The sequence below is a fragment of the Onychostoma macrolepis genome, chromosome 22, assembly GCF_012432095.1.
Source record: "Onychostoma macrolepis isolate SWU-2019 chromosome 22, ASM1243209v1, whole genome shotgun sequence".
In the NCBI taxonomy this organism is placed as follows: domain Eukaryota; kingdom Metazoa; phylum Chordata; class Actinopteri; order Cypriniformes; family Cyprinidae; genus Onychostoma; species Onychostoma macrolepis.
Genome location: NC_081176.1, coordinates 6,240,008 through 6,512,438, shown reverse-complemented (window position 1 = coordinate 6,512,438; position 272,431 = coordinate 6,240,008). Strand labels below are relative to the sequence as shown.

The following is a 272,431-nucleotide window of genomic DNA, read 5'->3' as shown; positions in this document are numbered from 1 at the left end:
CCTGTCGAACTCTTGTCTTGTTTGTGGAGAGGGATGAATTTGGCCATCTTGTGTGTTTATGGAGAAGACCAAAAGCTGCAAAGGCAAACATTTCCAATGGTACGTCTGTGTAGGTCTTAACCCTTTGACTGAACAGTTACATTTTGCACAGCATTTGATGTTTCTTTGCTTTACATATCCCACGGCCCCATCAGGAAGAGCTCTCAACAAAGTCTTACGCTGTCCGTGTTGATTTTTATTGAACACATCTGTCTAAGCAAGAGTCTGGAAATGCTAGTTTAACTTGTCACGTGACAAATCAGATCTTCAATTAATTTGGCCAAATCAGATCACTATATATACTATAATGAGGACTACTGTATTTTAGCATCCACACCAACAAATGATAATGTTCAGTTTATTATTATACAAGCTGCAGTTAAGTTGTTGTCTGCTACTTTAAATGCTCAAGCTCTTTAAAGTCAGGTGAATTCTGATTGGCTGTTTTTATTGTTGACCTGAATCTTTTGGTGAATGAACTTAAATATATCTGTCTTAATTTATATGTTTAACCAACAGCAGTAATTAAACATGGGGTCAATAGATATTTTCTTGTTTTACAGCCAAAATGGAAGACCAAAAACACAAAGAAAATCAATCACAGCAAGCCAGTCAAACCAGTCCTGTTGGGAACGAACATGGTCTTCTTGTGCCCAAACAGAGAAGACAGACAACTAAAAAATTTTTGCACATTTTCAAGGTATAAATCGAAGTCTGATTATAGTATCAAACAGAAAATTGGCAAGACAACTACTTGTGCTATGTTTACTAAATAATGTTGGACACAGTTTTCAAACATATACGGAAAGGTGGTATAAAGGTGTTTAAAAAAGTGCTCTTAGTAAAATACCAAATTTCAGCCTGTCTCTTAAATATGTCATAGATGTTTGCACAATGAACATGTTTAGATACACCTTTGTTCAAAAAAGATTGTATTTTTCCCCAATTCATTATTAAACATTTTAAACTACATTACCCATAAGCCTCTGCCATTCTATCCACTGAACGCAAAAAAACCTATTTGTAGTTCAATGAAGTTATGCTTAGGGTTAGGGTTACGTTCTCGGTAAAGAGGTGATTTCTCACGAAATAGCAACACTTAATTGTTAACTGAAGGTATTACTGACGCATTAATAACAGCAAAACGTACTTTGCAATATTAAGCGTTTTTTAATTTGGGTTAAAAGATAGTCCAATCACAGCGAGTTCTGCGAGCGTCAAGAGAAGTTCAAAGCCAATGGCAACCCAGTTGAGCAGAGGCGTCACACTTACTTGTCCATATATGGTCATCTATGACAGGATCTTCTGGGTTCTTGTGGTGAATGGACCGATAATAATATAAAGATTTATTTGTCTCCACTCAATATAAAACTGCAACAACAGATTGCATCGTGTGGTTAACCTAATTCAGCAATAGATTTGTTGATTACAGTGACTTTTTTTATTAATTATTATAATTTTTTAAACAAGGGTGTAATGGTTTCCATTGTATACATTGTTTACACTAACATTAATTAATATACAATATTTAAACTCAAAGGTTTGCATATACTTTCATTTGCTTACAAAAAAACTACAACTCATAATTATTCAAACAACATCAATTTTGCTTCTGTAACATTTACAGTGTATTTATAGTGTATTAAAGTTATACAATTAATCACCTCTGTATTTCCTGGAAATGGACCCTGCAATCTTGCCAATCTTAGATGTGCCAGCTGAACAATAGGAATAATAATAATAATAATAATAATAATAAAATATGAATCACACACTTTGCTCAAATTTCCCAGTGTTTATTGATATGTCAAGACAAACATAGTGCCCAGAACAGCATTCTCTCTCTAGTTTGTGTTACCATGAAAAAAAAAAATGAAACCAAAAAAAAAAGTAGTTGATTATGAAAATTTATCTGCAAAGACGTAATCAATTATAGTGAAATATAACAACTTAAATCAATGACTGATTGATAAAGTAATTAATGGGTACATGGAAACAAACATGTAACTAAAAAGTATGCAATAGAAGACCCCTTTAAAAAAAAACTGTCTAATATTCAAAAAGAAAAAGAGAGTTTGTTTACAGAAAAACGTTATAAGATACCAAATAATATTTTACAAACTGGAAGTTTTGAGCCTCCAATTGAAAAGACGTAATTTTTCTTCCCTTTAATGAACAAATAGGCTAAAAATGTATCTCCTGTAATCATTGTTTCTTCTATTGTGACTATATGCATGACAAACTAAAATGGTTGATAATTATAATTTTATGATTATAAAAGTCATAGTGATAGCGACAGAAGTGCTCACAGTAGAGATGGGAGTGTTGACTGAAGAGGAAAAATTAATACACGTAGACATGCTAAGACTGGAAGTTGGCAGTAAAGGACTGAGAGCAGATGTGAGAGCAGAGAGAGAGAGAGATGTGGAAGCTTTTGAAAGAGCTGATATTGTGGAGAGCTGAAGGAGTAGTATGTGAGAAATCCTGCAACACAGAAAGAAAGAGAATTTATCGCATGATGAACAATTAAAATATTGTCAACAACAAATGGCAGACAACAACACAACTATAGAGCGTGCTTATAATAAATAGAATACTATTGTCTGTTGGTGTGGATGCTAAATGGTGCTCATTATAGTTATTGTTCTTGGTGTGAACAGCTTTAAGTGATCCGATTTGGCCAAATTAATTGAAGATCTGATTTGTCACGTGACAAGTTAAACTAGCATTTCCAGACTCTTGCTTAGACAGATGTGTTCAATAAAAAGGTAGACTGTGAGATGTGGACAGATATCATGTACTGTTAGAACGGGAAGAGACTGCGCCAATTTGTAAAGATTAATAAAGAATACAATTGACTTAATATAAACTTTATAAAACATTGACATCGAAACCTTAATGTTAATTCTCAATAAGAAGTTTTGTATGAAATAAATAAAGTCAGACTGGTTTGTAATAAGTGAAGATGCTGAGATCTAGAGAGATCTGTTAGTGTTTAATGTTCTTTTGGGATCTAAAGGGTTACTGTTGTCTGTGTTTTGTGGGTCACCATTGTGCTGAAGAGTAGAGTGTGTGCTTCAGTCCAGGAGAAGACCTAGAAACAAGATGTTATGCTGAATGTATCTTTATTTAAAAGCAGTAACTGTGGAGTTGTTGATGTAGTGATAGTTATGAGTTTTGCATGTATGCTGTTTTAGATGATGGTTAACTGCTAAAAAAAGTTTCACATAGAATGTTTCACAATTATTATCCAGACAATACCTGTAAAGTAAAACTAAATAAATAAGAAAAAAAATAGGATGTTGTACCTTAATTTTACAGTTTTTGTTTGGCAGCTGCTTCTGCCATTCATTAACTGTTTTTTTAAAAACGTTCTTTAACCGTTATTTCCATTAATGGTAAACGTTTGGCACCCTGTGCTGCCAAGCATTTCACTGTTTTTTTACATTTAATTTTTTTACAGTACAGCGTGATATTAAATGAGGACAAACCTGGTGCTATAATGAAAAGAGAGTGTATCAGTATAAACTTCAGATCAGCTCAGTAATTAAACACACATATCATCACTGCTGTACCTGAACATGTGTGACACAGTTGACTGATGTCCAGGTGTCTCGTCTGGTTGCTGATGGGATTGTTGAGCACACAGCTGTAGGTGTTTTTATCCTGATATTCCACCTCCAGAGGTAGAGAGAGACTGATGCTGAGATCAGACACACTGATGCTGGACAATAAACTGTTTCCTTTGTACCAGGAGAGAGTCACATGACCCACATTCACCACTGAACACAGCAGCTCACATCACAGTTAAAATATTAAAGTTTTTCAGTTTATTAAAACCTTTGCAGTAATGCACTATAAAGCTAACTGTACACTGTAAAAATGTTTGTCACTTTAACAGCAAAAGACTCAGTAATTGTGTGTTCCTTATTATGCAGTGAAAACGGTAATAGATCTACTGGGACATATTTTACATTTACATTACACTTACATTTACTCATTTAGCAGAGGCTTTTAGCAACTTACAATTTTACAGTAAAATACTGTTAAATGTACAGATTTCTGGAAAACATTTAACTGAGATGTTTTATGTAATTAATGTAATATTGATTAAAAAAATTATAGCCTGAACATAAGTCAAGTAAGTCGCCGGATAAAAGCGTCTGCTAAATGCATAAATGTAAATGTAATTTATGTGTTTTAATTTATGTAATTTTACATATTTTTTTTTTTTTTACAGTGTACTAGAGGAGATTATTGTTAAAGCTACATGAATTATTCAGTGAATTATAGGTTATTTGAATTGCAAAGTTTTCTAAATCATCCTTTTGAATTTGGAGTATTGTTTCAGGTGAATGGAGAAAAAAAAGTGTTTTTAACATTAAAGGTTTTAGAATGTGCTGCTGATTTTAGTGATTGAAATGCTTCATATGGATTGCAAATTGCCAAAACTTGCATTTTGTTCACATATCTTTGTTTTATTCTTTTGAAAGATGATCTAAATATTTGTGGCTTGGAAACAGATGCTTGTGCTGCAGTTCTATGGATGTTTTGCTCTCCAGGTCTTCAAGCCAGTCACGTGACTGAAAACTATAAGAGGTTTTTTAAAATTGCTTATAGACACTAACAGTATTACTTGAGGCCCACTTAATAAAACCATTCACTCATATTCCTAATCATCACGAGAATACATTGAGAGCGGTGTTTTACATTCATCACATCTGTGTGTAGTTTGGCGTGTATGTGGCTAATTATTTTGTTTGTGTGTAGAGTTACAATGCAAAAATACCATTTTTAGAAGAGTTCAAATAGTTTTCAAACAAGTGTTTGATTTGCAAGATGTGTGTGACGATTAGCATGTTGTGTGTGTGTTGTGCGCTTGTGTGTGTAGAGTTTTGAGAAATGGAGCCATAATTTCAAAAACTGTGTAAGCATTTTGAAAAAAACTGTAATAGTCCGTGGGTCACCGGGGCAAACGACTTGAGTAACATCATAGACCTTCAAGAAGTATACTTCCTTTACATATGTCAAATTTTAAATAATAAATTAACATTTATTTTAATGCAAACTGAAAGTCTTGAGCTACTCACCATAGACGGTAACATTAAATGTCTTGTATAAGTTCTTCTTGACGCTCTCTAACTTATATATTCCAGAAAAATTAGCTGTGATGTTCTTGATGGTAAGAGATCCAACTGATTGGTCCACCAGCAATCTGTCTGTAGATATCTTAATTTCAGAGTTCTTAACTATGATAGTTTCATCAGGTCCAAAGGTCCACACTTTCAGATCTTCTTTCTGTGTTTCACCAGAATGTAGAGTGACAGAATCTCCTTCAAACACTGAGACTGACTTCACTGAATCTGGATCACCACCTGAAGAAACGGTGTAAAATAAATAAATAAAATCAGGATCCAGAGATAAACAAATGCAGCATACACTCTAAAAATCATCTGTAAAAATAGGGCACAGTACACTGTATAATTTGAAGGAATTTTTACCAGTATTTTGAATTGTACACTTCATTCAGTTGTGTTTTAGAGTTAACAGAAATGTCTGTAAAATTAATGGATTATGTCGTGTGTAATGAGCTGCCAGTACTTTTTCTATCATTTTACGGATTTATTTTTACAGTGTAGTTTTGTGCTCTGCATGCATGGTTTCTCCAACCCACATATGACTGACATGCATGAACTTGCATTAAAAAAGTTTCAAATTTGGCCCTGGGCTCTGCCTAATGACACTGAACAACAGGATTGAAGGTAATGATAAAATGGCGTATCATATTCATCATGATTGCATTCAACAAGTCAAGACAGAGATGACTGCAGCTGCCATGTCAGAAAAGCTCAAATATTTGTATGATCTGCTGCTCATGCCATAAAGAGCCATGAATTTGTGTACTGGACACTTGCAACTGCCTTGGCCTTTAGTCTGTGTCAGTTATATTTAGTGTGCATCATTATATTGATGATGATTGTTTGAAAGTTTAGTGATAGTTGTTCATGACTCTCTGGGCATTTAAACTGACCACTGTTTTTCATAAAAATGATTTTGTTCTATTTTGAGATACATGACCCTGGAGCACAAAACCAGTAATAAGGGTACATTTTTTTAAATTGAGATTTATACATCATCTGAAATCTGAAGCTTTCCATTGATGGACAATATTTGGCTGAGATACAACTATTTGAAAATGTGGAATCTGAGGGTGCAAAGAAATCAAAATATTGAGAAAGTCGCCTTTAAAGTTGTCCAAATGAAATTCAATGCACATTACTAATCAAAAATTAAGTTTTGATATATTTACAGTAGGAAATTTACAAAATATCTTTATTGAACATGATCTTTACTTAATATTCTAATGATTTTTGGCATAAAAGAAAAATCAATAATTTTGACTCATACAATGTATGTTTTGGCTATTGCTGCATATATAACCCAGCGACTTAAGACCCTGGAGCTTTTGTGCTCCAGGGTCACATATTATGCATTGAGGATGAGAACTCGTACACAAAATTACAAACACAAAAGCTGCAAATATTCACTAATGCTCAAGAAACAGGAGACACAATGCATTTTGAACAGAAAGATTGGTGTAAATTATTATTATGTTTTCTGGAAAGCTTGTAAATACGTAGCTTCTGAAGGGCAGTACTAATTAAAAATTAGACTGCTAAATAAAATCTCTGAGAGGTGGTTAGTTGTGTTGCTGTTACAATTCACTGCTTCATTTAAAGCTGACAAAGCTTGGTCCATGACCTCAAAAAGTAGGCTGTGTAGGCTGAAGTTTTCGTCACCACAAATAAATGTGTTTAAGAAAACACACACACATACAAAAAAAAACAACAACTAGAGATGACAGCACTTTTAACAGATTTGATCCACTACAAAACATTTTATAGAGTTGCTTTTTTTCTCTATGCTTCATGGTCAAGAGTGCTATTCAAATTCTTACATATGTTAATTCTCTGTAATGAAAATAATGACTAAAACACACTGTCTGTTTTTGTTAATGTACGTGCAGGACGATTTCTTTTAATTAGTTTAATAAAGCTGTATAGGTTCAAAACTAGAAATTGATTGACTAAACAAAACTGAAAGTGCAATAAACAAGTCTACAAAGTACTTACCATGTATGTGTAGCAATAATAATGAAAAAATGAAAAGACGAATCTTCATATCGCTGTAGAGTTGAGTCAAATCTGAGTGAATAAAAAAAGAAAAGTACTGTCACAGCTCAGAATTTATTTCTGAATTTACACCCACCTTGATTTGAACATTGCTTACACACACACACACACACACACACACAAACAGACAGACAGAGAGAACTGTGTACTACTACTGACTATTAATTTTTGATAATTTCGGTAGAAATAGTGTTTCCAAAAAGCAAAAAATAGGATCGTACATCGTACTTTCTAGAAGACAGCGAACAGAATTACAGGGCACATACCTACCAAACAGGTTTGAAGTCATACAGTAGCTACAGTTTTGTGGATCGTGTGAAGGAAGTGCTGAAGTGCAAGGGTTTTCAAGGTAATTCTTGACTTGTGTCTCTCGTGTTAATCCTAGTCCCAGACTAAAATGCATGTCTGGGCTGTTTTAACTAAAAGAAACGTACTGACATATCTTAAAATACTCTCAAAATGCACTCCAGTAATGTTTTTTTCTAAGGCATGTTTATTGAACTATGGTCTAATCTTGACTTAATCTAAACCCTGTCTGTGAAACCATGCAGGCCATGAAGTTTGAGATTTACTTATTCTGGAGGTGCAGCTGGATCACGAACAGTGGTTAAGATCCATCCTTGAGTTTTAACTTTTTAGCAAAAACCTGCCTTGGATTGTCCCTCATTCAGAAAACAGTCTGGAGGAAAATGACTTGCGCAGACATAAACAAATTTAGGTGTATTCAGTGGTGCACCATCAAGAACAAAACTAATCCACTAATACATCCTCAGATGATTTCTCTTATGTTCACTTCTACAAATTCTCTGCATTGCTTACAAAACATTATTGTCGCTACAGCTGCTCGAGCCTCATAGAAAATGAATACATCATATTAAACATGGGCCAACAATATCCTTTTCTTCAGGTTTTTTTTTTTTTTTTTTTTATTCTAAAAGAAACTGAAAATAAAACAAAATACAATATATACTGCACAAAATTGCATGAAATTGGGCCTATGATTAAATCTATATTGGGAGTATGTGTACGTTTTGATAGTTTCAAATTTGAAATTAAATAAGCAGAGACAAGAAAACTTCACTTTAATTGGTTTTGGTTCATGGGCAGAAAATGGATAAATGATTTCAAAATTTGTTTTCCACATGTGGGTGGTTATGAGACGCCCAAAATGTGTCAAAATGCCAAGGTGGTATGTTGTTGAAGGTGGTATGAGCACACAGTAAATGATTGTGTTAGAAAGTAAGTGCAACCATTAGGTCACAGTTCGAGGTCAACATTTTTATTTTATTTTTGCACATTTCTACTCTTTTAAAAAAAAAAACCAAAAAAAAAAAAAAACAAATAATTTTAACAGAAAAAATAAAAAGAGTAAAATCCTATTAATAAGCTAATTGCAAATTACCTTATCATATACAGTTAACATTTAGGAATTTTATCGTTTGTTAACGACTATTGTTACGACCCTCCGACTCTTATCTGCGAGTCATCTGTGTCATGTCACCTGTAGCGTTTTTCCGCTGTTGGCAAAGGAATGGCCCGCCCTGCTCAGCCTCTGATTGGCTTACCTTAATGTTCTTTCCTCAACCAACCAATCTCACTCCTGAAGCATAACTTTTAGACGCTGCCGGCAACTGTCCATATTTCCAGAGGCTACGTAAAACGTGAAGGAACAAGCTAACGGCAAGCAACTTATTTTTGAAGTAATTGGGCTGTGTTTGTGGTTAGATTAGCCTGTTTGTAGCTAGCTATATTAAAGGTTAGTTCGCCCATTTAAGACATGAAGTTGTATGCAATCCTTACCAGCACTATAGTGCATACACACTGACCCACCCTTTAGTCACCTCCTGGTCAGAGTTCTGGCCGCTGGAAGTTTTCAAGATAGTACTCCCGGTTAGTTTCGGGGCCTCAAAACTGTGCGTTTTTACGTGAAAAATTATTTGCGTTTCAAAGCTTGATTAATTTACATCACAAAAACACGCCTGACAAAATTCATACCTCAGTTTTAATCGGCACTATTTTCTTTCCATTTCTATCAATCCGCGATGCTGTCAGCGTCAACAGTGCGCGCGTTCAGATCAGCTGTTCCATAGTGTTTACACAATCGAATGACAACGACATAAAAGTAGAAAATGAACAATGGTGCGAACTTGTAAATTCCCAGGCTGTGACCACAAGAATGTGCCGGGATCACCATTCAGATTCCATCGTTTTCCAGTTTCGGATATAGCTACGAGACAGCTTTGGCTGCTAGTCTCTGCCAGTGCTGTTTCTGCCGTAGTGGGTGCAGACATGCATACCTTGGTAAACACAAGATCAAATCAAATGTTATTGATTGCAACACAAAACCTCAATTGTGTGTGTGTTCAATCAAATAGTTTTCTCACCAAATTGTACATATATCCCTATATACTGTTTTTATATTAGACTTCTTTTCACGTGATTTGAATTCACGTCACAGCCTGGGAATTTACAAGTTCGCACCATTGTTCATTTTCTACTTTTTATGTCGTTGTCATTCGATTGTGTAAACACTATGGAACAGCTGATCTGAACGTGCACACTGTTGGCGTTGACAGCAGCGCGGATTGATAGAAATGGAAAGAAAATAGTGCCGATTAAAACTGAGTTATGAGTTTTGCATGTATGCTGTTTTAGATGATGGTTAACTGCTAAAAAGTTTCACATAGAATGTTTCACAATTATTATCCAGACAATACCTGTAAAGTAAAACTAAATAAATAAGAAAAAAATAGGATGTTGTACCTTAATTTTACAGTTTTTGTTTGGCAGCTGCTTCTGCCATTCATTAACTGTTTTTAAAAACGTTCTTTAACCGTTATTTCCATTAATGGTAAGCGTTTGGCACCCTGTGCTGCCAAGCATTTCACTGTTTTTACATTTAATTTTTACAGTACAGCGTGATATTAAATGAGGACAAACCTGGTGCTATAATGAAAAGAGAGTGTATCAGTATAAACTTCAGATCAGCTCAGTAATTAAACACACATATCATCACTGCTGTACCTGAACATGTGTGACACAGTTGACTGATGTCCAGGTGTCTCGTCTGGTTGCTGATGGGATTGTTGAGCACACAGCTGTAGGTGTTTTATCCTGATATTCCACCTCCAGAGGTAGAGAGAGACTGATGCTGAGATCAGACACACTGATGCTGGACAATAAACTGTTTCCTTTGTACCAGGAGAGAGTCACATGACCCACATTCACCACTGAACACAGCAGCTCACATCACAGTTAAAATATTAAAGTTTTTCAGTTTATTAAAACCTTTGCAGTAATGCACTATAAAGCTAACTGTACACTGTAAAAATGTTTGTCACTTTAACAGCAAAAGACTCAGTAATTGTGTGTTCCTTATTATGCAGTGAAAACGGTAATAGATCTACTGGGACATATTTTACATTTACATTACACTTACATTTACTCATTTAGCAGAGGCTTTTAGCAACTTACAATTTTACAGTAAAATACTGTTAAATGTACAGATTTCTGGAAAACATTTAACTGAGATGTTTTATGTAATTAATGTAATATTGATTAAAAAAAATTATAGCCTGAACATAAGTCAAGTAAGTCGCTTCGGATAAAAGCGTCTGCTAAATGCATAAATGTAAATGTAATTTATGTGTTTTTAATTTATGTAATTTTACATATTTTTTTTTTTTTTTACAGTGTACTAGAGGAGATTATTGTTAAAGCTACATGAATTATTCAGTGAATTATAGGTTATTTGAATTGCAAAGTTTTCTAAATCATCCTTTTGAATTTGGAGTATTGTTTCAGGTGAATGGAGAAAAAAAGTGTTTTTAACATTAAAGGTTTTAGAATGTGCTGCTGATTTTAGTGATTGAAATGCTTCATATGGATTGCAAATTGCCAAAACTTGCATTTTGTTCACATATCTTTGTTTTATTCTTTTGAAAGATGATCTAAATATTTGTGGCTTGGAAACAGATGCTTGTGCTGCAGTTCTATGGATGTTTTGCTCTCCAGGTCTTCAAGCCAGTCACGTGACTGAAAACTATAAGAGGTTTTTTAAAATTGCTTATAGACACTAACAGTATTACTTGAGGCCCACTTAATAAAACCATTCACTCATATTCCTAATCATCACGAGAATACATTGAGAGCGGTGTTTTACATTCATCACATCTGTGTGTAGTTTGGCGTGTATGTGGCTAATTATTTTGTTTGTGTGTAGAGTTACAATGCAAAAATACCATTTTTAGAAGAGTTCAAATAGTTTTCAAACAAGTGTTTGATTTGCAAGATGTGTGTGACGATTAGCATGTTGTGTGTGTGTTGTGCGCTTGTGTGTGTAGAGTTTTGAGAAATGGAGCCATAATTTCAAAAACTGTGTAAGCATTTTGAAAAAACTGTAATAGTCCGTGGGTCACCGGGGCAAACGACTTGAGTAACATCATAGACCTTCAAGAAGTATACTTCCTTTACATATGTCAAATTTTAAATAATAAATTAACATTTATTTTAATGCAAACTGAAAGTCTTGAGCTACTCACCATAGACGGTAACATTAAATGTCTTGTATAAGTTCTTCTTGACGCTCTCTAACTTATATATTCCAGAAAAATTAGCTGTGATGTTCTTGATGGTAAGAGATCCAACTGATTGGTCCACCAGCAATCTGTCTGTAGATATCTTAATTTCAGAGTTCTTAACTATGATAGTTTCATCAGGTCCAAAGGTCCACACTTTCAGATCTTCTTTCTGTGTTTCACCAGAATGTAGAGTGACAGAATCTCCTTCAAACACTGAGACTGACTTCACTGAATCTGGATCACCACCTGAAGAAACGGTGTAAAATAAATAAATAAAATCAGGATCCAGAGATAAACAAATGCAGCATACACTCTAAAAATCATCTGTAAAATAGGGCACAGTACACTGTATAATTTGAAGGAATTTTACCAGTATTTTGAATTGTACACTTCATTCAGTTGTGTTTTAGAGTTAACAGAAATGTCTGTAAAATTAATGGATTATGTCGTGTGTAATGAGCTGCCAGTACTTTTTCTATCATTTTACGGATTTATTTTTTACAGTGTAGTTTTGTGCTCTGCATGCATGGTTTCTCCAACCCACATATGACTGACATGCATGAACTTGCATTAAAAAAGTTTCAAATTTGGCCCTGGGCTCTGCCTAATGACACTGAACAACAGGATTGAAGGTAATGATAAAATGGCGTATCATATTCATCATGATTGCATTCAACAAGTCAAGACAGAGATGACTGCAGCTGCCATGTCAGAAAAGCTCAAATATTTGTATGATCTGCTGCTCATGCCATAAAGAGCCATGAATTTGTGTACTGGACACTTGCAACTGCCTTGGCCTTTAGTCTGTGTCAGTTATATTTAGTGTGCATCATTATATTGATGATGATTGTTTGAAAGTTTAGTGATAGTTGTTCATGACTCTCTGGGCATTTAAACTGACCACTGTTTTTCATAAAAATGATTTTGTTCTATTTTGAGATACATGACCCTGGAGCACAAAACCAGTAATAAGGGTACATTTTTTTAAATTGAGATTTATACATCATCTGAAATCTGAATAAATAAGCTTTCCATTGATGGACAATATTTGGCTGAGATACAACTATTTGAAAATGTGGAATCTGAGGGTGCAAAGAAATCAAAATATTGAGAAAGTCGCCTTTAAAGTTGTCCAAATGAAATTCAATGCACATTACTAATCAAAAAATTAAGTTTTGATATATTTACAGTAGGAAATTTACAAAATATCTTTATTGAACATGATCTTTACTTAATATTCTAATGATTTTTGGCATAAAAGAAAAATCAATAATTTTGACTCATACAATGTATGTTTTGGCTATTGCTGCATATATAACCCAGCGACTTAAGACCCTGGAGCTTTTGTGCTCCAGGGTCACATATTATGCATTGAGGATGAGAACTCGTACACAAAATTACAAACACAAAAGCTGCAAATATTCACTAATGCTCAAGAAACAGGAGACACAATGCATTTTGAACAGAAAGATTGGTGTAAATTATTATTATGTTTTCTGGAAAGCTTGTAAATACGTAGCTTCTGAAGGGCAGTACTAATTAAAAATTAGACTGCTAAATAAAATCTCTGAGAGGTGGTTAGTTGTGTTGCTGTTACAATTCACTGCTTCATTTAAAGCTGACAAAGCTTGGTCCATGACCTCAAAAAAGTAGGCTGTGTAGGCTGAAGTTTTCGTCACCACAAATAAATGTGTTTAAGAAAAACACACACACATACAAAAAAAAAAACAACAACTAGAGATGACAGCACTTTTAACAGATTTGATCCACTACAAAACATTTTATAGAGTTGCTTTTTTTCTCTATGCTTCATGGTCAAGAGTGCTATTCAAATTCTTACATATGTTAATTCTCTGTAATGAAAATAATGACTAAAAACACACTGTCTGTTTTTTGTTAATGTACGTGCAGGACGATTTCTTTTTAATTAGTTTAATAAAGCTGTATAGGTTCAAAACTAGAAATTGATTGACTAAACAAAACTGAAAGTGCAATAAACAAGTCTACAAAGTACTTACCATGTATGTGTAGCAATAATAATGAAAAAATGAAAAGACGAATCTTCATATCGCTGTAGAGTTGAGTCAAATCTGAGTGAATAAAAAAAGAAAAGTACTGTCACAGCTCAGAATTTATTTCTGAATTTACACCCACCTTGATTTGAACATTGCTTACACACACACACACACACACACACACAAACAGACAGACAGAGAGAACTGTGTACTACTACTGACTATTAATTTTTGATAATTTCGGTAGAAATAGTGTTTCCAAAAAGCAAAAAATAGGATCGTACATCGTACTTTCTAGAAGACAGCGAACAGAATTACAGGGCACATACCTACCAAACAGGTTTGAAGTCATACAGTAGCTACAGTTTTGTGGATCGTGTGAAGGAAGTGCTGAAGTGCAAGGGTTTTCAAGGTAATTCTTGACTTGTGTCTCGTGTTAATCCTAGTCCCAGACTAAAATGCATGTCTGGGCTGTTTTAACTAAAAGAAACGTACTGACATATCTTAAAATACTCTCAAAATGCACTCCAGTAATGTTTTTTCTAAGGCATGTTTATTGAACTATGGTCTAATCTTGACTTAATCTAAACCCTGTCTGTGAAACCATGCAGGCCATGAAGTTTGAGATTTACTTATTCTGGAGGTGCAGCTGGATCACGAACAGTGGTTAAGATCCATCCTTGAGTTTTAACTTTTAGCAAAACCTGCCTTGGATTGTCCCTCATTCAGAAAACAGTCTGGAGGAAAATGACTTGCGCAGACATAAACAAATTTAGGTGTATTCAGTGGTGCACCATCAAGAACAAAACTAATCCACTAATACATCCTCAGATGATTTCTCTTATGTTCACTTCTACAAATTCTCTGCATTGCTTACAAAACATTATTGTCGCTACAGCTGCTCGAGCCTCATAGAAAATGAATACATCATATTAAACATGGGCCAACAATATCCTTTTCTTCAGGTTTTTTTTTTTTTTTTTATTCTAAAAGAAACTGAAAATAAAACAAAATACAATATATACTGCACAAAATTGCATGAAATTGGGCCTATGATTAAATCTATATTGGGAGTATGTGTACGTTTTGATAGTTTCAAATTTGAAATTAAATAAGCAGAGACAAGAAAACTTCACTTTAATTGGTTTTGGTTCATGGGCAGAAAATGGATAAATGATTTCAAAATTTGTTTTCCACATGTGGGTGGTTATGAGACGCCCAAAATGTGTCAAAATGCCAAGGTGGTATGTTGTTGAAGGTGGTATGAGCACACAGTAAATGATTGTGTTAGAAAGTAAGTGCAACCATTAGGTCACAGTTCGAGGTCAACATTTTTATTTTATTTTGCACATTTCTACTCTTTTAAAAAAACCAAAAAAAAAAAAAAACAAATAATTTTAACAGAAAAATAAAAGAGTAAAATCCTATTAATAAGCTAATTGCAAATTACCTTATCATATACAGTTAACATTTAGGAATTTTATCGTTTGTTAACGACTATTGTTACGACCCTCCGACTCTTATCTGCGAGTCATCTGTGTCATGTCACCTGTAGCGTTTTTTCCGCTGTTGGCAAAGGAATGGCCCCGCCCTGCTCAGCCTCTGATTGGCTTACCTTAATGTTCTTTCCCTCAACCAACCAATCTCACTCCTGAAGCATAACTTTTAGACGCTGCCGGCAACTGTCCATATTTCCAGAGGCTACGTAAAACGTGAAGGAACAAGCTAACGGCAAGCAACTTATTTTTGAAGTAATTGGGCTGTGTTTGTGGTTAGATTAGCCTGTTTGTAGCTAGCTATATTAAAGGGTTAGTTCGCCCATTTAAGACATGAAGTTGTATGCAATCCTTACCAGCACTATAGTGCATACACACTGACCCACCCTTTAGTCACCTCCTGGTCAGAGTTCTGGCCGCTGGAAGTTTTCAAGATAGTACTCCCGGTTAGTTTCGGGGCCTCAAAACTGTGCGTTTTACGTGAAAAATTATTTGCGTTTCAAAGCTTGATTAATTTACATCACAAAAACACGCCTGACAAAATTCATACCTCAGTTTTAATCGGCACTATTTTCTTTCCATTTCTATCAATCCGCGATGCTGTCAACGTCAACAGTGCGCACGTTCAGATCAGCTGTTCCATAGTGTTTACACAATCGAATGACAACGACATAAAAGTAGAAAATGAACAATGGTGCGAACTTGTAAATTCCCAGGCTGTGACCACAAGAATGTGCGGGATCACCATTCAGATTCCATCGTTTTCCAGTTTCGGATATAGCTACGAGACAGCTTTGGCTGCTAGTCTCTGCCAGTGCTGTTTCTGCCGTAGTGGGTGCAGACATGCATACCTTGGTAAACACAAGATCAAATCAAATGTTATTGATTGCAACACAAAACCTCAATTGTGTGTGTGTTCAATCAAATAGTTTTCTCACCAAATTGTACATATATCCCTATATACTGTTTTTATATTAGACTTCTTTTCACGTGATTTGAATTCACGTCACAGCCTGGGAATTTACAAGTTCGCACCATTGTTCATTTTCTACTTTTTATGTCGTTGTCATTCGATTGTGTAAACACTATGGAACAGCTGATCTGAACGTGCACACTGTTGGCGTTGACAGCAGCGCGGATTGATAGAAATGGAAAGAAAATAGTGCCGATTAAAACTGAGGTATGAATTTTGTCAGGCGTGTTTTTGTGATGTAAATTAATCAAGCTTTGAAACGCAAATAATTTTTCACGTAAAACGCACAGTTTTGAGGCCCGGAAACTAACCGGGAGTACTATCTTGAAAAACTTCCAGCGGCCAGAACTCTGACCAGGGAGGTGACTAAAGGGTGGGTCAGTGTGTATGCACTATAGTGCTGGTAAGGATTGCATACAACTTCATGTCTTAAATGGGCGAACTAACCCTTTAAGTTCACTGTAGAACTTAATTTAGTTTGTCACCTTTTTCACCCTGACGAGTTTGCACCCCTGAATAATAGCCTTTAAATATTCACATAGTGCTGATTGAAGTACAATTTATTACACCAACAGATTTGAACTACTCACCTCAGACAATAAATTACTTGGACATCACAATTCTCCCACTCAAGTCTGTGGTTCTGATGTCATTAATTGTGAGATATCCAGAATCAGAATCAGAATGAGCTTTATTGTCAGGTGTTTACACATACGAGGAATTTGTTTTCGTGACAGAAGCTTCCAAAGTGCAACAGAATGACAGTAACAGAACAAAAACAAAAGATAATTAACCCTTAATCGGTCCTTGGGGTCTATCTGACTCCAATGGAATTTTCCTTTATTTTTTAAAAATGTTCCCTTCATCTCAGGGGCATGAGACCCTGTGACTTTTCCTAAATAATCTATCTAAACACACACAAAAAAACTGGACTTGAAATTTACCGTTTAAGGTCCTTGGGGTCAGATTGACCCCACATTGAAAATGAATGGTAAAAGTGAAAAAAAATATTTTTTTTGTTTCATTTGTCAAAAAAAAAAGTAGTAAACCCAGTATAAATCTGAAAAGTTTTACATTTTTATAAAGGCCTGGATCTAGAGCACAAATGCAAATTGGAACGAACATTCTATCTCATACGCAACACACACACACACACACACACACACACACACACAAACACACACACACGTGTGTGTGACTGCAATAGAGTGCATTTTTATAGAAATTGGCAAATAAAATGCACAGAACATAAATGCATAACAATGTGACACACACACACACACAGAGAGAGAGAGAGAGAGAGAGAGAGAGACATTTCTGCAAATTTATGTAACATAATTCGCAAAAGCAGACCATTCAAAAGACACCAGACAATAACAACAAATTCTAACCTTTGACAAAAATATGGATTTTTTTTATATATTTTAGAATTTTTAAATATATTTTCACAAAATATATATCATAAAGTTGCAAGGAGAAGCTGAAACATGAAGAAAAATTGACTTGAAACCGAACTGAAAATGAATGAGTCCCTATGGACCTCTGCTGTATATATGTGGTCATTGCACTTTCTTTCTTTAACTGTAATTCCTAAAGTTTTTATTCTAACCTGCAGATGGCAGTATTCTATCCCTAACACATGGGCCAATATCTAGAAACCATTTATTTTTAATTTAGGTCATAATTTAAGTGATTTTTTAATAAAAAATTAATTTTTCATAAGCCAATTTATGGCGTAGTTGAATAATTGTGCCGTAAATAGGTAAAAAACTATCAAATATCCACAAAACGCAGCATAAATGTATAGTTGAGAAGTAAATAAAGAAAATGATATATAGTTTGTCATATAAAAAATTTATATTTCCTTATGCAATCGCTCTGTAAAAGTTTGGGGTCTATCTGACCCCAAGGACCTTAAACGTAAACCCTACTCGAGGGGCGATGTAGGGTTAAAAACCACAAGTAAATAAGGGATAACAATATACAAATTGACAATTGTATGTACAGGTATATTATGTGCAATTGAAATGTAGGCTAAGTATGTGTGCTAGATGTATAAGTGTATAAATAGTAGGGTGTGCAGCGGAGTCATTATTTGTATCTGTATCTGTGACAATCTCAAAATAATTTTTATCTGTAATCGGATAGATCCGGAAGTGGGCGTGGTTAAACCGGAAGTTCGTCAAATTACATGAAAATACTATTTTAAATGCAAATCTGTTCGATTTGTAGTATTCATTTAACAAAACGCCTTGTATAACTAAATTATTATTTTTATTAAAATTATAACTTTGTAAATATCTTCAATGAAAAATTGTATCAAAAATTAAAAAAATAACTTTTCTTATTTTCTAGTGAAACTTTGTGTACAAATTTGACGAGAGAAAAGCATCCACGATCTGAAAGAAGAGCACTAGAAAAAAAAATAATAGAAATAGAAAGAAAGTGTTCAGTAGCCTATACTCATAGCAGAATGACAATAAAGCTCGCTTGAACTTGAAGTAACTTAGATCATGTGTTGCGGGAGTCTGTGAACATTTAAGTCTGTGTTTTTTATCAACAGAGTGCAACGAATCATTTGGACCCTTCAAAAGCCTTCGATCAAACATCGCTTTTCTTCGTCTTGTAATTAAATGTAATGCCATTCACAAAAAGGGCTAATGTAATGCGTTTTTACAGTTGGATTTCGAAAAGCTCTGATTTCTGAGAGATGCGCATAGACCCCAACAAGGCTATTGATTTGCGCTCATTTCATATAGGCTGGTTTACACTCATTCACTTTACATATCCAGGCCCATAACCAGCTATGAGGTCCAGACCTCCGTAAATGTTTCATGTTCAGAAGTAAAATTTGAAAAATGATTTAAAATCATGTCGCTGAATAAATTCATGTGGCTGCTGCAGCTGCAAAATGCAGGAGTGAACAAGCTTGGCGCAAGTGCAGCCTCCGCTCCGCCATGTTGCCAGATCTAGTTATTATAAGCGTTCCTGGACTTGTTTTAATACTTAATGTAACAGCGTTAAAGGGGTCCTATTATGCTTTTTCACGTTTTGAATTTTAGTCAGTGTGTATGTTTGGGCATAAAACGATCTACAAAGTTACAACCCTGCTGGAAAAACCAGCATAGACCAGCATATGTTGTGTTTTGGTGCTGGTATGCTGGTGACCAGCATGGGATGCTGGTGAGATGCTGGTGACCAGCTGACCAAGACCATGCTGGTAGACCAGCATCACCAGCAAGTCCTCATATGCCCAAACTAATTTAAAGGCTTTTTCAACAGCTGTGAATGATGAATAGACTCAAAATGAATTCAGTTCATTTATTTTGAGAAACACACAAATATGAACAGTAAAATACACCCAAATTATTAATAAAAACATAGGATATACAGCGAAATATGAATGAAAGCATTCAGGATGTTCCGTGCTCAGCATCATTATAAACAGATATGCTAGCATAATATTTGCTAGCAGACATTTCAGATAATTAAGGAAAGATACCATAATCACAGAGGTATTGATATTAACAAAAGGGTAACACTTTACAACAAGGTTCATTAGTTAACATTATTTAACAACATTAGTAAACATGAACTAAGAATGAACATTACTTCTACAGCATTTGTTAATCTTAGTTAATGTTAATTTCAGCATTTACTGATGCATTATTAAAATCACAAGTTGTGTTTGTTAACATTACTGCACTGTGAACTAACATGAATAAACAATGAACAACTGTAGTTTCATTAACTAACATTAACAAAGATTAATAGTGTAATAAATGCATTGTTCATTGTTTGTTCATGTTAGTTAATACATTAACTAATGTTAACACATGACACCTTATTGTAAAGTGTTACCAACAAAAGTACTTAAAGTAGACTGTATAAACATCATTTTTCAAAACAATAAATCTTTAAAATATTGAAAATGTTTATAAAACAGAACAATGACCAATTATAACCACATTAGAACATATTTCACCCAAAAATGTAAATTCTGTCATTAATTACTTACCCTCATCTCGCTCCAAACCCATAAAACCTTTTGTGCAGAACACAACAGATGCCATGTGTACGCAAAAAAACAGCAATAACAAAAATAGTATGTCTTTATTCACAAATTATGTATCTCCAAAGCATTTTCACAAAAGCACCATGAGATGGCCAGCTCTCACGCCAACGCATCAATGATGCATCATGGTGCTCTCGTGAACATGTTATTTTGTAAATAAAAATGCAATGTTTTTTGTGCACACAAAACATTCACATCACTTCATAAATTGAGGTTAAACAACTGGAGTCACATGGGTTTACTTTAATGATGTATTTATTACCTTTCTGAGGCTTGAAAGTGGTAGTTGCATAAACTGTGAAATGGAGGGGCAGAAATTTCTCAGATTTCATTAAACAGATATACATTTATGTTTCAAAGATGAACAAAAGTCTTACAGGTTTGGAACGGCATGGAGGTGAGTGATGAGAATTTTTGGTTTAACTAAGACATTAGGTAAATCGGTTCCCTCAGGCGCACCAGTAGATCTCTGCCTGATCTCTGATCTTCTGGTTCTTCTGCTCTTTCCACCGTCACAATCCTGGATTACTGAGCCACAACAGAAGTTTCCACTTTGAATGCTTTAGCCTGGCGGGTTTTCACCAGCATCTCAAGTGAGAAAGAAAACAATAACCAAAATGTAAATGTAAAATAATAATAATAAAAAAACAATGGTTGTCCAAAATGTAAAAGTACACACGAGTTTTCCCTACTGTTTGGGCATTTCCACCTCAGGGCACAAAAGAGTGGAGACTCACAGGATAAGAACAATTTTCTAGAATTTTCAACACAGTTTTTGGTCACTTCCTATACAGGGCTCTAGACTGCAACCAAATGGTTGCATTTTGTGACCGTTTTTTTCTGCCGGTGCGACTAAATTTTGTGAGCAATCACACTAGCATGACCACTATGTTGCCCCACCTCATAAGTGCTGCTATTTCTGTGGCATATGAGAAACATCAAGCGAAACAAAAGCTAGTGAAACCGTGCTACTCGTTTGAGCTGCGCAGCGCAGACCGTTTATCAGCTCGGATCAGCGCAGAGCAAACAAACTTCTCCGAGCTCAGAACAGGTTTACTCAGGAAGCAGTGTTGATTTCACGACGCTGTTACAGCACAGTGCTGCAAGATCCAGTGAGAAGCATTCAAATTCTGCACAGAAATCTGTTATAAACAGGTCAAACAACGCTGACATATAACCAGAAGTAGTAACGCTAACTATAACCATGGTGTTGTGGCAGAAATAGTTGAATTTCATTACATTATGCATTTCAGGGTTTGTACAACCTTTTGAGAGAGAAATTCAAGCACATTTAAGTATTTCACACAACTATTTACAGCACTTTAAAACTTTAAAAAGCATACAATTAAAATGTTATTTTTAAAGGAATGACCAAAATATACTTTGTGGTAAACAAACACTTGTAAAAAAAAAAAAAAAAAAAAAAAAAAAGGGCATCAAATTACCACTATAACCAGTAGATGGTGGCAGAGGAACACTTATTGGCTTATTAGTTATTCATTTGTACTTTTTACTTTATATTTTGAAATTATAAAATCACTATTATAAAATTTTAAATCATCAAGAAATCAAATTGTGTAAAATTTTTGCTCTTTTTTGTGTATGAAGAAAAGTCACAAAGTGCACTGAAAAACAAACTCCTCTGACTGAATCACACACAAAGCAAGAGAGCTCCTTTTATAATAACTGAAGTTGTTGGTCAGTTCCATATAATACTACAAAAAAATAATGGTACATTTAATAAGAGTAGAATATGTTAATTTTCTATATAAAACTTACATTTTGCACGTTACCGTTGTTAATAAAAGTAACTTTTGTGCTTCCCAATTCAATCTCAGTGCTTTACTGTCAAATGTGCATTACCAAGAAATAAACGTGTAATATTACTAGTAACTACACTTATTAATGCAAAATTATAATAATTTTATGATTTAATTATCTTGTTTTTAATACCCCCACACACCACCCCCAGCTCTACCAAATCTGCTTCTGGCACCACCATCTGTAGAACTCAGTGGCGCTGGTGCCACTGCTCGCAAAAGTTAGTCTGGAGCCCTGCTATATACTGTGTGAATATTCACATTATGATAAATACTTTGTTACATGTATGTGCAATATTTCAGTCATAAATAAATATTTGCTAGATTAGACATTACCTGTCTAGTGATGTATGTTTATGCTGAAATATAATATTGGTTTGTGTTTTAAAATCTATCGTGTCATTTTGTAGCAAATTTTCAAGTTTTGAGCTTCAGAACTTCCTATAAGCCAGGGAACATAGTAAGCATCGATGCTTCCTGGTTTTCACAGCTTTTTTAGGGAGCAAACTAAATTTTGTGATTGAGACAGCCCTTAACCACACTGTAAAGAATTGCTGTAAAATTTACAGTAACTTACTGGCAATTTTGGTTGCCAGTAAGACTGTAAAATTTACAAGAGTACTGTAAATCAATAATTACAATTGTACTGTAAAAAATACAGCAAACTCTTGCATGCTGTAAAATTGTTGTGATGGTGTAAACATTTGGTAAACTTATTTCATTTGAGTCCCCTAAGAAGGAACATTTCTTAATATAAAACTGCAAACACTTAATTTGTAATAGTAAAGTTACTAAAAACATGACTTTAACTCAAATCATTGCAGTTTATCATCAGCTATAGCACACATGCATGTGGTAAAGCACTTAACAAAGAGATCATCACTGTATCAGCAACTCTACAGTTACTGTCTTTAAATAAAGCAACAGAACATCAGTGTTTGTGGCTCATCATTGACTGAAGCACAGGCTCTACTCTCCACCACAATGGTGACCCACAAAACTAAATTAAACTAACAGATCTCTCTTGTGCAATATAATACAGTTCAGTTAAATATTTATTCTCCTTATAGATAACACCTGCTGTTAACAAGCAGAATCACTGAATGAAAGAGAAACAAGAACAGCTGACTTCAGCCACAGCCTTAGATGAACTCAACTGAAATACAAGACATCATTAAATCTCTCAAGATCTGATAAAACAACTCCTCAAACAGCATTAACAGCTTCACACATTACAATGTGACTTTATTTCTGTCATATGTCTATAAAAATTATTTGAGAATTAACAGAAGTTTAGTTGTTTTATTGAAAACATTTAGTTTGACCTCACCATTGTGGCGGTCAGGGTTTGCTTTACTTGGTCTCTTGACCATCAAATTTTAGTCTTAGCTTTTTTCTGGCTGCTGTAACTGTGTTTGTAAAGCACGTTTGTTATAACATGAAAAGCCAGAAAAATGTGTGTTTATGTGTTTTGTTACGCTTTTTATTGATAATGATATAATCATTATCTAGAGGCCTGATTCACTGATCTCATTCAGAGCCTGATCTTTAAAAACATGGTGTGGATATCTTTTTTTTGTGGTTGTTTACAATCGCTATATGACCTTGAATGAGACAACAAACTGCTAATGAAAAATTTTAAAGATGTCTTATGCACAAAACATTTAGTACTACGGCAACAGCTAGACACACACAGACATCAAGAATCAGTTTATGAATCTCAACAACGGTGACAATCAACAAAATAAATAAACAGATCAACTCTGAACATCACAAAACATGCTACTAAAACTCAACACAAAAAAATAAAAAATAAAAGCACATAAGAATTAAAGACAATAAGTGGACAATTCAGCGGCATAATTTATTCATGCCGCAATGCATGCTGGGATTCATGGGTGAGTTTTGTACTGTGCTGGTACCCAGCATGAATTGCAGCATCAAGCTTTTGATTGTCACCATTGTTGAGATTCATACACTGATTCTTGATGTCTGTGTGTGTCTAATTGCTGCCGTAGTACTAAAAGTTTTGTGAAAATAACATTTTTAAAAATTTTCAGTAGTAGTTTGTGGTCCCATTCAGGTTCATATAGCGGCTGTAAACACCAAACTAACAAATAAAAGAATCCACACCATGTCTTTAAAGATCAGTCTCTGAATGAGATCAGAACCAAGCCACTAGATAATGATTACATCATTATCAATAGTCAATCACAAGCATGTAAGCACACATTTTCCTAGCTTTTCATACTATAACAAATGTGCTTTACAAACACAGCTACAACAGCCAGAAAAAACCTAAGATTAAAATTTGATGGTCAAGTGCCCAAGTAAAGCAAACCCTGACCGCCACAATGGTGAGGTCAAACTAAATGTTTTCAATAAAACAACTAAACTTCTGTTAATTCTCAAATTATTTTCATAGACATATGACAGAAATAAAGTCAAATTGTAATGTGTGAAGCTGGTAATGCTGTTTGTGGAGTTGTTTAATCAGATCTTGAGAGATTTAATGATGTCTTGTATTTCAGTTGAGTTCATCTAAGGCTGTGGCTGAAGTCAGCTGTTCTTGTTTCTCTTTCATTCAGTGATTCTGCTTGTTAACAGCAGGTGTTATCTATAAGGAGAGTAAATATTTAACTGAACTGTATTATATTGCACAAGAGAGATCTGTTAGTTTAATTTAGTTTTGTGGATCACCGTTGCGGTGGAGAGTAGAGCCTGAGCTTCAGTCAATGATGAGCCACAAGCACTGATGTTCTGTTGCTTTATTTAAAGACAATAACTGTAGAGTTGCTGATACAGTGATGATCTCTTTGTTAAGTGCTTTACTACATGCATGTGTGCTATAGCTGATGACAAATTGCAACGATTTGAGTTAAAGTCATGTTTTTAGTAACTTTACTATTATAAATTAAGCGTTTGCAGTTTTATATTAAGAAATGTTCCTTCTTAGTAGAATCAAATGAAATAAGTTTACCAAATGTTTACACACCATCGTAACAATTTTACAGCATGCAAGAGTTTGCTGTATTTTTACAGTACAATTGTAATTATTGATTTACAGTACTCTTGTAAATTTACAGTCTTACTGGCAACCAAAATTGCCAGTAAGTTACTGTAAATTTTACAGCATTTTTTTACAGTGTAATTTTAATTTTGCAAAAGAAAATTACAGATGCATATACAGATGTGATATAGGCGATATCAGATCACCTGTGTTTTCTATTTCTCTGTCAGCAGCTCTCTTCAGAAATGTTAAAATCAGGAACTTCTCCTGTGTCATAGAGGGTTTTTTCTGACGCTTCTGAAATCACAGAACAAGTGATATCAATATGTGTTTACCATGAAAGATCAAAACCTGTTTTCAGTTTCAGCACATTTTCACGCTCCATGCACAGTAAAACCTCCAGTGTTAAATCAACACTCCCAGTGTATATATAATCCACACTCAGAGTGTTAAAAAAGAAACACTGAGTCAGTGTTAAAGTTAATGAGATAATTAGTGTAGTAATTGAGTGATGATTGAGCATTAATGAAGAACACCTGCTGTTAACAAACTGAATCACTGAATCACTGAAAGAAAGAGAAAGAAGAACAGAAAAAAAGAGACGAGATGAGCAGAAATACAAGAACTACAGCTGACTTCAGCCACAGCCTCAGATGAAATCAACACTAGATAAAAGCAATTAAATCTCTCAAGATCTCAGCAGAGGATGATTAAACAACTCCATAAACAGCATCACCAGCGTCACACGTTACTAACCAGATTGACTTTAGATGTTGATGTTTTAGTTTTGTTTGAATTACCATTATCGAGGTCAGTGTTTGCTTTAGTTGGGCTCTTGACCCTTGACTTAATACTTTACAATTACTTTGGCTGCTGTAACTGCGTGTTTGTTTAGACATGTTAGTTATGGCACAAAGAAAAAAAGCCAACCGAAAATGTGATCAGGAGTTGATTATGTTACTAAAGACATAATCAGTGTATAGTGGCTTGAATAACTGGTTTTACTCCGAGTATAGTCACTGGTAGATTTATTAATTAATTTTGAGATTGTGTAGTTTAAGACCTGACAGTTTTAATATTAATCTAAAAGACTTGAAACTTATTCTGCACTGAGAGTTTACTTTTCTTCATCAAACAGACTTCAAGAATCAGCATATGAATCTCAACAATGGTGACAATCAACATAAAGCTCCATGTTGCAGTGCATTCTGGGAGCACCAATCAAAACTCATCCATGGCTCCCAGCATGCAATGCGACATGAATAAATTATGCAGCTGTCTTAGTATTTTCTTTTATTCTTAATATTTCCTTTTGTTTTGCTATTTTGTTGTGACTTTTAGTAGCGTGTTTTGTGATGTTCACAGATGATCTTTTTATCTGAATATGTTGATTATCACCATTGTTGAGATTCATACGCTGAGTCTTGATGCCTGTATGATAATGCAGTTTGGACCTTTTAGTGCTGATTTACTTTTAAAAGTCTTTCAAATTAATATTAAAACTGATGGATGAAGCTTTATATTTTATGCGATCAAAATAAAAAAAAAAGTAATCAATCAATGACATGCTCTGAATGAAACCAGTTACAGAAATCACTAAATGCTGGTGATTTCTTTATAGAAGTCTAACCATCAACACCCGAATGCCATAACTAACATGTCTAAACAAACACGCAGTTATAACAGCCAAAGAAATTGTAATGTTTTAAGTCAAGGGTCAAGAGCCCAACTAAAGCAAACACTGACCTCGATAATGGTAATTCAAACAAAACTAAAACATCAACATCTAAAGTCAATCTAGTTAGTAACGTGTGAAGCTGGTGATGCTGTTTATGGAGTTGTTTAATAATCCTCTGCTGAGATCTTGAGAGATTTAATGTCTTCTTTTATCTTGTGTTGATTTCATCTAAGGCTGTGGCTGAAGTCAGTTGTAGTTCTTGTATTTCTGCTCATCTCGTCTCTTTTTTTCTGTTCTTCTTTCTCTTTCTTTCAATGGTTCAGTTTGTTAACAGCAGGTGTTCTTCACTAATGCTCAATCATCACTCAATTACTACACTAATTATCTCATTAACTTTAACACTGCTTCAGTGTTACTTTTTTAACACTCTGAGTGTGGATTATATATACACTGGGAGTGTTGATTTAACACTGGAGGTTTTACTGTGTGTAAGTGACGTATCCGATTACTGTACAGTGCATACTTTTAGGTTAAATTAATTAGCTTACTTCCATTCATCAGTTGACAAACTGCCAGCAAAAACTTTATATAAAAAACGCTCATCTACACATAAGATTACATTAAAAGCCCAAACTTTCATAAACAAGAGCTCAAGTCTATAGTTACCTCTTATAGTTAATGTTAGCTTACGGTTGAGATGCTAACGGACTTTTTCCGAAGACACTAAACCATTTCTGTAAAGTAAATATTCAACGGAAGCGTATCATTTACGTGAAAGAAAGTGTCAGGAACGCTTTTATGTACTATTTGTGTAATTTTAGAGACTAAACGTACCTGAAATTAGTAAAAACAACAGTGAAAGATGAAGTTGCTGCTTGACAGTTGAGTTGCCGCCCCGTTTCCATGGTGACTTCCTCCGCTCCAGTTCAGCGCGCGCTCGCCCATTAAAGCACGTAGAAGTCACGCAGAATTTTACGTAAATAATATAATATAATATAATATAATATAATATAATATAATATATAAAGTTTAATCACACTTTTTAAATAGCATTATGGTAATCAGAGAGCATAAAGAATGTACAAAAAATATGGTAATGAAATTACGTGCATATAACGTTGCAGTTACGTTGCCAGTAAGTCATGAAGTTACCAATATATTACGATTAGAGGACCTATCTGGGACGTCGGTTATCCTGTTACGTTAGGAGGACGTACTGATGACGTTGCGAGTTGGTAATGACATGGAAATGGTATTACGTGCATATGACGTCGTGGTTACGTTGCCTGTTGGTAAGTCATGAAATTACCAAAAATTACCAGTACGTTACGTAACAGTTACGTCGTGTGTTAGCTGGGCATACACACAGTAAAACCTCCAGTGTTAAATCAACACTCCCAGTGTATATATAATCCACACTCAGAGTGTTAAAAAAGTAACACTGAGTCAGTGTTAAAGTTAATGAGATAATTAGTGTAGTAATTGAGTGATGATGGAGCATTAGTGAAGAACACCTGCTGATAACAAACTGAACCATTGAAAGAAAGAGAAAGAAGAACAGAAAAAAAGAGACGAGATGAGCAGAAAAACAAGAACTACAACTGACTTCAGCCACAGCCTTAGATGAAATCAACACAAGATAAAAGAAGACATTAAATCTCTCAAGATCTCAGCAGAGGATGATTAAACAACTCCATAAACAGCATCACCAGCGTCACACGTTACTAACCAGATTGACTTTAGATGTTGATGCTTTAGTTTTGTTTAAATTACCATTATCGAGGTCAGTGTTTGCTTTAGTTGGGCTCTTGACCCTTGACTTAAAACATTACAATTTCTTTGGCTGTTATAACTGCGTGTTTGTTTAGACATGTTAGTTATGGCATTCGGGTGTTGATGGTTAGACTTCTATAAAGAAATCACCAGCATTTAGTGATTTCTGTAACTGGTTTCATTCAGAGCATGTCATTGATTGATTACTTTTTTTTATTTTGATCGCATATAATATAAAGCTTCATCCATCAGTTTTAAGATTAATTTGAGAGACTTTTAAAAGTAAATCAGCACTAAAAAGTCCAAACTGCATTATCATACAGGCATCAAGACTCAGCGTATGAATCTCAACAATGGTGATAATCAACATATTCAGATAAAAAGATCATCTGTGAACATCACAAAACACGCTACTAAAAGTCACAACAAAATAGCAAAACAAAAGGACATAGTAAGAATAAAAGAAAATACTAAGACAGCTGCATAATTTATTCATGTCGCATTGCATGCTGGGAGCCATGGATGAGTTTTGATTGGTGCTCCCAGAATGCACTGCAACATGGAGCTTTATGTTGATTGTCACCATTGTTGAGATTCATATGCTGATTCTTGAAGTCTGTTTGATGAAGAAAAGTAAACTTTCAGTGCAGAATAAGTTTCAAGTCTTTTAGATTAATATTAAAACTGTCAGGTCTTAAACTACACAATCTCAAAATTAATTAATAAATCTACCAGTGACTATACTCGGAGTAAAACCAGTTATTCAAGCCACTATACACTGATTATGTCTTTAGTAACATAACCAACTCCTGATCACGTTTCGCTTGGCTTTTTTCTTTGTGCCATAACTAACATGTCTAAACAAACACGCAGTTACAGCAGCCAAAGTAATTGTAAAGTTTTAAGTCAAGGGTCAAGAGCCCAACTAAAGCAAACACTGACCTCGATAATGGTAATTCAAACAAAACTAAAACATCAAAATCTAAAGTCAATCTAGTTAGTAACGTGTGACGCTGGTGATGCTGTTTATGGAGTTGTTTAATCATCCTCTGCTGAGATCTTGAGAGATTTAATTGCTTTTATCTTGTGTTGATTTCATCTGAGGCTGTGGCTGAAGTCAGCTGTAGTTCTTGTATTTCTGCTCATCTCGTCTCTTTTTTTCTGTTCTTCTTTCTCTTTCTTTCAGTGATTCAGTTTGTTAACAGCAGGTGTTCTTCATTAATGCTCAATCATCACTCAATTACTCAATTAGAGAGAGAGAGAGAGAGAGAGAGAGAGAGAGAGAATGAGAGAATTACCTCTGTGCGTCTCTCAATAGTGTTCGGCAGCAATGTCTCTATTATCCAGAAGCCAAATTCGGTAAATTTAATGGGTCTGGCTTCCAGTCTCATCCGCTTTCAGCAATTTTTAACTGTACAAAACAGCTCGTTTTGCTGCATGCTTGGTATTGTAAACTGGTGTTTCTTACCATATTATTTTAATGAATTGTCTTAATTATAAACACGTTAGTTTATGTTATTTTGTGTTTTGTGGCGAGAATGAAGTTTCTCCTTTCTCTCACTCTGCATAAGGGACACAATGCAGGGAAAATGCGAACGTAAAAGATTGAAATATAATTAGATTTTTGTGACCTCAGCGTGTATGTGACAGATTCTCCCACCATCTTTCTCAATAAAATCACCTGGAAAAAAGACAGAGATTAAATTTATCAAGTCTTTTTCAACAAACCTCTTTTCTACTCATTTTCCCAATTTCGGTCATTGCGACTAAATTTGATAGATCCAGCGGATGCTCCTGGATATAGTTTGAACTCTGCAGCTTGAATAATGTAGGCCAAAAATCATCGGCTTAGAAACAGTTGACAAAATAACAATACATTTGCTAATTTTTGTACAATTTCAACCATTGGTTTTAGGGGAATTTAAAAAAAGTAGTTTTTTCAGAAATTCAAAATTCTGGATAATTTTGATTATTTGTTTTTCCTCCAACAGACCTTCCACAACCTTCTTAAAGTATTTTAAGGTCTTTAACCTCTTAACTGTCACCGTCCACCCTGTGGGACGCCTACCTTTACTTCACTATTTTACAATTAAATCCTAATCTAATCATGACAAACTATATATCGTTGGAAAGGTCTAAGACTCCTAAATAGGTATTTTACCACTTTTTCTGTTAAAAATTATGTAGGAAAAGTAATAGATTAATTTATGACCAGAGGTGTCAAATCCAGGGTCAGAAAGTAAAAGTCCTGCCCTGTGTTTATTCCACCCATGAACTCAGCATGCCATTACTTTATACAAGTCATTCCTTTCAAGTCACAAGCAAGTTTCGAGTCAAATCCCAAGACCTCAACGAGTTGAGGTAATTAAGAGATAATTGAGAGACTAATTAAATGTTGATTGTGCATTAGTGATGAACACCTGGTGTTACTGAGAATCACAGAGGATCAGATGTTGATGTTTTATTGGTTAAAATGATGCCACCATCATGGAGATCAGTGTTTGCTTTAGTTGGGCTCTTGACCCTTTTAGTAACTGAGAATGGATTGCTTTTAAGCAATTGCAATATTGCTTCACAACAAACATTTGCACATTGCTGGATTAAAAGCTTGAGGAAGCAGATGAGCTTACACTTTTGGCTTTTATGTCACTTGAATGAACATCTTGAAGGTGTCTCTCTTTGGTTTATTTACTGATGTTCAGCTGTTACAGAACTGCAGGAATTTACTATTAAACAAATGCCATCGTAACATTAAATATTGGAAAAAATTAAGAATTATATTGCTCAGGCTTTTAGACATGAACACTTATCATACGATCCTCAACAGTGGTGACAATAATTATTCATACTGTGGTGTTACCCAGCATGCATTGCAGCATGAAGCATTTTGTTGATTGTCACCATTGTTGAGATTCATACGCTGGTTCTTGATGTCTGTGTGTGTCTGCGTAGGACTGGAGTTTAAATATTTAAATGCATTAGATTTAAAATTATTTCTCTATAACTACTACATTTACTACAGCAGTAAATTCATTGCGTACTGTGGTTTCACAGAGTTGTTTATTCAAACACAGAACATAAACTAAAAAAATGAAAAATGTTGTATGTATATATATATATATATATATACACACAGTATATTGGATGCAAACAGGTAAGCACCTGATGATTACCTCATCATATGAAAACAACTAACAGTTGCTCACTGCACAGCACTGATCTCTCCGCTTTACAACAGCACATGCATTGCTACAGAGAGATCTAACACAGGAGTCAAGGGTCAAGAGCCCAACTAAAGCAAACACTGATCTACATGATGGTGGTATCATTTTAACCAATAAAACATCAACATCTGATCCTCTGTGATTCACAGTAACAGCAGGTGTTCATCACTAATGCACAATCATCATTTAATTAGTCTCTCAATTATCTCTTAATTACCTCAACTCATTGAGGTCTTGGGATTTGACTCGAAACTTGCTTGTGACTTGAAAGGAATGAGTTGGTTCCTCCTCTGGTGAAATCAGCTGCTGAGTTCATGGGTGGAATAAACACAGGGCAGGACTTTTACTTTCTGACCCTGGATTTGACACCTCTGTTTATGACAAGAGTGCACCTGAAAAAAATCTACATCATGACATGAATTCTGACCTTTGTCACAGAAAGTCTTCTTAGTTGCCTTTTTCTCTATCACGAATTAGAAATCATAAGAAATTATTTATCAGTAGAAAACTTAAAATTTCAAAATTCATCCTTTGAAACCAATTTTAAAATCAGACATTGCATTACCATGTAAATGGTACATTAAAATCATGTTACAAAATATTTTCATTCATGAATTATAAAAAATTAAGTTTGGATAGTGCACTATAATGTCTCTGTTCAAAACTGTGGGTGACAGTTAAGGGGTTAAGTTATCTAGTTGCATTGACTATCCATTGATTTACCTCAGGTTTTGCTGCTGTTGTGTTTTTGTGTTTTTTGAGCTGCAATAGCTTTGTAAATCAGCATCCCTAAGCCGAACTAAGCCAGTTGGGAATCTTAAAATTGATTAGTTGTACAGTAACTTACTGTTTTGTGCATGTTTCTCCTGATCAGGTATTTCTGCACCTGCTGAAAAAAAAGTTAAAAAAAAAAACAACAACAACAAAAAAAAACCCCCACCAATAACAATGTCTTGTATGCAGACTAATATGAACACAAACAGAGATTCAGTAATACATTATCTTACCACTGTTTGGTCAATCGACATCCCCAGCGTTCCCATTTACACCTTAATAATAATATAATTCAACGAAGCCCTTTAATGTTTTAACTTTAGAGTTCTTTGTAAAGATGTTTGTTGTCCCAGTGGACAGAATAAAGCCACATCAAACACATATAAGCACAAGAGTCATATTAAATAGTCTCTCACCAGTTAGCCCAATATGTTCTTCTCCATCAGATTGGCCTGTAAGATAATCACTTAATTTAAAGAATGGAATAGAACTACATTAAAACTTTGTTTTGCATAATAAATCTCATATTTTTCTTCGGCAAATTTAGCTATAGGTAACACATACCTTGATTATGCTTGTGTGTGTGTGTATACGCGCGCGTTTTTGTGACAAATGAGGACATAAATTTGTATAATGACAAGGGTATGACAGGTATGGCAGGTGTGTTTGATTAGAGTTGGAGCTGAGCTTTGCAGGACAGTCGATCGCCAGGAGGAGGATTGGGCAGCCCTGGCGTAGGGCAATAGCACATACAGTTTGTACAGTATAAAAACCATTACGCCTATGGGATGTCCCCGCTTTTCACAAAAACAAACGTGTGTGTGTTTCTTTCATGTGAACTTACTGGTGAGTAAACCCAGTGTTGAATGTCCTTTTATGTGCACCATAGTGGAGCTACTGAATGACAAGAACATGTATTAAATGTTGCATGAAACGTGCAGCTTTTCTCATAACTCATATAATTTTTATTTGTCCTGGATGTTTATGCAAGACAGGAAATATGTTATAGGGTGTTGGGGCTAGTTATTCAATTTTTAACTAATTTTTATTCTAGTGAACATTTCTGAAGATATTTTTTGAAAGAAAATATATATTCTAATTAATCAATTGTATACACCATTTTTATTGTAATACCAATTAGAAATTATGGCAACCTGTACACTGTTAAAAATCCAACTTTCGAAAATGTAATGTAAATGTAAAAAAGTAGCCTGAACAAAGAAATTTTAGTATGAGAAGTCAGTTAAATTTTTTATGTGAACTGAACAAAAATACTCTAAACATGTCGCTAGCAAAAGTTGTTTTGTTTACCTTACTTAGATATTCAAGTATTTGTTCACAGCATATCCAAATGTTGTCCCATCTTTTCAAATTGTCATCTGAACAAACGATTTTACATTGAACAATATTGCAAAAGTTCCCAGCATGCATTGCAGCTTGAAAACATTTTATGTTCATTATTATTAAAATATTATCGATGTTTTAAATTTTACTGGCTTAATTTATGCTGCTGCTGCTGCTGCTACTGTCAGTTAGCTCTCGTGTGGATCAGAGTTCATATTTTTACCGATTTTAAATTTGTTGATCCTAAGCATGGTTGAGAATCGTGTGCTGAGGTACTGTATATGTGCATTTCATTGCTGCTTGTTTAATGCATTTGTCTATTAGCATAGATGTTTGCCTTTAGTTTTAAGAGGCAAATACTACCCATGTTATGTAGAAGGCTTTGAAAATAAACGTTAATCGAAAAGAAAGAGAATTGTTAAATAACATTAGCAATGCTAAAACTTTGGTTGCTTTAACAGATCTTTTAACACTCGGTACACTGACTTTTATTCATTAGATGAACTAAAATGTTTAAGTTGTCGGTTGCTAGTAGAGTTAACTTAGAAAGTTGATTGTGATAGGTTGCCTTATTTTTTTTTATTGTACTGACGACATTTATGAAAAATACTTCTCCCAAGAACACAAGAAAATTATGTATGAACAACAGTTTTGCATAGTTTTCTATATTTTTGGTATTGGTAGTTGGTTTTAGTTTCCTTTATTTGAATTTCAGATCAACAAAAAAATATATGGTAACACTTTAGAATCGTGAACACTTATTCACTATTAACTACGACTTTTCCCTCAATAAAGTCCTAATTTGCTGCTTATTAATAGTTAGTAAGGTGTTAAATTTAGGTACTGGGTATTATTAGGGATGTAGAATAAGGTCCTGTAGAATAAGGCATTAATATGTGCTTAATTACTACCAATAAATGGCAAATAGTCTAGTAATATGCATGCTAATAAGCAACTAATTATGAGACCTTAAAATAAAGTGTTACCAAATATTTTAATGCAGTGTGACCAGCTCAGTTTTTGAGTTGAACTGAAGAACTTTCTTCCTGTCCTGTTAACATGACTCATGTTACATGAGCCTCACAGACTTACTTTTATGGCATAATGAATCCATCAACAGTAATAGGCTGCTTAAACATAAATGTCACAGATCAAACAGGAGTTTTACCCTTGATTATAACAATATTTTTTTTTTTATGTGTTGCAACATTATTTATTGTGCGTGAATTCTTTTGCAGTATATCAACATTGATGCAACAATCAGTTAAACAAGACATGTATTTAAATTATACAAAAATAAAGTTTTAATGAGGCTGAAACTGACCCTTCAGCTTATCCACTTTGTACAATTGTTTAGAAACATCCGTCTTCTAACATATATTGTCCACTAGAGGGCAGTAAACACCACTGTATTGTTATGTTCATTAACACTGATGGAATTTGTAACAGACAAGCAAATGTGCATTAACATGTTTGCATAGCAGTGTAAACAAGATTGGGCTTAATCTCAACATGTCCCATCAACTGTAAGTAACAAAACCTTTTCACTGTTTGCCTTTTCACAGGTCAACAGCACATGGCATCTGATTTCAAAAACAACTACAGCACATTTTTAGGGTGATTTTTGAAGGCTCATTAAAGTAGAAATGTTTTTTTCTTCAAATGGTGAGCATGTAACAGTCACTATAGACAAGTGTTTGCCTCGATCTCTTCACTCAGCAACTGTGTTTTTGTCTCCTCTGACACATTTTCTTTGTTTTCTGATGAATCTGTAAGAAAACAAAGAGAGAATTACACACACAAAGCATCAATCAAAATAATTGTATTGCAATGCAATATACTGTATTGGATTCATAAATCATTTTCATAGTAAAAAGTTTTTAGATCCTCTAAATATTCATATAGTGCTGATTTAAGTAAGATTTGTTACACCGACAGTTTTGAGCTACTCACCTCGCACGATAAATGACTTGGACATCACAATTCTCCCATTCCTGGAGATATTTAGTTTATAAATTCCAAAGTCTGTGGGTCTGATGTGATTAATTGTGAGATATCCAGTTTTCTGATTCAGCTGTAGTCTGTCTCTGAATCTCTCCTTGTGGCCATTAGAATCAGAATGGTTTGGTTCATTCAGTCTGGCGATGACTGAAAATGGATTTGTAAAATGTGTGTTTGATGTTCCAAACTTCCACTGCAGCACATCAAAACTTTGTATGTTAGTGACACCAGTGTTAAGAGTGACGGACTCTCCCACCCTCGCTGACACTGACTTCATTACGTCTGACTCAGCCAAAGAGTCACCTGAAGAACAAATAAAGATTAAACGTTCAGTATAAGCACTATTTAATAATAATAACCATAGCAGATGCAATGTTTTTTTAAAATTACATATTGGGCAGTAATACAATATCTTACCAATACTCATCTCATAGGATTCTTGCCTAGAAATCTGGCCTGATTAAACAAACCACAAACTTCAAATCAATTACATTATTCTGGTTAAAAAGAAAGTTTTATTTGTATATATGCTTGCACAAAGCTAATCTTGCTTTATTAACTGCGAGTAAACGTACCCAGTTGATTTGTTTTTCTGTATTTCCAGTAGATACTGAACATCCCAACTACAGCCAAGACAAATACAGTAACTACAATAGCAACACAGATCAGCACTGCATGACCGAAGGGTAAGCCATCTTCTGGGTTTAAACTTGATTCATCCACTACAAAACAGCAGATGAAAAAGAGTTAACAAACAATAATGCACATCTTTTGATGTGCAAGTAGAAAAAGTAGAGAACTCAACAAATCAGTTTATATCAATACCTGAACATGTGTGACAGAGTCGACTGATGTCCAGATGTGTGGTCTGGTTTCTGATGGGATTGTTGAGCACACAGCTGTAGGTGTTTTTATCCTGATATTCCACCTCCAGAGGTAGAGAGAGACTGATGCTGAGATCAGACACACTGATGCTGGACAATAAACTGTTTCCTTTGTACCAGGAGAGAGTCACATGACTCACATTCACCACTGAACACAGCAGCTCACATCTGGACGCTGATGATCCTGATGGTGAAGAACACTGAGAAGAATTTCTGCTGATGACAGGAACGGGCAGAGCTGGAAAACATGACAAAAGATCATCTACAGGTAAATCAACTTCAAAGGATCTAAAATTGTCCAGCTGAGTTTTACATATATATCCATGTCATCATCTCAGTAACTATAAAATAAACCATAATATTAATAAAAATAGAAAATTCTAGTTGTAAATGTCCTAAACATCCCCTACAAAAATTAATTAATTTTGTCTCTCTGGGTCACTTTCCGCAAATTACACATACCAGGCTGTGACTCGAGTCTCATTTCACCCATCTTCACACAGATCTTCAACTTGTGTGAAGTCCCCTCATGCTTCAAACGCTCCACCGTCATCCCCGTCCCAAAGAAACCCAAAATTACTGGACTTAATGACTACAGACCTGTGGCTTTAACGTCTGTGGCCATGAAATCATTTGAAATACTGGTTTTGGCTAATCTGAAGGACACCACTGGACCCTTGCTGGACCCCCTGTAGTTTGCCTACAGAGCAAACAGGTCTGTGAATGATGCAGTCAACATGGGACTGCATTACATCCTGCAGCATCTGGACAGACCAGGGACTTATGCGAGGATCCTGTTTGTAGACTTCAGCTCCGCTTTTAACACCATCATCCCATCACTCCTCCAGCCCAAATTAACTCAGCTATCCTTCCCCACCTCCTGTCTGTCAGTGGCTCACCAGCTTCCTGACAGACAGGCAGCAGCTAGTGAGGCTGGGAAAGTACACATCCAGCAACCGTACGATCAGCACTGATGTGCCCCAGGGCTGTGTCCCCTCACCACTGCTCTTCTCCCTCTACACCAATGACTGCACATCTAAAGACCCCTCTGTCAAGCTCCTGAAGTTTGCAGATGACACCACACTGATCGGCCTCATTCAGGACGGTGATGAGTCTGCTTACAGACAGGAGGTTGAGTAGCTGGCTGTCTGGTGCAGTCTTAACAACCTGGAGCTGAACACGCTCAAAACAGTGGAGATGATTGTGGACTTCAGGAGAAACCCCCCTGCACTCCCCCCACTCACCATCATGAACAGCACTGTGACTGCAGTGGAGACATTAAGGTTCCTGGGCACCACAATTTCTCAGGACCTGAAATGGGACACTCACATTGTGAAAAAGGCTCAGCAGAGGTTGTACTTCCTTCGCCAGCTGAGGAAGTTCAACCTGCCACAAGAGCTGCTGAAACAGTTCTACTCCGCCATCATTGAATCCATCCTCTGCACATCAGTAACTGTCCGGTTCAGCTCAGCTACCAAATCTGATCTCAGAAGACTACAGAGGATAGTCCGGACTGCTGAGCGAATCATTGGTACAACCCTCCCCACTCTCCAACAACTGTACTCATCCAGAGTGAGCAAAAAGGGCTGGCAAAATCACTCTGGACCCTCACATCCAGCACACTCCCTCTTTGAACTGTTGCTGTCTGGTCGACGCTACAGAGCTCTGAGCACCAGAACGACCAGCACAGAAACAGTTTCTTCCATCAAGCAATCCATCTCATGAACCGTTGACAATAAACGTGGAACACACAACACTATTATATGTTATTTACTTAACACACATACTTATTTACATTTCAAATTTGCACATATCATACCTGTACATAAATAATTGTCTATATTATATAATGTGTTTTGGCTATTTTGTATATTTGTATATTATTCTTTTAGTATCTGTCCTGTCGCTGTCATTCTGTTGCACTGTGGAGCTTCTGTCACTATAACAAATTCCTCGTATGTGTAAACATACCTGCCAATAAAGCTCATTCTCATTCTCTTATTCTTTACAAAAGAAACCAGATACTGTACATTCAGCCTGGTGTTGTCTCCGAGAGGATATAGGATGATAGAAGGACAGAAAAGTTACCAAAGTAACAACCTGTGACTTGGCTACATTTCTGTTTTTACTGCTGACTGACTCAGGTGACTAGTATAGTGCTCTCAACATTGTTCAATGTTGCAATGCTCTGAAATAAACTACAAAATACTCACCAGAAACAATAATACTGAACGTCTTGGGTGGAACCTCATTTATGCCAACAAACTGTAGTTTATAAAGTCCAGTGTGTTCATATGTCATGTTTGTGATGGTCAGAGATCCAGTGTGATGATCCAGCTTCAGTCTGTCTCTGAATTTCCCATCAAGAACATCCTCGTATAATGAGAGCTTATTGACTACATTGTTGATTTGAACTATACGAGTGCTGTCAGATCCAAATGTCCATAGTATGCGTTCATATTTCTGCATATCAGTAAGATCAGTGCTTAGAGTGACAGAATCTCCCTCCATCACTGACTTCACAATATCACCAAACACACCTGAAGAAAAAACACAAGCAGTCTGAACAAACTTTGAATAAATCCTATGAGGTTATTGAGTACTGTAAGAATTAGACTTGATAAAGTTCAAAAGGTTAGTAGGCTAGTTGTTTGGGAAATGGTAGTAAGCTAACACAGAATGAGCAGATGTGTGATTGTGGTAGATCAATTATGTAAACATTACGCCTACGTATATCGCTCAACAATAAAGTAAATTGACATATTCAGTTTGGTTACAAATGCACACAAACTCAAAGTGGTTAAAGAGCTACAAAGTGAAAGCGAAACAGTCTACTCACCTTTCGCGAGAAAAAAGCATAAAAGTAAAACAGGGGATTTCATTTTGGTGTAAATGTGAGTAAATGTGGTTTAATGAAGATGTTAAGTAGTTAGTAAAACGTTACGTCGCGTTTTTAGCGTTGTATCATCCGCGCAAACAGCGAAAACACGCTTTTCTAACTAACATCATTGTAGCCGATTTAACAACACTATATAGAGATATGTTATACTCAATTGAGATTCATTTGTGAATTATATTCGTCTTCGTAATCATATTCCTGATTTTTTAAGGAGCGGCAAGTTTCGAAGAACAGAGGTAATGTCAGGAAGTTATAAGTCCCGTGGGATCCTTAAGGAAGGCTATTGGCTCACGTCGCCACCTATCAGTGCAAACAAAAATGACTTTCTAATAGTGTTTAACTTTACCTCACACGTGTAGTTCAACGTATTAAAGCCAGTGTTGGGCAGTAACTAGTTACCAGTAATTTAGTTACTGTAATAATATTACTTTTTGCTGTAACTAGTAGTGTAACTGATTGCTTATAAGATTTCAGTAATAATATTACAGTTACCATCCATAAAACAGCTGATTTAAAATCTAACAATCAAATAATTCCTAGATTTATTTTCATAGTTTTCATGACTTGCACATGCATGTGATGTCCCCAGTGCAGCATGCAAGCTTGGAATATGGAAAAGCTTACATTCAGCAGATAGAAATATTGCATTATATTGATTTTATCAGGGAAAAAAGATGATCTGAACACTGTTGTGTAAGTTGTGGCTTTACTTTACTCTGGCATTGCATCCCTCTGATCAGCATGTGGTACATTATATTACTATAATTAAAAATCTTTTTGGAAAATTAAACAGTTTCTTACAAACTTATGTGATTTGATAAAATACATAATTAAATATAATCGTATATGGGTAACAAAGAAATTACAATTAGCTTCAAGCTACACATGACAATGAGATGAATACAACACTTCTACTTGAATGTCACTGTTAATCACTATTGAGTGTTTGTAATAACTTCTGACTGCGATCCGATGTGGATTTTGGTCAAATGATGAGGCAGAAATATGTTGTTAGTAACATTCTAGAAGAATTTTATCTGGAAGATACACAGTTACAACTTCTGTGGGGCCTGAAGAAAAGTAATGTAACTAGTAGTGTAACTAATTACTGTTGCCAGAAAGTAATAAGTAAAGTAACAATATTACTTTTGAAAGGAGTAACTAGTAATGAGTAATATATTACATTCTTTGAGTAACTAGCCCAACACTGATTAAAGCGCACAAATTTGTCCTGCAGTTCCACCTGATAAAACATCTTACTTTTATATGTGCATACTGGCTAAGTCAACATAAAATCAGATTTACCCCAAATCAACCTGACACGCTCTTATAAAAATTATGGTCTTATTTTGAAAATGGTTAATTTTAGTTATATTAAGATCAAAAATAGTATTGGTGGCTGGTTTAATTTTCATTATCACATTCTCTATTAGGCTGCAGCAGATAAAAAAGAAGACCTTGTCTGTGTTTTTAATGAACTATGACCAGCTTAGTTGCAAACTGAGTCAAACTGAAACCTGCAGTGAATCTGATTTCTTTTTGTCTGCACAGAAAAGTGGTTTTGTTTTGCTAAGTGGACGGAATAGCTTGTGTCTATGTTGCATGTGGTTAAATGGCTTCCTGTCCTGCTAACATGAACCACAGACTTTTCCTGTCAATATAAATAAACTGTTAAAGTAGTTAGACGACAATAACGCTATTTAAAATTAGTTATTCATTTGTCAGTGACTATTTACTATTTAATATAGAAACAAATGTAACCATTACAAGAAACTGCAATTTAGGTTGCAGTTTAGTAGCCTAAAGTAAAATATTTAAGACGTTTCACTTCTTTCTAATATCAGATGTTTGACATACCCTTAACATGATTGGCTGTCCTAAATAATAAAAAGAAGACATATAGAATACTTTCTACAAACTGTTAAATAGAACAAATGCACAGTTAGTGCGTGTGCACGGGGAGGGTGTCAAATAGGGGAGGATTCACACCTGGTCACATTTCGAGTGATGTTCTCACAGACAGCACAGTAAATGACTGATAAAAATGTTTCATGGGTTTGTTTGGTTTGGTTTGTGCTTCTGGCGTCTTGCTGGTAAGTTAAAATGTCTTTTTTTCTTTCTTTCTTTCTTTTTTTTTAGCTCTTGCAGTCTTATGAGTAAAAACCTACTGTTTAAAACACTTGTCAAAATGTCTGAACCTATTTTTTTTGTTTGTTTTTTTTAATAATTGTTTTGCAATGTTAAGCAAGCTAATAGCTAGCTATGCTACAACTAATGTTGTAAGCAATTTTTTTTATTGTAAAAACGGAGAAAACAAAAAGCTACAACCAAGCACATTTTTCCCTCTTAAAACCCCCTTGGGTGCATGTTGTCATATTAATGTAGTGCGGGTTATCAGTAAACCTGTTGTCGTGTATTAATGGTGTTTCTATAGGGCATCTTTATATTCAGACTGCAGAGTAATCAGTTTCAAACATTTGGCTCATTTTTGTTAATCTTGTACAACTGTGAAGGTGATAGTGAAATGAGGGTGAGTTAAGGACATGTAACAACTGCCTAAATGTGTCAAATCAAATGTGACTGCATTTTCTGATAAACAGACAAACGGTTCAGTAGAGTGAGTCAATTTTGCTAAATTGCATATTGTCTGTTACTGATTCCAAGTTACTTGACAAAAATTATAGTTAAAGTCAAAGTGATGTTACCCATATTCGGAATTTGTGCTCTGCATTTAACCCATCCTAAGTGCACATACACACACACCATGAACACACACCTGGAGCAGTGGGCAACCGTTTATGCCTGGGGAGCAGTTGGGTGGGGGTTCAGTGCCTTGCTCAAGGGCACCTCAGTCATGGTATTGAGGGTGGAGAGAGCGCTGTACATTCACTCTCCCCACCTACAATTCCTGCCAGACCTTTAGGTTACGAGTCCAACTCACTAACCCAGGGGTCACCAAGTTCGGTCCTGGAGGGCCGGTGTCCTGCAGAGTTCAGCTCCATCCCTAATCAAACACACCTGAAGCAGCTAATCAAGCTCTACTAGGCATACTTGAAACTTCCAGGCAGGTGTGTTGAGGCAAGTTGGAGCTAAACTCTGCAGGACACCGGCCCTCCAGGATCGAGTTTGATGACCCCTGCTCTAACCATTAGGCCACAACTTCCCCTTAGTTAGTAATAGAATCCATTATATTACAGATTTTAGGTAATGTAATCAGACTACTTTAAATACGTGCTTTTAAAACAGATTTGACTCGCTATTTCAAGAAACCGTCTGAATGCTTAGGAAAATCAATAAATAGTTGATGTTTCCATATAACATGTTCCATTAGTGCACAGCTTCGTAGTTTTTCTTAATGCCAAAATAGAGAAGTGGTTTGAGAATGAATTTTAAACTTAATTGAAATTAGTGAACCAACAGATAGCCACTAAGGTGCTTTAGTCAGTGATTGAGAAAGAAGTGCTATTGTGTGTTTCAGGTGTGTTTGGTGTTGACGCAGATGAAATCAAGTCTGTGTTGGTGATGGAGGGAGATTCTGTCACCCTGCCGACTGGTGTGACTAAAATACAAGAGGACGATCTGATTATGTGGATGTGTGGAGACGATTGTATCGCTAAACTCAACATATCATCCCAAGTCATCTCTGAAACTCACAACATGTTCAAAGACAGACTGAAGCTGGATCATCAGACTGGATCTCTCATCATCAGAAACCTCAGAACCACAGATTCTGGACTTTATAAAGCACAGATGATTGGGCAAAAAGTTTTAAAGAAAACTTTTAATGTTACTGTCATTGGTGAGTAAAAGGCCACAGAGTCATAATTCACAAACATTTTATTCAGATGTATTATATTTCTCTAATGTCTTCTAGCTCGTCTTCCTGTTCCTGTCATCACCAGTTACTGTCCTCAAAATCCTTCATCAGGATCATCAGCGTCCAGATGTGTGCTGCTGTGTTCAGTGGCGAGTATGGGTCATGTGACTCTCTCCTGGTACAAAGGAAACAGTTTATTGTCCAGCATCAGTGTGTCTGATCTCAGCATCAGTCTCTCTCTACCTCTGGAGGTGGAATATCAGGATAACAACACCTACAGCTGTGTGCTCCACAATCCCATCAGCAACCAGACCACACATCTGGACATCAGCAAACTCTCTCACACATGTGCAGGTAATATCAAACCATCACTGAACAGCATATTATCAATCATTCTACATACTGATATTTATTTAGTTATTTTTTCCCTTCAGAATGTGTCTGCTGTTGTAATGTTACTGAAGCTGTAATCCAATTGGTCGTCTCTGCTCTGGTGGGCGTGGCTACTGTTGTTGTTCTGGTTTATGAAATCAGATCCAGAAGAGCTCTGAAATCATTATCAGACCATAACTGACTCACTATAACAAGCATAAACCTATCTTTATGTTTTTATATTCTATGAATGCCCTGTAACACAACCATAGACTGTAAAAAAGATGGACGATGCATCTCCGCTTCCTTCCACTATAGAAAAGTGAAGCAAATACATCTCAGTATGGCCGCTGCCATCTTGAGTAAAGGACGTCATTTGGAGCCTGAGTCTGCGCAGTAGAGATTCGTTTGGAGCCCGAGTCTGCGCAGTAGAGTCGTGAGGTGGAGCCGCGGAATCAAACTCCCACAGACCCAATCAACCATAACGACACGCCACGTTTTTATAGCATCAAATTACTAGCTAAAATCAAACTTATCACAAAACCTCCAGTGTTAAATCAACACTCCCAGTGTATATATAATCCACACTCAGAGTGTTAAAAAAGTAACACTGAAGCAGTGTTAAAGTTAATGAGATAATTAGTTTAGTAATTGAGTGATGATTGAGCATTAGTGAAGAACACCTGCTGATAACAAACTGAACCATTGAAAGAAAGAGAAAGAAGAACAGAAAAAAAGAGACGAGATGAGCAGAAAAGGTCAGTGGTTATCGAGGTCAGTGTTTGCTTTAGTTGGGCTCTCGACCCTTGACTTAAAACATTACAATTTCTTTGGCTGTTATAACTGCGTGTTTGTTTAGACATGTTAGTTATGGCATTCGGGTGTTGATGGTTAGACTTCTATAAAGAAATCACCAGCATTTAGTGATTTCTGTAACTGGTTTCATTCAGAGCATGTCATTGATTGATTACTTTCTTTTATTTTGATCGCATAAAATATAAAGCTTCATCCATCAGTTTTAAGATTAATTTGAAAGACTTTTAAAAGTAAATCAGCACTAAAAGGTCCAAACTGCATTATCATACAGGCATCAAGACTCAGCGTATGAATCTCAACAATGGTGATAATCAACATATTCAGATAAAAAGATCATCTGTGAACATCACAAAACACGCTACTAAAAGTCACAACAAAATAGCAAAACAAAAGGACATAGTAAGAATAAAAGAAAATACTAAGACAGCTGCATAATTTATTCATGTCGCATTGCATGCTGGGAGCCATGGATGAGTTTTGATTGGTGCTCCCAGAATGCACTGCAACATGGAGCTTTATGTTGATTGTCACCATTGTTGAGATTCATATGCTGATTCTTGAAGTCTGTTTGATGAAGAAAAGTAAACTTCCAGTGCAGAATAAGTTTCAAGTCTTTTAGATTAATATTAAAACTGTCAGGTCTTAAACTACACAATCTCAAAATTAATTAATAAATCTACCAGTGACTATACTCGGAGTAAAACCAGTTATTCAAGCCACTATACACTGATTATGTCTTTAGTAACATAACCAACTCCTGATCACGTTTTCGCTTGGCTTTTTTTCTTTGCGCCATAACTAACATGTCTAAACAAACACGCAGTTACAGCAGCCAAAGTAATTGTAAAGTTTTAAGTCAAGGGTCAAGAGCCCAACTAAAGCAAACACTGACCTCGATAATGGTAATTTAAACAAAACTAAAACATCAAAATCTAAAGTCAATCTAGTTAGTAACGTGTGACGCTGGTGATGCTGTTTATGGAGTTGTTTAATCATCCTCTGCTGAGATCTTGAGAGATTTAATTGCTTTTATCTTGTGTTGATTTCATCTGAGGCTGTGGCTGAAGTCAGCTGTAGTTCTTGTATTTCTGCTCATCTCGTCTCTTTTTTTCTGTTCTTCTTTCTCTTTCTTTCAGTGATTCAGTTTGTTAACAGCAGGTGTTCTTCACTAATGCTCAATCATCACTCAATTACTACACTAATTATCTCATTAACTTTAACACTGACTCAGTGTTTCTTTTTTAACACTCTGAGTGTGGATTATATATACACTGGGAGTGTTGATTTAACACTGGAGGTTTTACTGTGTATGACTCTCATCGCCTTGGAATCGCCCGCGGATCGGGAAACTCCCATAACTGTCCAGCAGAGACATATGGTTTTCTTTTTGAACTGAATTTCTGTATTTTAAGGGTAATTCTATATTTGTGTCCCTTAAATATTTCAACATTAAAAAGTTAAAATACGTTAATGTAAACATTTTTATTTCATTATGCACTTTTCAAATGGAAACAAGGAAAAGACGACTTTTTGCTTAATTAGAGAAACTACAGCGGGGCAAAAAAGTATTTAGTCAGCCACCAATTGTGCAAGTTCTCCCACTTAAAAAGATGAGAGAGGACTGTAATTTTCATCATAGGTATACCTCAACTATGAGAGACAAAACGAGAAGAAAAAAAAAATCCAGAAAATCACATTGTAGGATTTTTAAAGAATTAATTGGTAAATTTATCGGTAAAATAAGTATTTGGTCACCTACAAACAAGCTTTTTTTTCCCCCCTCATTTTGTCTCTCATAGTTGAGGTATACCTATGATGAAAATTACAGACCTCTCTCATCTTTTTAAGTGGGAGAACTTGCACAGTTGGTGGCTGACTAAATACTTTTTTGCCCCACTGTATAACAGATATAATAATTATTATTTTCAGTTTTTAAAGACTATTCACTTTCAACCATTATTCCTCCACAAGAAAGTTCAGATGTTCTGTTTTGTTCGCATACCTGACTTGATGCTGATTCGGCAACTTTCAACGGCAACAACGTTAGCTTACTAACTTTTGTAGCCCAAACTTAACTTCCAGTAGACTTCTGCAAAGACAACAGCAAAGTCTCTCTGGAGTAGATTATTTCTGATATCAAGCAAAATGTATGTTTGCTGCTTGAATCAGAAGGGCTTATGGAAAATGCTAATTAATTCTCTGCCAGCAGGGGGTGCTCTTGGAGCGGCAGAAATAGAGGTTTCCCTAGTAACGGCTGTACACAAAGCAGCACTGAGCTCACAAATGCTGATTTATCAGGCATTACAGGCAAGATGAAATGAAATGACATTGGTTTCCTTCAGAGATGCAGTAGGACCTATAAAAAAAACTTTGATGGTGCATCGCCCTATCGCCCTAATGAAGAAACTGCCCCTGGTTGCTATTACGTATCAGTCACTTATTTGTGTTAGCTGGGGTCGCTAGAGAGCTTGATCAGTGTACAGAAGTGCAAGAAAGGCAATAGCCTGTCTCGGGCTCACTTGATATAACAAGCAGTGCACAAAAAATTTCACTTGATAGCACCCAAGGGTATATCAAATTAAATACATTTAATGTTTTGTCTTGTTTTATGTGCTGAAGTGCATAGTGAAAAAGGGAGTTCTGTTCTGTTCTCACACCCTCTGGGGATTTTAAGTAGGCTGTGATTTTAAGTTCTTAACTTAAGGATTTTAAGTATTGTGTGTGGATGCAAAGTAAATTTAAAAGCAGCATAATTTGCCAAATTTAAAACCCAGCACAATAATCATCAAAATTTTCAAATGAAATTGTCATATTGTCTTATAAACAAAGGTCTAATTTTCCAGTTTGCTAATAGTATAATTAGACCCGATGGTACTTTATTTAAATGTCTTTTTTTAAGCATTCTAAAATTGAACCACAGAAAGTTTGTTTTTCTCATGCAGAAAGAAAAATGTATGTGTGACAGTTTGTGAGTCAAAGTGAAACCTGTTGTGGTCTCATTTATTTTCTGGAACAAAATGTGGTTTCATTTGTTGGGTGGACATACAGCTTGTGTACGAGAATTCATATGTAGTTTGTAAGTGAAGGGTTTTTATTCTTCTGCTGACATGAATATCACAGTCTGAATTCCACATCAAACAAAACGTTTTACAGTGAAATATTATAGTAAATTTATCAACACTAATGTGCTATTTGAAATAATTATTTATACTTTTGTAAATACATTAACATTTATGCATTTAGCAGATGATATCTTCACAGTATACAGGTCCTTCTTGACAAAAAAAACTTGATGATTTATTTACCCAACATTCACTCAAATATTGTTTTCTGACTTCATTTCACCTTCAAAAATATGTGTTACAGCAAACAAGACCATATTAACTACATGTGTTGCGACTCCAACATAACCACTGCAGCCACAGCTAGTATGTGCAGACGAAGGTGTCACATCCTGCTAGGGGAGGATTCGGATGCAGCAACTGGTCACTTTGAGTGTGTTTTGAGTTACTGATGTTGGGTGAGCGACTTAAAAATGGTCCATGCGTTTGTCTTGTTCTGTTTGTCTTTGTTCGGTCTTGTTGGTAAGTAAAAAGCTATTGTTGAAATTAGCTAAGGATTTCCATTGTTAGATTTTAACGAACAAAATGTCTGTTTACACAAACTCTAATAATGTGTATACATTTTAATGGCTATTTTATTTTTTAAATCAATTTAAATGATTTACCAATTGGATAAGTAAACAATTGAAAAGACTGAACCAATAGGAAGTTACTTACTGTATGAGTAACCATTGCCGTTTGTTCTTCAGCTGCGTTTGGTGTTGAGACAGATGAAATAAAGTTAGTGTCAGTGATGGAGGGAGATTCTGTCACTCTACAGACTGATACTGAAATAAAAAAAGATGATCTAATTCTGTGGAGATTCGGAGCCGAAGACTCTCCCATGGCTGAAGTCAACAGATCATCCCAGATCATCTCAGCATCTGAAAGTACCAAAGGATTCAAAGACAGATTGCATTTGGACCCCCAGACTGGATCTCTCACTGTCAGGAACATCAGAAGGGACCACTCTGGAATGTATAAAGCACAGATCATTGGAAATAAGATGATAAGGAAAACGTTCAATGTCACTGTTTATGGTGAGTTAAGAACTACAGACTCAACACACAAATCCAGCTGACTTTATTTGTTTTTGGCACTAATTTATATATTTCTCTATTGTCATATAAGCATTTGCTCAACATAAACTATAAATTATAACAGGACATATAACTTACAAATATTATAAATATCAATTACAATGTTGCATGTAGTCATTTAAAGGAATAGTTCACCCAAAAATGAAAATCTGTGAAACATTTACTGACCCTCAGGTCATTTATGAGTTTGTTTCTTCATGGGAACAGATTTGGAAAAATTAAGCAATCCATAACTTGCTCATCAGTGGATGGGTGCCGTCAGAATGAGTGTTATAATGGATTACGGACTTATATTGGGGCCAGAAGCAATGGTTTAAAGTTAAAATGTTCTAATGATGGATTTTTTATTTAATTATTTATTTTATTTTATTTTTTTTACAAACACACAGCTTTTCACTTCACAAGATGTTAACTGATGGACTGGAGTCATGTGGACTACTTATGGTGTTTTTTTTTTATTTTATCAGCTGTTTGGACTCTCATTCTGACGGCACCCATCCATGGTTGAGCGAGTGATGCAATGCTAAATTTCCAGAACCAAACTCATCTACATCTATTTTTTTTTTTTGGGTGAACTATTCCTTTAATAGCGAGGTGTTCATGAACAGCTCATAAATACTTCCTTACGACATTCAAATCTACAATCTTTCAGGTTCCAGTCCAGATGTTCTGGGGTTTTTTGTTTTTTAATCTTTTTTTTAATGTAATGTAAATGTTTCTAATCTTTTGTAGGTCGTCTGCCTGTTCCTGTCATTAGCAGAGACTGTTTTTCTAAATCATCATCATCATCAAATTGTTCATTGGTGTGTTCGGTGGTGAATGTGGGTCATGTGACTCTCTCCTGGTACAAAGGAAGTGGTTTATTGTCCAGCATCAGTGTGTCTGATCTCAGCAGCAGCGTCTCTTTACATCTAGAGGTGGAATATCAGGATAAAAACACTTACAGCTGTGTGCTCAACAATCCCATCAGCCACCAGACCACACACCTGGACATTGGTGAACTCTGTCAGATACATTCAGGTAACATTAGTGTTTATTTCCGTAAGTCAGCTGCATAATATCAGTTATTTTATGTGTTTATTGTTCTTTTATCCCCTCAGACTCAGAATGTGTCTGCTGTTGTGACACTACTAAAGCTGTGATCCAGTTGGTCATCGCTGCTCTGGTGGGTGTGGCTACTGTTATTGTTTTGAGTTATGAAATCACATCCAGAAAAGCTGAACCAAAAAGACGAACTCAGACATCAACTTCAGTCCTACACTGATTCACTATTACAATCATCTCTCTTTTGTACATGTTTTTGCTCCTCTCTCTCGTGTTCTGAACATTTTTTTTTTCTTTTTTGAAAATGGTTACAAAGGAATAAGTGTATTTTTATATGCATTGTTTTTAATTTATGTATAGTCAACGTTTGTTTTTGAAAGTGTTCATCTCATGTCAGTTTACATCATATTAAACATGGGCCAACAGTATCCTTTTCTTCAGGTTTGAGTTTTAATTTTTTTTTTTAATTCTAAAAGAAACTGAAAATAAAACAAAATACAATATATACTACACAAAATTGCATGAAATTGGGCCTATGTTTAAATCTATATTGGGAGTCCGTGTACGTTTTGATAGTTTCAAATTTGAAATTAAATAAGCAGAGACAAGAAGACTTCACATTAATTTGTTATTTGGTTTGTTCAAAAAAATTTTTTTCGTCTTTTGGTTCATGGGTAGAAAATGGATAAATGACTTCAAAATTTGTTTTCCACATGTGGGTGGTTATGAGATGCCCCTTTTCCCATTTCCTTTGTTGGGAAAAAAAAAACTAAAAATGCCAAAACTAATGTTTTATTGAAGGTGGTATGAGCACACAGTAAATGATTGTGTTAGAAAGTAAGTGCAACCATTAGGTCACAGTTTGAGGTCAACATTTTATTTTATTTTTTTGTCACATTTCTTCTCTTTTTTAAAAAAAAAATAACAGCAAAAATAAAAAGAGTAAAATCCTATTAATAAGCTAACTGTAAGTTACCTTATCATATACAGTTAACATTTAGGAATTTTACATTTATGTTTGCATTGTATTTAATGTTTTCCCACAATTTATACAAGTTTTTTAATTTTTGTTTATTTCATTATTATACAGTAATAAAATAAATTCATATTTTGTTCTTAATGAGACTGACATGACATACAGACCAAATTTGCAGCTTTCATTTACATTATAAAACTGTTTACAATAACGCATCCTTTAATATAGACCATCCACTAGAGGGGGGAAAACGTTCAGAAACGTTCAGAATTAAGCTCACAAAAAACTGTAAAATTGACACCAGTGTACCATGCAATGTACATAACAAGATTATCTGTACAACAGGCAAGATCAGGGTTAATGGCAACATGTTCCATCAACAGTAAAATAACCAAAAACAAAAGTCAGTGAAAAGAAACCTATTGTTGTGTTACTTTCCACAAGTAAATGACATGCAGTGTTCATTTCAAACATTTTCCAGTTTTAAAGGCTCATAAAAGCAGAAAAGTTTTATATAAATAAGGATAATGTAACAGTTACTATACACAAGTGTTTTCGGTAATCTCTCCATTCATCAATGATGTTGCCTCCTCTGGCGCATTCTCCATTTTCTGAGGAATCTGTTAAAAAAAAAACATCAAAAGATTATTGTTTGAAATGTCAGATTTGGTTCATTTTGCAATAATTAATCAGATCATCTATCTTGTTTAGTTTTATTCTACTAAAAGATTTGAGCTACTCACCGCGGACAATAAATGACTTGGAGATCATATTTTTCCCATTTCTGGAGATATTTAGTTTATAAATTCCAAAGTCTGTGGATCTGATGTCACTAATTGTAAGATATCCATTTTGTTGATCCAGCTTTACTCTGTGTCTGACTGTCTTGTCGTGACAAATGAAATCAAAATTGTTTTGTTCATTCAGTTTGGCGATGACAGTGAATGGGTTTGTGCTGTCTGTATATAATTCACCAAACCTCCACTGCAGCACATCGAAACTTTGTATTGCAGTAACACCAGTGTTTAGAGTGACCGTCTCTCCCACCCTCACCGATACTGTCTTCAGTTCATCCGTCTCAGCCAAATCATCACCTGGAGAACCTAGACAGAGAGTACATATTCAGTACATGTACTAATAACCACAGCAGATGCAACTTTGTATTGGCGTTTGATAACAGACTGGGCTCTACTTTTCAAACCAATCGTAGAGATCGATTATGAAATTATTATCAGCGATAAAGCAATAACAGTGATAAAGAAACTATTGGGATGTGCTTGTTATTAAAATGAGATATTAAAAGTGCATTAAGACATAGAAAAAGTGAATCTGGTAATAACACACTGACAGTGAAGTAAATCAGTTACATAAACGTGGTTAATAAGGCATGTTAAAATTGCATGCTTAAAGCTCATCTTGCTCTATTAACTGTGAGTAGTCTTACCCAGTTGTTTTGTTTTTCTATATTTCCAGTAGATACTGAACATCCCAACTACAGCCAAGACAAATACAGTAACAATAACAGCGCAGATCAGCACCACACGACCGAAGGGTAAGCCATCTTCTGATTCATCCACTACAAAACAGCAAATGAAAAAGAGTTAACAAACAATAATGCACATCTTTTGATGTGCAAGTGGAAAAAGTAGAGAACTAAACAAATCAGTTTATATCAATACCTGAACATGGCTGACAGAGTTGACTGATGTCCAGATGTTGAGTCTGGTTGCTGATGGGATTGTTGAGCACACAGCTGTAGGTGTTTTTATCCTGATATTCCACCTCCAGAGGTAGAGAGAGACTGATGCTGAGATCAGACACACTGATGCTGGACAATAAACTGTTTCCTTTGTACCAGGAGAGAGTCACATGACTCACATTCACCACTGAACACAGCAGCTCACATCTGGACGCTGATGATCCTGATGGTGAAGAACACTGAGAAGAATTTCTGCTGATGACAGGAACGGGCAGAGAAGCTGGAGATGGAAATATCAGAATAAACAGACAATCCAAAATTGTGCAGTTTAGTTTTACCCTCATCTATTTACCAGCATCCATGTCATCTCAGTGACAAACCATAATACTAAGAAAAAGGAAAATGCAATTGTAAAAGTCCTAAATATCACATACGTAAATTTCCACTAGTTTTGTCTTTCTGGGTAGCTCGCTGCAAATTACACATACCAGGCTGTGACTCAGGTCTCATTTTACCCTTTACAAAAGAAACCAGATACTGTGCATTCAGCTTGGCTTGTCTCCAAGAAGATATAGGATGATAGAAGGACAGAAACGTTACCAAAGTTACTTGGCTAATTTTGCATTTAGCCTGCTTACTGACTCAGGTGACTAGTACAGTATTCTCAATATAGTTCAATGTTGCAATACAGTGAAATCAACTACAAAATACTCACCAGAAACAATAATACTGAACTTCTTGGGTGGCACCTCTTTTCCACCAATGATCTGCAGTTCATAAAGTCCAGAGTCTTCGGTTGTGGTGTCTGTGATGGTCAGAGATCCATTTTGATCATCCAGCTGCAGTCTGTCTCTGAATTTCCCATCAAGAACATCATTGTATATTGAGATCTTATTGACTACATTGTTGATTTGAGCTATACGAGTGCTGTCAGATCCAAATGTCCAAAGTATAAGTTCATATTTCTGTATATCAGTAAGATCAGTGTGTAGTGTGACAGAATCTCCCTCCATCACTGACTTCACAATATCACCAAACACACCTGGAGAACAAACAGAAACCATTGCTCAGACTGACAACGTTGAGGAAATCCAAATCAGCTGATCGGGATAAAGTTTACAAGGTTAGTAGGCTAGCTGTTTCTGGGAAATGGTAGTGCGCTAAAACAGACTGAGCAGATGTGTAATTGTGGTAGATAAATTATGTACCCTGCTGAAAAAAAACCCCAATAGACTCTATACAATATTTGTAATGGTTTTACTTGTTATAATGGGACTTATATTGGTTTTAATGGAAACTGTAATGGACCCTATGGGTTTCTACTGGTTGCCTTCTATTGGTGGCTTGTTAAAACCAATAAATCTCAATGGAATATGTCCCAAAACACATTACAGAAAACCATTTTTTTAATGGTTTTAATGGTTAAAAGTTGATGATTTGTAATGTTTGTAATGGTATTTGTAGTGGAAACCATTATAATTTTCTGTGATGGTTTCTATTGTTTTGTTTTTTTCCAGCAGGGTAAATATTACGCCTAAGTATATCGCTCAAGTAAATTTACATATTTATAATTTGATTACAAGTGCACACTTAAACTCAAGAAAAGTTGTTTAAAGAGCTACAAAGTGAAAGCGAAAGCATTTAAATACTCACCTTTTGCGAGCAAAATGCATAGAAGTAAACCAGGGTTCTTCATTTTGGTGAGTTATTAAAGAAGATGTTGAGTGAAGTAGTGAGTAAAATGTTACGAGTGTTTAGCCTTTAACTTGTTAGTATCACACATCCGCGCTGACTGCGAAATCACGCTTTTCTAACTTGTAACCGACCTAACAACACGTAGAGATATTTTATACCCATTGAGATTCATTTGTGAATTATATTCGTCTTCGGAATCACATTCCTGATTATTTCTCTGCTGAGAAGCCATGCAATCCGCGTACTGGCGTTGAGAAGAACGGAAGTAAGATATTAGGTAAATGTCAGGAAGTTATTCCTGTGGAATCCTGAAGGAAGGATACTGACTCACGTCGCCACCTGCCAATGCAAGTAAAAACATGGACTTTCACTGTTTGGAGCTCTACTATTTATCTTTTCCAAATGACTTTCCCAAATACACGTAATCACGTGATCGTCAGCTAAAACAGCTGTTTTCAATCAAATAAAATGTTTAACTTTACATCACGCAACATTTGTGTGTCTTGGAGGTGTCTTGCAGTTCCACCTGATGACCACTTGTAGGAAACAGTGGTGATATGACTTCTTGTGGGTGCAGATACTAGGTCAAACTGAAATCAGATTTACACCAAATCAACCTGACATGTTCTTCTAAAAATTATGGTCTAATTTTGAAAATGGTTATAGTAAGAACTAAATTATTATTATTGCTAGTTGGTTTCATTTTCATTATCACATTCTATTGGGTTGCAGCAGATCAAGAGAAGATCTTGTGTGTGTGTGTGTGTGTGTGTGTGTGTGTGTTTGTATATCCTGGGGCCCATTCTTCTTACGTCGTTTATTACATCTGAGATGATTTGAAAGATTCCAGATCTTCGAATCCTGATAACTGATCTCTGGCTAATTTGGTTCTTCAAACGAATTTGCGTATTAGATTAAAATATCTGGATTAAGTTGTCGCGTTCTCAGATGTATCGATCCTCGAAACCACGATCAGCAATGCAGCGATTGGCTGGAGGCATGACAGCAACGTAATGACATCATATCATTAAAAAAGACACCTGACGAAAAAGTTGACAAATTTCTGGGCCTTTATAAGGACACAGCCAAGCGAACAAAACTACATAAATGTTATAATAAATAAATGAAATATGCACTGTTTTTCTTTCTTTCTTTTTTTATTTATTTAATTTTTTTTTTTTACATGATTCCCAATTAGGCTATTTATAGCCTATTCATGATTTCTAGTATTTGTACAGGTTTACATTTTTATGTCAGTGTTGTAAATAGCAATTCATTTAATTTTATCTTTGAAGCAAATTTCTTATGTGACAGCGTTAATTAAAGCTTCTTAGAGATCCAGTTATCTGCATCTCTGCTCTCCATCAAGCCACTCCCATAATATCTGTCACCACTCAAATTAATGCACGATTCAGACTTTATAGCATGTGTGTAAGACTCCAATACAATTATAAAGTAATTATTTCATCACTAATAAATCTTTCAATGAGTAAAACTGGCTGTGTCTATAGTATTATAGACTGCACAACATAGTTATATTATATTGTTATAATATTTTCAAATTAATTTTTAAATTATTATTATTTTAAATATTGTCCCTGGACCAGTTGGGTACTCTTGTAATAAAGTAACGCTGGCTGGGATAAATTTTAAGTATCAATTCTGCTTAAAAAGATGCAATCTAATCCTGTTTACATGAAATAAACCTGTTCGGGAGGTTTAAGCTTACGGACTCGTTGCTATGACAGCAAGTCCAGGATGAGCTTCGAAGAACCAAATGATCCCAGATTAAGCGCAATCGTCAACAATCAAATCCAGCTAACTGAGTTAGTGACGTACGAAGAACGGACCCCTGGTGGGGACTTAAACCTGAATACACACAGACTCATGGGGACTTGTGTCACAATGGGGACCTAAACTGAAGTCCCCATGGGTACAAAAGCTTATAAATCATACAGAATGAGTTTTTTTTTAATGCAGAAGGTTTCCTGTAAGGGGTAGGTTTAGGTCTAGGGTTGGTGTAGGACAATAGAAAATATGGTTTGTACAGTATAAAAACCATTACGCCTGGAGAGTCCTTACAAGGATAGCTGACCAGACTGTGTGTGTGTGTGTTTAATGAACTGTGTGATCAGCTTCTGAGACAAACTGAAACCTGCAGTGGATCTGACCTATTTTTATCTAAATGTGGTTTTGTTTTGTTGAGTGGATGGAATAGCTTGTGTTTGTGTCTATGTTGCATGTGGTTGAATGGCTTCTTCCTGTCCTTGTAACACGCACCACAGATTTTGCCTGTTAATATAAACTAGATAAAGTAATATAGAAAGAAGTAGTTAGTCTATCAACACTATTTAATGCTACTTACAATTAGGTATCTATTTGCCAATGACTATAATATTTAATAGAGAAATTAACCATTACAAGAAATTGTACTTTAGTAGGTTGCAGTTTGCACACTAGTGAAGTAAGATACTTTACTTATTTTAATATCAGCACCCTTAACATGATTGGCTGTTATAAATAATAAAGAGAAGACATACTTTCTACCAATGGTTAAATATGTCGGCTAAGTAGAACAAATGCAAATGCACAGCTAGTGCGTCTGCACGCCACGTGGAGGGTGTGAAATAGGGGAGGATTCACACCTGGTCACATTTCGAGTGATGTTCTCTCAGACAGCACAGCAAACTGCTGATAAAAATGCTTCATGGGATTGTTTTGTTTGGTTTGGGCTTCTGGCGTCTTGTTGGTAAGTTAAAATGTCCTCTTTTTTAGCCCTTTAGCTCTTTTATAGTTGAGTAAAAACCTGCTGTTGAAAATTACTTTTTCTTTTTACATTTTACATTACCTTACAGCTGTCAAAATGTCTGAACCTGATTTATTGCAATTTTACTGTTATGGTATTTAATTTTATATATTTTTTGCAATGTTTAGCAAGCTAATGACTATGCTACAACCAATACAGTAAGCAAATAATCTACTGAAAAAAAAAAAATTAAGAAAAAAAGCTACAAACAAGCAAATTTTTCTCTCTTAAACCCAACTAATTTGTTTTTAGATACATCTTGTCGTATTAATGTAGTGCTGGTTATCTGTAAACCTGTTGTCATGTGTTGATGTTTTATGTCTACTACAGTAAATGGAGAGCAACTTTATATTCGGACTGCAGAGTAATCAATTTAAAATATATTTGACTTATTTCTATTATTTTTGTATCTACTAAAGTTGTTGACATGGTGAAATGAGGGTGAGTTCAGGACAGTGTAACAACTTTCAAAGACAGTAATGCATGGTTAAATAACCCACTGAGTGATATAATTCAAATAAAAACGAATGTGTTCATCAGTAGTGATGCAACGTTGAGAAAACACTTCTTAAAACTGAAATGATTTTTGTAAATTCAGTGGTCAAATGCTGTGTGGCCTCTCAATTTTCTGTGTAATAGCCATCTAGCCATCTAGTGTCCGGTCTGTGACTCTCCACCAAACTATAAGTCTTAATAATATGTAATGATAATATGTAATCATGTAATCAATAAAAAAGGAACAAAAAAGGAACTGTAGTCTGATTTTTACGATGATATATATATATATATATATAATAGCTTCAGTACTGAAAAGCTACTTTTAAAAAAGCTACCTTCAATTATGAGATGATAAACTGTAAGCCATGTTTTTTATTTTTTTTTATTTATTGGCTTTGTCCTCACTGACAGTCATATCTTCAGCGGTTCTAGTGTTAATCTGTGGTTTTGCTGTGACCATTTGAAAACCGAGCTGGTATGCGTGGATTTGAGACAGATTTGACTTCAAGAAACACGCTAAACGCTTAGGAAAATCAATTGTTTAGTTAATGTTTTTATATAACATTGAAACTAGTGAGCCAACAGAAAGCTAGTAGCTAAAGTGCTTTAGTCCGTGATTGAGATTGCTCAATGCTCTTGTGTGTTTCAGGTGTGTTTGGTGTTGACGCAGATGAAATCAAGTCTGTGTTGGTGATGGAGGGAGATTCTGTCACCCTGCCGACTGGTGTGACTAAAATACAAGAGGACGATCTGATTATGTGGATGTGTGGAGACGATTGTATCGCTAAACTCAACATATCATCCCAAGTCATCTCTGAAACTCACAACATCTTCAAAGACAGACTGAAGCTGGATGATCAGACTGGATCTCTCATCATCAGAAACCTCAGAACCACAGATTCTGGACTTTATAAAGCACAGATGATTGGGCAAAAAGTTTTAAAGAAAACTTTCAATGTTACTGTCATTGGTGAGTAAAAAAAAAAAAAAAAAATCAAACTCACATATTCAAAACTCACACATTTTATTTTGATTTATTTATATTTCTCTGTTTCCCAGCTCATCTTCCAATTCCTGTCATTGCTAGTTACTGTCCTCAAAATCCTTCACCATCAGGATCATCAGCGTCCAGATGTGTGCTGTTGTGTTCAGTGGTGAATGTGGGTCATGTGAATCTCTCCTGGTACAAAGGAAACAGTTTATTGTCCAGCATCAGTGCGTCTGATCTCAGCATCAGTCTCTCTCTACCTCTGGAGGTGGAATATCAGGATAAAACACCTACAGCTGTGTGCTCAACAATCCCATCAGCAACCAGACGAGACATCTGGACATCAGTCAACTCTGTCACACATGTGCAGGTAATATCAAACCATCACTGAACAGCATATTATCAATCATTCTACATACTGATATTTATTTAGTTATTTTTTCCCTTCAGAATGTGTCTGCTGTTGTAATGCTACTGAAGCTGTAATCCAATTGGTCGTCTCTGCTCTGGTGGGCGTGGCTACTGTTGTTGTTCTGGTTTATGAAATCAGATCCAGAAGAGCTGAACAGAGAAGAAGAGCTCTGAAATCATTATCAGACCATAACTGACTCACTATAACAAGAATAAACCTATCTTTATGTTTTTATATTCTATGAATGCCCTGTAACACAACATAGCATAGAGTTCACAACTAATTCTGATTCTTGTGCAATCATGTTTTTACTTAATATCTGTTTCTGCAATAAAAAAACCAAAAGTATTTTCTTTCATCAACGCTCTGCTTACTAAACACTTCTGTTTTTGTGGTCAGGTAGGTAGCCGCCCTGTGGCCTGTCAGCATTTAAGCAATGACAGGAAGTTGGTTAGTTTTGCAAAGGACTTGGCCTTTAGTGGCAGCACTTTCTGTCTTTAATACTGTTACCCAAAATGTTCATAAAGTTATATATGTGTCGATCTACAGGAACTTTGAACTTTTTGCGGCGTCTTACACACCTTTGTTTGAGAACCAAGTTTACTTTTTAGCAACCCTCAGAAAAACTCTTTTCTGGTAGGTTGAGTCCTGTTGTTTTACAGAAGCCTTGGAATGTATATGTTGCATAACCCACTTTCTACAGGGCAGTTATTCTTTCAACACAGCTGATGCACCATTAGTGTAAGTGTGAGTACAAGTGGTTACCTACCCTGTTATGAAAGGTCATCAGTGTTAATCATGGAATGTGTTATGATGATTGTCACAGAGATATTGTTGATTGATATTGTTTTAATAATGTCATACACTGCTTTCCTTTGTACTGAATGTGGAAAATAATCGTTAAATCTTAGCTTTTCTATTGTGCATTTGTCTCAATTGTGTTTCACAGAATGTAACGTTTACGTAATGTTAGGTTTAATTATTTATTAAAAACACACGTGGTATTACAACAGCTTCTGACAAGAACGCAGATGGAATTTAAGAACATTTTTACTGGCGTATGTCGCTGTGACGATTCGAGTGGGCAGGGTCAGCCGTGACTTTTCGTTATTCTCTCATTGGATTGTGAATTCATCAGAGCTGATCCTCACTAAAGATCAGTCAACGCCTCAATAATTCACGCGCGGCTCGGTTAACGTGACGATTGTGGATAAGCGGATCCGGGTGCAGCTTTCGTTAAAAAGCCTGACATCGCCAGTGGAGCTGACATTGCTTTCTTTACAGATAACATCGAGAAGCTTTCCTTTATTTCGTCCTTTGGTGTGTTACCTGAGGTGGATGTATCGCCAGGTGCTCGTGCTCGCGGTGATTGCCGCTTTTCTATGCGGTTTTCCAGCATCATGCGCTCGTAATTTAAATTACAGACCCATCATCGGTAAGAATAAAAGCGATTCTTTAATGCGTTGTTCTTTCTTTTAATGTCCTGTTTAGGGTATGATATTTGGTAAATGATGTTGAGATATTGCATCTCGTGTTCTTGCGATGTCATGTTGCTTACTGGGATTTTTTTTTTTTTTTAATCGCAGCATCTTTCTCCGCAGCTCCGCTGCTAGAACGTTCTCTTTCCTTCTGGATTATTTTTTAACTCTTAAAAGCATTGTCATGGCAACACGTTTTTAACATGCTTGGAAGACCACCTAACCTTGCCGAAAAAAAAGCTTAAACCAGTCAGTGGTTAGCTGGTCTCCTAACCTGTCCAAGTTGGTTGGGTTTGATGGTTTACCGAGGCTGAGGGCTTTTGTGGTTGTGATAACAGCTGTTATACACCAGCTTGATAAATATGGAAGACAAATAGCAAACCAGTACAGCCTTATGCTGCCCTTATGAAAATTAACCATGGTTTTAATATCCAAAAGTGTATTTATTTTTTTGGCGGACTGGTTATCATTTGTAATCACAGTTTTACCACAGATACCATGGTTAAACTATGCATATTGTTGGAATACCATGGTTAATTTTGTGGTAACCATCGTTTAACTGTTTTAACCATGTTTAATTTATTTATTTTGGAAGTAAAACCATGGTTAATTATCGTAAGACAATGTATATGCCTAATATATATCTTTTTGCATTTCAGGAATTTTAGCCCAGGAAAACATAGAGGACGACCCTCATGCACAGGGCTCTTCTTATATAGCTGCATCATATGTGAAGTACTTGGAGTCAGCTGGTGCCAGGGTTGTACCAATTCAGTATGTTAAGCTATTATTAAAAAATGTAAAAAATTCAGTATGTCATGCTATTATTAAAAAAAATAAATAAAGTATACATAAAGGTAAATATGTTTGTTTTGCAGCATAAATCGCACAGAGGAGGAGTATGAAAAACTGTTCAACGCAATAAATGGGTGAGTGTTTTTGACTAGTTTGACACCTACCTAAGCTGGTAAATGTGTTTGGAACATGGAAGTTGGTTTATATTTGGTCCTACTTGTAAACCAATTAATAGACAAGCTAGAAACCAGATAACATTTTATTCATACCTATATTAATTGACCGCTTTTACCCATTTAGTTTGCTGCTTCCTGGTGGGAATGTGGACATCGAAAAGTCTCAGTTTACCAGAGCGGCAAAGATTTTCTATGAACTTGCAATAAAGGTAAGTTAAAAACATCATTATGTGAAAATTAGTTTGAATTGATCTGAATATGCATTGATGGTTCTTCTTTATTAACCACAACAGGCTAATGATGCTTCGGATTATTTTCCGATCTGGGGCACCTGCCAGGGCTTGCAGCAGCTCACGGTTCTGACCAGCAACAAGAACTTGTTGACCTTGACTGACACCAAAGCAGTCGCCCTGCCACTGACCTTCAGCCCAGGTTGGTAACAGTGTGTTTTTTCTCCAAATGTGTCAAATATTGGAATGGCAAATTCATACTAGTAATGCAGCACTGTTGTTCTTTACAATAATTACAAGTGACATTTAATGGGTGGAAACATGTAACAGCGCATACTTCTATGTATAAGTTTATATAAGCATATTTATATACCCATGACAAACATGCAACATGATGATGTGGCTTACTATTCTTCTACATTTGCGACACTTTCTAAACTTTTTCTAAACAATTTTTTCATATATTATTGCATCAAACTAGTTAAAAGGCAAATGACAAATTTCTAAGCACAGTTTATGTTGTCTGGTTTACCTATTTTGTGCATTAGCTCATTACGGTTGTTTACAGTGAGTTGCTGTTTGGTCAGTGATTTTGATTGATTACAGGAGGTCAAAACAGCAGATTGTTCAAGAAATTTCCAAAGGATGTTCTTCAGTCTCTGTCAGAAGAAAACATCACGTCCAATTTCCACAGCTGGAGCTTGTCCATGCAGGTACCAACTTTATTTAATACGATTTTTCAGAAGTAATTTCACAATGCATACAATGGAATGCCATCAAAACCAGAAACATCGACTTCTGTATTTTTCATGGTACTTCTTTATGCCTTCTGACCAGCAGTGTTGGGGAAAGTTACTTTTAAAAGTAATGCATTGCAATATTGCGTACTCCCTAAAAAGTAACTAATTGCGTTACTTCGTCACCTTTTATGGAAAGTAATGCATTGCATTACTTGTGCGTTACTTTTTCTCACCTGAGCAATTAAAAAAACATCAGCAACAAAAAAAACAAAACAATGTTTGTTGTTTTTGCTTATTGCTTATTTGTATGGGACCATTAAAGGTCAGCAGTGAGATTAATCATATGAAGTGTATTTGTGTTATTTAACAGGTTTAATTTTTGCAGGTTTGCATCAATTCTGAGTTTGCAGTTCACAGTTTTTATTCATTTTCAGGATATGGTTTTTGTGCAGGTGAAATGCATAAATGCATGTTCACATTTAGTCTAGAACTAAACTAAATATCATGTTTAAACCGGGCCCACAATGCATCTGCACCTTACCAATGATTTCTCTTAACATGAGGACAGGAGAGCTGTCAGTCAATAAATGGGAAAACAAAGTAACTGCCATTTACTTATTTGAAAAAATAATTCCGATATTTTGTTGTAAATTTTAAAAATAATGCATTGATTTACTAGTTACTTGAAAAACTGTTATCTGATTAAGCAACTCAAGTTACTTGTCATGCATTACCCCCAACACTGCAGATCAGTCACTGTACAGCCTACTTCAACTATTTTTTTTTCTTCTTTTTTCTGAGTTGTCTAAACATGACTTGTTCTTACAGAATTACAGTAGCAATGCCAAGCTTAAGCGTTTTTATCGAGTCCTGACAACAAACACAGATGGCAAGAAGGAGTTCATTTCCACCATGGAGGGTATGAATGCTACAGAGCGTCTCTTTGTGTATATGTGTGATGTAATCCATCATTCAGGCAGTCCCACCGTCAGCTGTTTTTCATTACATTGAGATCACCCATAATACTGTGCTGGAGTGAGCTAATTGGTCGGTTTTACATGTAGAAGTAAATATGTAGATGTTGATTTGTTCAAATTTTCAGTAAGTGGTCTATGTAAATAATTACTTGCATATTATATCCAAAAGTGTTTGATGAATCTCTGTTGTATATCCTGTAGCATATCGATATCCCTTCTATGCTGTTCAATGGCACCCAGAGAAAAGCCCATATGAGTGGATTGAGAAAGCTGGTATGGTGCACACGCTCTCAGCCATCAAAGCCACTTTCTACACTGCCCACTTTTTTGTTTCTGAAGGTTGGTGATCTAAAAAATGGAAATTGCAATATGAAGTTGAGAATCTCTTGTCTTTGCTTTTGTTAACCCTTTCAATTTTGCTTAACTTGGTGTTAAAACCTTGGGTTTCATTTGAAAAATTACAGAGTCTTTTTGACCACTTAATTTATGCATTTATTTGCTTATTTTCTTTTTCAGCAATGAAAAACCATCATCGGTTTTCTTTGCAAAGTGAAGAAGAAAGAGCTCTGATATACAACTACCAGCCTGTCTTCAAAGGCCTGAACAGCATCTTTCTTCAAAATTACTACTTCGATTGAGTGTTCACAGAATTCATTGTGGCAGAAAAATGATTTATTTTTAGTTATTGTTTTTTATTTCTTTCCTCAAAGAAGTTTGCCAAAACTTGATGTTTGGATTGCATAATTGTAACATTTATGATTCTGACTCACTTACGTAGCCCTTGATTGTAGATTCTGGATGTAGATGTGAAGTGTTAGAATCATCATGACTGAATGTATTGTTGCAGTTATATCCAATTCAGAAGTCATATTATATAATATGTATCTTCTAGTGCCATCATTCAGAAGTTAAACATTGTAATGTTTCACAGGGTTCAGTAGCATGACCGATGCAATGTTAAAATGTTCTATGACTTTGTCAATTTGAGAGAAAATAAAATATAGATTTAAACTTTCAACTGTTATTTTAACTGGACAACATACCTAAATTTAGTTGTATATGGTAGCCTAATTCATTCACTACCCAGTAGGGGGCAGCAGTGGCAGTCCAAACTTAAGAAGGGTCGGACAAGACTTCTCAAAACATTTATTTCTCTTTTTTTTAAGAGGTGGGATAACATAAAATTACCAGAAAAACAACGAGACCTAAATCTCCTTACAATCAGATACATAAAGCAGTTTGAGGTACAAAATCAAAATGGAAAAAGTGCAAATTTGCTAATAGCTCTCGTACCAGGACACAAAGGTACAAAACAGAAGCGTTCAACAGCGTTCTACACTGGAGTCAAACTCTCCTACGTCAAGGCTTTATAAACAAACAAAAATGCATGTACGTTATATAGAGCGTTCTGGAGTAGGCTACTAACCATTGAAATCTGTTAAACATGAACGGTTCACGTTTGCTAAATTGTGTACAATCAGTTGACCCCTGACATGTGCATAGACTTATACTACATTGTTTCATGCACTTGAAATGAATAAAGAAAAGCCTTTCTATGGCGACAATTAAGATTGTTCTTTGACACATAGACTGTACCATAAACAAGATAATCACTATGATAACTAATTTGACACTTTTTTTTTGATTGTGATCACTGTTTACTTTGTGATTAAAAGATTGAACAACTTCAATGCGCACTGAAAACATTAAAGAAATCGTTACCTAGCTCCATTCGACACATTTCTATATGAAAGATTCTTTTTGTAAGGAGAATCTTGTTATGCTTTGGAGGCCGTTGGTGCTGAGCAACGTTAAAGGTGCAATATATTTAAAAAAAACAACCTTAAAAGCGACATAATCCAGTACGGAGCAGCCATTCCGATGCACAATAAAGGAGCAAGGCAGGTAGGCGTCCATCCAGCATTCAGCATGTAAAAACACAATATGCAGCTTGCTTAACTGTAAATACTTGCATTGAAATAAGTAAAACCGAGAATGACTGATTATAGTGTATTAGAGATACACTGTGTCTACATCTTCGAGAAAACAACATCAAAAAACCTTGGTACAATCTCTTTACGTTATCTGTCTTCAAGTACACTACTGTTTCTTCTTCTTCTTCTTCTGTAATTCACCCAAAAATGAAATTAATTTAGTCATTTAACTACCTTAAAGCCGTTTCAAACCTGTATGCCATTTTTTCCATAAAACAAATCTTTAGTTCCGTAAAAAAAAAAAAATATTAAAGATCGCGTCAATTTTCTGCCATTGGTCATCGCGGTATCTTGGGGGGGTAGCAAAAACTACTGGAATTTATCACACTTTTTTTCTTCTTCTTGGTGGTGGTCATTATGAACCGTTTTGTATAGAAACGACCTGAAGATACTTCAAAATTTTTTTTTTTTTTTTTGGTTCCACAGAAAAAGTAGCAGAAAATTTGGAACGACATGTGTGAGATAAACGACATATTTCACATTTTGGGTTGAACTATTGGTTTAACAGTGCAAGAAACCATTTTCCAAGAAATTTCAAACTGATTTTAAATTATAAAATGCCTCACTGATTGTTTGACACATTCGATTTAAATAAATTCTGCACTGAAAATTGTCCCATATCATACGAGTCTCATTTTAAAGCACTTTTTAGTCCGTCTGAATTTAGTAACGCAGATAAAGAAAAACGTCATACAAGCCAAAAGACATCACATTTTATACAGCAGATGTTTCGAAAAAGCTTGAACATGTTTTGTGCCTTCATAGTCTGTAATGCGATACTGCTTTCCCATGCCGTGTTTTTCTGATTGTTTTCCCGGGATTAAAGGTGCGTGTCTTCCTCTTGGTTGTCTTCCTCGTCTTTCCCGGGCTTATTGACGAGCACCTGCCAACCGCTTCCCCCGTCCCCGCCCACCGTCGCCCCATTGGCGCTGTGTTTCTTCTCCTGCATTTCTGATTGGCTGTCACTTGTTACGTCCAGTGTGGGGTTGTCATGGCAACCGTTCTCCACAAAGTTCAGCTCTTCGCCTCTCGACTTCGGACGCGCCGTAAAACAGAAGAGACAAAACCAAAAGACAAACAGTAAATCGATTCGAACCCGAAACGTCATTCAGAGAACGTTGAGGTTAGTAATTAGAATTCGAGCTGCATATTAATCGCGCCCGAGTTCTGTTGACAGCATAATTTGTCAATACCACAGAACATTTGGGCTCGTACCTCAGTTTTTTTTTTTTTTTTAAGCGAACACCATATCAAAGACCTACCATGTTTTTGAGTTTGGGTAAACGACGCTGCCAGCAGATATAGATGATTCCAGAAGCAATAATGAGCACACAAACCGATCCGATGATCACTAGAACCACAAACAGCTTCCCGTAGTCGCTACGCGTCTGACTGGGCCTCGAGTGGCACGTGTTCACGGTCGAATAATTCTGAATTCCGATCTGAAAGAAAATAAATAAATAATGCTAATAATAATAATAGTAATGCAATTAAATAAATTACAATAAATGCTAATAATAATAGATACGTTAATTAAAATATATAATAAAACAAAAACAAATAATAAATATCTATTATAAATTGTTATCCATGTTACATAAATTTATTTATTTATTATTATTTGCTGCATCACAGTCTCACCTCATATAGACCTCTTCTGATTTCCCCTAACATTGACAGGACGTCTTTTGGAGGGATAATTTCTTCAACGAAAAGACAATATGAAAAGAAAATTAGACTAAAATACTACAGAAAGTTTTTTTTTTTTTTTAAAGAGAGTTAATTTTAATAAAGAATTGTTGAATCAAAAAATAAATTTAGCCTATTTTAGGACCATTAGGATTTTTTTTGCATTGAGACATTTAAAAAAAAAGAAAAGAAAAGACAAATAAGCACATTTACCCCTAAATTCTCAGTAATGCTAGCCACAAAATTTGAACACATTTAAAAAAAATTAATTAGCATGAATCACATTCAGTGCAACAAATACTACCATATCATATGAATACTTTAATGATTTTTAGTAACACTTTATTTTACAGTGTCCTTGTTACACGTTACATGACAATAAGCTACTAACTACTAAACTACTAAATAAATTATGTGTAAATACATGCAATAACACAAAACCAAACCCTAACTGGTAACACTTTATTTTAAGGTGTCCTTGTTATACATGTTACACTATTATAATAACAATAAATTACGCATAATTACATGCAAGTAACCCTAACCATACAGTAAGTACATGTAGTTAATTAATATTACTCAGTACTTAAATGTGTAATTACACTGTAACAAGCACACCTTAAAATAAAGTGTAACTCCCTAACCATATCCAATCCTAACCACATAGTAAGTACATGTTGTTAATTAACATTACGGAGTACTTAAATAAACTACACTGTACCAAGGACACAGTAAAATGAGTGTAACCTAATTTCTTTATTTCGGTAATAAGAATTGGGGGCACAATGGGCTTCAATGTCATGAAAATGATGATAAATATGTCAGAATGCAAAACACCTTAAACAGGTACCAAAACAGTCCTCATTTTCTTAATGCAAAATATAATTTCTCATTTTACTCTTTTGATTTTGCGAAACCCGACCTTTAAACAAGTCTTTGACAGGCTTTGCAAGATTCACCTGAGTAGATACAACATCTCACTAATGCACTGCACAGAGATGTGAGAGATAATACGTGCTATTTTTATCCTTTTATATAGAGCATGAAATGAAAAGCCAACAAATTACTAACACCTCTCATTTAAACAATAAGCCTCACTTTACATGTGACCACAGAGGCCCTGAGTGTGTGTGTGAGTGTGTGTGTGTGTGTGTGTTACCCTGCTCGCTGGCCAAGGCCATCAGGAGCTGGTGGTCCTGCTGTGTGGGTTTGCTGAGGAAAATAAGCCAGGAGCCTTGTGGGATGTTCATCTTTCTGGAGAAAGTGTTTTCCAGCATCTCCAGGAGTCTGTCGCCACTCTCCATGCGAAACTCATCCTGTGAGACACACACAAGACACATCACTAAAATGTCACTGTCCTGAAATGGTAAAACGGAGAAATACAGTGATGTGTGTTTGTGTGTATTAATTATAATCAGTTTTTTTTTTCATTGTCACCAAAAACTGTGTCTATGTAGGGTGATAAAATTAAAAATTAAATATATCATGAAAAAACATGAAACTCTGCAGTCAATAAATAAATACATTAAATTGAGAGAATAAATTATGTGGAATTTGCCAGAAAATAAACATTGAAATGTAATATAGAGGACAAATTTAAATATATGAAATACTGTGAAAAACATCTAATGTTGCTAACAATAAATAAATACAATAAAATGGGGAAAAAATGTATTTATGTAAAATGAAATATATTTCAATGTAATACAGTGTACAAAAAAAAAAAATATATATATATATATATATATATATATAAAGTGAATGTAAAATGTAAAATGGTATAATCAATACAGTACAAAATACAGTCAAATGTGAGCATAAATAAGACCTAAGTTGCATTTATGTTAAAAAAACATATGAAATCTGTTGAAAAATACACCTTATAATATAATATATTAAAAAACAAAATCAAATAAATATGATTATATAATTATGTTTTATGCATCATGAATAAATAAATACAATAAAATGGGAGTATAAATGCACTAAATTTATGTAAAAATTTAATACATGTAAATGTATAGTGGGCAGTATAAAAACGTCATCATAAAATAATGTAATTAACAAATAAAAATAGAATAAAATATGAGCATTCCATACATGAGATGCAAATTGTATTTATATAAAATAGAATTAACATGGAATTTGTCAGAAAATACACCTTGAAATGTAATATAGCAAATAAAATCAAGTAAATAAAAATACATGGTGATGATATAAAAAAAACACCTATTGATGATTGAAAGGAAAAGGAAAATATTCTTTGAAATGAAATATGGGGCCAAATCAACACACTCCAGAGACAGAGAACCAGTGACCCCACCTAAAAAAAACAGGTCTGCGTTGTCTGTTACTGAGACTTCATGTCTAAGATGTTTCTCCACCTTACGTTTTGGCTCAGTTACAGACATCCTCTGACCAGAAACACACAGGCTACAGAAATCAGACTCAGTTTTCCAGGTCAATCACAGCGCTGAGTCATTCAGACGGGAGACTCTGAGCTCTCGTGCAGTGGGCCGGATTGGTTTCTGATCAATGGCTCTGCAGTGCTGCTCGGGCTCAAAGCAGGGCTCCATCACAGGAGATTCGGCAGTTTAGCGCACAGCTGTCAGAGTGCCGGCGGGGGGAAAGTTCTCCGAGATCATGCTGCAATTACGTGGCACTGGAGCGTTACCGTGGCAACAGACAACCGGCTTCTTTTACGCCAGTGAGAACGTGTATGTGCCAATGAAACATCACAGGGTAGCTTTAGACAGCAGTGGGATTCAACAGAGAACTGAAGCTGAAGTCTCAGATGTTTCTAGAGTTTCAGAAGAGATCTTAATAATGTCTCAAACTGTACAGTGACTTGAGTCAAAGACAGTATCGTTGAATAAAACTAAAAATACAAAAAAAAAAAAAAAAAACATTTACCGTGATTGAAATAAATTACATAAAAAGATATGGCCACAAATTAAGGATTACTTCCCACAACTGATTAATTATGACTGAATTCATTAATTACGACTGAATTCATTCCCGTTACTGATTAATTTATTAGATTCCTAATTTTGGTACGTCGTGGCCACATACTAATTCATTCCCTCATTTTAACTAACTTCATTAAAATAAGGGAACAAATAAGTACCACGTGGCCACTATTTACTGAAATGAGATAACAAATGGATAAAACGTGGCCATGAATTAATAAGTCATGGGAACAAATAGTTAACTGATTGATACAAATGTATTTTTTCCTCCGCATGTTACGCGTGGGAGTACAGAAATATTTCAGTTAGTTGCGAAGGCAAATTCAAATATTTGTTTAGTGTAAGTTGAAGTACTAAAGTACTGAAAGTAAAACTGAAATAGTAACTAAATAGACAACCAACTAATAAAAATGACTAAAGCACAACATAATTGCTACAAATTTAACTAAAATTGAAAATATAAAACCAACTCAAACTAATAATAAACTATACAACAGTGTTGTTATACTAAAGTAACTACTAAAATAACAGTGCTCTGAGATCTCAAAATGAAGTCAAACATTTCTCATCAAATTCTCAAACAAAATTCTGCTTATTATCTTTACATCTGTCACGAATCCGGTCTATGAACTTCCGTTCACTCACCACCAGAGGTCACTCACTCACCATATGGACTCTTGCACTACACTACTGTTGCACTTCACCCCGGACTACAGTTCCCATCATCCATTGCACTGATGACAGACACAGCTGATTGCACTTACACAGCTGATTCCCAATCACACGCCTTACATAAACCAGGGACGTCCTCAGTCAGATCGCCGAGTATTGTAAGCACATATCGCTACCCCTAGCTGATAGCTACCTTACGGAGCCTTTCGTAATTGTCATAGTCATAGTCATAGTCATAGTCTTGCCTTGCCTTGCCTGTTTTCATTCTAGCCTGTGTATCTTGGATTAACCCTTTGCCTTGCTGTTTCGGTTTGTATTTGCCCCTGCCTGGATTATTGCTGGATTACAGCCATATCACCCTGCAGCCCAAGACCGGTTGCCCACAGAAGCTAAGCAGGGCTGAGCCTGGTCAGTACCTGGATGGGAGACCTCCTGGGAAAACTAGGTAGCTGTTGGTAGAGGTGTTAGTGAGACCAGCAGGGGGTGCTCACCCTGCGGTCTGTGTGGGTCCTAACGCCTAACGCCCCAGTATAGTGATGGGGACACTATACTGTCAAAAGAGCACCGTCTTTCGGATGAGACGTTAAACCGAGGTCCTGACTCTCTGTGGTTATTAAAAATCCTATGACACTCATCGTAAAGAGTAGGGGTGTAACCCCGGTGTCCTGGCCAAATTCCCGCCACTGGCCCTTGTCAATCATGGCCTCCTAATAATCCCCATCCACTTGATTGGCTCTATCTCTCTATCTCTGAGCCTGGTCAGTACCTGAATGGGAGACCTCCTGGGAAAACTAGGTAGCTGTTGGTAGAGGTGTTAGTGAGACCAGCAGGGGGTGCTCACCCTGTGGTCTGTGTGGGTCCTAACGTCCTAACGCCCCAGTATAGTGATGGGGACACTATACTGTCAAAAGAGCACTGTCTTTCGGATGAGACATTAAACCGAGGTCCTGACTCTCTGTGGTCATTAAAAATCCCATGACACTCATCGTAAAGAGTAGGGGTGTAACCCCGATGTCCTGGCCAAATTCCCGCCACTGGCCCTTGTCAATCATGGCCTCCTAATAATCCCCATCCACTTGATTGGCTCTATCTCTCTCTCCTCTCCACCTGTAGCTGGTGTGTGGTGAGCGCACTGGCGCCGTTGTCCTGTGGCTGCCGTCGCATCATCCAAGTGGATGCTGCACACTGGTGGTGGTTGAGGAGAGACCCCCCACATGATTGTAAAGCGCTTTGGGTGTATAGCAATACACAATAAAAGTGCTATATAAATGCTTCATTCCTTCCTTCCTTCCTTCCTGTGTACCTGGACATCTCTCTTTGCCTTGCCCTGTTGGATACTCTTCGCCGATCGAAGACCCACCCTCTGCATGTCTAACGTCTCGTTCACCCCGTAACAGAATACTTGGCTACACAAGGATCCAGCGGCTTTTCAAGTGGACAATGGCCAAGCATGGATATTGCAAGACTGTTATTAGCCCTCGAACAGGGCACACGATCGCTTGAGGACTATATTCAAGAGTATTTGAACGTTGCTTATTTTTCTGACCTGCCAGACTGTTTTGATAGACTTTTTCTGGGAGGGTGTTAATCAACCACTGAAATCTAAGATAATTCACGAGGGTCCGCCTTTGTCACTCAGTTGGTTTATGGATTATGCTTTGATGACTGTTGGTTCAGAATTCACTGTGGGTGTCGCGGAGGAATGCGACACCGCACCCACTCGTGTAATGGCGGCCGCACTAGAGCACACTCACAAAATGGCGGTGACAGCGGAGCCTGATCGCAAAATGACGGACACAACAGCACCCCGTTATGTCACAGCTGCCAATCCTGAGTCAAGCCAAGGCACCACTGATCTTCATGAATCAAGTCAAGTCACAGTTGATCTTCATGAGCCTAGTCAAGTCACAGTTGATCTTCAAGAGTCCAGTCAAGTCACCGTTGATCGCCATGAGTCCAGTCAAGTCACGGCTGATCTTCATGAGTTATGTCACATCTCAGCTGATCTTCCAGAGTCACGTCACTTCTCAGCTGATCTTCCAGAGTTACGTCACTTCTCAGCTGATCTTCCAGAGTCACGTCACATCGCTGCTGATCAGCCAGAGTCTTGTCACGTCCTGTCTGCCACACCCAGATATTCAAGGTCAGTCTGTCTGTATCCTAGTCCGGTATCCAGTGTGAGGGATGCACCGCTGGTGTCTGCACGCGCAGCTGGTATCCCCAAACCCACTCACTTTAGCCCTCCTGTTCCTGAACTGATTCCCCTGTCTGAAGCGCTTCCCATGATGGGGATCACTTTTTGGTGTGTTTGGGCTGCGTACACCACCACTAAACCTCCCGAGGTGGCAACGTCTACCATGGTATCTCTAGAGGTGGCGGCTGATGCTGCAGAACCTCTTGAGGTAGTGGCGCGCGCTGTTGTATTTCCCAAGGTGGCAGTGCTCTCTTCAGTTCCTTGTGTGGTGGTGGCGCCCAGCTATACACTTTCAGCCTGTCATGTCACGGTCGAAGGAAAAGTTGCTGAACATTCCTTGTATCCTGATGGTACCCCTGTAGAACCTCCAGAGGTGGCAGCATCCGTTGCAGAACCTCTGGAGGTGTCAGTGGTGCCCACCTGTGAACTCTCGCCCTGTCACGGCTAAGGAGGCCGTCTATTAACCTCTTGGTTGTTTTGTCACGGCCACAGAGGCCGTTCTTGAACTTTTGCCCTGCTCCGAACCGGCCGAGGAGGCTATCTCTGAACTATCGCCCTGTTCTGAATTAGCCAAGGTAACTGATTGTGAACTGCCTGTCCGTCTCGTCTCTACTTATGAGTCTGAGTGTGAATTGTCTACCTGTTTAATGTCACTTACTGAAATGTCTACCATATCCATAAATATCCAGTTTCAGTCAATGCACCCGGTTTTGATCTGTCTGCCGGACCACTACCCCCAAGTGTGTTTAATTCTGAATTATCTGTATGTCCTGTTGCAGTCCATGAGTCTAATATTGAACTGTCTGTCTGTCCCACCACTATCAAGGAGGCCAATACTGAGTATGTTGCCCTGTCTGTCACAACCCAGAAACCCGCCTTTGAACCCTTAAACCTGCCTGTCACGAGCCCAGAGACTATCAATGCATCCCATGTCTTTCATGTTAACTCTGTCACTGCCACAGAGACTATTTATGAACTGTCATCACGTCCAGTTTCAGTCCATGAACCCTATTATGAACTGTCATTCTGTCTAGTTTCAGTCAGTGAGCCTATTGATGAGTTTTTTGTGTTCCCTGCCACGGTCCCTGAGACCGTGAATGCACTGCCTGTGTTGTCTGTCTCTGCTGTCCCTAGACCTCTGTCTCTGCCATGGTTTCCTGATCAGTCTGTTTCCCCATGTTGGTCTTCCGCTCTGTCTGCTCCAGTCTGGTGATCTTCTGTCCCGCTTTGGTGGTCTTCTGCTCTGCCGTGGTGGGCTCCAGTCCCGTCTGCTCCGCCCTGGCTTCCTGCTCTGCTGGTTCTGCCCTGGTTTTCTGCTCCGCCTTGGTGCTCTTCACTGCCATCTCTGCCTCAGTCCCCGGTCTCTCCACATCCACGTGGACCTGGCCCTCCGTCCCTCCCCCTGTTCCACCTCCGCTCCACCGCCCTCCTGGATTGTATTGTGATAGTCATAGTCTTGCCTTGTCTGTTTTCCCGTGTTTTCATTCTAGCCTGTGTATCTTGGATTAACCCTTTGCCTTGCTGTTTCGGATTGTGTTTGCCCCTGCCTGGATTATTGCTGCGTACCTGGACATCTCTCTTTGCCTTGCCCTGTTGGATACTGTTCGCCGATCGAAGACCCACACTTGTCGTAGGTATACTCTTTGTCTTGCCTGTGATGTACCTGTTTGCCATTGTTTGACCATTGCCTTTTGTGACCACGTCTTGGAATAAAGCTTGCAAATGGATCTGCATGTCTCACGTCTCGTTCGCCCCGTAACAACATCGCTTTACTCTTTTATGATAATGAATAAACCAAAATCAATGGGTACTGGCACGGTCAAGATCCAAAAAAGACAGAAAACCACCGTAAAACCAGAGTACAAGTAGCCAATATGACTTTTGCGCTATATTTACTGTCTACTGAGGCCATACGATTGCTTTATGTGAAGAACAGAACCAAATTTAGCATACATTCAGATATGGTGCACCAAAACAGGTTGGGCTTTAAATATCATTGGTTTGTACTGTACGTCACATGGACCACTTTTGTGGTACCTTGTTGTCAGTTTAGTAGCTCTGATCACTAACTTTATTTTGGGAGACATTCAACATTAAATCACTTAGGCTACTCACCAATGGATCCACATCACAATAATCAATCAACATCACTCCAGTCTATCAATTAACATCTTGTGAAGCCAAAAGCTGTGTGTTTGTAAGAAACAAAACCCATTATTAAGACATTTTTAACTTCAAACACATCTATCCATAATACTATTTTCTCCAGTGAAAAGTCATCTTGTCTGAATCAGAAGAGAAATGTGCAGACATCAAGCAATGTTTACAAGTGAAAACAGTCCAAGTTATTATGGATTTTGGACTTGTATTTTAGCCAGAAGCCACAGTAACAGAAGTTAAAACGTCTTAATGATGGATTTGAGCTTTTCACTTCACAATATGTTAATTGATGGACTGGAGTGGTGTGGATTGATTATTGTGATATTTTTATCAGCTCATTCCCATTCTTACGGCACCCATTCACTGCAGAGGATCCATTGGTGAGCAAGTGATGTATTGATACATTTCTCCAAATCTGATGAAGAAACAAACTCATCTTCACCTTGGATGGCCTGATGGTGGCATTTAAAGCAAATATTTCTTTTCTGGTGAACTATTCCTTTAACTAAAATATGTTTGACAGGTCTAGTAGGACAAGAGTAACCTTTAAAACACAACATTCGCTTCTGCATTTTGCAGTGCCGCTAATGAGTTCATAAGATTAAGAATCACATTTTCTTTTTTCTTCTCTATAAAGGCCAGAGGATTGTTCAGGCTGCTAATAAAACAAATGTGCTCAGAGCTCACAGCTTGTGTCATTGTTTGTGCTGAGCATCGTTAGTTGTGCAGTCAGCATGTTTCTGAGACAGAGATCTTCCTGCAACGTTCAGCATTTCTGCTGCAGTACGTGAAACGGGCTCTGAGTGGAACATACACCTTAATTAAGAGTAATTCATTCAAATCGTTATGGAAAAACAGATTTTTATGAAAAAAATGCAAGTGGTTTGCTCATGCAAGAACAATGTGTGGTTGGGTTAAGCTAGAGAGTCCTGGGTTGGGTTTTGTGAAAAAGCAGCACTTACACAGTCAAAGTTTTCCGTCATGTTGAGTATAACATAACCCTTTCCTGCAAGGTTGCTCCAGTCGACGCAAATCACCTGCTCAGAATGAGAAACAAAGAGAGTGTTTAATAGTCACTGGATTGCAGTGAGTTGTCGTGGTTTAACCGAAACGCTCGCTGACAACCTGCCGTGCTGCCTGGAGAACAAATCTATAAACGCATTACTCTTCCAACGCAGTCAGATAAATCAATCGTGAAATCATTTCCATGAAGACACGACATATTTCTTCCAAACAAACAATTGAGAATTTTATAACAAGAACCTCCTTTAGGATTCAGACTTTTGTCAATATTTTTGAAAATTGAAATTATAAAAAGTACATAATATTACTTCTAACCAGTGTTGTTGTTAGCTATAATTAAAACTATTGATTATTTTTGGTAACTGAAATTCGAAAGTTGATGTTAATATATAGAAATTAGATGAAAAACTGAAAATTTTAAATTTAAGAAAATGAAAAATGTTGTCATGGCACTTACTGAAATAAATATGTTTAAGATGAACTACCAGATTTACTACAACTGAAACTGAAATAAGAGTAAATTAAAGCTTAATAGAAATATTAAAAAAAGATGAAATTAAAAACAATTACTAAAACTTGAGCTAAAATATAAAGTGAAAATATAAAAATAAAAGCTAATCCAAATTCTTACAAGACATTTCTTCTTGTTATTATGTTATTATTATTATTATTAATAGTATCATATCATGATATACTTTACTATTTGTCACATATTTATAATTAGACATAATAATAATAATAATGATGATAATTTATTATCATTTGAATATATATATATATAATTCTTTATTTTCATTATTTAAATATAATATATTCTTTAAAGATAATTTTATATATTCACATTACATAATAAAAAAAATAATTCTACAGTGCCCTCCACTAATATTGGCACCCTTGATAAATATGAGCAAAGGCGGCTGTGAAAATAAATCTGCATTGTTTATCCTTTTGATCTCTCACTCAAAAAAATTCACAAAATTCTAACCTATCATTGAAGTAAAACAATTGAAAGTGGGGAGAAAATCTGATGAAATAAATGTTTTTCTCCAATGAATGTTGACCACAATTATTGGCACCCCTAGAAATTCTTATGAGTAAAATATCTCTGAAGTATATTCCCATTCATATTTACATTGTTTTTTTAGCACACCAGGGAGACTAGGAGCATGAAATTGTCCAGCCATGACTTCCTGTTCCACAGGATTATAAATGTAATGGACACAAAGGCCAAATTCCCTTAATCATCCATCACAATGAGAAAAACCAAAGAATATATTTCTGATGTGCAGAACAAGATTGTTGAGCATCACAAAATAGAAAGTGGCTGTAAGAAAAGAGTTAAAGCATTGAAAATCCCCATTTCCACCATCAGGGTAATAATTAAGAGGTTCCAATCAACTAAAGATGTTAAAAATCTGTCTGGAAGATGACGTGTGTCTATATCGTCCTAATGCACGGTGAGAAGGAGAGTTTGATTGGCCAAAGACTCTCCAAGGACCACAGCTGGAGAATTGCAGAGATTAGTTGAATCTTGGGGTCAGAAACCTAAAAATATATATATATCAAACAGCCCCTACATCACCACATGTTGTTCGGGAGGGTTTCAAGGAAAATTCTCCTCACTCATCCAAAAAAAAAACTCCAGCATTTTCATTTATCAGACATGACTGGAACTTCAAATGGCACTTGCTTCTATGGTCAGATGATGCTTTTTGGCAGCAAACCCACCAGATGAGTTTAGTACAAACAGGGATAAAAAAGTACCCCATGTCCACGGTTAAATATACTGCTGGATCTATAATGTTGTGGGCTTATATCTCTGCTGGAGGTCCTGAACATCTTGTTTAGACACATGGCATCATGGATTCTATCAAATACCAACAGATAAAAAATCAAAACCTGACTGCCTCTGTAAGAAATCTTATAATGGGCTGCGTTTGGATCTTCCACCAGGACAACAATCCAAAACAAACATCAAACTAAACACAAAAATGGGTCACAGCACAAAATGAATATTTTACCATGGCTGTCCCTGTCCTCTGACCTGAACCCTATAGAAAATGAGTGGGTGAACTGAAGAGAAGAAGCACCAACATGGAGCTGTGAATCTAAAGGGTCTGGAGTGATTCTGGATGAAGGAATGGTCTCTGATCTCTTATCAAGTGTTCTCCAAACTCTTCAGGCATTATAGGAGAAAACTCAGAGCTGTTAACCTGGGAAATGATTAATAATTGTGGCCAACATGAACTAGAGGAGGCATTTATTTCACAATGAGATTTCCCCCCCACTTTCAATATGATAGGTCGGAATTTTGTGAGTTTTTTAAATGAAAGATAAAAAGGATAAACAATGTAGATTTATTTTCACAGCCGCCTTTGCTCATATTTACCAAGGGTTCTAATATTAGTGGAGGGCACTGTATATAATTCAGTGGTACACAGAGAGAATCTACAGCTGAATTCTGAAGGTTTTAAACTTTTTTCTGCTTCACTGTGTTTGAACATTTTATACAAGAAGAAATATATTATTGTATATATTATTATAGAGCTCAATTAATTTGTTACTTTCTGCCACGGAGTACCTGCTCGGCCTCCTGGGACAGCTCTGAGTCGTGCAGCTCCGTTTCGGCGAGATATTCTGTACCGCCATGACGAAGCTCCGCTCCTTCCTCATCCTCAGTTGTGGTGAGCGGCGCCCCCTGCCAGGCAGTTTCGGTGAACACCACGGGTGGCAGCTCTGAAGCGGGGGAGGACGAGGGTCCGGTTGTGAGCGGCGTGAGGTACCGCCATTCGTCCTCTTCCTCCTCATCCGGTTCGGTGGGAAAAACCACTACCTCTTCCTCGTCCTCATCTTCCTCAGAATCATCCTGGTGCAGATCGTCGGGCTGCAGGGGTTCCCGGCTCGGCAGGGGCCCGATTTCAGGAGCCGTGGGCGCTTGTGTTACAGCACGGCCTCTCTCGTCGTCAAACGGGTCATCGGACGTCAGGCGCCTGTCAGTTCCAGCTGTGGCCTCTGGCTGGTTCTGACGGGCGAGTCCGAGGACAGGGGGCGTGGCTGTGGAGTGGGCGTGGTCTTCGGCACCTGCAATTGATGGCCCGGTGGAGGGGTGGAGAGGGAAGCCACTCGATTCTGAATCACGCTCCCACTGCTCCGGGTCGATAGATTCAGTCGTAGGGATGAACAATGAGGAAGAGAAATTCGTCTCAGTGGGCTTTTGGCTCAGAGAAAGTGGCAAAGATGGTGGTTCTGGTGATGAAGGACTGTAATCTATGAGGAAATAAAACAAGAAAAGTTGTAAACATTTCGAAGACATAAGTCAAAGTACATATACTTTACTATTCTAAACTATACTGTGCTAAACTGAACTAAACTATTCTACATTATGCTTATGCTAAGCTATAATGGTATAATTTGTATTTGTAGTTGTTTTTTTAAGTTTGGTAGTATTGAGCTTTAGAGACCAACCGATATTGCCTTCATAAAACTGATACAATACCGATTATTTTAAAGTTTAAGTGTGGGAGAACCAATAATTATTTATTTACTTATGCTGTTAGACTATATCAGGGTTATTATCGTTAACTAATACTAAAACCATAAAAACATTTTTGTTAATTGAAAAAAAAAATTTTAAATACAAAAATAAACTTTTTTACAGTTAATAAGATTTCTGATTTAACTAAACACAACATCTAAATTAAATAAATCTAAAACTGAAATAAAATGAATAATAATTTAGAGATTAAAAGACTAATTAAACAAATACTAAAAAAAAACCCCCCACTAAATTACCAAAACCTTTGCCAAGTTACAATGCAAAATATAAAAATAAAACTGTTTCAAAATATTAATAAAAACTAGAAGAGTGTGTTAATGATACTAAAATAACACTGTACTACAACAAAAAACATTATATGCTTACATAATATTTAATAACATTATATATTATAATAATAATTAAATATTTAAATACTATTAAATATATTTGTATAGTTTTTATTTATGCCATTAAATTGATGCTAAGTTGTGATATAAATGGTCGGAAACTTATTTTCAGATTTCTTTTGGGCTACATCTAAATATAGCTGAATATTTTGTTTAGACAAACACTTAATATTAAACAACCAATAACCAAAGTTTAAAAGAGTGAATATCGGTAGTCCATCTCAAGTGGAATACAATAAAGTCAAAGATGCCAAAGTCTTGTATAATACAGCATATTGAAAGCATGTTATAGTGTTTGCATAGCCTAGTAAACATTTAGTTTGAGTGTAACAAGATACTATTATTATACTGTGGTATAGAGCAAACACTTATTAAGAAAATGATGTTTTCACAGTATAGTGTAGTAAGATCTGATGGGAGTACACTGTCTTATTCATCTTTCGTTTCTCGAGTACAGCAGATTCGAGCAGCTGCACTGCAGCACTGCACCTGCGTCTGGCACAACACACATCAGGGACCCGAGAGCTCTCGATCGCAGCCTGATTATTCATGAGACACACACACTGCCACACTGAGACGTGCTGTAATGAGGAGAGCTATTGTCTAGTGTCAGCAGGAGAGAGCCGATATATCTATACTTTATCAAGAAAATTATAATAACTGGATGTAATAAAAAAGCAGCATACCAAGGACTGTGTGGCAAGCTTTGGCGCACTCCTCCAGCAACAGGAAGTTATTGCGATTTTCTCTGCAGCCCCCAAATATGAAGTTTTCGCACTTCTTAGTGATGGGGTTAAAGTGCCAGCGAGGGAACGCCCCACGACAAGGTCCCACCTTCTTGGGCATCAGACAGCGCTCTGAGAGCACAAAAACAAACAGATACATGTACTGAAAACTTCTGAAAGCATCTATTAGAGAACAATAAGACAACTGCAAATTTGACAGCCAGTGTTTCTCAACATCGCCTATGATCCAGTGGAATCATTCCTCCCTCTGTTCAATTACTGAACTGCTATTGGCTTGGGATGAAAAGCATCAGGTAACTGGAGGTCTTCACACTAATTAAAGACGTGGATGTGTGAAAGGGACAAGAGGACTGAAAACTCCTGTGAGAGTAGACAGAAGAGCACCAAACCTCAGGGATACATAGGTAGATAGATAGATAGATAGATAGATAGATAGATAGATAGATAGATAGATAGAATGACAGAACAACAGACAGATAAGACAGATGTCTAGACAAAAATCTAGACAGATACTTAGACAACAATAGATAGAACGATAGACAGAAAGATAGAGCGATAAGATAGATAGATAGATAGAAAGAATGATAGAATAACAGATAAGACAGATGTCTAGACAGATACTTAGAGAACAATAGACAGAACGATAGATAGATAGATAGACAGATCAACAGATAGAACTTTAGATAACATTAGATAGATAGAACAACAGACAGAACGATAGATAGATAGAACGACAGACAGAATGATAGATAGATATATAGATTGATAGAAAGAATGACAGAATAACAGACAGAGAAGACAGATGTCTAGACAAAAATCTAGACAGATACTTAGACAACAATAGACAGAACGATAGAACAACAGACGGACAGAACGGTAGATAGATAGAACAACAGATAGAACTATAGACAACATTAGATAGATAGATAGATAGATAGATAGATAGATAGAACAACAGACAAAACGATAGATAGAATGACAGAACAACAGACAGATAAGACAGATGTCTAGACAAAAATCTAGACAGATACTTAGACAACAATAGATAGAACGATAGACAGAAAGATAGAGCGATAAGATAGATAGATAGATAGATAGATAGAAAGAATGATAGAATAACAGATAAGACAGATGTCTAGACAGATACTTAGAGAACAATAGACAGAACGATAGATAGATAGATAGACAGATCAACAGATAGAACTTTAGACAACATTAGATAGATAGATAGATAGAACAACAGACAGAACGATAGATAGAACGACAGACAGAATGATAGATAGATATATAGATAGATAGAAAGAATGACAGAATAACAGACAGAGAAGACAGATGTCTAGACAAAAATCTAGACAGATACTTAGACAACAATAGATAGAACGATAGAACAACAGACAGACAGAACGGTAGATAGATAGATCAACAGACAGAACAACAGATAGAACTATAGACAACATTAGATAGATAGATAGATAGATAGATAGATAGATAGATAGATAGATAGAACAACAGACAGAACGATAGATAGATAGAATGACAGAACAACAGACAGATAAGACAGATGTCTAGACAAAAATCTAGACAGATACTTAGAGAACAATAGATAGAACAATAGCGTGATAGATAAACAGACAGACAGAACAATAGATAGAACGATAGACATAACATTAGATAGATAGACAAATAGATAGATAGAACAATAGATAGATAGAACAACAGACAGAACAATAGATAGATATAAAGAACAACAGACAGACAAACAGAATGATAGATAGAAAGACAGAACAATAGATAGATAGACAGATAGATAGGCAGGCAGGCAGACAGACAAAAAGATAGATAGTCCAAACAAACATCTAGATAGACAGATCGACAGAACTATAGACAGAATAATAGATAGAAAGACTGAGCAAAATAAAATTCTCTATTTCCTAAACAGATAAACACTCGTTTTCCTGTCGAGGAGGTGCAGGCACAGAGCCAGGTGTGAACACCACACCTGGAAGTGTCTTCACACACACACACACACACACACACAGACTCTCAGTCATAGTTGTGTCCACCTGTCTCTCCATATGGCTGATCAGTCAAGCCTGTCTGCGGTGTGACACGGCATGCACGTTACTCATTCAGCAGCGGTTGAGTGTAACGGACTCTCGTGTTCACGCTCAGATTTACTGCTGTGGCTGCAAATTCACTCATCTTCCATATGTGCCCTTGTGTAAAGCAATTAACCGAACATTCTCAAGTTCTAAAGCAGGTAGTTTTGTTGTTGTCTTCAGGTCCATGCAGTGCACCCATAGAGTCTAACTATTAGTCTAAAAATGTTTCAAAGGAAAACGTGAGTGTGAGTGAGTTATGTGCCAAGGTTTGATACTTAGGATTATGGGTTTGTTCAAATCACTAAGATGAGAAATTATAACGTTGATGTCTCACTTAGTGTACAGCGTGAGTGTGCCAGCTGAATCAAGCTGATATCCACCAGAGAAAATCCAAAAATTTCACACTCCTCACGGCAGAAAATCATTGGACAGCTCCGTCCTTCTCTCTGCCTCATACGCACACACCGGAAACAGGCCACTGCAGTTAGTGAGCTAGCAGGTGAACTAAAAATAATACTGTTTTCGGGCACATTAATTCCCAGGCGTTGTGTAGAAAGTGGGTATATTTTCTCCACTCACTGCTGTGAAACATGTCCAAGACCGCAAGGTGGCCGACAAAACTCTAATCAACAAAAAAAAAGGTAAACATCAGGAGGGGACTGCAGGTGTCGAGGAAATGACGCACGATAATGAGTCCTAAAAGCTGTTGTTCACACCACTTTACACCTCTTTGGCAATCAAGTCATTTTTGCGAGTTAAATAACTGTGTCTAGAGGCTGAGTCATACAGAGGTACTGACCTAATAGGAATCTGTCGTCATTCAATGCCTTTGCTGCACAATTTACAAGTGTAGCATATACTTTTGCAGCCATTTTCAAAAATAAATACACAACCAAATTTCAATAGGAAATGAATGGAGTCAAACAATTGTCAGAGCAAATATATTTACACATCTAGTGGATAAATGTCAAACATTTGACCCACTTTCGAACATAATATTGCAACCAATTATGTTTGTAATTAAGTGAAATCATTGTCAGAGCGAATACTGTTTTAACACCCCTAGTTTACAAATGACAAGTACTTGACCTATTTTCAGTCGCAAATATGCAACCAAATTTAATTCATAATTGAATCAAGTCAGATCACTGTCAGAGCAACTATATTTACATTTCTAATATACAAATTGACAAGCAATTTTGGTTGCGACAAACAAAATTTGGTTACAAAATTTTATATAATTTTCGAATATAATATTCAAATGCCATCAAATTTCGCTCAAAATTAAATCATCTAATCACTGTCAGATCAACTATAGTTATATTTCTAGTTGACAAACGACAATCACTTGAGCTATTTTTGATTGTAAATGTGCAACCAAATTTTGTTCATAATTGAATCAAGTCAAAACTTTGTCGGAGCGAATATATTTACATTTCTGGTTGACAAATGACAAGCACTTGATGCATTTTCCAATGTAATATTGCAACCAAATTTCATTCATAATTGAATAAAAAGTCAAATTGTTGTCAGAGTAAATATATTAACACCGCCAGCTGACAAATGACAAGTACCTGACCCATTTTTTTACGTAAATATGCAACTAAAATTTTTTCGGAATTGAATTAAGTCATACCAGTGTCAGAGCGAATATTTCCACCCCTGATTGACAAATGAGTTTCATGACATCAGATGAAAAAGGAAAGTAATTTTCTTTATGCCTTACATAGTTTACATAGACAGACTTGATGACTTTGTAGAAACATGCGTCAAACATGTTTCAAATTACTGCTTCTACTGACCATTCATGGCACTTAGGTCAACGCTGGTGTCTTTGGTCTCGATATGAGCATTCTTGCCATCCTCGCTGTCTTCGCTAAAGAACCCAGAGCTCTCCTGAGAACTCTCCATGAAGCCAGGCCTGCGATCCCTTGAGACCTCATCGTGTTCCTCAAAGCCTACGGGAACATCCAGAACTGGCCCGTGGGAATGGAGAGGGTTGGGTAGGAGTGCTGGACCAGCACTCAGAACCTTGGCACACACTAGAACCAGGAGAACTGAACCTAAATTAAAGAAAAAGAGATAATACAGTAAGTTCACTTTTTGAACTTGGGCTCGTTGAATACACAAATCAATACACAGCAGCAAAGAACCAAACCAACTCCTTCACCGCAAATGAATCTTTCTTAAAAGCTTCAACAGTGACAGATGGTTTCAAGGATGCATGCATCCATCAAACACTGACTGGAGACATCTTGAGTCCCGGCCCTTATGGGCTTCAACCACAGCTGGCTCTGTATCATGCCGGTTTAGCGTTGTCTCTCAAACTACCCGGTCTTATCTTTCCTCACCCTACCAGGTCACCACAGGATTAGGGTTGGTTTAAACACTGGACAGCCAAAAATGGCAACAACTGGGCTGAAATCTGCAACTACTCTTCTGTTGGAGCCAAGTTGGAGTTTAAAAGCCAATTACACAGTTCTCTAATTCTGACACGGCTTTAGTTTTTATTCATGGATCTGTTTAATGAAATATATTCTCTAGCGAGGCTCAGTTTAATTAAGGAGACCAGCAGGCTGACGATCTCGGCGACTCTGGTATTATATTTAGCTAGTGTGTAATTGTGTGGTAATTAACAGGGTGGAAAAACCGGGTACTTCCTGCTCCGATTTATGAATCGATCAACTTTGCCTTCTGGAAACGTTCCAGTGGTTTAGAGACCCGGGACGCCAGTGAACTCAAGCCATGCAATGCTGTGGAAATTTACAAAATAGGACACTGCTGGAGAGTATAATCCCACATAACCAAATGACATTTACTGAGTAAATTTGAGAGAATTAAGGATTAAAAGACTACTTTGTTTTTCAAAAAAACCTTCTATATTGTCAGTAATGCTATGTTCTATCCAAGTCGGATTTCGGAAGTGTGAATATCCAGCGATCAACTTGGAAAAGTGCAACAAAATGTCAATTGAAGTACCTGCAGAATAAAAGCTAGCATACAATTCTTCAAAATTTGGACATTATACAACTTCATTGTTGCCATGGCACTTTCTTATTTGTGTTCAAATATGGTGCGGAAACTTGTTGCACAGGCTTGATGTCGATGATGCTGAACACCTTTGGTTCTTGGATCCAAATAGATAGTCCAAAATAAGATAGAGCCAAGATTATCAGTTAATAATTACTTTGTGTCTGATCTTAACGCAAAACTATCTGACGACTTCAAAAGACTTGGAATACAATGTAAAAGCCATATGGACTTTCATTGTGCCTTTATTGACATTTTTGGAGCTTGACAAACACTATATGGTCACTGGTCAACAATGGTCATACTAGTTTAGAATAAAAAGAAGTAATAATTACAGAATTAAAATTTTGGGTTTTAGATTCTTCATAAACATCTACCAACCAGTAAAGCATCCCAAAAGTGAAATACCAAACACAGTGTCACCTCTATCTCTGTGATGTATGTCCTTAGAAAGCGTCAACATCCCACCCCAGTAGATCACATTAATTATGGTTGACGCAATCGTATTTTGCCTCTCTGGACTCCAGTTTCTGCAAGGCTACTTCTGACCTCGCTTGAACAGCGAATAGAGAATTTGCTGATGCTTAAACCCAAACACGTCTATCTCTGAGGAATGCTCCTTGGCCTTCTGCCCCAGAGATGCTCTCAAAGTTTGGACACACAGTTAGATGGTACATTAATCATAATAGCTAATATCTCGTTTACAGAGGCTCTGCGGCAACAAACCCTGTCCGGGATCTTTGCACTTGGGGAGTTGGATGAATCAAATGAAACTCAAGAAGATGAAACATTTGTGCATAATCTTGAAGGACATAAGAAGAACTTTAATAACAACAGAGAGGCACTACTAAAAAGACATATCTTGCTAAAACGTTTGAAAGAAAAGCTTAAAAAAAAAAAAAAAAAAATCTGCATTTACTCAGTTCTCTGAATTAATAAAAATCTACTTATTTATGCTTATAATTCAATATTTAGTGAGTTTCCTGAGACAAATATAATACCCCAAAGATGTTTCTAAATTCAGGATGAAAATATGGGATATTTGGCCATTTAAGATCTTATTTCAGGAAGATTTGAAGTCAAATAAATAAATAAAATGGTCAATAACCTGTCTACTACATCATATGTCACTCCAAATAAATATATAAATTAAGCAAAAAATGTTATGAAGATAATGTCACAATGTTAAAAAAAAATCTAAATGGTAATGAAATATGAATCAGAAATGTTCTTGACATCTTTTACAGTGTGGTTTTTATATCATAGCAGTCACAACATGACCAGCGCCCACCTGTTTCAGACTGATTTCAGATGTCTTAATATAGTACGCATTCATCCGTTCAGACCAAGACGCCACTATCCTTTGCCATCTGATACAAACACAGATCCGTCACATAGCAGCTATTGTACTAAATATATGAGCAGTTCAGCCAGCGCCAGTATCATACTCTCTCTGAAAGAGACGAGGTGCCTGAACACAGAATAAAATGATTCATAAATCATCAAACCCACCAAAGCTTGGCCCAATTTAAAGTGTGAGGCACCTGGACTTCAGCAACACTTTGTGAATACATACGACTGCCAATTATTTCTCTGTCTTAAATCCTCTCCATCTCTTTTCCTTTCCTCTCAGAGATAAAGGCACATCTCAAACGAGCGGCTCAAGTCAAGACGGGCTCAACGGCAAGATAAATGCTGATGTCACCTGACCTGAATGGGTTTCTGGGCTGTGCCAGCTTACAATGCAGCAGTGCCTGTGGGTGTAGGTGGCATCGAGCGTTAGGAGTCAGATTTATAGTCTACAGACTGGCAGCTGCAGGTCTGCAGTGCCCGATACTGCTAAAGAGGGCATGAGTTGCACCATAGTACTGAATTATGCCCATTTAAATTGCTCTCCAAATGGTACATGTCCAATTAATGATGGTATCGACATGGTATAAACATAATACTGTAACTATAACCTAAATTAAATGACAACACAGTACTTTGACAAAGACATTATATGTTTACAATATGGTACACCAAAGTACTTCAAAAAATACCAAGGTATAAGTTCAAAAACATTGTATTATTATACCACTACCTCAAAAACAAGGAAATACTTTGGTATATACCATGGAATTTACATGGTACTCCAAGGAAATTTAAAATAACGGTATGGTATCTACATGGTAACATTGTTATTATAACCTAAATTAAATGACAGTACAGTACTTTGACGAAGACATCAAATGTTTACGATATGGCACGCCAAGGCACTTCAGAAAATACCATGGTATAAGTTCCAAAACATTGTATTACTATAGTAATACCACAAAATATGGAAATATTTTGATATATATATTATAGTATTGGGTGATTACCATGGTATTTAGATGGTACTGCAAAAAACATCCTTACAAAATTTATCCAGTTTTATTATAGTAAAAGGGTAGTAAAAATTTGTTTTCTTTTGGTGTATTTTTTTATCTTTTCGATAACCACAGTTTTACTACAAATACAATGGTTAAACTATGGTTAGTGTAGCACAAGCATGGTTAATTTGTGGTTACCATGGTTTAACCATGTTTTTATTTGTAGTAAAACCATGGTTAATTTTTGTAGAGGGACAGTAACTATAAACTAAAAATGAAATGTTAACAGAGTATTTTGACATACTCCATGATATCAATTATTTACTATGCAGTAATCCAGTGTACTTCAAAGAATATTGTGGTATAAATTCAAAAAACATTGTATTACCGTAGCAATACAACAAAAACAGCGTCATATACTGATATCTAATTAGGGTAATTACTCCACGGCACAGCTAAAAATGTGGTAGCATGTCCAAAAATACCACAGTACTACATATATAATCCTATTAAATTGCAACAAAATGCATGTACAATGGTATTTATATCTAATATATCTGAAAGAGTATCACAATATATGTCCATAACAAGACAGTAATACCATGGTAATTACTGAGCTATTAACATACTAGGTTACAAAATACTTAAAGAGGTTGGGCGAATAATCCAATGCCATTTGAGTTCATAGAGAAGTGGGGTGTTCAATGGGGACTTGGCTTAAGCCTGAATCTGTGCTGCTCATTAGACTAAACAAACCTGACCTGTCATTGTTGTGTCTGGTCATCGGTCTGTCTGGAGCGGCTTTTGACCAGCACAATCTGTCAGCCGTGGCCTCATGGGCATGACAAGCCATCACACACACGGCGTGCCAAACACAATCAGCGTCCACAACAGCTGCAAAATGTTCTTTTCTCAGTTACATGATGAATCATGCTGAAATCCCTGACTGGACCTGAATACATCAGCTCGGTCTCTAGATAGGGAGGAAAAAGGGGCGTGTGCTGTAATCTGCACTACCAGATCAATAACACAAATACCTGAATGATTTCAATGACTGGACTCTTCATGCTGGGGATGATCAACAAATCATTAATGATCATCTCAGAAAATAACAATACCTTTTTTTCCTCACTCATGGCGACAATGAGAAGTGTTAATGATGATGCATATTGCTCTCAGACACAATACCGAACAGTGTAAATCAATCCTTGTGATTACTGTACCCTATTGCAAAACTAGTGACATTTATCAGTGATTAAATAATCAATATATTCATCACACATTAACATTACAATGAGCTAGAAATGTTTTTTTTTTTTAAATACATAATTTCCCATATAGATTAGTTAGTAAAATAGAATTAGTACAATACTGACTAATAAAATGTATTGGCATTTTTATAAAAAATATTTGTAAAAATATATACATATTTGGTTATACATTTACATAAAGCAATCGTTCATTCAACACAAAAAAACACTCAACTCACCAAACATCAGGCACTGGAAAGACGCGCCTGACATCTCTGCAGCTTTAAACGATCGCAGTGAGAAATTATCGCGTCAGTATTTCAGTTCGCTCGTATGTGCATCATATGTGACTTACTGACCTCAATGTGCGCTACCGACGAGACGCACTAGCACGAATTAATCATCGGAATTAAAAACAAAAGGTCAGTTGATGGGCAGAGGAAACGCGAGACTATCTGTCCGCACGAGTGAGATACACTGTGGAAAACGGCAGGCGTGACTGCGAGCAAAACTAGACGGCAGGTTTGTCTGCTGCTCTTCTTGTAGTCAATGGATTTGCAGCGATAGACTGAGGTTTTTGGAGGGTTTGATTCCTGGCGCAGTGACTGCAGGCGACCCGCTGCAGCGACGCAGGGTCCTAAAAGCCGCGGCGTTCTTTTAGAATGAGCGGTCAGCGATGGAATTCTGACGTCGACCAATCGGAAACCTCCGATTATAATCAATAACGCAAGTTTCACGCAGTGCATAACCAAACAAGATTGTAATTAAATGCTCACTAGTTTATTAGCGATGTGAAAATAATATTAATAAATATTATACACACACATATATATGTTTGTATGTATGCATGTACATATGTATATGTATATTATATACAGTGGTGTGAAAAAGTGTTGGCCCCCGGCCCTTCCTGAATTTTAATTTTTTTGCATGTTTGTCACACTTTAATGTTTCAGATCAAACTAATTTAAATATTAATCAAAGATAACACAAGTAAACACAACATGCAGTTTTTAAATGAAGTTTTTTTATTATGAAGGGAAAACAAAATCCAAACCCACATGGCCCTGTGTGAAAAAGTGCTTGCCCCTTAAACCTAATAACTGGTTGTGCCACCCTTTGCAGCAACAACTGCAATCAAGCGTTTGCGATAACTGGCAATGAGTCTTTCACATCGCTGTGGAGGAATTTTGGCCCACTCTTTGCGGAATTGTTTTAATTCAGCCACATTGGAGGGTTTGAGCATGAATGGATTGTTTAAGGTCATGCCACAGCATATCAATTGGATTTAAGTCCAGACTTTGACTTGGCCACTCCAAAACCTTAATTTTGTTTTTCTTGAGACATTCAGAGGTGGACTTGCTGCTGTGTTTGGAATCATTGTCCTGCTGCAGAACCCAAGTGCACTTGAACTTGAGGTCACAAACTGATGGCCGGACATTCTCCTTCAGGATTTTCTGATAGAGAGCAGAATTCATGGTTCCATCAATTATGGCAAGTCATCCAGGTTCTGAAGCTGCAAAGCAGCCTCAGACCATCACACTACCACCACCATGTTTGACTGTTGGTATGATGTTCTTTTTATGAAATGCTGTGTTGGTTTTACGCCAGATGTAACGGGACACACACCTTCCAAAAAGTTCAACTTTTGTCTCTTCAGTCCACAGAATATTTGCCCAAAAGTCTTGGGGATAATCAAGATATTTTTTGGCAAATGTGAGACGAGCCTTTGTGTTCTTTTTGGTCAGCAATGGCTTTTGTCTTGGAACTCTCCCTTGGATGCTGTTTTTGCCCAGTCTCTTTCTTATTGTTGAATCATGAACACTGACCTTGATTGAGGCAAGTGAGGCCTGCAGTTCTTTAGATGTTGTTCTGGGTTCTTTTATGACCTCCTGGATGAGTCGTCTTTGTGCTCTTGGAGTAATTTTGATAGGCTGGCCACTCCTGGGAAGGTTCACCACTGTTCCAAGTTTTCTCCATTTGTGGATAATGGCTCTGACCGTGGTTCGCTGGAGTCCCAAAGCCTTAGAAATGGCTTTATAACCCTTTCCAGACTGATACATGTAAACTATTTTGTTTCTCTTCTGTTTATGAATTTCTTAAGATCGCGGAATGATGTGTTGCTCTTTAAACATGCTTCACTTTGTCAGACAGGTTCTATTTAAGTGATTTCTTGATTCAACAGGTCTGGCAGTAATCAGGCCTGGGTTTGGCTCGTGAAATTTAACTCAGCTTTCTAAAATAATGTGGTTAATCACAGTTCTTTCATGATTTAATAAGAGGGAGAAATTAATTTTTCACGTAGGGCCAGGTAGGTTTGGACAGCTTTTTTCCCTTAATAAATGAAATCATTTAAAAACTGCATTTTGTATTTACTTGCATTATCTTTGTGTAATATTAAAATTAGTTTGATGATCTGAATCTTTTAAGTGTGACATAGGCAAAAAGTGTAAAAATCAGGAAGGGGGCCAACACTTTTTCACACCACTGTATATGTGTGTGTGTATATATATATATATATATATATATATATATATGTGTGTGTGTGTGTGTGTGTGTGTGTGTGTGTGTGTATACACACACGTCTGATTTGCTATCCTTGTGGGGACTCTCCATAGGCGTAATGCTTTTACTACTGTACAGACCGTATAGTCTATTGCCCTACACCAAAGCTACCCCTTACAGGAAACTTTCTGCATTTTTAGATTTTCAAAAAACTTCATTCTTTGAGATTTATTAGCTTGTTTTCCCATGGGGACCTTAATTTAGGTCCCCACCGTGACAAGAGTCCCCATGAGTCTGTGTGTATTCAGATTTAAGTCCCCACCTGAATAGAAAAACAGGTACACATATATATATATATATATATATATATATATATATATATATATATATATATATATATATATATATATATATATATATATATATATATATATATATATATATATACAGATACACACACACATACATGCAATTTTTTAAAATTGCTGCATCTCTTGCAAGCTTGTTTCCGTAAAACAAAGAAAATAAACGTAACTGCAACTGTTTATATTAAAGTTCTGGTGCTTTCTTTTTCACAATTCGAATTTTACTCAAATTTTCAGAAAATTTCTTAACTCGTAAGCGAGTTTACCTTTCACAATTCTACTTTTTCCACAAAAGATAAACTCAGAATTCTGATGAAGTCAGAATTGGGAGATACAAACAAAATTGATAAAAAAAAAAAAAAAAAAAGTGTTACAAAAATTACAATTGTGAGATGTGAACTCAGAATATCGAGGGAGAATCAAAATTGCTATATGTAAATTCAGAATTGAAAGAAAAGAGGAAAAATATTTTTTGCAATAACTCAGAATTGAGAAAATTGCAAGATATAAACTTGCAATTCTAAGGAAAAAAACTGAATTGTGAAATAGACAATTACCTTTTCAATATTTTATTCAGTCGCTAACAAGCTTCGTTAAGTAAAAATTATGCTACTCTAATAATTTTAAGCAATCAATTACATACACAGCTTAAGATTTATTGTTCAGAACATAACAGTACAAAAGTTATTTTTTTTACATCACAAATTTCATAAATGCAGTACTTCTGCAAAACTGACATTATAGAAAGTTAAAGAACAGCATCATTTTCACATGCAGCCAATAAGACCACATAAGCCAAGCGGGTCACTACAACCGTAACGACTACGGTAACAAGTTCATGAAAGGACCAAAAACAATATTCAATCCACGTAACGATTTGTCTGACAACCTCATGACAGAATATATACAAGTCCAAGAGATTTGAATCAACTGCTTGTGAACAAATCCAGAACGAATGCCTAGAACTGCTGTACGATGAGCTTTTTCTTGACGTCGTGGGAGAATTTGTTAGAGCGGAACAGGTCGCTGTCGTAAAACACAGACAGGTTGTGGATGTTAATCTGTCGGGCCTGAGAACAAAAAAGGCAGTGTTACAACAAATTCGCAAATGACACGTAACTTCAGTACTTATGGGAACTTTTCGATGTAAACATCTACCTTGTCCACCAAATCTTTTTCAGGAATCTCGATGGTGTCCTGCTGGGCTCCGTAACGGTTGCGCTGATACGCGACCTGCTCGGAAATCAGCTGCTTCAGGACGAAGAGCAACAGCTCATTGTTGTCTCGTCTGAATGCCAGATACCGTGCAAACGTCTGTAAAAAATGCAACAAATGCAAGTTCGGTTACAAATATAACTAGGATCGGACAGAATCCTTGGAGCCACTAGACTTGCACAGCTACCACAAATGGAAAATTTATGTCAAATCGATATAATCAGTTTGCTCACCTTCCGCATGCTCCTCATCACGCTGAACTTCTGCGTGTCAATGAAGCTTTCTAGCATCACACGGATAGCCATGTTCACGTCGTCCTCCAGCACGTAATCCCGCAGATGCATGCGGGCGTGTGCCTCGGCCATGCGGATCATGGACTCTATGTGACGCACGGTAATCGGGATACTTCCTGTAGCCTGCGAGACAACATACGATTACTCTGACGTTTCAGCGATAACTACGTTTTTCTGTGTGCATTTTACGAAAAATTGCAGAATGGCCTGAAAAATTTTAAAATTGTCTTTGGCTTCAAATGAGACTCTTACCATAGACTCTTTTCGAAGGTCGCTGTAAATTCGGGCGACCTTATCTTGGTCCATCTGATTGAGTTTCGGTCGCACGCGCTCTTTGGCGTACATGATGTACTTCCTGAGCAGCTCCTGAGGGATGGGCGGGACGTCGAAGGTGTTTGGCAGCACCACCTCCTCTAGACCGGCCATGCCCCCTTCTTTGTTGCTTGGATGATGTTTGATGTGGCTGCCCACCACGAAGCGAGCCAGCATTTCATCCTAAACCGAAGAGAATTATCAGTAAAGCAATTGTCAAAGCTTGGACAGTCACTGTTTAAGGGTACACAGAGACGACTACAGTATTGTTTTCAAAAACTTGAACTTTGACACTGGTTTCAAAACTTTTCAGGTCCCCAAAACACCGCTATCATGTAAATGAATGGCCAAAAAGCATAAAACTTTGTACATTTTTAATTGAAAACTGTAAACACCCCTAAGATGTCAACAGACTCACCTGCACAGGATCAATGGTGTCTCTTACAATGCACAGAACGTCAAATCGAGATATGATGGGCTCCGTCAGGTCCACGTTTTCAGAGAACGTGAGAGATGGGTCGTAACGCCCACCTTTTAAATAGAAAGAAAACTTTAAGAAAAATGATTGCTGCCAAAAAACACTGCTACAACTTTCAGTCCGGCAGAAAGTAATTAAGAACCTGACTGCATTTTAGATTAACATGCAACTCTTGAAGTGCCGATGGCAAAATTGAAGTTATGACCCTCATTTAGACTTTCATTAAAACGCTCCCAGAACGCACCTATAGGATTGGCGGCAGCAATGACAGTGCAGCGAGCCTGCAGTGATGTGACGATTCCAGCTTTAGAAATGGAGATGCTCTGCTGCTCCATGGCTTCATGGATGCTGGTCCTGTCCTGATCGTTCATCTAAATTACGAAGAAGAATAAAAATAAAATAAAAATAAAAACACACTTAAGTTCACTTAAGTATTCAACTGAAAATTGCTCTAAATTGGTCCAAAAAATTGTGAAAGTACATCAAAAACTTTTTAAAGCTACAGACTGGTCCCAATTTTAACATTCACTCACCTTATCAAACTCGTCAATGAGGCAGACTCCTCGGTCCGCCAGCACCAAAGCTCCCGCCTCCAGCGTCCACTCTCGACTCACAGGATGACGTTGCACATAAGCCGTCAGACCCACGGCGGAAGCGCCCTGACCTGTAGTGAAGACCGCGCGACTCGCAATCTTCTCGATGTACTTTAGGAACTGGGACTTGGCTGTGCCTGGATCTCCACATAGGAGAACGTTAATATCACCACGCACCTTGTGCTTGCCGCCTGTTGAGGGAGCCAGAAGACAATTGAGCAACTTTGACTCTGAAAGACTTTGAAGGACGTGAAAATTAGTAGCTGTGAAAAGAACACAAGCAGGATACCTGGATTCTTGGCTTCGCCGCCAAACAGAGCAAGCGCCAGACCACGTTTGATGTCCTCGTGCCCATAAATGGAAGGACCAATACTTGCAAAAATCTGTAGGAGGGAAGTTAAGCTTAATCTTGAGAAACTCTGATTATAACCTAAAGTTAAAGCTCAAACTGTTCTATGCAATCATTACTCACCCGCTCTCCGATGCGCTCGTCTTTGGACAGAGCCACAATGGCTTTGATGTCTTCATCGGTGAGCTCTGCCACGGCCACACCCTCATCCTTACGGGCAATGTGATTGGCCAGGATTACAGTAGCGAAGACAGGGAATCCATTAGCCATGTTGAGAGAGCCGTCGTAGTTGTTGTGGTAGATTCCTGTGAGCTCCTGCAAAAATAAACCATTTTGAGGGTGTACTTTATTTAAATACAGTATTATTAGCAATGTTATATAGTGGAAAAATAAATAAATACACATTTGAAACATTTTATTTGAATATTACAACTCGAATTCTGGAATTGTTGGGATGTTTTTTAAATGAATAAAATTAAAAAATTTAAATTAAATTAAAGACTTTCAAAACACGAGCCAATATTTTATTCACAATAAAGAACATGAATGTTTAAACTGAGAAATTTTACACATTCACTAAATGAGCTCATTTCAAATTTGATGCCTGCTACAGGTCTCAAAAAAGTTGGCACGGGGGCAAAAGGCTGAAAAAGCAAGAACTTTTGAAAAGATTCAGCTGGGAGAACATCTAGAAACTAATTAAGTTAACTGACATCAGGTCTGTAACATGATTAGCTATAAAAGGGATGTCTTAGAGGTAGGGCTGCACGATATATTGCATGCGATTGTCATGCGCATCTAGTCAGTAAAGCCGGTACCGTAGTTCACTGACAAGCTACGCAATATCACGTTCAACATCGCAGGCAATTCATCTGCGATTCTGAGCGCGAATTGCGTAGTTTGTCAGTGAACTACGGCTCTGTGTATTAAATGCCGCTCCATTTGAAAACAGGTGATGGAGATTTAGCGCTAATCACGGAACAGGCTTTACTGATGAGATGCGCATGACAATCGCATGCAATATATTGTGCAGCCCTACTTAGAGGGGCAGAGTCTCTCAGAAGTTAAGATGGGCAGAGGCTCTCCAATCTGTGAAAGTGTGTAAATAGATTGTGTAGTACTTTAAAAACAACATTCCTCAACGTCAAATTTGTAAAGTCTTTGCAAATCTCATCATCTACAGTGCATAACATCAAAAGTTTCAGAGAAATCTCTGTGCGTAAGGGACAAGGCCGAAGACCTTTGTTGGATGCCCATGGTCTTCGGGCCCTCAGATGACACTGCATCACTCATTGCCATGATTCTGTCATTTGACATCACTAAATGGGCCCAGGAATACTTCCAGAAACCACTGTCGGTAAACAATCTGCTGTGCCATCTGCAGATGCCAACTAAAGCTCTATCATGCAGAAAGGAAGCCATGTGAACATGGTCAGAAGCGCCGCCGTGTCCTGTGGGCCAAGGTTAATTTAAAATGGACTGTTTCAAAGTGGAAAAGTGTTCTATGGTCAGACGAGTCCAAATTTGACATTCTTGTTGGAAATCATGGACGCCATGTCCCCCAAGCTCAAGAGAAGGGAGACCTTCCAGCGTGTCATCAGCATTCAGTTCAAAAGCCAGCATCTCTGATGGTATGGGGGTGCATAAGTGCATACAGTATGGGCAGCTTGCATGTTTTGGAAGGCACTATGAATACTGAAAGGTATATAAAGGTTTTAGAGCAACATATGCTCCCCTCCAGACAACGTCTATTTTAGGGAAGGCCTTGTGTATTTCAGCAAGACAATGCAAAACCACATACTGCAGCTATTACAACAGCATGGCTTCGTAGTAGAAGACTGAATGTGCTGAATTGCCTGCCTGCAGTCCAGATCTTTCACCTATAGAGAACATTTGGCCCATCATTAAACAAAAAATATGTCAAAGATGACCACAAACTCTTCAGCAGCTGGAAACCTATATCAGGCAAGAATGGGACCAAATTACAACACCAAAAGTCCAGAAACTCATAACCTCGATGCCCAGACGTCTTCAAACTGTTTTGAAAAGAAGAGGAGATGTTACACCATGGTAAACATGCCCCCGTCCCAACTATTTTGAGTCCTGTAGCAGGCATCAAATTTGAAATGAGCTCATTTTGTGCATAAAACTGTAAAATTTCTCAGTTTAAACATTTATTATGTTATCTATGTTCTATTGTGAATAAAATATTGGCTCATGTGATTTGAAAGTCTTTTAATTTTCATTTTATTCAAATTTAAAAAAAGTCCCAACATTTCCGGAATTCGGGTTGTATTTTATGTAATTTATATAAATATCCTAAGTTGCTTGTTGAGGCAGATTCCTGTGAGTTCCTAATAATATTCAAGTATTATTTGCAATATCAGGCATGTGATCAGCTAGAGACAAAAAAGGAGGAAAATCTGATCACGCCCACAAGCCATGCCCCCAGCACTTGTTATATATATTTTAGCACATCAAATGGTATATCTTATATTGTAATAATACATACTATTATCCTGTAAAAATAAATAAAAAGCAGCATTTAATAATCACGCTAACAATATAATACAATAAAGTACTATAATTTATTATAGTAAAGTATATAGAATTGTTATTATTGAAGTACCAGCCAAAAGTTTGGAAACATTACAATTAATGATTTTTAAATAAATATCTTCTGCTCATCAAGGCTGACTTTATTTGATCAAAATAAAGTAAAAAAAACAAAAAAACAACAGCAATATTGTGAAATATTATTACAAATGAAAAAAAAAAAAAGGTTTCAATTTTAATATATTATAAAATGTAATGTTATTCCTGTGATGCAAAGCAGAATTTTCTTCATTACTCCAGTTTTCAGTGTCACGCCATCTTTCAGAAATCATTACAACTTATTTGACTCTCAGGAAACATTTCTGATTATTATCAAAGTTGAAAATTTTGCTGCTTCATATTTTGTGTGGAAATGGTGATACAATATTTTTTCAGAACTTTTTGATAAATATAAAGTTTGAATAGCATTTATTTGCATTTATCAGATATATTAATTAAATTTGTTAATGCATTTATTAAACAGAAATCATTTTAAATGTCTTCACTCACTTTCATGCATGATGAATAAAATGATTAATTTCGCTCTCTTTTTTAAATCTTATACAAATGTTTGAGTGGTATTATTGTTACGGTTCAGCACTGATTCTACTGGCATTTTTCGTTTTTTTTTTTAGTTTTAATTATTTGCAGGTCTAAATTTCAAGGCATATTTATTTTAATATTGCTCAGCTTTATAGAATTCATAGTCTTTTATGTTTTAAGACACAAATCGACATGTTTAATGGCTAAGGAGTTTTTGAAGTCCAAAATTAACAATGAAATTCATCCAAAGTTTCATCTGTTGTCTGGGATGAATGCAGTGCAGTTCAATCCCATTTATTAAAGGGGATTTGATAAATATTGTATTCATCAGGGTCTGTTGACTCACAATCTCATCTCCAGGTTTGCAAGTGTCCACCAAGTCGGCCAGCAGGATGGCATCTTTGGAGCGAGGCAGGCGGCCAGCCGCGACTTTGCCTGGACTCTCCTGAATGGTGATACGCTGGTAGTTCTGGTACACAGTCTGTGAAAGGCAAGAACCTTAGTTAACATCAGAAGAAAAAAAGAAACAGCTGCTATGGCAACAAATGGCAAAAATGAGATGGCAAAAGCTGGTCTCTTATGAGCACATTTACATAAGCAGATAAGCAAGGAGGCAAAGAGAATTTTCTTCAAACATGTATTAGCTTATTGAATAAGTCACATTAAAGGTTGATTAATCACCACTTTCAAAATACTGTTTGGATCAGATAAATGTATATGAATCTCTCAAAAATGGTAAAAAAACGCTCTTTAGTTTCCCTCCACCCCAAATCAGTAAAAAATAAATAATTAAATCTACCATTTTCTTTAAAGATTTTAAGATTCACCCAAATAAGTTATACTCTCAATTGCAAATCACACAGAAATATTTTCCTCACACACCTGCTCCATGTTGATCTCAAACGGACCGAGCGACTGACACTCAGGACAGGAGCCCGGCTTCACCTCCTGGTTCTGGGACTGGAAGAAGGGTCCCAAGATGAAGTTACACTTGTTACAGTTGTATTTCACCATACCGAGCTGCGGCAGAACTCCAGTGCAGCTGGTCACGACCCCGCTAGTGCGGATTAACTGGTTCAGGTGAAGTTGCCTGGAGAAAACATTAATTAGAATTATAAATAAATAATTATTAGGGCTGTCAATTTAATGCATTAACTTAGGTTATAAAAAAAACAAAAAATTACGCGATTTAAATATTTGAATGCAGTTAGTGCACTGGCCCCGCCCCCAGACCTGTACATCATCATACAGTCCATATAGCTGACAAATATGATGCAGTGAAACATCTTCATAAATGCATTTATGCCCTAATATTCAAGATATTGGTGCAAAAATGCCCCTGTATGTGTTTTTGTCTCATTTATATCAACGATATCACAGGAGCACCGAGAGTAATATCACACAAGTGCTGATTGTCCCCAATATCACAAGTTTAAATGTGGTTTTATACAACAGTTCAGTAAACAAGTTGATATTGTGTTGTATTTTAGACACAATATTGTCTGTTTTTGCTCAGTTTTGCAGAGAAAATAATTTCCTTTAAAGCCATAGCAGAATTGTCCGTCTCAGAGCAGCACAGTGGTGTTTAGTTTCTAAATGAATTCGCGTTTTGAATGAATCGAGTGAGTCAATGATTCAAAGTCCCATTCATAAAAAGAGCCGTGTACTTCATTCCTGAATGATTCAGCCGTTTGAACGAATCGAATGAAGACATTTACCGCCACCTGCAGGTAGATTTAGTTTCTTATTTAGGGTCTCATTTAATTATTATTAATAATAATAATAACAATAACAATAACAACATCATCATCATCATTAAGGGTATAGTTCACCCAAACAATTTTAATTGTCATTTACTCACCCTCATGTCGTTTCAAAACTTTTTTTGTGGAACATAAAAGGTATTTTGAAGACTGTTGCTTTGGTTACCAATGACTTTCATTGTATGAAGTAACAATACTGAGATGTTTCTCAAATGATCTTCTTTTAATATTACATAGTTTATGTTAGGCCATTGTAGCCTAAATACTTGTGTAATAGATTTTTTGTTGAATCAAATAAAATATTTCTAAAGCTACAATTTGTAATGTCTACTTGATACTTTCTCATTTGACACAAAAATTGCTTTAAATAATCTTTTGTGGGGTCCACGGTCACATTTATTTTGCGATTAATCAAAACATCATGTAATTAATTAAATTAGAAATTTTAATCGACTGTCAGCCCTAATAATATCTACCTACACTGGGGATGCCACAATACTCAATATAATATTGAACCGTTCGGTACGACCTCTATGGTTCAATACATGCTCGTGAATTGTGGTTTTTAGGTTTTGCGTTTAAATAATATCTGTGCGTTTTATTTCTCTCAGAATTGGCTGTTTGTGTTCACGTGCTGAGATGAGGAAACGCTTCCCCGCTTATATTTGAAAAAGCAACACACACCAAGCATCTTCCGTTGTATTGACATGCAATGATAAGCCTTTCAAAACCTGTTGTCCAACAAAAGAGAACATATAACTTGCTTTTACTTCACAACATCAGTCGAGAGTTTGAAATAACTCCCTTTTGTGATCTGATGTGGCTTCTTGTCACAGAATGAGGCAGAAAATAACGTTCTATAGCATACTGTAAAAAAGGCTATTTAGATTGGAAATGGCTTACAAATATACTTAATCATTATGAAAATACCCGAGAAGGCTTGAAGAACACAGATAAATCATATATTGTTGCAGGCGAGTGTTTATTGTCCTTACATACCATCATTCAAAATGTTTAAAGGTGGGGTATGTATTTTTTCAAGAAAAAAACTGAGTCGGGCCCAGTACCAAAACAAACTTGTAGCCAATCAGCAGTAAGGGGCGTGTCTACTCATGATCCGGAGGAGAGAGCGCTCAGTGCACATGACAGACATTAGCCAAGCCGAGCGATGACAGAAAGATAGAGATGGAAAAAGTCTGCACAACAAAAGAAGGCTTACACCGTGTCTACACCGGACACCGCGCCACAACAGCTAAAGTCTGTCTACATTGGACGCGACAAAGCGACCTTTGAAAATCATTTGAAATTTGTGTCAATGTGTCATAAATAGAACGCGGCAGCAGTTTACTGTCAGGGATGTGTCGCACCGCGCCGCATCCAGTGTAGCCAGCATCACTGATTATAATGAGTTCAATAGTATTTTGTCGCGCCGCTCGCGTCCGGTGTAGACACTGTGTTACGATAAGGCAAGAAGTAGGACCCGTGTAAATATCGGATCAGCTTTCCAGCGCTGGAGAGAACTCGAGGAGCAGGAAGGCGTGAGATCATTGGCTACCAGAAATCACTTACCCCACCTTTAACGTTATATCTTTTTATTCAGTACAGCTATAGCAATGCCTTTATCCATATTAGGCATTTCCTATAACGTCATCAGTGTTATTTCTATGATGTATATGTAGATTTCCTGCACGAGGGCGCCCTCTGGCATCCAGTATGAATGAAACATTATGTGTGTTTATAGTGTTCAATAATGGCCAATCCATCCTATATTGGGTAAAAAATTTGAAAAATACCGCTTTCAAAAGAAATGTTAAGCAGACATGATAATCCACGCTTTTTCCAGTTTACAGGAGTTTTTGTTTTTAATTTGTTACAAAAAAACCAAGCCATCAGAACCCGAACCGAAAACTGTGGATAAAAACCGAGTTACGTACTGAACCGTGGACTAACTGTATTGTTGCATCCCTAATATACAGAAGTATTTTTTTTTATTACTTTTTTTTTTTTTTTTTTCTGAATACACCCAAGAGAGAGATTACTGCAGTGCATTAAATGTCTAAAATGTATTAGGAAAAACAAAAGGAGTGAAGTGGAGTTGTTTGTACCTGAGCGATCGAAGTTCTTCCACCAGCGGCAGGTTACCGATGCGGACATGTATTTCATGTGCGATTCTATCGTATTTGGGGTACATGGCCATCACCACCTCTTTGGCAGCTTCATCAAAAATCTTTAGCATCTCTGCAGGAGCCTCCGGCAGAAAATATGCCAGCACATGCTCCCTGGATGCCAGTTCTTCATAGTTCACCAATAAACTCTCTTTATTTTCTGTGGAGATCACAAAACATCAACTTAAGAATCACTGAATTCAATAATACGGTGCTCCTAGACGACCATCCGCCACCCACCTTTGCACATGTCGCTGATGCGCTCTTTGAAGACGTTGTGTCCGTGCTCGTCCACATGCGTGCGTAGGAAGTTCTTGAAGCGGTGGTAGATCTCCAGTCGCGGGGCGGCCATTGAAACCCATTCTCTGACCGTGTGGCCCTTCATGTCCTCCAGATTCTCGATGCTTTCGATCATCTCTTCATCCTCACCGTCCATCGCGACGCCATCAGCTGCCCTCTCTGCAAGAACCCGCTGCCTCTTTGTGGGTCGTTTGTCATCCTCGTCTTCACTGTCTGTTCATCACAAAACCACAAACAGGTTTAGATTACAGTTTAATGGCTTTTTATTTGAGTGGCTTGTGGTATGACAATTTTTTGATGACTGAAACACCCACCGTAAAGAAGCCCGCGTCCGATGCGGCCCATACCAAGGCCCTGTTCTCTGTCGCGCCGTCTCATAGCCGCTTCTGCTTCCGCCCGAGCACCAGGAGAGAGTTCACTGAGGTCTTCATCCTCATCCAGACCCTCCACTTCATAACGGTCCAGTTCTGGGATGGCACGGTAGTCTCTGTGAAATTTACAGTAGAAATTAGGGGTGTAACGGTTTACGTGTTCACGTATTCAAACCGAAAATTTTCGGTATGGGTCTTTCGGTTCGGTACACACGTGTACCAAACAAATTGTTCCATTTTTTTCCAGGAAAATCAAAAAATAAATGCCTTTGATGCTTTTTGACATGGCCCGACATGTCGTAAAACACCTCAGTTCTAACAGCAGCGCGGAGCGCAATCACCCCTTCCTCTTTATTACTAGTTTTAACGGAAAATATACATGAATGAACAATCACCCTGCACGTAATCGCTCAATTAGTGTTTCAACCATGGAAAGACAACAGCTTGTAAAAAAAAAAAAAAGGCACATAGCATTTTATTTACCTCAGGCAAGTCATCAGTGTCTACAGCTCGTTATGTGCTAGAGAAATTAAGTCTAGTAAAGAGCATTTTGTGAAATATTAGATTATACTACATTATAATCAGTTTACCTATTAATGATTATAATTAATGTTTGTTTAAATAAATATTTTATGAAACAATTTATGACTCTGTAAATGATTATATTTCAACAACAAATAGAAATTGTATAATTTAGAAATTAATTTAAAAACAATTTACATGTTAGCATACAATTTTTTAATTTGAGTGTTGCCTATCATTGTTAAAAGTAAATTGTAACCGATTTTAAGTTTGGGCTCTGTTGTTAATTGTAACCTTATAGTAATATAAAAGGGCTCCCGATAGTTTAGAACAGAAGCTGAGGTAGATTTTTAATTATAATTAAATTTTTTATTAGAATTGAATGTTAGCTCCAATGTTTCCATCCAAAGTTGCGAATTTAACTTTGGGAATATTGCATAAGACATTTGCGAAAGCACCATTTTCTTCCCATGAATTCAAGACAACAAAACTGTCACATCCTCGGAAACCAGCACAAAGTATCGAAAATAAAAATAAAAGTTACTGCAACTGGGGGAGCCATTGTGGCTCTTGTGTTCCTACATTATAAATTACTTGAACGTAATTACATGCAACTAAGACTACTTGCAATAATAAACGCTGTCATAATATCTAATTCAGACGCCTGTTGTTTGGAAACACAATTGTGCGTTTTTTATGCAATATTCCAAACTTAGCATAAAAAAATATTTGGATGTAAACATATCTGTTCATATTTTATATCACAGAATACAAAAAACTGTTTAAGGGCACAGATATAGTTGCTATGCTATCATACACACAGCAGTTTTTGTATTGTTGGGGGGTTAAACATAGCCTGAACATGTTCTTGTCGGGTTTCATGAGGTCACTGATATAATAAATACCCTCTCTCACCTCTCCATCCCATCTCCGATCAGCTCCTCTCCGTCTCCGTCCTCCTCATTAGGAATATTGTCTCCCAGAAGCCCCTCGGACTCGTCCTCAAACGGGGGCAGGTCTCTGCCGGGGCTGGAGGTCAGGTCACCCCGCCTCGAGCCGCGACTGGGGCTGGTGGCCATGTGTAACGACTCTGATGAATCCTGTTTTGAACCCAAAAAATGTCAGTGTTGTATAAAGCAAAAAAACGTTTTGCACTAGAATTTAAAGAGAGAGACTAAAGGTCAATGTGGAAAATGCACATAATGTGTAACTAGATCAGACTGAGGTATTAATACTGAAACTAAATATCATTACTTCTGAAAAACAGACCTGTCAGTCAGCCAATATGTTCAATACTGAAGCTCTTCAATCATATAAATATCAGTTATAACTTGTATCAACTGTTGAACCACAACAAAGAAACTAGTTTTACCCACGTGGGACCTTTCAGACTCACTTAACTCTTCAACACACAATAGTCTTAAAATATTTATATTAATATATTACATACGCCAGTTTTAGTGAAGTTAAAAGCAAACATTTCCGTCATATTTATATAGTTCTTAAACTTTTTCCAAATAAGTGAAAGAATTTGACAGCTACAGTCATAACAAATATGTATACATATAATACACAAATCGAATTAAAATCACAACGTATGTGTCCATATGAACGCATATTTATTGGATAACGTTTATTATATTGAGTTTATTGTAATATCTAGATCCTTACGTTTCAACTTTACTAGACAATCTAGACAAGCCATGCACACTTCGCATAACTTCAAACACGTCTGCAAACTTAAAATACTTTAAAACACATCTGAACTACATTTAAACGATTTATTTACGTATACATAAATAATATACACCAGCACACTCACCGCCATCTTCTCACGTCCGTCCTGTGCAGCGATTCGACTGTAGACTGGTTTTTCCCGGGAAGACTGACTTTTCGCGCGAAATGCTCCACGTGATCATAAAGCGCGCGAAGCGCTATGAATATGTATTGAGGAAGCGAGTCTGAGCACTGTGATTGGTCCGGTGGCAGCCGCGTCGTTCCGAACCGAACGTTCATTGGTTTGACGCATGAAAAGGGGCGGACATGTTAAGATTGATAGAGAAAAAATAGTCAGCACTAGACCAGAGAGGTAAAGTTGGCATTTTGTCTTAAAAGTAAGCAGTTCGATCTACAGTGAAGAGTTACATAAGTGCCAAACTATGTGACCCCTCAGACTGTTCTTATTATGTTTATGTTTATAATACATTTACATTTACATTTAGCAGACGCTTTTATCCAAAGCGACTTACATTGCATTCAAGTTACAGTTTTTACATTTTATCAGCTCTTGCTTTCCCTGGGAATCGAACCCATGATCTTGGCGTTGCTAGCGCCATGCTCTACTATTTGAGCTACAGGAAAGCAAATGAGATTTTTCACATTTTCTTTAGAAAGCATGACTGGTGTTTCTTTGTGGAAAGAATTTCATTTAAATTCTTTACTATTACTTACATTCTTCAGTACAGTATTGTTATCATCTTAGTATGACGTAAGCATTAAAAGAACACAAAGAATGCAACTACAACAACAGTGATACTTAGTATTGACAATATTTAATCTTTTACAACCTTGGACAATAATTGTAGTCTTTTACATTATTCTTTAGTGTATTAAAGTGCACATCCCCTGCATACTTTTCAAGTACCTCTCAACAGTATGTACAGAACTGGCACAGTTACAGCAAACGCAGCACATGTCAGGACTGTATTGTATAGACTTGTTTTGTTGATTTGCATCTCCAGTCTTTTCTCTGTTTGACCGAGGCCTTGGACGACAGTCTCTGTATCGCATACAAAGAGCTGCCTGTCTCGGGTTTGGATGACTGGCTTCTCCAAGGGACGAGACTGTAGGGTCGTCTTGACCGCCTGCAGCTCGGTCTCAACCTTCCCGACGTTCTCCTCCAGATGCTCCAGCTGCGGTTTAAGGCTTTCGATGAGCCCTTGGGCTCTTTGGCTGTGTTGGAGAATCTCTTGAATCGCTTCTTCTGAAGCACTGGATGCAGGGACAACGGCAGCCGCTGGTGGGACAAACGCTGGTTTGACTGTTTTCACATCTTTTAGGCTGCCTTTCAAAGCCGTCCTGAGTGAGTTGATGAGGTTACTGAGCTCATCTTGTTGCATTTTGTGCATGCTGGCTTGGACCTTGATGGCTTCCTGAAGACTCACTGGTCCCTTCTGGGCCTCCAGCAACAAGCTCTTGAGCTCCTGCAAACGTACCCGGTTTATATAAGTGGAGCCCATTACCCCAATGACGGCACCCAACACCGAACCAATAATGGACCAGTTTTTGGTACGTTCGGCCCTGGTCCTCTCTTTCTCGTGGCTCGCTCGCACGGCAGCAGAGAAGAGCGCAAACTTCTCTCGCTCGCCACCTTCTGCATTCTCATAGGCCGTTCTGAGACGCCGTTCTTCCTGTAAACGACAAAAACGTAAAAGGGAAGGTGCAATTGTGCAATCCATTTACGTATAGGGCTGGGCGATAATGATAATTATAGCGATAAAAATTTCCTTGATAAAAGGATAACAAGAGTTTGATACAGTGGTTATGCACCAAAAGCGGAACGAAACAGCACTACTCATTTGAACAGCACCACACGGACAATTATCCGCTCGGCTCATAGTTCAAACTGCATAACAGCGTGAGCTTACTAGCGCAAATGCATTTACTTGGTCATGCAAGCACTTAACGCTGTGAGATCCAGTGTGAAGCAAGAACACAAACGACCAGGTGATTCAAACTAGTTTAAAGCCAGATGAAACACCGCTGACAAACAGGAGAAACATTTTCAGTCTACAAATCGCCATCATTTACCACGGCTTTACTGTAGTAACACTAACTGCACCATGGTATTGTGGCAGAAATGTGGGATATTCATATAGAATTTTGTTATATTATTATGTAGACATGTATTAAATGTATAAACGGAGTAATGGAATACAGTATTTTGGTGATTAAGCTATAGCGTTTGTGCATTTATACTAAATGTATTTAGACTAGTTTTTCATTTAGATACCTAGAAACCATACAGCTACATTTTTACCATGGTATTGAGGTGCTATATGTGTAGTTTTAACTGTGGTTATGATCTAAATGGATGCTACTATGGAAGACCAGTAGTTAATTTGAATAAAACTTTAACATTCAAAATAATTACATTTTACCTTATAGGTTACAATTTTTTTCAAATGTTACTGTTTTTGATAATGAACATAAATGTACATCTGCATCCTAACTCAAGCTTCTACAACTGTTAGTCCACTCAAGCTACTGTCAAATGTGCATTTCTAAGAGACAAAAAAAGTTTAATATTAAAAATGTTGGTAACACTTTACAATAAGGTTCATTAGTTAACATTAGTTAACTACATTAGTTAACATGAACTAAGAATGAACTATACTTCTACATCATTTATTAATATTAGTTAATGTTAATTTCAGCATTTACTAATGCATTATTAAATTCACAAGCTGTGTTTGTTAAGATTAGTAAATGCACTGTGAACTAACATGAACAACAATGAATTACTGTATTTTTATTAACTAGCATTAACAAAGATTACTAAATAGTGTAATAAATGTTTAATAGACAAAAAATAAATATTGCAGCTCGCACTGCAAACTGTGCTGAAGATGCGTCATCAAAGTCAGGTAACATGAACCTGTTTCATGATTAGAAGTTAGAACGTGCAGAAACTAAGAAATGTTATTTTTCTCTATCAAAGATATTTATTTTGTTATGGAAAAATAAAGAAAAGTAAGTTTTTGTCATGTTCTGATCATAAAGAGTAGTTTAAAAGGATAGTTCACCCAAAAATGAAAATTCTGTCATTAATTACTCACCCTCATGTCGTTCCAAACCAGTAAGACTTCCATTCATCTTCAGAACACAAATTAAGATGTTTTTGATGAGATCCGAGAGCTTTGTGACCTTCCCATAGACAGCAATGTAATTACCACGATCAAGGTCCAGAAATGTTGCAAGGACATCAGTAAAATAATCCATGTGACATCAGGGGTTCAACCGTTATTTTACAAAGTTACGAGATTACTTTTTATACGCAAAGAAAACAAAAATAATTACTTTATTCAAGAATTCGTCTCCTCCGCGTCACCCTATAGAGCCATTTTGGAGAGTATCCACTGAATGTAAGCAGCGTATGCTGTTCTGTGTCAGCTGCGCCACACTGATATGCTGTTTACGTCGTTTACACTTTGATTTGAACGCAAATAACGTAGGGTGACGCGAAGGAGACGAATTGCTGAATAAAGTCATTATTTTTGTTTTCTTTGCGTATAATAAGTAATCTCGTAACTTCGTAAAATAACGGTTGAACCCCTGATGTCACATGGATTATTTTACCGATGTCCTTGCTACGTTTCTGGACGTTGATCGTGGTAATTACACTGCTGTCTATGGGAGGCTCTCAGAATTCATCTAAAATATCTTAATTTGTGTTCTGAAGATGAATGGAGGTCTCAAGGAGTTTGGAATGACACGAGGGTGAATAATTAATGACAGAATTTTCCTTTTGGGTGAATTATCCCTTTAAAACCAAAGTCTGGTTTCTACAACTTTCACTTAGGGGCAAAAATCTGCCTTTAAAATTGAAAGAAATAAAGATTTGAAATTGAATTTGATTGTGATAATTATCAATATCGACTGATATGAAAAATTTTATTGTGATCATTTTTTGCCCATATCGCTCCCAGCCCTATATAAGTACATTACTAGGTCCACCTCACCTGCAGTAACTTATGTTCCAGTGTGGCTAACTCTAAGTAATGTGCCTCTTCACGAGACACACGGTCCAAACGGTCCCTCACTTCCTTCAGCCGAACCTGAAGAGCCTCCAGGCTGATGTGAGCTTCTCTGACGATTCCTCTGGCGACCATGAAGGCCTTTTCAGCCTAACAGCAAAACATCATTCAGATTATACTGACATTTAAATGAATCCAACAGTGATTATGCTTACATGCAATAATTAGTTTAGATAGAATGAATCCAAAAGGCATCCGATTTAGAAGATCGGATTGGAACCCACTGACAGGATTATTTTAGGTCTACAAACCCCTTCAAATCTGATCGAAATTTCATTTGGATTGAGCACAATGAGATCAATTGAGGTTTTTTGATTGAGCCACCAATCTGATTATTTGGTTATGAGTAAACGTAGCTAATGAAAGGTGCATCTTTCATGTTTTGTTTGTCATACATTACCTCTGTGACATTGGACTGAGCATCTCGGACTTCATTAAGTCCAACAAACTCCTCATATCGCTCCCACCAGTAGTTGACGCTCACTGTTGCGGTTTTCATCGCATTTCGCCCCCACTGCCTTCCCAGCTCTCCTGCGTACGTTAACGCAGATGCTGTGCGCTCTTTAACGGATGTCATTTTATTCGGCTCATCTTTCGGACTTTGCTGCTGGGTGCAATAAGTTCTGTGGAGGTTCCACTGGACCGGGCCACACACCTGGTGTCGGTAGAGACATGTGGAGACATAGCTGCTTGGAAATATAGTGTTCCCTCTGAACCTCATTGAAGAGCCTCATATGTGGAGTCGAAGCACGTCAAATATGAAACCTGTAAACATGATAAAAATGCATGGACTTCATGAGATGATTCATAAGGTGGTATCCCCACATGAAAAATGTGACCCGGGACCACAAAACCAGTCTTAAGTCGCTGGGGTATATTTGTAGCAATAGCCAAAAATACATTGTATGGGTCAAAATTATAAATTTTTCTTTTATGCCAAAAATCATTAGTATCGTAAATGTATCAAAACTTAATTTTGATTAGTAATATGCATTGCTAAGAACTCCATTTGGACAACTTTAAACACGATTTTCTCAATGTTTTGATTTTTTTGCACCCTCAGATTCCAGATTTTCAAACAGTTGTATCTCGGCCAAATATTGTCCGATCCTAACAAACCATGCATCAGTGGGAAGCTTATTTATTCAGCTTTTCATGATGTATAAATATCAATTGTATCGAAAAATTTACACTTAAGACTGGTTTTGTCGTCCAGGGTCACAAATACTATAGTCATTTATAGTAAATACTACAGTGTTTTTGAACCATACTATAGTAAAGTACTTGAATTAATTTGTTGTGGTAATTCTATAGTTGCTGTGGTAATATAACAACTATAGTATTATAAACAAATTACTCTACCCAATACTGTACTAAGTTTTCTACAACTATAGAGTATATTATACTACAATACAGTTTACTGTAGTAAATACTAAAGTATACTACAGTATTTATTACAGTTTATCAGTTCACTATAGTTAATACTGTAGCATTCATTAACAAAGTGTTGTAAATACTATAATATACACTTTACTACACTATGGTTAAAAAACACTATAGTATTTACTATAAATTACTATAGTATTTTGTCATGTGGGATGTATTGGGAAAAGAGCAAATACATCAAATAGACAGTTAACAATGATAAATAGACTAAATAGGTCATTTACTCAAATTTAGTTTCGGATTCAGTTTGCATCTTTCAAAGTCAGCAACACAACATACTATAAAGTTGTCCATGTTGGTCATTTACAAGTGAATTAACGTTACACAGGAAAAATAATTATGTTCAAAGTAAGTGTGACGCTGTTGTTGCTGTTATATGTTATATGTCCCGAAACTGTTATTATAAATTCATTTAAACTGATTTTCGAGCTGATGAATGAATCAACTAACGTTAATCTCGGTAAACAATGTTTACAGCTCTAACTGAATTAATTTCAGGACGTGAACCAACAACTCACACCAGCGATTCTCCGTTTCGTGCCGTTTCTGCTCGGGTCAGTAATTTCTCATGTTTACAGGCAGAACAGTATATAAAATATCTTTCAAATTTCCTGAAATGTCATCCTGCGGTATAAGAGAGCATTTCTTTCAGGCACAGGCTGGTGCTCTTTTCGATGGATTCTTTTTTTTTAACGAATCAATTGAACCGATTCGCAAATCATTTAAATCCCTCGACTAGTTATAAGATTTTTTTTATTGCATTAACCAATCATTTAAAACAAACAACAGTGGGGAGATTATAAGACTAGGAATAAAACCGTGAGGTTGACTCAAACAAATCAAATAGTTTTTGAACCAGATCATGTCCACTAAAACGTCCGAACGAACCGATTCGACAAAATGAATCAGGCACTTGACGGGAATACTACATCCGGGTAACAACTGGGGTCCTGACAGCGCGGAAAAAACGCATTAGCTAAATAATCTGAGCATCATGTCTGGAAGAGACGGTAAAAATACAAAGATACAAACGCTAAACAACCGTTTCATCATGTAGAACTTCGTATGAACTAAAAACAAAAAGTTCCGATGTGTTTTTTTTTTCCGGGTCCTTACAGATTGTTGATTTTCTAATCTTTATTTTCACGATGCTATCAGCATTAGCCGTATTAAGACATTCCACATTTTTAATGAATGGGTTGGCTCGGTGTTATGTTTTTCCTTTTATTGTTACAATGAAATCTATTTTAAATTCGTTATTAATTTTAATAAATGTGTATATTAAACATTTTTGTGAAATGTATTATTTTAATTGATTGATTGATGTTATAATGGTATCCAAATACTAATTTATGCAGGAGGTAAAAAGAAACCCCTCAAGGCTCCCAAAAAGCAGTCGAAGGAAATGGACGATGTAAGTTCACCTGTACATTGAGGTTTCTGTATTTTACATAAACACTGAGATCACGGTTTGTGGACAGATAAGTTGCTTAAGGTGAAGTAATGACAAGGACAAATTTGAAATTATTTGTATATTTTCATTACCTGTTTAATCGCCTGCACCCATTCGTACAGGAGGACATGGCTTTCAAACAGAAACAGAAAGAGGAGCAGAAAGCAATGGACCAGTTGAAAGCCAAGGCTTCTGGAAAAGGACCTTTAAGTAAGAGACATAAAGAAATATTTCTATGTAGTATTTGAGTTTTTCTTTTGTCAATAATTAATTCTGTTTCGTTTTCATTCTGTAGCTGGAGGAGGAATCAAGAAGTCTGGGAAGAAATGAATGTGTTTTAGTGTTTATTTGCTTGCTGTTTAAACCACCAACTCATGATTTGGGTCCACAGTGGCAACATAAAATGTTTTTTTTTTTTTTACTTTTTAGTTTATATTTCTCTTGTAAAGGAATAAAGTTTGTAATGACTGTAAATTTCCATTTCAGGTGTTTAATGTCTTTGATTGTGAAACATTCGTATGACATTCAAAACAACTGTACAATATCCAAACATTTCAAGTATATCCAGTCTCACGTAAACGGAAGTGCAGAAGTGTTCATAAAAGCTGATCCATCTTTATATATTCAGATCTCTATAATCATATGTTCATAAAATGTTCCATCTCACAGTATCGTCTTCATTTAACCTGAACAGAAAAAAAATCGTATGTTATTGTTTGTTTTAGTCGTTGTGCTGCTGTTCATATGTCTTACATTTTCTCTTCAGTTTCACCTGCACTGGATAGTGGTCACTCACTTTTAGCGCCTGTCAAGACATTAAATCTGTGTTTTAGAAAAAACTAAACTCAAAGATTCTGTAAGCTAAATGTACAGTAATAACTCATGTCACTATGGTAAGTGTGATTAAATATCAGTTCAAATGATTCTTGTTTACATCCTCATCTGTCAGTTCGTAGGCCTTCTGGAAGTTGAATGATTTCGCAGAGTCCTGAACAACAGAATTCAGCATTTCGTCTCCATATACCACAATCCTGTGTATGAATATGTGTCATATTAACGAGAGTGACATCAAATCAAATGTGTTAGTTTGTGCAGTGTGATTATTTACCGATCGTAAGTATGTTTATTGTTGTTGCTGGCTGTGGTGTCCACACCGTCCTTGATCAACCAATGGAAGTTCCTCCCCCAGATTCTGGTTCTTTTCTTGGCTGCCTCAGACAGATATGTGCCATCTGCGTTGAAGTCCCCCAAAATCATAATGTTCTGTATCAAAAATTACATTAAAAAAATGTATTGCATCAACTATTTTTAAGAACAAATAAGTCTGGCATTGGATGCTGATTGGTCAAAAAAATGTTTTGGCTGTACTTTATTCCACAATACAATAAGAGCTATGTTATGTCTTGACATGTCAAGACTAAATCTAACAGAATGATGACATTTAATAAACATTCTATAAACTTAATAAATGTATTATTTTGTAACCATTTTGTTAAAGGAATTATGCATGGCTTCTTATTACTTTATAAATGGTATATTGAGGGTTTGGAGCCAAAAATGAAATCAATAAGTGAAAATATATCATGAATGTAGCTGCATGTGTTGTCTGGTCTTGCTTTGTGTTTTACTTTAGTGCCCCATTTCTTCTTGACAGCTTTAAACACATCACACAGTTCGTCAATTTCCTTCTCTGCATCATCTGGCTTTGTGTGAACTGGTATCAGCACCAAATCTTCCAGCTCTGATGAGACATGAGTACAATTAATAAATGCTACAACAACTTGTGTCCACATACACGCCCTCTGTTAGACCTCAGCCACTGACTTTTGTTTTGAATGTCAATTGCATAAATTGGGAATAAGGTTATTACACAAAACAATGATTAGGGAAAAAACAAACAGATTTTTATAATTTTCTTGAAGCTTGAATTCATAGTCAGCTGCAAGGTCTGGGGCCATTGAAAATGTTGAAAATGCGTACTATACCGAGCCTAAATCATGACTCCTTTCATATATAATTTGTTTCACTAAGATAATACACAATGCCATACTTTACCTGTTGTATGAGATCTGAATCGCAGAACATACGGTTCTCTGGCAAAAGCATCATTATCTCCAGGCTGATTGTCTTCATATTGGTAAGACCCGATCAAATCCACCACCTTTTCCCTTTATATTGAAAATATACTTTTCAAATTATATAAATAATATATATCAAATTACACTGAACAAAATTATAAACGCAACACTTTTGTTTTGCCCCATTCATGAGCTGAACTCATGAGCCATCTCCAAAGGCGTTTCAGAGAATTTGGCAGTACATCCAACCGGCCTCACAACCGCAGACCACGTGTAACCACACCAGCCCAGGACCTCCACATCCAGCATCTTCACCTCCAAGATCCTCTGAGACCAGCCACCCGGACAGCTACTGCAACAATCGGTTTGCATAACCAAAGAATTTCTGCACAAACTGTCCGAAGCGGTCTCAGGAAGCTCATCTGCATGCTCGTCGTCCTCATCGGGGTCTCGACCTGACTGCTGTTCGTCATCGTAACCGACTTGAGTGGGCAAATGCTTACATTCAATGGCGTGTGGCACTTTGGAGAGGTGTTCTCTTCACGGATGAATCCGGGTTTTCACTGTACAGGGCAGATGGGAGACAGCGTGCATGGCGTCGTGTGGGTGAGCGGTTTGCTGATGTCAACGTTGTGGATCGAGCGGCCCATGGTGGCGGGGGGTTATGGTATGGGCGTATGTTATGGACAACGAACACAGGTGGATTTTATTGATGGTATTTTGAATGCACAGAGATACCGTGACGAGATCTTGAGGCCCATTGTTGTGCCATTCATCCTCCATCACCTCATGTTGCAGCATGATAATGCACGGCCCCATGTTGCAAGCATCTGTACACAATTCCTGGAAGCTGAAAACATCCCAGTTCTTGCATGGCCAGCATACTCACCGGACATGTCACCCATTGAGCATGTTTGGGATTTTCTGGATCGGCGTATACGACAGCGTGTTCCAGTTCCTGCCAATATCCAGCAACTTCACACAGCCATTGAAGAGGAGTGGACCAACATTCCACAGGCCACAATCAACAACCTGATCAACTCTATACGAAGGAGATGTGTTGCACTGCGTGAGGCAAATGGTGGTAAATATCCCCCCCCCCCGGACCCCCCCAATACAATAAAAATTTTAGAGTGCACATTTTAGAGTGGCCTTTTATTGTGGCCAGCCTAAGGCACACCTGTGCAATAATCATGCTGTCTAATCAGCATCTTGATATGCCACACCAGTGAGGTGGATGGAGTATCTCGGAAAAGGAGAAGTGCTCACTAACACAGATTTAGACAGATTTGTGAACAATATTTGAGAGAAATAGGCCTTTTGTGTACATAGAAAAAGTCTTAGATCTTTGAGTTCAGCTCATGAAAAATGGGGGTAAAAACAAAAGTGTTGCGTTTATAATTTTGTTCAGTGTATATATATTTTTCAAAGGAGTCATTTCATTCATGAATTTTATTAATCAGATGCAAAAACCTTTAAGTCTGTCTGAGATGTTTCTTTCAAATAAGCATTTTATCAAGCTCCTAATATCATTGGAGATTTTTGAAAGTAACTGACTATTAATCTTTCACAATCTTTCACAAATTATATGTGTGAGGAGTCATGATTTTGGCTCAGTATAGTATGTATTTTCAACATTTTTAATGGTCCCAGACCTTGCAGCTGACTATGAATTCAAGCTTAAAGAAAAGTATAAAAATCAGTTTTTTTTTTCTTTTCTTTGCCATTAAAATGAAATTACTCACCATAAACAGGAGGCCTGATAAAAATGCTCATTTAAAAGAAAAGAAAAAATTTCAGACGGACTTAGAGGTTTTTACACCTGAAGTCGTCATTCATACTGGGAATGACATGTCAACAAGGGGTCTGTACACTCGTTGGACAGCGACCGATAAATAAATATGGTATCCTGGACAAAGCCAGATTCAGATGTTCTGCAGGCATCTCGGCTTTGTTATCTTCTTGTAATAAAGTCTAATTCTGCCTCCTGAGCTTTATTTTCCAAGACAGAGAAGACTTTTCTCTGTAACAGAAGCTGCTGCATAAAGGATGCAGTGCATATTTTCAGAAATATATAAAAATCACGCTGGGGTCCTGACAGTGCAGAAAAAGCATTAGCTAAATAAGGGGTGTCCGATCCTGTTCCTTGAGAGCCCGTTCTGCAGAGTATTGCTCCAACACATTTGCTTGGAAGTGTCTAGTGAATCTGAAGGCCTTCACTTTGGTTCAGGTACATGTGTTTAAATAGGAGAAAAGGAAAAGCATGGGTTGGCTCAGTATTGGGTTTCTCTTTTTATTGTTATGATAAAAATCTATTTTAAATCCACTTATTAATTTGAATAAATATGTCTGTTTTGTATTTGTTATTTATGTTTTAATGGTATCAGTATAAGCCACCAGTTAATCTTTCAATATCTAAATGTTTTCTTTTGTCAACAAACTGTTTTGTTTTCTTTCTGTAGTTGGAGGAGGAATCAAGAAGTCTGGGAAGAAATGAATGTGTTTCACTCTATATTTGCTTGCCGTTCAAACCACCAACTTATGATTTGGGTCCACAGTGGCTACGTAAAATTATTATTATTTATTTTTCTTTTTTACTTTATATTGCTCTTGTACAGAAAACATTAAGGAATAAAGCTTGTAATGACTGTAAATTCCGATTTCAGATGTTTAATGTCTTTGATTGTGAAACATTCAAAACAACTGTACAATATCCAGACATTTCAAATATATCCAGTCTCACGTAAACAGATGTGTTCATAAAAGCTGATCCATCTTTATATATTCAGATCTCCAGAATCATATTTTCATGTTCATAAAATGTTCCATCTCACAGTATCGTCTTCATTTAACCTGAACAGAAAAAATCTCATGTTATTGTTTATTTTAGTCATTGTGCTGCTGTTCATGTGTCTTACGTTTACGTTGCTTACGTTTTCACATCAGTTTCACCTGCACTGGATAGTGGTCACTCACTTTTAGCGCCTGTCAAGACATTAAATCTGTGTTTTAAACAAATACTATACTCAAAAAACATTCTGTAAGCTAAATGTACAGTAATAACTCATGTCACTATGGTAAGTGTGATTAAATATCAGTTCAAATGATTCTTGTTTACATCCTCATCTGTCAGTTCGTAGGCCTTCTGGAAGTTGAATGATTTCGCAGAGTCCTGAACAACAGAATTCAGCATTTCGTCTCCATATACCACAATCCTGTGTATGAATATGTGTCATATTAACGAGAGTGACATCAAATCAAATGTGTTAGTTTGTGCAGTGTGATTATTTACCGATCGTAAGTATATTCATTGTTGTTGCTGGCTGTGGTGTCCACACCGTCCTTGATCAACCAATGGAAGTTCCTCCCCAGATTCTGGTTCTTTTCTTGGCTGCCTCAGACAGATATGTGCCATCTGCGTTGAAGTCCCCAAAATCATAATGTTCTGTATCAAAATTACATTAAAAAATGTATTGCATCAACTATTTTTAAGAACAAATAAGTCTGGTATTGGATGCTGATTGGTCAAAAAATGTTTTGGCTGTACTTTATTCCACAATACAATAAGAGCTATGTTATGTCTTGACATGTCAAGACTAAATCTAACAGAATGATGACATTTAAAGGAATTATGCATGGCTTCTTATTACTTTATAAATGGTATATTGAGGGTTTGGAGCCAAAAATGAAATCAATAAGTGAAAATATATCATGAATGTAGCTGCATGTGTTGTCTGGTCTTGCTTTGTGTTTTACTTTAGTGCCCCATTTCTTCTTGACAGCTTTAAACACATCACACAGTTCATCAATTTCCTTCTCTGCATCATCTGGCTTTGTGTGAACTGGTATCAGCACCAAATCTTCCAGCTCTGATGAGACATGAGTACAATTAATAAATGCTACAACAACTTGTGTCCACATACACGCCCTCTGTTAGACCTCAGCCACTGACTTTTGTTTTGAATGTCAATTGCATAAATTGGGAATAAGGTTATTACACAAAACAATGATTAGGGAAAAAACAAACAGATTTTTATAATTTTCTTGAAGCTTGAATTCATAGTCAGCTGCAAGGTCTGGGGCCATTGAAAATGTTGAAAATGCGTACTATACCGAGCCTAAATCATGACTCCTTTCATATATAATTTGTTTCACTAAGATAATACACAATGCCATACTTTACCTGTTGTATGAGATCTGAATCGCAGAACATACGGTTCTCTGGCAAAAGCATCATTATCTCCAGGCTGATTGTCTTCATATTGGTAAGACCCGATCAAATCCACCACCTTTTCCCTTTATATTGAAAATATACTTTTCAAATTATATAAATAATATATATCAAATTACACTGAACAAAATTATAAACGCAACACTTTTGTTTTTGCCCCCATTCATGAGCTGAACTCATGAGCCATCTCCAAAGGCGTTTCAGAGAATTTGGCAGTACATCCAACCGGCCTCACAACCGCAGACCACGTGTAACCACACCAGCCCAGGACCTCCACATCCAGCATCTTCACCTCCAAGATCCTCTGAGACCAGCCACCCGGACAGCTACTGCAACAATCGGTTTGCATAACCAAAGAATTTCTGCACAAACTGTCCGAAACGGTCTCAGGGAAGCTCATCTGCATGCTCGTCGTCCTCATCGGGGTCTCGACCTGACTGCTGTTCGTCATCGTAACCGACTTGAGTGGGCAAATGCTTACATTCAATGGCGTGTGGCACTTTGGAGAGGTGTTCTCTTCACGGATGAATCCGGTTTTCACTGTACAGGGCAGATGGGAGACAGCGTGCATGGCGTCGTGTGGGTGAGCGGTTTGCTGATGTCAACGTTGTGGATCGAGTGGCCCATGGTGGCGGGGGTTATGGTATGGGCGTATGTTATGGACAACGAACACAGGTGGATTTTATTGATGGTATTTTGAATGCACAGAGATACCGTGACGAGATCTTGAGGCCCATTGTTGTGCCATTCATCCTCCATCACCTCATGTTGCAGCATGATAATGCACGGCCCCATGTTGCAAGCATCTGTACACAATTCCTGGAAGCTGAAAACATCCCAGTTCTTGCATGGCCAGCATACTCACCGGACATGTCACCCATTGAGCATGTTTGGGATTTTCTGGATCGGCGTATACGACAGCGTGTTCCAGTTCCTGCCAATATCCAGCAACTTCACACAGCCATTGAAGAGGAGTGGACCAACATTCCACAGGCCACAATCAACAACCTGATCAACTCTATACGAAGGAGATGTGTTGCACTGCGTGAGGCAAATGGTGGTAAATATCCCCCGGACCCCCAATACAATAAAAATTTTAGAGTGCACATTTTAGAGTGGCCTTTATTGTGGCCAGCCTAAGGCACACCTGTGCAATAATCATGCTGTCTAATCAGCATCTTGATATGCCACACCAGTGAGGTGGATGGAGTATCTCGGAAAAGGAGAAGTGCTCACTAACACAGATTTAGACAGATTTGTGAACAATATTTGAGAGAAATAGGCCTTTTGTGTACATAGAAAAGTCTTAGATCTTTGAGTTCAGCTCATGAAAAATGGGGTAAAAACAAAAGTGTTGCGTTTATAATTTTGTTCAGTGTATATATATTTTTCAAAGGAGTCATTTCATTCATGAATTTTATTAATCAGATGCAAAAACCTTTAAGTCTGTCTGAGATGTTTCTTTCAAATAAGCATTTTATCAAGCTCCTAATATCATTGGAGATTTTTGAAAGTAACTGACTATTAATCTTTCACAATCTTTCACAAATTATATGTGTGAGGAGTCATGATTTTGGCTCAGTATAGTATGTATTTTCAACATTTTAATGGTCCCAGACCTTGCAGCTGACTATGAATTCAAGCTTAAAGAAAAGTATAAAAATCAGTTTTTTTTTTCTTTTCTTTGCCATTAAAATGAAATTACTCACCATAAACAGGAGGCCTGATAAAAATGCTCATTTAAAAGAAAAGAAAAAATTTCAGACGGACTTAGAGGTTTTTACACCTGAAGTCGTCATTCATACTGGGAATGACATGTCAACAAGGGGTCTGTACACTCGTTGGACAGCGACCGATAAATAAATATGGTATCCTGGACAAAGCCAGATTCAGATGTTCTGCAGGCATCTCGGCTTTGTTATCTTCTTGTAATAAAGTCTAATTCTGCCTCCTGAGCTTTATTTTCCAAGACAGAGAAGACTTTTCTCCGTAACAGAAGCTGCTGCATAAAGGATGCAGTGCATATTTTCAGAAATATACAAAAATCCCGCTGGGGTCCTGACAGCGCAGAAAAAAAGCATTAGCTAAATAAGGGGTGTCCGATCCTGTTCCTTGAGAGCCCCGTTCTGCAGAGTATTGCTCCAACACATTTGCTTGGAAGTGTCTAGTGAATCTGAAGGCCTTCACTTTGGTTCAGGTACATGTGTTTAAATAGGAGAAAAGGAAAAGCATGGGTTGGCTCAGTATTGGGTTTCTCTTTTTTATTGTTATGATAAAAATCTATTTTAAATCCACTTATTAATTTGAATAAATATGTCTGTTTTGTATTTGTTATTTATGTTTTAATGGTATCAGTATAAGCCACCAGTTAATCTTTCAATATCTAAATGTTTTCTTTTGTCAACAAACTGTTTTGTTTTCTTTCTGTAGTTGGAGGAGGAATCAAGAAGTCTGGGAAGAAATGAATGTGTTTCACTCTATATTTGCTTGCCGTTCAAACCACCAACTTATGATTTGGGTCCACAGTGGCTACGTAAAATTATTATTATTTATTTTTCTTTTTTACTTTATATTGCTCTTGTACAGAAAACATTAAGGAATAAAGCTTGTAATGACTGTAAATTCCGATTTCAGATGTTTAATGTCTTTGATTGTGAAACATTCAAAACAACTGTACAATATCCAGACATTTCAAATATATCCAGTCTCACGTAAACAGATGTGTTCATAAAAGCTGATCCATCTTTATATATTCAGATCTCCAGAATCATATTTTCATGTTCATAAAATGTTCCATCTCACAGTATCGTCTTCATTTAACCTGAACAGAAAAAAATCTCATGTTATTGTTTATTTTAGTCATTGTGCTGCTGTTCATGTGTCTTACGTTTACGTTGCTTACGTTTTCACATCAGTTTCACCTGCACTGGATAGTGGTCACTCACTTTTAGCGCCTGTCAAGACATTAAATCTGTGTTTTAAACAAATACTATACTCAAAAAACATTCTGTAAGCTAAATGTACAGTAATAACTCATGTCACTATGGTAAGTGTGATTAAATATCAGTTCAAATGATTCTTGTTTACATCCTCATCTGTCAGTTCGTAGGCCTTCTGGAAGTTGAATGATTTCGCAGAGTCCTGAACAACAGAATTCAGCATTTCGTCTCCATATACCACAATCCTGTGTATGAATATGTGTCATATTAACGAGTGACATCAAATCAAATGTGTTAGTTTGTGCAGTGTGATTATTTACCGATCGTAAGTATATTCATTGTTGTTGCTGGCTGTGGTGTCCACACCGTCCTTGATCAACCAATGGAAGTTCCTCCCCAGATTCTGGTTCTTTTCTTGGCTGCCTCAGACAGATATGTGCCATCTGCGTTGAAGTCCCCAAAATCATAATGTTCTGTATCAAAATTACATTAAAAAATGTATTGCATCAACTATTTTTAAGAACAAATAAGTCTGGCATTGGATGCTGATTGGTCAAAAAATGTTTTGGCTGTACTTTATTCCACAATACAATAAGAGCTATGTTATGTCTTGACATGTCAAGACTAAATCTAACAGAATGATGACATTTAAAGGAATTATGCATGGCTTCTTATTACTTTATAAATGGTATATTGAGGGTTTGGAGCCAAAATGAAATCAATAAGTGAAAATATATCATGAATGTAGCTGCATGTGTTGTCTGGTCTTGCTTTGTGTTTTACTTTAGTGCCCCATTTCTTCTTGACAGCTTTAAACACATCACACAGTTCATCAATTTCCTTCTCTGCATCATCTGGCTTTATGTGGACTGGTATCAGCACCAAATCTTCCAGCTCTGATGAGACATGAGTACAATTAATAAATGCTACAACAACTTGTGTCCACATACACGCCCTCTGTTAGACCTCAGCCACTGACTTTTGTTTTGAGTTGTTCTGAATGTCAATTGCATAAATTGGGAATAAGGTAATTACACAAAACAATGATTAGGGAAAAAACAAACAGATTTTTATAATTTTCTTGAATTTTATAATTTTCTTGAATTTTCATAGTCAGCTGCAAGGTCTGGGGCCATTGAAAATGTTGAAAATGCGTACTATACCGAGCCTAAATCATGACTCCTTTCATATATAATTTGTTTCACTAAGATAATACACAATGCCATACTTTACCTGTTGTATGAGATCTGAATCGCAGAACATACGGTTCTCTGGCAAAAGCATCATTATCTCCAGGCTGATTGTCTTCATATTGGTAAGACCCGATCAAATCCACCACCTTTTCCCTTTATATTGAAAATATACTTTTCAAATTATATAAATAATATATATCAAATTACACTGAACAAAATTATAAGCATAACACTTTTGTTTTTGCCCCATTCATGAGCTGAACTCATGAGCCATCTCCAAAGGCGTTTCAGAGAATTTGGCAGTACATCCAACCGGCCTCACAACCGCAGACCACGTGTAACCACACCAGCCCAGGACCTCCACATCCAGCATCTTCACCTCCAAGATCCTCTGAGACCAGCCACCCGGACAGCTACTGCAACAATCGGTTTGCATAACCAAAGAATTTCTGCACAAACTGTCCGAAACGGTCTCAGGGAAGCTCATCTGCATGCTCGTCGTCCTCATCGGGGTCTCGACCTGACTGCTGTTCGTCATCGTAACCGACTTGAGTGGGCAAATGCTCACATTCAATGGCGTGTGGCACTTTGGAGAGGTGTTCTCTTCACGGATGAATCCGGGTTTTCACTGTACAGGGCAGATGGGAGACAGCGTGCATGGCGTCGTGTGGGTGAGCGGTTTGCTGATGTCAACGTTGTGGATCGAGCGGCCCATGGTGGCGGGGGGTTATGGTATGGGCGTATGTTATGGACAACGAACACAGGTGGATTTTATTGATGGTATTTTGAATGCACAGAGATACCGTGACGAGATCTTGAGGCCCATTGTTGTGCCATTCATCCTCCATCACCTCATGTTGCAGCATGATAATGCACGGCCCCATGTTGCAAGCATCTGTACACAATTCCTGGAAGCTGAAAACATCCCAGTTCTTGCATGGCCAGCATACTCACCGGACATGTCACCCATTGAGCATGTTTGGGATTTTCTGGATCGGCGTATACGACAGCGTGTTCCAGTTCCTGCCAATATCCAGCAACTTCACACAGCCATTGAAGAGGAGTGGACCAACATTCCACAGGCCACAATCAACAACCTGATCAACTCTATCTGAAGGAGATGTGTTGCACTGCGTGAGGCAAATGGTGGTAAATATCCCCCGGACCCCCAATACAATAAAAATTTTAGAGTGCACATTTTAGAGTGGCCTTTATTGTGGCCAGCCTAAGGCACACCTGTGCAATAATCATGCTGTCTAATCAGCATCTTGATATGCCACACCAGTGAGGTGGATGGAGTATCTCGGAAAAGGAGAAGTGCTCACTAACACAGATTTAGACAGATTTGTGAACAATATTTGAGAGAAATAGGCCTTTTGTGTACATAGAAAAGTCTTAGATCTTTGAGTTCAGCTCATGAAAAATGGGGTAAAAACAAAAGTGTTGCGTTTATAATTTTGTTCAGTGTATATATATTTTTCAAAGGAGTCATTTCATTCATGAATTTTATTAATCAGATGCAAAACCTTTAAGTCTGTCTGAGATGTTTCTTTCAAATAAGCATTTTATCAAGCTCCTAATATCATTGGAGATTTTTGAAAGTAACTGACTATTAATCTTTCACAATCTTTCACAAATTATATGTGTGAGGAGTCATGATTTTGGCTCAGTATAGTATGTATTTTCAACATTTTTAATGGTCCCAGACCTTGCAGCTGACTATGAATTCAAGCTTAAAGAAAAGTATAAAATCAGTTTTTTTCTTTTCTTTGCCATTAAATGAAATTACTCACCATAAACAGGAGGCCTGATAAAATGCTCATTTAAAAGAAAAGAAAAAATTTCAGACGGACTTAGAGGTTTTACACCTGAAGTCGTCATTCATACTGGGAATGACATGTCAACAAGGGGTCTGTACACTCGTTGGACAGCGACCGATAAATAAATATGGTATCCTGGACAAAGCCAGATTCAGATGTTCTGCAGGCATCTCGGCTTTGTTATCTTCTTGTAATAAAGTCTAATTCTGCCTCCTGAGCTTTATTTTCCAAGACAGAGAAGACTTTTCTCTGTAACAGAAGCTGCTGCATAAAGGATGCAGTGCATATTTTCAGAAATATATAAAAATCACGCTGGGGTCCTGACAGTGCAGAAAAAAAGCATTAGCTAAATAAGGGGTGTCCGATCCTGTTCCTTGAGAGCCCGTTCTGCAGAGTATTGCTCCAACACATTTGCTTGGAAGTGTCTAGTGAATCTGAAGGCCTTCACTTTGGTTCAGGTACATGTGTTTAAATAGGAGAAAAGGAAAAGCATGGGTTGGCTCAGTATTGGGTTTCTCTTTTTTATTGTTATGATAAAAATCTATTTTAAATCCACTTATTAATTTGAATAAATATGTCTGTTTTGTATTTGTTATTTATGTTTTAATGGTATCAGTATAAGCCACCAGTTAATCTTTCAATATCTAAATGTTTTCTTTTGTCAACAAACTGTTTTGTTTTCTTTCTGTAGTTGGAGGAGGAATCAAGAAGTCTGGGAAGAAATGAATGTGTTTCACTCTATATTTGCTTGCCGTTCAAACCACCAACTTATGATTTGGGTCCACAGTGGCTACGTAAAATTATTATTATTTATTTTTCTTTTTTACTTTATATTGCTCTTGTACAGAAAACATTAAGGAATAAAGCTTGTAATGACTGTAAATTCCGATTTCAGATGTTTAATGTCTTTGATTGTGAAACATTCAAAACAACTGTACAATATCCAGACATTTCAAATATATCCAGTCTCACGTAAACAGATGTGTTCATAAAAGCTGATCCATCTTTATATATTCAGATCTCCAGAATCATATTTTCATGTTCATAAAATGTTCCATCTCACAGTATCGTCTTCATTTAACCTGAACAGAAAAAAATCTCATGTTATTGTTTATTTTAGTCATTGTGCTGCTGTTCATGTGTCTTACGTTTACGTTGCTTACGTTTTCACATCAGTTTCACCTGCACTGGATAGTGGTCACTCACTTTTAGCGCCTGTCAAGACATTAAATCTGTGTTTTAAACAAATACTATACTCAAAAAACATTCTGTAAGCTAAATGTACAGTAATAACTCATGTCACTATGATAAGTGTGATTAAATATCAGTTCAAATGATTCTTGTTTACATCCTCATCTGTCAGTTCGTAGGCCTTCTGGAAGTTGAATGATTTCGCAGAGTCCTGAACAACAGAATTCAGCATTTCGTCTCCATATACCACAATCCTGTGTATGAATATGTGTCATATTAACGAGAGTGACATCAAATCAAATGTGTTAGTTTGTGCAGTGTGATTATTTACCGATCGTAAGTATATTCATTGTTGTTGCTGGCTGTGGTGTCCACACCGTCCTTGATCAACCAATGGAAGTTCCTCCCCCAGATTCTGGTTCTTTTCTTGGCTGCCTCAGACAGATATGTGCCATCTGCGTTGAAGTCCCCCAAAATCATAATGTTCTGTATCAAAAATTACATTAAAAAAATGTATTGCATCAACTATTTTTAAGAACAAATAAGTCTGGTATTGGATGCTGATTGGTCAAAAAAATGTTTTGGCTGTACTTTATTCCACAATACAATAAGAGCTATGTTATGTCTTGACATGTCGAGACTAAATCTAACAGAATGATGACATTTAAAGGAATTATGCATGGCTTCTTATTACTTTATAAATGGTATATTGAGGGTTTGGAGCCAAAAATGAAATCAATAAGTGAAAATATATCATGAATGTAGCTGCATGTGTTGTCTGGTCTTGCTTTGTGTTTTACTTTAGTGCCCCATTTCTTCTTGACAGCTTTAAACACATCATACAGTTCATCAATTTCATTCTCTGCATCATCTGGCTTTATGTGGACTGGTATCAGCACCAAATCTTCCAGCTCTGATGAGACATGAGTACAATTAATAAATGCTACAACAACTTGTGTCCACATACACGCCCTCTGTTAGACCTCAGCCACTGACTTTTGTTTTGAATGTCAATTGCATAAATTGGGAATAAGGTTATTACACAAAACAATGATTAGGGAAAAAACAAACAGATTTTTATAATTTTCTTGAAGCTTGAATTCATAGTCAGCTGCAAGGTCTGGGGCCATTGAAAATGTTGAAAATGCGTACTATACCGAGCCTAAATCATGACTCCTTTCATATATAATTTGTTTCACTAAGATAATACACAATGCCATACTTTACCTGTTGTATGAGATCTGAATCGCAGAACATACGGTTCTCTGGCAAAAGCATCATTATCTCCAGGCTGATTGTCTTCATATTGGTAAGACCCGATCAAATCCACCACCTTTTCCCTTTATATTGAAAATATACTTTTCAAATTACTGTATAAATAATATATAACAAATTGTATATGTTTTCCAAAAGAGTCATTTCATTCATGAATTTTATTAATCAGATGCAAAAACCTTTAAGTCTGTCTGAGATGTTTTTAAACCTGAAGTCGTCAGTCATATCTATATGTATATAGCCTACTGTATATATGTATATGCATATATGTAAATGTGTTCGTCTCTCTGACATGAGATAATTGCAGATATTTTGCAACTTAAAAACTACCTGTAAAGGAACATAAACTGTTCTTTGTATTGTCCTCTTCCCAGGCGTGTGCTGATCACCATTTTGTAATTAATTGTACTGTAGAACCTGTCAGAGAGCAGTCAGCCATGGTTACTATTTTGTTTTGTAATAAAGTTTTTCACTGAAAAACACATTTGGTTGACTTACTGATTCAGCTCTCTGAGAAACGTTTCCACTGACTCTCCGCTACAATCCACCACCTCAAGAATAACGATTATATCATAGCGTGACACTATCTGAAGAGAGGGAGCGTCATAAAAACACACCGTTAGGCTATTATCAGTATACCATACACTCTACTCCTTCCAAAGTGGATTATCAGCCATTAAGATAAATATTATGATACAGAATCAGAGCATCATTTCAGGACAGGGGTCACTAAGTTCGGTCCTGGAGGGCCGGTGTCCTGCAGAGTTTAGCTCCACCCCTAATCAAACACACCTGAAGCAGCTAATCAAGCTCTACTAGGCATACTTGAAACTTCCCGGCAGGTGTGTTGAGGCAAGTTGAAGCTAAACTCTGCAGGACACCGGCCCTCCAGGATTGAGTTTGATGACCCATGATTTAGTGGCAAGTGTTTGGCAAGCATGATGTTTTGCAGCCCATCATGACTCTGGATTGTCTGTAAGTGTGGTCTGACCTCACCTTGATCAGGGTTTCCCGCACCAATCGATCAGTCAATTTTCTTTTCCCAAATTTCTGAACATTAAAAGAAGCGACCTTCATGATGCCTGACAAACATGAAATTAGGAGAGGATAGCGAATTAGACAGATAAGGTAACAAGCCAATAAATGAATGTTTCTGAGATGTTTGAATGTTTTTGATAAAACGTATGCTTACCGTGTTGAAAAAAACAGCATATGCTGGTTAGGTAGGTTTTGAAGCTTGGATGCCGGTTTGAGTTGGTTTAAGCATGAGGACCATCTTAAACCAGGATCCATGCTTCAAAACCTGCCTAACCAGCATAAGCTGATTTTTTTCAACAGGGTAATAATGGCAATACAAACATGAATACAACAACCCATATAGAATAATGAATATTTACATAAATAGTTAGTAGTAGGCCTTCATGCATCTTCAGAACAAATGTCTAAAGTTCCTTCAACTCATTTCTATACCTGCATTTCTGGCCATGCCTACTGCTGCCATCATGACCTTTACACATGAATCATGCAGCTGTCAACAAATACAGTGACACATCCATGCTATGTTTTCTTTGAAAGCTGTTGCTGTCACTACATTATTTTTAAAAAATGACAAGAGGATAAACCTGCTTCAGGAGTCACCAGAGCAGTTTATGAAGAAAGAGATGAAGACGATTCTTTAAATGGTCAAACAAAACCTTAAAATATGTTTCATTTTTGACATGTCAAAGGATAAATCTGATCGGTTAGAGAAGAAAATTGACCTCCTAAATAAAGGCAGAAGAACAAGTCTTTTCATTCACAAATGTGACTAGATGAAACCACCACAGTTTGCTGCAGAAAAGAGAAATCACATACGGACGACAATCTGTTGTGAACATGACACCAACTCGTGAAACCTTATCTGTGACAACGGCTGTAGTTTCAATTCAAAGTTATATATTTATATATAATGTTTCACTTTCCATTTCATTCAACACCTCACAAGAAAAGACAAGTTTGGCTTTATTTCCATGATTTCCATTTGTGGGTATGACTGAGAGGATTTTTTTTTTTTAGAATATTTATCAAACAACATGGCAAGAATATAAAAACATGAGAACCTTGCTTTATTCTCAGATGCTCTAAAAAGAAACAGTAAAAATTTTATTCGATTTTAAGAATCCACAAACAAAACTTAACTTACCCTAGCACTGGTCCAAAGATGCACTGAAGAAAAGGACTGCAGAGATTCCTAAAAACAGCAGCATGACTTGTATTGGACACCTGTGACTTGATTGGTTAGACGCAGGAATCTGTGGAGTGATTCGGCCCGGCCCCAATTTTGACAGCCCTTGGAACAACAAAATAGTTCCTCCCTCTGAGCAAACATCGACTCGGAAGTGAAAACAGACAATACGATCATACTCATACAGCCACAACACGTTTAAAGTTGCACTGGAAGGTGGAAAGATAATTGCCAGCTCGGACATAATGAGATAATTTACTTGATCTCGACAAGAAAAAAAAAAAAGAAAATCTTGTTTGAGACACAAGTAAAATAAGTGAAGGAGCCTGTTTCCATCAGTCAGGTGTAATAGGAAGTGATGAAATATTTTATTTATCTTATAAAAAAAAAAAAAAACAATTGAAGAAGATATTTTGCATGTTTGAGAAAGTTAGTTTGCCACGTAAATCCGGCAGCCATGTCACCCTGCAGCCCAAGACTGGTTACCCACTGAAGCTAAGCAGGGTTGAGCTGGTCAGTACCTGGATGGGAGACTCCTGAGAAAACTAGGTTGCTGTCGGAAGAGGTGCTAGTGAGACCAGTAGGGGGTGCTCACCCTGTGGTCTGTGTGGGTCCTAGCGCCCCAGTATAGTGACGGGGACACTGTACTGTAAAAAGCACCATCCTTCGGATGAGACGTTAAACCGAGGTCCTGACTCTCTGTGGTCATTAAAAGTCCCAGGATGTCTTTTGAAAAGAGTAGAGGTGTGACCTCGGCATCCTGGCCAAATTCGCCCACTGGCCTCTGACCATCATGGCCTCCTAGCAATCCCCATATCTGCTGATTGGCTTCATCACTCTGTCTCCTCTCCACCAGTAGCTGGTGTGTGGTGGGCGTTCTGCCGCACTATGGCTGCTGTCGCATCATCCAGGTGGATGAGGAGATAATGTAAAGACAATGACAATGTAAAGCGCTTAGAAAAGTGCTATATAAATGTAAGGAATTATTATTATTATTATATGTGAGTTGGGTGCATTTTGAGGGCCTCAAGGCCAAACTAACCTACATAACTGCGCTTATGAATACAGAATACCGGAGATCGGGGATGCCACAGGATAAGATAGTGTGGAAAAAAATAATAATAATAACAGATAATGTGTGTTCAACTCACTAAAATCCTAAAATCTATATGCCATTGTAAGCTTGAGATAAGAGTTCTTTTGAAAAACAGACTAGCAGATGTTTTTCTACAATGAAAGCAATCATTATGAAAACTGAAAAACAATTGTGGAAAAGTACTGGGAATGACATGTCAACAAGGGGTCTGTACACTCGTTGGACAGCGACCGATAAATAAATATGGTATCCTGGACAAAGCAAGATTCAGATGTTCTGCAGGCATCTCGGCTTTGTTATCTTCTTGTAATAAAGTCTAATTCTGCCTCCTGAGCTTTATTTTCCAAGACAGAGAAGACTTTTCTCCGTAACAGAAGCTGCTGCATAAAGGATGCAGTGCATATTTTCAGAAATATACAAAAATCACGCTGGGGTCCTGACAGCGCAGAAAAAAAGCATTAGCTAAATAAGGGGTGTCCGATCCTGTTCCTGGAGAACCCCGTTCTGCAGAGTATTGCTCCAACACATTTGCTTGGAAGTGTCTAGTGAGATCTTCATTACTTTGGTTGAGGTACATGTGTTTAAATAGAGGCCTTCCAGGAAAAGCATGGGTTGGCTCAGTATTGGGTTTCTCTTTTTTATTGTTATGATAAAAATCTATTTTAAATCCACTTATTAATTTGAATAAATATGTCTGTTTTGTATTTGTTATTTATGTTTTATCAGTATAAGCCACCAGTTAATCTTTCAATATCTATGTTTTCTTTTGTCAACAAACTGTTTTGTTTTCTTTCTGTAGTTGGAGGAGGAATCAAGAAGTCTGGGAAGAAATGAATGTGTTTCACTCTATATTTGCTTGCCGTTCAAACCACCAACTTATGATTTGGGTCCACAGTGGCTACGTAAAATTATTATTATTTATTTTTCTTTTTTACTTTATATTGCTCTTGTACAGAAAACATTAAGGAATAAAGCTTGTAATGACTGTAAATTCCGATTTCAGATGTTTAATGTCTTTGATTGTGAAACATTCAAAACAACTGTACAATATCCAGACATTTCAAATATATCCAGTCTCACGTAAACAGATGTGTTCATAAAAGCTGATCCATCTTTATATATTCAGATCTCCAGAATCATATTTTCATGTTCATAAAATGTTCCATCTCACAGTATCGTCTTCATTTAACCTGAACAGAAAAAAATCTCATGTTATTGTTTATTTTAGTCATTGTGCTGCTGTTCATGTGTCTTACGTTTACGTTGCTTACGTTGGAATCAAGAACAGTGTTTCACTGTATATTTGCTTGCCGTTCAAACCACCAATATATACATATATACTTTATATTGCTCTTGTACAGAAAACATTAAGGAATAAAGATTGTAATGACTGTAAATTCTGATTTCAGATGTTTAATGTCTTTGATTTTGAAACATTCAAAACAACAATATCCAAACATTTAATGTAAATCCAGTCTCACGTAAACAGATGTGTTCATAAAAGCTGATCCATCTTTTTATTCAGATCTCCAGAATCATATTTTCATGTTCAAAACATTCAAAACTCACAGTATCATCTTCATGCAATTGAATTGTTATTGTTTCTTTTCGTCATGTGTTTTTAGTCATTGTGCTCCTGGTCATGTGTCTTACGTTTACGTTTAAGCTGCTTACGTTTTCTCTTCAGTTCCACCTCTACTGGATAGTGGTCACTCACTTTCTTTGCCTGTGAAGACATTAAATCTGTGTTTTAGAAAAATACTAAACCCAACATAAATTCTATAAGCTAAATGTACAGTAATAACTCATGTCACTATGGTAAGTGTGATTAAATATCAGTTCAAATGATTCTTGTTTACATCCTCATCTGTCAGTTTGTAGGCCTCCTGGAAGTTGAACGGTTTTGCCGAGTCCTGAACAACAGCTTTCAGCATATCGTCTCCATATACCACAATCCTGTGCATGAACACGTCGCATTAATGAGAATGACTTAAAATCCTATTTGTTCATTTGTTTTTGTCATAGTGTAATTAATTACCGGTCATAAGTGTTGTCATTTCTGGTGCTGGCTGTGGTGTCTTCGTCATCCCCGATCAGCCAGTGGAAGTTATTGTCACTCCTGATGCGGATTGTTTCCATTTCTTCATCAGACACGTAACTGCCATCTGCATTGAAGTCCCCCAAAATCATGATGTTCTGTATGGATATGCACATTTTTGTTTTATAAACTGCTTTTATATACTGTATATTCTTGCTTCACAAACTTTATGCATGGTATCTCAATACACTATGTTCATCCAAAAATTTGCTTAAAATATACTCATCCTCAGGTTATCCAAGATGTAGATGACTTTGCATTCCATCACTTTTTCACCAATGGATTGAAATGCAGTGAATGGGTGCCGTCAGAATGAGAGTCCGAACAGCTGATAAAAAATAAAAACATCACAATGATCCAAAAGTAATCCACACAACTCCGGTCCATCTCTAAACATCTCGCAAAACCAAAAGCTGCATATTTGTAAAAAAAAAAAAATGTAAATGTAAAGAAATTAAGGTGTTTTTACTTCAACTACTTAAAAATACGAGTCCTTTATCCATAGTATTGCTTTCTCCAGTGAAAAAGTCATCTTGTCTGAATCAGGAGAGAAATATGCACCGATCAAGCTCCGTTTACAAGGCTAATCAGTTCTAAACAAACATGGCAATGGATTTTTTTTTTTTTTATGTGAGACATCAACAGGGGATGGACTTTTTCACTGCAGGAAGCATTATTATGGATTATGCACTCATATTTCAGTGATGATTTAATGTTAAAACGCCAAAATGATGGATTTGTTTCTTACAAACACGCAGCTTTTCTCTTCACAAGATGTTAATTGATGTATTGGAGTGGTGTGGATTACTGTGATGTTTTTAACAGCTGTTTGGACTCTCATTCTGACGGCACCCATTCACTGCAGAGGATCCATTAGTGAGCAAGTAATGCAATGCTACATTTCTCCAAATCTGATGAAGAAACATACTCATCTACATCTTGGATAACCTGAGGATGAGTAGATAAATTTACAGGAAATTTCCATTTTTGGTCAACTATTCCTTTAAGTGCAAATTTATTTCAACTGATGAATCCTAATGTCTCAACAATTGCATGATTGTTATAAAGGTATTATAGTTGTGCATAATGTTTTACATCAGTCTTCCATTTCATCTTGACTTCCTGAAACACGTCATACAGTTCGTCAAGTTCCTTCACTGAATCCTCAGGCTTGGTGTGGACGGGCACCAGCACCAAATCTTCCAACACTGGCATGACATAAACACGGTTAATAATAATTAAAATAATTGATCTCCACATACACCCTCTGTCACAGCCCAACCTGGATATTCATGTAAATTAGCCAGTCACATTTATGTGTAATTTGTTTTTGACTGTTAACTACATAAACTGGGAATTGCATTATTACACAATACAAGGAAACACTACAAAGAAAAACACATTTTCTTGTAGCCTAAACTCATAGTCAGGGCCAGTGAAATTACATTTTGCATTAATGTGCCAAAATCACGAGACTGTTGCACCCATGATGTTACACTGAAGTCATATGTTGTAGGCCTACTTTACCTGTTTTATGACATTTGAATCGCAGAACATACGGTTCTCTGGCGAAAGCATCTTCATCTCCAGGCTGGTCGTCTTTGTATTGGTAAGACCCCACCAAATCCACCAGGTCGTCCCTTCATGTTTAAAACACCATGCAGTTTAGTACAATAAATAAATAAATAAAACTGATAGTCTTGAAATATTTCAATTTCAATTTCCACCCTAAGGTCTGCTTATAATGTTAGCACAAGTTTGTGTGCTAATAAAGTCATAAATTTATTTTTATGACCTTTTATCACCCTCTGTCTGATCTTTAGAATTAAACAGCCTGTTTTATTTTTTTATAGTCGCTGTGTCTATAGACTATGAAAACAACACTCAAAGAGAATTTCAAAGTGAATGGGCGGGGCAAGATTTTAAATTCAGAATTAGCACCACCGACACATAAATATAGATTGTCATGTATTGAAATGTGTTTATCTATCGAAAATCAGAAAGTTGCAGACATTTACTCCTCATGGTAGCACCATTCCGCCATATTTAATTTTTGACGAAAATGAAAATGAGGCTGTGAGGACTGACTAACTGACTGACTTCAATGGATTGTACTATTGATTAACAACAAAGTGACAAAGTGAGCTGTGAAAATTACATGTAGGCCTACATCTAGGACCTCATACAGTGCATGCACTCAATTAGGTTCCCAGAACACTCTGGGAAAATAAGTTTCTGGTTATACCCTGCTGAAAAAAACAATAGAAACCAAATCACAGAACCTGTAATGGTTTTACTGGTTATAATGGGAATTAATGGGTCCCTGTTGGTCTCTACACTGTAAAAAGTGAAAGTTGACTTAACTTAAAAAAAATTGAGGAAACCCGTTGCCTTAAAATTATTAAGCACATAATAATTAAAAAAATAAGTTAAGTGAACTTGACAATTCAAATAAATTTTTTTAAGTTAAGTCAACTTATCACTTTTTTACAGTGTACTGGTAATTTGCTGCCTTTTATTGGTGGTTTGTTAAAACCACCAAATTGTACACACTACACCAGGGGTCACCAAGTTCTGTCCTGGAGGGCCGGTGTCCTGCAGAGTTTAGCTCCGTCCCTAATCAAACACACCTGAAGCAGCTAATCAAGCTCTACTAGGTATACTTGAAACTTCCAGGCAGGTGTGTTGAGGCAAGTTGGAGCTAAACTCTGCAGGACACCGACCCTCCAGGAACAAGTTTGATGACCCATGCACTAGACACTACAGGAAACCATTTTTTAAAAATGGATAATAGTTGATGGTTTGTAATGTCTTTCAGTAGGGTAAAAATAAAACCATTAGGTAATGTTCTCTATCACTATAAAAAGTGATAAGTTGACTTAACTCAAAAAAAAATTGAGGAAACCCGTTGCCTTAAAATTATTAAGTAAATATTTTATTTATTTTATTATTTGTTTTTTTTAAAGTTAAACGAACTTGACAATTCACTTAATTTATTTTTTAAGAATTATTAATTTATTTAATTTTAAGGCAACAGGCTTCCTCATTTTTTTTTTAAGTTAAGTCAACTTATCACTTTTTACAGTGTAGGTTCCCTTAAAAACATCCCTACAACATTCTAGGAAGGTTAATTTTGGATTATAAAAACAACCTCAATATAGGGAACGTTCCCTATAGGTTCTCTGTAAGTTGTCACCAAAACATCTCCCTGCAATGGTCTAGGAAGGTTCGTTTCTGGTTACAAAAAGAATCTACAGGGAACATTCTTATTTGATACACTGCAAAAAGTGATAAGTTGACTTAACTTAAAAAAATTGAGGAAACCCGTTGCCTTAAAATTTTTAAGTAAATGATAATTTAAAAAAAATAAGTTAATTGAATTGTCAAGTTCACTTAACTTAAAAAAAAAAAAAAGATTATGTACTTAATAATTTTAAGGCAACGGGTTTCCTCAATTTTTTTAAGTTAAGTCAACTTATCACTTTTTACAGTGTAGGAACGTTAGGGGAATGTTCTACGTTTGCTGCACTCTCGTAAAATTCAATACGGCCTCCATCCCAATTAAGTCTAATGCATCTTCAAAATTAAGCAGGTACCTGTAGAGGAACATAAACTGTTCTTTGTAATTTCCTCTTCCCAGGCGTGTGCTGATCTCTAAGGTGTAATGGTGCGTCTTGTTGAACCTGTTGATGAGCAGTCAGCCATGGTTACTACTGTCATGTAATAACAGGGTTTTTCAAGAAAAAACACATCTGGTTGACTCACTTATTCAGCTCTTCGAGAAAATGATCCACTGCATCTCCGCTAGAATCCACCACTTCCAGAATAACAATGATGTCATAGCGTGACACAATCTGAAGAAAGGGAGCGATGTAAAAACAAGCTGTTACCCTCGTAATCATCGTACCACACATGCTGCGCCTCCCATGAGGGATTATCAGACATTAAGATAAATCTCATGTAATTGACTCATTCAAGATGTCAACTAGGATGTTTTGCATGTATTTCTCGTGACTCTGTGAGGACAGGCCTCACCTTGATCAGTGTTTTCAGCACAAATGGATCGGAGAGTTTTGATTTCCCAAATCTCTGGATGTTAAAAGAAGCGACCTTCATGATGCCTGTTAATCACGAAATGAAAGAAACCAAATTAGAAGTTTATAATGACACTTTCTGTAGAATAGAAATGCAAACCTACATAGAATGACAAATAGTAGATTTGTCATTCAGGCCATGCCTATACTGTAATCATGACATGTATACATTCATGAATGACTTCATCGTGCAGTTGTCAACAAATAAAGTGGAACACACTCTTTCTTCTTTTCTTAGAAAGCTGTTTTTTTTAAGCAATTACAAGTGGAAGAACCTGTTTCAAGAGTCGCCAGAGGTGTTTACTATGAGTTTGAGATGATCTCTTCTTGATAAGGTCAAACTACACCTTAATGTTGTCTAAATACAAAAAAAGGCTACATTTGATGTAGCCGAGAAGGAAATGGACTGCTAAACTGATGCAAAAGAATATGTCTATTCATTCAAGATTCAAGAAAGTTCTGTGTGAGGCCATTTCAGTGACTTGCTGTTGGGTCAATAATTGGTGCAGAAGGTCTTTATGCCCGGAGGGTTTCTCTGAATGGGGCAGAAATTAGTTCCAGTGCTCAAACATTGCTAAATGCGCTTCAAAGCAGCAAAATCGTCTGTACATTCAAGCCACATATGGACGACAATCTGTCGCGAACATGACACCACCACTCGAAACCTTATTTGTGACAATGGCTGTAGTTTAAATCCAAAGTCATGGACTTATACAAAGTACTTTCACATTCCACCTCATTCAACACCGACAAGTAGAGACAAGTTTAGGGGCTTCATTTACATTATTTGCATTTGTGGGTTGTTTTCTTTTCTTTTTTCTAAAGAAAAGAAAACAAAGCAAATATTTTTCGAATTGTTTTCCAAATAACCTGGCAGGAATATAAAAACACAAGAACCTTCTCAGAAACAATTTTTTTTAAAAATGAAAAAAAAAGAGTCAAAGAACAAAACGTAACTTAAGTTATGAATTTAAATGGCAAACTACATGAGATGCTGAGACTGCTGAGATGATTACATGATTGCATTCATGCTGAGATTACATTGTCTGAACACTTGAAACTATTTCTTAAATTATGAGAAAAATGGTACAAATTAAGATTGAAGGACTACAAGAATAAAATGTAACTTACCCAAGCACTGGTCCAAAGATGCACTGAAGAAAAAGACTGTAGAGATTCCTAAAAATCAGCTGCATTACTTGTACTGGACACCTGTAACCTGATTGGCTAGACACAGGAACCTGTCGAGTGATTTGGCCCGGCCCCAACATGGACATCCCTCAAAACAACAAAAGAGTTCCTCCCTCTGGGCAAACATCGACTCGGAAGTGGAATGCTGAAGCGTACAGGTGAGTTCAGACAATATAATCATCCTCATTACAGCCACAAAGCATTTAAAGTTGCACTGAAAGGTGGAGAAGTAATTATCGGGTTGGACAGAATGAGATATTTCAGTTCTTTAAGCACCATGTAAACCTGTAAAGTAAGAACAAAGCGAGAGCCTGTTTCCATCAGTCAGGTATAACAGGAAGCTGCTGCCTTAAGGATGCAGTGTGCTTATTTTTGGAAATACATAGAAACTGAATTACTGAATTGCAGTTGAAGGTAGCAGATAAAGGAGACGTTGTCCTGGACATTAGTTAAAGTGGATACTGGTTAAATTATAACATAAGGTTAAATATTTATTTACATAGATGTTATATTCAACATTACAGGTCCTTTGTGTTTATAACTGTCGTTGAGATGGAATTCATATTCAGACGATCCAGGTGTGTTGTTTTTTATCCGCTTGAAATGCAGTCTGTGCCTCCATAGCGAAGTGAAATATGACTACAGTAAAGAGCGGTGAGCCAAAAACAACATTACAGCTACAACAGGTTCAGAGGATTCGAGGAATTTAAAGAATAACAACAAAACATCATGTCTGGAAAATGGCGGGAAATGTTTATTCAGGTTTTAACAGATAGATAGATAGATATACAGATAGATAGAAAAGTCATGTAAATGTAAAGCAAAATTATCACTTGAATTTTTTAATATAGTAGATTGTTGCAAAAATATTGCATTCTGGAACAGGCAGGAATCAGCCAGGTTTAGATAGATCAGTAGTCAGAGATGCAGTCAATTGAAGGAAAATTTCCTGAAGAAAATAGTTTGTAGTTTCATCAGCAGAAGTCAGCTTCAACACTCGCGAGGAGTCCGGAATTAAACTCCAACAGAGGTCACTATGTCATAACTTGGGTAAAAAAGGATACTGACTGGTTCAATTGTAGAAAAACGAGATTAGAGTTCACACGCAATGTCTCACTCCCAAGACATATGTGTCCCCGGACCAGTCATAAGGGTCAATTTTTTGAAATTGAGATTTATACATCATCTGAAAGCTGAATAAATGAGCTTTCCATGGATGTTTGCTTTGTTAGGACAATATTTGGCCGAGATACAACTATTTGAAAATCTGGAATCTGAGGGTGCAAAAAAAAATCAAAAATCAAAATATTGAGAAAATCGCCTTTAAACTCGTCCAAATGAAGTTCTTAGCAATGCATATTACTAAACAAAAAATAAGTTTTGATATATTTACAGTAGAAATTTACTAAATATCTTCATGGAACATGACCTTTACTTGATGTCCTAATGATTTTTGGCATAAAAGAAAAATCAATAATTTTGACCCATACAATGTATTTTTGGCTATTGCTACAAATATACCCCAGCGACTCAAGACTTCTTTTGTGGTCCAGGGTCACATATATCTGTCACCAGTACACCAGGGTGATGGAAGATGTCCAGCATTCCACCCTGAATTCCCCTGAAGACTGGTACTACACAGACGATGCCAACACACATACATAGAGAATACACAGCTTCTTCAAGGCTGGGTTGTTCAAACCCAAGGTCTAATCAGGAACACCCAGATATGAAGTACTTTTTGTCAGCTAGAGGTTTCAGACAATATTTCCTAATGTTTAAAGATGAAAAATAAAGTAATTGCTTTAATTGTAAATTGGTCATGTAGATGAGATTCCTAATGACCTTTGTGAAAAGTCAGAAGAGTAAATATATGTTTTAATGTGTTGGGTGCTTTTCTCAAACCAAGGGGAGAGCACAATCCAGTGAGATGATATGTAATTCTATACTATTCAAGTTTCACATGGGGAAGTCCTTCAAATCATGTAATACTTCTAAAAATAATATTTACAACAAACCACTCTTTATTTATTGAAGTGGCAGTGGAATCCACCACTTCAGTAAATAGATAGATAGAACTATTGCATTCTGGGAAACCAAAGTCAAATTAATTTTGAATGAACTTGTTTTAAGTGAATACGTTATTTGCAAAGCATATAGAGAAACAGGGTGGTTCTGAGGTCAAAGCTAGTGACATTTTGACATTTTTAAAAATATATATTATCCTGATGGGTAAGGTTTCACAAATGCAAATTCTTTCAAAAAGGCTCTTGCTTTTGACAGTCAACTCAGTTGGTCTTTAAACCCATGGCTATGCGGTTACCTCCAGTCAAGCCTGCTATAAATTGCTATAGAAATGTCACTGCCTAAGAGAAGATCTGTTATTAATTAGTGAGGCCTCTACTTCTCCATTTTACGAGACATCTGTGCGACAGAAACCCTATCTGATTTAAAACAGGAAGTAGGCATGGTCTGTTTTCAAATGAGCAGCCATTCATTATTTACTAGCTGTCTAACGGACAACACAGGAACACGAGACTTCATAGTAAACAAAAGCTCTGGTAAGAGCTGATTATTTGTGTGTTTACTTCTAGAAAAATAAATGTAAATACATAAAACATTTAATTTATATATAATGACAGATATATAACAGGTTTTTTAACATTTACACAAGATCAAAGATGATCCTTGAATGTGTTAATAGTGTTTTAATTTTCATACCGGTGCATTGGAGCTGCTTCTTCTATTCTTAGATTAATTTATTTAATTTGAAACTTTTGTTGTTTTGAGTACATTTTGTTTTTGAACTTTCAAAATGAAACTCACTGTGGTTTCCTTACTGTCTGCCGGATCTGCTGTGGTCCTGTAAAAGTTGACATGTCAGCTCTTTATAAACTATAAGGGTTTCCTGTGTACGAACAATGCATCCTTGAATTGTCTGTTAAACTTCCTTTAGCGATTTACAACAGGAAAATGGTATAGAAATTCCTCTGATTATAAGTTTGCACGATGTACCGAACAGACCTGAAAACATAAAGCCAGTCTGAAGCGTTGTTGTCGTGAAACTCATTTCCCTTTATGATGTTGTTCACTTTCTTAAGGTCGACACCATGAAGATTGCATCTTTTAACATCAGACGTATGGGTCCAAGCAAGCTGTCAGACAAAAATATTGTGAAATATCTCATTAAGGTGAGTTTGTAATCTGATTGTTTAAGAAAATCACATAGTAAAAGCTCAGAAGTATTTGTAAAACTGACCACAACACTCTTTCCTAGATCTTCTCTCGGTACAGTATAATCGTTCTTCTTGAGGTGGTGGACAAATCTGGCAAATCTATAGCCAAATTTCTGCAGGAGCTTAACAGCACCGGGTCTGTACGAACCTTCAGAGATTCTCTTCACCATCTGTAGCTCAAAAGCCTAAACTCAAACCCAAATTTAATTCCAATTTTTTCCTACAGAGCTAATAAGAAACGTCCCTTCACTATGGTGGGAAGCTCCAGGCTGGGACGGACTCTTTATAAGGAACAGTTTGTCTGTTTCTACAGGTACAACATTTAGAAAATTAGTGTAAATTATGTTACCAGAATAAAAATTGGAGCAAAAAGCGAAAGAATCAAATCATGCATTTCACAATTTTGTAGCATCTGATACATCTTCCTTTTCCCTTAATGAAATTAGATGTTTAATTATGAATAGTCATACATATAGATACATATTTTTTTGCTCATTTCTAATAGACAAGACGAGGCCGAACTGGTCGACACGTACCAATACGAAGACAATCAAGTGGGTGACGAGGACGCTTTCTCTCGGGAGCCCTTCATCTTGCGTTTCCGCTGTAAACACACAGGTAACCAACCTCTGTTAAACCTTGGACCAGTACATTAAATTTCTGCACCAACTCTAGACTAAAAAAGTCGGTAACACTTCATTTTATGGTCTCTTAACTAGTTGCTTATTAGCATGCATATTACTACAATATTAGCCATTTATTAGTACAATTTAAGCACATATTAATGCCTTATTCTACATGACCTTATTCTACATCACTAATCCTACCCAATACCTAAACTTAACAACTACCTTACTAACTATTAATAAGCAGAAAATTAGGAATTTATTGAGGAAAAGTCGTAGTTAATAGTGAATAAGTGTTCCCTATTCTAAAGTGTTACCAAAAAGTCTTCAGCGATAACGTGACTTATACTTCACCCAAAATGAAAAGTCTAGGTTCATTTACTCACTCTCATGTTGTCCTGTTCAATGAGATTAAATGGGATTTGGAGCTTTCAACATTATGGTGAATGGGAACTGAAACTTCATCAAAAGATGTAAAACCACCATAAAAGTGGTCTATACAAATTATTTGAGAAACTGACCAAAACTGAAGTCATTATTCATTCGTTCATTGTAATTGCATGTTCCTACATAACCATAAATGTTTCAGGAGGTTGACCACATGAGCTAAATTATGATCATTTTTGCCTTTCAGTGCTAAAAGATTTGGTGTTGATCCCTGTTCACACAAAGCCCAAAGACTCACAGAAGGAACTGGATGAACTATACGACGTCTTTCTGCATGTCAAAGATAAATGGAAAACAGATGTGAGTTTACCCCTATGCAACCACAATACATTCCAGAGGAAATCTATACTTCTGTTTGTTTTGGATAAAGCATCTGCCAAGTGTGTGAATGTACACATTCAAAGGAATTGAGTAGATTGACCTTACCTAAAGAGGAGATAAAGAAATTCTTGCCCAGCTAAATCACACGAGTGAGCTCTAGTTTGGCCAAACATTGATTAGAGTTTGAGAGAAAGCCCAAAATGTCTTACAGAATGTCATGATCCTTGGCGACTTCAACGCAGACGGTGCCTATGTCTCCAAGAGGAAGATGAAGACCATCAGGATCCGCAGCGATACAGATTTCCACTGGCTGATTGGGGACGATGTGGACACCACAGTTATCCAGTCCAACGATCACACTTACGACAGGTGAGGGGAAGAAATATAAATGTACCTATCTTTTATCTGCTGCCTGATCCAACAACAGCAAATAGAGTCCCAATTTATTTCTGCACTACTTCCAGCACTACAAATGGATTCAGATCTTCCACTTTGACGTGTTCATGGTAGGCAGCCTCAAACTGCTGAGGCATAGTGCGATGTGACAAAACTTACACACAGTGTAGACAGGCTGTAGACACCATATTGAAAATGCGAGGCTGTGAAGGATAGAGCTACAGGGCTAGATTTACTAACAGCTTGCACAGTCAGGATTGACATTAGTGATGAATAAGGCTGACCTTATTGCATATGCATTTGTAGGAGTTTCCCTTTCCAGACACAAAATGTATGGGAAGAGAGTATTTTAAAGGGATAGTTCACCCCAAAAAATTCTGTCATTCATTACTCACCCTCATGTTGTTCCAAACCCATAAGACTTTCATTCATCTTCGGAACACAAATTAAGATAATTTTGCTGAAATCCGAGAGCTTTCTTACCCTCCATAGACAGTAAGGGAACTAGCACGTTCAAAGCCAAGAAACGTAGTAAGGACATCGTTAAAATAGTCCATGTGACATCAGTGGTTCAAGCTATGAGAATACTTTTTATGTGAAAAGAAAACAAAAATAGTGACTTTAATCAACAGCTCCTTCTTTTCCGGTCAGTCTCCACCACAAAGTATTCTTGTAGCGTCATAAAATTAAGGTTAAACCACCAATATCACATGGACTGTTTTAACAATGTCCTTACTACCTTTCTGGGCCTTGAACGTGCTAGTTCCCTTGCTATCTATGCAGGGTCAGAAAGCTCTCAGATATCATCAAAAACATCTTAATTTGTGTTCTGAAGATGAGCGAAGGTCTTACGGGTATGGAACGATATATGGGTAATAAATGACAGAATTAAACATTTTCGGTGAACTACCCCTTTAAATAAATTATACAGGTTTATTTTGTATGTATGTTGTATGTAGTAGGCCTATGTAGTATATGTTTTGTGATAGTTAGTTTATTAGTATTTGCGCCATTATTTAACACCCCAAAAAACATGTCTTAACCCATTTTGTGCCTTTTATCATCTGCGACTCTATGCTAATTTGCGCTGCTCTTGGTAGATCGTGTTGGTCATTTTGGAAATGCACTGGCTACGTCTGTGTTCTTTAAGTTGCCCATTGTCTGTCAGTAGATCACCAGCAGAACTCCCCACTCCCATCAGCGCTTTTATGGGATTGTGCTCTCACGCCAATTTGCCCTGTTTCGTCAATCTGGCCTACAGTCTGTACAATAGCACACATTGTATAAAGTTCCTAGATCACAGAATTAACCCAACTTTCAAATCTTTTTAATGAAATTTTTGTCCACTGAACGTTTCTTTTTTGAAAAGACATTTTGTCAGCTGGACAATTGGTATGTTGTTAAATAACAGTATAATCCATTGAAAACACTGGATTTCTGTCCCTCACAGCGTCTTTTTCATTCCTGTCAACAATTAAACATGGCGCTACCCTGACTAGAGTTATATTGTCTGTTGTCAGAAGTAGCGCAAGAGCCTGGAGTACACTGGAAATAGAACAGGGCATTGAGGATTAATTTGGTGTAGACAGAATCACTGATTATATTAAGCTCTATGGACTTTTGTCAAATAGCGTCATGCAACTCACATCCGGTGTAGACACTGTTTTAGACTATGAATGTGAAACTATTACTATTAATTAAAAGATGAGCAAACCGTTGCTTAGATGTAACTAGAAGCCTTAGAGGGCGAGGGTTTTCAACTAAAAATGATGAATTTTCATTTTTCATTCCGTCTTTCGGATGAGACGTTAAATCGAGGTCCTGGCACTCTGTGGTCATTAAAAATCCCATGGAACTTCTCGTAAAGAGTAGGGGTGTAACCCCGGTGTCCTGGCCAGATTCCCTCCACTGGCCTCCTAATAATCCCCATCCACTTGATTGGCTCTATCTCTCTCTCCTCTCCACCTGTAGCTGGTGTGTGGTGAGCGCACTGACGCCGTTGTCCTGTGGCTGGCGTCGCATCATCCAAGTGGATGCTGCACACTGGTGGTGGTTGAGGAGACCCCCAAATGATTGTAAAGCGCTTTGGGTGTACAGCAATACACAATAAAGCGCTATATAAATGCATTCATTCATTCATAAAAGAGCAAAAAAGAGACAGTTTTTGGCCATTTATTTACAGGAACACTGCATTTTGGGGGCCTGAAAGTGCAAACTTTTGAAAACAATAGTGTAATTAACACAAATTTGTGAAAACAGTGACGTCATGCACATGCGTAGGCTATTGCATGTTCAGTCTATAGATATGTGTAGGTGTACTGGTGCGTAGTGCTTCTTTACAAAGCAACATCGCCAACTACTGACCTGGCATGCATAATACTGCATTTTTTTTTTGTTGTTTTTGTGGATCCTTGTGAATGTTGTTCAATACCACGACTGAGGTGTCCTTGAGCAAGGCACCGAACCCCCAACTGCTCCCCGGGCGCCGCAGCATAAATGGCTGCCCACTGCTCCGGGTGTGTGTTCATGGTGTGTGTGTGGTCACTGCTGTGTGTGTGCACTTAGGATGGGTTAAATGCAGAGCACAAATTTCAAGTATGGGTAACCATACTTGGCCACATGTCACGTCACTTTCACTTTCATACCCTAAAAGGACAGGTCAGTCTGCCAGTCAAGCTTTGGAAAATGTTGATGGCAAATATTTTTTTCCTAGGATTGTGGTGTATAAGGACGACATGTTAAAAGCTATTGTTCCAAGATCTGCAAAACCTTTCAACTTCCAAGAAGCCTACAAACTTTCAGATGAAACTGTGAGTATATTAATTACATAAGTCTAATTTTTTTAAATAAATGTGAGGTTCGCATACAGGTTAGAAAATAATATATTAATATGATTAATCAACGGTAGGCCCTGGACATCAGTGATCATTACCCAGTGGAGGTGAGTTTGAAGAAATCATCTGCAGCCAAGACCAGCGGCAAAACCAAAACCAAAACACAGAAACGCAAAGCATGATGGGATGCCAATGCACACTGTATGGGATCTTAACCTCACTACTGAAGGAGAGATGCTACCTCTTCATAGGGAAATTCAGGCCTTAAAATAATTTAAAAGCAGCTATCTTTTCATGCTAATTTAATGAAATTTACATTTTCAATATAGTTCATATGCTTATATTCCCTCTTCATAGGGAAATTCAGGCCTTAAAATAATTTAAAAGCAGCTATCTTTTCATGCTAATTTAATGAAATTTACATTTCAATATAGTTCATATGCTTATAAAATGAAATGACTGAAATCTCAAAATAAACTTTTCATTTTGATTTATTTAATGTCATTTTTCAAACAAGCTTATTATTTCATGCCTAAAGTGTTAATAAATGTGTTAGTTTGCACAGCTGGATACAACCACTAATTGGTAGCAAATAAATTTAAAAAATACTATTTTAACACAGGAACTATTATACTGTACAAACAATGAATTGGCAGGCAAACAAGCAATAAATGCCAAACCACTACTATTGTGTAAAAATCATGCCTCAAGCGCCTTTAGCAAACTCAAATTTAGCTTGTTGCAGCGAGTCAGTTGACAAGCAAGTCAGTTAACATGGACATCAGCTTCTGCATTACCAAACAGAGATCAATTACAGCAGTCCACTTACCTTCAAGAAATCAAGCAACCTTCATTAGCAAGAAAGCATTCACAAATGAGATTAAATGTGCTAGAAGTCTTACAGATGAAATAGAACAATTAGGTTACAATGAATATTTGTACCACCATTTTTGTTGACTGTATTACTGGTGGCCATAAAGTAGTCTGTAGATGCGTGAAATCCTCCAATAGTCCATCTCAGCAGATCCATGTACTGTAGATCACCAGTGACAGGAAAGGTAAAAATGGCATGGCTTCTTCTTTCCTTCCTGACATCTTGGCACATACTGTATGTTGTCTGTGGGACTGATTTTGAAAAGATCCATTTAAAAATCTGCAAGCCAGGTGTTTGGTCACGTCTGAAGATTGGCTGAGTTGGCTGAATCATGAAGATGCAAGGAAAGGTGAAACACAAAAGAGAGAATGAACATTAATTTGTGCCTTTCTTTGTTATTAATAAAGATTAGTAAAAATGTATATAAACTCACCGATTAAGGAGGGGACCAAGTCCATCAATGAACATCTCTTCTGATTTGAAGTCACTAACTTTCCCTACCCTTCCTTCATTTATCAAAGAATAAACAGCAATGGAGAAATTTAAGCAAGAGTGTTATACGAATATAAGATTAATCTAAGATTAATGTTGCAAAAATTAAATTGTATAATAAAAGTAGGAGATTAAAGGCATAATATTGCTTGAATAAAGCAGGAATATTTTGCGCAAAATACACTATTACAAGAAGCGGCATGATTAAAAATGTTAGACATTGCCACTACATCAAAACATTTAGAAAAGCAGGTATACACATGAACAAGTAGCGATCAGAATAATGAAAATTTTTAGTTTGTTTTCTATATCCGATTTCATTTAACGGACTTGGTTTGTTAGCAATTTCATTACTCATTCTTTTAGTATTTGATCAGATCGATTCTAACTACTCACAAATGTAGTATAGTTTTTTGTTTTGTGCATTTTATGAAAAATGTACAGGTTTTAGTAACTACACTGATTTAAGTCTCACAAGTGTTTATTTCGCATAAAAACAGTAACAGATCCCAATTTGCTAGTTGCGCTGTACTGTGTTTGATGTTGCAGATCGACTGTGTGTCGATTCACATTACTATGCTACTTTCATCCTCCAATTCTGAGTATTGTTTTTCTCATGTTTGATTTTGCTCTCAGCTATGAGTTTCGGATAGTGATCCTAGCGCACACTAGACTCAAAATCCCAGCACTTAGGCCTTTACTCTGCCTCATTCTCACTGCTGCTATGTGGGTAATGCCAGCTAGTGAAACAGTCGCGCTTGGGAACGAAGCACAGCGCCACATCACAAGTCACACACATGACTGGAGTTTTATTGTTGCACATTTTGCACTTTCGCCTTCCAATGCTGCTGTCCCCACTGATGTACTTGGGCAAATGGGAGTAAGGGGTAAGTATCGGGCGTATTTGTGCAGGGGCTGATGCAGGTCCTGTTCCTGCAAGCTCAGTAACAAGCACCTCCCGAAAGGCTTTCTGGGACAGAGGCTTCTGGTTGTTCATCTTGGCCGTCTGCTTGTGCAAAATGAAGGCATTGACTACGGCGATGTCCACAAAGTGGTAAAAAAAGGACCGATACCACCTTCTTGTTTTATGTAAAACTGTGTAAAACGAAATGAGTGCGTCAGACAGATCCACTCCTCCCATGTGCCTGGAATGAATGGAAATTTCATTATAAGATGCGTAATATAAAAGGTACAACTTCAAACCAGTGAGTTAATCTACTAACTTGTTGTAGTCCAGCACTGCGACTGGAACGGGGAAATCCTGAAAGGCCCAAACTCCATCGGCTCCTCTCACATTCCTCTTAATGGAGTCCCCATTAAAGGCTTTATGAAAGGTGGAGCACATCAGCACGTCTCTCTTGTCCTTCCACTCGACAAACAGCAGATCGTCTTCCCTAAACCAGCGAATATTGCCACGAGGAGCCTGTGTCTTTAAGTGCCCAATGCGGTTTGCCCGAACGGTGCCACAAGCCCAGATCTTTTTACGGAGTAGGTCTCTGAAGAGCTTGGGACTGGTGTAAAAGTTGTCAACAAACAGCTTGTAGCCGCTTCCCAACAACCTTTCGTTTGCCAGAATCATGACAGAATCATAACTAATTCCTTTGCTATCCTCCAAATTTGCCTTTCCTTCATAAATGAAGAAGTCCCATGTATAGCCACAGAGAGAATCTGCTAGTACAAAAAGTTTGTACCCCCATTTTGTAGGTTTGTTTTTCATGTATTGTTTGAGTCCATTTTTAGCCTTTGATGCCACCATTCGTTCATCGATGGAGATGTTCTGAGCGGGATGGAAAGAGGCTCTGCAGGCGTCCCTAATGTCCTGGTACAGCGGTTTGATCTTACACAGGCGGTCGTATTCAGGTGTTCCCCTCTTCTTGTCATTCTCTGCATCCACTTTGGGATCACTAATATGAAGAGCTTTACTGATGGTCATAAACTTCCTGCTAGACATGATTTGAGAAGGATAGGGAAGATTATATATCTGAGACTTCCTCCAGTAGTCTGTCAGTTTGAAGCATTTCAGCAAACCCATGTAAATCACCAGTGCTATGAATGACTTCAGATCTTTTACTGAAATGTCCTCCCATGGCTTCTTTGTTCCTTCCTGACGCATGGCCCCGTATGTATTCGAGTTTGCTAAAATTGTCCGCAAGACTGATTTTGAAAAGAACAACTCAAAATACTGCAGAGGACTGCACGATGCAGTGGAGACCAGCCGTGGGCCGGGTTTTTGTTTAGGTCTGAATACTGGCTGTGTCGGCTCGACATCAGGCTCATCTGCACTTTTCCACTTCTGTTCTGAGATGCTTAAGGAAAAAGGTAGGGCTCGACTCACACTGCTTCTCCTACCTTTGCTTTTGCCACTTTGTACAGAGGCAGGCGAACCAGATCTGCAAGACTTTGCTGGAGATGGTGATACAGAAGACAGACTGGATCTCTTCTTCTTTTGTGGAGTGACCTCTGGATACCAGTCATCATCATCATCAGAGACATCTGTAAACCTGTTGAATCAGACAAAAAAAAAAAAAAAAAAAAAACGAACATTACAAACACACTGCACTAAGCAATAACAAATATAACATTACATTTCTGAATGTGGTTTTAATACTTCTAGATTGTTCTATAAAAAAAGGCTTTTCTTTGTTTATATACATGCCTATATTTCTTTTGCTTATGTGCCTTTAAATAAATTGAAGCTTGTGTGTGTTACAGCCCACAGCACCGAGAATCGATTTAAAAGCGAAATCGCTATGAGCATGCGCGATTATAAAAGGTAGCGATTAAATTACACTAAAACGGTCCGCCTATTCTGCGTATTTAAAACGCTAGGGCGGCACTTAATAAAAACCTTGAAATACGGTGCACATTTCAGGATGACACACCCAGTTCTTCCAGTCTCTTATCGATCTGATGTGCATTAAGTAGGCTACTCCATCAACCAGGGATAGGAACGAGAATATAGGCTACAACATCCAATCACGTTTTCAACTCAATAATAATTCGATGTTTTCTTTCTTATCCCGCGATAGAAACGATAAACACGTTTTGCTGTATTTCCCCATATTCACGCTCTAAACCTATTCGGATGCTAATCTAAGTTATAAAATGCTGATAATTTGCTATATGGAATAAAGAGTATTTTTAACAACCAACTGTGTGAAAAGGATATCATTATTAGAAAAGAAAGGATATTTAGAACAAAGGGTTAATTAGAATGCATTACACTGTGTGAATGTTTTTTTAAGGCAGTAATATGCTATAATAACAACAATTCAATATTAAAATTATATACAAAAGTAGACAGTGTTCCAAAAAGGTGGTTTGATTCACAATGATGTAATAGAGATCAGAGTCCACCTTTAAGTACGGGTACAAAGCCAATTTTATTTTTATAGCACTTTTCACATTGTGCACAACATTCATAATGTAAAAGGCTTGATTATTTTCACACTGTTGGGTCAACTGACAAGTGAATCTGTTTCTTGTTAGAATTAGTGAATACTGCCCGTATCGCTGTATTGACTCTATGTGCTACAGGTTCATTCATTCATTACGTGATTTGAATTGATTATGATCCAAGCAAGACAAAACGAAATAGAGTACATTAATACTATACACACACACACACACATATATATATATATATGTGTGTGTGTGTGTATAGTATATATATAAACGACTACATTTATTTTTCATTCGATCATTCATTCATACATTTACTATTTTGGAATGCATATTTTCGTATAACAATAAAAAAGTCTTAAAATATGAACTATCAACTTACTCATCCAGAAGAGTTTCGAGATCATTGATGGACATCTCCTCTACTGCAGAGTCGCTAGAAGCCACACTCTCCTTGTCAGATAAATCATCCCATTCTTTCTTCTTGTCTTGTTCTTCATCACTGTTCACACATTCCTCCGAGCTGTCCATTACGCTATCAACCATCTCCATATTACACGCATCCATCGTCAAATGCAGCGCTGCACAGGGTCGCAGATAAGAGGATTTCGCTCCAGCAAATTGAGCAAAAACACCATCCGGAGATGTCTTGCAGAATGCAATGAACCCGTTAAGCACTGCTAGCGCACGTTCATTCGCTATTATGCTTGTCTGTCAAGATTTGCCATCCAGTCATTGGCCAGATCCGCCCTGAAAAAACACCAGGTATCCCGTACAGGGATCTATGATCCTGATTGGATGTTTTGAAATCAAGCGCTCAATGTATCCGAAGGCATTTCTGCAATGCATGCGAGGACGTTTTTGAATGAACATGTCCAAAGACAAATAACAAAATCTGCAAATCGTCTTGGTGAAGTCTTCACTTTGGAAAAACAATATCTCATACACAACATAGACAAAAGTATTGGGACACCCCCCTTCTTCTAATGAACAGGTTTGACTACTTTAGTCATTTCCACAACTCCAAAACTTAATGTTTAAGCATATAATGACATTCTAGGGAATTGTGTGCTTCTAATTTTAAAGCAACAGTTTGGACAGGACCCTTTTCTATTCTAACATGTCAATGCCTCTGTGTAAAAGTAAGGTTCAAAAAGAAATGATTGATTCAGTTGGTGTGGAAGAACTTGACTGGTCTGCAGAAAGCCAAGTCCTAATCCAAGCTGAACACCTCTGGTGTGACTTTAAATGCAGACTTTGAGCCAAAAGTTCATCACCAAACACCAATGACTTGTACATATGGGTACAGTCATTTTAGACAGAAATGGAAATACAAATTTTAAATACATTATGTTTCTATCTTTATTGCCACAGTTTTGGAAGTGCCTTTTTCTGTTCTAAAGAAGGGGGTGTCCCAATACGTTTGTCCATATAGTGTATGTACAAGTCATTGGTGTTTGGTAAAGAGTTTTTGGTTCAAGGTCTGCATTTAAAGTCACGTCATAGTTGTTCAACTGAGATTAGGACTTGGCTTTCTGCAGACCAGTCAAGTTCTTCCACACTGACTAAATCAATCATTTCTTTTTGAACCTTGCCTTATACACAGAGGCATTGTCCTGTCAGAATAGAAAAGGGTCCTGTCCAAACTGTTGCTATAAAATTTGAAGCACACAATTCCCTAGAATATCATTATATGCTTAAACATTAAGATTTGTACTCATGGAAATTACTAAAAGGGGGCATCCCAATACTTTTGGCAATATAGTGTATGTGTTTTGTGTGTACAAAAAGAGACTCTAAAAGAGCACTTAAGAAATTTATTTAATGACATGCAACCATTTACAAACAGCTCATACATCTTTTAAACTAGACAAAGATATGTTTACACCTTTAGAATGCCAATAAAAAAATGTGTTGTTAATGTCTACACAGTTGTAAGACTAATATTAAGCACCTTTCCATCATCAGGTCACATAGCTCAGAACCTGACAGGTGTCAGTACCAACAGCATTTCTATTAGAACATGTTTTGGTACAATTACAAACCGTTCCACACAGATTTTGCAGCAAAGTTAGCTAAAGGTGCTCAGGACAGGAGAACATCAATGTTTAGTCACTCACAACTAGCCACATATATTCTAATCCTGGTTTTGCAGCACCACAATGGACAAAGAGTCCATAAATGTGTCTAGGTTGGTTCTGCAGTGGTAAAACATTTAAACCGATGGTGCAAAAGCCCTGAAAATACAGTTCCAGCGCAACAGAATAAACATTGGAGACTTTTTCATATATTTACTTGCAATGCGAATACTCAAAAATCTACCACTAGAAGCTAAGATGTCTTTAAGATATTTCCAGTTTATCAGGATTTATAAGCCTCACATGCCATTAGTCTGTCATCAATGTCTTGCTAGTTTGATGTTGCATTTCTTTGGATTTCTGAGTTTTGATTGTCAGTTTGGAGTTGTTTATGAATAAACTGCACTGTAAGCATTTAGCCCAAAGTATACTTTGGTTTTTACCTGTACGCGAGGGTGCAGTGTGTGTGATACAAATTTTTCATCAGAATAGTACATGTGTACCTTATGCTCACTGTCCAACTTTGTATGTGCAGGTCGCACATGTGCATTCAATTTGTTTTGCACAAATCAGTTATTCCACTAGGTGGCAACACTGCCTCCGCCATTGCTTCACAACAGAAAACAAAAAGAAACTTTAGTTTAAAAGAGTACAAAAGATATTTTATGTCAAAATGTCTGGAGAAAAAGTGTAGATGCTGGACAAATACGAAACTTTCTAGAGGGCATGTGTCGACCACCTGCGTTCGTGCATGCTATACTTTGAATGGCTATGCGTTCAACTGTACGCAAGCTCTAGCGTGTAATGTATACCTTGAGCATTACTCTGTGTCAGACTCATCAGTTAATTCATGCCATTTACTGTAACAGTCACGCTTTGGAACAAAGCATAAATGCACCTCACAAGTTGCACACATGATTGGAGTTTTGAGGCGGCAAATTTTGCATTTCCGTCTTCCAAAAGTGCTGTCTCCATTGAGGTACTTGGGCAGGTGGGAACCTGTAGCAGGAACTGGTCGTTCTTGTGCAGAGGCATATAAAGGTCCTGTTCCCGCAAGCTCTGCAACAAGCGCCTCCCGGAAGGCCTTCTGGGACAGAGGCTTCTGGTTGTTCATCTTGGCCATCTGCTGGTGCAAAATGAAGGCATTGACTACAGCGATGTCCACAAAGTGGTAAAAAAAGGACCGATACCACTTTTTAGTTTTATGCAGAACTGTGTAATATCCTATAAGGGCGTCAGACAGATCCACTCCTCCCATGTGCCTGGAATGAAAGGAAAATTGTGATTTATTATAAGACTTGCTTTTAGAAGTAATGAATTACGACATTGCGTTACTCAGTAATGTGTTATTTAACTAGTTAGTTAAAAAATCAGATGATCTAACTCACGTTACTTGCAATGCATTACCCTCAAGCAAAAACTTCACACCACTGAATAAAATCTACTAACTTGTTGTAATCCAGCACTGCGGGTGGAACGGGGAAATCCTGAATGGCCCAAACTCCCTCGGCTCCTTTCACATTCCTCTTAATGGAGTCCCCATTAAAGGCTTTATGAAAGGTGGAGCACATCAGCACGTCTCTCTTGTCCTTCCACTCAACAAACAGCAGATCGTCTTCCCTAAACCAGCGAATATTGCCACGAGGAGCCTGTGCCTTTGAGTGGCCAATGCGATTTGCACGAACGGTGCCACAAGCCCAGATCTTTTTACGGAGTAGGTCTCTGAAGAGCTTGGGACTGGTGTAAAAGTTGTCAACAAACAGCTTGTAGCCGCTTCCCAACAACCTTTCGTTTGCCAGAATCATGACAGAATCATAACTAATTCCTTTGCCCTCCTGTAAATTGACCTTTCCTTCATAAATGAAGAAGTCCCACGTGTAGGCACAGAGGGAATCTGCTAGTACAAAAAGTTTGTACCCCCATTTTGTAGGTTTGTTCTTCATGTACTGTTTAAGTCCATTTCTAGCCTTCGATGCCACCATTCGTTCATCGATGGAGATGTTCTGAAAGGGATGGAAAGAGGCTCTGCAGGCGTCCCTAATGTCCTGGTACAGCGGTTTGATCTTACACAGGCGGTCGTATTCAGGTGTTCCTCTCTTCTTGTCATTCTCTGCATCCACTTTGGGATCACTAATATGGAGCCCTGCACACATGCTAAAAAATTTCTTTCCAGTCATGATTTTTGCAGGATACGGCAGCCTGTATAAGTCTGATTTCTTCCAGTAGTCTGACAGTTTGAAGCATTTCAGCAAACCCATGTAAATCACAAGTGCTATGAATGACTTCAGATCTTTTATTGAAATGTTCTCCCATGGCTTCTTCTTTCCTTCCAAATGCATGGCTCCATATGCATTTGTGTGCTCTACAAGTTTCTGTAGCACTGATTTGGAAAAGAACAACTCAAAATACTGCAGAGGACTGCATGTTGCAGTGGAGATCAACTGGGGGCCGGGAGTGTTTTTAGGTCTGAATCTTGGCTGTGTCGGCTCAACATCAGGCTCATCTGAATTTTTCCACTTCTGTTCTGAGAAGCTCAAGGAAAAAGGCAGGGATCGACTCGCGCTGCTTTGCCTACCTTTCCTTTTGCCTCTTTGTGCAGAGGCAGGCGAACCAGATCTGCAAGACTTTGCTGGAGATGGTGATACGGAAGACAGTCCGGACCTCTTCTTTTTTCGTGGAGTGGACTCTGGATACCAGTCTTCATCAGAGGCATCCGAAAACCTGTTGCATTAAGCAAGACAACAAACTGGCATTGGTGATGTAAATATACGGACACAAATGTGTAACATTCAAAAATAGAATATAGTTTCAATTAGGGATGCACCGAATGTTCGGCAACCGAAAAAAGCTCTTTCAGTGTTTGGCCGAATAAGCGAAAAGACCAAATAAATTGTACCGAACAATGATGTGACACGATCAAATAGAAGCGCGCACTAATGCAGCAAACATGTCTGCAGTGTGAAAGTATTTAAAACTGTCCGAGAAAGACGCAAAAATCATTACAAGCACCGACAGCAAGAGACTGCTTAGTGTTGCATCTGCATCTCATGTCACCGATGAGGAGAGGGAAAGGTGGTTGTTGCTGGTTACTGTTTGATGATTGAAAATCGCGAAATTGCCTTAAGGCAAGGCAGTTTGGACAGGTTTTGCACAATTCAAACAGCGCTGCATGAGGGTTCAAAGTCCAAAGCGCGAGGAAAATCTGCGCTGAAACACAATGTTACTTGTCAGCTGGTCAGTAACATGTTTATTTCAATTATAAATCTGTTGTAAACAACAAGAAGCACAGAGATCTTCAGCGAGTTTCTGCCAAAATAAAAACTGAGAAAAAGCAACAACTCCATCAACATTCATAAATGTTAGTATTGTAATTTTACTGTTGTTCTGTAGAATACAATAAAAAAATAAGACAATGAAAATAATAATTACCTTACAACAGCTCAGATTGGGATCTGTAATATATTGTAATGTTTTAAAGGAAGTCTCTTCTGCTCAGCAAAGCTGCATTTATTTGTACAGTAAAAAATACATGCCTGATTCAAGAAGGGGGTCTCAAAAATGGCCAAAAAAATATTATTTAATAACTTATGAATTTTAAGTTAAATTTTGCTTTGTTGGTATGTCTGCCTGCTAGAATTTAAAAAAATGACCAGTGTTAAGTTAATATTTAAAAAAAAAAAAAAAATTTGTTCTGTAATTAGGGTCCAAGCCAGAATGGCGCAGGCCCTCTTGTTTTCCTAAGGATAATTTTTTTATTTTTTTTATTTTCAACCTTCCGGGTGTTTTTGGGGGCCTTAACATACTCAAAAACTCTTGAAAATTTGCACACACGTTGGAAGCCGCGGCCATTAGGACGTCGCCCAGGCTGGGACCCGGGCGTGGCACTGGGGCTCTACGGCGACCCTAGAAAACAGTCAGAAATCTTGATGGCTATCTCAAACATATTTGCACGTATTCATATGAAACTCTGTACACATATAGATCTCATTGAGCTGAACAACTTTCACGCTCTATGTCATAGGCTCCGCCCAACAGGAAGTCGGCTATTCAAGGCTGTTTGAAAAGCGCATGCTCTGGAATTTGATATACTCCTCTGAGGATTTCCAAACGATTGCAAACCAAACTCGGTGAACATGATCTCAAGACATTGGGGATGCTAAATTGCGGAGGGATTTTTGATATCTCGAACGGTTTGCCCGAGGCGAGGTGATGAATTATGGCGAAAAATGAGAGACAGGAAATGTCTAATAACATCCACATACATTGTCTGATTTTGATCAAACTTCAGGGGTTTGTTCGTTGTACGATGCCGATCGAACAGTTGTGACTATTATGAGTAAAATTTATAGCGCCACCAACTGGCAGCAGGAAATGTGTCATTTTTGAAAATGCTTTGAATTCAGCATCTTATTTTTACCCGATTTGCTTCAAACTTCATCAGAATAATGACAAAACACGGCCGATGTAAAACTTTGAAGGGAATATTGATATCTATAATATTGTTGCCATGGTAATATGTCAAAGTTGAATATTCTTTTCCGGTGATTTTGAGGCAGATAACATGCTTAGAATTCCATGAAACTCAATACACATATCCGTATTAATGATAGTTAGACACTGGAAAAAGCTCATAAATGGGCGTGGAAGAGGCACTCTATAGCGCCACCTTTTGTCAAAAGTGGGGGGGTTAGTTTTAGCTACAGACACCAAACTCGGTACATAAATTGTTCTTATTAAGCCGGACAACTTTCTAATTTACAGTCATTAGCTACGACCAACAGGAAGTCAGCTATTTTTATTTTAATGTTTGTTTTTTGAGAAAACAGGCTGTAAATAAACTCATACTCCTCCAAGCAGAAACAAGTAGTTCACACCAAACTTTGTCAACATGATGCCAATATACTGAAGATTTTAAATTGCGGACGGATTTAGGATATCTCGAACGGTGTGGTAATGGTGATTTATTAAAGTAACAGTAAAACAAATAGCAGTAATTTTCTTATATCTTTAAAGTGCAGTTTCCAAACACTTCAAAACTTTTTACATAAATATAACAAGTCATTCTGAGGAAACATGCATAGTTTCAAAAATGTATCATGCTCAGGGGCCACAAAACAATTAAAACTATAACTGAAATTGGTTTAAAGGTGAAGAGTGTAATACCAAGGATGACCACCAGATGGAGGCATAGCATTAAATTTCAGGAGCTGCCTCTATGTCTATCAGAATGAAAAGTAATGCATAGAATCAGCTGAAATGTTCTGTACTGTCAATATTCTTTTACATATATATTTTTTTCTTTTCTTTTTTATAGTGATAGAATATAATAGAATAGAATAGAATATAAAAAGTATTGGTAACAATTTACATTAAGGTCTCTTTGGTTAACATAAGTTATTACATTAATTAACATGAACTAAAAAGAACAATATATTTTAAAATCATTTATTAATCTTATTTAATGTTAGTTAATACTGACATAAAAATATTAATGTTATGTTAATTCACAGAACATAAACTAATGTTAAGATGCAACTTTAAATTTTAATAATGTATTAATACATTTTTAACTTAACATTAATTAACATTAATAAATGTTATATAATTATTGTTCATGCTAACTGGTATAGTTCAATAATATAGTTTTTAACACAAGTTAATTCAAAACTAAGTATTAACAACATATGTTTTACTATATTTTTGTGTTAGTAAAAAATTATTTATGTTAGTTCATGGTACAGTAACTGATGTACATTAACCAGAAATTTTTATTAACAATGTAGTAGTCAATTGTGAACATATCATTAACCAAGATTCATGAATGATATAAAATTATTGTTCATGCTAACTTCATGTTAACTTATATAATGTTAAAAAATAAAAACTTATTGAAAAGTGTTACAAAAGATTTACATTGTTCTTTATGTGTGAGTTTGTGTGTGAGAGAAAGAGAGAGACTAACATTAATAAAAGCTATATAATTATTGTTCATATTAATTAATATTGTTAATTTTAATAACTGAAACCTTATTGAAAGTGTTACCAAAATTGTATATATTGTTGTGTGTATGTGTCTGTCTCAATGTCTTGATAGTTTTGATTAACCCTTTCATTGCTGTATCCATCAAAACCAGACTGCCAGAAGGTTACTGTAATGCATGTGCCCGCTGGGCACAGTTTTCCTGATGCCATCGGCGTGGCGTTTGCACTGACGGCTTGGGCCCGCCATCGCTGCTTGCAGCTATATTTTATTTTTTTGTAATTTATTTGAAAAGCAGGACAAAACAGTAAAAAGCACATTTTGGCTATGTAATTTATGCAATGGTGAAAAAAATGGCAAAATACATGGGGGAGGGGGGGATGCAAAAAAAAACGTGTTCGGTATTCGGCACAGTGTTTCATTTTGTTCGGCTTCGGCCAAGAATTTTCATTTCGGCGCATCCCTAGTTTCAACAAAGAAACAGTAAATAGTATTGAAAAATTCAAGAATTATGAAAGTTTACCTCAGTTTACTTCAATAACAGTATCAATGTTGCAATGTTTACTAATTATGAAACGGTCAAGCCAATAAATGTTGTTTTGATTAAATCTGAATCTGAAGGCAGTATGTTTGCATTTAATACTTCTCAAGTAATTGTTAGCTGTTTCTTGGAATAGAAGAAAATGCAGAACGTTTATGTGCAATAATTAATCAAACAAGCCAAGAATTGCAAATTTAAAAGAACAAATGCAATTTAGAAAACCTACCCAGGAAAAAAAAATAAAAAAAAAATATATATATATATATATATATATATATATATATATATATATATATATATATATATATATATATATATATATATATATATATATATATGAGCAAGTAACAGCCAGTGTTCAAAACTATCGCCTTACTTTAGCCCGATTCACGGTAAGCTTATAATAATATTTTCTAATTTGAGTGGTACGGGTTTTTGCGGGAAATTCGAGCATGGAACTGCGTCATTACGTCACACAAAGTTTTCCTAGCTAGTAGGCTATCGCACGTGAGGATGCTTCAATGATCATTTGATCAATGATCGCTTTATTGATCATTGAAGTAGGGCTGCAACAACGAATCGATTAAATCGATAAAAATCGATTACTAAAAGCGTTGGCAACGAATTTCATAATCGATTCGTTGTGTCGCGCGACGCGGAGACGTTTGATTATTAAAAAAAAAAAAACTTTAGTTGAGCGGAGCGGAGTGAACACACTCGGTCTCTCTCGCGCACGGATGCTAGCAGAGTTTGGCGCCTCATAAATAAAGTAAAAAAAAAAAAAAAACGAGCGGAGGTAGAGGAAAGATACATGGCGGAGGCAGAGAAATCCGTGCGACCCAAGTCATCCAAGGTGTGGGAGCAGGGGCGGCGTTATGCGTATGGCAGTTGCCATACCCTAGCCCAGTCAGGTGCTGTGAAAAATTATCCAAACTTGAGTCGCTTATAATTCGTTATTATTTTAAATCAGAGAGTTTTAAAAATAGTAAACCAATGATAAGCATTAAAATAACTTGTCAGTAAAACTGTAACGCCATTGGATCATCTAGCTCTCAGCGAGACCTCGTACCTTCACCCCGCCTCCGTTCAGATTGACGCGCGCACAGCCTGGAGAAGATGAGATCTCTGCTTTTTCGCAATGCAAGGGTGAATAAATAATTGGTGTTTGAATAGTACAGCGTTTTCTTTACTCAAACACTATGTCAGTAAAGGATAATGTTTTTGTTTGTTTGAAGAGTGGAGAAGAATTAGTTATTTGCTGTCTATATACGTTTTAAATATCCTGTGCATTATGTGCATAAGCGCTTAATTTGAGATTTTGGCCAAGTGTATTAAACAACAAGAAAAACTAAGCGCCCATATAGCTACAATCAAAGTTATATAACCTGTAAAAGTTGATGAAAGCATAATGCACTTAATGCACTTATGCACTGCATAACAGTTACAGCCGTTCTAACGACAGACAAAACACTCCATCTCCGTCATTCTCTGGTCAAAAACATTATTAACTCCATTTGAGCTTGATTTTCATATAATGTTAAGTGCGGGTGTCTGATACAATACCAACGCTAACGACGCAGTGTTGTTAAATTATTTAATTTTTTGCACTCCCCCCCCAAAAGTCTATATATTTGGCAGATGTAAAGCATACATGTGTATGTTTTTTGTGTTAGTCCATTTTTATTTTATTTTATTATTATTATAACAGCTCAGGGATGTTCAAGGAGCAACATGTTTGTGCACTTTCTAAAGATTTTAGTTCTGTTTTTGAATAAAGGGTTGGAAATTAATGCTTTTTTTTTTTTAATCCGATTCATCGATTAATCGAAAAAAAAATCGACAGATTAATCGATTATTAAAATAATCGTTAGTTGCAGCCCTACATTGAAGCCAATCACAGATGTATCTGTTGAGCGCGTGAACACAATGACCAATCAGCGCTGTTCAAGAACCCGCTCAACAGCGCTCAAATCTTAGCGGGAAATGGACGTTTTTAAAATTTCAGTACCGAATGGTAACGCGGTCGGTACTTTTGACAACACTACTAGATGGCACAAAAACGTGGCAAAGCACTTTCCAAAACATCCGCTTCTCAAGATGCACGATTCGCAGCAGCGAAAAGTTGATTCTTTGCTTACTTGATCTAATATGTTATGTTTTTAAAAATGTTGTAGATTTAAGTAGCAAATGAGATCGCTAAAATTAATACATATATTTTGAGACAAAGGTCTTCTTTATGATTTTCAGTTTTGGTAAGATAATTAAAACAACAGTTTTTAAATAACTAAAGAGTATGTAAATGTTTGGTATTTGGGGTAAAAAGCGTCCCTGCTGTTGGGGATAAAGGCGTACAGTAATTAACATGATAATTAATAGATGGCTGACTTTTCCATCTGTTGACATGACATGGTTAGATTCAGACGTTAAATATCATATATTATGTTGGGTCACCATGTTTAGAATAAAACCATCATATTTAAAAACATGATATTAATTATATCATATAATACAATACCATTTGTTGTTACTACTTTAAATATATATTCAATTATTAATTGGATCTCCTTCAGTACTTTCTTAATTGTTAAAATGATTTTGTTTATGTATTTTAAAATATATTACCATATTTTAATGACAGTATATTTATTAATCAAAAATTCTTTTATTTTTAAAAATAAGCAGAAAATAGTACAAACTTTGCTAAAGTGATTGTTTTGAACAAATGTTAACTTTTTTTTTTAAACCCATTATTTTAGCTGAAGCATGTGTATCAGTGTCTTTTATCCCGTGTGTGGAGTAAAGGCCCCCTTACCACCTCATACATTTATATTACAAAATCTTTTGCTCCATTAATGTTCAATTCAACGTATATATTTTTTTCTGCAATTATACATTTTAGGCGCAGTGATTAGCACATTTTTTCTAAAGGTGGGACTTGGCCCCGTTGTACCCTACACTTAACAAGCCTACAGGAGTCAGATGAGTCCTTTGCACAATCTGACTCTGCTTTAGCCTAAATTTAAACTGCTGATTTTGTCTGGCCAGAGGAGAATGACACTATTTCCCCGTCTAAATACTGTAAAGCTGAGCCAAATATCAAGCTTATAAATATATCAAAGCTGCTTTGACACAATTTGCATTGTTAAAAGCGCTATACAAATAATAGTGACTTGTAGCATATGAAAGATGGGTTCAAGTGTACTACAAGTGGTAACTAAATACATTTTTAAATACAGCGCATTTTATTTCATGGTGTCCTAAAACAGCAGTTGAGTAGTTGATCTTAAGAAGAACTAAAGAATCATTTTCAGCATATTACGTACAAAATTAGTGCCCGACAATAGAGCACTTTAAGTACATTATGCAAGTGTACTTTTTTAACCTGAGTAAAGTTATTAAACGGTTAAATGCCCTCAAGGCATATTATTTAGCTCCGATCAAATTATTATGTATATTCCATTACATGTGACTTAAAACCGTTTTAAAAATACATAAAAGAGGCTTTGCAGATGTGTAAAGTTACCGATCCAGGAGGGGATCCAGACCATCGAGGAACATCTCCTCTTCTATGGAATCCACGCTGGAAGCGGCACTCTCGTCGGACGATTCCTCCAAATCAATCACCTCATCGTTTTCATCTGGTTTCTCCATGTTACCGTTCACACACTCCTCCGTTTCATCCCTTTTCTTTTTTTTTAGCGCTGGCCGCAAAATAATCGCCTCATCTTGTTCCTCCTTGATATCACACCGCTCCGTGTTAGTCGTTTTATCCATTACCTTTTTTGTTAGCGCTGGACGCAAAATGCAATTCAGCTGCTGCTGGCTGCAACAAATAAATCTCGTGCAGAGAGTAACGCACTCTCATTGGCTACTTTTCTTGTCTGTCCTTATATGCTGGAATATCATTGGCCAAAACGCAAGGCAGCGGGAAACTGGAGGAAAACTGTATTCACGTGCAAAACATACACCAGATAGTCCGATAGGGCACGGTAGGAACCTCCTATAGAAATAGCACCCCTGTGAGGATCGCCAGCTCTAGTCATTGTAATTAGATCGAGACTGTAATCTCTGAGGACTGAATTTAAAAAGAGCTATTTAAATTGGGCAAGTCTGAAAGCTGATTGAGATGGCTTGATATCAGGAACACTCAAGGAAGTATAAAACATAAAAATAAACGAATCTGGCCTGCAAAATAGGTCCTTTGTATTAATAAAGAGTTTATAAAAATGCATAAAAATTCATCTAATGCTATGAGAGTGAAGATGGAAAATGAGTAAAATTAAGTTGCAAAAATGGCTTTATGACTTTGATCACAAACAATCCTTTTTTTTGTGCATTTTCTTAATACAGAGCAAAATGCATGCAGTCCTATTTTAAGAGAAAATACATTCAAATCCTGATTTCACAGCATCAAAAATCCTAATCATGACACGAACTGTAACAGAACAGCAAAATTTAGCAACGGTAACCATTTAGGCTGATATTGGAAAGCATTAAAAGTGTAGTTCTGATGTTGTTAGAGCGCATCAGAATAAACGTGGGAAAAAAAGGGCCTATTTCATATAACTACTTACAATGTTAGTACAACGTTATAAAACTACCACCAGAACTTTAACTCTTTTCTATATTATTTCCAGTTAATATTGTAAGAATTACAGATCATCAGACACTTTGAACTTCTGAGATGGACAACACACACACAGTATATTAACATACAGACATCTGTCTCCACATCCCACTGAGAGAAAATGCCTCTCTCACATATGCATCAGTTCCTTTTCATCCCCATCCTTCCCTTCACTCAGCTCACACAGAATGGTCAATAGTAGAATATAATGTTTTACATGATTGCAAGTGATATTTAGAGTCATATTTGGTATCATTTGAATTGTCTCAGGGCGACTGGTACAATGGGGTCATTCTTACAAGAAGTAAACTAAAAGGTAATACAGATCAGTTTAGAGATATTTTGCACACTGTCAGTTCCCAGTGCCTTTCAAGCAAATTACCTTCTGTCCCAAAAGGTGATAACTCTACTTGATCAATGCAAATTCCAATTGTTAGTTCTTGTCTCCATTTCGGGGGATGTTTATCTTGGTCAGAGTACTTAAGGAAATCATGCAAGAAGATCAGGGTCTTCTGTAGCTGGAATGAGCCCGTTCTAAGGTCAGGTATGCATTTTCACTCTTAGACTTATCCTTGAGAATTTGATGTTTTGAATTGATATGATTTGATATCTCTGAATTGGCTGTGTAATTGGCATAATACATATTTACCTGACTGATAATAAATTGTTACATTTGATGTTATTCTGTTTTACTCTGTAATTATTGACTCTAGTAGATTACGTTGTATCCTTGCTAGCGGCATGAGCACCCGAATGAATGAGTAAATATATAAAGTAAAGAGTTAAACTGAATGATCAAATATCAGAAGAATATTAATTAGAAACAGACAAACAACCAATTTGCATTTCAACCTAAATTCGAGGTCATAATAAAATGGAGTCAGATTTGAAGACCAGGATTATTATAGTTAAAAAAAAAATCTTAATTAAAAATCTTATGTCGAAAACAATACAGAGACCAAACCATCTATCAAAACATAAAAAAAATACATTAAAATAAATCAAAGAAACTAGAGGGGAAAAAAAGTAAAAAAAAAAAAAAAAAAAAAAAAAAAACAGTACTACTTACCAGCAGATGGAGCTCTCATTATATCTGTAACTGCATGACTTCTCGAGGGAAGACTAGGATGGTTTTGTCTGCATAGAAACACATTGTTTTTGCTATTCGACATGGCTGGCATACCAAACAACTTATTAAACTTACAGGCAACAATTATCGAATGCAATATTACCAAATGACTTTCTATGAAAAGAAAATGTGTATTTTATGTGGACTTTGGCAAAATGAAACAGCATCGGAAAATTGGAGCATATAAGGGCATTTAACCCTGCTAAATGTTAATATGACCATTTCTATCATTTAAAACCATATATAACAACATTATTTTAATATCTGTCACAAAACAATAAAGAGAGCAAAGTCTATCAGTTTCAAACAAATTACATGACAACAAAGCAAGCAAAAAGAGGTCTTACCAGAAGGTGGAGCTCTCAACATGTCTTAGTTAAACTAGACAACTGTTGGAGAAAAAAAACAACAGCATGGTTTTGATGCATATAAATACATTGTTTTTGATATTTGAAATGCCTGGCATAACTGCAAAAAAAGTAGACTTTACTCTGAGCTCTATCAAATGTGACCCTGGAGCACAAAACCAGTTTTAAGTAGCACGGGTATATTTGTAGCAATAGCCAACAATACATTGTATGGGTCAAAATTATAGATTTTTCTATTATGCCAAAATCATTAGGATATTAAGTAAAGATCGTGTTCCATGAAGATATTTTGTAAATTTCCTACCGTAAATATATCAAAACGGCCAAATATTGTCCTATTATAACAAACCATACATCCATGGAAAGCTTATTTATTCAGCTTTCAGATGATGTATAAATCTTAATTTCATAAAATTGACACTTATAACTGGTTTTGTGGTCCATGGTCACAAATATATTTGGTTATGCAAAGCATACTAGATGATGTGGCCCTAAAATATGAAACAAATTTAAAATGCACACATATAATGCATGATATTATGACTGCTTTTGTGTGAACTGAATTTACCACAGGTCATGCAGTTAGTATGGGAATGTTGTTGACATGGGCCACATTAAACATTTAGATGCAACATGAGCATGGTGAAACAGTACGAAAGCGAGACTGAGAGAGCGAGCGTGCGTTCACTGCCCATCCAGGAGCTCAGATAAAGCAGACAGTGTGTACGTGTGTCCAATCTGAAACAGGTTTTCCCACAATAGGAACTCTCCACCCCATCCTGCTTGGACTTTAAAAGCCCAGCCTCTCTACAGAGAGACACCCGTTTCGCTCAGGTCTGCCCACCTGTTCTCATCTTCTGCTGCAGCTCTACACGGTTTCTCTTGTCCAACCATGAGTCTGAGAAGCAAGCGCATCAGTTCCAGCAGCTCTGTGAGGAGCAGTGGGAAAATGGGAGGCTACGGCTACAGCAGTTTGAGTGGGATCTCCTTGGGAGCATCTGCCCCGAGCTTTAGCACCAGCTCAGCCTATCTGGGGCCTCCTATCGCTAGCGTCTCTGTCAACAAGAGCCTGTTGGCGCCCCTCAACTTGGAGATCGACCCCAACATCCAAATGGTGCGCACTCATGAGAAGGAGCAGATCAAGTCGCTGAACAACCGCTTTGCCACCTTCATCGATAAGGTAAAGTTGGGTTTCTTGTTCACAGAGAACATTCTGTAAAATTTCAGCCAAAAAGTAAAGGTCTTTGAATGTCAAAACCAACAGAGTATTGATTGCGATGATAAAGTCTTAATACGATCAACATCCCAAACCTCTGAGGGAAAGGCGATTTGGTAGACTCGCATGAAACCGATAGTTCTGTAGCATGACCCATTTCTGTGAAGCCTGTAACCTGATAAAAAGCAGGTCAGATCTGACCAAGCCACTGAAGACAGCACTATCCCAGTGAGTATGAAGGAAGCTTTTGTGTGCCGGAGGACAATGCAACCGAATCTCAGGGGCCCGCTGGACTGAAATCGACACTTCAATCGCACTGAAGTACAACCAAGTCACTGTTGCGGGCCGGGGCAGGGCTGGGTCCTCCAACACGGGACTCAGGTCGGCTTTTAAAGTGCTCAAAATTAAGGATTTACGAAGAACCCAACTAGGTCAGCCACTACTCTCCGGAGTGTTACCGTTCAGCTAATAGGGAGTCATATTGCTCTGTTAATGAGTCCATCCTGGCAGGGTGGGCATCAATTAAAGCAGCCAGGCTTTCAGGATGTGCAGTGAACTGAAGAAGTCTCAAAGAAGAGCTCTTAAAATGCTGAAATTCCACTGAAGTGGACTCTTTCTTCTTTGTTCTTATAAAAAGATGACAGGAGTAACTTTGGTAACAGAGCATTAGTCAAACACTTTAATGAACCTACCTCATGTTCCTCAAGGAAGATTTACAATTAAGGTGAACAACTTTTACATCAATATTTCAGTATACTGGGTACAAATATGGTTACTTTGAGAACAATTCTTTAGATGATGTTATAGAAGCCACCTGAGGATTTACGTTTTGCTTCACTTAGCTCGCATAACATTTCTTATAACATTGATTAGAGACTCATCAGTCATACTGAACTTATATTTAAATTCAAAATTTTGATACTGACACTGGAAATTTTCATCAAATTAATTCATTATATAAATAAATAATTAATGTATTATTAAATTAAATAATATACAAAATAATATATTAGCGCTAAAATGCACTTTCAAGTCAAATACATTTTTGTCGATCGATAACAAAGGCAGAAATTTCTCTTAATTTCTATATCTATTACACATGAAAGACAAACTGAAAAAAGAATGAAAGACTGAATTAAAAAATATATATATTTATTGTTACCTCTACAGGTGCGCTTCCTGGAGCAGCAGAATAAGATGCTGGAGACCAAGTTTGAGCTGCTGCAGGGCCAGACCCCTGGCCGGTCCAACGTTGAGCCCATGTTTGAGGCTTACATGGCTAACTTGCGCAGACAGATGGACGTGGTCAACAATGACAGGACCAAGCTGGATGGAGAGCTGAGAAACATGCAGGGACTGGTGGAGGACTTCAAACACAAGTAAAGTATTTAGATCTACGCTAACACCAATGTTTACTGACCTTAGAGGCTCTCCTGTATTTCTTTGAGAAACCAATGGAGCAGAACCTGCTAATGATTTTACTCTAACCTTGAACTGACACAGCTCATTAAATGAGTTTGGGTATCATCAAAAACAATGGATCACATTTGCTATAAACTTTGTCCACATTCACAAATACCCACTTTGTATTTTCTTTGACTCAGATATGAAGATGAGATCAACAAAAGGAACAACCTGGAGAACGACTTTGTGATTCTGAAAAAGGTGGGATACCTAAGACTATACGTCAGAGGTCAAAAATAGTATTTTTTCACATCATGAAACACAAACCAATAGGTATGACCTCACTGTTATGTGGGGTTAGGGCAGGTTACCGTGTAAAAAGCTGGACTTTCAGGGAACAGGGAAAGTTAAACCTTCACAACACGTTGAATAAAAGCAGCCCAGGAGAGGGAACAATGAAATGTTTGGGAGGGGTAAAGAGCTCCGAGTCTGAAGGGAGTTAAGCCTGAAGGGATCAGATCACCATTGACAAAAGCCTGGGTGGAGACGTGGCATTATTTATACACTAGAGGAGATCTGTTTTCAATGGCCTACCTACCGAGAGCAGCAAGAAGTCAAAGTTGCATACTAAAGATGTAGGTTTTGATATATCAATATGAGTCTTTTCTGGTGCATGTGGGGGTTTTTGGTGTTCAGTGCCCAAGGAAGACATACAAGTTATTCAAGGTTGTAATTGAGAAGAGGAAAAATGGAGTACTGTGTGTCCCGCAGGATGTAGATTCTGCGTATCTGGTGAAAGCTGATTTGGAGGACAAAGTTGGTGCCCTGACTGATGAGATCAACTTCCTGAGGACCATCTACGATGAGGTAATATTTATACACTTAGAAAACCAGCCAAAAAACTACATACCAAACAAAGAATACTGTTTTTCTTTAAATATTTAACTACAATTTGCCATTTAAGGAAACATTGGTTGGACCAAAACAAACATCTCAACTAATATGGCTTGCAAGAACTAGTGTTTACAGTAGTTTCCACACAGTTAAACTACACATAAACTTGCTTTATCTCTATGAATCAGGAATTGCGTGAGCTGCAGGCCAGCATTAAAGATACATCCGTCATTGTGCAAATGGACAACTCCCGAAACCTCAACATGGATCATATTGTGGCCGAAGTCAAGGCTCAATACGAGGAGATCGCAGCCAAGAGCCGCGAAGAGGCTGAATCCTGGTACAAGTCCAAGGTAGATACAAAACACAAACTGTTTCCTTTTATGAATTGGTTGCCAAGTCAACATGAAATGCCATTTTCGAACTGTATTTCTGATTGACAAAGCACATTTAGTGACATCTAGGATGGGACCAATACATTGGGAATTTATTGGGTAGGGAAAGTCGTTTCATTACATTTTAATGAAAGATTATGAAGACATTTTTCCTTTGGAATGAGTAATCGTTCACAATAAGACCCAGAAGATGGATTAAGAAAGTAAATAGGGTAAATTTTCACGTTGACTTGAGGTGTTTTTCTTCAGAACTTCATAAAGAGCTTTCATTTTGGAATGGACATCAAGCAATCAGGTGTACTGATCGTTTTTCCATCTCATGCTGCTCAGTTCGATCAGATGTCCTCTCAAGCCATTCAGTACAACGACGAACTGCGAAACACTAAAGGAGAGATTGCAGATATCAACCGCATGATCAGCCGTCTGCAGAGCGAGATCGAGGTTATTAAATCACAGGTGAGAAATCTGCTACATCACCTTTGCTTTAACCAAAACCCATGGTGGTCGCTAACTCTCGAGCCTACAATTGATTTAGCGTGCTAACCTGGAGAACCAGATAGCGGAGGCCGAGGATCGTGGCGAGCTGACTGTGAAGGAGGCCAAAGGTCGTATTAAGGACTTGGAGGACGCGCTTCAGAGAGCCAAGCAAGACATGGCCCGCCAGCTCCGCGAGTACCAGGAGCTCATGAATGTCAAGTTGGCACTGGACATCGAAATCGCCACCTACAGGAAGCTGCTGGAAGGCGAGGAGGACAGGTAATGCAAAGAGTCCTGTTTTAGCGTAGTGTATTCTGAGGGGTGGAACTGGAATGTTAGCATTAATAAATATGTTAGCATTAATCTCATTTTTTCTCACCTCTTACAGAATCGGACAGCAGCCCATTGTGAACATCCAGGCTGTTTCCAACTACAGTAAGCGTAAATGGACTAATGGGACATTATTCATTACAACAATGGCCACATTACACACTTCTACATGACGTTGCCCATGGCATTGTACAGCTTATAATGTACTCTTTTCCTCTAGAGAGGGTTCTGGTTTTGTTTGTGACTTTAAAAAGCATTATTACCATTGGGATATGTGGAGATGCTCTTGAATTTTTGACATGTCTTGGAAAAAAGGCTTCTCAAAAGTATTTGCCTCTGGTCCATTCCTTTATGAAACAGCCACTTACAATCAATTGTCCATGTAGAAATTCAAGCCTGTCTCACAGTTTGTCTGAAAGTGAAAGAGGACATTCATCATCATATTACAAAAGCAAAATGGGTCACAAATCCCATTTCACATCATACACAATCTGAAAACTTATTGTGTTTATTGTTTAATTGAATTATTGTATTTCTTCACAGGTTCCAAAGGGGTGAATGGTTTTCAGCAGAACAGCTCTCCATCACCTAAAATCCTGATCAAGACTACTGAAACCAGAAACAACACCAGATTCAGCACTCACTGAAGTGTTAACCATTATCAAAAATGCTATACCTATGACAGTTAACATTAAAAGTAGAAGTAGTTTTCTTTTGACTTTCTATGGATCAATGGGAAGAATCTGAAATTAATTTTCTGAAGGAACAAAAACCTTGTGTTTCATTGAAATACTATATATATTCAATATAAATACTCACAAATTAAATGACTACATAAAATGAAATTATGGAATGATTTATTCTACAGAATTCAACATTTTTATTTTTGAAAAGGATAAAGCTTGCACATGATTGCAATACAACTAACACTTTTAAAAATGTATCCCCCCCCCTCCCCTTCAGTCTGCATTTGATTATTTACTTGTTATTTTGGACTAGTGCTGTCAAACGATTAAATCGCATCCAAAATAAAATGTTTTTGTTTACATAAAATGTGTGTGTACTGTGTGTATTTATTATGTATATAAAAATACACACAAATGCATGTATATATTTAAGAAAAAAATATGGTGTGTTTATATATTAAAAATATTGATATATATAATGTAAATTACATGAATATAAATATATACACATGTAAATATTTTCAATATATATATATATATATACTGCATGTGTGTGTATTTATATATACATAATAAATATACACAGCACACAAAAATTGTATGCAAAAAAAATAAAATAATTTTGTATGCGATTAGTCGCGATTAATCGTTTGACAGCACTATTTTGGACATGATGTGTATGCAACATAAGTATCTTGTATACCTGAAACCTGATACACCATCTCAACAAACAGATCTGATTTCACCACTTGAAAAAAATGACAGTGCAGACAGTTCTGAAGACTTAAGATGGAAAACAAATCATAATTGTGTGTGGGTGTGAACAAAGACCTAAAGTAAGATTAGTCAATGTCTGTAAGAACATGAACCATAAAGAAGAAATAAACACTTACCTTCTTCAACAAGAAAGAAATTAGAAGGCCTGAAAAATAACACCAAAGTGAATATATTTTCAGCAGTGCAATTTGAGTATTTCTTCCTGTAAAACCTGTTCAAATGTAACAAAGTAATTGTGTTATCTGGCTACAGGCAAATACACACAAGACAGTCAATGTGCACTCTGTGACAGTAAAACATGATATGATCATATCTTCATATTGTCCTTGATGCTCCCTCTTCTCAATAGCTTGAAGCTACATCAACTCACAAAAACACCAACAACAGCCTTGGGGATCATTTCTGTTTGAGCAATATTTCAACAGAAACGGTTTCAGTTCTACTGTAATCCCAATTATGAGAGTAATTTTTTGAGGAAGACAGGAGCCGTTTACTATGTCTGAAGGGGCTTTATTCAGCGCGTCGTACTTAGTGAGGGTTTAGCATTACCTTGAATCAGACAAACCCCAAATTTAATCAAAATTACATCCTGAAGAAATGTAGGCGATGAAAAGCATCATGGTGGAGCCAGAACATACCTACTTTCATTACCTAAATTGCTCCAAATTACTCGATTAAGCTTAGATAATAAAGGAAATTACATTATTTCTTACCACAAAGCTTCACAATTTCGCAGAAGCAGAGATCTCCTCGTCCAAAACATCTTCGTTTCATGTCCTATTTCTGGTACTTTGACCTCATTTGTTAAAATTTAAGTGTCCAATAAAACGTTATATGAAAATAATTACACATATAAGAAAGCGAGACCGTTAGCGTTAGACCGTTAAATTATTCGTCTGTTAATGTTTGAATTTGACTGAGAGCGCGAGAAGAGTTCTGTGACGTTCATTCTGGAAACGCGCGCCGATTTTATTGTATATAGATTTAAAGGATGCTTTAAATTGATCAAAAGTGACGATAAAGACATTTCTGACATTTCAGATAAATGCTGTTCTTCTGAACTTTCTATTCATCAAAGTAACCAGAAAAAAATTATACTCTGCTGTTTTCAACATAATATTATTATTAATAATAATACTACTACTACATGTTTTGTTTTCTTTGTGTGTGTGTGGGGGGATCATGTGACTGGAGTAATAATGCTAAAAATGCAGCTTTGAAATCACAGGAATAAATTAGGCTACATTTCAAAACACATACAAATAGAAAACAGTTATTTTAAGTAGTAAAAATATTTAAAAAATTAAAAAATAAACGCAGGCTTTGTGAGCAGAATAGACTTCTTTAAAAACATTAAAAATCTTACTGTTCAAAAACATTTGACTGGCAATGTACATATTTGTACTTGTTGCTCATTTGTAAAATAAGCAGTTAAAATACTGTGCATATAAAGCAACTTAAATTCTATTTATATGCAACGCTCTAAAGAAAACAGTAAATACATTAGACATTTGAAACACTGTAGTGGAGTATAGTGTTTATTAAATTACCGTATAATGTTTAGAGCATGTGCTAAAACAAAAAAAGATTATATCCATCTGTCTGCAATAGTTAATTTATAAATATAATCCAGGGGACAAACACATTCTTCTTCTTCTTAATAATACTTACTTGCATCTGTCAAGTAGATATACTGTTACTAAAAACCAGGTAAAATAAAAATAGCAAAGCATACATCACTAGTGCCCTCTTGTGGTCGGTTAATACAATAACAGTCTACCAGACTAGGGTTACAGTCTAGTGTCAGTCCATAGTCCACAGCTGTAGACTGATCTAGACTCATTAAACTTCTGTCTGACTCTTTTGCTCTTAATCATCGTCTTTTAAAGAGCAGAAGACTTCTGTCCCATGTTGTATTACCAAAACTCTGCACCAGCTCCATGCTGCACTGCTTTTCCAAGTGCTCTCTAGCATGCGCCGCCATGTCCCCTCGAATCTCAAGGGTCTTGAAGTGGTCAAAGTCACTGCGCCCCAGTTTGCGTAACCGGCGCGCAGCAGAGCGGTAACACTTCCACGGCTGCGCCTCCAGCAGCAGATACTCACAGAGAGATGCCAGTCTGGAGAGGAGAGACAGAAGCGCTGCGTCTCCGTGATTCAGATGCACCCACATAGTTACCGCAAAACAGGTGCACAGGTGGAAACGGGGACAGCCAAACCTTCCAAAATAGGACTCTAACACTATCCGGCTCTCTGGATCATCTGTGATATCCAGAGGGATAAACTGGATATTCTGAGGAAAGGGGTTGGAGTTTTGCGCCCGAAAGATTAAATCCTGGTCCAGGTCACATCCAAGCAGATACACTTCTCTTTTAGAAAAGTCACTGCCAGGGGCGTCCTCATGCGATAAATGCTTGTACAGAGCAACAGACAAGTCCTGACAAACAAGGGAAATATTAATAAACAATATTTTGGTGATTAAAAACACAATTTTACGAGTTAAACATGATACATTTTCCTTAATTGAAACCAATCAAGTGACATATATATGACAAAATTATATAAGTCTCATAAAGAGCAATTTCTAGACAAAATAATTTACTACTGAGCATAAATCAACTAGAAAAAATTTCCATATGTGACCCTGGACCACAAAACCAGTCTTAAGTGTCAAATTTTCAAAATTGAGATTTATAAATCATCTGAAAGCTGAATAAATAAGCTCTCCATTGATGTATGGTTTGTTAGGATCGGACAATATTTGGCTGAGATACAACTATTTGAAAATCTAGAATCTGACAGTGCAAAAAAAAAAAAAAAAAAAATCAAAATATTGAGAAAATCACCTTTAAAGTTGTCCAAATGAAGTTCTTAGCAATGCATATTACTAATCAAAAATGAAGTTTTGATACATTTACGGTAAGAAATTTACAAAATATCTTCATGTAACATGATCTTTACTTAATATCCTAATGATTTTTGACATAAAAGAAAAATCGATCATTTTGACCCATACAGTGTATTTTTGGCTATTGCTACAAATATACCCCAGCGATTTACGACTGGTTTTGTGGTCCAGGGTCACATATGACTTACATGTCTGGAAACCTGATATTGCTTAAATTAATGACTGAAGTAATTTATTATACTGGTTTTACACCTAATACTTAAAATGGATGCATATGATCGGTTAAGGATTCAGTAATATCTGTCTATTCTTGAAATCTTTGAAATTCTTTTGAGAATCTGAAGGGTAACATTAAGGCAAGTTTGTGTTTACAGATAACCACAGCATACAAAGAAAGAAAAAAAAGATTAATATCTAATAATAAAAAGTATAGTATGATGATTTAAATACTTAATGAGAGGAATCTGTCATTTTTACCCCTGAATTACATCCTACGTCCAGTATTAAAACGAGTTCAGAGCCGAGTCCGATGTTTTCCAGCAGCGTTTCTGGTATCAAACTCAGGCGATTCTCTGGTGGGTTGAAGGTGTAATAATTGATGAAGTTTCCATAAGGAGCAGCTCCTGGATCTTCATTTTCCTCTTCATTCACATGGGGAACGTGAGTCTCCATGTCTGTCCAACAACAAAATAATCCCTGAAGGCGCGCGTTGCTATAAAAAACGAGTTCCTCATTTCAGATCGATTGTACGCATTCATAAATTTAAAAAAAGGCAGCCATTATAAAGTTAAAAGTCAGCCGTTAAACCCAGATATTCGGCTCAGTGCTGTAAAATATTACCTTTCAGATGATGGAGTTTATAAACTCTCAGGAAAATTTACGAGAGAAAAACGTATTTACTACATTTGTCCCTTCTGCTTCGCCATAGAGTTACGAAAGGAACTGCGCATGCGTACAAACCATTTGCCTGACATTGAGAACAGAGCTGCATTTCCTCAAACTTTGAATTGTAATTTAAACAGGTAAGACTCCACATTTGGCTTATTTCATGTAAACGCAGTAATATTAAACGCCTCTAAAACGGTATTTATGTAGAAGAAGCTGACTAAAGCTTGTTTTTTGACTTTTTTTGGTGGAAAACAATCGAATTGTGGTTTAGATCAGGGTTAGCTGAGATGCAAACTCATGCTGATGTGTTGTAAAACCGAAGAGAAATAAAATTAGTATGCACGAATGTTGAATATGATGCCATGTACCATCTGGAGATCTTGAATCTTGATTTTAAATCTAGAGACACAAATCTCCACAATTACAGTTTTCAGACTTTCTTCAGTAAAACTATGGCACATTTTTTTTTTTTTATATTATTCATGATGTTTCAGATAAGATCTTTTCATAATTTAAACCTTTGACATATTGTGTATCCATGCTAACAATTTCTTTGGTCCCCAGAATGTTCTGGGAACGTTAGTTTTGGGTTCTCATGTTGGTTCGAAGAGAGTTTTTAAGGTTTGTTTTTGGTTAGCCAGCCTTTGCAGAACATTCCCAGAACCTTCTTATTTGGTTCCCCCCAAAAATAACCATATGGGAACCGTTCTGTGTTTTCTGAGATGCTACCCAGATAGTACACATGTCTGCAAGATATCTGTTAAAGATCATTTGATCTGGAAAGCATCTTCTGTGTACAAACATCTGACAGACGTCTGTAAGATGTCAGTTTTACATACGTTCTAAATCATAAACATCTTAAAGACATCTAATAAACGTCTATTTGACATCTGATAGGAAATGTTCTATAGACGTCTGTAAGATGTCAGTTTTACATACGTTCTAAATCATAAACATCTTAAAGACATCTAATAAACGTCTATTTGACATCTGATAGGAAATGTTCTATAGACGTCTGTAAGATGTCAGTTTTATCGTTCTAAATCATAAACATCTTAAAGACATCTAATAAACGTCTATTTGACATCTGATAGGAAATGTTCTATAGACGTATTGCAGATGAGCAAACACTCTAAAAAATACGTCTTGCAGATGTAAATGCAGACGTCAAATAGACATCTCTGTAATGTATATGTGCTATCTTCACAGATCCGTCATGCTCAGCGGGAAGCGCATCGCTGATATGGGCTATAAGCTCTTCTCGGGCTCCATGATGCTGTTGACGATGTACGGCGGATACCTGTGCATCATGCGGGCTCAGCGATACATGCTGAAAAGGAAACAGCTGGAGCTGGCGGCAGAGAATGAGAGCGCGGCTTCAGAGACCATTAAAGACTGAAGACACGGGCTGTAAATAATCACTAAACCGGACACTGATCATGTCACACGGGTGGGACAATATGTGGCCCAGGAGATTGACTGCAGAAACCCACCTGCGTTCATGATCCTCGAAGGGTTAATTTGCCTTTTTGTGGAGTTCAGTGAGATCTTATGTGTTGTAATATATTAAATGTTCCTTGTTAAATTTACGATCATGGGCGTTTGTGCATGTAGAGTTCCCACACCTGTTAACAAATGAGTTTACCATGTTTTTCCAGGTGTTTTTAAAGATTACACATGACATTTCAGTGTTGTTATTATTAACTACAACTAAAATTATTACAATTGTTTTTGTTCATTTAAATAAAGCTGAAACAAAACCTAAATATTAGATAAAAAAAAAATAAAAATAAAAATCAGCCAACTGAAAACAAGTTTAGATTGAAGTACTAAAATAATACTATATCTTAAATAGAAATTAAAACTAAATAGAAATGACATTAAAACAAACTGACAAAAGCACATATGATTACTACAACTTAAGATAACGAAAAATATAAAAATAAAAGCAAATTCAAAATATTAATAAACACTATAAAAAAAAGTGTATAAATACAAAATACCAGTAGTTCTCAACTGGTTTTGCTTCAGGATCTAGATATTTAACATTAATTTAATTATTATTGCATTTATCATTTACAATGCTCTTTATGAGCGGAAAATTCCCACTTTTCTGCAGTATAGAAATTTACATTTTTAAAGATTTCCAAATTGACTACAAGACAGAAAACTACACTTAAAATTCAGACATTTCTAGGACGACCATGGGAACCCTAAACTTATTTCATTTTTCATATTTTATTTCTTCACATATTTATTTCATTTAATCCACCCTGAATTCAAGTGGAAGGTAAAACACCTATTAAATCAAAAAGCATCTCATTACAGGATAAAGGCCCAGCTTTCATTTTAATAACCTTATTTGGTTTCCAAACATAAAAAAGCAAAATGAAAAACAGCACAGGAAACAAATTACAAACACATCAGTTACCAAAACAAACAATGAACACAAAAAGAAAAGCAACTGTATATGGAAACTCAAGTACATCTGACCATTAAAATCTGAAGAGAATCTTCTTTCATGACTTCAGTAAAACGAAGCGTTGAAAAGAAACGTCTTCTCAGCTCCCAAGACAAGGAAACGATGGAATGCAAATATCACTAATTTAATCGTTTTTCTCTTTCACAAGCTTCTCGTAGTGGCCATAATGTCATTACTGTCCCATCATCACCGGAATGATGCCCCAAAATCTGTCATTGAGTCTAAAAAGTCCCACAACGGGGCGATTTTGTTGGTGTTTTGGTGTTGGTGTGAGGTACAGGGATGAGGAATAGTCCCGTCACGATATTTCTGGGACATGAGTTCTTTGTGCGCAAGGCCGCGCGGAGGGAGCGTCACCAGTTGTTGTGGTTCTGGCTCCAGGGTTTGGAGCCAAAATGGCCGTTAGTGCCATTTTCTCCTCGGGATGAAGCCGCCTTGAGTCGCTCTTTGGGTGTTGTTTCGGTTTCTTCCTCCGAGCTGCTTTCGATGTCGCTGCGGTCGTCTTTGGACACCTGGAACGACATTTGGGGTATTAGTTGTAGTACTTTTAATGGTCTAATTGTTTAATTATTTTATCAACTTTAATTTGTTTAACAGTTTTTAAAGCAGACCAATCCAATGGTCGATTTTTAATTAAAAGGACCATTTTGGTTCAATACTCTGGTTGGAAAATGTTGTCAGCCTTCCTCTAGAGGGCGCTTGGGTGCTTTAAAAGCAAAATCCTCCACTCAAAGATCTATATGAGTTTGTTTCTTCATCAGATTTGGAGAAATGTAGCATATCACCACTTGCTCTCTGCAGTGAATGGGTGCCGTCAGAATGAGAGTCCAAACAGCTGATAAAAACATCACAAGTAATCCACACCACTCCAGTCCATCAATTAACATCTTGAGAAGACAAAAACTGTGTGTTTGTAAGAAGCAAATCCATCATTAAGAGGTTTTAACTTCAAATTGTTGCTTTTGGCTACAATATGACTACATAATATATAATAACGCTTCCTCCAGTGAAAACGTCCATCTCCTGCTGTCCTCTCACATCAAAAAACAGTTCAGAGCTGTTTTGGACTGTAAACGATGCTTGATCTGCAGATTTCGCTCCTGATTCAGTAGAGCTCACTTTTTCACTGCAGGAAGCATTATTATGGATTATGGAGTCATATTTTAGCCAGAAGAGACAGTTTGAAGTTAAAACCTCTTAATGATGGATTTGCTTCTTACAAACACACAGTTTTTGTCTTCTCAAGATGTTAATTGATGGACTGGAGTGGTGTGGATTACTTGTGATGTTTTTATCAGCTGTTTGCACTCTCATTCTGACGGCACCCATTCACATCCATTGGTGTGCAAGTGACGTAATGCTACATTTCTCCAAATCTGATAAAGAAACAAACTCATCTTGAATGGCCTGAGGCAGAGTAAATGTTCAGCAAAATTGCATTTTTGGAGTAAACTAGTCATTTGAAACACATTTCAAGTTGCTACAAAATGAACCAGGAAATCAAGTAAAGAAAGCAGACTTACAGCCGTAGAGACTGAGAGAGAGGGAAAGACCCTAAAGCGAGCAAGTTTAGCAGAAAGAGCGAAAGAGTTCTATCAGGACAGAAGCTGAAAGATGGGAACAGCCTTCCAGCAGCTAGAGAGGGGAAAGACAAACCAGTTCTGCAGGAGAGAAAGATAAAAAAAAAGAGGAAACGCGTGTAACTACACAACATGAACCTCCTGAACTTGTGGCTCAGAGCGAGCAAATAAAGTCAGGTTTGTGCGCACCTTTCCTCTCATGATGGCTTTGTAGGCTATGCGGGCGATGAGGTAGGACCAGAGGATGTGCAGCACCTGCAGCACCAGCAGCAGAGAGTTGAAGAGCCACCAGGACGGGTACGGCCCGATGATCTCCCAGCTCTCGAAGAGCGTCGTGTTCAGAATCCTGCAACAACAAAACACTTCATCTTATCTAAAAATGTGGGGAGAATTCATTTCACCATTATTTGTAAATTTTACCAGTAAACTGGAGGAAGCATTATTATGGATTATGGAGTCATATTTTGGCCAGAAGCAACGGTTTGAAGTTAAAACATCTCAATGATGGATTTGTTTCTTACAAACATGCAGCGTTTGGCTTCTCAAGATGTGAACTGATGGACTGGTGTGGTGTGGATTACTTGTGATGTTTCTATCAGCTGTTTAGACTTGCATTCTGACGGCACCCATTCACTGCAGAGGATCCATTGGTGAACGAGTGATGCAATGCTACATTTCTCCAAATCTGATGAATAAACAAACTCATCTACGTCTGCATTACTATTTTGTATACTACTGATATTTACTATTTTCTGGCGTAAAATGTGTACCACAAACATTTGTCGTCATATTGTCAGATTTGGAGACAAAATATTAACAATATCTAAATATCAACAATTTGTTTACATCCAAAGTTGCAAATTTAAGTATTCAAGATAACAAAATAGCCACTTCCTGGGAAACTGGCGCAAAGTATCAATAATAAAAATATTGGATATATAATTAATAAAATAATTGACCTCATTTGATAACATAACACAAGTATTCAAATAATCATCATTTACATTAACTTGTTGTTTTGATAAAAAATAAGTAATAGAAAACTATGGCTGCAGACATATGGTTTTCATGATCTGTTGACTTTTTTTTTAATTAAATGAGAAATTAATCATGAAAAATAAATAAAATATATATTTCTATTCATGTTTTGATATTTTACTTTTAACATTTATATTACATAAATCCTTGATAAATCCTCATTAAATTCAATGCAATAATTTACTACTGAATACATTTACTATTTTTTTATTTCATTTCAGATGATTTTCATTTAAATTTCTAAAATGCTGGAGACTTTCAATACTTATTTTAGCATTAATAATATGAATACTAAATTAATGCTATTAATATGCATTTAGTATTAGTATGCAATATTTAGTATAATAGAAAGTGATAAGTAAGCAATAAGAAGCTGTGCTGTATTGTGAATAAGTCACAGCTGAAAGGCGTTGTTAGACACGAGTGACTGCAACCCTTCACTCATTATTCATTACATAAATAATAAACAGTTCATTTTGCTGAACACATGGAACAGTTTTGACACTATATTATTGATTGCTTATGTAGCTAAGGGGGTTGCACAGTGATACACCGAACTGGATGGAACGGTCATAGCTGTTCTTTATCGTGAATAAAACACAGCTGCTGGCCAATCAGAATCGAGGACTGGAACTAACTGTTTAATAAAATAGTATAGAGAATCTTTAAGGCATATAATAGTGATTTCTCTGTGTGACGTCCTGCTGATTGAGTGTCGTATCTGCGGTGGAGTGTCAGTGGATCTGGACTGTGTGTCGGTTCTGTCATCGTGATACCAAAACCCAGACACCGAATCCAGCTTCTCGGGTTTCTCTCTGCAGGAGACCATCAGCGGCTCTCAAATACAGTTAATTGGACTATTAAATGATCGCCTGTGCCTGTGCACACAAACACACATGCACGCACACACACACACACACACACACACACACACACACACACACAGAGTGATACTTACCAGAATGGGAAAATGATCAATCTCGTCCCGAAGAAGATCATACTGAACACCACAAACAAGAAGTCACATAAACGCTGGTATTTGGCATAGTTTGCTAACTTTGCGGCCTATAAGATAAAAAAAAAAAGAAAAGAAATGAATGAATGAATGATTAAATAAAACAAATATTCATAAAAAAAAAAAAAAAAAAGATGCATTTGGAAAAAATACAGTGGGATAGAATTTTATACATCAGTACTTGTTTAAATACAGTTATATAATGTTTTTTTTTTCTTTTCTTGATTTTTAATAAAACATTCACTCGGTGTAGTTTTTGTCAACTAAAACAAACAAACAAAAAATTATATTTAAAATCTTAAAGAAATGTTAAATGAAATAAAACAAATATACACTGTATGTATGTATGTATGTATGTATGTATGTATGTATGTATGTATGTATGTATGTATGTATGTATGTATATATATATATATATAAAACCTTAAACTTATTTCTTGTATTTTATTTTTTTAGGTAAGCTGTTAAGGCGACATTTAAAAATGAAAATTAATTAATTAATTAAAAAACTCAATAGACATAAAAAATAACTAATACAAATGACAAAAACACACAAGAAAATGACTATAACTAAAATTGAAATGACAATGGAAAGTGTGAAAATTCTATTAGTATATTAATGATACTAAAAAGTGCATCAACTGCCATTTAAATGCTAATTTATAAATGGTAATAAAACAATAATAATAATAATATTTGGTATCTATCTATCTATAATACAAATAACTAATAAAAATAAAATGATAAAATATATGTTGATTTACCATTTTATTTGTATTATTTTATTTTATTTTATTGTAATATACTGCATATATATTATACGTTACATTTATAATATTATAAATCTAATGTATAATATATATACGTAAAAGACGAAAAAGGGTTTAAGCATAAAACAATAAGTGTAATACTGCTTTAAATGGTTTTTATAAAGCAGTATTACCTTTATAAAACATCATGTTTGAATTTTTACATAAATATTGTGTTACACTGAATGACGACGTAACATTATTTCAACCAAACTTTGACATTTGACATTATTTGAAACCTTAAAAGTAGACACTTTACTTACATTTAATGTGATTTATATGGACATAAAATCACTTTTGTAAATTCCTTTTGATGCGGACATCTTAACGTCTTTGACCCATATGCAATATATTACAATAATATTATTAGAAAATAATACAGGTAATTTTGAATACATCAGTTTTGTAAATGCTGTTCATAATAAAATATCAAAATACTAGTCATTTTAGGCACAATTTTACTTCAAAATCTAGTTAAATGTCGATTTATAAATCAATAATTCATGTATCATTGAGGAAAAAGGTTAACGCAGGTAATTTCGTATAAAATTACACACTGCTCCTCAGTTCAGTGCTAGTTTATGAATATTGTTCAGAATAATGTGACAGTAAACCCATTGTTACGTCGACCCGCAGGCGCTCTCACCTCCAGCAGGAAGTCCGATGTGTCGTGAACGCACATGACCAAACTCCCCACACGCAACATGTTATTTACATACGAGAAACTGATCAGGCTGATGGTCGCCAGATGATGAATGAACATGATGAGGAAATCCTGCAGGAATACACCAGAAATATGTTAAAAACTACCAGCAGGTCATGAAAATATGATGCAAATTAAACACGAGCGCACAAAAACAATTCAGATTTGTCACTTTTCCCTTCAGCTGCGAACAGTAGCCAAATCCTCCAAAGTGTTTCCGCCGTGTCGAATAAAGAGGAACAACACCTCTCTGTTACGATCGAGTCACTGAAACTTATTATACAAAACTCTGGGCTCATAATGGCCACGGCTGCGGGCCGTATCTTAAACAAATACACGAGCCGCACCCTGAAGACGCTCGCCAAACGCCGGCGTTATGTGTCTTTACGAGCGAGAAACAGAAGCCATGTGCGTCTGACAGCTGCCGAGCTCATTCTTGAGTAGTTTAAGGCCTTTTCCTTCTCTAACACACCCATCTGGAGAAGTTTCTATCTGTAGCACATGACAGAGCTGCCGAGAACAGTGCTTTGTGAAGTATGTAAAACAGCAGTATTTTGACCTTAAGAGTTGATATGTATAAAAAAACTACTTTGAATATGTCTGTCTGGTGTGGTGGGAAGTTGAGAGAGGAGAGAAGCGAATTAAATCATGGATTAAACACAATAGAAATAAATGGATGGTGTTTGATTCAGAAAGGCTCACCTTTCTTTTGATGTCTGTGAACTGTGAGAACATGAGCGACCAGTAGAAGGCCAGTTCTGATATATAATAATAATACAGGCCTGAGGTCAGCACCTATGGGACACACACACACACACACAGATTACAGAGCAGAAACTACATCTGAGGAAACGCCAATGTGATAAATAAAATAATGAAATTAAATAAAGAAAATTATAAATTACCATAAAATGGGAAAGTAAAACAATTGTGAACAGTTGAGGGGTTTTCATTTTTATCCTAATAAATAAATACATACATGTTTAAAAATGTGCATAAAATTAAAAATGTGAAATCAATTGTAGGATCATTAAGATTTTTTTATTTAGGCAAGTTGCTCAGCTAACAATTTTTGTTTAGTTCAAGCTGAAGTATTAAATTGACTAAAACAAAAACTGAAACAAATATTAATTAATAAAAAAATAATACAAGGAAATAGACATAAACAAGAACTAATAAAAATGGCAAAACACACAACAAATTACTAGAACTAAAATTAAAATGACAACAGAAAATAAACCCAAATATTGATAATATGATTAATAAATAATAATACTAAATACTAGTATATTAATGATACTAAAATAACACCATCAACTGTCATTTAAGAACATTTACTGTCAGAAAAAAAAAAAAGAGTGGGATCATTGGGATTTATTATTTTATTTTATTCATGACAGTGCATTTACTCCATAAATATAAAATAAAATAATTTTATTTAATGCATGAAGTGACAGACATTTTAAGATCTTTAAGATTTTTTTTTTGCGATGTGAAATTCTTTCATGACAACTAAGCACATGAATAATCCTTATTATTATTAATAATACATTTGAATAATAATACATTTTATTTATAATGCGCTTTTCTAATATCCAAAGCGTTATAAAGTATTATACATAAAAAAAAAAAAATTCTTGCATTCTCCATTTGCAATCATTTATGTACTTAATAGATATTTAATTATGCTTAAGATGACAATTACAAATACTACCATGAAATAAAACACTTCAATCATTACATTAATGTAATATCAAATTTAAGGTATATATATATATATATATATATATATATATATATATATATATATATATATATATATATATATATATATATATATATATATATATATATATATATATATATATTTTCTTTCATAATAATATTTTTTTACATTACATTGAGTTGAAAATGTAGGTAACTCATGGAAATAATGTCACAAACCTTTTCTTTATGCAACATATAATTGATTTTTTTTTTTTTCCATTTTTGATTTCAGAAAAGCACATGTTCTTTGCAGGTTTCTTTTGTACACTCTTATATTGTGGACTGTTCACACAAATGAAACATAACGGGCAAAAGATTCCTGAAAATGTCAAAGTTAAGGTTCATTTGAACCCACATCAGAAAATGGCAACATTTTAAGCGTTACCTGATAAGGGTAATTATACCAGCAGTGTCTCGTATCCCACATCCAGGGAGACTAGAAAACACACACACAAATTTAAAAAAATTACATAAATGGCCCAAACAGTGATATCTGTCTGTAATTCCACATCTTTCAGTTGTAACTCACCTGCCACAGGAAACGGATCCCATATATATATATACACAGATAGAATGTAAACCTCCACCTGCAGAGAAAACAAATGACAGAAACTCAAACACACGGCTGCATAGGAGACAAAACCACAGTGTACAGAAATCAGAGAGGAAACACTGAACACAATCCAATCACGTGTTGGGAAACATGGCAGCCAGAGGCCTGATTTCACTGCTGAATCACAGAGAATGAGGGCGGATCTTTTGTTTGACAACAGATGAATCTGATATGACTAAATCAGGAAAGACCCCACATGGCTCTGTTTCCAAAATATATGATGGTAAATGTGTAATCATTTCCCATGTGAAGCACAACAACCTGTTCCTCCAACATCAACATGCATATTTTCACGGCCAATCTAGAGTACTTCCAGTGATTGACAGGAAAACCGACCAATGGAGGAAGAGACTCTGCCCACCTCCCACTGTTTCATTGGCAATGGAAAGTATTTTTTTGAAATTTCAAAACATTCCTCAATAAATATTTCTAACGAACCAAACCAACTATCTCTAAGACGAATTATTAGCTTGTTTACTAATACTTGAATAGCTTATACTAGACAAATGATGTAATCCAAATATCGATTATAATTTCCTCATCATTTTCCATAAATATGGTATAAAATGAAAATTTGAGATTCTGGGTGGCATATTTAAATTAATTTCTACATGCTAATGCAAAAGCATTAAAACATACATGCTCTCGCAAAACTTGGTTCTTGTGCTGGGTTTGTCCTGGTTCCGCCGGTGCCGAAACCATCGCTGGACCTTCCGCACATCCCAGTCCAGCTGCTTAGACAGACCCTCTAAGTGCCTCGAGTCTGGGGACTGGAATAAACAAGAAACATTGTGAGTAAATGTAATCATATCTTAAATTATCCTTCATTGTTTTATGGAATTATAAAAAGTTACGAATAAATTCTTGCTAGCATTTTATTTATTTGTCCTATACAATTCAATTCAAGTTTACTTGTATAGCGCTTTTCACGATACAAATCGTTTTTTTTACAAAAAATTAAAGGTTTCTACAATATATTATATGTCAAGTTGACGTACATATGGCAGAAGTGTATGGTAAAATCAGTTATTGACGTAATCAAACAGACGATGAACATTAACACTATACACACACGTAATTAATATTTTCAAATTTTTTGCATAATTTGACAATTTAAGCTAAACTGGAAATGACAATTATTTTTTCATAAAATTAGTAATAACTAAATTTTTTGGAGAAAAGGGGCGGATTTGGGAAAGGTCCTCGAGTTGGGATTCGAACTCGGGACGCCTGTAGAGCAACGGCACTTATGTTGTCACGCTACCCACAAGGTTATCGGCACCGAGAATAACTCAAAATTTACATCTTAATTTTACTTTGTTTTCTTCACGTCTTGTATCGCAAGACCTTCAGGTAACACTTTTGTACACTAATAAATTAACTAAATGTTATTGTGAGACAACGGGTCTTTGCAGGCCCGTCGTCAGGCGAAAGGGTTCACCCAACCCAAAAAAGTTGACAAAAAATATAAAAATTTCCCCAAAACAAAATGATGGCAATACTCGCAGAGATGTTAAGTGAAAAAAAATGACGATTTATTTACAGTGCTTGAGAGGTGAAACAATCCCAGTATAAAAATGACCAAAGCTATATACAAAGTAACAAAGAAAACACTGTACAAAAGAACAAAACAAACGGATAAATGTGTACATATACACGCAAACTTTGAAATTGCTCACGGCACCACAGTTGCACGCCGCCGCCAGGTAAACTGACAACCTACCCTGGTTTGGGGCTCCCTTTATAACTCAAGCCCGCCCCTCGGATTAAACCAGGTTGAGGTAAGTATAAAAAGGTAAGTATGTACATATTTACAATAACACACAAATATACATAACTATAACATTCACTGCATGTTTTCAGATGTTAAATAAAAGAATATATACAAAAATAACAGAAATAAACAGATTGCAACAACAACGCAACATTTCCTACTTCCCCTTTAAGACAAACAATGGACGAGTCGGCTTCCGGTTGCTTCACACCAGCGCCACAAACTCTGGCACTACATAGCCAGGCCACTGGGTGGCGCTCAGGTTAAGCCGGCCGATAGAAGGAGAGCAACGCGAAGACCGACTACACAGACACAAACAAACACTGAACACAGGTAAGTTTACAACACAAAACAAAACCAAAAGAAAACGAAAAATAACTCCAAAATATATGTATGTGTGTGTGTGGTTATGCGCAGCGTGGATCACTGTCGGGGATGGAGATGGAGTGGATATGTTTGCGTGTATGTGAAACCAGTATGCTAATGGCGTGCGTGTGCACCCACATCGCCTCAGCAGGGAATTACAGAGGAGGAGTGAGGTAAGATGCAGTGTGTGTGCTGCGCTAACCGACAGGGACAGGTCACTTTGTCACATCACCTCCCCTCTCCAGGCCGCGAACTGACCGGGTACCGAGACAGGTAGTCGGCTATCTTGTTCTGGGGCCCAGGTCGATGTCGAACTTTGAATTGGTATGGTTGCAGGAGAGATACCATCTGGTCACACGAGTTGTGATCCTTCATTGTGTGGATCCATGTCAAGGCTCTGTGATCTGTTTCAAGGATAAACTCCCTTCCCAACAAGTAGTACCTGAGGCTCTCCAATGCCCACTTGATCGCCAGGCCTTCCTTCTCCACTGTGGAGTATCGAGTCTCTCTTGGCAGCAACTTCCTGCTCAGGTAAGCAATGGGCCTTTCTTCACCCGCATCTCCCTGGACCAGGACTGCTCCAATCCCCACAGCAGAAGCGTCCACCTGCACAACAAACTCCTTAGTGAAGTCTGGACTCTTGAGGACTGGGCATGAACACATCTGTTTCCTTAAGATGTTAAAGGCTGAATCACACTCCTCAGTCCAGGTAATGGGGTTCTTCACATTTTTGCAGAGCATGTTGGTTAGTGGGACAGCAGTAGTGGAGAAGTTGGGAATGAAACGTCGATACCATCCCACCAGCCCCAGGAAAGACCGGACCTCTTTCTTAGTTCTCGGTCTTGGACTACGTCGAACAGCTTCTACCTTGTCCACTTGAGGCCTCAGCTCCCCATTTCCTAGGTGGTATCCAAGGTAGTTAGTCTCTGACTTTGCCCACTCGCATTTAGCCACGTTTAAGGTCAGGCCAGCCTCTTGAATCTTACTCAGGGTCTTTTCAAGGTGCAGAAGATGGTCTTCCCAAGTCATACTGTATATGACGACGTCATCCAGATAAGCGGCTGACCATTCTTCACAGCCTCTGAGGACTTGGTCCATCAGACGTTGAAACGTTGCGGGTGCCCCATGCAACCCGAACGGTAACACAGTAAAATGAAATAGCCCCAGTGGGGTCCGGAATGCCGTGTAGGGTCTGGACGCCTCCTCCAGGGGAACTTGCCAATACCCTTTGCAAAGATCCAAGGTGGTGATGTATTTGGCTTGGCCAATCCTCTCCAGAAGATCATCGATGCGTGGCATAGGGTAAGCATCAAATCTTGACTGGGCATTCAGTTTTCGAAAGTCAATGCAGATGCGCAAGGTGTTGTCTTTCTTCGGGACGATAACAATTGGGCTACTCCACTCACTCTTGGAGGGTTCAATAACTCCCAACTCCAGCATCGTCTCGATCTCTGCCTTCAGGGGTGCCACCAGCCTTTCAGGTACTCTGTACGGCCGCTGTCGGGAAGGTGTTGGATCAAGAAGGTGGATTTGATGTTGTACCCGGTTGGTCCGCCCAGGCCTCTGACGAAACAACGAAGGGTACTGGTCCAGAAGGTGGTGCAGCTCAGCTTGTTTGGACTCTTCCAGATGAAGCAGATCAACACCTGCTGGCTGTGCTGTCTCTCTCACCGTCGGCTCTGGTTGTTCGTCCTCCTGATCCCCTTCCACTTCCCGAATTAGCAGCGATGTTTCAGGTTTGCTGGGTGGCTCTTTCCACTCCTTCAGCAGATTAATGTGGTAAGTCTGTGTTGCCTTGCCTTTGTCAGGGTGATGAATTTCATATGTCACTGGTCCCATCTTGCGAACAACTGTGTAGGGTCCTTGCCATTTCATCAACAGTTTGTTCGATGAGGTAGGAAGCAATAACAGTACCTTTTTTCCAGGCTCCAGCTCTCGGGTTCTGGCGTGCTGGTCATACCATTTCTTTTGAGCTTTTTGGGCCTGTCGGAGGTTTTCTTGGGCCATCTCCCTGTAGCACTCCAGGCGGTCTCTCATTTCAAGGACGTACTGGACAATGCCCTTCTCCGACTTCGCCGTCTCATCCGGCAAGTGGCCTCCCAGCTCTTCCGCAGGAGATCCAGCGGCCCTTGGACCCGCCATCCATACAGGAGCTCAAATGGAGAAAAGCCTGTTGATGCTTGTGGTACCTCCCTATAGGCGAACAGCAAGAATGGTAGCCACTTGTCCCAGTCCCTTCCAGTGTCAGAGACGAACTTGCGGAGCATGTTCTTGAGCGTCTGGTTAAAACGCTCCACCAGTCCATCAGTCTGGGGATGGTATGGGCTGGTCTTAATCGCGGTGATGCCTAGCTGTCGATGCAGTAGCTTCATCAGCCGTGACGTGAAATTGGTCCCTTGGTCTGTGAGGATTTCATCTGGTATCCCCACTCTGGAGAACAGCTGGATGAGGGCATTGATGATCTTGGGCGTAGTGATGGAACGAAGAGGGAAAGCCTCAGGATACCTTGTCGCATAATCACTGATGACCAGGATATATTGGTGACCTGCACTGCTCCGTTCCAGAGGTCCCACAATGTCCATGGCGATACGCTGAAAAGGGACAGAGATCACAGGAAGAGGTAGTAAAGGTGCCCTATCCTGTCGGCGCACAGCACTGGTTTTTTGGCATGTGGGGCAAGTGGTGCAGTAAGTCTGTACATCAGTGTACATGGAGGGCCAAACAAATCGTGAGCTTATGCGAGTGTATGTTTTCTGGAGTGCCATATGCCCTGCCCATGGAATACTGTGTGCTAAGTGTAAAACAATGGGACGACAACATGTAGGGACAACCAAACGGGTGAATTCAGGGGTTTGCATGTACAATACATCATTTATGATAACATATTTTTCCCCACACATGTCAGCTGGTTTTTCCCCAAACACTTTAGCAAACAGTGGTTTCAATGACTCATCAGCTTTTTGCAGTTCTGCAATGTTTTCTGGGACCTTCCAGCCATGAACTTCAAGACCCTCAATTTGGATCTCAGGGGCTGGGGTACCAAGACCTTTATCTAGTTGTCGTTGACGATGTGTCTTTCTGGGGCCCTTAGTCCCACCTTGCAACAGACTATGGTGTAAGTCGGGCAATGGCTGCAGACCTGTTTTTACCTGGGCTCGTGTTACAACCGGACAAGCAACATCAGCATGGCCAGAAGTGGTTACAAAGTTTCTGGTAGAATGCAAAAGTTCAGTAAGTACTGGTAAATCTCTTCCCAAAATCATGTCAGCAGGTAAATCATCAACAACAGCCACATTCAACAAATACGTTTGGTCTTGTACACACATTAACTTCAGTTTGAGGGTACTGCTTTACATCCCCATGAACACATTGTACATCGACCAGATTAGCAAATGGAACATGTGACATGTGACTTCTTTTGAGCAAAGATAAAGAGCTACCAGTGTCCAACAAAGCATTCAAACATTGTCCATTTACAGTCACTTGAACATATTGTGTCTTGCATGTATTGTTCATATCAATGTCCTCCTCTCTTGGGACATAGCAAAACCCAGTCAGTTTAGATTTACGAACCGGACACACTGTTGCCTTGTGACCCGGTTGTTGACAGTAATAACAAACAAGTCTTTTCTCTGGAACTACTTTCTGTGCATGAGCAATTTTTGAATCAACATGAGGTTCATCAGAGCCACTGGGAAAGCTTTTAAAGTTACCTTTCGTGGGTTGAGAGCGCTGACTACCACGGTGAGCGTTGATGTACTGCTGAGCCAGTTTAGCAGCATCAAGTCCAGTTGTTGGCTCATGTTCCTTCACCCACACTCGAATCTCGTAGGGAAGAACACGGAGTAACTGTTCCAGGACGATTGTCTCACAGATCTCCTCCTTTGTATGCCGCTCAGGCTTCACCCAACGACAGTACAAGTTCCGCAGCCGATTATAAGTTTCAGTTGGTGACTCTCCAGCTGGAATAGAACCTGCACGGAACCGCTGACGGTAGGTCTCTGGAGAGATGTTGAACTTTTCCAAGAGCGCCTCCTTCAGGTCAGCGTAGATCTCTGCTCTGTCCTCATCCATAGCTAAGTATGCCTCCAGCGCCTGCCCGGTTAACAGTGGAACAAGGCGATAACTCCACTCGTCCTCTGGCCACCTCCAGGTTCTAGCCAGGCGTTCAAGCGATGCAAGAAGTTCTCTATGTCCTCCCCTGCTGGAAGACTGGCAACTTCGCTCGGTTCGCAGCGCCGGCTGGCTGCTGGACCCCATGTTGGTTGGTGAGTCTCGGTCTCTCTGGTAAGCTGTACTTCTGCGCTGAGCTGGCGTTGGGAGCTCCATCCGTAGGCTCTCAACATCACTCGACCTCTCAGCTGGACGGACAGCTTGCAGAATCGACTCGTAGACTCTTTAGCTCCAGAAGATAACGCTGCTCTCTGCTCTTGAGCTCAGGAAATCACGCATCACAGCATACATCCCCTCCAGATGATGCAGCAGGAGAGACGGGTCTGACTTGAGGTGACGTGGACTTGGGACGAACGGATGGGAAATCCCCCTCTCTCTCATCCTCTGTAGAGTCGACAGAGTCCCAGGCCACATCCTTCTCAGCCACAGCTTTGGACTGGGAGCGAAGCCCCACTCTAGGCTTCCTGCCTCTTGTCACAGTCTTGCGAGTAGCCATCCCACTTCTGACACCAAATGTGAAACAACGGGTCTTCGCAGGCCCGTCGTCAGGCGAAAGGGTTCACCCAACCCAAAAAAGTTGACAAAAAATATAAAAATTTCCCCAAAACAAAATGATGGCAATACTCGCAGAGATGTTAAGTGAAAAAAAATGACGATTTATTTACAGTGCTTGAGAGGTGAAACAATCCCAGTATAAAAATGACCAAAGCTATATACAAAGTAACAAAGAAAACACTGTACAAAAGAACAAAACAAACGGATAAATGTGTACATATACACACGCAAACTTTGAAATTGCTCACGGCACCACAGTTGCACGCTCGCTCGCCAGGTAAACTGACAACCTACCCTGGTTTGGGGCTCCCTTTTATAACTCAAGCCCGGCCCCCTCGGATTAAACCAGGTTGAGGTAAGTATAAAAAGGTAAGTATGTACATATTTACAATAACACACAAATATACATAACTATAACATTCACTGCATGTTTTCAGATGTTAAATAAAAGAATATATACAAAAATAACAGAAATAAACAGATTGCAACAACAACGCAACATTTCCTACTTCCCCTTTAAGACAAACAATGGACGAGTCGGCTTCCGGTTGCTTCACACCAGCGCCACAAACTCTGGCACTACATAGCCAGGCCACTGGGTGGCGCTCAGGTTAGCCGGCCGATAGAAGGAGAGCAACGCGAAAGACCGACTACACAGACACAAACAAACACTGAACACAGGTAAGTTTACAACACAAAACAAAACCAAAAGAAAACGAAAAATAACTCCAAAATATATGTATGTGTGTGTGTGGTTATGCGCAGCGTGGATCACTGTCGGGGATGGAGATGGAGTGGATATGTTTGCGTGTATGTGAAACCAGTATGCTAATGGCGCGCGTGTGCACCCACATCGCCTCAGCAGGGAATTACAGAGGAGGAGTGAGGTAAGATGCAGTGTGTATGTGCTGCGCTAACCGACAGGGACAGGTCACTTTGTCACAGTTATAAAGTAAAGAATTGTTGTTGTGAAAATTGTTACAGGCATAATTTGTGTTAAAATGTATGTAAATCACACAATAAACACTGAAATAGTACATTTATTTCACTTTTTCTTTTTCTTTATGATGGTTTTAAATTGAAATGATATATTTCTTATAGATTTTTACATTGTAAGCTTTAAAGTTCGAGTAGAAGACAAAAGTAAAATTCTAGTTTTCATAAAAAATTAAAATAAACTCGGGAACAAATTGCCTAAAGTTAATGTAAAAATTTACCCAATAAGTAATGAATTAGTTGCATTTATTTTACTTTTTCTTTTTGATAGTTTTAACTATCATTTACTCCATTTACTATGGATTTTTACACTGTACACTTTAAAGTCTGGGACAAAAGTGTGCAAATTCTAGTTTTCCAAAAAAAAAAAAAAATCAAACCCTGGAACATAAATAAACCAAAAGTATATAAATTCACTTTTCATTAAAATCAAACCCTGGAACATAAATTGCCTGAAATTAATACGTGCAAAAAAGACCTACAGAATAACCAACAAAGCAACAAATGAAAAATGAGACCGCAAATTGACAGCTTTCTTCCAAAAGTTATCTGTTCAGATCTCCACCCACAACACCAGCTTCAGAGCTGATAATAACGTTTTACAGCAGCTTGACAAAATGGCTCTTTGAAGTCACTGGTGATTGTAAAGACAAAGTTTCAACTCTATTCATCTGTCTGCTAATGTTAAACCTGCCTGAGGTGTATTTATTGTCGGTTTCAAGACTAAAGTTGACGATATCTCTCTGATGGCCTCATAAAACACACAGTGACAGCAGAGAGGCAACAGGTTCATAAAAGAGAAGAACCAGGACTGGAAAAAAAAAAAATGGTATTGAGAAATGTTTTGATTGTATTTTAATCTTATTTCACCAGTTTACTTCACACTGAGCATCAGTTTTGGTCAAGGACTCTTTCTCTCTCTCTCACAGCTTATCATGGCATTATTTTCCATTACGCTGTTTCAGCATACCTTTGTGATGGATGTAAACACTTTCTCCAGGACGGCGTTGGGCTGAGCTCTCCGACTCAACTCCGTCTGGATCTGAAGGATGGAGGCACATGGACCCGCGATATACCTGCAGGAGGAACACAGAGATACATCAAAATCTCATCCTGCGCTATCAAGACCGAATTCAAGCGATTTACATGCCGGACGTACTAATCTAGATCTGAAGTGTTTTACATTAAACTGATTTAATGATGTTGGCTTCTGAGACTAAATTTTAAATAGTAGTTTTCAAGTTACAAGCACTAAATATCATGCTGTTCTGAAATGTTAAAACATACAAATGGTGTGAGCACAGCAAATACTTGCATCACGTTACTCACTCTAGATTACTCACTGTTGTTTTTCACGTCGCTTGAGTGGATAAAAACATAAAAACAATATTAATAGTATTTTAATTTTTTTTAGATGCAATCGGACGTGTCAATAAGCTGTTCTCTGATTGGCTTGTGCAACAAAGCATCATGCACATTTTCTGTTCAAGTTGAAATTTTTCGTCTTGCACGGAAAAGACACAATTGAGGCGAATGTCACGCACATGCAGCAAACACATTGCCCAATTCACGTCATTCGCATTTCCCGGCATGAATTTATGTCTATTTGTGTCTGACTTTGCATAAAATCTACTCTCACTTAAATAAAACAATAAATCAAAATGAAATCGCAATCGCGATTAGGCAAAAGTCGCGATTGTCATGCACATCTCGTCAGTGAAGCACGGTTCTGTGATCAGTAGTAAATGCTAAAACATGTTAGCAACATGCTAAAACATACTAACAATGTGCTAAAATCATGCTAGGAACATATTAAACATGTTAATAATGTGTTAAATCATGTTAGCAAAGTGGTAAGTCACGCTTGCAACATGGTAAAGCAGGCCAAAGAGTGTTAAGACATGATAGCAACATACTAATTCATTAAAACAAAGTGTTAAAATATGTAAGCAACATGCTAAAACATGCTAGCAAGTGCTAAAACATGCTAGCAAGTGCTAAAAACATGCTAGCAAGTGTTAAAACATGGTAGCAACATGATAATTAGATTTAACAACATGCTAAAATGTTATCAGCATGTGCATGTTAGCAGCATCATGGTAGCAACTTCCTTAAATATGTGAACAATGTGCTAGAACACGTTAATAATATTTTACTGACTTCAAGTGAAATCTTTAAACTTCAAGCTTTTCAAAGTAATTTCAAACCTTCACACAAGGCTTTGTCAAGCTAACATCAATGTTTGTTTACAGACTTTACTCATCTAGTTTTAATCTCCTGTTCAACAACTCAAACACAAATCTTGATTTAATGAAAATTAACATGATCAAACAACATTTTACTATGTACATTTCGAAATCCAGTTCTAGTAGTAGGCACACAATAGATATACTGTATAATAGCAAGGTGCTAATAACGGACAACAACAACATCCCGAAACTTAGTTAAAAGGGGTTAAATTAGTGATTTAAGGTGGTAGTTTAGGAGCTAGTTTATCTAGTTGGCTCTTAAATAGCATAATTTCAGACGTATTACAAAAAGCCATTGATTTGACTCATGCAAAACCCAGCTACATTCCTAAAACTCCAACGAATGCAAAACAAATCAGTCTGACTCCATGATTAATGAACGCCAGAAGCTGCTGACGAATCTTAAGGACGGGAACATTTGAGTGGGACACTTTAGCTGCATTAAATCTATAAACAAATTAACAAACGAGCACTGGTGGTGGGTGATGGAAATCTATTTGCAAGTCCTGATCCCAAACATCTCACATCGTCAGGTCAGGTATATCTCACACCATAAAGAAATCAAATTACAATCAAATACATCCACGTCTGTTCACAAAAGTAAATAAATGGAAATCTAGGGCCTTCATGTCATTGTACAACACAGTCAGGACTTGGTTTTCTAAGAAGATGTTTTGTGTCTGTGAAGTAACTATCATGTGTGTTTTAACCATTTATAGACTGATTTCTTTGAAAACTTTGAATACACTGCATTGTTTTCAACAATGATTCAACCAATGATGTGTGTTTTAGGTGGGAAATCTGTCTAGCCAGCCAATGACTGTTGGCAAATATGGAAAGACTAGTGGCACAGAAATTGTACACTTTAACAGAAAAAAGGTTTTAGTAAAACATATGTAGGAAGTATTCTATTTATTGTTAATTTGGTGAAATAAAATAGTTGTAGAATAATTCATTTATGTAAAAAGTAAAGCACTGTTGATAAACATGCATTACTTTATTTTTACATTGAATATGTTGAATCTACTGTGCAACAATGGATATTTGATCAGAAAGATGCATTCTGAAAATAAATAGATATACAGGAAAAAAAAAAAAAAGATCAAAATAAATAATAAAAATATATTAAAATTAATAAAAAATACAAACTCTTTCAAACACTAGCAGAAACCCAATGGAATTTCTTTCATTATATTCCCAAGAAACAGTTAATATGCTATATGATGAATAAAATAAATAAAATGATTCAAATAAATAATAAAATAAAAAAGTGCATAAAATGAAAAAGTGATAAAAATAATGAATTATTAGCATTATCTGTGACAAATTTGGAAAATTACACACAAGTTTCTGTAGTTCAGTTTTTTTAATTGCATGAAACTGCTTCATTACATTATTTTCCAAACACTTGATCCTCCATCATTACTTAAATGCAAGTTTTAGCAATATTTATGTTTAGGAAAACATCTCCGTTTACTGCTTTTTTATTGTTAATTTGAAGAATTAAATTAATAAATATTGTCGTGTTCGTCATTGGTCATTTATATTTCAGATATTTGATGTTTTACATTTTACACTGACTGTTTTGAATCTACATTGCAACAATGGCTATTGGCTATTTGGTCAAAAAGACAAAACTAAATACAGAAATACAGGCAAAAACGAAAAATACAAACTTTTTCAAACACACAAATCATTCCTCATGCTGAATATTTACACAAGTCTTCATAAGAACAAAAACACCAGTTAATTGTGGTCAAAGTTCTTAATATTAAACTCACTCCACATCTCTCAAACAATAAAACCGGACAAGAGAGCAGTTTAATAAACACACCGCTCCGTAATGACCCTACATGCTCACTGGCCGTTTTAGCAATGTGTTGACAATGGTTGTTTTGAGCAGTTCATTAACCCAGAATTGGCACACGTGGGTGAACTATGTCTCCAGGTCCGTTAAACTGCGCCGCCTGCCCACAAATACTACATGCTGCACTGTGGAATTTGACACCCGCCATAAAAAGCAAACAATGCGTTTTAATTATAACAGGGCGGAAAGACATTTTGAGTGTCTCAGGATGAAGTTAAGCGTCTTTGCAGTGCACCAGATCGGAGTTGTGTAAACAGTGACGTTCCCTGATTGACACATTTACAATATTCCGTTTACGACGACAGGGTCAAAGTGACAGTCGTGTCCAAACTAAACATTAGCCCACTGATTAGAGACCACGCTAAAATCTCAGCTAGTTCAACAGTAAACAGACGTTTTGAACAATACAGTCTCGGTTAATCTGCAAATGCCAGTCTCAGCAAAATACTCAAGCATTAAAGCTGCCCCGGCCAGACTTGGCCGGTTGCATCACATGACCGTCTGTGTTTTGTTTCAGGCCGGTGGGCTGCACTGGTGGGGGGCGTCTGAAGACACAAACCGTCGGCTCCAAGAAAGAAGACTCCACGTGGGACGAGGGCTTTTCCTACTCTGAGACAATAGAAGGCCTTGTCACCGCACACACGTGATCTTTTGTTGGGTATGAAACCGGATCTATGTGCATAAAATGATGTTCCTCAGTCTCATTTTGCATTACAAATATTAAAATACATTTATTTGAGAAGGGAGATTACTTATATGACATGATCAAACTTAAGCGTAAACTTGGTGCTTTATTTATTGCCTTTTTTCCTCATCACACATTTTAGTAATCATCGTAAAATAGTTATTTGCAAACTTAAAAACTATTTTTAAATCAGACAAAGCGTTACCATGGAAATGGTACTTTAAAATCTTTTATCAGACTCCTCCCCCTAATGGGCAGTGTGAAGTGTCATATTACAAAATTTACTACAATATTTTAAAATGACAAAATACATACCGTTGGAAAGGTCTGAGTCTCAAGATTCCATATTTGGTGGCTATTTTGTGATAGACGTAATGGCTATTTTTGGTATAATACCAAAATAAAATCTCACAGAAACGTCATTATTATTATTTTTTTTTTTTTTTAAATATCAACTTCAAATTTGGAACATAACTTATTTAGACCTATAGCTTTGATTTTACAGCAATTTTTTAGACTCTCAAATATTTGGTAAAATAATTATTTTATATAAAATAAAAACATTTAGCAAATTCAAAGCAAGAAAAAAAATATCGGTCAGTGAGAAACTTGTTTTTGCAAATTTAAATTACACCAAAACTAGAGTTTTAACCAATAAAGTTTATACAATTTAGTTTTTTTTTTTTAAGTCTTAGTAAAATATTTGCTGTAAGCAAATGTCTGTCAGTAATGTTAGAAAATAATTTTCTTTTACCTTCATATTAAGTTTATTTTTCTCCACGCACTGAAAGATATTTTGTTTTAAGCAATTTTACCTAATTTTCATTAATTCTATTTTTTTTTTTTTTTTTTTTTAATAAAAGACGACATTCTTAGGTAATTTTGTGTCTCAAATGTATCTTGATTTCATTTATATATTTGTACTGGAAAAACAAAGCAATACTGAGGAAGAACCTCACTTCTTTATATGAGCTATGAAAGGGAAGTAGAGTATTTCAGTGCTGGTTTGAATGAAATCACAAGGTTTTGAAGACCTTTTGAAACAATGACGACACAAAACTGTGTAATAACAGGCAACAGCACTGGACTTCTGATTCAATGTTAAACAGGATGAAGTGTGGCAACAGCTCAGGGTCAAAAGCTGAATGCTTGATTCATGCGGATTACATCACTGCCGTCACACACATCATTTCTGGCACAGATTTTGCTGATGTTGTCATAGCAGGGATTCTGAATTGTTCAAGTTTTGGCTGTTGTGTGGGCGTTTATGTATCAGGCTTACGTTCAGCGCTGCATGCAACCCTCGCCATGCAAGGACAGCCGGCTAACAGCATTTGCCATTTTCTCACTAATTTGATTTGAGGCTCTGATAAGTGAAACATGACCTGAGCTTGTCCTATTTGGGTGGAGACTCGTTCTGTGCGTTTCTAGGTCTTTACAGGACGCAAAGACTAGAGCATGATAAGTGACCCCAGGAAAAAAGTCAAATCAACATGACCCCAACAAAAGACTACAGATAACCAGATAATGATACTGATAACGACCAATAAAACTATTTGACAGCTCAAGGTTAAAGGGATTGTTCATTCAGAAATGACAACTCTGTCATAATTTACCCACCCTCAAGTTGTTCCAAACCTGTTTGAGTTTCTTTCTTCTGTTGAACGCTAAAGATATTTTGAAGAATGTTTTTTTTTTTTTTTTAAGCATTTTTTCTATACTAAGAAACTAAAGTCAATGGTTACCATCAACTGAGGGTGAGTAAACGACGACAGAATTTTCATTTTTGGGTGAACCTTTCCTTTAACTTCAAATAAAACTAAAGACAATCAACAAAATTTTGATAATCACATCCATAAGTTTTCAATGTTAAATTCTTAGAATAAGCCAAAGATATGGGAGTAAATACATACTGACAATGATTAGATTTAATTGCAATTTCTACAATTACTTTTCTACTTTACTAAATGTAATACATCAGAAAATTAAATTCAATACAATTGAGATTCTTTACAAATTAGGTCAATTTGATTATAGTTTTTCACTAAATGATGAGATGCATCATGGAATCTGACTTTTAAGTAGGATTCAGTTCAAGAATCAAGATTTGGGAAAAACTTTTAGAAAAATATGAAGTGCAACATGACATCTGATAATTATAATTCAATTGCAATTAATTTCTAAATAATGCAATGCATCAAAAAAAAAAATCTGAACTTTGGTCACGATTGGATTAAACTGCAATTTTGTACTAAATGGACATGTTTAGATTTAATTTTAGTACATTTCATAAATTAAAGATCATTTACATCATTGTGGAATATTTATAAAAACCAATAACCAAGTTTTACATTTACACCACATTTATAAAAAAAATCCAAACATCATTAAAACCAAGTACAACCAAGTTTTAAGATTTGAATTCCTGATAGTTTCGAAATGATCTAAAACCATTGACTTAACCATGTTTTTTTTCCTGCATTGAAATATCAGGCCACTAAATAATGTTCGCTTGACAGTCAAAAAAATTAATGCAAAATTAATATTTTTTCAGTGCTGGAACTACATTGGTTTAGCTAGGGATGAAAAATGCTTTTAAACTCAAGTTTGTAAAGTGATGGTAGTTCTGAATTTGTGAAATATATTATTTTTAATTAAATGCAACGATGTAATCAAACAACTTGACACATATTTATGACAATGCATGCAAGTTAAAACTAAAGGCAACGTTTGACTCAGGAAAACTCAGCAGACCCACAGTACAAGAGCTGTCTCGAGCATTAACTATTCAGTGACAGACTGAACTCTAGAGGGAAGGATCCTGGAAACGGGTGATGACACATTTCCAGAACCTAAACCTCTTGAGCAACACAGCCTTGTGAATGCCAGCGTCACTCCTGCAGAGTCATTATGATCCGATGTTATCGGCACGACAGTTCAACACATTCCTTTGAGAGAATGAGCCCAAACAAGTGCTGCGTGAATAAGACCTTGTGCGAGTGTTTGTGTGTGTGTGCGTGAGAGAGAGAGAGAGTAATTATTCTGGTGTGAATGAAGGTTGAGGGAATGCTTTGAGTCCTCAGGGAATTAAGAAACACAAAAAGTGTATGTAATTCTGCCAAGAGCACAGTGACACACTTCAACTGAATGTCATAGTTTTCTTTTCTTTTTTTTTGCCTGAAAATCTGTGGAATAATGAAATAAAATAATGTCTTGTATAATAAGTTAAAATAAATAAGTGTATATTTGTACTAGTGCTGTCAAATGATTAATCGTATCCATAATAAAAGTTTGTTTACATAATATATGTGTGTGTACTGTGTATATTTATTATGTATTTAAGAAAAATGTTACGTTTATATATTAAATATATTTACATGATATAAATTATATGAATATAAATATATACATGGAAATATTTCCAAAATATATGCTGTGTGTGTATTTACATAAATATAAACAATACACACATATTATGTAAACAAAAACTTATTTTGGATGCAATTAATCGCGATTAAACATTTGACAGCACTAATTTGTACAAAAAGCTAAAATACATAAACAAATTTAAGGCAAAACATTTTTTTTAGGGGGTGCAAGGTTGACAGACTTACGGCAACTTAGCTTTTCATAACTTGTTTTTCAAACTACTGTAAAAAATACTTAAAATACACCTTTAAGTGTTTATTTAAAATCACACTTTATCTATTTGTGTCTGCAGATTTAAAATGACAATTACAATACATATAAAGGCCGTTTTCTCAAAATGAGTTTTTTTCCTCCACTTCAGTAGCACTTACATACACAAACATTTACAGTTTTATTTCTAATTATATTCTGAAGGTTTTTACTGAGGGGTTTGTTATTATATAATCAGAGTTGGGTGTAATGCATTTCTAAGTAATTAATAAGCGTATTACTTTTCCCTTGAAAAAGTCAAGTAAGGTATTACTTTTAATTTGTCTGTAATTTAATTACAATAACTTCTGATGTAATTGCATTAAATAGCCTAATATATAGGCTATTTATACAGTAGAACAATTCTAGCCTTTACAAAACAACAGTGGATTTAACATCAAAATGCAACATCTAATGTTAAAATCTAAGTTAACCTTCTCCCTTTAAATACTTTGGTCAGTTCAAGAATTATTTATGCAGCTTTATAATTTAATTTATTTGAAAGGAGAAGTTTCATGTTCATTCTTGTATTGTTCAACTGGTCGAGGTTGAGATGGGATTGGATTTATAAAGTAATTGGTAACAAGTAATGTAATACTTTTTAGAGAGATTAATCAGTAAAGCAATCTAATCACGCTGTTGAAGATGTAATTAGTGAGTAGTAGTGAATGACTTTTTTAGAGTAACTTACCCAACGCTATATATAATTTACCTGGTTTTATACAACGTTTTATTCTTTAAAAAAAAATTTTTCTGGGTTTTGAGAGTATTTTCAGATTTTTGGAGTGATAAAAGGAGATATCCAAAATCCCCTCTGTAAAATCATTTAACTCTAATATGCCAACAAAATGAAACAAGAACTTTGAACCTAAAACCTGTCAAGTTTCTTAAGAATTAACTACAAGGACATCAAAAAACATCTCTGTTTAGATGTTTAAAACCCCTGCAAGCGTGTAACTCGTCATCACTAAAGCACATCAACACTATCTGTGGTCCGCAGTCACCGCTGATGAATAAATGAAGAGAAAGACTGCTGAAGTCATCCTGACCGACCGCATGCAGATGTCCCCCTGAAACCAAACCAACCCCCTCTGGACCAACTAGGCTAATTGGCCTCCTCAGAGGCTCGGTCAGACCCAAGACATGAGGACATAGTGAAACATGACAGGGGTGTGCGCCTGACAACGCTCTTCAGCGAAACCAAGTAGGCCAGCACAACAAAAGAGGCCCAATTCACCCAGAGTCAATGCGATATGTTCATGCAGGACACTAAACGCCTGCTATCTGCTTCATAAACCGTGAACCGGCCCATAAACTGAATGTTCCTCAAGAGATACACTGAACATTTACAAGCTCTTCTGCAAGAATGAGGTCTGGCGGGAGTCCCAAGACTTGCTTATCCACAAACGAAGCTTTAGGTTTCCCTCAAGGTAAACAGTAAGAAAAACTTATTTTTCATCTACTTGCCAAGGAAACATTTGTCATTTCCAAGTAGTTCAACTTAATGCGCTAAAATAATAAAACTGAAATAAAATAAATAAAAACTATAGACATGTTAATAAAATAGCAAAAACACAAATACATTAAATCTAAATAGTATCTCTCTTGTCTAGTATGTAATCTAGTATGCAATCTGAAAAAAAAAAAAAAAAACTGGACACAAATGCATCAGGTAAATAATAAACTTTATACACCTCAAGCACTTCCTCTGACGTTAAAAACACTATTAAACACTAATTTTAAGTATACACAAATATTTCAGTGTTTCACACTTTTAAGAAGAAACCCAACATATTTGGTGCTGCTATGTGTCTGAGCTAGTCCTGTGGACTGGTTTCACATGCTATTTTTAGCGATATGCCGCAAACCACGCAACTAGTCAAAAGTAAATTTGAAAGTTTCAACAGAACTGGTGCAACCAGACTCAAAACCACAAGTACTTTTACCTCAACTGGATCAGTAAGAAAAAGTTTCTCCTAACAGGTTCCTCAAGATACTTCTCATACTCCACATCAACGAACCCTAAAGCGGCCAAACCAACCAAATCAAATTTGTTTTGGACGTAATACCTTGGAGTTTCATTCAAACACCATTATATTTGAATTTAGTCATTATTCAGTAGTATGCTAGATATCAAAGCACCACAGTTCTGCTTGTAACCATAATGGACCCGCTTTTTCTCATGAACACTGGGTTTTAGATGTCAAACGAGATCCCACCCACCAAACATTCAGCTGAGAACACTCTGGAATGTTTCTGCAGTCTATTATTAGTCCTAAATCTAAAATATTAGTTCAAGACGTTGAATGCTTTCCTGCAGAAAGCCAACAGCAGATAGAGCGACACTGGCTGTTATGTAACAGAATTGTGTTATGACAGACAGCCTGGGGTTTGGTGTAACTTGCATAGTAATTAGCATTTTTTAAATGTTTAGTTTGTGTGAAAATTTGAAGCGTGCATATTAACGGAATAATTCACCCCAAAATTAAGATTTTGCCATCATTTACTTAAACTCCATAAAACGTGAAACGTCCATAAAACCATAAAGCAAATAGCGCACTATATTCTAAGTCATATAATATTACAATTTAAAGGGGTCATGACATGATAAATCAAATTTGTCTTTGGTCTTTGTATCATTAAAGCGTCTTCATCATTATAAACAAAGCATTTATTTAATCAAGCTTCAAAAACAGCTCGTTTTCGATACGATGGGCATGGTGACGTCACTTAGGCACAGTCGTTTGCATAAACACTGCCTCCAGAGCAAATTATCGACAAACAGTCATCTTCTCACCATAGGCCCCGCCCACTAACGGCTGAAACTTGATTATGCTAAAAGTGAGTATCACGTTGCGTTAAAAGAAAATAGAAATTACAATCACAGCAGCTATCTTGCCTACACTGGATACATTATACTGCGCGTTCGCTTTCTGACACAGTCCACGCGCTCGAGTCAGTCGTCAATTGGACTAATGGAGTGAAAGAAGAACGTTAGCGTTGACGCGTTTGTTTTAAACAGCTCGTTCGCATCTTTGTACAGATATCAGAAGAATCGCAGCGTAAGAAACAAATGGACAGTTTATTTTTAATGGCACCCCAGATCGTGTCAGAGGATTGATCGGAGCATTTTGTTTTGTAAACGAGGCACAGTGTCATGGAGATTTTACAAGAAAACATTTGTTGAAAGATGAAGTGGGAATCACAGGCTCTCACGATACGATATAATCACGATACATGGCTCACGATAACGATAATATCACGATACAGCGATTCTGCGATAATCGATATATTTCTAGAAAATCCGATAATGATACATCACGATATCGGTCTAAACAAAATGCCTGTGAAAAGTGTACGTTTTCTTTCTTTATTCAAGTCCAAACTGTTAGAAAACAGCAACAACAAAAAAATAAAGTTCTGTAAATCAATTTTAACAAGTTGAGTAGGCTAAATAATTTTACTCTTGGACTTATTAAAAGCTTACACTTTTATTTTTCTCCGTGTCTAAACAAACACATTTAACTGCTTATCAAACAGAAAAAAAAAAAAAAAAAATAGATAGATAGATTGATTGATATAATATAAACCTGGTACATTTCAAAATTTACCTGGAGTGCTTTCTCAACCTTTCTACTCTTCTCATCATAAAAACGGAGCCCCACACGAAGAAATAGCCGTTCACATCACGTCTTTTGTGCTCTCAGGTTCGTTATTTCAAATGTAGATGCGCGGCAAACACACACACTGCGCACTTCTGCGCCGCATTGTGGCTCTGACAAGGTTTTGTTTCGTCCTCCATGCCATAGGTGCAGATTTATGTTTCTGCCGGTCGGTGCCCACTGTTCACACTGTATAATGCGTTCCTCGTGCTTCCCCATCTTCATAGAGAACGCGGTTCATGGAACTTGCTCAGAGTCAGAGTGCTTTTGGAAAGCTGGAAATGGCGCGGCCGCGATTTCCACGCATTTTTAGACGCTGTGAACAGGGAAATCTATTTAGAGCACCTTATTGTATTAATTAAAATATCGATATTTGGTGCCAGATATCGATTCTCGTATTGCATGGAGAAGGATCGCGATATATCGCCATTTATTGTCCCACCCGGGTGTGTCTCACTCGTCCTTAAAAGTGAAGCTGCGGGCTCTTTGATCGCCCCCTGGTGGCTGGCTGCAGTACAGGTCATAAACCCCGCCCTCTCCATGTAAACGAATGGGACTTCAGTCAAAATAAAAAAATTAATTACACTTCCAATACAATTTTCCGAAATATGGTTTTGGTAATGTAAGATAGTTATCATCACGCTGATATATGTTCAATTGTTCATTTTTGTGATACGTTTGATTTTAGCTAGTAATTTGATGCTATAAAAACGTGGCGTGTCGTTATGGTTGATTGGGTCTGTGGGAGTTTGGGCGGGAGTTTGATTCCGCGGCTCCACCTCACGACTCTACTGCGCAGACTCGGGCTCCAAACGAATCTCTACTGCGCAGACTCGGGCTCCACATGACGTCATTTACTCAAGATGGCAGCGGCCATACTGAGATGTATTCGCTTCACTTTTCTATAGTGGAAGGAAGCGGAGATGCGTCGTCCATCTTTTTTACAGTCTATGGTCCCACCCCTAGAAGCGGTACTAGATCTGACTGCAGCTGCGTCACAAACCTTAAGTAAATGATTTCATAATGCTTTGTTTGGAAATGACAGTTTTATTTTGATTATGTTGTCAAAACAAACTTAAAATAGGGAGGGGGCGTTGATACGGTTTCCTATGCAATAACATTAGCCAATCATAACAGTGGCCGATTACTGAGAAGCCTTAAAGGACACACCCCTTAAAACAGGTCAGAGGGGTTCAGAATGAGGATTGAAAAAAATTATTTCCCCACATATTGATTTGTTTTATTGCAAGTAAACCTCAAGGAACACATTAAAATAATCCCCTTTAAAGAACATACAGAACTTTAAAACAGTTTTCACTTCGCAAACAAGTAACTTTAGTATTTTTTCATAACTGGTCCCCATTCACTTTCATTGTATGGAAAAGAGCAGCGTGAACATTGTACCAAACATCTCCTGTCGTGTTCCACATAAGAAAGTCTTTAAAAAAAAAACATCAAAAGGTTTGCAAAATAGATGAGGGTGAGTAAGCGATGACAGAAAACAGTAGTTCATTTTGGAGTGTACTATGCCTTTAAAACCTAGCTTTCCCACACTGACACACAAGTTACCACTCAAGCTCCCTTGAATTCAAAGCATAGCTGAGACATGACACTGCACATGTTTATACAGTACATGCATTACAGGCTCCTCTAAAGGTGTGGTGTTCATTTCTGACACTATTTCCAGATATTATTTACATTTAGTCATTTAGCAGACGCTTTTATCCAAAGCAACTTACAAATGAGGACAATGGAAGCAATCAAAATCAACAAAAGAGCAACAACATGCAAGTGCTATAACAAGTCTCAGTAAGCTTGTATTATAGTGCCAAAATCAACATTATTTAACTCTATATCATCACACATATTCCTGCACTTCTCCTCAACAAGGAAGTTTGACTGAAAAGCATGCTTTCTTTAAAGCGAGAGTGCGGTTGTAAAAGAAAGGGTGAAAAAAAATACACATAAAAAGACTTTTAGCTAAGAAAAAATAAATGCAATCCTCTTTTCTGAGTCTAGGCCTTAAGCTGGTCAGCTGACAGATGCATCAGGCTGAAAGTTCATAACCTGAAGGCTTGAAGTACCTCTTAAATTCATCCAGCTCAAATGGACTTCAAAACAGCCTCTTTTAAAAAATTCAGACACGTGCATGCATAGCCTTCAATATTAAGACCCGGGAAAGCGTGCGATGCGAGTTTAAAAGATTGATATGTATACACCAGTTGAGTCTACACAAAGTTTTGAATGCCAGACGCGCCAAAAGGCGTCAAATCAAACGCAAATCATACCTCTCGAAGACGATCCGCACCGCGAAGATCCCCAAGGCCAGCGGCAGCGCGGAGAGCAAGTGGCCGGCTTTAGGGTACTCCACCCCGGGAGCTGGGTCGGCCAGATCCGCCCAAGTGACATTGTGCGGAAGCCAGAAGCGCTCGTTCCAGAACCAGGCTGAGAGCGCAGCCATGTTTGGAGGAAAACTAGAGATTCAGAGAGAGAAGAGGACGTAAAGAAAGAAAATATTCGGGTGGCAAACGATTCACCGCCCCCTTTCTCCCTCTCTCTCTCTCTCTTCCTCTCTTCCTCTCGTGTGTGTGAGTGTGGATGAGTGTGGACGTGTTGAAGGTGTTTCCACACCCGTGATGTTTCATGAGGAAGTGTGCGCACTACGTAGACCTCAAAACATGTTACGACACAAAATGCTCGTTAATAATACATAATGTATACGGTACAGATATTTATTGCTCTGGCGGAGAGTTTTAGGATGTTGCCGTTCATGTATTTTGGCTGAAGCTAGTATAAGCGCGATGTCCGAATCAGATCTTTCGAATTGATTCTTTTTCATGATTTGGATAAAATGAATCTGAAACACTAGAATCTGTTACGCTTCACGTATCATCTACGAAATATTTTGATCGGAAAATGTAGTTATAAGCAGCAGTGTTTAACGAAATGATTCACTCAGTTCTTTGAATCGATTCTTTTAGTGAACCGCGCCAATGAAGCGATTCGCTAGAATGAATCATACCTGTCATCGCGGTCACGACAACTTCACCGCTTGTTATATGGCGCCTCATTGCGGAAAAACTATGGACAACAACAGTAACAATATTAATTTATTGATTGACATTAAGAACTTAAATACACTATATTGCCAAAAGTATTGGGTCACCCCCGTCTAATGAACAGGTTTGACTACTTTAGTAATTTCCATGAGTACAAATCTTAATGTTTAAGCATATAATGATATTCTAGGGAATTGTGTGCTTCTAATTTTAAAGCAAGTTTGGACAGGACCCTTTTCTATTCTAACATGTCAATGCCTCTGTGTATAAGGCAAGGTTCAAAAAGAAATGATTGATTCAGTCAGTGTGGAAGAACTTGACTGGTCTGAAAATGAATTAATTTAAAATAAAGGGAAAGTACAATATATATATATATATATATATATATATTTTTTCTGTGTGTGTGTGTCTACAGTGTATTTTCAGTTACTTAATTAAAAAAAATAATTTTCTTGAGGTTAATCATCTGCATGTCACTGAATCAGTGGCATCACGTGACCAGTGAATACACCTGAACTGAAGCGCCAACTAATGTTCAAAACAGAAAACCATTGTAGGAAACTTGCGGATGTCAAGAGTCTATCATGGTAAAAACAATTAAAAACATATTTTAATAAAATAATTGCATAATAAAAAAAAGTTCTAGACATGTAAAAGAAAAATGAAATTGCTAAAACTTATACAAAAACTACAACAGTAAAACGGGAAATAAAACATTCAAAATATTAATAGTATATTAATGATACTAAAATGACACTGGCACATGCTTACCAAAATATAATAATTAAATAAAGATCATTTCTAACATTTAAAGTTTATTTGGTTTATTTTTATCCAAAGCGACTTACAAATGAGGACAATGGAAGCAATCAAAATCAACAAAAGAGCAACAATATGCAAGTGCTATAACAAGTCTCAGTTAGCTTAATGAAGTACACGTAGCAAGGTTTTTTTTTTAATTCCATAATAAATAAAAATAAAACAGAATAGAGGAAGCTAGTGTTAGAGGCCTTTTTTTGCTTTCGTTAATTGTATAATAAATCAAAAGAACAAAGTGCAAAAGTGACATAATTTTTCAGCTATATCTACAATAACAAAGTGCAGTAAACCATAAAACTATTCACAAAGCATTTGGTGCAAAATTTTAGTAAGAAAGCTGAATGCTAAAAGTAGATTATTTGTGCCACAAATATAAAGCAGAGCAATTGTCCTTTGAAGATGAAGATAAAAAAGCACCACCTAGTGGTTACATTATGGTTATAAGTCTCTTTACTGAAAACACATTCAACCTTCACTGGATCTGCTGAAATATGAAACCTCCACCACAAGCCCTTAACTAACCCACAACCATTAAATAAAGGCACTTATTATATTATAACTATGATAATCTTATAATGTTCTTTATTTGACACTTTATATAAAGATACTAAACGAATAAAATATATTTCAGCTTTATAAACTGCAACTATTAAATCTTTAAAACACATAATTTAAGACATACAGATGATTACAAATCAGTGTAAATCAATTTTTAAGTTCCAGCTTAAAGATGGGTGCCATATGCAAATGTGTGCAGTTGCTGACGCTCAAGAAAGCGTGCAAACGCTTTCCTATGCACGCTGTTTTATTCGGTTTCACTTTCACTTTCGGCGAGAGATTGGAAAGAGGGGGCACAGTAACTCGTTTGAGGGGCACGGTCCACGAATGCCTCCCATTGGCGCCGGCCCTGTGTTGGGATCCACTCTGATCACGAGGGCTTCCTTCATCCGTACAAAAACAAAAAAACATGCTCATTTTCAGCAACAGAAACTAATGAAATCACAAATCACACACAATTAAATGCTAATTTTGCAAATAAAAGTGTTTTCCTCTCACTCAATACCATCTGCAGGTGATACTTGCCCTTTCTGGAGCTCCTGCGGCGATAGATCATCACACCAACAGCTGCAGCCACCAGCAACACAACAGCAACAGCAACAGCAACATATATTCCTGCTACAGTGCCTGGAGACAAACCTGAATCTGAACCAGATAAAGACAGTCATTTATGTGAGCAAATCTATCAGACTGATCTATAACAAACAGTATGAGATATCAGCAGGTCTGAGAGAGTACATGTGAATCTGATTCAGTTTAAAGTAGAACATGGTTCATACAGTGACATCCAAAGCACCCATGCTTTGGTACTAAGACATCAAGGTACTAAAATGATACTTACCAGTGACAGACACAGAGAAGCTCTTAATGCTGGTGGTACTGTAGTGGTTTCTGCTGGATTTGATCAGTAGTTTATAATCTCCAGAGTCTGTGGTTCTGGTGTTCGTGATGGTCAGAGATCCAGTCTGATCAACCTTCAGTCTGTCTCTGAATCTCTCTCTACACTGATCATCTCTACAGATCTCACTCTGATCTCCAGTGATTTCAGCGATGAGAGTGTCATTAAAATACCACGTCATCACATTATCTGGGTTTTTTACTTCAGGAGTGTCTAAAGGAACAGATTCTCCCTCCTTCACTGTCTTTCTCTTGATTTCAGCAGTGGGGACATCTGAAACACAAACCAACAGCTGGAGGATCTTTCTGAGGAAGAAACTCTAACAGGAACAATTATTTAGCATATTCATTTCCTGGATCTTAAGAAAATCAGTAGAAACAATATTAACTGCAAAAGTGCAACATATAAAATGAATTGTGCTTAAAAGAATTGTGTCTATCTTTATTCTTACAGACTCAGAAATTTAAAAAAAAAATAAAATGTATTACTGACCCGTACATGTACAATGCTACACAAGAAATACATTACAGTGTATTACTACAGGGGAATAGAAATTACTGCATTATAATTATACTGCATTTTCTTTCTGAATAATCCTGTGATTACAACATTACATTATTTTAGATTTCTTTATTGTCAATCTGTAAAGCAACATTTATCAGCATTCTGTGCTTATAAACACAATTTATTTGCTTACTGTACATCAAATGTTCTGCATTTTGCAATTCAGTAAACTAATGTAAGAAATGTAATGATAAGAAACTGACCAGAATAAAACTAAAGCTAAAACTAATGGCTCACCATTGGACACAAATGAGCTTACAATCATTGTTCTGGTACTCTAAATGTCTGAAAGCAACTCTGAATGTCCATATTATAATAAACATATTCATTGATTTGAACATAACTTTTTAAACATCCGTTAATTACTTACCATGAACACCAACTTCAAAAACCCTTGTAATTCTGCTGTTGCTGCTGACGATCTTTAGATGATAAGTTCCAGCATCTGAGGTGTTGATGTTCATGATCGTAAGATCACCAGATTGATGATCCAGCTTCAGTCTGTCTCTGAATCTCTCAGTACCTTTATTACACTGAACATCTGTACAGATATAACTGAGATTGAGTCGAGCGATGAGAGAGTCGGTAAAATACCATTTAACTCTGTCTTGTTGTTTTATTGTAATATTAGTGTGAAGAGTGGCTGAATCTCCCTTCATCACAAACACTGACACTCTGTCTGTGCCAACATCAGATGCACCTGGAGAAGAAATAAACAGCTAATTATACACTTCTTTTTAGATAGAAGGACAAAGAAAAATGGTTACCCTCAGATACCTGATGAACATCCTTTCAAATACCTTACTGTAATTGTCCACCAAACTACGACTAAATTATATTTTCATTACTATATTTGTCAAGTTTCATTCAGCACAGGCTAATCCGAGCCGACGGTTCTCCAGCAGGTAAATACGTCTAAAACCATTTAATCATTTTTTTTTTATTTTTTTTTTTTATAGTTGACAGGAAGATGAATAGTTACAAGTGTCTTACCGTGCACGAAGAATGCAAACACTGTGAGCAAACTAACGATGAAGTTATTTTTCAGACTGTATCCTCCGATTAGCACAGCCGCCATGGATGGACTCTTCCGCATTTCCCGGTAAATGGAAATCGTCATAGATTGGATTTTGCAACTTTTTTTTCCTTTTTTTTTTTTTCTTTAAAAATACAAGTTCTCTAGTTCTTTTACACACACAGTGCAAAATGAAACTCAACAGTAACTATATAGATATTATATAGTAAAGATATTTTGTTAACAAGATGACAGTTCCAGAATAGGTCAAATAATTTTTTTTTTTTTTATTAATTAATTAATTAATTTATTTTTGTTTTACAAAAGATACATTATTATTGATTTAGATTTTAAATGTTTTGATAATTTAACCTTTCTTTGAATAATTTTCGAAAGTAACTTCTTTTAAGCTTCGATTTAATCAATAATGAAGTATTTGTTACATTGATTCCACGCGTGTGTTCAATATTTCTTATTATTTTTCCAATATATGACACAAGGGGGAGTAGTAGCCTATTGCCTTTCTAATATCTACACCAATGGATAAAAACAAGTGGATCTCATAACTTTTTCAAATCAATGTAGCCTAATTGCCAAAACGGTTCAAAAAGTCTGTATAGGCCTATGTTAAAATCAACGATCCTCCTTATAATCAGTATATGTCCTTTTCAAACCAATCTTTGGAAAATTCTTTTTCTATTTTGTTTAATATCTCTGTGATTTCAGCACTTGCTATGAAAGTTTCATAGTTCAAAGTTGCATTTCAGTAACAATTCTAGTCCACCATTGTGGTTTCATATTATCATCTTCTTACCAGTGCCAGCTGCCGATCTGTGTATGTCTTCAATAATACATAATTGGTAATAATCTTGTTTAAACTCTGAACTGTGGGTCTAATTTGGCTGTTTTTCAAACATCAGTTTTAATGGGCTAATTCTGTACTGTATTTCATTTTTAAGCAGTTTTGTCAGATTCTGTGAGATTCATAACAGCAGAACAGGAAGCTCTTCACCTACAAACGAATCTCACATACTCTAAATGGCCACAAAGCTACAAACGTCCAGCAGATCAAACACGTTTCTAAGAAAACAGACCGCAGCAGGTTTCACTGTGACTCAGATGATCTGCTAGTGTTACTTCAGTAAAACTGGTGATTGTGAAATGGGAGACTGTTTTTACTTTTTTTAATTTTCCATTCTCAAGAATGTAATCATTTTAGCCACTTCAAATCATTAAGCTTTATTTTACCGTGAAAATCTAGGAAGATTTACACAATTATATATAACTATAATGCATTCAAAGAGCATGTGTGTGTGCGTGTTTGTGTGAAGTAGGAGAGTCAAACTCTGTTGGGGGAGGATTCACACAGGTTGAGTGTTTTCATATTAGACTTTTCCCTGAACAATTGAACAAAATGTTTCACGCGCTTGTTTTGTTCTCTGTGTGGCATCTGATTGGTAAGTTTTAAATATATTTTTATGTCATATGGTCATAAAGTTGGCATGATTTTCATTTGCTGTTCTTCACAGAAAAAATAAAATAAAATATATTATTGTAAAATCCACAAGGTTTCAGGTCTGTGCTTATTTCTCTGTTTAAGTGCTCCGCAGGCTTTGTGAACCAACAAGAGCTTTAATCTGTGTCAAATCTGGCCCTGATCTTGTTGTTCAGGTGTGTTTGGTGCTGAAACAAATGAAGTACAATCAGTGTCAGTGACTGAGGGAAATTCGTTCACTCTGCACAATGATGTTACTGAAATACATGAAAACGATGACTTACTGTGGCATTTTGGAGCTGAACAATATATCATAGCTCAAATCAACAGAGAGGTTGGGATCTTCAACACATATAATGGCCCTGATGGGAGATTCAGAGACAGACTGAAGCTGAATGATAAAACTGGATCTCTGACCATCACAAACATCACAACTGAACATGCTGGACTCTATGAACTAGATATTAGTGGACTGACACTGAAATCAAAAACATTCAATGTTTCTGTCTATGGTGAGTAGAGATCATAATTTAATATTACATTACAAAAATTATTAATCAAATTACATTGTTATTATCCCTATTCTCTCATGTTTTCAGCTCGTCTGCCTGTTCCTGTCATCAGCAGTAACTCTTCACAATGTTCTTCATCTTCATCATCATCATCATATTGTTCATTGTTGTGTTCAGTGGTGAATGTGAGTCATGTGACTCTCTCCTGGTACAAAGGAAACAGTTTATTGTCCAGCATCAGTGTGTCTGATCTCAGCATCAGTCTCTCTCTACCTCTGGAGGTGGAATATCAGGATAAAAACACCTACAGCTGTGTGCTCAACAATCCCATCAGAAACCAGACGAGACACCTGGACATCAGTCAACTCTGTCACACATGTGCAGGTACAGCAGCGCACAATTAAGTCACCCATATTTTTTTGTTTCACAAAATAGGGATCATTTTTATAACATTTTGCAAGTTTTGAGTTCCTCACAGAGACTAACGTCAGCTTACTAGAAACTACAGTTCTGTTTTACCGTTGGTTTTTCACCAGAAGTCCACATCTATTGCTGTGGTTTTGCTGAAGCTGTGATCCGATTGGCCGTCTCTGCTCTGGTGGGCGTGGCTATTGTGGCTGTTCTGGTTTATGACATCAGATCCACAAGAGGAGGAGACAAGAAGCAGATATCATACATATTATCATGACATATCTTCAAGTTCTGTAAAGATTAAAATATATACAAAGATTTAATTTCAAAAACAGTTATCAATAATATCAACAAGAGGATAGGTATCATTTGTTTTATACTGTACTTTGATTAATCGTATTATTCTCATCATAGAATGTTGTTTATGCTTTGTGTAGTGTATAGTTGTATTTAAATGTCTGATCTGAATAGATTAAATATTATAGTGCAATCTGTGATGTTTGATGACCTCTAGCGTTCAGTTTGAGGAACTGCAGACACATTTCACGCCGGTATGATGCGGTTTGGGCTTCATGAGTAGGCTACTGCAAGTATTTAAGCTAATATGTGAACCAAAAAGAGAGTCTAATAAAGTGACAAAGAGAAATAATAATATAGGCGATGTCAAAAATCTAAGATCAACCTAGAGACGGCGAGTGATATAATGAATACAGTATGTTAAGATTTTTTAAATATCTCATTAGATAAGAAGAATTACTTAAATTCAAATTTAATTCAACATTTAATTAACTAAAAATATTTGATATTATCATCATTCAGAAATTAAATAGGCCTAGTTGATGTTTTGCATGTCACATGACCATCAAGGACATCTGGGGCACGTTCAAGCTCAAACCAGTGCGCAATGTTTTCCGGGATGAATGTGAATAATTAGAAACTGTGGTTCCTAATTATTGTGATCCAATAATTTCATTCCAGGATGAAAAGTCAAACATTTTAGGTCAAAAGAAAATTGAAAAAAGGTTTATTGTCCAGCATCAGTGTGTCTGATCTCAGCATCAGTCTCTCTCTACCTCTGGAGGTGGAATATCAGGATAAAAACACCTACAGCTGTGTGCTCAACAATCCCATCAGCAACCAGACCAGACATCTGGACATCAGTCAACTCTGTCACACATGTTCAGGTATATACACCGATGTAAAATATGTACTCCAATAAACCTGTCTCTGCCGTCCATCACAACCCTCATTACTCCTGTCAGACTGAATCTGATCATGGATGAGAAAGAGACATCGAGGCTATCATTGCCTGAGTGCACAGAGAGGATGAGGAAGACCATGATGACGCCCCTGAAACACACAATCTTGAACAAGAGCAGGAGAACATGTGCGGGACAATCTGACTGCTGCTGTGTCTGCTCCAAACATTCGTGTGCTGCTCTCCATGAGCACCACTACCTGTAACACATTTACACAGAGTAAAACATTTTACATTTTATGTTTTTAGCATTCCATTTCTTGCCAAATTTAATTTCATGTTTACAGTAACATGATAATTTTTGATATGGCTTCATTACTTTATTACTGTGGTGTAGTGAACTGGTTAGCAGAAGGTTGCTGGTTTGATCTCTGCAGTCCTCACCATCAGTGTGTGTAAGAGGAAATAAAGGCAAAAAAAGAACCTCCAACCAAGTTTTAGTTTTTGTCAAACATTTCTTGGAAAGAGGTAGTTTGTTAGGGCTATTAACAAACATTAATATTTGTACAACTGACGTTGTAACGTTGTTGTGAGTTACTTACCTGGCAGGGGAGACACCATGATCAAGAAGGCGGTTCACCCAGGGCAATTCACCCTAACATTTGTTCTGGTCCAGATTATACATCTGAACAACAATGTCGGCCTCTTTGGTGCGAAGGAACACAGTCCGTTTTGAGCTTCTGGAAGGACTGGAGATGGATCGTTTGAATTTCAGCAGGAAAATCTTACAGACTGTGCTTGGATTCCAACCCTTACAACTGGATTATATCTTTGCTCTGCCCGGTAGGAAAGTCTTTGAAGTTGTTTTTACCACCTTTTCTGCTTATGAGCTTTGTTTGGAAAGATTCAATTCCAAGAAAACTGTGACTCCCTGTCTTCAGAAAATCCAGTTGACTCCTCTGTCTGAAAGAGATGTTAGAACTGTGACTGTCCTGATATATTCTGAAAGGATCAAAGTAGAAGATGTTGCCACTTGGTTGTCTATGCATTGCACTGTTTTGAATACGTCTTTGATGAGAGATGAGGATGGGATAAAAACTGGAGCATCTAAGTTTCAAGTGCGTTTGAAGAGAGATGCTGAGGGTAATTACCACCACCTTCCCTCATTAATCCAATTAGGCCCAATTAGGGGCTATGTTTTCTATAATGGACAACCAAAAGAATGTAGAAAATGTGGCTCCTTAGATCATAGAGCTGCCAACTGTGAACTGGAAATTTGTAGACATTGTAAAAGTAAAGAACATAGCTCCAAAGATTGTCAGTTACCAAAGAAATGCAACCTTTGCAGAGCAGAAAGCCACAGGTTTCGTGATTGCCCCCATGCCTACTCCAATAAAATAAAACAACAGAATTATGGAGAAATGGAAAATGTAGTGGACTTTGAAGACTTGGCGAGTGCTACTGGAGATCCTGTTGCTACTGGGAATCAACAGTTTTTAGCCCAAAACGGTATGGTACCTTTGGGAATGTCTAGCATAACTCCTCACCGCAATTGCAAAGAGTAGCTGAAGTCTCTATATCGACCTTGTCGAAAGAATAATTGCTGCCTTTATCAAGAATTGTTGATCCCCCACTAGCTTCTAATGATGAGAAAGCAGGGGAAAGGATACAAAGACGAGAAGCCCAATCACTTGAAGAAGTTGCAACAACAATTCCAGATAAGGAAGTTCAGAAACAGAAAGGGAATATCCTCTTGGAGGTAGCTGAAGCTTTCCCTTTATCTTTGTCTCTGCTCTCTGGAAGATCATCAACATCGGATTCTCTTCTAGATGATGATAATCAGGATTCTCAGAGTTCCACGGTGCCCTCTATGCAGGAACAGGAAGAAGTGACTGATTGGGCATCTAATTCTGAACCTTTTTTGGACTCTGATGAAATGAACACGTTTTCAGTTACCACTCAAATGAAAGAATCTGTTTCACAGAAAGAATTACCTCCCCGAGCTAAGAAAGAAAAGAAAAGGAAAAGACTGAAAATTAATCTAGTTTCCCCTACATAAACTCTTTTATAGATTTCTCGTCTATCTGTTACATCTATTAATACTAGAGGTTTAGTTGATTTAGTGAAATGTTCTTCTGTGTTTTCTTTTTTACATAGTGAGGGTCATGACATCGCTCTCCTTCAAGAATGTAATATTCCTCATAAGTCTAATTATAGACCCTTTCAAGATAGATGGAAATATGGCCACTCTATATGGTCAGGAGAGGTCTGGGGTAGTCATTCTCTTCAGTGGTCGGCATTTTGAGATTCAACAGGTTCAGGAAGTTGTTAGTGGGAGACTTTTGTATGTGGATGTGGAATTAAATGGTATAGCTTTTCGTATAATTAACGTATATTGCCAGATTTACAAGAGCGGAAGGAAATTTTGAAAGAAATAGCCTCAATATTAATTTGTGGGCGGGAAGTAATTATGGGGGGCGATTTTAATTGTATAATAGCTAAAGAAGATCGGAAATCAATAACAGCAATAAAACTTGATTCTAGTTCAATTGACCTTATGAATATTATTAAGGACTTTAAACTTACAGATATTTTTAGATCACAGAACCCCAATATTCCAGGTTTTACTTGGTCTAATGGTTCCGCTTTCTCTCGTATTGATTTCGTATTCTCCTCACCTACAATTGAAGTAATGGAATCTTCTTTGAAACCGGTGTTCTTTTCCAATCATGCCAAAGTAGATTGTGTGGTGAGGATAAACGGAAGTAGTGCAAGGGGATCTGGATTATGGAAACTGAATATAAATTTGTTAAAAGATCCTAAAGTGGTATCAAGATTAAGAGAAAAACTTAATCAGTGGAAATCTCTGCGAGAATTGTATAGTTCTGTAGGAGATTGGTGGGAAGATCTTAAATCTAGAATAAGGAGGTTTTTTATCCAGGAAAGTAAGAAAGCTACGTCGAAAAGTAATTTCCATTTTAATAATAATAATAATAATAAACTTTATTTTCTATAGCGCTTTTAAATGGAGATCTCAAAGCGCTTTACAACAACAAATAAAACCATACACAATAACAATCAAAAACACGACAAATAAAAACAAAAAAAATTTTTTTTTAATTAAAAGCTACCCTAAAAATGAGTTTTAAGACGAGATTTAAAAGTGCTAAGATTTTTAGCTTGCCTTATCTCAATCGGTAAAAAATTCCACAGTTTTGGAGCTAATGATGAAAAAGCCCTATCGCCCATCAATCTTAAACGGGTTAAAGGAACGGTTAGAAGACCAGTTTCAGAAGAACGAAGGTCACGTGTTGGAATATAAGGAATTAAAAGCTCAGACAAATATTGAGGTGCCAACCCATGTAAAGCCTTGTAAGTAAGCATCAGAATTTTAAAATCAACCCTAAAACTAACAGGAAGCCAATGCAAAGACTCCAAGACTGGTGTAATATGATCTCTCATCCTAGTTCTAGTAAGGATTCTAGCAGCCGAGTTTTGCACGACCTGCAATTTGTTTAGGGTAGCTTTTGACGCCCCAGCCAACAAGGCATTACAATAATCGATCCGAGTAAACACAAAAGTGTTAATCAACCTCTCAGCAACAGGAAAAGACAGCATTGGACGTAGTCTGGCAATATTTCTAAGATGAAAAAAAGATGTTTTAACAGTGCTTTGAACATGAGGTTCAAAAGTTAAATTGGAGTCGAAAATAACCCCCAAATTCTTTAGTTTTGTTTTAAACTCCATAATTGAACCATCAACGGACAAAGTAATCGACCCAGCTTTACGTAATTGGTGAGGTGAACCAATGAGCATAACCTCAGTTTTTTCACTGTTAAGACAAAGAAAATTTTGTGACATCCATTCTTTTATCCTAGAAATACAAGTGGAAAGAAAATCAACAGACACAAAATCGTTAGGTTTAGTGTGCATATAAATCTGAGTATCATCTGCATAAAGGTGATTTTAAAAAATGTCAGAGAGATTTGCAAATCTTATATTCTATGTCTCATTCTGGATTTGATGTAGTTGAAGATATTGCAAAACTTAAGAAAGAAATGGCTAAAATGATGGCTTATAAGAGTAAGAGCTATATTATAAGGAGTAGAGTCCAGTATATGGAATCTAATGAAAAAATGCACTAGATATTTTTTTTAGGAAACTTCTTGGTTCCTCAAGTCTAGATTCTTTAAAAATTCAAGACGATCAAATAATAACAGGAACCCATAATATAGTATCCCACGTTCATTGATTTTACGAGAATTTATATAGATCAAAAAACATAGAAGAAGAGGATATGATGACTTTCTTCTCTGAGATTGGAAACAATATTCAAGGAGATTATAGAATGGAGGAGATTAACCTCTGCGTAGACGACTTAACTAAAGCAGTAAAGAGCATGAGTAATAATAAATGCCCAGGAGCGAATGGTTTACCAAGGAATTCTATATAACCTTTTGGGAAGATTTAAAAGATAATTTGCTAATGATGTTTATGGAGAGTCTACGCATAGGAAAACTCCCATCTTCTTTAAGAGAAGGAGTCATCTCGTTGATGTTTAAAAAAGGAGACAAACAAGATTTAAAAAATTGGCGGCCCCTGACTTTGCTAGGGGTAGATGCTAAAATATTATCTAAAGCCCCTTTTTTTAAGATTCAGCCTATTATGCCCAAGTTTATTGGTAGCGATCAAACATGTGGCATTAAGGGGCGGTCCTTACAAGACAATTTGGCATTGGCCAGAGATAGTTTTTTGTTTGCACAAGACCGTAAACTGCCTTTGGCGATTTTAGGACTGGATCTGGAAAAAGCCTTTGACAGTATAGATCATTGCTATTTACATAGATTATGTGAGCGTTTAGGCCTTGGCCCCTCTATATGCTCATGGATTAAACTGCTTTATACAGATTGGCAAAGCAAAGTATTGGTAAATAACTATCTGTCAGACTCTTTTGAGATTTGCTCGGGTGTACGACAAGGTTGTAGCTTTGTCCCCATTGCTATTTATTTTAGCGGTCAAGCCACTGGCTTGTGCGCTTAGGCAAAACCCAGAAATTAAAGGCTTTCCGATCCCGGGCAGTTCAGGTAGGGAGGCTAGGGTCTCACTTTATATGGACGATCTAACCCTCTTTCTTATTGATAATAACTCCATTAAGGAAACTTTGCAAATCTGTGAAAAGTTTACTCTAGCTACCGGTGCAAAAATTAATAGAAAAAAGACTGAAATTCTGTATTCCTTTTGGAAAGAACCTAAATTAAACTTGGGCTTTAAAGATCAGGTAGAATCCATTAAGATTTTAGGGCTTTTGATTGGTAACAACATGGAGAAAATTAATTGGGATCGGAGACTTGATAAAATCAAATGCAAAGTAAAACAGTGGGAGGATCGAGATCTTACTTTGAGAGGGAAAGTGTTAGTAATAAATGCCGAAATTTTAGCTTCTCTCACTTTTCTAGCCGCAACTTTGCCGGCACCAGTTAATTTTATAAGATCAGTTAAAAAAGTCTTGTTTGGTTTCCTTTGGGGTTCCAAATATTGTATAAATCAGTAGCTAAGGGTGGGCTAGCAGTTCCAGAAATAAGTATTAAATTGGAATCAATGTTTTTGACTCCTATTCTGAAAGCTTGTCTAAGTAAGAATGAAGAAACTTTGTGGCATTGTTTTGCTAAGTTTTGGGTGGGCCAACAGGTAGCCAATGCTTGGAGTATTAGACGTCCACAAAATACACCCCATGCTAATTTTAGACCAAAGATATACGAAAAGGTGTCACTCTTCTTAAGAAAAGTTAAAGTGTCAGACATCCCAATCGAGAAAGTAAATCGAGTGAATGTGCAAAATATGTTATACCCAGAATTACAGAGGATATCTCCGGTGGGAAAGCTCATTGAGTGTGATTGTATTCAAGTATGGAAGAATGTAAGCAATGTATTTTTATTTAATTCACATAAAGACATTGCTTGGCAAGTAGTGCATCAAAGTCTACCTACTCGAGTGTTTTTGAAAAAAAGGAATTGCTCAAAGAGTTCACAATGTACAAAATTCAAATGTGGAGAAGACGAGTTCATCAGCCATTTATTTTGGTCTTGTAAATATGCTAAGGAGGTATGGTTTTCTGTACGAGAATGGTTAACTGACTTGTATAGATTTCCAAGTGAAATGGATGTTCTGTATGGAGAGCTGAATAACATAGACCCTGAGGAATGGATTAGATGGCGGACGGTTATCAATGTCATTAAAGATGGGTTATGGAAAGCAAGAAATATTTCTTGCTTTAAAAGATATGATATACCAGCGGGAACAGTGATTACCTCAAGTCTTGTTTCAATCAGAGACTATGTGTTAAGAGATAGGAACTCTTTATCTGTGATGGATAAGATGGATTTCTTACCCAATTTTTGAACATTGTGAATGATATGTATGGGAAGAGAGTTCCCTTTTTTGTGTGATGTTATAATTATGTATTGAATTGAATGATAAATAAATGTTTTTAAAACGAAAAAAAAAAAAAAAAGGGCTATTAACATGTATAGGCTACATAGACCAGTTTTATGTTCAGACTGAATAATAATAATAATAAATATAGCTGCAAGCAGCAATTACGGGGCCAAGCACTACAGAAGCAAGCATCAGACCAACTGCAGAAATGAGTAATTGAAGCCATTTTTGGATGTTTTTAGTCAAAACGGCTGAAAAATCATATATAAAGCTATAGCAATATGATTTATTGGCTTATCACGTTTGACTAATAGGTGGTGCTGTTATCAAATCGATGTGGTGTGTTCTGTGTGAGGTGACAATGACATATAGTCGTGTTAATAGTGTCCTATGTGAACATGTTCTGCATTTATTTTCCCCATGTTTTTTTTTTTCTTGAAAATCATATTTGAATGTGCTGTGGGCAAATATGTTGTATGCACACCTTCAATGTCAAATTTGAATAGGAGGAGAAAATTTGGCTTCTAACTCAAAATAACTGCTTTCAGCAGATCAATCTTTATTCATGAACACATTTATTATGTATAAAAGTCGAAGAACATTCGATGCAAACCCAAAAAAGCTGCATCTAGCTTATAATCTCTTGAATATGAATACACAACAAACAACAAATCCATGTGTTTTAAAGTGGTGTAACATAGTGCAGAACAAATTGCAGCCATTAAGTTGCCCCAACAGGGCATTGTGTATCAAACATTTAAATGAAAATAAATACATAAATATGTACAGTGCCCTCCAATAATATTGGCACCCTTGGTAAATATAAGGCGGCTGTGAAAATAAATCTGCATTGTTTATTCTTTTGATCTTTCATTCAAAAAATTCACAAAATTCTAACCTATCATTGAAGTAAAACAACTGAAAGTGTGTGTGTGTGTGTGTGTGTGGGGGATCTCATTGTGAAATAAATGCTGTCATGTTGGCCACAATTATTGGCACCCAATTATTGCATTGTCCTTTTCCCACACTCTCAGAAATAAAGGTACAAAAGCTGTCACGGGGGCGGTACCTTTTCAAAAGGTACATGTTTGTACCTAAAGGGTCCATTTTGGTACCTTAAAGGTACATATTAGTACTTAAAAGTGTACATATTTGAACCTAATAGGTACAAAAGTGTACCTTTTGAAAAGGTACCGCCACAGTGACAGCTTTTGTACCTTTATTTCTGAGAGTGCAAGATAACAGCTCTGAGTTTTCTCCTATAATGCCTGAAGAGTCTGGAGAACACCTGAGAAGAGATCAGAGACCATTCTCTCCAGACCCTTTAGATTCACAGCTCCATATTGGTGCTTCTTCTCTTCAGTTCACCCACTCATTTTCTACAGGGTTCAGGTCAGAGTACTGGGACGGCCATGGCAGAAGCTTCATTTTGTGCTCAGTGACACATTTTTGTGTTGATTTTGATGTTTGTTTTGGATTATTGTCCTGATGGAAGATCCAACCATGGCCCTTTATAAGATTTCTAACAGAGGCAGTCAGGTTTAGATTTTTTTTTTTTTTTATCAGTTGGCATTTATAATCCTGTGGAACAGGAAGTCATGGCTGGACAATTTCATGCTCCTAGTCACCCAGGTGTGCTAAAAAATGTAAATATGAATGGGAATATACTTTATATACTTTAGATATTTTACTCATAATAATTTCTAGGGGTGCCAATAATTGTGTCCAACATGCATTGGAGAAAAAAAAAAATCATCATGAGATTTTCTCGCAACTTTCAATTGTTTTACTTTATTTTTTTTTTGTGAATTTTTGGAATGAAAGATCAAAAACATAAACAATGCAAATATATTTTCACAGCTGCCTTTGCTCAAATTTACCAATGGTGCCAATATTAGTTTGCTAGCATGATGTTAACATGTTTTAAACAAGTTGTTAATGTGATTAGCATGATGCTAGCAACATACTAACATGATTAACATGTTAGCATGATTAGCATGTTGCTAGCATGATGCTAAAAAGCTGTTTTTAACAAGAAGGTAACATGAGTAGCATGATACTAGCAACTGTATACCCCCATTTCCCCATGATATATGTTATATGTACTTACAAGTCATACTTGCTTTTGACTAAGTATACAAAAAACTATAGATCTCTTGTAAGATTTGTTTTGTTTGGGTGATTCTAGAGACCTTCGTGATTATGTAGATGTATATAAGTCAACAAAAAATACTTATTAGTAACATGCAAATGACCTTTCCTTGGGAGGGTTTGCCTTTGCTATACTTCCTGAAAATAGGAGTAGGAAGTTGACAGCCTCATGTGTCAACAGGAAGGAAGTGAATACCCTTTTTCCCCCCTTGAAATCCTTTATTTGGTTGTTAGCTTGCATGTCACTGAGACATCAAACATGGAAAACATCTAGAAAATTACTTACAAATGGAAAATGACAACTATAAACTGCGGCAACTATAGTTGCCAGTGGGCTTAATTAAACTTAAAAAAAAAAAAAAAAAAAAATAAGATATACACATACGTGTATGTGTGTGTGTGTGTGTGTGTGTATATATATATATGTATATATATATATATATATATATATATATATATATATATATAAAATCAAATAAATATATTGTAAAATTCACAAACTTTCAAAGTTCTTACAGCTTTCTTATTCACAGAGTCTCTGATACTGTCAATATAAAGACATATTTCAGTCAACAAAACCATAAAATTGTTTTTTATTGGTAAATTTACACTTATGAATGTGAAATTTGGTCAACAGAACAAGTAAGTTAATTAAGTAAAAGTACTGTTCCTCTTGGTCAGAATAGTAAAGCCAAAAATAACGTTTTCCCATAGGAGTGAAGAAGGGTTTAAACACTGAAAATTTTCACTAATAAACCTTACACCACAGAGTAACTGACGTGCCAGTGCCAAAATAAGTGCAAGGCAGTTTCCTCATATTCATTACATAAAGTACAATTTACATTTATTCCTTTTTTAAATTTTTGTAAATAATGATTTGCTGGATAAAATCTGTGAATGAGTTTATAAGAAACTTTAATCTTATTTCTAAGATGATATTTCTGTGGTAACAACCACACTTTTCTTCTCTTTTCTACTGAAAATGTGAAAGCAAAAAATACTACAGTGGTATTTGACTAATATAAAAAATAAGAGTTACAAATCACGCACTTTTTGTATAATAGCCCAGCACACAATAGACAAACACATACAAAAAGATACAATTTCAGAGCATTTTTTTTTTTTCAAGTGGTTGTTTCTGCTTTGGCTGCAGTAACTTCCACCAAGTGTTTCCTGTATTTGCAACACAGTGGTCAGGAGGAATCTTGCACCATTTCTCTTAATGCACAGCAATATTCTTATTTATACTTCAGAAGATGTATTTTCTTCTGTTAAATGTAAAGGATAATTTACTCCTGTGCTTCATCTGTCTCTGGAAGATATATGGATTCTGCTGTTGTGTCTCATGCTGTTTTTTTGTTTAAAAATAACTAGATTTTCTATCAGAGATTAAAGTTTTTGGCTGACTCTTTAGCTAAAAACTCTTCTTAACATTGAGTATTCACCACCATTTCAGCATAAGAGCAGCAGCAGCGCTGAACTTTCTCCATTTATAGCCAGCATATTACAGTACCTGATCAACATCAAGACTTTTAGAGAAACTTAGAGAAGCAAATAAGGTTACCATTCAATGTTCCCTTTCTTTGGTCTGAAATTAACTTGTGCAATATATATAATATGTTTTGCTTTGAGACAGGCAAATAAGCTATAGGATTTGTTTCTAGACTAGATTACTAAATTAATCTAGACCAAAAAAAGAATGTGTTAAGGTCAGCACAGTATCATTAATACATACACCTCAACAACTCAACAAAAACTTGAGAGACTGTGGTTTAGGAAAGAAAAAAACAAAACCAAAACCAAAAAAAAAAAAAAAACTGAAGTACAACTCACATGAGATACAACCTAACACGACTGGAGCAGTTTTCATCTCAGTGATTATAGACTCACTTCAGGACTATACATTTCTACTTTTCTAAACTGCTGCAGAAAATGTTTTACTTATTGTTTTTTTGCTGTTTGTGCTTTTGCCATCTGGTTGGTAAGTGTTAAACATTTGTATAGTACCAGAATAATAATTCAAACTAGGATATCACTGTCAGATCTAGTCTGTGTTTGTTCTCACATTCAGTGCATTAGTTTTAAGAGTCTCTCTTCAATGTGAAAGCCAGAAAGGTTTGTGATCATTTCAAAACTGGAAGCTTAAAGTTAAAGCATGATTAAGCCAACGTTAAGCTATTTATTTTTACTTCAACAAGAACTTCAATGCAACTGAAAAACTCTCTGTTACAGATGCAGTGAAGGCAAAGTCAGTGTCGGTGATAGCGGGAGATTCAGTCACTCTAAACACAGATGTTACTGTACTGCAGGCAGATGTTCTGATAACATGGACATTTGGAAATCCAGAAACTCAAATAGCTGAAATCTATAAAAAGGCTGTGAGCTTATCTCCATCTGATGTTCTTGATGGGAGATTCAGAGACAGACTGAAGCTGGATCAGACTGGATCTCTGACCATCACAGACACCAGAACCACAGATTCTGGACTTTATAAAGTAAACATCAAAGGCAACACAGAGACCACATACAGATTCAATGTTACTGTCTATGGTGAGTCACAATTACAGGTTTGTTCTGTCTACTGTACTATGTAGTAAAACTAAAGTTAAGATGGGCTTCTTACCAGTTTTGTAACTATGATGATTTGGCCTTCAGTTCAAAAACACTTGATATGCCTCCATCACTCCCAAGAACCAATGCAAATACATGAAAATATAACACAAACAATCAATAATTAAATATGTTTGTTATACGTATACATAAATATGTATATATATATATATATATATATACTATAGACTATTCCTAAAGCAATTTCACAGAATACTTAATAATTGTAAAATCAGGTCTTTCCATCATTATCTTAGTCTTTTAACAGGATTTATGTAAGATATAGTGGAATCCATAGATCAAACTGTTGTGTTAAACTCCAGAAATGTGAGCATCATAGAGGAAGAACTGATCCCAGAGAGGCAAATTACTGAACAATAGCCTACATCAAGAAGCATTTTAAGAAGTCAACTATGTCTTGTCTTTCAAACATATTTTTCTCTTTATTCCAGCTCGTCTGCTTGTTCCTGTCATCAGCAGTAACTCTTCACAATGTTCTTCATCATCATCGCAGCAGAATTGTTCATTGTTGTGTTCAGTGGTGAATGTGAGTCATGTGACTCTCTCCTGGTACAAAGGAAACAGTTTATTGTCCAGCATCAGTGTGTCTGATCTCAGCATCAGTCTCTCTCTACCTCTGGAGGTGGAATATCAGGATAACAACACCTACAGCTGTGTGCTCAACAATCCCATCAGCAACCAGACGAGACACCTGGACATCAGTCAACTCTGTCACACATGTGCAGGTACAGCAGCGCATAATTAAGTCACCCATATTTTCTTGTTTCACAAAGGGATCATTTTAATCACTAACGTCAGTTTACTAGAAACTACAGTTCTGTTTTACCGTTGGTTTTTCACCAGAAGTCCACATCTATTGCTGTGGTTTTGCTGAAGCTGTGATCCGATTGGCCGTCTCTGCTCTGGTGGGTGTGGCTACTGTGGCTGTTCTGGTTTATGACATCAGATCCACAAGAGGAGGAGACAAGAAGCAGATATCATACATATTATCATGACATATCTTCAAGTTCTGTAAAGATTAAAATATATACAAAGATTTAATTTCAAATACAGTTATCAATAATATCAACAAGAGGATAGGTATCATTTGTTTTATACTGTACTTTGATTAATCGTATTATTCTCATCATAGAATGTTGTTTATGCTTTGTGTAGTGTATAGTTGTATTTAAATGTCTGATCTGAATAGATTAAATATTATAGTGCAATCTGTGATGTTTGATGACCTCTAGCGTTCAGTTTGAGGAACTGCAGACACATTTCACGCCGGTATGATGCGGTTTGGGCTTCATGAGTAGGCTACTGCAAGTATTTAAGCTAATATGTGAACCAAAAAGAGAGTCTAATAAAGTGACAAAGAGAAATAATAATATAGGCGATGTCAAAAATCTAAGATCAACCTAGAGACGGCGAGTGATATAATGAACAGAGTATGTTAAGATTTTTAAAATAACTCATTAGATAAGAATTACTTAAAAAAAAAAAAAATCTAATTTAATTCAACATTTAATTAACTAAAACTATTTGATATTATCATCATTCAGAAATTAAATAGGCCTAGTTGATGTTTTGCATGTCACATGACCATCAAGGACATCTGGGGCACGTTCAAGCTCAAACCAGTGTTTTGGGTTGAATGTGAATAATTAAACTGTGGTTCCTAATTATTGTGATCCAACATTTGCCTTGCATTTCAGGTGAAGGATAATCCACTTATTACCTCCGAGACGGTGTTATGATCGGTATGACCTTATTATCATTATTGCTGATCACTGCTGTTGTGCTATGATACTGTAATATTTACCCGAGGGGTGAGAACCACAAAGGCGTAAGTGACATTTCACCAACTTTACAGGAGAGCCAAAACAAAAATTTTACCATAGTTTGATCTGACTTTGTGTACTGATTTCAATTGTTTAGAATAAAAATTAGAGTAGAAAGAGCTCATTAAGAGCTTTCATTTGATATATATATCTCTCAATTTCACCAAAAATGTCACTTGATCTTTTATTTAAAAAAAAAAAAAACAATCACAAAAATCTAACCTTTCAATTGGATAATAAGAATTTAAAATGGGGTGAAATATCATTATGAAATAAATGTTTTTTCTCAAATACACGTTGAACACAATTATTGGCACCCCTAGAAATTCTTATGAGTAAAATATCTCTGAAGTATATTTCCATTCATATTCACAATTTTGAGCACTCCAGCGTGATTATGAACATGAAATTATCCAGCCATGGCTTCCTGTTTCACAGAAATATAAATAGGAGGGAAAACAAAGCCCAAATTCCCTTAATCATCCATCACAATGAGAAAAACCAAAGAATATATTTCTGATGTGCAGCAAAAGATAATTGAGCTTCACAAATTAGTGAAGAGGCTTTAAGAAAAGAGCTAGAGCAGTGAAAATTCCCATTTCCACCATCAGGGCAATAATTAAGAATTTCCAATCAACATAAAATGTTACGAAACTGCCTGGAAGAGGACTTGTGTCTGTATCGTCCTAATGCACGGTGAGGAGGAGAGTTTGAGTGGCTAAAGACTCTCCAAGGACTACAGCTGGAGAATTGCAGAAAATAGTTGAGTCTCGGGGTCAGAAAACCTTTAAAAAAATTGTCAAACAGCACCTACATCACCACATGTTGTGCCGTTAATTGTGGCCAATGTGTATTAGAGAAAAATATTTATTTCATAATGATATTTCCCCCCATTTTAAATTCTTATTATCCAATGAAAGGTTCGATTTTTGTGATTTTTAAAAAAATAAAAGATCAAAAGGATTAACAATGCAGATTAATTTTCACAGCCTTCTTTGATCATATTTACCAAGGGTGCCGATATTTTTGGCCATGACTGTATAATGTTTGATGCACTTCATGTTGTTAATTACAATGAAAGGAATATATTTTCTCACTCTTTGTATTTTTACATCATTATGGTACAAGATTATCCTGTTTAAATCAATGTGATAAACAAGTTAGGTCAAAAGTAATCTGATTATATTACCTGAAATGTGTAATGTAATGGATTACGTTACTAAAATTTTTGTCATGTAATTTGGAATCAGTAACGGATTACAATTTGTAAGTAATCTACCCAGCTCTAATCATTTGTAAGCAGTTTATTTAAGAACAACACAAATTGTGTTACATTTATTCACATTCTGCCATCAAAAGAAACTGACATATTAGTAAAAATGGAATACTCATAGAGCAAAAACACAAATGATAACATTGTTTTGAAGAAACAAAAAAGGTGCGTGATAATAGGGAAAAATAAAGATGGATAGTGTTGTTCATCTTAGAGAATAAAATACATTTTCTATCTTAATGTTTCTGTGTAACAGTATGGATAATTCCAGCAATATCCATATATGGAAGATCAGCTGACAAAATTTCTCTATTTTCTGATGTTAAAACAATACAGAAAATTCTAGCAACATCCAAACATAGTGTTTGGTTTTCATTCATGTGCAACTATCATAAGAGTAACAGGTGAGTGGCTGCTGATTCTCCTGGAGACAAAAAATATCAAACTTGTAAACCCACCATTAACCATTATAATAAAAAAGTAAATAAGTGCATATTCACTCCCTGGATGCCAGGTTGAATGAATAAATACTGCAACTGCATTATTGACACGAGTCAGAGGCTCAGTTACTTCTTAGAAATAAATACAGACATTGTCTGAAACAATGCCAGAATAGATGCTATAGATTTAAAAAATATATACTTTTCCTAATAATTTAAATTTATAAAATATTCCTTCAATTTTACAGCTTAAAAACACTCTTATTTTAACATTCTGCTTTATAAATACATTTTTGGCAATTTAATTGCATCGGGGAAAAAATGCGGCAGATAATCCCTGTTGTTGCTGCTCCGATCCTCTCAGATCATGTGACCTCCATCTTTCTTGTCCTGTAAGAAAACAATACATCACAGAAGATAAAGAGAGAGAAATCAACTCATGAAACTCATGAAATTGGCAATCTGTCATCAGTTAGTGAACAAGATTCTGTTTGAAATGTTTATTTCCCATTGATATGCTCATTGGGAAAAACAGAGATTTCTTACTACAGCATTATCTCACCTCATCCAAAAGCCCTCCTTTCATGTTTCTCTCCATGTCTGCATTAAAAAAATAATCACAAACACAATAAACACTATTTTTGCACAATGCAGACAATGTTTTGAGGCCACCATAGTATCTGTAGGTGATACTCACCATTTCTGTAGATCCTACAGTGACACTAAATCAAACCAACAGCAGCTACAGCTGCCATCAGAACACTACCAATCACTGCTGCTCTAACAGCTGAAGACCGGGCTGAACCTGGAACAGATAAAGACAGACACTCATTAGACTAATCTACAATGAACACTGAGATGTCTGAGAGAGTAAATCTGAATCCGATTCAGTCTAAAGTAGAACACAGCTTCATACTGTGATGCTAAAAGCACTGATGATTCAGTACCAAGTCTTCAAGATACTATAATAAAAAGATGTTTTTACATCCCTGCGTAAAAACCCAATTCACACCGTACCGACAGACCCTGATCAACACGGACAATCACCAGATTACAATACATCACTTCTCAGACATTTCATGACCTTACGTGATCAATCAGCAAAAATGAGATCTGACAGAAGCCAACAGACACTGAGAGGGGTAACACACTGATCGGACAAAAACCCGATTAAGTGACTGTCGGTGCTGTGTGAACTGGCTTTAAGAGAGTTCTTCCTTCCAAATGCCCAAACTACTCACCAGCGACATCAACATGGAAGTTCTTCAGACTGGTGACAGTACAGCGACCATGACAATGATGATGCTTGTGGCTGCTGATCTCTACTTTATAAAGTCCAGAGTCTGTGGTTCTGGTGTCTGTGATGGTCAGAGATCCAGTCTGATGATCCAGCTTCAGTCTGTCTCTGAATCTCTCATCACACTGAACATCTTCACAGATCTTACTGAGATCTCCTTTGATTTCAGCGATGAGTGTGCCATGAAAATACCACATCACATAATTTGGTTTTTTTGTTACACCAGGATCTAAAGTAACAGATTCTCCCTCCTTCACTGACTTTCTCTTCTTTTCATGTTGTTCATCACGAACACCTGAAACACAAATCAACAGCTGCTGAAGGATCTTTTTGGAGAGGAAACGCTATAACAGGAAAAACTATGAAAATTATTGTGCACATTAATTTCCCTAGACAAGCAGAAACAATAAAATATAAAGTTAATTGTGATTACTAATTGTGACCTGCACATGAATTACACATATCGATGCACAAAATACACATTTTAAAGCACTAGAACATAAATTACTGCATTACATTTTTAATAAGCTTCTTGAATAAATCTAAAGTTTTATTGTGATTGTATGAAACAAATTTAGTAATTACTTAACATTTTCACATTTCCTGCTCATAAAGACAATGGAGGCTATGTACTTATTTAAAGGGATAGTTCACCCAAAAATGTAAACTCTGTCATTAATTAGCTTCGTAAAATTATGGTTGAACCACCAGTGTTGGGCACGTTACTTTAAAAAAGTAATTAGTTATAGTTACTAGTTACTTCTCACAAATAGTAACTGAGTTAGTAACTGAGTTACATCATTATAAAAGTAACTAATTACCAGGGAAAGTAACTATTGCGTTACTTAAAAAAAAAAAAAAAAAAAAAGTTCACTAAATAGAATAAATTATTATTATAAAACATTGTACACTAATCTATTTTAATATTTCTGTGGGACAATGTGAGAGACACCTATTAAATTCAATATATTATTGTAAATATTATCAAGCAATTATATATATAAAGCTTATGTTTGTAAAACGGTACAGTTTTTTTTTTTTATATATCTGACACTTAGCATCAGTCAGTTAAGCATTACAATATGATATTATGATAATTTAGCATTATATGATGATAGAACTTTAGTAATTAGAATAAAATTATTAGATAAAAGCTGAAGAATTCCAAAAGGAACTCCGTTATTTTGACAGGAAAATACAACAAAGAATATCGTTTACATGTAGCGCGTCAATTCTGCATGTTATGAAATCTCGCTCTGTATCTTTCTTTGCGTGCGTGTATGTGAGAGAAAGCGACAGCGAGCCGTGCGCCTTCACACTAGAGTTTATGGTACGTCAAATACAGCTACACTGTGCGTCCATTCAGATAAACTGAAAAATTAAATGATAATAATATTATAATAAATTATAGTAACACCGCATTTTATTGTCAGTAACGGTAACGGCGTTGTAACGGGGGAAACAGTAATTCGTTTGATTACTCGTTACTGAAAAAATAACGCCGTTTATTTATAACGGCGTTATTCCCATCACTGTGAACCACTGATGTCACATGGACTGTTTTACCGAAGCCCTTACTACATTTCTGTGCCTTGATCATGTAAGGACCCTTGGTGTCTATGGAGGGTCAGAAAGCTCTCGGATTTCATCAAAAATATCTTAATTTGTGATCCGAAGATGAACGAAGGTCTTACAGGTTTGGAACGACACGAGGGTGAGTAATTAATGACAGAATTTTCATTTTTGGGTGAACTATCCCTTTAACATCAAATCCTTTGAATACACTTTAGAATCCGGTGAACTAAAAACAATGAGTATAAAATAACAGAGCATTTTAAACATAAGAAAAGGTGGTTGGAAATGCTATGATGAAAGTTTGACTAAAAGAAAACTAAATCTAAAACTAATGACAGACAAATTAGTTTCAAATTATTCTGTTGTGTAAAGAGTAAAATCATTCTAATGATGCAAGTACTTTTAAATAAAAAAGCAGCTCTGAATGTCAAAAATAACACATTAAAGGTGTGATTTAAACACAAATAACCTGCTTTAAACATTCATTAATGACTCACCATGGACAGACACACTGAATATCACTTCAATGCTGCTGCTGCTGCTCAAAAGTTTGTAGAGTCCAGAGTGTGTGGTTCTGGTGTTCGTGATGGTCAGAGATCCAGTCTGATGATCCAGCTGCAGTCTGTCTCTGAATCTCTCGTCACACTGATCATCTGTACAGATCTTTCTCTTATTGTCAATGATTTGAGCAATGCGAACGCCATTAAAATACCACTTCATTCTCTCTTGTTGGTTTATTTTAACATGAGTGAGTAGAGTGACTGAATCTCCCTCCATCACTGACACTGAGACGTTATCTGCATCCACGCTGAGGAAACCTGAAGATGAAATGAACAGACAATTATAAATCACTTCTTGGAGAGTACAAAAACAACAATAGGAAAATGCTGTAAAAAATATTTTTTTTTTGTTTTGCTACAAAAAAAATTAAGATTGTTCATAGAGAAATATAATTGGATTCATAATGTAACACACCCCACTCGTGATTTTTTTTTCTTTAAAAAAGACAGTTGATAACAACTGCTGTCAGAGACATTAAACACCATCACAGTTTATCAATTTATAGTATTTTCCAGTTGTAGTATAATTTGTAGTCCAATTAATTGTAACCAATTAATAGTTTTGCGCAACAATGTTTTTTTTTTTTTTTGCTTTGCTCCGAAATGCAACCACAAGTCTTCAGATGGAAGATGCTCGTTTTATCACTTTCTGCTGATCACTGTTGGGCTAGTTACTCAAAAAATGTGATATATTACTCATTACTAGTTACTTCTTCCTAAAGTAATATTATTACTCTCTGGCAACAGTAATTAGTTACATTACTTTTCCTTCACGCCCCACAGAAGCTTTAATTGCATATTTTTTCCCATAAAATTCTTCTAAAATGTTACTAACAATATAGGCCTCATCATTTGACCAAAATCCACATTGGATCGCAGTCAGAAGTTGCTACAAACACTCAGTGGTGATTATAGTAAAGTTTAAGTAAAAGTGTTGTATGCTTATGGCTAATTGTAGCTATAATCTCTCTGTTACCCATACACACTTATGTTCCATTATGTATTTTATCAAAATAAATCTTAAGTTCATAAGAAAATGTTTTGTTCTCTAAAAAGATTTTTTACAATTTATATCGGGATCAGAGGGATGCGGTGGGCAAGTCATGTAATGTCAGAGTAAAGTAATGCCGCAACTTGCACATTAGTGTTCAGCGGAGACTTCATACCAAATAAGGTAAACTCATATTACGAATATTCCATGTAAACACCACATTTAGTAACATTAACGGTGAAAGTAAAACTTTAATGATGCATAGTGCTTAAAGACGCATTAAATGTTTACGGCCACAAGAATCTGTTAGAAAGCAGAAAGACTGAGGATTTCCTAGAAGCAAGGGTAAAATAATATTTTGTGTAACAAAACGATAGCTGAAATGTGGTACTTTATTCACAAAATGTTTTTACCATGCTGCTGTTAATAGATTAAATGCACTAGAATTTTATTGAATACTACGTGGAGACATGTTTTTAATTAAAATATTCATATTAATCAAGGATTTATTGACTTTAGTTCATGATTATTTCATTTATTCACTACTTACTATTTATAATTAATGTCTCATTTCAGTTTTAGTTTGGCTCAAGTTTTGTATTTATTCCAGTTTATATGAAAAGGTTCATGTACTGTGGATTAAAATTCATCCAGAGTAAATCCTTTTCACTGAACACGTTGGTGGGGAGTCGTGATGTTGAAGGCGAGCGACGTGGTGTAGTTCGTTTATAGCCTAAGTTTGGCTTTTTAGGTCTGGGGCTTGTATTTATGCTTCAAAATTCATAAAATGTCTTTATTTGTGACGATTATCTTGATGGACAAAACGTGTAAGTTTCATGAACTATGGTTGAACACAGAGCTTATTTTTTTTGCGATAATCCAGTCCTATTGGCTTTTTGTCGATGGAACCAGTGCGATGCTAACAGCCGATCCGCCTACAAAGTGACGTCATAGTCTCACCACTATATCAAACTTCATCTTTAAGTTGGCTCTCAAGTTATAGCAAAAGTTTGAAGTGAGATTAGGGAGGGGCCACTCAAAGGGAAGGAGCCATTCAAATATTTGCAGCACCTAATTCTCTAAATAAAAGTTAATAATAATAATAATTTTAATAATAAAAGATTTCGCTAGCAATTCAATTTTACCTTTTGTTCGTAATTGACCTGAACAAATAGAAATGATAACAACTGGTAAATCTCATAATTATAAAAAAAAAAAAAGAGAAAAAACAGACAAATTCATCCAAATAAAATAAATAGGTTTATGTATTTCAAAAATACAAGTGAAGAGTTCAGATGCAAAAGCCTCTAAATGCCATCTGAAATTTTCTTCTAAAATGAGCATTTTTATGTTCAGTTATTTCACTTTAATGACAATGAACATAACCTATTAATTGCCATTAAATTTAAATAACTGAACCCACACATAAGAGCCTGAGAAAAATGCTCATTTTGGAAGAATATTTCAGATGGCACGTAGAGGCTTTTGCATCTGAACTCTTTTAAGTGTATCAAAAATTAAAAAAATGTTTAGCCACACACACACACACACAGCTTGACATACATCTGCAGGGTGTGCATGTATGTGTACAGTCTGTTCATTGTACACTGATATTCAGTTGGCTCGTTTGGGGCCAAATTTCTTTTCATTTTTGATACTTTTTTAAAAGAAATCGGCAGAGAGCTTACCTCCGTATTCGTCCATTAGGACAAGTTATCCTCAGCGTGAGAAACCGCGGTAAAGTTTGACATTCATTAGACATTCGGTTTCATAAGAATTAAACTCTTAACGCCTGTTATGTTTTGAGCCGTAACTATCTCAGATAGACATAAATATATGCCCTTTACGTTGCACGAGGCTTAATTTTTAGAAAAAAAATAAATAAAACATTAACCATATAAATTAATTAAACAATTTAACTACATTACATTATACTATAAAACCAATACTAAAATGTTCAGAAAAACATCCCTGTTATTGCACAAGGCTCTGTTTTTGGAATTAGCATTTTATGTGTTTTATAATAATTTTACAACTTTTAATGTATGCAATAATACAAATCCATTAAAAAAAAACAACACCATTTGATTTAAAGGTATCAAACCAACTGTAAAAATATCTAAATATTATTCCCCATAATGCACAAGGCTTGTTTTCTCAGAATATTCCTTTATTGTTTTTATATACAGTACTGAAACCATATTTTTGATATGTTTAATATACTCTACCTCATTAAACTCTGACAACGTTTGAGATAAAGGTATCAAACCAACTGTAAAATATTATTCCCCATAATGCACAAGGCTTGTTTTTTTTTTATGATTTTGCCTTTATTTTTATATACAGTACTGAAAATGTATTTTTGTTGTGTTTTATATACTATACCTACTTAAATTCATTAAACTCTGACACCGTTTGAGATAAAGGTATCAAACCAACTGTAAAATATTATTCCCCATAATGCACAAGGCTTGTTTTTTTTATGATTTTGCCTTTATTTTTATATACAGTACTGGATCCATGTTTTTCATATGTTTTATATACAGTACTGAAAATGTATTTTTGTTGTGTTTTATATACTATACCTACTTAAATTCATTAAACTCTGACACCGTTTGAGATAAAGGTATCAAACCAACTGTAAAAATATCTAAATATTATTCCCCATAATGCACAAGGCTTGTTTTTTATGATTATGCCTTTATTGTTTTTATGTACAGTATTGAATCCATATTTTTCATGTTTTATATACAGTACCCACTCAAATTAATTAAACCACGACACTGTTTGAGATAAAGGTATCAAAACAACTGTAAAATATTCAGAATATTATTCCCCATAATGCACAAGGCTTGGTTTTTCAGATCATGCCTTCATTGTTTTTTTGTACAGTACTGAATCCATATTTTTCATATGTTTTATACGTCTGTACCCACTTAAATTCATTAAACGCTAACGCAGTTTGGAATAAAGGTGTCAACCCAACTGTAAAAATATCTAAATATTATTCCCTATCATGCACAAGGCTTGGTTTATTCATATTATAACTTTATTGTTTTTATATACAGTACTGGATCCATGTTTTTCATATGTTTTATATACTGTACCTACTTAAGATCATTAAACTCTGACACCGTTTGAGATAAAGGTATCAAAACAACTTTAAATTACTCTGAATATTATTCTGGCTGATGCAGAAGGCTTTTTTCCTGATTATTAATCTCATACATCCTGACCCTTGATTTATTTTATATACAGAACTGGTATAAATCCATTACACTTAAACACTGTTTGAGCTGAAGAAATTAAGCCAACTGTACATTTCTGAGAATACTCATTTATTTTTTTAATAATTTACTATAGGAACAGTATTTAAACATGAAAAATATGGATTCAATACTGTACATAAAAACAATAAAGGCATAATCATAAAAAACAAGCCTTGTGCATTATGGGGAATAATATTTGTGAACGGGTTAAAATGCGTGTGTCTCACGGTGAATGCGTGAGACTTGAGCCCTTACATTCTTACTCTGCGTTCACACCAGACGCGACTTGCGCGAATAAATCGCGCTATTCGCGCGTAGTTGGACGCTTGAACATTTTGAACACACACCGGAAGTGACGCGGTGAAAGGTGTTGTTGTTGTTGTTGGTGAGCGGGAAAATTCGTGTTGTGGTTGTGGAGTATTTTGGAGTAGTTTGTAATGTTGTTTTGCACTTCCCGGCCACCGTAGAACGCACCTTAAGACTTTAGCACAAACTGCATTGCAATCATTTCCCAAAATGTAATTTGTGTGTAAATATTAGGAAGTTTGTAAATGGTCGTTAACAGAGACGCTGAAGACAATATTGAGACAGACTGAGCAGCTCACTGTTCTGTAATGTGTCTAAAATGACTTAATCATTGGTTTTTATCGTTGACAGGAAGATGAATTGTAGCAAATAAGCGTCTTACCGTGCGCGAGCCATGCAAACACCGCCACACTAAAGAAAAAATTACCCGGGCACCTTCCGTCAACCGGCGCCGCCATGAATCTCTTCGTTTACCGTATAGGTGCTCTGGCGCGGTGAAAATAACGTCACCAGGGAGTGTGCGGCAATGGCAAGCCGTTTTAACATTTAATCTATAAACCGCACTAGTATCTAATTTAACCTTACTAGTACTTATTTTTTAGATACTAGTTTATTTTCCATTAAAGGGATACTCCACCCCAAAATGAAAATTTTGTCATTAATCACATACCCCCATGTCGTTCCAAACCCGTAAACGCTTCATTCGTCTTCGGAACACAATTTAAGATATTTTAGATGAAAACCTGGACTACCAAGTTGACTACCAAGTAAACTGCACTGTCAAGGTCCATAAAAGTATGAAAGATGTCGTCACAACAGTCCATCTGCCATCAGACGTGCAATCTGAATTTTATGATGCGACGAGAACACTTTTTGTATGTGCAAAAAAAAACCAAAATATCGACTTTATTCAACTTTTTCTGCTCCTCCGTGACACTTCCTGCAAGCGTGTTCATGAGTTCACTAGCAGAGCACGACGCAAGCATGCCTCAGATGCACACAGGCCTCGACGTCAGCAGGTCACAGCGTTTACTATGCAGTCAATGGGACAGTCACAAGCCTCCCAGTTTTCATCTAAAATATCGTAAATTGTGTTCTGAAGACGAATTAAGCTTTTGCGGGTTTGGAACGACATGGGGGTAAGTGATTAATGACCAAATTTTCATTTTGGGGTGGAGTATCCTTTTAAGTACTAGTACTTATTCATTAACTAGTGCTTATTCTTTAGGTACTAGTGTCTTTTGTAAAGTTACTAGTACTTATTCATTAGATACTAGAGCTTAATCATTAGATACTAGTACTCAGGGGCACCGTAAGGGGGTGGGGGGTGGTTGGAGGTTAGGATGATTCTATGGATCCGACGATGGAGGGGGCCCCCCCGAGGGGGAAACGTGATTTCTACCAAGGGGAATGCGATCAAGATTTCTTCCGAGTGGAACCCCCCTGGAACGTGATTTACCGAGGGGAACTCAAAACTCATCTGTACTGATGTGAAACACCCCCCGGACCGCGATTCCCCAAACCCCCACCCGTAGCGGTGCCCCTGCTAGTACTTATTCATTAGATACTAATACACATTTATTAGATACTAGTACTTATTCAAGTAAGATTTTTTTATTCTACTAGTAAATTTTTTTAATTGAACTCTACTGTAGCCATTTGGACTAGTCATAACATAAGACAAGTACAAAAGCAGATCTGACTAGTAAGATAAGAATTGTTACTAGTAGTAATTACAAAATATACTAGTGTCTAATAAATAAGTACTAGTACCTAATGAATGACTACTAGTATCTATTAAATAAGTACTAGTACCTAATGAATGACTACTAGTATCTATTAAATAAGTACTAGTATCTAAAGAATGCTTACTAGTAATACTGAAATAGATACTAGTCTCTATTGCAATAATTACTAGTCAGAAATTAAAAGATGATATAAAAAACAGAATAACTACCTCTCCCTGTTTGGAGATATCTTCAACCTCATAAAGAACTAGTGAGAATGTATTTGGAGAAATCTTCATTTAAATAGATCATTACATAAACATGAGTACCTCTCCACCGTCCAATCAGAGTCCACATGGTAATACAAGACATTAATATGCTGAATTAATTTGATTGTTAGGTAAGGCTAATTGGCTTTGTTTGTTAGCCTATCTTGCTAATTGGTTACCATGAAAACACAAGGAAAGATTACAAACCTGTTGTCCAACAAAAGTATAATGATATGTTTTAGTCCAAATTCACTTCACAACATCAGTCGAGTATTTGAAATAACTTATTTTTGTGATCTGACATGGTTTCATTAAACAGAATGAGGCAGAAATCATGCCACTTTATATTATTCTATTCAGTGATAAAGGCTATGTCGATTAGCATTGCATTTTAAACATACGTTATTCTTATAAAAATACCCGAGATGGCTTGAAGAGCACAGATAAAACCATATATTGTTGCAGTCATTGTTTATTTTCTTCATGTTTCATCAGTGAAACGTCTATCTGCATGTTATTCAGCTACTAGGCTCAGGGGCGTCATGCTCTCATTATTTTTGAGGGGGCATGAGTGGGGTGGGGGATCGAGCTTGTCATTTGACACACAGTAGCCACAATAGCACTTATGTTTTATTTTTTTTTTTCCTTTTTATTTGAAAAAATCACAAACGTGTTTAACTAAATCTTGAAATATATCTATTCTCAAATGTGTAAATAGATGCATTTTCATCTATAATGGATGATGGTCAAAATAATGTAGTCTGTTAACTATGCATAATAACCCGTTTACTTAAGTAACATATATGGGTGTCATGCCATACAATATTTTTAGTACGACTGACTTTGTATTTAATGTGAATTTAATAAAAACATTGCAAGTTAGGCTACTAATCATAACACTTTCATTGTACAGAAAGAGAGCAAAGAACATTTACATTATCAAAGAACATTCACTGACTTCAGTCTAGAGGTCAGTCTAAAAACTCCCATTAAAATCTCTGAAGCTGTTACTGTGAAATAAGTTACAGATTTGTACACACATTTGCACTTTGTTGTTTCTGATGAGTATTCGCCAGAAAGAGGTATTCAGTCAGCGAGCGATTAACCCTAACCCTCTCCTTGGTCTGATGTCTGATAATGTCTGATATTAATTTAGTGACACTCTTATGAAAATAAGAAAATAATTTGTAATTATCATTTAAATCTGTCTAATTTTTAAACTGTGTGTCATAAATCAACATCTCAGGAAAATGTTATGGGGTTTCAAACCAAAATATGACTTTCTGTTGGATGTTTATTTCATACATGTCCTCATATGAGGACATCAGGACTAAAAGCATGTTTATTACACATTTTGGAAGACATAACAAATGAATAGGAAAATAAGTTATATTTCAATATTCTATGAAATATCATATATTATTATGAAAATCGTGTCAATTATTACTCCCATTATTACACTTCTTTTTTCATTACATGTTGCCCCAAAAACACATTAATATGCAAATTAAATTTAGTAGATACATTGTATATAATGAGAAAATCCATTTATGGCCATTTTACTTACATTTTGCAGAAAGAAAAATGGTATATGAAATCATTCTATTATAACATAGTTGAGAATCATATTTATGCAAATTGAAAACTAAAAATGTATTGGTGATTTAAAAATTCAATTGTTTTTGCCTATGCATGTTCGTTCATGTCTTTTTATTTTATTTTTTAAAGAAATTGAGGACCGAGGACATAGCATAACTCATGAATGAAATATCATTTTTAATTTTTGATTAATTTATTTATTTATTTACATTTTTATTAATGATCTAAACAATGTAAAGACATGAAAAAACAAACAAAAAAAAACTAATTTTTTCCTAAAACTTTTTTCTTGGGTCTCAGGAGGTTATCTGAGAAAAAATATAAACAATAATGCCTTTCAAACTGCATTTTAAATGACAAAGAATAAGCTTTCTGCTTTAGATTTCAATACTTCCTGAAAAAGATGAGCATAGCTCTAAATGAATAAATCTGACAAATATTTACATGTGAAAACAATTTGTGAGAAATGACATTACTCATATCTCTGATGTGTGAATATGTGTTTGATCTTGTTGAGCTCTTCTGGATCTGATGTCATAAACCACAAGAATGACAGTAGCCACGCCCACCAGAGCAGAGAGGACCAATCGGATCACAGCTTCAGTAGAACCACAACAGTGGACAGAGTCTGAGGAATAAAAACATCAGCTCAGTCAATAAACATTAATATCAGCACCGACATCAACTAATATCAGCGCTGCTGTACCTGAACACATATGACACAGTTTGCTGATGTCCAGATGTCTCGTCTGGTTGCTGATGGGATTGTTGAGCACACAGCTGTAGGTGTTTTTATCCTGATATTCCACCTCCAGAGGTAGAGAGAGACTGATGCTGAGATCAGACGCACTGATGCTGGACAATAAACTGTTTCCTTTGTACCAGGAGAGAGTCACATGACTCACATTCAACACTGAACACAACAATGAACAATTCTGCTGTGATGAAGATGATGAAAAACATTGTGAAGAGTTACTGCTGATGACAGGAACGGGCAGACGAGCTGAAAACACGAGAGGATAAAGAGAAATGAAGGTGAAATAATATTCAAGTAGATGAGGAAAAAAACATTAAAAGGAACCAAGACTGATCAAATGTAAAGCATTTTGAAACAATCAGATACACACTGCTCAAAAAAAAAAAAAGGGAACACTTAAATCACACATTGGATCTCAATGAACGAAATATTAAAGTGGAAAATCTTTACTTTATATACATTGTATAATACATTGAGAACAAAATGATGTTACAATGGTCCGTGAAAACCAAAATCATCACCATTGAGGGCTGAATTCAAAATCATCCCAAAAATCAAAGTAAAAAATTGAAATTACAGGCTGATCAAACTTGCATGAATTTATCATGGTATCTCGTAATGTAAGTCAGTAGTGTGTATGGCCCTCATAGTGGTCCTGACAACATCTAGGCATGCTCCTGATGAGACGGCGAATGGTTTTCCTGTGGGGTCTCCTGGCAGACCTGGATCAGGGCATCACTGAGCTCCTGTGGGGAACGTGAGGGCCAGTCAGTGGCATCAATGAAAGTGCCTGCACACTCTGGCCACATGAGGCCGGCATTGTCATGCACCAGGAGGAACCCAGTATGTCAGGCAGCATAACTTTCTCCACGGCATCTCCAGATTCTTTCACGTCTGTCACTTGTGCTCAGTGTGAACCTGCTCTCATCCGTGAAGACCTGCCAATTCTGCTGTTCTCTGGCAACTCAGGCTGCACGGTGCTGAACTGTGAGCACAGGTCCCACTAAAGGACGTCGGCCTCTCAGGCCATCCTCACGGAGTCTGTTTCTGACAGTTTGGTCATAAACCTGCACACATGTAACCTGTTGGAGGTCATTCTGTAGGGCTCTGGCAGCGCTTCTCCTGTTCCTCCTCACACGAAGCAACAGATACCAGTCTGGCTGCTGGATTGTTGCTCTTCTGCGGCCCTGTCCCATCTCCTGGTATCTCCTCCATGCTCTTGAGACTGTGCTGGAGAACACCTTGTGACGGCATGTATGGATGTGGCATCCTGGAGGAGCTGGACTGCCTGTGCAATTTGATTGTGTTGCAGATGCTGCCTTATGCTACAGGTGGTGAGAAGGACTCTAACAAAACACAAAACTAGAGACAAATCAGTCCGGAAGGATAAGGAGAGAGCGATTGTCAGTTCCCTTAATTGTTTTGAGCAGTGCAGAAAGTTAAATATAAATCTAGCTGTAAATGTAAAAAATTAGTTATTTAGTTATTTTATGTAATTAGTCATAAAATACTTATTTACATCTACTTTTAAACTGTAAGAAAATGAAACAGGTAAAACTGATACTTAACTCACCATAGACAATGACGCAAAAATAAGACCTGCTGTTTATGCTGAACTTTAGTTGATAGAGTCCAGAGTGTTCAGTTGTGGTGTTTGTGATGGTCAGAGATCCAGTTTGATCGTCCAGCTTCAGTCTGTCTCTGAATCTCCCATCAAGAACATCATCATATACAGTCATGCTGTCGGTCTGTTTATTGATTTCAGCTAATAATGTGATTTCAGGTCTAAACCACCACTGAATCCGCTCATACTTAATTTTAGCAAGATTAAAGGTTAGAGTGAGTAAATCTCCCTCCATCAATAATATTTCACCTGCATAATCTTCATCACCTGCATCACACATGAAGAACAAACAGAAACAGGGTTTGTGTCAGATTAATGCTGATAAATAATTTCATAATAGTTTACTAAATTAAATAAGTTAACATTTCAAATTTTAAATATCATAAAACAGCAAAAAGAAACAAAATGGTGTATGAATTAATTTAAATTTTATCATAAAAAAACAATTGAAATTGTTTTTTTTTTTTTAAACTCACCATTTATAATCATATATACTTCACTCCCAAAACAGTCAATGGTCCGTCCAGTCCACCGTGTCCAATCTAGAACATCAGATACAATGATGTTATCTGCCTGTTTATTTATTTCACCGTTAAGTTAATTTGCAACGTAAGGTTTGGGATGAGGTACGTAAGAAATTACTTCAACACACAAAAGATTTAAGGATGTAAACGTGACAGATGTCTGGAAATAAACAATCTGAAGTTTCTGAGCAATGTCTTGAGGTGGTTGTGACTCCAGGCCGTTAAAATTATTAGAGAAATACGTGATTTCATTTCCAAACCACCACTGAATCCACTCATACTTCATTTTAGCAAGATTAAAGGTTAGAGTGAGTAAATCTCCCACCATCAATGATATTTCACCTGGATGATGTCCATCTGCATCACACATGAAGAACAAACAGAAACAGGGTTTGTGTCAGATTAATGCTGATAAATAATTTCATAATAGTTTACTAAATTAAATAAGTTAACATTTAAAATTTTAAATATCATAAAACAGCAAAAAGAAACAAAATGGTGTATGAATTAATAAAAATTTTGTCATAAAAAACAATTGAATTATTATTATTATTATTTTTTTTAAACCACTCATATAGACATTACCCAAATCCATGGGGCTGCTCCTTCTAGGCCTCCGTCTCCGTTCTAGAACATCAGATACAGTGATGTTATCGGCCTGTTAATTTCAACTATTAAAAAGTTTACAAGGTAGATATTTCTTATACAAAAATAGTAAATCAATCTCATCATCACAAAAAATATCCACTGAATCAGATCATCATCCATAATTTTAGAAAGTCCAGAGTTGAGAGTGACTGAATCTCCCTTCTTCCCTGACACAAACTCACCAGACACACCTGAAGAACAGAGTTTTTCACAGATTACAGATAACTTGATGTTGGTATGATGAAGCTTCTCTAAAATACTTTTAATAATTAAATGTAAAGGTACATGGTAACAGACCAGAAACAACTGAAGCCATAAAAACACATTTCAAACTCACCATCCAGACGCCACAAACACAAAGAGAGCAACACTAATTTGAGAATCATTTTCTCAAAAGCCCACGATAGCAACCCTTAAAATGTCTGAAAACATTAAGATTGATCTGAAACAGACCTGAACTGTGATATTTATCTGGTTGAATCCTCCCCAAGCTTCAGTCAGTTTCCGCTCACACGTCCGGCTTCCTTAACATCACGAAAATCAACAAGCTTTTGCTGATCTTACATTTTAAAGTGAATTATGGTCCTGTATGAAAACTAATAGCAGTAGAAATGTTGCATATTGTATGAGTGTTGGATTAGATCTATTGGTGTGCTATTTAGTGTTGTGAGTTTTCATTCATATTTGACTTGTGATTCTTATTTAACTGTTGATGGATTCACTTTATTTCAGTATAAAACTGTTTTTGTGTGTGTGTGTGTGTGTGTGTGTGGAAGATTGTGAGATTCATATTAGAAAATTATGAAACGCTTCATACACAAACTATAGACACACAGTGATGACAAACATCCAACAGAAGCTGTTTATCCACCTGACAGATCAAACCAGACGCACTGATATTTGTACAGATAAAACAAAGAGGAAAACCACTGAAGGATCCATTTTGTCTCAAAATCCAGTGAATTACATTAATAAAGTTTGCTTGTGTTGTTACTACAAAATGTATGAGTGAACATTATGGTCTTTTTCCTGAAAAACTGCAAAGTGTAGATTTGCAACCAAAGTGTATGCGCTATCAGAGATTGCTCTTCTTCTTCTTCTTCTTCTTCTTCTTGGTTTTTAACGGCGGCTGGCAACCCACTTAAGCGATTGCTCTTTGATAGCGGTTTTTCTTAAGAAAGCCACATTTCTGGCATTTGTAAAAACACTTTTTTTTTCCATCTTAAAGGGAAGTTTGCCCAAAAATTAAAATTTGCTGTTAATTTAGTCACCCTGAAGCCATCCAAGATGTAGGTGACTTTTTTTTTTTGGTAGAAGAGTAAAGAATTTTAGCTGAAATTGGTCCTTTGTGATTCATAAAATGCAAGTAAAAAAGCATATCAGGCAACACAAAATTAATACACATGTAAGGTCTGTTTTGTGTTCTGTTTCATGTTCTTGTTTTCATGTCTTTTATTTTGAAGTTTAGTCACGGTTCCTGTTTGTTTCATGCTTTCCTTGCCATATTGTATTCCTGCTATTGGTTCTCTTGTTCATTGTGTCATGTTTTGATTGGTTATTGTCCTGTCATGTGGTTCTCAGTTCTGTTTGCTCATTGGTTGGTTCTTGTCATGTGACCCTTAGTGTTTGATATAAGTAGCCCTCTTGTTGCCATATGCTTTGTCTGATGTTGTCCTGTAAAGGATGTTTCGTGTGCCATTGCCATGCTTGGATGTACTTTGTTTTAATAAATCCTTAACTGCATTTGGATCCTCGACCATTTTGACATCGCTTTTTGATGCTCAATGTGCCCCTTTAGCATAACTTTTCGACGTGAAGGGTCCTCCGTTGTTTTAAATAGGAAACCCTTAGCGTCAATATGCCGATTAGATCAAGATGCAGATACTGGGAATTTTATCGTCATAATTAAATGATATATTGGGTAATAGCATTATTGCATATATGTAGGGGTGTGATTTTTCAATGTAAACAGTCAAAACAGTTTTATTTATATTTCATCCTGTATTGGGACAGCTTACGTCGTGACACTGTGACACAATCACACTTCAAATACGGACTTCAGAGTCCACACACTTCACATTGGGACAGTCTTCGTAGTGACGGTGTGACGCAATCACACTTCAAATCCGGTCTTGGAAGGGCACACACTCAACTTTGGGACACAGCTTGTGTGTAGGTAACCCTTTTTTTTATTTTTTAGCATTTTGGTTTTACGATTCCGGGATGAAATCACTTGCCTGTGATCAAAGATAGTGAGATCTGATGTTGGGGAATATAGCCAAATTTGTGCTAAATTATTGATGCAGTCAAAAACTTTAGCTTAGCTTTGGCTACCAGAAACTAAGGAAAGTACTAGTGATGTTATAACAATGGGTAAATCTGATAAAAGACAGACAAATTAATCCAAATAAAATCAATTGTTTTATATATTTATCCTAAAGTATCAAAAATAAAAAGAAATTTGGCCCCAAAGACTAACACATTCAGCCTGTTGCAGCCTTTTTTTCCAACTGCTTCTCTCGTGCGCACACACAATGGCGGCGCCTGTAACACCAGTCAAAATAAAAGTTTCCACTTAATAGAATTTGTAGATACCCTACATTTTCATGAGTTATACATTAACTTGTGATTATCTGTGCATTAGTTAAGCATGAATTAATGCATATTTGTGCACCCATATAGTAAAGTGTTACCGAATAACCACTAGCTACCTAAAGAATAAGCATTAATACCTAATGAATAAGTACTAGTACTTAATGGAAAAGATACTATCTAAAAAATAAGTTCTAGTACCATGAAAATAGATACTAGTACGGTTTATAGATTAAATGTTAAAACGGCTTTCCATAGTGCGGCTGCTGTGCGCGTTGAGTGCGCGAGGGCGGTGCACGGCATTTAACTTTCCGCGCGACTCCGCTTCCGAAGATTCACGACTTCAGGGCGACTCTAGCCGAACAGGCACGTCTTTACCGGCTTCTTATTATGACTCGGAAGAAGCTAGATGTTAAGTTTAAACTCTATCAGCTGCTTTTTGAGGCTTTGAGGAAAAACAAAAATATAGATAGCATTTTTTGCATATGTTTTTGAAGGCTTTTTAAGTGAAGTACGTTTTATTTTTATTGTAGCCTATTCAAAATAGAATTAATATAGATAGGATTGTACACTGTTTACTTAATGTTGCTCTGTATTTGTTTGATAAGAAATAAAAGCAAACTATTCTATTCTATTCTATTTATAAAGCACATTTAAAAACAACAGACGTTGGCCAAAGTTCTTTACATGTCAAACATAGCACATACAATCTAAAAATTGTAAAACACAATCACAAAAATAGGCTACATTAAATCAATTGCAATCAAATGCAAGAGAGAAGAGATAAGTCGTTAAGTGAAATTTAAAAACATCAAGAGTGGCACAAGATCTAACATGGAGAAGTAAACTTTTCCATAAACGAGGAGCTGCAACAGAATAGGCCCCGTCTCCTTTTGATTTTAATCGAGACTTGGGAACATCTGAAGATTTTGTACAGATCGTGAGGGCCTGAATGACTTGGTGCCAGTCCATTTAAGCCTTTAAAACCAAATATTAACAACTTATACTGAATCCTAAATTTGACTGGAAGCCAATGAAGGGGTGCTAATACTGGTGTTATACTTTCAAATTTCCTATAGTCCCAGTTAAAAGCCTAGCAGCCGCATTTTGAACCAGCTGCAGGCATGAGAAACAACATAATACAATGAATTACAATAGTCCAGTCTGGACATGGTAAAAGCATGCATAACAACTTACAAATCAGATAGAAAAGGTTTCAGTTTTGCTATATTCCTTAATTGAAAAAAAAAAAAAACACACCTCTAACTACAGAATTGATATGCTTATCCAACTTTAACTCCAAGACTCCTTGCATGATTATGTACCTTAGATTTGAATGGACCTAATTGATTAATTATAGGTTCTGAGGAACTCAGAGAGCCAAACACTATCACTACAGTCTTTGATTCATTCAGGTGAAGAAAATTTGCTGCCATGCACTCCTTAATATCATTAAAACATGCAAAGAGAGACTGTAAGGCAGAATTATCCCTCATTTTTATCGGCAGATAAAGTTGTGTATCATTGACATAAAGATGAATTTTTGCAGAGCGTGAATTAGCAGATCAGTCGTTTTGCACTTGGTGTGAAAGCAATGTTTGTCGGTAAGCATTGGTAGGTGGGTGTTTTTGTTCAACAGTCCTAAAGCCAAAAAAAAAAACAACCAACAGTCCATAACGTCAGGAAGTTTAAATAAATGAAATGAGGATGTTAACTGTGACAAGATGATTGAGAGGCCAGTTTACAGTGACAGTGCATGTATTTATGTATCTATGAGTGGTCCATTAAAAGATGCTGTGTTGTGTGACGTGATAGTATGTCCCAAAGCTTGCCTACTCTTCTACTACACACTCAAAAGTGTGTACTTAATAAGTAGGCACATTGGGACGCAGCAGCAAAGTTTGCTACTTCTTCTCACCGCTGTTTCCTGAGTTTTTAGAGGGTAAAAGAATAGTACAATGGCGCACGCAACAAGTATAAACACCTCATCCTTTTACGGTGCGTTTCCATTACAGCGATTAAATCTGCGTTCAGTGCCGTATGGCAAAGCTACAACGCCACTGCTTTGGGGCGTGTCAAATTTAAGGCAAAGCACGCCTCTGAAAACAATGTTTAAACCCTGTTTGCGTTTCATCTTCTTTTAACAGCAGTTCGCAAAATAAACACTTTATTGGCGCCATGTAGGTACAACCTAAAATTCAAAAATGATGAAACGTAGCCTATAGAAACAGCCCTAAATAAAACACATGAGTAAAACAAACCAAAAGTGATTTCAGCTCAGTAATTCACCAGTTCAGCAAACACTTTTCACAGCGATTGGTTGTCACCCGGCGTTTTTCACTCGATATTTGCATAAAGTCGAGGAATGCTCAACCTTTTTGACGGTCTCGGCTGCTCTCAATGCTTTCTCCGCACCACTTTCAATCCCGTAATGCACTGTAAAAAAATTACTGTAAAAATTACAGTAACTTACTGGCAATTTTGGTTGCCAGTAAGACTGTAAAATTTACAAGAGTACTGTAAATCAATAATTACAATTGTACTGTAAAAAATACAGCAAACTCTTGCATGCTGTAAAATTGTTATGATGGTGTGTAAACATTTGGTAAACTTATTTCATTTGAGTCCACTAAGAAGGAACATTTCTTAATATAAAACTGCAAACACTTAATTTGTAATAGTAAAGTTACTAAAAACATGACTTGAACTCAAATCGTTGCAGTTTATCATCAGCTATAGCACACATGCATGTGGTAAATCACTTAACAAAGAGATCATCACTGTGTCAGCAACTCTACAGTTACTGTCTTTAAATAAAGCAGCAGAACATCAGTGTTTGTGGCTCATCATTGACTGAAGCTCAGGCTCTACTCTCCACCACAATGGTGACCCACAAAACTAAATTAAACTAACAGATCTCTCTTGTGCAATATAATACAGTTCAGTTAAAAATTTACTCTCCTTATAGATAACACCTGCTGTTAACAAGCAGAATCACTGAATGAAAGAGAAACAAGAACAGCTGACTTCAGCCACAGCCTTAGATGAACTCAACTGAAATACAAGACATCATTAAATCTCTCAAGATCTGATTAAACAACTCCACAAACAGCATTACCAGCTTCACACATTACAATTTGACTTTATTTCTGTCATATGTCTATGAAAATAATTTGAGAATTAACAGAAGTTTAGTTGTTTTATTGAAAACGTTTCGTTTGACCTCACCATTGTGGCGGTCAGGGTTTGCTTTAGTTGGGCTCTTGACCATCAAGTTTTCAACTTAGTATTTTTCTGGCTGCTGTAACTGTGTTTGTAGAGCACATTTGTTATAGCATGAAAGCCAGGAAAATGTGTGATTACGTGCTTTTGATTGACTATTGATAATGATATAATCATTATCTAGTGACTTGATTCACTGATCTCATTCAGAGGCTGATCTTTAAAGCCATGGTGTGGGTTTCTTTATTTGTTAGTTTGGTGTTGTTTACAGCTGCTATATGACCCTGAATGAGATGACAAACTGCTACTGAAAAATTTTAAAAAGTCTTATGCACAAAACTTTTAGTACTACGGCAGCAATTAGACACACACAGACATCAAGAATCAGTGTATGAATCTCAACAACGGTGACAATCAAAAGCTTAATGTGCAATTCATGCTGGGTACCAGCACAGTACAAAACTCACCCATGAATCCCAGCATGCATTGCGGCATGAATAAATTATGCCGCTGAATTGTCCACTTATTGTCTTTAATTCTTACTATGTGCTTTAATTTTTTATTTTTTTTGTGTTGAGTTTTAGTAGCATGTTTTGTGATGTTCAGAGCTGATCTGTTTATTTTGTTGATTGTCACCGTTGTTGAGATTCATACGCTGATTCTTGATGTCTGTGTGTGTCTAATTGCTGCCGTAGTACTTTTTCAGTAGCAGTTTGTTGTCTCATTCAAGGTCATATAGCAATTGTAAATAACACAACAAAAAAGATATCCACACCATGTCTTTAAAGATCAGCCTCTGAATGAGATCAGTGAATCAAGCTACTAGATAATTTATATCATTATCAATAGTCAATCAAAAGCACGTAATCACACATTTTCCTGGCTTTCATGCTATAACAAATGTGCTCTACAAACACAGTTACAGCAGCCAGAAAAAAAGCTAAGATTAAATTTTGATGGTCAAGAGCCCAACTAAAGCAAACCCTGACCGCCACAATGGTGAGGTCAAACGAAACGTTTTCAGTAAAACAACTAAACTTCTGTTAATTCTCAAATGATTTTCATAGACATATGACAGAAATAAAGTCAAATTGTAATGTGTGAAGCTGGTAATGCTGTTTGTGGAGTTGTTTAATCAGATCTTGAGAGATTTAATGATGTCTTGTATTTCAGTTGAGTTCATCTAAGGCTGTGGCTGAAGTCAGTTGTAGTTCTTGTTTCTCTTTCATTCAGTGATTCTGCTTGTTAACAGCAGGTGTTATCTACAAGGAAAGTAAATATTTATCTGAACCGTATTATTTTGCACAAGAGAGATCTATTAGCTTAATTTAGTTTTGTGGATCACCATTGTGGTGGAGAGTAGAGCCTGAGCTTCAGTCAATGATGAGCCACAAACACTGATGTTCTGCTGCTTTATTTAAAGACAATAACTGTAGAGTTGCTGATACAGTGATGATCTCTTTGTTAAGTGCTTTACTACATGCATGTGTGCTATAGCTGATGATAAACTGCAACGATTTGAGTTAAAGTCATGTTTTTAGTAACTTTACTATTACAAATTAAGTGTTTGCAGTTTTATATTAAGAAATGTTCCTTCTTAGTAAGAATCAAATGAAATAAGTTTACCAAATGTTTACACCATCACAACAATTTTACAGCATGCAAGAGTATTTGCTGTATTATTTACAGTACAATTGTAATTATTGATTTACAGTACTCTTGTAAATTTTACAGTCTTACTGGCAACCAAAATTGCCAGTAAGTTACTGTAAATTTGACAGCAATTCTTTACAGTGTGCATAAGCTCAACTTCCATAGGAATGAATTGAAAACGCTTGCTCCGCTGCGCCACGCAAAAGTATCCACCTAATTTTTCTCCTAAGAGTGGGCACGGTAATTTGTAAATTTAATGTGACCTGGCTTCCGGTGTCATTTGCGTCCAGCTATTTTTAGCTGTACAAAACAGCTTGTTTTGCGGTTTCATATTGCAGACTGGTGTTGTCTTAAATGGCGGAAGACGTAACTCAGGGGAGAAGAATTGTTAAATAAATTATATTATATATAGTAATAGACATAGACTGCACTGTTAGACATTTCAAAGGGTTTTTACAGTAACTTACTGGCAACAATGTTGCCAGTAAGTTACTGTAATTAAGATTTACAGTAGCAAACTGTATTTGATTTATCAGTATACTACTGTAGTTCATTTATTTTAATATAGATTTCACTAGATTTTATAATTTTTATATAGAATTCATTTTATTTTTATTCTACATAGGTACTACTGGCATTCAATTAAAACAGACACAATAATTACAAAATATCAAATTCTTTATTTAAAACATTGCATGTATAACACTTAAAAATACAGTCACCATTTCTCCTATCTTAGGACGATTTACAGTGCATTATCCTCTGGATTCATCCTCACAAAGAATCTTTAGGCAACAGAAACATAATGGGGGAAAAAGACAAGCAGCCAAAGAATACATAGCTATCTGCAAAACCCAGGCGCTGCTCCAAAACGTGGCCACCATCTTTGCTCACCATCCACTTTGACAGAAATGTCTTCTCTGAAAAACAAGAAGTAGAAATGGCACACTTTTAAAAGGCAAACCTCACATAGAATACACAAATCTCTCAAAACCATAGTTGTTCATGTCTTTCTTGATGCTTCATTGCAGTTGCCTTTAAAACACAAACACAAATACAAAAAAAAAAAAAAAGAAATGCAGTAAATCTTAAATTCCATTTAAAAACTATAACAAACTAATTCTAAAACTAGAAAGGCAGCTAGCCATACAATTAGTTTAACCTAGCTAACATATGATTTTATTTCCTCAACAGGCTACTGGCCAACATTTACTACTAACACCTGAACTAAATTTCACTAAATTTAACAATTTTAATTTGGTAACTTAATTCAATAAGCTGACAAAAGTCGTTTGAAACGACAGCACAGTTTACCATGGTAAAGTTTTGTAACCGCCATGTTGTCGAGTAAATGTTACTAATGTTAGGTAAACTGGTGTGCAAAAATCTGACACAAACATACAGACAAACATACATATATTTTTACCTTGCTTGCTATATTTCTGATGTACAGATGTACTCCAAGCGCTCGTGCTGTTTCTGACACAAAACGGATTTTCCAATCATTAGAAGCGATGTAACACATCCAGTAGTGAGTCCCAAGCTGCTGCGGCGTTGTAGACACGAGGCAAATTGTGTCAATCCAAATGTAAGAAATGAGGAAAATAAAACGACCTCAGAATAATGGCGCCAAAGAGGCCGTTACAGCAAATACAGTAGTATACAGCAAGTCTCTGTATGTGGGGTCTGACGTCACAGAAAATTCCCATGATGCAAAGGGTATTACAGTTATTTACTGTAAAGGGAATTTGCAGTATTACACTGGGTGATATACAGTAAATAACTGTGGAAATTACAGAAATGTCTAACAGTGTGTTTTACCTATGTCCTTAATACGTTTCTGGACCTGGGAACATACAGTTGCATTACACTGTCTGTGGGAGGGTCAGAGAGCGCTCAGATTCCATCAAAAATATCTTAATTTCTGTTCCAAAGATGAACAAAGGTCTTAAGGGTGTGGAACGACATGAGAGTGAGTAATTAATTACAGAATTTTAACAACATTTTCCTTTTGGGGTGAACTAACCCTTTAATGCAATTGGTCAAATCGGTGTTGTTTTGAACAAATTAATTGCTTTCCCGCTGAAAAACAAGCATTCTAGCGCGAAAATGCTTGGGAAATGTAGTGTAAAGTTTACAGGACTGCGTTCTCTGGAATCCTCTCAAGCAGAGGACTTTTACATTCCGATAGGTTGCCACTGACTGAACCGTTTCATAGCTCATTACCATAAAGTTGACCTGATTTCAATTTTCCTCAACATCCACACCGTCCAAGACGTGCCAGCTTGCATAGAAAATTTATGACTTGCAGCCACTTTGACGCTCTTGCTGGCGACGGTGTGAACGGACGGTTACAGTGGCTGCCACGTGTGCTTGACCATTAAACACAAGAGCTCCACGGCAGACCTCTACCCGACAGTCAAAGCGGCATTACGACACGAAAGTATGGACTCCGAGGAGACCACTAGGGTGCGATTTGGGACAGCAACTTATTCTGATCATGACCAGAAGTGTCTCATATAGCCTACATTGTTATATAAAAAAAACAACAACTATATCCTTCCACTTAAATTAGTTTCTCTAAGGTATTGAAACAATAGATAAGACATCTTTTGACTCTTTCTGCAAAATATCTATCAAATCATATTTTCATCTCTCCCAATTTTTGGATCAAATGTCTTCATTCTGTTTCTGCCACTGTATAGCTTACTCACTGACATGGGTAATGAATCCGTATTTATTTATTTATTTATTTATTTATTTTAATAATGTAATGCCCCACCCACTACAGAGGATCAGAGCCTATGTTCAGCTTCTCCAGCTTTCACACTTGGGTCCTCAACCTCCGAGATGGGCAGAAGCATCATGATCCTCAGACCTAAATCCTGGTCTAATCCTGTAAACTCTAAAAATGTTAAAACCACCATATATATCTGATTATCACTCAAACCTTTACCCCAAAACACTCACAGGTCTATATGTTGCTAAAAAGACTACACTGATCATATTTACCAGATTTAGAAAGCACATGCTATACTGTTTCTAAAACATCACATTCATCACACATACCATTTCCATGCTTCCTCATTAATGCAAGTGTTAAATCTAGTCCTGTGTCCCATCCTTAATCTTGAAATCATTACTTCTTCCTTTCTATGCCTTCAATAAAACTGTCCTTTTTCCCTATTGATTTTACAATGTTATAATACCACCTGTGCTGCTATTTTCCCACCTTTGTTGCCATAGTCACAAACCCTTTTTCTTTTTCTTTTTCTTTGTTTTTAATGGCGGGTGGTAACTAACTTTTAAGGTGCAATATCCACCACCTACTGTACTGGAGTGTGTTAAAATGTTGTAAACCCTTGAATCTTTCTTTGTTTCTGGCAGGCCACACTGTGCACAGTTTTCAGATTCTCTTTTCCCTATGATGAACAGTGAGTAATTAAGGGATATGTGCCCTATTCGAAGCCTAGTTATTATGGAACTGTTTCTCTCACTCCTATTCTGCATATTCTATACAGATATTGTAGAATTTCATACAAGGTGTCTTGCCTGGATGTTGATTTCCCACTGTTTAAACTCATTAAAGCTGAATATGAATTTGAGCAAATCACTACATGCATAGAATGAACTTCTTCCACTCACTGAAGTGCTATTAAAAATCCAATCATTCACTGAAACATGATCTGCAATTCTTTTTCCAACACTGTATTTGAAATGGGGACTGTAAACTGCTGCTGCTGTACACCCTGATTCTAGATTCTTTGATCCATCAGTGAATATTTGAATACTATTATAATATTCCTGATTTAAGTGCTACTTTACCACTATATCCTTTGATATGATGATTTCCTTTATTTTCAACTTATTTTGCAATGACAGGTCTACATCTGGTTTAGGGAAAAACCAAGGAGGAATTGACTGTATGGACTAATATTTATATGATTTATTCATATTATTTATATGATTTATTCCTATGTTCTGGGCTACTTTTCTGACATTCCATCCAAAGCTATTGACAGGACCGGAAGATGCTCTTTATCTACAAACCAAACACACGTCATACAAATGGGCACTTTCCTGCAAAAGCTGTATGTCCACAAAGCAGCACACACATGAAGAAAACTAACCACAGCAGGTTTCAGTTTGACTATGTTGATCTGCTAGTCACACTTCAATGAGACTGGCAATGAGAGATGGCAAACGGTTTTAACTTTTGTTTTTTGTTCATTCTGCCATAAAAAACAACTGGCAGTTGATTACAACAATTTTAAATTCAGAAATCTCTATTTTACAATGAAATTTTAGGAAGATTTCACAATATTTCACTCTTACTACCCATATTTAACAACCCAAATTCCGGAAATTTTGGGACGTTTTTATTTTTATTTTATTTATTTTTTTTGAATAAAATTAAAACTAAAAGACTTTAAAATCACATGAGCCAATATTTCATTCACAATAGAACTTAGCTATAACAATTGTTTAAACGGATAAATTTTACACTTATCCACTAAATGAGCTCATTTCAAATTTGATGCCTGCTACAGTTCTCAAAAAAGTTGGCACGGGGGCAACACAGGGCTGAAAAAATTGAAAAGATTCAGCTGGGAGAACATCTAGCAACAAATTAAGTTAGTTGACATCAGGTCTGTAACATGATTAGCTATAAAAGGGATGTCTTAGAGAGGCAGAGTCTCTCAGAAGTAAAGATGGGCAGAGGCTCTCCAATCTGTGAAAGAGTGTGTAAAAAGTGTGTGGAATACTTTAAAAACAACGTTCATCAACGTCAAATTGCAAAGGCTTTGCAAATCTCATCATCTACAGTGTATAATATCATCAAAAGATTCAGAGAAACAGGAGAAATCTCTGTGCATAAGGGACAAGGCCGAAGACCTTTGTTGGATGCCCGTGGTCTTCGGGCCCTCAGACGACACTGCATCACTCATTGGCATGATTCTGTCATTGACATTACTAAATGGGCCCAGGAATACTTCCAGAAACCACTGTCGGTAAACACAATCCGCCGAGCCATCTGCAGATGCCAACTAAAGCTCTATCATGCAAAAAGGAAGCCATATGTGAACATGGTCCAGAAGCGCCGTCGTGTCCTGTGGGCCAAGGCTCATTTAAAATGGACTGTTTCAAAGTGAAGTGTTCTATGGTCAGACGAGTCCAAATTTGACATTTCTTGTTGGAAATCAAGGACGCCATGTCCCCCAACCTGAAGAGGTGGGAGAACTTCCAGCGTGTCATCAGCGTTCAGTTCAAAAGCCAGCATCTCTGGTGGTATGGGGGTGCATAAGTGCATACAGTATGGGCAGCTTGCATGTTTTGGAAGGCACTATGAATGCTGAAAGGTATATAAAGGTTTTAGAGCAACATATGCTCCCCTCCAGACAACGTCTATTTCAGGGAAGGCCTTGTGTATTTCAGCAGAACAATGCAAAACCACATACTGCAGCTATTACAACAGCATGGCTTCTTAGTAGAGGAGTACAGGTGCTGAATTGGCCTGCCTGCAGTCCAGATCTTTCACCTATAGAGATTTGGCCCATCATTAAACAAAAAATACGTCAAAGACGACCACAAACTCTTCAGCAACTGGAAACCTATATCAGGCAAGAAATGGCTCCAGAAACTCATAACCTCGATGCCCAGACGTCTTCAAACTGTTTTGAAAACAAGAGGAGATGCTACACCATGGACCTGTAGCAGGCATTACATTTGAAATGATCTCATTTTGTACATAAAATTGTAAAATTTCTCAGTTTAAACATTTATGTTATCTATGTTCTATTGTGAATCAAATATTGGCTCACGTGATTTTTAAAGTCTTTTAGTTTTCATTTTATTTAAAAAAAAAAAAAAACATCCCAACATTTCCAAAATTCGGGTTGTAGTCCCTTTCAAATATGATCAATTTTAAATTATAAAAATAAGTATTTCCAGAGGCATTTCTGCCATTTCTACCTGAATAGAGGATGTTCTGAATGCCTCACAACTTATTCTTAAAGCTTGTGACTGAATAACATTTATTTTCTTTAAAGTGGATGCTGGTGTTGAGCTGTATATGCAACCATAATCTATTAATCTATTATCTATTCTATACAGAGACTGATTTAAGGAACAACGTCCGATATGCATTCTGGAGATTAATATATCCTCTTTCCTGTTTCCAAATCTTCTTCCTTTTGCCATTTCTTCCTTCATTTGCTATTATACCTTTTACTTAATGCCACTTAATTGCCTACTTAAATTTGTGTATGTTTCAAAGCCAGTTTTATTCTTTATAAGAATCTTTAAAAATGTGTACTGAGTTGCCTGTAGGTGGCGCACTACACTATGTGATGAGGAATTTACGTTCTGGCCAAAGGGCAAAGCCATTGATGAAAGTACCACAATGCTGCAGAGTCTGATCTGTGTGTAACATCATTTCCTACAGTTACTACTTCTCATCAGGCATGTTAATCAAGTTAAACAGAAATATTAACCAATATATAAAATCCCCAAAATGTATAACAAATGCACAATACCACGGGTCTTCATAAGCATCACTGTGTTACCTTATAAGTTTTTAACAAACCGTTTTGTTTTGTTATTTTTTTACATAATTTCTCCATCTCATAACAACATTGTAATTCTATCAGAAATAATTCAAAATTACGTTAAATTTCTAAATATTTCAACTTGTGAAGAAATAATCTGTTGATTGTTCTGGTTCATTTTTACAAAATGCACATTCATTATTCATTTCAATGTTAAATATTTTGATAATAATCTTTAACAGGGTGTACTCTTTGAACTTCTGAGAGTTACCTCTTTAATTTCCAGGTATCAAAACAGACAGAGAAGCCCATTGGCTACGACTTGCAGGTGAGATTGCTCATCTAACCATAATTGCAGAATATCATTTTTATCCGCTACATTTAAAAAAAAAAACCTGGAACTCCTCTCAAATGCAGTGCAAAATGCACCCAGCATCCCCTTTGGAGGAGGGCATCTGGCTACATTGTTAATGCGTTTTCTTCCTCTGTGTCAAACACAGTTTCTCATTGTGATCTAATGTGCCTGCAGATTAAAGAATAAATGGTCGCATTGGTGTTGTAGGTTAAATGTTGAGTGATAATCAGCTGTCAGTACTTTATTCATGGTAAAGCAATTCTGTTTGTCAGACTGTGAGGTTCATTAAAGTAGGACAGGAAGATGCTCTTCACCTACAAACCAAAAACACATCAAACAAATGGGCACTTTCCTGCAAAAGCTGCTTGTCCACCAAGCAAATCACATACGTGAAGAAAACTAACCACAGCAGGTTTCAGTTTGAATATGTTGAAGCTGCTAGAGTCACACTTCAATGAGACTGGCAATGAGAGATGGCAAACGGTTTTAACTTGTTTTGTTTTTTTGTTCATTTTGCCATATAAAACAACTGGCAGTTGATTACAACAATTTTAAATTCAGAAATCTCTATTTTACAATACAATTTTAGGAAGATTTCACAATATTTCACTTATACTTTACATAAGCTATAGTTCCTTTGAAACATGATCAATTTTAAATGTTAAAATAATGTTTTCACCCATTAAGAACAGTTAAAGATCCAATAAGAACTAGAAGAACATTTATATGTAGGTAACTATTCTCAGTGTGTGCGTGCGCGTGTGTGTGTGTGTGTGTGTGTGTGTGTGTGTGTGTGTGTGTGTGTGTGAACTAGGAGGGTCAAAAAGGATTCACACACCAATAGCCCTGCTGTTTGGTTACATCAGTCTGATTGTTTTTAGCAGATGGTCTTATTAGATCAGACTTTTCACTGAACCATTAAAGAAAATGTCTCACATGCTAGTTTTGTTCTGTTTGTATTGGTATCATCTGATTGGTAAGTTATAAATGTATTTTTATGGCTTACTGTCATAGTGTCACATATCTTGAACAATATGAACTTTGTTTAGGTGCACAGGATCCCACAGTCATAGAATATAATGGAAATCAGTTCATTTAAATTTCTCACACTTTTTTTGCTGTTGGGAATGTCTTTATTTTAGAGGTTGTTAGATTGGAGAAACATTTATTTAGCGGACGTTACATGAGATAAAAATGGAAATGTAAAAAAAAAAAAATACAGGAAATGTCAGTATTCATGAACAACTAGAAGTCAAGGAAATCTTTTTTTAATGGATGTTGTTCTGTAAGCATTTAAACATTACATTACACTTTGTAAACCAACAAGAGTCTTTATTTCTGACAAAACCTCTTCATGTTCACCAGGTGTGTTTGGTGCTGAGACAAATGAAGTTCAGTCAGTTTCGAAAATGGAAGGAGATTCTGTCACTCTACACACTGATGTTACTGAAATACATGAAGACGACGACATACTGTGGAATTTTGGAGCCGAAAAGATTGCTGAAATCAATAGAGCTACTGGAATCTTCATCACATATGATGATGGTCTCGATGGGAGATTCAGAGACAGACTGAAATTGAACAAACATACTGGATCTCTGACCATCACAAACATCACAACTCAACATACTGGACTCTATAAACTAGAGATAAGAGGAGCAAAACTGACATTAAAAACATTCAGTGTTTCAGTCTATGGTGAATAAGAGGTTATTTATAGCATAGGCTATGCTATATGTAGAATGTTTAAAAAGATGACATACCTAATTGTTATTATCCATATTTCTCTCATGTTTGCAGCTCGTCTGTCTGTTCCTGCCATCAGCAGTAACTCTTCACAATGTTCTTCATCATCATCATATTGTTCATTGTTGTGTTCAGTGGTGAATGTGAGTCATGTGAGTCTCTCCTGGTACAAAGGAAACAGTTTATTGTCCAGCATCAGTGTGTCTGATCTCAGCATCAGTCTCTCTCTACCTCTGGAGGTGGAATATCAGGATAAAAACACCTACAGCTGTGTGCTCAACAATCCCATCAGCAACCAGACGAGACATCTGGACATCAGTCAACTCTGTCACACATGCTCAGGTACAGCAGCAGTGATGATATTAGTTGGTTGTTTTTTCCATGAAAAACTATGTAAAGTTCCCCATATTTTTCTGTTTAGCAGAAGTGGGATTTTGCTAAATTGACATTTTTGTCGTAATGAGATAAAATCACAATTCCGTTTTATTATCGGTTATTTGCTCTCTCTCTCTCTTCAGAAGGCCAAGGTCATTGTTGTAATACTTCAGAAGCTGTGATCCGATTGGTCCTCTCTGCTTTGGTGGGCGTGACTACTGTGGTTTTTCTGGTTTATGATGTCAGATCTACAAGTGGAGGAGACAAAAACGGACATCTTAAAAATTGTGAGCTCTTGGAGCTTTAGTCTGTAAAGATAAAAACATATAGACCTACAATCTAAATTTAAACTCCAGTTGAAATACAATTATCAATAAAATCAATGTGACATTCTAGTATCATTTGTTGCATATTGTCCTTTGTTTAATCGTAATATTCTCATCATAGACTCGTTTATGGGTTACAATTTTATATAAATTGTATTTAGATGCCTATTCTGAGTAGATTCAATAAATCTGTGATGTTTTGATGACCTCTAGCGTTCAGTTTGAAGAACTGCAGATACATTTTATGCCTGTATGATGCTGTTCGAGCTTCATGAGGACTGCACATATTTAAGCTATATGTGAACCAAAAAAAAAAAAAGATAAATAATAATGTAGACGATGTTAAACATCTATGATCAACCTAGAGACGGACAGTAATATAATGAACGCAGTATGTTTAGATTTTTAGAATATTTGATCAGATATGCAGAATTACTTTAACATTTCAAATTTAATTAAACATTTAATTATCAACAATATACAATATTATTGTAATTTTTCACAATAATTTAATGCAGAAATTAAATATTGTATGTCACTTGATCATTAACTGACATCAGAGACCCGTGATCATGTGAATATGTGGTTTAATTAGTGAAACTAACTTAAAATTTCAGAGAAACTGTGGATGTGTTAAAGGTGTTTACTGAAACTAAACTTATACATTGTATGGGTCAAAATGATTTTTCTTTTATGCCAAAAATCATTAGGATATTAAGTAAAGATCATGTTCCATGAAGATATTTTGTACATTTCCTACCCTAAATATATAAAAACTTAATTTTTGATCAGTAATATGCATTGCAGAGAACTTCATTTGGACAAATTTAAAGGTGATTTTCTCAATATATGCACCCTCAGATTCCAGATTTTCAAATAGTGCTCAGCCACATATTGTCCTATCCTAACAAACCATACATCAATGGAAAACTTATTTATTCAGCTTTGGAGTTTATGTCTATTATTGGATGGATTTGGTTTGTTTGTGTCTAAAAACTTACTAATTCATGATGTGAAACTCTTCAGTATGGAGGAAGAGAAACATAAAAACATGAGTACTCAAATGCAGAGTGAGAAATTGGCTTCATTGTAAGTCATAAATAAACAGAACACAACAAAAAATCTCTCCAAAGAGGGAAAAAACACAGTTCTAGCAGACAGGGGCAATACTCTGGAAAGGTAGGCAGATATAGGACAGACACAGTGGAGGGTCAGGACTCTTGTAAATGGACTTCCACACCAGTGAAAAACGATGATGAAAAAGTACAGGACACATCACACATGGAAAATAAATAGGGAAGGAAATTAGGAGGGTAATGAGGAAGAGGAAGAGGGGCAAGACAACCAAAATCACAAAGCCTGGAAGTTTGGATCCTGACACTGTAACCAAACTAAACAGAAGTATCAGAAAACCAAGCCCTGAACACTGTAAGGTCCACCCAACTGGCCCAACAAACACTGTAAAATATTTGCCCGTAAATTCACAGTAAATTACTGGCTACTAGGTGCATTACTTTCACAGTAATTTACTGTATTTTTACTGTAATAATTGTGAAATGACAGCTGTATACAACCTCACAGTAGTTGTTCCATACTGTGATTTAGCAGTATGCTCCTGTAGAATTGCTGTATTTAGCTGTGAAGTTACAGTTAATGCCATCAGATTACTACAGTCTACAGTTGTAGAATTACAGTGTAATAGTAATGCAAATCAGAAGCCAGTAATGTGATTTTAATTTACAATAAAATTCACTATTAATTAAAAACCTTTAATTAGTTTTACTAATTAAACCCATAATCAGTTTATCACCCATTTACACGTTTATTTTGAGGTTTAGACGGTCATGCTTCTCTCCATTGAACCAGGACACACTATAGAACATATTCTGTGATCATATTACTGCATGACTACATCTAGCCTAACACAAAGCCAGAGTTTGTATGAACAATTTTGTATCAGCCTGCTCTTATGGGAAAAATAAGGTGGATAAATTCTAAAAGCTAAGCCCATTGGTAAAAAGTAAATACAGTTGCTAAGGTGTATAATTCACAATGTTACATACCTAATCACTTAACAGTTTTGATATTACAAATATGTAATTTTGATAATAGATTATTACTGTTTTTGTTTTAAAACCAAGACAGTTGTAAATATAGGCCTAGGCCTTTTTAAACTTTTTTTTTTTTTTTTTTTGCAAGACCAAATGATTCACTTCAGAAGTGATAGCAGGTCTGAATCGTTTATGTTGACTTCAGGCAGTGAGGCAACTTTTTGTTTACATTTGTCACGGCCCTGCTGGTGGGCCCTGGTTGGCCACCAGATGTCACTGTGTGTGGTAGCACATGGCTTGTTGTTTGTTGTTGGTGCCATGTGCTCTCCTGTCTATTGTCTGACCCCGCCCTCCTTGTTATCTCATTATTGTTTCAGTTACTTCACCTGTGTCCTCCTCGTTTGGCTCCCCATATAGTCTCCTGGTGTATGCAGTCCTGTGCTGTTACGTTGTTTGATGTCGGATGTTTCATGTCGTGTGTGGGTTTGTTTGCTTGTGCTGTGGTCCTCTGCCTGCCTGCCTGTTTTTCCCCTTCGGGGTGGTTTTTGTTCATTTTTTGTTGTTGCACTTTATTATTAAAAGACCCACTTTCTCCTGCACTTGAGTCCTCGCCTCATCTCTCGACCGTCCCGTGACAGAACGTAACAGCCAAATGAGGACTCAGCGGAGAATGGGCTCACACCATCCACCAGCCTCTAATGTCAGCAGCCCCCTCTACCAACGCATCCTCCAGTTCCAGGCCCTGAGCTCCCTCCGTCAGCAGGGCACTGATGTGAGGAAGTTTGCCCTGAGGTTCTGTGGTGCAGCAGAGGGTTTGGGGTACAATGATGCGGCCCTCAAGGACCTTTTCAATAGTGCCCTTGAGGAGCCCCTCAAATGGTGGAGGATGAGGGGGCTGGACCACCTGACGTTTGGGGAATTTGTGGAGTTCCTGGCACGTTCCCCAGCTAGGGTAGCTGGAGTGCCTCAGGCAGTGCTCGCCGAAGCTGCAGCACCTCCAGTGGTGGCCGACAAAGCTGCAGAAGCTGCAGGGCCCCCAGCGGCAATCAAAAGGGTGTCAGAGGCCTCGTCTGCCGCACCCAATACCTCCAGCCCGCTTCCAGAGCGTCCCGGGCTGATACGGCGTGCAGGAACCCCACTGATGTCAATGCGGCGTGGTCTGGTCGCGCTCGAGGCGGCGGTACCCGCTCACGTTCCTCCCGAGGCTGCGGTACCCGCTCACGTTCCTCCCGAGGCTGCGGTACCCGCTCACGTTCCTCCCGAGGCGGCGGTGTCCGCTCACAAGGCTCCCGAAGCGGCGGTGTCCGCACGTTCCTCAGGCGGCGGTGTCCGCTCACAAGGCTCAGCGGCGGTGTCCGCACACGTTCTTCAGGCGGCGGTGTCCGCTCACAAGGCTTCAGGCGGCGGTTTCCGCACACGTTCCTCGAGGCGGCGGTGTCCGCTCACGTTCCTCAGCGGCGGCGGTGTCCGCTCACAAGGCTCAAGCGGCGGTGTCCGCACGTTCCTCAGGCGGCGGTGTCCGCACCACGTTCCTCAGCGGCGGTGTCCGCTCACAAAACTCCAAGCGGCGGTGTCCGCACACGTTCCTCAGCGGCGGTGTCCGCTCACAAAAGGCTCCCAGGCGGCGGTGTCCGCACACGTTCTTCCAGGCGGCGGTGTCCGCTCACAAAACTTCAGCGGCGGTTTCGCACACGTTCCTCAGGCGGCGGTTTCCGCTCACAAGGCTTCAGCGGCGGTTTCCGCACACGTTCCTCAGCGGCGGTTTCGCTCACGTTCCTCCCGAGGCGGCGGCGGTGTCCGCTCACAAGGCTCAAGCGGCGGTGTCCGCACACGTTCCTCCAGGCGGCGGTGTCCGCTCACAAAACTCCCAGCGGCAGTGTCCGCTCACAAGGCTTCAAGCGGCGGTTTCGCACACGTTCCTCCAGCGCGGTGCCAGCTCACAAAGCTCCCGAAGCGGCGGTGCCCGCTCACAATCCTTTCGAGGCGGCGGTGCCCGCTCACAAAGCTCCCAAAGCCGCGGCGCCCGCTCACGATCCTCTCGAGGCGGCGGCGGTGTCCGCTCACAAGGCTCCCGAAGCGGCGGTGTCCGCACACGTTCCTCCCGAGGCGGCGGTGTCCGCACACGTTCCTCCCGAGGCGGCGGTGTCCGCACACGTTCCTCCCGAGGCGGCGGTGTCCGCTCACAAGGCTCCCGAAGCGGCGGTGTCCGCTCACAAGGCTCCCGAAGCGGCAGTGTCCGCTCACAAGGCTTCCGAAGTGGCGGTTTCCGCACACGTTCCTCCCGAGGCGCCGGTGCCAGCTCACAAAGCTCCCGAAGCGGCGGTGCCCGCTCACAATCCTTTCGAGGCGGCGGTGCCCGCTCACAAAGCTCCCGAAGCCGCGGCGCCCGCTCACGATCCTCTCGAGGCGGCGGCGCCCGCTCACGAAGCTCCTGAGGCGGCGGTGCCCGCTCACAAAGCTCCCGAAGCCGCGGTGCCCGCTCACGATCCTCTCGAGGCGGCGGTGGCCGCTCATGATCCTCACAGGATCCCCGAAACGGCGGTGGCCGCTCACAAGGTTCCTGAGGCGGCGGTGGCCGCTCACGATCCTCACAGGATCCCCGAAGCGGCGGTGTCCGCTCACAAGGTTCCCGAGGCGGCGGTAGCCATTCACAATCGTCCCGAAACGGCGGTGGCCGCTCACAAGGTTCCTGAGGCGGCGGAGGCCGCTCATGATCCTCACAGGATCCCCGAAGCGGCGGTGTCCGCACACAAGGTTCCCGAGGCGGCGGTGTCCGCTCACGATCCTCCCGAGGCGGCGGTGTCCGCACACAAGGTTCCCGAGGCGGCGGTGTCCTCACACAAGGTTCCCGAGGCGGCGGTGTCCGCACACAAGGTTCCCGAGGCGGCGGTGTCCGCACACAAGGTTCCCGAGGCAGCGGTGTCCGCTCACGATCCTCCCGAGGCAGCGGTGTCCGCACACAAGGTTCCCGAGGCGGCGGTGGCCGCTCACGATCCTCACAGGATCCCCGAAGCGGCGGTGTCCGCACACAAGACTCCCGAGGCGGCGGGGCCTGCTCACGAGTTCCCGGGGGCGGCGGTGCCCGCTCACGTTCCTCCCGAATTCCCCGAGGCGGCAGTTCACGCTCTCAAAGCTCCCGAGGTGGCAGTTCACGCTCTCAAAGCTCCCGAGGCGGCGGTTCCCACTCTCAAAGCTCCCGAGGCGGCGGGGTCCGCTCTCAAAGCTCCCGAGGCGGCAGTTCCCGCTCGCAAAGTTCCCGAGGCGGCGGCGTTCGCTCACAAGGTTCCCGTTCGCAGTTCTCCCGAGGCAGAGGTATCCGCTCACAAGTCTCCCGAAACGGCAGAGCCTGTCATTGCCCGTTCCCAGGTGGCAGCTCCACACACCGCTGTGGTGGCGGGTTCTGCCCTGGGTCCCCATCCCGCCGGCGCTGCCTCAGTCCCCAGGTCCCCCTCTGCCGCTACATGGGCCTGGCCCACCATCTCTCCCCCTGATCCGCCTCCGGCCCACCTCTCTCCTAGACATTTTTATTTCAGTTTTAGTGTGTGGAGCGTCTGGAATCCGCTCCTTAAAGGGGGGGTTGTGTCACGGCCCTGCTGGTGGGCCCTGGTTGGCCACCAGATGTCACTGTGTGTGGTAGCACATGGCTTGTTGTTTGTTGTTGGTGCCATGTGCTCTCCTGTCTATTGTCTGACCCCGCCCTCCTTGTTATCTCATTATTGTTTCAGTTACTTCACCTGTGTCCTCCTCGTTTGGCTCCCCATATAGTCTCCTGGTGTATGCAGTCCTGAGCTGTTACGTTGTTTGATGTCGGATGTTTCATGTCGTGTGTGGGTTTGTTTGCTTGTGCTGTGGTCCTCTGCCTGCCTGCCTGTTTTTCCCCTTCGGGGTGGTTTTTGTTCATTTTTTGTTGTTGCACTTTATTATTAAAAGACCCACTTTCTCCTGCACTTGAGTCCTCGCCTCATCTCTCGACCGTCCCGTGACAACATTTAGATCATTTAAATGAAATGAATACATCATTAGTATCATGATCAGAACTATTCTCACTCTATGGCAATGTCTTAATACAGTAATACTCAACTGTTTATAATATGTACCTATGTATCGTAGCACAGAGTCAAAATTAACATAGGCTATAGCAGAGATCTTTATTGCTCTGGTGTAGAGTTTCAGGATACTGTTGTTCATGTATTTTGGCTGAAACTAGTGATGTTCCGAATCAGATATTAGTTTCGAATTGATTCATTTTCATTATTTGGGCAAAGTTATTCTGAAACACTATAGAAACTGTTAAGTTTAACATATCACCTATTAGCTATTTGATCGAAAACGTAGTTATAAGCATCAGTGTTCAAAGAAATAATTCTCTCAAATAAATCAGTTCTTTGAATCGATTCTTTTAGCGAGCCGCGGGAATGAAGCGATTCGCTAGAATGAATCATACCTGGCTGTCATCGCATACTCTTGACAGCTTCACCGCTTGTTATATGGCGCTTCGTGGTGGACAAACTATGAACAACAACAGTAACAATATTAATTTATTTATTGACATCAGTCAAGAGATTAAATATGTCGACATTTACTACCGGGAAATTAATTTATGAATTTAAAATAGAGTTCCAACACATACTTTATATTTTAATATCTAAAGTGGAACTTCAACAACTTAATTTATTAATTTAATTTTCTTGAAGATTATACAAACTCACCTGAATTCAACTGTAGCGGTTCAAAACACATAATCACCATAGGAAATTTCCGGATGTCCAGGGTCCATAGTTATTATCGTTAATCAAAAACTATTAAAAACATATTTTTGCCTTTTCAAAAAAAAAAAAAATGTGTTTGTTTATTTGTATGTGTCACGAATCAGTCAGGCCCTTCACCCCACCAATCACAGCGTTCCAGGTCACCAGAGTACTAATCACCCGCACCTGCACCAAATCACCTCAGTAATCAACCCGGCTACTTAAACCAGCACCACTCACACTACACCGTCCGATCTCGTTGATTGCTACGTGGACTCTCATCTCAAGAAAGACTAAGATATCCTTACCTTCCTAAGACTTACCTTTTAAGATCCATTCCTGTTGTTCTCCATTTGCCTCTGTTGTCTTCCCCTTCCAGATCCTTCGTCGACGGTGTATAAGTGTGAGTCTGTGTGGTTCCCCTCGTCTCGTCTTCCTAACCTGCTGAAACAAGAAACCAGTCATTCACGGATTGTCACTGCACCTTTTGAATACTCTCCTTGCTTGGACTCACTTCAATAAACTCACCTTTGTTTACACTCACCTTTGTGTCCGGCTCTGACCTTAACAGAAGATCGGACCGAACCGACAACACCACGATGAGCACTACGGACCCATTCCAGGAGCTGGTGGATTCCATCAAAAAGGTACTGCTACAGCAACCCACACCACCAGCTCCACCAGCTCCACCATCACCACAACCACCTCCAACGATCACCAATCCTTCCTCACAGATCATACTCGCCAGTCCCATGGCCCGCCCAACACCCTTCTCTGGTTTGGCTGAGGAATGCGATGGCTTTTAATGCAATGCACATTAACCATCAATCTTCACCCCCACGTCTTTACCACAGATCAAGCAAAGATCGCTTTTATCGTGACATCCCTTACAGGACCTGCGCTGAAATGGGCGGAGTCCATCCTCAATCAAGCCGGCCCGCGACACACAGCCGCCAACTTCATTCATCACTTCAAGGAAGTGTTCAGCAGTTCGCCAGGGATTCCTCCGTGGGGAGAAATTATATCATCTTCGTCAGGGTAATCAAACCATACATCAATATGCATTGCAATTCCGCACTCTCGCTGCAGCCAGTGGTTGGAACAAGCCATCCCTTCTTACAGCCTTTCGACAGGGGCTCGAACCCCGCTTACGCACCCACTTGAGTTCATACGACGACACCTTTGGACTGGAAAAATTCATTCAACTGGCCATTCGATGTTCCAATCGGTTACAGTCATGCTCCCAGGATCCATTCTCAGCCACCGCATCTCCACCACCTCGCCAACCAGAGACAACTGACCCTCCAGAACCAATGCAAACCGATTCCACTCGATTAACCTTGCAAGAACGTCAACGGAGAATTACCCAGCGATTATGCCTATACTGTGGGGATGACAAACACTGGATCCTGGAGTGTCCCATACGCCTCGCCGAGCCCTGGTGAGTTCTGTACTCCCTCTTTTCATGAATACAAACCTCTGTCCACCCATGCGCTGCTTACTGCCGGTTCCCATATGATTACAGTTACCGTCCTCCTCGACTCTGGCTCAGCGGGCAACTTCATCGCAGGATACCTCCTCCGGCAGCTCCGACTCCCTACCTCGACCACGACGACCGCCTATGCGGTACAATCCATAACTGGAACGCCCATCACAAGACGTTCCGTCCGCCGCAGCGCTGGGCCCATTCGGCTACAAATTGGGCAGCTACATCAAGAGGAGTTGCATTTGTTGGTTCTGGAGGGTTCCACGGTGGATATCATCTTGGGTCGTCCGTGGCTGGTGCAGCACAATCCCCATCTCTTCTGGCGGACAGGAGATGTCCTAAAGTGGGGTGAAAAATGTTTTCCTCAATGCTTCCCCAATTTGCCACAGCCCTTACGACGAGCCCAGAAAGTGATACCGGTCCTCACCACCTCCATAGAAAGCCCTACCTGTTATTCCCACTTTAGCGACGTCTTCTGTCCGAAGAGGGCTGCCCAGCTACCACCTCACCGGCCATGGGACTGCGCGATCGATCTCATTCCGGGTGAGCCTGTACCTAGAGGAAGGATCTATCCCTTATCCCCACCGGAGCAAAAGGCCATGGAGGAGTACATTGAGGAGGCTTTACAACAAGGTTACATCATTCCATCTACCTCCCCTGCTGCTTCCAGCTTCTTTTTTGTTGCCAAGAAGGACGGTGGCCTACGACCCTGCATCGACTACCGTAAGCTCAATGACATCACCATCAAGTACCGATATCCCCTTCCCCTTGTCCCAGCAGCTTTGGAACAACTCCGCGGCGCCACCATCTTCACCAAACTGGACCTCCGCAGCGCCTATAATCTCATCCGGATACGAGAGGGAGAAGAGTGGAAGACTGCTTTCGTCACGCCTACCGGCCACTACGAATATAGAGTTATGCCGTATGGACTTGTCAACGCTCCCTCCGTATTCCAAGGATTCATCCACGAAGTGCTCCGGGAGTTCCTACACAGATTCGTGATTGTGTATATATAGATGACATCCTCATCTACTCCCGGAGCCAGGCCGAACATCGCCATCATGTTGCGGAGGTCCTCCAACAGCTCAGAAAGTTCCAACTTTACCTCAAGGCAGAAAAATGTTTATTCCACCAACCCTCCGTTCACTTCCTAGGATACATCATCGATCAGCGTGGCGTCCGCATGGACAAGGGGAAGGTGGAAGCAGTCACCTCCTGGCCCACACCATCCACTGTTAAAGAATTACAAAGATTTCTCGGATTCTCAAACTTCTACCGAAGGTTCATTGCCAACTACAGCACCGTCACCAGTCCCCACACAGATCTGCTCAAAGGTTCACCAAAAACGCTCTCCTGGAACCCGAGAGCCAAAGACGCCTTCAACAAACTCAAACATGCCTTCACCAATGCACCTCTCCTCACTCAC

General features: G+C 37.0%; 25 protein-coding genes and 1 pseudogene across 39 annotated transcripts; 11 read left to right on the top strand and 15 right to left on the bottom strand.

Annotated features, from left to right (window-relative positions):
* Nucleotides 1-35,178: 35,178 nt before the first annotated feature.
* Nucleotides 35,179-55,054, bottom strand: zgc:171601 (uncharacterized). Its single transcript, XM_058760389.1, has 12 exons — nucleotides 54,357-55,054; nucleotides 53,419-53,745; nucleotides 52,684-52,983; nucleotides 52,449-52,580; nucleotides 51,748-52,107; nucleotides 51,550-51,624; nucleotides 39,093-39,419; nucleotides 36,821-37,117; nucleotides 36,571-36,717; nucleotides 36,413-36,451; nucleotides 35,948-36,298; nucleotides 35,179-35,763 (listed from the first exon to the last, which is right to left on the bottom strand). Exons 1-12 carry the CDS (start codon nucleotides 54,397-54,399, stop codon nucleotides 35,678-35,680), a joined length of 2,484 nt encoding a protein of 827 aa, XP_058616372.1. The 5' UTR covers nucleotides 54,400-55,054; the 3' UTR covers nucleotides 35,179-35,677.
* On the top strand, nucleotides 41,767-44,524 carry LOC131529804 (SLAM family member 5-like). Its single transcript, XM_058759711.1, has 4 exons — nucleotides 41,767-41,871; nucleotides 43,257-43,577; nucleotides 43,653-43,949; nucleotides 44,030-44,524. Exons 1-4 carry the CDS (start codon nucleotides 41,823-41,825, stop codon nucleotides 44,167-44,169), a joined length of 807 nt encoding a protein of 268 aa, XP_058615694.1. The 5' UTR covers nucleotides 41,767-41,822; the 3' UTR covers nucleotides 44,170-44,524.
* Nucleotides 46,616-51,505, top strand: LOC131529803 (SLAM family member 5-like). Of its 2 annotated transcripts, none has more exons than XM_058759710.1 (4): nucleotides 46,616-48,303; nucleotides 48,595-48,924; nucleotides 49,717-50,004; nucleotides 50,085-51,505. In XM_058759710.1, exons 1-4 carry the CDS (start codon nucleotides 48,297-48,299, stop codon nucleotides 50,246-50,248), a joined length of 789 nt encoding a protein of 262 aa, XP_058615693.1. In that variant the 5' UTR covers nucleotides 46,616-48,296; the 3' UTR covers nucleotides 50,249-51,505. The 2 variants fall into 2 exon arrangements, with proteins under 2 accessions (XP_058615693.1, XP_058615692.1); XM_058759709.1 differs by having other exon boundaries at nucleotides 48,298-48,367.
* A 482-nt stretch (nucleotides 55,055-55,536) lies between the features above and the next one.
* Nucleotides 55,537-59,277, top strand: LOC131529807 (SLAM family member 5-like). The gene is made up of 4 exons (XM_058759716.1): nucleotides 55,537-57,147; nucleotides 58,352-58,672; nucleotides 58,762-59,060; nucleotides 59,141-59,277. Exons 1-4 carry the CDS (start codon nucleotides 57,099-57,101, stop codon nucleotides 59,174-59,176), a joined length of 705 nt encoding a protein of 234 aa, XP_058615699.1. The 5' UTR covers nucleotides 55,537-57,098; the 3' UTR covers nucleotides 59,177-59,277.
* Nucleotides 59,278-60,053: 776 nt separating this feature from the next.
* Nucleotides 60,054-64,516, top strand: zgc:171566. The gene is made up of 9 exons (XM_058759702.1): nucleotides 60,054-60,537; nucleotides 61,240-61,354; nucleotides 61,459-61,509; nucleotides 61,676-61,760; nucleotides 61,845-61,983; nucleotides 62,388-62,494; nucleotides 63,350-63,440; nucleotides 63,700-63,837; nucleotides 64,015-64,516. Exons 1-9 carry the CDS (start codon nucleotides 60,441-60,443, stop codon nucleotides 64,134-64,136), a joined length of 945 nt encoding a protein of 314 aa, XP_058615685.1. The 5' UTR covers nucleotides 60,054-60,440; the 3' UTR covers nucleotides 64,137-64,516.
* A 136-nt stretch (nucleotides 64,517-64,652) lies between these two features.
* On the bottom strand, nucleotides 64,653-90,264 carry podxl2 (podocalyxin-like 2). Of its 4 annotated transcripts, none has more exons than XM_058759688.1 (9): nucleotides 89,866-90,264; nucleotides 84,795-85,055; nucleotides 80,831-81,001; nucleotides 78,781-79,466; nucleotides 76,139-76,216; nucleotides 68,341-68,497; nucleotides 67,134-67,195; nucleotides 66,755-66,934; nucleotides 64,653-66,525 (listed from the first exon to the last, which is right to left on the bottom strand). In XM_058759688.1, the coding sequence occupies exons 1-9, from the start codon at nucleotides 89,897-89,899 to the stop codon at nucleotides 66,313-66,315; spliced, it is 1,842 nt and encodes a 613-aa protein (XP_058615671.1). In that variant the 5' UTR covers nucleotides 89,900-90,264; the 3' UTR covers nucleotides 64,653-66,312. The 4 variants fall into 4 exon arrangements, with proteins under 4 accessions (XP_058615671.1, XP_058615672.1, XP_058615673.1 ...); XM_058759689.1 differs by having other exon boundaries at nucleotides 76,139-76,213; XM_058759690.1 differs by lacking the exon at nucleotides 80,831-81,001.
* Nucleotides 90,265-93,136: 2,872 nt separating this feature from the next.
* mcm2 (minichromosome maintenance complex component 2) lies at nucleotides 93,137-105,922 on the bottom strand. The gene is made up of 16 exons (XM_058759685.1): nucleotides 105,818-105,922; nucleotides 104,911-105,095; nucleotides 103,417-103,589; nucleotides 103,043-103,315; nucleotides 102,743-102,962; nucleotides 99,757-99,964; nucleotides 99,221-99,355; nucleotides 95,860-96,051; nucleotides 95,677-95,770; nucleotides 95,328-95,578; nucleotides 95,039-95,165; nucleotides 94,735-94,847; nucleotides 94,257-94,499; nucleotides 93,945-94,127; nucleotides 93,655-93,810; nucleotides 93,137-93,566 (listed from the first exon to the last, which is right to left on the bottom strand). The coding sequence occupies exons 1-16, from the start codon at nucleotides 105,821-105,823 to the stop codon at nucleotides 93,456-93,458; spliced, it is 2,670 nt and encodes an 889-aa protein (XP_058615668.1). The 5' UTR covers nucleotides 105,824-105,922; the 3' UTR covers nucleotides 93,137-93,455.
* Nucleotides 105,923-106,525: 603 nt separating this feature from the next.
* Nucleotides 106,526-112,037, bottom strand: ccdc51 (coiled-coil domain containing 51). Its single transcript, XM_058759697.1, has 4 exons — nucleotides 111,776-112,037; nucleotides 110,212-110,576; nucleotides 109,737-109,901; nucleotides 106,526-107,405 (listed from the first exon to the last, which is right to left on the bottom strand). Exons 2-4 carry the CDS (start codon nucleotides 110,530-110,532, stop codon nucleotides 106,632-106,634), a joined length of 1,260 nt encoding a protein of 419 aa, XP_058615680.1. The 5' UTR covers nucleotides 110,533-110,576; nucleotides 111,776-112,037; the 3' UTR covers nucleotides 106,526-106,631.
* A 129-nt stretch (nucleotides 112,038-112,166) lies between these two features.
* Nucleotides 112,167-113,633, top strand: tma7 (translation machinery associated 7 homolog). The gene is made up of 4 exons (XM_058759718.1): nucleotides 112,167-112,267; nucleotides 112,616-112,671; nucleotides 112,833-112,920; nucleotides 113,006-113,633. Exons 1-4 carry the CDS (start codon nucleotides 112,252-112,254, stop codon nucleotides 113,038-113,040), a joined length of 195 nt encoding a protein of 64 aa, XP_058615701.1. The 5' UTR covers nucleotides 112,167-112,251; the 3' UTR covers nucleotides 113,041-113,633.
* LOC131530236 (deoxyribonuclease gamma-like) lies at nucleotides 113,603-116,627 on the bottom strand. Its single transcript, XM_058760388.1, has 5 exons — nucleotides 116,611-116,627; nucleotides 114,766-114,878; nucleotides 114,339-114,451; nucleotides 113,819-113,973; nucleotides 113,603-113,741 (listed from the first exon to the last, which is right to left on the bottom strand). The coding sequence occupies exons 1-5, from the start codon at nucleotides 116,625-116,627 to the stop codon at nucleotides 113,621-113,623; spliced, it is 519 nt and encodes a 172-aa protein (XP_058616371.1). The 3' UTR covers nucleotides 113,603-113,620.
* A 4,589-nt stretch (nucleotides 116,628-121,216) lies between these two features.
* On the bottom strand, nucleotides 121,217-125,036 carry LOC131530235 (deoxyribonuclease gamma-like; annotated as a pseudogene).
* Nucleotides 125,037-125,535: 499 nt separating this feature from the next.
* LOC131529805 (deoxyribonuclease gamma-like) lies at nucleotides 125,536-129,701 on the bottom strand. The gene is made up of 10 exons (XM_058759712.1): nucleotides 129,620-129,701; nucleotides 128,434-128,519; nucleotides 127,936-128,024; nucleotides 127,768-127,854; nucleotides 127,390-127,502; nucleotides 126,963-127,075; nucleotides 126,494-126,648; nucleotides 126,320-126,416; nucleotides 126,135-126,186; nucleotides 125,536-126,053 (listed from the first exon to the last, which is right to left on the bottom strand). Exons 2-9 carry the CDS (start codon nucleotides 128,512-128,514, stop codon nucleotides 126,139-126,141), a joined length of 783 nt encoding a protein of 260 aa, XP_058615695.1. The 5' UTR covers nucleotides 128,515-128,519; nucleotides 129,620-129,701; the 3' UTR covers nucleotides 125,536-126,053; nucleotides 126,135-126,138.
* A 1,925-nt stretch (nucleotides 129,702-131,626) lies between these two features.
* Nucleotides 131,627-138,179, bottom strand: dnase1l4.1 (deoxyribonuclease 1 like 4, tandem duplicate 1). 3 transcript variants are annotated; one of them, XM_058759707.1, is made up of 10 exons: nucleotides 138,081-138,179; nucleotides 136,891-136,976; nucleotides 136,621-136,709; nucleotides 136,452-136,538; nucleotides 134,383-134,495; nucleotides 133,951-134,063; nucleotides 132,796-132,953; nucleotides 132,617-132,713; nucleotides 132,411-132,483; nucleotides 131,627-131,947 (listed from the first exon to the last, which is right to left on the bottom strand). In XM_058759707.1, the coding sequence occupies exons 2-10, from the start codon at nucleotides 136,969-136,971 to the stop codon at nucleotides 131,943-131,945; spliced, it is 816 nt and encodes a 271-aa protein (XP_058615690.1). In that variant the 5' UTR covers nucleotides 136,972-136,976; nucleotides 138,081-138,179; the 3' UTR covers nucleotides 131,627-131,942. The 3 variants fall into 3 exon arrangements, with proteins under 3 accessions (XP_058615690.1, XP_058615691.1, XP_058615688.1); XM_058759708.1 differs by having other exon boundaries at nucleotides 131,628-131,947; nucleotides 132,432-132,483; XM_058759705.1 differs by lacking the exon at nucleotides 131,627-131,947 and having other exon boundaries at nucleotides 132,038-132,483.
* Nucleotides 138,180-138,258: 79 nt separating this feature from the next.
* Nucleotides 138,259-146,494, top strand: dnase1l4.2 (deoxyribonuclease 1 like 4, tandem duplicate 2). 2 transcript variants are annotated; one of them, XM_058759704.1, is made up of 9 exons: nucleotides 138,259-138,298; nucleotides 141,242-141,331; nucleotides 141,418-141,512; nucleotides 141,603-141,689; nucleotides 141,882-141,994; nucleotides 142,637-142,749; nucleotides 142,982-143,139; nucleotides 145,880-145,976; nucleotides 146,075-146,494. In XM_058759704.1, the coding sequence occupies exons 2-9, from the start codon at nucleotides 141,251-141,253 to the stop codon at nucleotides 146,180-146,182; spliced, it is 852 nt and encodes a 283-aa protein (XP_058615687.1). In that variant the 5' UTR covers nucleotides 138,259-138,298; nucleotides 141,242-141,250; the 3' UTR covers nucleotides 146,183-146,494. The 2 variants fall into 2 exon arrangements, with proteins under 2 accessions (XP_058615687.1, XP_058615686.1); XM_058759703.1 differs by lacking the exon at nucleotides 138,259-138,298 and adding an exon at nucleotides 140,628-140,701.
* Nucleotides 146,495-146,620: 126 nt separating this feature from the next.
* Nucleotides 146,621-151,788, bottom strand: LOC131529791 (piggyBac transposable element-derived protein 4-like). Its single transcript, XM_058759687.1, has 4 exons — nucleotides 151,151-151,788; nucleotides 148,590-149,867; nucleotides 147,308-148,511; nucleotides 146,621-147,198 (listed from the first exon to the last, which is right to left on the bottom strand). The coding sequence occupies exons 1-3, from the start codon at nucleotides 151,333-151,335 to the stop codon at nucleotides 148,064-148,066; spliced, it is 1,911 nt and encodes a 636-aa protein (XP_058615670.1). The 5' UTR covers nucleotides 151,336-151,788; the 3' UTR covers nucleotides 146,621-147,198; nucleotides 147,308-148,063.
* A 770-nt stretch (nucleotides 151,789-152,558) lies between these two features.
* wu:fc11c11 (piggyBac transposable element-derived protein 4) lies at nucleotides 152,559-165,044 on the bottom strand. The gene is made up of 3 exons (XM_058759686.1): nucleotides 162,891-165,044; nucleotides 154,296-155,567; nucleotides 152,559-154,108 (listed from the first exon to the last, which is right to left on the bottom strand). The coding sequence occupies exons 1-3, from the start codon at nucleotides 163,139-163,141 to the stop codon at nucleotides 153,667-153,669; spliced, it is 1,965 nt and encodes a 654-aa protein (XP_058615669.1). The 5' UTR covers nucleotides 163,142-165,044; the 3' UTR covers nucleotides 152,559-153,666.
* An 883-nt stretch (nucleotides 165,045-165,927) lies between these two features.
* si:dkey-222f2.1 (keratin, type II cytoskeletal 8) lies at nucleotides 165,928-171,205 on the top strand. Of its 2 annotated transcripts, none has more exons than XM_058759694.1 (9): nucleotides 165,928-166,671; nucleotides 167,878-168,086; nucleotides 168,312-168,372; nucleotides 168,883-168,978; nucleotides 169,194-169,358; nucleotides 169,731-169,856; nucleotides 169,936-170,156; nucleotides 170,266-170,312; nucleotides 170,751-171,205. In XM_058759694.1, the coding sequence occupies exons 1-9, from the start codon at nucleotides 166,384-166,386 to the stop codon at nucleotides 170,852-170,854; spliced, it is 1,317 nt and encodes a 438-aa protein (XP_058615677.1). In that variant the 5' UTR covers nucleotides 165,928-166,383; the 3' UTR covers nucleotides 170,855-171,205. The 2 variants fall into 2 exon arrangements, with proteins under 2 accessions (XP_058615677.1, XP_058615675.1); XM_058759692.1 differs by having other exon boundaries at nucleotides 169,650-169,856.
* A 1,985-nt stretch (nucleotides 171,206-173,190) lies between these two features.
* On the bottom strand, nucleotides 173,191-175,554 carry LOC131529806 (pre-miRNA 5'-monophosphate methyltransferase). Of its 2 annotated transcripts, none has more exons than XM_058759713.1 (3): nucleotides 175,416-175,554; nucleotides 175,053-175,287; nucleotides 173,191-174,104 (listed from the first exon to the last, which is right to left on the bottom strand). In XM_058759713.1, the coding sequence occupies exons 2-3, from the start codon at nucleotides 175,245-175,247 to the stop codon at nucleotides 173,544-173,546; spliced, it is 756 nt and encodes a 251-aa protein (XP_058615696.1). In that variant the 5' UTR covers nucleotides 175,248-175,287; nucleotides 175,416-175,554; the 3' UTR covers nucleotides 173,191-173,543. The 2 variants fall into 2 exon arrangements, with proteins under 2 accessions (XP_058615696.1, XP_058615697.1); XM_058759714.1 differs by having other exon boundaries at nucleotides 175,053-175,249; nucleotides 175,416-175,551.
* Nucleotides 175,129-177,052, top strand: LOC131529808 (cytochrome c oxidase assembly protein COX14 homolog). The gene is made up of 3 exons (XM_058759717.1): nucleotides 175,129-175,235; nucleotides 175,504-175,597; nucleotides 176,673-177,052. Exons 2-3 carry the CDS (start codon nucleotides 175,524-175,526, stop codon nucleotides 176,860-176,862), a joined length of 264 nt encoding a protein of 87 aa, XP_058615700.1. The 5' UTR covers nucleotides 175,129-175,235; nucleotides 175,504-175,523; the 3' UTR covers nucleotides 176,863-177,052.
* A 741-nt stretch (nucleotides 177,053-177,793) lies between these two features.
* On the bottom strand, nucleotides 177,794-208,123 carry cers5 (ceramide synthase 5). Its single transcript, XM_058759699.1, has 10 exons — nucleotides 207,764-208,123; nucleotides 194,305-194,410; nucleotides 186,110-186,240; nucleotides 185,387-185,444; nucleotides 185,243-185,293; nucleotides 183,793-183,885; nucleotides 183,034-183,162; nucleotides 181,522-181,628; nucleotides 179,715-179,871; nucleotides 177,794-178,457 (listed from the first exon to the last, which is right to left on the bottom strand). Exons 1-10 carry the CDS (start codon nucleotides 207,934-207,936, stop codon nucleotides 178,299-178,301), a joined length of 1,164 nt encoding a protein of 387 aa, XP_058615682.1. The 5' UTR covers nucleotides 207,937-208,123; the 3' UTR covers nucleotides 177,794-178,298.
* A 1,752-nt stretch (nucleotides 208,124-209,875) lies between these two features.
* Nucleotides 209,876-212,467, bottom strand: LOC131529798 (uncharacterized). 2 transcript variants are annotated; one of them, XM_058759700.1, is made up of 5 exons: nucleotides 212,367-212,467; nucleotides 211,744-212,073; nucleotides 210,753-211,082; nucleotides 210,433-210,556; nucleotides 209,876-210,290 (listed from the first exon to the last, which is right to left on the bottom strand). In XM_058759700.1, exons 1-5 carry the CDS (start codon nucleotides 212,449-212,451, stop codon nucleotides 210,059-210,061), a joined length of 1,101 nt encoding a protein of 366 aa, XP_058615683.1. In that variant the 5' UTR covers nucleotides 212,452-212,467; the 3' UTR covers nucleotides 209,876-210,058. The 2 variants fall into 2 exon arrangements, with proteins under 2 accessions (XP_058615683.1, XP_058615684.1); XM_058759701.1 differs by having other exon boundaries at nucleotides 210,040-210,294; nucleotides 210,417-210,556.
* Nucleotides 212,468-213,802: 1,335 nt separating this feature from the next.
* LOC131530234 (SLAM family member 5-like) lies at nucleotides 213,803-215,083 on the top strand. The gene is made up of 4 exons (XM_058760387.1): nucleotides 213,803-213,845; nucleotides 214,060-214,395; nucleotides 214,483-214,779; nucleotides 214,935-215,083. The coding sequence occupies exons 1-4, from the start codon at nucleotides 213,803-213,805 to the stop codon at nucleotides 215,081-215,083; spliced, it is 825 nt and encodes a 274-aa protein (XP_058616370.1).
* Nucleotides 215,084-219,231: 4,148 nt separating this feature from the next.
* LOC131530229 (SLAM family member 9-like) lies at nucleotides 219,232-228,576 on the top strand. Its single transcript, XM_058760381.1, has 4 exons — nucleotides 219,232-219,376; nucleotides 226,766-227,140; nucleotides 227,653-227,946; nucleotides 228,065-228,576. Exons 1-4 carry the CDS (start codon nucleotides 219,232-219,234, stop codon nucleotides 228,214-228,216), a joined length of 966 nt encoding a protein of 321 aa, XP_058616364.1. The 3' UTR covers nucleotides 228,217-228,576.
* A 1,757-nt stretch (nucleotides 228,577-230,333) lies between these two features.
* On the bottom strand, nucleotides 230,334-239,270 carry LOC131530677 (uncharacterized). 3 transcript variants are annotated; one of them, XM_058761081.1, is made up of 6 exons: nucleotides 239,138-239,270; nucleotides 234,127-234,447; nucleotides 231,999-232,349; nucleotides 231,455-231,562; nucleotides 231,320-231,357; nucleotides 230,334-231,147 (listed from the first exon to the last, which is right to left on the bottom strand). In XM_058761081.1, the coding sequence occupies exons 1-4, from the start codon at nucleotides 239,211-239,213 to the stop codon at nucleotides 231,480-231,482; spliced, it is 831 nt and encodes a 276-aa protein (XP_058617064.1). In that variant the 5' UTR covers nucleotides 239,214-239,270; the 3' UTR covers nucleotides 230,334-231,147; nucleotides 231,320-231,357; nucleotides 231,455-231,479. The 3 variants fall into 3 exon arrangements, with proteins under 3 accessions (XP_058617064.1, XP_058617065.1, XP_058617066.1); XM_058761082.1 differs by having other exon boundaries at nucleotides 239,183-239,265; XM_058761083.1 differs by lacking the exon at nucleotides 239,138-239,270 and adding an exon at nucleotides 236,869-236,922.
* Nucleotides 239,271-241,678: 2,408 nt separating this feature from the next.
* On the bottom strand, nucleotides 241,679-245,865 carry LOC131531148 (SLAM family member 5-like). Of its 3 annotated transcripts, XM_058761711.1 has the most exons (6): nucleotides 245,841-245,865; nucleotides 245,598-245,612; nucleotides 245,208-245,273; nucleotides 244,681-244,998; nucleotides 243,057-243,353; nucleotides 241,679-242,978 (listed from the first exon to the last, which is right to left on the bottom strand). In XM_058761711.1, exons 1-6 carry the CDS (start codon nucleotides 245,848-245,850, stop codon nucleotides 242,827-242,829), a joined length of 858 nt encoding a protein of 285 aa, XP_058617694.1. In that variant the 5' UTR covers nucleotides 245,851-245,865; the 3' UTR covers nucleotides 241,679-242,826. The 3 variants fall into 3 exon arrangements, with proteins under 3 accessions (XP_058617694.1, XP_058617695.1, XP_058617696.1); XM_058761712.1 differs by lacking the exon at nucleotides 245,841-245,865 and having other exon boundaries at nucleotides 245,581-245,836; XM_058761713.1 differs by lacking the exon at nucleotides 241,679-242,978 and having other exon boundaries at nucleotides 243,213-244,562.
* A 15,274-nt stretch (nucleotides 245,866-261,139) lies between these two features.
* Nucleotides 261,140-262,777, top strand: LOC131531150 (SLAM family member 9-like). Its single transcript, XM_058761715.1, has 4 exons — nucleotides 261,140-261,249; nucleotides 261,639-261,971; nucleotides 262,074-262,361; nucleotides 262,538-262,777. Exons 1-4 carry the CDS (start codon nucleotides 261,201-261,203, stop codon nucleotides 262,699-262,701), a joined length of 834 nt encoding a protein of 277 aa, XP_058617698.1. The 5' UTR covers nucleotides 261,140-261,200; the 3' UTR covers nucleotides 262,702-262,777.
* Nucleotides 262,778-272,431: the final 9,654 nt, after the last annotated feature.

Excerpts from the sequence above, each read along its gene's own strand:
- LOC131530234 (XM_058760387.1), top strand. The coding sequence starts at position 213,803 with ATGTTTCACGCGCTTGTTTTGTTCTCTGTGTGGCATCTGATTG. Across the intron at positions 214,396-214,482 it reads ATTCAATGTTTCTGTCTATG|CTCGTCTGCCTGTTCCTGTC; the intron begins GTGAGTAGAGAT and ends TCATGTTTTCAG. Across the intron at positions 214,780-214,934 it reads ACTCTGTCACACATGTGCAG|TCCACATCTATTGCTGTGGT; the intron begins GTACAGCAGCGC and ends TTTCACCAGAAG.
- LOC131531150 (XM_058761715.1), top strand. The coding sequence starts at position 261,201 with ATGTCTCACATGCTAGTTTTGTTCTGTTTGTATTGGTATCATCTGATT. Across the intron at positions 261,250-261,638 it reads GTATTGGTATCATCTGATTG|GTGTGTTTGGTGCTGAGACA; the intron begins GTAAGTTATAAA and ends CATGTTCACCAG. Across the intron at positions 262,362-262,537 it reads ACTCTGTCACACATGCTCAG|AAGGCCAAGGTCATTGTTGT; the intron begins GTACAGCAGCAG and ends CTCTCTCTTCAG.
- wu:fc11c11 (XM_058759686.1), bottom strand. The coding sequence starts at position 163,141 with ATGGATAAAACGACTAACACGGAGCGGTGTGATATCAAGGAGGAACAA. Across the intron at positions 155,568-162,890 it reads CTGGATCCCCTCCTGGATCG|GTTTTCGGATGCCTCTGATG; the intron begins GTAACTTTACAC and ends TTAATGCAACAG. Across the intron at positions 154,109-154,295 it reads GCAGTGCTGGATTACAACAA|GCACATGGGAGGAGTGGATC; the intron begins GTTAGTAGATTT and ends CTTTCATTCCAG.
- zgc:171601 (XM_058760389.1), bottom strand. The coding sequence starts at position 54,399 with ATGAAGAACCCTGGTTTACTTCTATGCATTTTGCTCGCAAAAG. Across the intron at positions 51,625-51,747 it reads CAAGTCATTTATTGTCCGCG|ATTCCTCAGAAAATGGAGAA; the intron begins GTGAGTAGCTCA and ends TTTTTTTAACAG. Across the intron at positions 36,299-36,412 it reads ATCCTATGAGATGAGTATTG|GTGACTCTTTGGCTGAGTCA; the intron begins GTAAGATATTGT and ends TTTGTTCTTCAG.
- tma7 (XM_058759718.1), top strand. Across the intron at positions 112,672-112,832 it reads AGTCGAAGGAAATGGACGAT|GAGGACATGGCTTTCAAACA; the intron begins GTAAGTTCACCT and ends CCATTCGTACAG. Across the intron at positions 112,921-113,005 it reads TTCTGGAAAAGGACCTTTAA|CTGGAGGAGGAATCAAGAAG; the intron begins GTAAGAGACATA and ends TTCATTCTGTAG.
- LOC131529791 (XM_058759687.1), bottom strand. The coding sequence starts at position 151,335 with ATGGATGCGTGTAATATGGAGATGGTTGATAGCGTAATGGACAGCTCG. Across the intron at positions 149,868-151,150 it reads CTCGAAACTCTTCTGGATGA|GTTTACAGATGTCTCTGATG; the intron begins GTAAGTTGATAG and ends CTGATTCAACAG. Across the intron at positions 148,512-148,589 it reads GCAGTGCTGGACTACAACAA|GCACATGGGAGGAGTGGATC; the intron begins GTTAGTAGATTA and ends CATTCATTCCAG.
- LOC131530236 (XM_058760388.1), bottom strand. Across the intron at positions 114,452-114,765 it reads ATTCAGATCTCATACAACAG|AGCTGGAAGATTTGGTGCTG; the intron begins GTAAAGTATGGC and ends ATGTCTCATCAG. Across the intron at positions 113,974-114,338 it reads AGAAGAAATGGGGCACTAAA|AACATTATGATTTTGGGGGA; the intron begins GTAAAACACAAA and ends TTTTTGATACAG.
- LOC131529806 (XM_058759713.1), bottom strand. The coding sequence starts at position 175,247 with ATGGAGACTCACGTTCCCCATGTGAATGAAGAGGAAAATGAAGATCCA. Across the intron at positions 174,105-175,052 it reads ACGTAGGATGTAATTCAGGG|GACTTGTCTGTTGCTCTGTA; the intron begins GTAAAAATGACA and ends CTTGTTTGTCAG.
- LOC131529805 (XM_058759712.1), bottom strand. The coding sequence starts at position 128,514 with ATGAAGGTCGCTTCTTTTAATGTTCAGAAATTTGGGAAAAGAAAATTG. Across the intron at positions 127,855-127,935 it reads TTTCTCAGAGAGCTGAATCA|GTTCTACAGTACAATTAATT; the intron begins GTAAGTCAACCA and ends GCTCTCTGACAG. Across the intron at positions 127,076-127,389 it reads ATTCAGATCTCATACAACAG|AGCTGGAAGATTTGGTGCTG; the intron begins GTAAAGTATGGC and ends ATGTCTCATCAG.
- LOC131530677 (XM_058761081.1), bottom strand. The coding sequence starts at position 239,213 with ATGGCGGCGCCGGTTGACGGAAGGTGCCCGGGTAATTTTTTCTTTAGT. Across the intron at positions 234,448-239,137 it reads GTTTGCATGGCTCGCGCACG|GTTTCCTCAGCGTGGATGCA; the intron begins GTAAGACGCTTA and ends TTTCATCTTCAG. Across the intron at positions 231,563-231,998 it reads CTTCCATGTTGATGTCGCTG|GTTCAGCCCGGTCTTCAGCT; the intron begins GTGAGTAGTTTG and ends TATCTGTTCCAG.
- LOC131531148 (XM_058761711.1), bottom strand. Across the intron at positions 243,354-244,680 it reads TTTTTGCGTCATTGTCTATG|CTCGTCTGCCCGTTCCTGTC; the intron begins GTGAGTTAAGTA and ends TCGTGTTTTCAG. Across the intron at positions 242,979-243,056 it reads ACTGTGTCATATGTGTTCAG|ACTCTGTCCACTGTTGTGGT; the intron begins GTACAGCAGCGC and ends TTTATTCCTCAG.
- LOC131529808 (XM_058759717.1), top strand. The coding sequence starts at position 175,524 with ATGCGTACAAACCATTTGCCTGACATTGAGAACAGAGCTGCATTTCCT. Across the intron at positions 175,598-176,672 it reads TTGAATTGTAATTTAAACAG|ATCCGTCATGCTCAGCGGGA; the intron begins GTAAGACTCCAC and ends CTATCTTCACAG.
- LOC131529798 (XM_058759700.1), bottom strand. The coding sequence starts at position 212,451 with ATGGCGGCTGTGCTAATCGGAGGATACAGTCTGAAAAATAACTTCATC. Across the intron at positions 212,074-212,366 it reads GTTTGCATTCTTCGTGCACG|GTGCATCTGATGTTGGCACA; the intron begins GTAAGACACTTG and ends TTTCTTCTCCAG. Across the intron at positions 210,557-210,752 it reads CTTCTCTGTGTCTGTCACTG|ATTCAGGTTTGTCTCCAGGC; the intron begins GTAAGTATCATT and ends TATCTGGTTCAG.
- LOC131529803 (XM_058759709.1), top strand. The coding sequence starts at position 48,319 with ATGGTCCATGCGTTTGTCTTGTTCTGTTTGTCTTTGTTCGGTCTTGTT. Across the intron at positions 48,925-49,716 it reads GTTCAATGTCACTGTTTATG|GTCGTCTGCCTGTTCCTGTC; the intron begins GTGAGTTAAGAA and ends AATCTTTTGTAG. Across the intron at positions 50,005-50,084 it reads ACTCTGTCAGATACATTCAG|ACTCAGAATGTGTCTGCTGT; the intron begins GTAACATTAGTG and ends TTATCCCCTCAG.
- LOC131529804 (XM_058759711.1), top strand. The coding sequence starts at position 41,823 with ATGTTTCATGGGTTTGTTTGGTTTGGTTTGTGCTTCTGGCGTCTTGCT. Across the intron at positions 43,578-43,652 it reads TTTTAATGTTACTGTCATTG|CTCGTCTTCCTGTTCCTGTC; the intron begins GTGAGTAAAAGG and ends AATGTCTTCTAG. Across the intron at positions 43,950-44,029 it reads ACTCTCTCACACATGTGCAG|AATGTGTCTGCTGTTGTAAT; the intron begins GTAATATCAAAC and ends TTTTCCCTTCAG.
- LOC131530229 (XM_058760381.1), top strand. The coding sequence starts at position 219,232 with ATGAAAAAGCCCTATCGCCCATCAATCTTAAACGGGTTAAAGGAACGG. Across the intron at positions 219,377-226,765 it reads GCCAACCCATGTAAAGCCTT|CTATTTATTTTTACTTCAAC; the intron begins GTAAGTAAGCAT and ends GCCAACGTTAAG. Across the intron at positions 227,947-228,064 it reads ACTCTGTCACACATGTGCAG|AAGTCCACATCTATTGCTGT; the intron begins GTACAGCAGCGC and ends GTTTTTCACCAG.
- zgc:171566 (XM_058759702.1), top strand. The coding sequence starts at position 60,441 with ATGTATCGCCAGGTGCTCGTGCTCGCGGTGATTGCCGCTTTTCTATGC. Across the intron at positions 60,538-61,239 it reads AAATTACAGACCCATCATCG|GAATTTTAGCCCAGGAAAAC; the intron begins GTAAGAATAAAA and ends TTTGCATTTCAG. Across the intron at positions 61,984-62,387 it reads GCCACTGACCTTCAGCCCAG|GAGGTCAAAACAGCAGATTG; the intron begins GTTGGTAACAGT and ends GATTGATTACAG.
- podxl2 (XM_058759688.1), bottom strand. The coding sequence starts at position 89,899 with ATGTCAGGCGCGTCTTTCCAGTGCCTGATGTTTG. Across the intron at positions 68,498-76,138 it reads TGACGGAAAACTTTGACTGT|GATGAGTTTCGCATGGAGAG; the intron begins GTAAGTGCTGCT and ends TGTGTCTCACAG. Across the intron at positions 66,935-67,133 it reads TCAGAAGAGGTCTATATGAG|ATCGGAATTCAGAATTATTC; the intron begins GTGAGACTGTGA and ends ATTTTCTTTCAG.
- mcm2 (XM_058759685.1), bottom strand. Across the intron at positions 102,963-103,042 it reads CATCAGCGACATGTGCAAAG|AAAATAAAGAGAGTTTATTG; the intron begins GTGGGTGGCGGA and ends TGATCTCCACAG. Across the intron at positions 93,567-93,654 it reads AAAAAGATTTGGTGGACAAG|GCCCGACAGATTAACATCCA; the intron begins GTAGATGTTTAC and ends TTTTGTTCTCAG.
- dnase1l4.2 (XM_058759704.1), top strand. The coding sequence starts at position 141,251 with ATGAAGATTGCATCTTTTAACATCAGACGTATGGGTCCAAGCAAGCTG. Across the intron at positions 141,513-141,602 it reads CAGGAGCTTAACAGCACCGG|AGCTAATAAGAAACGTCCCT; the intron begins GTCTGTACGAAC and ends TTTTTCCTACAG. Across the intron at positions 141,690-141,881 it reads CAGTTTGTCTGTTTCTACAG|ACAAGACGAGGCCGAACTGG; the intron begins GTACAACATTTA and ends CATTTCTAATAG.
- cers5 (XM_058759699.1), bottom strand. The coding sequence starts at position 207,936 with ATGGCTGCGCTCTCAGCCTGGTTCTGGAACGAGCGCTTCTGGCTTCCG. Across the intron at positions 194,411-207,763 it reads GTGCGGATCGTCTTCGAGAG|GTATATCGCGGGTCCATGTG; the intron begins GTATGATTTGCG and ends TTCCTCCTGCAG. Across the intron at positions 183,163-183,792 it reads TCACAGACATCAAAAGAAAG|GATTTCCTCATCATGTTCAT; the intron begins GTGAGCCTTTCT and ends GTATTCCTGCAG.
- si:dkey-222f2.1 (XM_058759692.1), top strand. The coding sequence starts at position 166,384 with ATGAGTCTGAGAAGCAAGCGCATCAGTTCCAGCAGCTCTGTGAGGAGC. Across the intron at positions 168,087-168,311 it reads GTGGAGGACTTCAAACACAA|ATATGAAGATGAGATCAACA; the intron begins GTAAAGTATTTA and ends TCTTTGACTCAG. Across the intron at positions 168,373-168,882 it reads ACTTTGTGATTCTGAAAAAG|GATGTAGATTCTGCGTATCT; the intron begins GTGGGATACCTA and ends TGTGTCCCGCAG.
- ccdc51 (XM_058759697.1), bottom strand. The coding sequence starts at position 110,532 with ATGAGGTTCAGAGGGAACACTATATTTCCAAGCAGCTATGTCTCCACA. Across the intron at positions 109,902-110,211 it reads CTCAGTCCAATGTCACAGAG|GCTGAAAAGGCCTTCATGGT; the intron begins GTAATGTATGAC and ends TTTTGCTGTTAG. Across the intron at positions 107,406-109,736 it reads TGGAACATAAGTTACTGCAG|GAAGAACGGCGTCTCAGAAC; the intron begins GTGAGGTGGACC and ends TGTCGTTTACAG.
- dnase1l4.1 (XM_058759705.1), bottom strand. The coding sequence starts at position 136,971 with ATGAAGGTCGCTTCTTTTAACATCCAGAGATTTGGGAAATCAAAACTC. Across the intron at positions 136,710-136,890 it reads TGCTGAAAACACTGATCAAG|ATTGTGTCACGCTATGACAT; the intron begins GTGAGGCCTGTC and ends CCCTTTCTTCAG. Across the intron at positions 134,496-136,451 it reads CAGTTTATGTTCCTCTACAG|GGACGACCTGGTGGATTTGG; the intron begins GTACCTGCTTAA and ends TTAAACATGAAG.
- LOC131529807 (XM_058759716.1), top strand. The coding sequence starts at position 57,099 with ATGCTTCATGGGATTGTTTTGTTTGGTTTGGGCTTCTGGCGTCTTGTT. Across the intron at positions 57,148-58,351 it reads GGGCTTCTGGCGTCTTGTTG|GTGTGTTTGGTGTTGACGCA; the intron begins GTAAGTTAAAAT and ends TGTGTGTTTCAG. Across the intron at positions 58,673-58,761 it reads TTTCAATGTTACTGTCATTG|CTCATCTTCCAATTCCTGTC; the intron begins GTGAGTAAAAAA and ends TCTGTTTCCCAG.